Source organism: Siniperca chuatsi, linkage group LG12 (assembly GCF_020085105.1).
Source record: "Siniperca chuatsi isolate FFG_IHB_CAS linkage group LG12, ASM2008510v1, whole genome shotgun sequence".
Taxonomy (NCBI): Eukaryota; Metazoa; Chordata; class Actinopteri; order Centrarchiformes; family Sinipercidae; genus Siniperca; species Siniperca chuatsi.
This window is the reverse complement of record NC_058053.1, coordinates 9,081,613-9,361,664: the sequence shown is the minus strand read 5'-3', so window position 1 is coordinate 9,361,664 and position 280,052 is coordinate 9,081,613. Positions and strand designations below refer to the sequence as shown.

The 280,052-nt window shown below is 39.1% G+C and overlaps 2 protein-coding genes and 2 long non-coding RNA genes across 8 annotated transcripts; all 4 read left to right on the top strand.

Annotated features, from left to right (window-relative positions):
• Positions 1-17,062: 17,062 nt before the first annotated feature.
• On the top strand, positions 17,063-24,478 carry LOC122886032. Its single transcript, XR_006380230.1, has 2 exons — positions 17,063-18,179; positions 23,550-24,478. It is a non-coding gene; the product is annotated as an uncharacterized LOC122886032 (long non-coding RNA).
• Positions 24,479-27,980: 3,502 nt separating this feature from the next.
• On the top strand, positions 27,981-32,680 carry LOC122886033. The gene is made up of 4 exons (XR_006380231.1): positions 27,981-28,223; positions 29,885-30,000; positions 30,664-30,744; positions 31,822-32,680. It is a non-coding gene; the product is annotated as an uncharacterized LOC122886033 (long non-coding RNA).
• Positions 32,681-61,398: 28,718 nt separating this feature from the next.
• thsd7ba (thrombospondin, type I, domain containing 7Ba) lies at positions 61,399-242,080 on the top strand. 5 transcript variants are annotated; one of them, XM_044218070.1, is made up of 31 exons: positions 61,399-61,533; positions 61,704-61,740; positions 107,129-107,465; positions 111,816-111,992; positions 141,547-142,408; positions 144,209-144,457; positions 145,402-145,571; positions 151,506-151,664; positions 158,727-158,927; positions 169,137-169,328; positions 171,979-172,207; positions 178,280-178,395; positions 179,905-180,037; positions 181,472-181,575; positions 190,725-190,916; positions 199,310-199,576; positions 200,767-200,945; positions 212,632-212,637; positions 214,589-214,722; positions 215,992-216,148; positions 225,005-225,149; positions 225,460-225,575; positions 226,565-226,682; positions 228,307-228,452; positions 230,851-231,019; positions 234,848-235,021; positions 236,397-236,492; positions 237,664-237,746; positions 238,957-239,152; positions 239,495-239,582; positions 239,881-242,080. In XM_044218070.1, exons 4-31 carry the CDS (start codon positions 111,833-111,835, stop codon positions 239,960-239,962), a joined length of 4,923 nt encoding a protein of 1,640 aa, XP_044074005.1. In that variant the 5' UTR covers positions 61,399-61,533; positions 61,704-61,740; positions 107,129-107,465; positions 111,816-111,832; the 3' UTR covers positions 239,963-242,080. The 5 variants fall into 5 exon arrangements, with proteins under 5 accessions (XP_044074005.1, XP_044074003.1, XP_044074007.1 ...); XM_044218068.1 differs by having other exon boundaries at positions 171,976-172,207; XM_044218072.1 differs by lacking the exon at positions 151,506-151,664 and having other exon boundaries at positions 171,976-172,207.
• Positions 242,081-250,196: 8,116 nt separating this feature from the next.
• On the top strand, positions 250,197-261,077 carry hnmt (histamine N-methyltransferase). The gene is made up of 7 exons (XM_044218067.1): positions 250,197-250,295; positions 251,109-251,255; positions 252,279-252,331; positions 253,932-254,039; positions 255,481-255,611; positions 255,783-255,876; positions 260,316-261,077. The coding sequence occupies exons 2-7, from the start codon at positions 251,119-251,121 to the stop codon at positions 260,675-260,677; spliced, it is 885 nt and encodes a 294-aa protein (XP_044074002.1). The 5' UTR covers positions 250,197-250,295; positions 251,109-251,118; the 3' UTR covers positions 260,678-261,077.
• Positions 261,078-280,052: the final 18,975 nt, after the last annotated feature.

Here is a 280,052-nt window from a genome sequence, read left to right as displayed (position 1 = left end):
ATGTTTGACACTGAGCTGAACATTTTGAAAGAGCTGTTTTTCTCCTCTACATCATATTGACAAAAGTGATTCAATCTGTAGCCACTTCATGAAGGATTTTCTGTTCCAAACTTCTGCTATCTTATATGACTATAATCCCCTGGTGTGAGAGAAACTATGTATTTTTCATTTTCAGTTTCTTTTTGAACAAGTTAGCATGTGAAGCATCTGCAGAAAACCAAGGAAACACTTACACATTTTCATTTACGAGTAATCTGTTGAAAATACAGTGCTGAAAGACCACATTAATGAGTGCTGAGTAGAAATGCAGACAAAAAAAGTGATTAGCACTTTAATATAAAAACAAAACATGACTGAATTAATAATCTAATAATCAGCAATAACAGACTTAATTTAATAACACAATTTAAATGAAAGTAATAAGCATGTGTTGGAGCTTATCAAAGTGTATTGTAGAATAATCCTGTGTGTTTGTCATCGTCAGACCCTCCTGCAGTTGCACTCCTGAGGAGAGGAACAGGGGGAATCTGCAGCTCGGAGAAAGGCCACTGTATTGGTACAATGCGCTTATCAACACCATTCAGACGCAGACAGTTGCTTTGTTATCTGTCTGCAAGCAAAACTTCTGGATTTCATCTGTGTGCTGAATAACATACAGTGTTTAATTTTTTACATTCCCCAAATCACTTTCAGTACAGGGGGAAACTCCACTGAATCACTTTTTGAAGTTTGAAGTGTGTTTTTTGTTTTTTTTTGCCTTTTTCAGAAGTATTTCTTCTGAAGAGTTCATATGTTTTTAAGAACTACACATTTGGCTTAAATTTCCCAAGGCTGTTTTTTAAATTCAGTGTTACGTGTTTGGAATTGTGAGGTCTTTGAAATGATCAAGTTGCATGGTACAAAATGCAAAATGCTTCACATGTTTACAACACAGTTCAACTCAACTTAACACAGTCGCCACCAACAATGCGGCCTTCACAAACATGGGGATTTATTTGCTCTTAAATTAGAAAATATTAGAATCAATGCAATGTTGTAATTTCTTATCTCTTAAGTTATTTAAAGGAGGTCCTATGAGTGCATTCATCAAAGCTCAGTGAGTGTTTTTAGGAGATTCTAGGAAAATGCTGAAATGATGTCGTACAAATGGAAGCTACAAGTGCAACGTCCAGACTCATCAAAATGCTGTAACTTTAGTGTAGATGCAATGATGGGTGACACAAAAGTCAGGAATGTTTTCTCCTTTTCTTGGCATTACATTTGGTGATTTTTGATATTTTTTTCGTTGAATTAATTTCAAATTCATATATTTGAAAAAAGTTCAAAATAAACCCAATTTCCCCCCAAAATTCAATGTACATATGTACACTGTCTTGTAGCTTTTTAGGTATAATCAGTGCACTGCAATCAATCTGCTTTTGCAATTTACCTTTTATCATCAGTGGAGTCTGTGTGTACGTGGAGCTTATCGTTTTGTAGGATTTCAACTAATTTCACTCCTCATAATAAATAAGACCTTTTTTTTGTTGGCTTCAATAGGATATCTGCTGCCTCCACTGTCAGCGTGAGGATCCAGATTGCTATCAGCCCGGAATACAAAAGATCTGTGAGCTACTTAGAATACAAATCACAAGAAGTGTGAACGGCAGTGAAGGGGGCTCTTCAGTGAAGAATAGCTATTGAAATGAGGAAGAAGAATGCCAGTGAGATAAAGAGAAGAATGAGCAGCGCTGTTCAGTCAACACCAGCCCTCCAGTTCCAACTCATCCCGGCCCCCTCAGCAAGTCGGCACGGGATCATTTTTCATAATGATACCTCTGTTCAAATATCACCTTCACTTTTTTTCCCTTCTTTAAATCACCACATTGAAAATAACATCCAGCCTTTGTTGCTGAAGCTGACTTTGGGTGTCACCCATAAATGCACAAAAGGTTTTTGGGTAACTCAAACACCTTTAATCTCTTGTCTACACGCTGAAAAGTGGTTTGTGTATTTCATCTCAATACATGCACAGAAGAACTGTGTGTGCTTGCCAATGCATTGTAGACAGGAGTGTAACAGTAAAGGAAGAGTTTTTTTGTTGTTGTTGCTATATTTGTAATGCTCCCTTTGATTTAGTGCACCAAAACATCCTCTACTTATTAAAGTACTGTTTGTGCCATCTCATATTGCAACTCCCACACTATTATTCACACTGTCAGAGTCATATAAAGTATTTTCAATGAGTATCATATTCATTTTGTATCATATATTGTGTATTTTTGCATCTTTATGACGAGCTATGACCTCTGTAATGTTGGTAGGGGTGCTGCTGAAGTGTGGATTTTGTTGTTTTTAAATTATTTAAGATGATCTGAATGTCCCAGCATGTTTGTGCAGTGAGTTATGTTCATTATTCACACTGGAATGCATGACTTTATCTATCTATCAGTCGAGGCTCCATCAGGGTGCTTTTGTTTTTCTATCTGTCCATGGCTGCTGCGTGAAGTCTGTGCAGGGGAGAAGGTTGACAGGAGAGACGATTCGTCCTTCATTCTCTGCGACCCTTTGTTTGGGTTTTGAGACGAGATGCATCAAGCCTCAAGTGAGTCAAACATGACATTAGAAAAATGACTGAATCACAAGACTTTAATTGTGTATGCAGATTATCTCACAAAGAGTCTTGATTTGAGTGACGTGTAGAAGCTGCCAGTGCCAATGGAAACCACAAAGGTGGCACAGACAAATATTAATGATTATATTTCCACGCAGAAATTAAATATTTATAAAAGCATCCGGCTAGCTTGCTTAAGTGTTTGTGTTTGAAGAAAGAGCTTGAATTTGAACAATAGACCCACTTTCAAGACAAAGCTTGCCCCTTATCTTTAGAAGGCACCCTCTTAAACTTCCTACTTTGCTGTGGTGCTGCTGCATGAGCTGCTGGCCCTTTTAAAAACTCTTGTCTTGACCTCAATCAAGGTCACAATACCCCAGTGAATTTAATGTGAAATGCGAGGGGTGTGCAGGAACAGCTTGTCTGCTCAACTGAAATTACACTGACATTACTTACATTATACAGTAGTCTGAAGCAATAATCATCTAGCTTTTCAGTGATTGTTTTCCCAAAAGAAATGTATGTGTTTATTTAGAATTGTATTAACAAGTTGATGGAAGCATGAGTTTACGTCTCTGGAGAGAATTTGACTTCTAATTTGTCTGTAACCTGCCCCTCTACACTGAACAAAGTCTTTTCAATCATTTTGTGCACTAAGAAATGGCAGCTAAACTCATCTGAACAAACATTCATTGGAGTCTTCCCACTCAATTAAAGAAGGAGTTTGGAGTAGCCACCTTAGTGGATATTAATGGAGTCGCTAAATGTCTGTTTCTGAGGGCCGTAGTTTAAAATATATTAATCATTCTGACATACTGTAGTGTTACAGTTTTTTTTGGGGTCACAGCAGGATAGCACAAGTGATTTATTTTAATTTTTTCTTACTGGAATACCAGCAGACTTCCTCAGCCACTAGTCTGACAACGTTGGTGGGCAACAACTGGAAGGAGGCGATTTTTTTTGCCCCAGAACTTTTTTCACACTGATTACCCTGAATCCTGCCACTGCCTGTCCTGACATGGAGTCCCTGCAGAATTAGACAACAGGGCATGAACCTATAAAAACTGAAAATGGGTGACACTGCCCTCAAGCAGTTAGGGGAAAAATATATCCACATGTGGCACAGATCCAAAGCAAGCCACTAGGGCGGTTGAGAAATGCAGCTTGTTGTTGCATAGGAAGGGTGTTTTCTATGAGTCCATGATAAATGCAACCAGGGTTCCCTTTCCTTTTTCACCAACGTCTCCACTGTGGTTTTGCCTTGCGACAGTTTTAGAACACCGGCAAAACAGCCTACAGTGCCTCATGGAGGTTTATTTGTCATGTGTAAGAATTATATAAACTCAATGCAAACTGGCCTGCTTAGATGAATATTCATTTGCATGAGAGTTTAGTTAAATTAAGAACCTGTTCTTTTCAGGTTTTCTCAAAGAAACACGGTTATATAACTGTCACCGCCTCAACAGATCAGAGACCTGCAGTAGTAAGAATTTCAATCATGTTCTGAATGAGTTCCCCAAGTTACTGTTTTCTTCAGACACTGGGAGATCCTTCTGCTGCATTTGTATACGACAGAAGTTCACAGCGAGTGTTCTTTCACGCTCTCTGCAGGTGGAGGTCCTCCATCTGGCCTGTGTGGATCGTGGAGGAGACTCAAATGCAAACAGAGAGGCTCGGCTCAGCCCTGATCTTCTCAGATAACGGACACAATAGGCCAGATGACAGCAGATAAGCTAGAGTCGAGTGACCGGAGGAGGGAGAGAGGAAATAAACCTGCTGCCAAGTCAGATCGCCTCATTACCTCTACCGTCAAGCGTTGTGAAGAAGAATCTTACTCTTTTTACTGATCATCAGAAATATTAATTGAAATCAGGAACGTGATGAGTCTGAATGTTGTACTTTAGTTTCATCTTGGATATATTTTGCGAAAATGGTGGCTTGATTTTAAAAGGCAGAAATCATGCTATGATATCAGAGACTGTTTCATAGGATACTTTAAAGATAGGTAAAGAAGCTACTCAGCATCTTTGTCTGAGGAGCATCAGGATAAACATAGCAACACTTGAGCATTACCTCTCAGTGTCAGATTATTCAAGTAAACCTAACATTTTAACCTTTCCAGAGAGGCTCTGTGCGTAAAAATCGCCTTTGGCACTTTGCTTTTAGTGCTGATTTATAGCACCACTCAGCACAAGAAGACAAGCTTCATTCATTATTTAAACACTGTGATGGAAAGGCGACGAGCTGGATTTGTGTATATGAGCATCCTTGTTGATGGACAGGGCTTCCTGTGATGAGTGACGTGAAGCTCTGGTCTGTAGTGAGGCGGGCAAGTGTCCAGCACCAGACCAGAACAAAGCACCAGTGGAGGAACATCTATCAGCCCTGGCCAGAGGGACGCTTTACCGCCCCTGTGGTGCCTCCTTGTCTGAAAGATGACGCCGTCTACAGTGACTGCCTGAAGCTAACAGAAAACAAATAGTTGTTTTATTTTCTTTCTTCCTCTTCCTACAGGAAAGGGCAGTGGGTAGTAAAAACCACCACTGAACCACAGAAAATAGTTTTTTCTGCTCTCACTGTTTTTTCTGCTCTCACTGTCAGCTGATGAGTCACGAGTTAATCGTGACTCATCGTAGTCTACTCGTCAACCTGGAGCCTAATGTGAAGCAATTCAAATGATGTGCCAGCTTTCTATTTTACCTGGAGTAAATCAGTGTTTTGCTGAGTGTTTTCTCCTTTGCCAGTGATGTTGGAGCTTTTCAGATAATGCTGAGAATGTGGAAACAAAGGAAACTCTTAGTCTGAATTGTGTGTTACTTCAAAGAAGAAGAACACCATAATGCCAATAAAAGGAGTCTCGGATTGTTTCTCCTCATGTTTGTATCGAGGCAGACAGGGAGAGCCCCTTGTGAATAAAAAAATACCAGGATTTATAGCTAAACAAACCAACCTTGTGTGCTCCCTCAGCCCTATGATAGAGTTTCCTCCTCCGACTCTTCGGTTGAGTCCTAAAGGCGCTCGCTTGGGACCCTTTGTACTTGGTTGCCTTTGGGTTTATTTTCTCAGCACAATTGAATTCTTTTCTTGTCTAAAGACTGCAAAGACTGGATATCCCTCCGCTGATACAGAGTGTTGCCTTTCCTACCCCCCACTGTCCCAAATCTGTGAGGATTATTGTGTTTTTGTGTAAACAAAGATGTGGAGTAAATAATACATCTGGATTTGCTGTGCCTAGACCAGCCTCCGCTCCTCTGACTTTTTTGAATTAGCAGGCCCATGCTTTAGAGTTGTTTATGACAGGAAATAGGACTGGCGCTGGTCACTCTGTCAGCATACCAATAGCACTATATTCCCACAGGACGGCTATTGATCAGGATATGACAGGTGCTGTTTGTTTCAGTGTTTGTTATGAGTCTTATTTCTGCTGGAAAACTGTGTGCTGTTTGTTCTCATTATGCATCGGGAAATTATATCGTGGTCTCCCCTCTGCCTCAGCGGCCAGATTGGGTCAAAACACACTCTCTTCTGACAAACAATGAGGCAGGAAATATCCAGTAATGAATTATTAGCGGCAAGTGCACACGACTTATCAACACTGTGAGCTCGAGGAGCAGGATGTGATAAAGTGTTGCCTTTCTGTGGACAGACAGAGCTTTTCTGGCCTCAGGTGGGAGCAAGCTCCTATGAACTCTTATTGTTTGGACTGATTATTATCTGTCAGGCAGCGAGACACTTGGATATTTGCTTTGAGCTGTGTTGGCCAGAGAGGACAGCCCCGAGGCAGCTGGCAGAATGTGTCATTATCAGGAGTGTCAACAAAGCTTCTGGGTTATCATCAATAACATCTGTATGACAGCAAGCACTGTTTGTGTTTCAGTTAGCCCCATGCCCTGCTGTGATTCACTGTTTACTTTTGTCTTGTACCTAGATAAACTTTGTGTATTTTTAAGTGTTTTTTGAACACCACTTGGTAACCTCCATGCCCTACTTCTTCCACGTTCTAGTCCTTGAAATTTTTACTTGTTTTTATTTTGTCTCCATCCTTGTTGCTAGGTGCTCTTTGGTGTAATGTTATCTGCTCCTTCCCAGGGATCACCTTTCAGTCAAACTGTGCGGACAGTACCAGGGTCTTTCTTGTGTTGGGTTTTTTGTTGATGAAGCTTTCGTTCTCCGTTTCTGTTCTTTTCTGTTTATTTCAGACAAACTGCAGATGCAAAGCATATCACTTCCTGTGCATCACAGGGGTTTTCCTGATGTAATTCAAACCGTAAATGTAAAAGCTTTTGTGAAGTCGTTTTACGTTGAATCATTGTTGTATCATTATGTAGCATGTGTATAGATTAAACAATCCAACAGTATGTGAAGCTGTTAAAATTAACTCAACCTCCACCTACTAAAACATTAAAGTGCTGCCTACAAAGTAACGCAGCCATAATAATGATTCAAGGTAACACTTTATTTGGATAGTCTGCCTACAGATAGTTTATAGAGTATTTGTAAAAGTTCAACTGCTGTCTGTAGATGTTTAACAGATTATCAATAGAGTATAGGTGACAATTCATGAACATACCCTAACAAAGATGTTTTTTGTGCTTAAACCTAACCAAACCAAAACATTTGTGAAACAGTTGAATCCCAACTAATAATCTGCTGAAATGTTACAAATATATAAACTATCTGTAGGCGAGCTATCCAAGTAAAGTGTAAAATGATTCAATAATACAATATGACACTGACATTTGGCATAATGAGCATTTTAACGTTTGATATTTTAACACATTTTGCTGGTAATACCTCTGTACTTTTACTTAAGTAACATTATGAGTGTGGGACTGTTGCTTGTAATGAATGATCTGAATACTTCTTCCACCACTGCATACAGCATATGAACAACCCAATTTGTCTGTGATGCTTTATGCGAAAAGATAGGAAAGGGATGAGAGAGGTAACAGCTCTAACTGCGGTGGGTACAGTTTTGTTTTTAACTGCTCATTGCTGTTCAGGAGACAGATTTGGATTTTACTCTGAAGAAAAAGTGTTTCATCACTTTGTGTAGGTGAAGCAGATTTCATAAAAGTAATCCAGCCGACACCAGGATTTCATTATGGGTAAACAAGAGAATGTCAGGTATTTGGGCACTCTTCCCTCATATGAACCAACTGTAAAAAGATGGTGTATTTCGAAATGAAACTCTTGCTTAATACAGCTTTAATGACTATATATATATATATATATATATTGCTTGTGTCTACTTGTGTGTCCAAGAAGCAACCGCTCAGAGATGGTGTGGTGGAATAGCTGGCAGCTGGGACTCGCTTTTTGTTTCCACTCTGTGAATCAACAATTCATTTCCAGCCGATTTGTACAAAAGGTGATTGTTAGCAGCAGGTCCAGCCTGTCCACTTACAGTTTCCTGAGTGAACCCTCCAGACAGCCATTGCTCAATCATGGTTCACCTCTCTGGCAGAGGGCACGGACGGCGGCTTTCATACTCACTTCAAATCAAATCAATGTCTGATCCATCATGGGCCACTAGCCTTCAGGGCAGGTTTGGATCTGTAAGAACTACTCTCTGTGGTATCTACTAGCTGCTTATGTCTTGAATTGATGTGTGTTTGTGTGTGTGTGTGTGTGCACAGAGTAATAGAATTAAAGGGCCCCTGTCCCCCTTGGGAGCTTTCCATCTGGTTTTATATGTTATCTGACAAAATTAGAAGACTTTGACGTATATATTAGCAGATGGTGAGACAGGGTGCAATTGAGATGAGATGCTTTGAATATCCTGAACGTCTTAGGGGAAATAAATGTCTAGAGATTTGACGTCTGGGGTAGTGAGAGACGTAACTTCTTAGCTGAACATTAGAGAAGATGTAGTTTTTGGTCCTGTGACTTTGGGTCCTCTGCGGCTGTTTGTGGCTTCTATTGTTGGACAAACTGTAGACATGGCACTTCAGTCACGCCAAACTCTGAAACATTTGATCCGAATGAACAAAAATATTAGTTCCTGTTTCCTTTCATAACCACTTTTCCATGGCATCAGTAGAGAATGTCACGAGATAAGGTGACATGTGACAGAGGATCATGAAAACACTGTCTTTAGCTAGACATCCACTGCACATGTTTTAAATATAGCCCAAGAAAACTATAAACAAAGTAATTTTTTTCCAAAAACATAAAGTAAAATCACATAAAATCACAAAGCTCAGGGTTTATAAGAATATAGAGTTAGGCTCTGTGTTTACTTTGTGTTTTACTTTTTCACGACAACTCACTCAGTTGGGAAACATTCAATCATAAAGACATTCTCATTTTCAGTGTGTTTGTACATCTCTATTTAGATGGCTATAATCGATATTTTTTATAATAACAATGTATTGAACAACAATGTCAAAACAATGTGACAACGAGAAAGAGGTCACTCGTAGTGATGAACCTTCAGAGAATTACCACCTGACTCTGCAGCTCCCCTCGGCTTGACTGAGCTTTATAGCGAGTTTCAGCTCCAGCTTCCGGCCCACAATTTTACTGTTTTGGTTCACTCTCACTGCTCTCATATTGTCGTTTTCGTTTTATGCTAATTGCCTCCTGGCTCCAGCTCCGTACAGAAGTGAGAATGGTATTGATCCTCTCATCTAACTCTCGGAGGAAGTGAATAAGCATATTTCATTATGTTGAACTACCGTAGTCCTTTAAGGATACATTCCTGGTTGATTTGGTGATTTATTATCATTAACAAGACACGAGACAAGGTGTTGGTTTCTTTGTTATGTCTGGGCTGGCAGGAAGGGATATTAAGTGGTTTTATTCATGTTAATATGGAAATGTAATCACACTTGCTCATGTAAGCAGTTCAGCTTAAACAGGATCTTACTCCATGCGTGTATTCACAGGCACTGACGGCATGAATTGTCAAGGTAAACATATAGAAACAGACTTTCTCCTGCACCTGTAACCTGATCTCACTCACCTTTCTGTTGTTCAGGCCTATTATTAGTCTTACTCATCTAACATTGTCTGTAGTCTCTGACAGGGCTCCAGTAATGGTGACTCATACAACACCCACTGCATTTTACCTTTTTCCCTTCCCGGCATCATTTGCAGCTACTTATTCTTATAACTCTCCTTTTCTCACCCTCCATGATTCATTAGATTTACTGTGTTTGAATACCCAGCGGCTGGCTGCCATCATAATAGGTTGAGAAAGATTGTTTCTTCCATCATCAAGTTTCTAAATCATCTGCAGGGCTTTTCTATTTCTCCCACATAGATAATGATAGCACACCGGCTTTGTAACACTGTGTCATAAATCAAGTTTTTATAATGCATATCTCCGACAAATGCTTCGCTCCATCTCCAAGCTGTCTCTATTCTGTCCTTTAATGACGTGATGTGGTTTCATATAAGATGCTTTCATTCAAAGCGCTTAAAACATCTCTATACCTAACCCAAACGTGTGCACAGCAAAGAGGAGAATTATTGAATATATATTTTTTGAGAGTGTCAGCGCTGTTTAGTGATGTTACAACATTTCCCTTTTCAGATAATCTCTTTAACTTCAGGCAAACGTCTGGACAAAGTCTTTCACAAATAAACGCATATGTAGCCAGCGGCTTGGCTGCATCTCCAAAGAATGTGAAGCATCAAGCCAGTACTACATTTTGTTGGCACCATCTATGATTTTTGGCCCAAGCAAGCCCATTTTCCACTGCCGTGATAATTAAATGAAAGCTGCAGATACAGCGCTTATCTCTTTACTGGTGCCTTTTTTTTATATAACTACAACCCATCTTGTTAACTCCTTCTGTGCAAGCAAACACTTTCTCATACACACATTCAGTGTTCAGCATGGAGACTGGGAGGTGTGTGTGTGTGTGTGTGTGTGTGTGTGTGTGTGTGTGGGGGGGGGTAAACTGAAATAGGATAGAGAGAACCCAAAACAATGCTGCTTATGTCGAGCTGGTGGAGAAACATAGTGAACTCTTAGTGAACCTGTTTGTCTTGCTGTTGTTGTCTGGCTGCTTCATCACACGTACGCACATAAAACCACTCCACTCTGTCCTCACTTCCCCTCTCTGATGACTGACAACCCTCCTGATAGATGTTACAGATGTCCACAGTGAGATCAATAACCTCCCACACCTCCACCCCCACTCTGCCACGGATCACAAGTCACTACAGTAGCCATCGCTTGACTGAGTCGCACTTCCCTCGTCTTGGATTGCGTGAGAGATTTGAAAAGATGAACTATTGACTGCTGCAGGGAGGCTTGTTTTTGTCTCCTCATGCTGCCGTGCTGGCGTCAGACTGTGTCAAAACACTAGCTCTCTCTTGTCGACACGACTACAGAGTGTTTTGTCATTTATTCTTACGCAATGAACGGTTTCAAGTCTTAGCCAGCACTGGGTTGACCTCTGTGATGTGTTGCTTAAAAAAGCCCCAGGTGATTATGTCATCGGCACTACAGCGGTCGAGCCCATGCTTAGTAGACAAACATAGCAGCCTCCTCAGGTGAACGTAATGTGTAATGTGACTCCAGAGGCTGCAGGTTGTTTGACAGCAAGAGGCAGCAAATTAATTTTTTAAAAGAAAAGTCTCACTCATTATTGGATTCCTCTGATCTGGTCATTGTGTTGCTGCTGCTGAGGGCAGATGGCCGCCCCTCCCTCAGTAATGGGGGAGGGTGTGTGCTTCAGTATTTATGATTCTTTGTGTGTCTGTATCTGTGTGTATGTGTGTGTGTGTGCCCTTGGGTGTGTTCACTTTTGTCTGTGTATGTCTCAATTTATTCTCATTATGTGTGTGTTTGTGTGTGTGTGTGTGTGTGTGTGTTGTCAGTTCAGTTCACCGCAAAAATAAATCTCCATCTTAACAAGTAATTTGCTCAGTTATTGAGCCTTAAGGTCTTATTTTCTTAACAAAACAGGGGAAAAACATCTTGAATTAATTTCACCTGTTTTCAACACAAATCAGCTTCTTTGAGAAATTTCTCAAATTAAGTGTCATTTTCTTGATACTAAGCACCGATCTGCCATATTCTGTCAAGAGTGTTACACTCACATTTTGTAAATTTCTGAAATGAGGGGAACTGCGACAGGAAAATGTGGAATTATTTCACTCCACTGACAGAGGTTTGTTTTGAGAAAAATAAGTCTTAAATGCTGAATATAAGAATAAATGGCAGTTTTGTAGTGCTCTGAGTAGGCGGGCAGGCGCAAGCAGCAGAAACGATAATGGCAGAGTATCTCATTCCGAATGTGAATACCCTACGAGCGCCGAGCCTGGTGCTTTGTTGCTGCTGACAATACAGAGTTGACAGCACATCTGGCATCATAGCAGGGCCACAGTGTTTGTCTCCCCCACCGGGATGTGCTCTCTGCACCATTAGCTGCTCACTAGGCAGGAAAAGACCAGCTACAGCGCTGTCCTACTGCCAGTCATTCATGATGCATCACTTAACATACTGAGCCCATGTCCACACCAAAGTGGATGAATCTGTGTTGAATGTTTTCTATCCACAGTTAGCATTTCATTCTCTGAGAATTCTTCCACTGGCTACCTGGAAGAACAGCCATATCAACGACGACACCATCATCTGTTCTTCAAATGTAGTTTGTTACTCAGTTCAGCTTTATTTATTCAGGAAGTTTCATTTAGACCAAGACCTCTTTTGCAAAAGAGACTGTAGAACAAATGACATATATACAAGATCACAACTGACGAGAACTAAAGAACAAAATGTGCCAGATAGTTAAAATTCTCACAAACAGACCACATTAGTATCAGATGCCTGAGATCACATTCACACCACCGCATTTCCAATTGAAGGTTGCATTTGAAGGTTGAAACTGCTTGCACCCTCTGGCAGCCATTTTGGAAGACCAACAGTAGCCAAGAAAAGCCAAATGTGTTTCTGAAGTTGAAAGGTCAGTGACTTGGACATTCAAAGTTACATTTATTGCTTTATTTAAGCTTCATCTGCCTTTCTACACCATATAATTTATTATGATGATATCTTGCTTCTCATCACTCATTCTCACTCACTTTTCCCTAGAAATGTGTTTAATATAAGAGTCTTTCAGAGGAAGTAAAAGAATTACACTTTGGGACCTCTGGGTTAATTGAGGCCCCTAATCCTAAATTAGGCCCAGTGTTTCTGTGTCAAAATGGTAAGAACCCTTCAACCAAACAAACAAATCTGACCCCGCAATGAAAGAGTGAAAGGAGAGCTTTGTGACTTCTTCTCTGAATCTGTGTTTACTTAGGGAATTTCAAGTCATTAAAGCCCTAACAAGCACAGAGCAATGAAAGGCCTGATAGTAGTAGTTTAAGTGACCCACAACTAATGGCTGAAAGGGGGAGACATTTATACAATGACTTTGTTTGGTCCGGATTGCTTTTACACAGTCAGTGCAACAAAGCTATTCCAAATCGTTACTTGGCTTAGAGCTGAAGTCTATCAGATGATTAGGATTCGGTGCACAGGCCTTTTGAGTGCAGTTATTTCTCTGTAATTCTGAAGTGATGCATAACACCTCACGGCAGTCACAATGAGAAAATACAAAGTAATTTGGAAAAGTAATATGAACAACACTCAGCAGCTACAACACTATTTAAATTATTAAGGCATCCTAGTGTTAATATCACACATTGTTACTGAAACAACAGGTAAAATCCAATCATATCAGGTTTGAAACATCATGAAATATGCTTATAGTAGCAACTGCTGCGCCTTTGTTACAGTTTTACTCTTCCAGTGCACAGATTTTATGCCATAAAACCCAACATTGTGCTGTCACTATACCCGCTAAAGCAGCTGAATTTACTGCCTAGTAAATTTTGTTTTATGCTTCTCTCTTCCTAGTTTCAACATGTGACATTTGCAACATGAATAAGTGCTGGTATGACCCCTGTCAGCCAATTATATCTCTTACTGCTTAAATAAGACAGATCAGGGTCAGAGATGCTTGTTTGGACCGCCAGTTATAAAATTATAGCCCCTTAAAGGTTGCTGCCTCACTTTTCCTTCACAGGGTCACGCAAACACATACACAAATGCATACACATCAACAAACAACATACTGTATGCCTTCACCAGCTGGAGAAAACTGTCTGTTGTTGTCAGGTGTTTTTGTTTGCTTATCCATCCATGTATTTCTCTCTTTCTATAAATATAGCACAAACATCCTTGAAGATGTAAAGCTGACAGATTGCTCTGGGTGGTATTTTATTGCCGAGCATCATGTTGTAAAAGGGAATCCTGTCCAAGCAGTTAGTGACTAACTCACACCGACTTTCTACTGTTGCAGTAGAGCCTGATTACTAATAAAAAAAACCCCCTGGAGCTTGTATGTTTTTTCCTCATCACACGCAGAGTGACTAAAAGGCATTTAAGGCCATAAAACTAAATCCACCAGATGGTGCTCATCACTTCCTCATTTGACTCATTCTCAGTTTTCATATAATCTTTTATAAATTTCAGAGCAAGCATCAGTCTCACCTTGCAATCCCCCAACACGCCTTCATGCTAGCTCACACTTGGAGCAGAGACGACCGTGATTGTCAGTGTTCGTGTTTCTGGGTCTACATTTCTGTCTGCTTTAATGACTTATTGATGGACGACTGCCTTTCATCTTAGTGGGGCTTTCTTGCCCTCTCGAGTGTCCAGCCGTTCCCATGTCTAAGGTTTCGCTCTGGACTTTCTCCTTTTTGATCATCCCTTGGCCTTTTTCAATCTATTTCAAGTCGAGTAGGCCCACATACCACCTCCCTGCCGCAGTGCCTCTTTGAATTCTCCATGAGGATAAATGTGTTGAAAAGAAAGGGGCTAGAGGAGGACTGACAAGCTTGTGTTACCGGAGAGAGATTTACATGGGGCCATAAAAGCTGGGGTGAAAGGAGAGGAGGTATATCCCATATTAAAGGGTCAGTGTGTGGCGACAGAGAGGTAAACTGACCCAGCCAGGCTGATGGCCGGACAGCCCACATACACCACCTGCGCACACTCCCATTCACGCCCTGCCCTCCAGTCAATGACTTTTTGGTTTTAGACAAAACACCCCCACCTAACTATCCTCCCTCTCTCACTCACTGAGCTTTATACTGTTTCCTTTAGAAAAATATCCAGGTCTCCACGTTATTTTATCATCGTCTCCGGCCCATAAATCACCAAGGTACCAGCTCTACCAGTGCAGCTCAGCTTATGCCTTGAAGCCATGTCAAGGTTGAGCAGCCCTCTGACACCCAGTATCCATGTGGGCCAGTGTGGATGGATCCCAGGCGACCATACTGCCAGAAGAAACAAAAGAAACCTTGTAATATTGTGAGCGAGAGTCCACAGGCTGACTTGTGAGGGGGAAAAAAACGCAGCTTTTTCAGCTCTGAGATGTTTTGAGAGGCCTTGGGAGGGAATCCATCATTGCGGAGAGGGCAGTTTATGTCCAACATGAGATAGTGACTGACATCTTCCATCATACAAAGAGACTTTCTTGGCTCCAACCATTGCACAGGCCATTGTTCATTTGGGCAGACAATTGCAGTTGCTTAGTGAAATGATTTTAATATCAAGCATCAAATGGGGATTGCATGTGACACAGTCTAGTGAGCAAACCACTTCCTCAAATGGGGAGAACATATTGTACTCTGCATAACACTGTTGTTGTTTTTCAATGAAGGTGGCTATTTCTGACTTACTACGTAGTTTGTGGTGCTTTCATGTATGAAGCAGGATAAAAAGCATCCCCTGTGCAACATACTTTTACATAATAATGAGAAATATCACTATAGAATAGATAAATCTACGTTGTAAAGACTGGACCTGTAATTACAGATTTTTTTAATTAGACAATCTGCTTTTAAGTTTAAATATGGTGTCTAGGTCACTTAATGGAAAAGTTACATGTTATTGTCAGTTGTTTTCCTTTTCTGGGGCAAGAATTAAGTAGCAATCAGATCTAGTGCTAATGAAACTTGACTCCTGAAGAGGCAGCACAGCTGGGTGCAAGGGCCATCTAGTGGAAACATGTACGTCATTACACAGATGGGTTCACCCATAGACCACAGATTCACAGTCACTCATTTCACTTTTAAACACAGTTCCATGTGGATGGCCGTTCAAATGTACTCTACCAGATTAGCCCCTTTTGTGATTCAGTGATTGTACACTAAAAAACGACCAATGAAATATTCCACACTGAGAAAATAGCCCATTGTTGTTGTACTCACTGAGTCCATTGTTGTCCATTACTTTCCACTCACATTTAAATGGGGTAATTGTTTCTAAGTGTTTGTTGGAAATAAATGAGGATTTAAGATGAATGTAAAGTGATTGGTTTGGATGGCTGCCATTGATTGCTTGATAGCTTAATAGCCTAATTAAACAGATATGCGCGAGTCAAACTGCCTACTACATAATTTTGAACACCTCTAAGTAAGAACATTAAACACTAAGAACATTAAAATCATTCATGTGCACCATGCAGTCCATTGTGTCCAGTGCATCATGCTGCGTGCAGGGTTTGAATAATACAAAGGTGATGTTTGAATTATATTGCCCATGGATATGAATTTTAAAATAAAATTAATTCACTATAAATGAAGCAGAAAAGTTTATAGTTGGAACTATTGTAGCAGATGAGTCATTCATCCATAGCACAGTGATTTTTAGGTGTAGTTTCCCATTCCACCTAGTTCGCTAGTTCATATTGTTTCTTCAGGACCAGGGTACAAAAACTGAAAAAACTTTGGTAATTTAACATTAAAGCATTTTCTAACATTTTAATCTGGATTATTCACAGAACAGTTTGTACTGAAGAAATACTCCCTATGATAAATAACTGTGTGCTCTGTGTATTATCCAGAGTAAACGGGACACTGTTTCTGGAAAGAGAAGTTGCTGTTGAATTTTTAAAATGTTGTCTTTCAATGCTATGAGCATCACAAATGGAATTTCATTCACCTTCATTGCACTGGGATGGAGGCATATCTCGGGAGACAGATGTCTTAAAACCTGTGCAAAAATATCTTCATGGCTAGATAGCGTAGATAAAGTTAAGATGTGTTTTTTTAACTTTAATTTGGGTGAAGTGGCCCTTGAAAATAAAACGTCACCAGAGTACAAGTGGGTTTTAATGAGTGAGGATCCCTGGGTGGATGCTGCCTACACTGAAATGTTTTTTTTTTCCCTCTCAGTTTAAAGCTGAAATTTCCTGCACATTGTAGCCTTTTCCAGCGGTGAGGGGTCTACAGCAAAGGTGACAGAGATATTGGGGACATGAAAATTACAGTGGCTGTTTATTTGAATCAGCCATCCCAAAACTGCAAACCCAAGCCACTCAAGTGTGATATCCGCTACTGTCATGGTACAGCTGTACCATTCCTAGCGTCTCTGTCTGTTTGTCCCCTGTTGGTTCCCCTCTTGTGTTTGTCTGCATGCGTGTGTGTGTGCTGCAGGGCGCGGCCTCCAGTGAACTTCCGATCAGAGACTAAGACACCTGCTACTCATCTGCTACTGCTCACCTGCTCTCCATCCAGCAATCAACACCTGGCAGTATATCTAGCCGGCTCCTCTCACCAGTCTTTGCCAGATTGTTTGTTTATGCAAGTGGTATTACGCCTCAGCCTCTGACTTACCACACTCAAAAAAATTACCTTCATGTTATCTGAAACCCTGACTACCTCTCTGATTCCCTGTGTTCAGGTTCGTTCCTCTCACCTGCCTCCAAGTTACTTGCCGGCTTTCCAGGAAGACCTCACCTCAGATCTCCACATCTCGACCTCAGCCCACTGTCCTCGCTCCGCCTGCCTGTTGTCACCAGTCTCTTGCCAGCCTGCTGTTTTCACTCAGTCCACCAGCTCACAACGATTACCTCCACACTCCTGGTTACTCATTGTATTTTACAATAAACTGAAACTAACTACTTCAACTCCCTCTGTGCTAGTCGTGCTTTTGGATCCAGTCATGGTGAACCATACCAGCAACTAGGAATATGTGTAATGCCACACCAGCAGAGGGAGCCCTCGCCTGAATTCTGACTGTGTGCCACTCCCTCTGCTCACTCTACAGTCACTTCCTGTTTGGTAGCCATTTTAAGCATGCCATGACCAAACAGGCCTTGCGAAGTATTGCCAGTTCTACTGCCTTACCGAGCGTTTTGTATCTACTATCTGTTCACCTTGTGTATGACCATTTGCCTGCTTTCTCTGATTTACTGATTATTGGATTTCCATTTTTGACTTGGCTGCCTGTTTGGATTGCTTTTGTGTTTGACCATCTTGCCTTGCCATCTCACCTGCCTTTGGATTACCCCTTTACCTGTTTGCCTTTGGACTGTTTTTGTGGTTTTGACCTTTTGCCTGGCTTTACGCTCCTTTTGGACTGTTCTTAATAAACTTCAGCACACGGATTCCAACACAGCTTCCATTACAGAATACTTCACCAACGATGAATCCAGCAGAAGTTTCTGAGCTTCAAGTGGCATTTGCTTATCAAAGTGAAATGCTTAAAGGATACCAGGAACAGCTCGACAAGCTCCAGTCTGCCAACGAATATCTGACCCACTACATTCAATCGCTACCTACGCTGCAAACGGTAAGCTTTGCTATGCCTGATAAGTTTGATGGTTCTGCTGAACAGTGCAGAGGGTTTATTCGCCAGGTGGAGAGTTTTTTTGATAACCAGAAGGACAAGTTTAATTCAGATGGGGACAAAATGTGCTTTTATGATGACACTACTCTCTGGGAAAGTGATCGATTGGGCTGCAGTGGTTTGGGAGGTTGATTTGATGTTTATAACTTTCTATGATTACTTTATTCATCAGCTACGAGATGTGTTTGAATATCCTGCTGGGGGCAGGGATATATCAGCACAACTACTTAAAATCTCTCAGGGTAACCATACCGCTGCAGAGTATGCCATTGAATTCAGAATGCTCGCGGCTCAGAGTGGGTAGAACGATGTTTCATTGAAGGCTGTGTTTCAACAAAGTCTCAGTGCTGATCTACAAACCGAATTGGCCTGCAAGGGTTAGAATTCTTCATTTTCTGAGTTTGTGACACTTTCAATCAGAATTGATAATTTAATGAGAAATGCCTCCCAAGAGGAGATCGGCTCGATGGTCACAGTCAAGCGCTCCTACCACACATCAACTTCACCGTGTTGAGGCCAAGTCAGGAGCCGATGCAACTGGGGTTCTCCAGACTCTCTGAGGAGGAGAGAACTCGACGGTGGCAGCTCAACCTCTGCTATTACTGCGGTAAAGCAGGCCACCACAGTATGGAATGCCCTTACAAGGCCTGGAAAACCAATAAGAATACTATCCGATTAAATATTGAACAATTTTCTCTCCTCCCTATCAAGTCACTTACCCTTCCTGTTCGGCTGTCTACTGAAAATATTTCTATTGCTTCAACAGTGCTGATCAACTCCAGAGCAGCCCTGAACCTTATCCATAAAGACCTCATCGCTAAATTCAACATTCTGACTCAACCATCCGCACCACCTATCAAGATCAGTGCTGTTAATGATGCACCCATAGGAGATGGAATCACCCAACAGTCACAACCCCTTATACTTTATATTGAATTGTTCCATCAAGAGGCCATATCTTTCTATGTCACTGACTCACCCAAACATGAAATCATCCTTGGCTTTCCCTGGTTGTCTATCCATGATCCAGTTATCTCCTGGCATTATGGTGAGCTGATTCATTGGTCTGAATTTTGCCTAGCCCATTGCATACACTCCACCGTAACCCAACCATCTCTCACTACAAGCGTTGAAAGCCAAGACACCAAGCACACCACGAAGATTCCAGCCTGTTATAATGACATGACGGAAGTGTTTAGTAAAGCTAAAGCCACACAACTTCCACCTCATCAACCATAGGACTGCGCCATTGACCTGTTGCCCAATGCTATGCCCCCTAAAAGCAAAAGTGTATCCTCTATCACGTAATGAAACTCAGGCTATGGAGGAGTATATAGAAGAGGCCATGGACTTTGGGTTTATCCGCCCCTCGACATCTCCAGCTGCTGAAGGGTTTTTCTTTGTAGAAAAGAAGCATGGAGGCTTATGCCCATGTATTGACTACAGAGGACTGAATAATGTCACAGGTAACGTGACCCGTTTACCGTTACCCCCTTCCACTGGTTCCTGCAGCCCTAGAACAGCTAAGTGAAGCCAACATCTATACAAAACTTGATCTCAGAAGTGCTTACAACTTGATCAGAATTCGTGAAGGGGATGACCTTCCTCACCACTAGGGGGCACTATCAGGTCATGCCCTATGGACTGGCTAATGCACCTGCAGTCTTTCAGTCCTTCATCAATAAGATTTTTCATGATCTCCTGAACCAGTATGTAGTGGCCTGCATAGATGACATTCTAATATATTCCAAGTCTGAAGCCGACCACATTAGTCATGTCAAGTCAGTGTTCACCTGTCTTTTGGAGAACCAGTTGTATGTCAAGGCTGAAAAGTGCGAGTTCCATGTGAAACAAACAACCTTCTTGGGATATAAAATCAGCCATCAAGGTGTTAAGGTGGATGAATCCAAGGATCAAGCAGTCACTGAATGGCCCCAACCTACTACAATAATGGAATTAGAGAGGTTTCTAGGCTTTGCGAACGATGAAGGCAGCCATTGAAGAGTGGGGACATTGGCTTGAGGGGGCTATTCATCTTTTTCAAGTCATCACAGATCATAAAAACCTGGAGTACATTAAGAGTGCTAAACGTCTGAATCCGCATTAAGCTTGTTGGTCCCTTTTCTTCACTCGCTTCCAGTTTACAGTCACCTACAGACCAGGCAGCAAGAACAGTAAGGCTGACGCCCTGTCCAGACGACATGATACTGAAAGTATCTCACCTGAGTCTATTCTCCCTCCATCAGTTATTATAGCTCCAGTCACTTGGGACCTAATGGAAGAGATCCAACGGGCCCTTCAACAAGAACCACCACCTGCCAACTGTCCCCCAAACAAATATTATGTACCACAAGCTCTTTGTCTACGAGTCATGCAGTGGGTCCACACATCTCTAAACTCAGGTCACCCTGGAATTTCCAATACCCTCCGCCTGTTACAAAACTCCTTCTGGTGGCCATCAATGACTAAGGACATTGCAACCTATGTTAAATCTTGCCATGTCTGTGCACAATCCAAGACCCCTAAGGAGTTGCCCTTGGGCCTCCTCCAACCACTGCCAACTCCACAACATCCCTGGTCACACTTGTCCATAGACTTCGTCACTGAACTGCCCCCTCTCAAATAGTTTCACGGCTATACTGGTAATCATTGATCGTTTCTCTAAGTCCTGTCGTTTGGTTCCCTTAAAGGGTCTCCCTACAGCCATGGAGACAGCACAAGCCCTATTCCATCATGTCTTTCGGGTCTAGGGCATACCAGACAACATTATTGCTGACAGAGGAACCCAATTCACATCACCCACAATCAAATGGACAAGTAGAACCATGGATTCACACATGATCCAGTCATCCACAGCGGGGACTGACGAGGGTTCGCCAGACCACGGGAACAAGGGGGGTTGGTTGCCTCCGCATTACAATATGGTAATATAACCAAATGAGGCCTATATACTTGCTGTTTGTTGACCTTTTTGCAACATTTCCTACAAACTATGTTAAAGATATGAAGAATAGCTTGAAGGCATTAAAAAAAGACACTGTGGAATTGGCCCAGATCAACACATAGACTGTACCAATTTTCATGTCTAAGTACTTCTAAACTAAGAAGCTAGGTGAAGTTCTTGTGTGAATATTAGCTAGCTAGTGGCTAAAAATAGTGTATTTTAAACGCTGCACAAGGATTTGACATTATAGTAATGTCTTTAGGAAATAGTAATATAGTTTTTAACACACAAATGTATTCGATGTATGGAGCATTTGATCGGCTCCCTGCAGGTGTTAAATATCCTGCATTAAAAACTGACATATCTGTCAGGCCTAATGTTTCAAGCATGGCTAACTAACTTCCACTTTCCAAGTTGAATAATAGGAAGATGTGTCCTCTCAAAAGTTGAATTATTTTTAAAATTTTTAATAGTGTTAATGTGCATTGCAGAATAGCTACATATTGCGTAAGTTGTAACATTCTGGTTTTGTTCCTGTTTTGTCTTTGATCATTCACTCTAGTTATAGTTTTAAGCCGCTCAAACTGTGATCCCATCATGGGACAAACTTGGTTTGTTCAGATTGATAGTATTCTTCGTATTAAGTAGATTTCTGAGTGTGTAGTGTATTATGAAGAGCATATGACTAATGTGACTAATTTAAAATGACACTGAGTAGACTCGTGTGACCACAGATTTAATCTCTCATCATATTCATGCTGACAAAAGCCTAAACTGAGACTAAATCCAAAAATGGGTGTCAAAATGAACATTGCCCACTGTCATTGTCTTCCTTGTATTCTCTCCTCTGATCTTTCGGCTTGTTTGGCTCTTTGCGTCAGTTCATGTAGAGCTTCCCAGGCTTAGTTGACTGGGATAAACAAGAACTGAACAGCCATTTCTTCCCATCTCCACCTACAGTTTGATTTACAAGCCTGTTTGAAAATAAAAATGCAAAGGAAGAATTTCATTTGTATTTCAATTTTGGCAGGGTAGATAAACAGCCATGCAAAAGTAATCATGTAAATGGTGCTGAATTAGATTATTGACACTCTTGTGAAACAAAAACATGAAAATGAGATGTCAATTGGCTATTCGAATTCTCATTTCCGTTTCATCATGGGATCATGCGATTATGGTAATAAACTAAAATCCTAAAGTATCTGGTTGACAGGGTTGTATTATAGAGGGGAGGAAAATTAAATGTGAAATGGAAATTTTAATATTGGCGGCTATTGTACGTATATTTTGCATTCAGTTTTGAAGTATATCATCACTTTTTTCACACATGAAAACAAAATGCAATTGCTGATCTGCATTTTCAGTTTAGTTATGTAATTGTAGTTTCACAACGGACAACAAAGAGATGACATCATTTGTTAAAAATGTACAACACATTATGATGAAGTATTACTGGGCTAAGTGGCTACTGTAAGTGGGCAACTGATACACTCTGTAATACAAAAGTCTTCTCGGGTCTGATTCATTGAGGCATTTTTCCTTATTTCCACAAACAGTTTTGTGTTTATCAGCCACAATTGAGATAAAGTTCTCTCATTTTACTCAGCATCCAGGCAGACTAAAGACCCCAAGTACATAATGACACCCACATCCATGATTATTTACTTCCTTTATTCACAGAGAGGACAAGAGAATGGCTTGGATTAACTCATTAATCTCTTGGTACAGGCGGTTTATCCACCAAAATGGGTTTACACAAATCAAGGTAAATGCAGATTGTTTTTCCTAATGTCAGCAAAGCTATTTGGGGACCAGTTGTCTTACCAAACTGCTTTGTCAAAGGTTATACAAGCCTTTAAATTACGTTGTCAGCATTTATATCAGTTGTTGTTGGTGAAATGGCATTATTTCTCCCGCTCTAAACCTTGTCTGGGTGCTGCCTCCATTTGCTAAACTGCCATAAAGTCTCCAAAAGGAGAGTAAAGTGATGAAGACAGGGTGTTGGAGGAGCTGCAGGAGCATTTATCTGAATGAAATGGAAAGTCTCCTGACAGGTAAATGCCAAAGCCACTGTGTAGTAAACCACGCATCACAGTTTGCTGCATAATAAGTCACCCCCCTCGCACTGAATAAATTACTCTCACCTGACATCACTGGTACAGGACATCAGGGTTTTAATTTTTATATGCTAATAATTAAAGCTGAATGTCTTGACTTGACTTTGCTTTAATAGCTCCACTTCTTTCTGCATGGATTGAGATGCTTTTAATAGTGTAGAGGATTGAAGTGGGCAGTTCGGGGAGCACCGTGAGGAAGGATATTGGGAACAAATTGACAAGGCCGTCTATTCTGTCTCACTCTTCATTTAGACCCGAATGATCCAGACCAGCTTGCTGGCAGCCAATTTATCTTGGAGAAGATGAGAATGTGACGGAGGTTCCTGTTGAAACGATTCCAGAGGACATCCTGAAGTGTGATGAGATCCACTGTGGGAAAAGTACACATTTCTTTTTCAAAGCTTCTTACCTTTGCCAGAGTCTGCCTGTCCATCCGTCAAAGAGCAACCCTGCCTCCTAAAAGTGACATTTTAATTCACCTAATTTGCACGTGAAGATGTTTTATTGGAAATGTAATGATGAATAGGATAAATGCTGAATTCTGTTTCTTAATCAACATGAGATGTGATAATGTGATATGATGTGTATATTGAACATATCTTCAATGTTTAGTGTCAACATCTTTCATTGTAATTAAAAACATGAACAACAATCTGCTTCTAGCAACTAAAGCATGATTATGGTTTTATGGTTATCTTTAGGCAACACAAAGCACATAGTTATGGTTAGGGAAACATAACGGCCAGAAATCGGCATATGTCTTATATAAACTCAAAAAATCCTAATAAACAAAGGTGATGTATCTCAAACATTCAGGACCACTGCTACTATATGTACTGTCAAGCAATGAATGACAAACACAGAGGAAAACAGTACAGCACAAAAGTAGACTTACTGTAGAAAAGTTTGCCCCACTAACAGTATTGTTCAGATTGATTTAGCTTACAGTGAATCATTCTTGCAATGCTTACACTGCCATTATTGGCAGTGTGTGTTTAGGTAATTTACAGAAGTCATTAGTCTCTGCACCAAGGCTACAGAGAGAGAGCTAAGCTTGCTTGTGTGGGTAGGAGGAAGGCAACTAGCTGGAAAGAGCTGCTGCTGGACTTGGAGTGGGAGGTTCAGCTCACTGGAAGCCGAATGTAGCACTGCAGATCTGCTGATAAATGATGATAAAAATTCTTCTTTTGTTAGTTTTTTTTGTCAAGCACTAATAGGTATCTGGCAATTGGGAAGTCCTTATGGTCCGTGTAGCTTTTCAGCCACATCTAAAATTTATGTAGAATAGCGCCCCCCTCAAGTGTTCAGCGCATTAATGAAGGTAAATGAACTCAAACACAGTCTGCCTCAATATCCTTCCCAAACGGCACTACATACACACCTCCTCACTAAGCGAAACAAATGCAGCAGGTTTTCGCACTTCCCCCAGCAGGTCAACAAATACAGTGCTCAGGAGAGACAGTTCCATCAACACAGCTTTCGGGTTTATTTGCATATTAAATGGTTAAAGTATCACAGACACAAAATATTCTGAAGAGGTCAGTGCATGCCTTCCATGCCAACAACCATCTACTTAACTGGGGCACCTGATGACACTTGCTGGCTGGAAAAAGTTCAGTAAATTACATTAAATTGCCCATTAGATTTTGAGAGGTGTACAAGTGGAACCTTTGGCTCAAGGGTGGAGGTAGAGGAAAAGTCAGTAGGTCACCATGATCATTGGAAATCATCCTGTGTGGACCGTGCATACCCATAAATTAAATCTATCTGGTACTTGTGAAGACATTTTCCTCTAAACCAGACTACTGGATAAAAATGGACAATTCAACAAATGGACCTGCTGACTGACCAATATCAGCATCCTTGGACCCCACTGCTTGAGAGGAAAAAACAAACAAGTCAGTATTCTCTCTGAGGATTGTTTTTCTACATTCAATACAAATTGTTTTTTCACCTCATTAAGTGGTTACATTTTGCAATGTTTCTTCCAAAGATTTGTCCTGTTTCACATATTACTGTACAGTAAAACAATACAACAGCATTTCTGACACCAGCTTGAAGCTGCACTAACCCATATTTGTTTATTAACAATGGAAAAAAGTGACTACATTACTGTGTACTGCAAAAGGTGTCGCTCAAAGTGACGAACCCACAGAGAATTATCACCTGACTCTGCTCTATGGAGCATTTTAGCATCTTTCAGCTCATGGTTTTGGTTTTATGGACCATATCTTTACTTTACTAGGTTCACTCTCATCAACCTCATCTTCACCCGCATCAGGCAGCTGTTTTCATTGATAAAGCTCTGACAAACTCGCTACCTGCCCAGCACCAAACAGCAGACAGACAAAGTTAGCGGCTAGCTGGTGAACACAGAGGAGCATTTAGCTAAATAGTTATTTTTTTCAGGAATTGGAGACGAAAACAGAACTTAAAGGATGTTGGACTTGCATTCAGAAAATATCACTCCAAATGAATGCAAATGTTGCTGTGTGTCTACTGGAGGTGTTATAGGTAACTGTTTGCCAACGTGTTGGCCATATCAACATTTTAAGGTGCTGTTGTCAGTGTTGTGTTTACAGCCTGTTGTGCTGTCCCCAAGTGGCCAAAAAAAATCACTTGATGCCACTTTAAAGTGAATATGCCTGGTTTAGCCTTGTGGAAATGATGTGGGAGGGGCTGACGGTATAGGAAAGGAGCTTTTCTTTTACAACCCAGATAAAATACATGAAGCTGAATGAGGAAAACAAAGCAAATTGTGAATTCATCATACATTAATTTTTCCACCATGTCTTTGACCTACTTACATGATCACAAGCTAAATCTTATATGCACTGTTAAACTCTAATAACAAAGCACTGTTATATTTCTGTGAACATCCACACAAAGTAAATTTTATTATCATCCTTTTCTGTTTCTAGTGACAAGCCCAAAGCATTTCCATTATCAAAATAATCTTAAATCTCTTGCCCATCGCTTAGTTACTCCTACATGGTTATATCACTGGTTCCTGGTGACTTCCAGCTCATTGTTTGTTGGTCCTGTTGAGCAGTGAGGCTCTTTAAGCAGGAGTTGTTTGTTTTCTGAATGTTAACAATGACCTGCCAGTCATCACTGTTGATCAGAGTACTGAATGAGCTTTCCCTTCCTGTCTGTACCCCCAAGTCTGATTTTCAGCTCCCCAGGCAATTACAGTTCATTTGGCTGCATTCAAGGGAAACTGCACTGCCCTACTTCTCAGACTTGTCAACTCTGTTGAAGGTTGAAGACACACTGTACTTAAAAAGGGTCTATTTTATTCCATTTGATTCTATTCTATTCCATATGTCTGTAACTTAGTCTGGTCCTATTTTCTATGCTGAATCAAAACCTGAAAAAATGTATTTCTTCAGCAAATAATCTCTTTCAAGCAGAAAAGAGACACCCAAAATATCAGCGTTTGTATCTTTGCAGACGGTGTTATGAGTTTGCGCTTCAACACCACGCAGTATTAAAATGCCACATTCAAAGATTAAGGAGTTGATATGCAGAGAAGAGAATTCAGCAGAAGCACAGTGGGCTAGACGCTTGTCACAGAGCCGGTGCTATAAAACACAAAGAGTGAAGCAGTTTCTGTTTAATCACAAAAGGTTTATATGCTGTCTTTGTCCCAGTGGCTGTGGTTTGTTCCAGTATGTCCTTTTCAACACGTTTTTTCAGTCTCTCCCCATTGTAAGGTTCTGTGTTGTTCATCTAAGTGCTGTTGGTCCACTTGATGCATGGGAAATCAATGATGTTGTTCAGAATCTATCTGAGTTTGTCTCAAGGGCATGATCCATATTAGCAAACCTCCTGCCCCTACAACTTTATTGTAATGATCTGTCATTTTTAGAAACTGCAGCCATTTGTAAAAGCTACGCCAGACTGATCAATGTTGTTTACAAATTCAGCAGGTAGGCTGCAAAATTATTCCTGATAAATCATGCAGCCCTCTTGCTCCCCAAGATCCCTAGATAGATATCCACTTGTGATGGCATCCCTGTCAGACGAGGGGGGAAGAGTAGCTGGCTGCCGGAGACAGCTCTCTGTATTCTCAGATGTCTTCTAATTAATCTGGACAGCTTCCAACAATGTGAGAGGCCCACTCTGGTTCATCTCTCACCCCAAGAGAGTGAGTCTTGGCCAAACTGTCACTTTTCAACACAGTTCTGCGTGAAGACAGTCACACTCTCTAACCTCGCCCATGTCAGCTTGGCTCACTGCCAAATTCTCTGAGCTTGAGTTTAGTGGCAAACATCATGCCAACGAAAAGCAACAGGATCTTCAGCAACCAGGGTAAAAATGCTATATATATATATATATATATATATATATGTGTGTGTGTGTGTGTTAGAGGAACTTGTTCTTGAGTCTTTATATTAACTCAAGAATGAAAGTGATTTCATAACCTCTTTCCTTTGTCCTGTACATATCCAATTATAAGGGAAAAAAAGGCAAAGATACATTCCATGAGAATCACAGGAAGTCCTTCTCAGTCATGCACGACTGTTATCACCAGCACATAGCAGAATTGTAATTTTGAAGATTGACTTTGTTGAGGTCAAAAGACGGTGATGTCAGTGTATATCTCAGATATGAATTGTCAAAGCCTGAAGGGAAAACTCTATAACTAGAATGTCATAAAGTACCTTGGGTTCATGTTGCTTGGCAACAAAGAGTCTCTGAAAAGATTTCAATGCAGCTCAGACATGGCTAAATGAAAAGCTGCTTGAGGTAAATATCTGCCTTAGTTGCGTCTTCTCTGTGATGTTCTCTAATTATAAGGCAGCCGGGCTGCTGAGTATGGAATATGCAGGCTGCATCAAACCAGAAAAAGTGGCTAATCTTTCCACCTCACCTCAGCCGCTCATGATGAAGCAACTTTATCTCACAGACGCTGGAGTTAAGGTAATTAGCTGTTTGTTTAGGAAGCTTAATTAGTATTGTTTAATTACCTTCATTAGATGTAACACTCCACTTACACTAGAAGATTTTGCGCACTTACTTTGCTGTTTATCTCAGTCAAATGAAACAAAATGGTTTCTAATTGTGTAATGCAATGCAATGCATAGGGACTCGCTTGTTTGAGGTTACAGTGCCAGCATCTCGATCATTACAGACCTAACACTGTATTTCGATACTGACAGTCAATCAAAATTTGGCAAATTGGCTATGACGGGTGATTTTTTAGTGACTGAATTAATACTCTGAGGACATCTTACTCTTCTGGAAACTAAGCAAACGCGCAAGAAACCTTAATCAGCCTACAATAAAAAGGAAAATCAATTATTTGCTTACAAGCAACATAAAAAAAGAATGAAAAAACCCTGCAAAGAATAATTCAAGGTGATGAAATACAGAGAAAACCATCTTCACGCACAGACACACACAGACATTGATCCGCCCCCACACTTATATTCCCACATTCTCAACCATACTGACAAATCACCTATGGTTGCTTGCAGAGTGAGCCCCCCCTTCCCCACCCAGAGCTTTATTACACTCAGGGAGTCGGAGCCTCAGCGATCTACTCTGCTGAGCAGGACGCTGCATGTTTTAACTCCTGCCCTGTAGTCACACCAGCCATTACAAGCCACATGCAATTCTCCATTCACTGCTCATTGATGCAATTAGAAAAGAATTAACATGAAATATGCATGCCGCCCTGAGACATAACACACAAGGCAGAAAGTTTCGTCTCCACTTGAGTGCCAAAGCAGCTTGAATTCAGACATTGTAATGGAAAAAAAGTTGGCACCCAGAGTCTGCCCCCTCTCCCATTATTCTTCATTCTTCTGTGAAGGAAAAAGGAGAACACGTGTGAATAGATTCCCCACTGCCACAACTTTATTTGACTCGACCAAATTGGAAGCTATACAAAGCAAGTAGAGTGCTGACAAACGCTGTCTACAATTCTCTGAACTGGTGCCAGTGTAATTCATTATTATATTACATAATTATCTCTCTTTCTTCTTGCTCTGTGGGTGAAGGCTGCTGTTAATGCTTGGTCAGCAGAAGCATGGCCAGCAGGCACATGTGTCAGATAGCATCTCAAGACTCCTGGTCTCCATCTACCAGTCCCTTATTATATCCTATCTCCAATTTGTACATACGATCTTATCTACAGTATGTTTCCATTAGCCTCTGGCTGAGGCTTTGCCATGATTACTAATTAAATGCACCGACCAGGCCAGGTTTGCTGTCTATTTCTGTGGCTCAAGTCTGTCTGCTGTTTCCCATTAGTGTCTCATGGGATGAAATCCACTGTGGATATTTATAAAGAGGAATCATTAGGAATGTTTGCACGATTATAGTTCTCTTGCTATTCTATATCTCCTGGTGCTTTACTTGTGGCTCTTCTGTTTCTGCAGTCCTTCAACTTAGCAAACAGTATTCCATTAAGTAATAGAGAATATGTCCCACTACACCGCTGTAATTTCACTCTCTGAACCAGCCTGGTATTGAACCAAATGAATTGCTTCTACAACTCTTGAGTGCAGGAGATTTGATGCCTATGCCCCACTGTATACCTCTGTATAAAACCTCATGTGTTTATGTTCACAATACAGAAAAAAAGAGTGCAGTTAATTCCTTTACCCAGCCATGTGAACACAATCAAGCCTGTTTGAGTTTTGTGGTGAAGAAAGCAGCAAAACTGGAGGTTGGCCGACAGTGTTGCATCAAGGTAATGCACTATTGTTAACCAATATGTATTTCTTTGTGATGAATGAAGCTATTCTTTGGAAACCTATTCATCCACTTCTCTTTTAGCTTGGCACAGACAAACAGGTGCAAGTAAATACTCAAATAAATTCAGACTATTTCCAGTTTTCAAAATCTGATGAGTAGACTGGGGCAATAACACTGCTCTGATTAAGCTCTGTGTTCCTGTCCTCTGTTCCTGCCTCATTACACCAGTCAGCTGTATCATTTGTTTTATAGAAGTGGCTGGTAAATAAATGCAAAGCTTGGATGCTCACAGCTACTTGTTTACCCCACTGAAAGTGTTGTAATGGTGTTGTTCTCCAGCCCCCCACTAGATGGCACAGTATCTTCTCATTATGCAGCAGTACCAGAGGAGGGATTGCTCTCTATTCAGTGACAGGAGCTTATATCCACATGAGACACTACAATCCAATTTTAAACCTTTTGTAGCTAACGTAGTTCCTCCAATCTTACTTGTGGATGAAGAATCATTCTGTCACCATGCAGTCTATATCATGACCAGACCCATGTTAAAAAAGATTCATCTTAGTGACCTTTATTGCATTGGACAACTGATGAGTCAGTTTTTTTTTCCCGGTCACAAATTGAGATCTGCTCTGCTTTTGTGCTCCCTTTGTTAAAGATTTAGTGTAGCAGAGAGGGGAACAGCTTGTCACAGCTGTTGCTTACTGAGGCCAGAGAGCACGCTGAAGGAGTAATTCAGGTAAAGTCAGGCATTTCACACAGAAAGCGCTTTCCTGTAGACTCTTCTCTCTGTAGGCGGCTGGGTGCGTTCACACAAACAACATCTAGAACAAACTGCCCCTACATTGCTTTTTTCCTCAGACTTTCAGCTCTAACAAATTATATTTTCCTTGTCATAGTGTCAGCCACTTACAAAAGCATGCAGCTGGTCCTGCTATATGAATTTGCTACAGGAAAAAGAAAAGTTTTAATTTTACTTTAACATGGCTGGCCTGGAAACAAACAGCCTAAGAGTTCACTGTGTCCTGTGGCTATTTCTGTGCCAGATGTGTCTAACACTTTCTCTCAAAGATCATGACCATGGAACAGATGCTTCATGGTCATGATTGCTGTGGCTGAATATCTTTTTGGTGGAGCAAAATGACAAAAAAACAAAACAAAAAGCAGAAACATGTTTATTCAATTACTGATTGGACTGGCTGAATATACTTTCCCTGTTACAAGTGATGACATCCATCACCACCTTCCCTTTTTATTCTGTATTTAGCTTCTCATTTGCCTGTCTCCAAAGGTGCCTGGCAATATCATGCACTGTAATCCTTTGGTTAGTATGCAGCATCTTACAGGCTTGCCGCTGGAATCTAGGGAGACACACTTGAGTCTGCAGGTGTTTTCCTTCTCCAGCTCAGTAAGCCTCTGCTCTATCTCATGTAATTAGGAGATAATGAACCCCCGCCCCCCTCTACTCTGCCAAATCATCTGCCACTGTTGAACTGTCAAATCTACACGAGTGAATCCGTTAGATCTTCCATGCCGCTTCGCTCAGCTCTGACTTCAAACTTGTCAAAATGTCTTCTTCTCGGCATTTGCTTAAAGAAGAAAATTGACAGATTTATTAGCTCTCACCATGCAAAATTAAACCTTACAGAGAAATGTTGGCAAACAAGCGAAATAAAGAAATTATGTTCTTACTTCAGAATTTAATTATTGTATTACTAGGTTATTAGTATTTTTAATGATTTTTACAAAACTTGCGGAAGTGTTTCCCATCAATTCTGCCATGTTGCTCTCTTTCTCCAATTCTGTTTGGTTCCAGGTCTTTGGAGCAGTTTTTTTGAAGTCAACGCTGTGGGTTGAAGTCGATGATTCAGGAAAGAGCTTGACGCCTCGAGGAAGTACTAAGACCTGCAAGAAGTACAACAGCTGTCATAGAATCTGTCTGCCTGGTAAGACAGTGCTGGACCAATTTTGGACACACGTTGTGCTCAACTTACCACTACTCATCTTCCAAAACAGCCATCAGCAAATCTTCCACTGAGATGATGACAAGCAACACAACAATATGGGTATGGCAGCAATAGGAAAATCTGATTCAGTAATGGTGCATATGGCAAGAAGTGGAGTGTTTCTTTTTAAAGGAGCTCCATAAACAGAGCCTCTTTTAAAAGAAAACAAACATGCACCTGCCAAAGAGATTAAGGGACTGTGCTTAAAGGCATCTTATGTTTTTGACTGCATGAAACTCCCCTGTTACTTTGTTCTGCCTGGGGATGATTTAAACACTCTGTGAAGATTTGATTTTTAACATGAGAATGCTTTGAACTGTCCCTGTTGGTCTCTCCAGGAGACTCCTCCACATTGCTGTGTTTTTAAGGAATTTCTTTTTGCCAAGTTGTCAAAGACAGTTGGTTGACATGTGACAAAGGACAGATTTAAGCCTCACTAATGCAGTCACATGGCATTCACCTTAGAACACTCATCCACAAGAATGCCTGTATTCAGTTTGTTAATATAATACTAATGAGTCTGAGTGAACACCAGCAATTCATATCTGTCAGTGCACTCTTATCTCAGAAACAATATGGCTTAGATTCAGAATCATAATTATTAACATGCTATTAAACTTGCAGACTGTACTAAACTAGAAGCTGTTATGATTCCTTGATGTCTAAAACTCTGATCAGGACTGGCAAAAAAAAACACAAAAAATGGGGCAGACCGGGATTGAGAGTGTGCACAAATACATTTGGAGTTTTCAACTACCATGTTACAAACACAGTGTGATAAGGCTCTGGCTTTGCAGATTCCTCTGAAATTGCAGTATAGCCACACTTCACCACAGAGATCGGAGTGCGCGGTGGGCTTTTTGATGGACATGAAGCAGTTTTGGGTTTTCATCAAGCACTCACACAGAGACAGACACATTGACTTTAAAGGGGAGGCTGGGCTGGGGGGAATAAATTGTTGATTTGTCTTAAAAAAGTAGGAGAATTTTCTCAACCCATAAAGGAACACTTCATCCTTCAGTTTATCACAAACATTCAAAATCACCACATTTGGAGATACATAGTTTTCACTGGACAGGAAGGTTATGAAAAACGGTCATCTGAAAAAAGTAACTAATCAACTAGTAAACGGAATCCTGGCTGACCCAGGACAATATAGTTCTCCTAGTTGAAATGTGTCGTCCTGGCTACTGCTACCTGAACCAGCCCTTATTAACTGGTCGAGGGGGTGGCCTAGTTTTTAAAAAAATAAGAATAGTCTTAAACGTTGCAACATTTCCTTTGGGTCTTTTTCTACCTTGAAGCCCCCTGTTTTATTATTTCAGGCAATCCACGGACCCTCTGAATTTTGATTTATAGACCACCCAAATCCACAACTGGTTTTATCACAGAATTATCAGAGCTATTATCAATTATTATCCCTAAATTTGACAATATTCTGATTATTGGTGATAATAATGTGCATGTATGCTGCCCTGAGAATTTTTTAGCTAATGAGTTTTTAAATATGGTACAATCTTTTAATCTGCTTCTTGCTCCTATACTGGTCCTACCCATCTCAAAGGCAACACCTTAGATCTTGTTTTATATACTGAAATTATTTTAAACAACACACTCTGCATTGATTTTGGGGTTACGGATCATAACTGTGTTTTATTCAACACTACCCTGCCCATCTCAAACTGACTTAAAGGTCAGACATGCTGTCATAATGTTCTGCCAAGAATTTGCCAGATTTGCTCTTTAATGGACACCAATGCAACCACAAGGGGGCACAAGCCAGTGTCTTCGTGTGCCAGTCCCAAGTCTGGATAAATGCAGAGGGTTGTGTCAGGAAGGGCATCCGACGTAAAACACATGCCAAATTAAAGGCCGCCACCGGTGCTGTTGACCTACAGGGTACCGGTGGAAATTGGACTACTGTTGGTCAAAGACGAAGAAGGAGAGGAGGAAGGTGTGTTCGTAGGCAGAGAGAGAAGAGGAAAGCTAAGAATGTAGACAGTAGGGACTTTGAATGTTGGGACTATGACAGGGAAGGCTAGAGAGTTGATTGACATGATTCAGAGAAGGAAGGTGGACATAATGTGTGTCCAGGAGACCAGGTGGAAAGGTAGCAAGGCTAGAAGCTTAGGAGCAGGGTTCAAGTTGTTCTACCATGGGTCAGATAGGAAGAGAAACGGAGTAGGAGTTATCCAGAAAGAGGAGCTTGTGAGGAATGTCCTAGAGGTGAAAAGAGTATCAGACAGGTTGATGAGTCTGAAGCTGGAAACTGAAGGGGTGATGTTCAATGTTGTGAGTGGTTATGCCCCACAGGTAGGATGTGAGTTAGAAGAGAAAGAGAAATTTTGGAGTGAGTTAGATGAAGTGATGCAGAGCATCCCCAGAGGTGAGAGAGTGGTGATTGGTGCAGATTTCAATGGGCATGTAGGTGAAGGGAACAGAGGTGATGAGAATGTGATGGGCAGGTTTGGTCTTCAGGACAGGAACGCAGAAGGACAGATGGTGGTAGACTTTGCAAAGAGGATGGAAATGGCTGTAGTGAACACTTTCTTCCAGAAGAACATAGGGTGACATATAAGAGCGGAGGTAGAAGCACTCAGGTGAACTACATCTTGTGTAGACGTAATCTGAAAGAGACCAGTGACTGTGAAGTAGTGGTAGGGGAGAGTGTAGCCAGACAACACAGGATGGTAGTGTGTAAAATGTCTCTGGTGGTGAGGAAGATGAAGAGGACAAAGGCGGAGCAGAGGACGAAGTGGTGGAAGTTGAAAAAGGAAGAATGTCGTGTAGTTTTCAGGGAGGAGCTGAGACAGACTCTGGGTGGTCAGGAAGTGCTCCCAGATGACTGGACCACTACAGCTACTGTGATCAGGGAGAGAGGTACTCGGGTACTCAGTGTGTCATCTGGAAAGAGGAAAGCGGACAAGGAGACTTGGTGGTGGAACGAGGAAGTTCAGGAGTGTATACAGAGAAAGAGGTTAGCTAAGAAGAAGTGGGACACTGAGAGGACTGAAGAGAGTAGACAGGAGTACAGGGAGATGCAGCGTAAGGTGAAGGTAGAGGTGGCAAAGGCCAAACAAAGAGCATATGAGGACTTGTATGCTAGGTTGGACTATAAAGAGGGAGAGGTGGATTTGTGCAGGTTGGCCAGACAAAGAGATAGAGATGGGAAGGATGTGCAGCAGGTTAGGGTGATTAAAGATAAGAATGGAAATGTATTGACATGTGCCAGGAGTGTGATGGGAAGATGGAAGGAGTACTTTGAAGAGTTGATGAATGAGGAAAATGAAAGGGAATGAAGAGTAGAAGAGGTGACTGGTGTGGAGCAGGAAGTAGCAAAGATTAGCAAGAGTGAAGTGAGGAGGACGTTGAAGAGGATGAAGAGTGGAAAGGCAGTTGGTCCTGATGACATACCTGTGGAGGTATGGAAGTGTCTAGGAGAGGTGGCAGTAGAGTTTCTGACTAGTTTATTTAACAAGATCTTGGAGAGTGAGAGGATGCCCAAGGAATGGAGGAGAAGTGCACTGATGCCAATTTTTAAAAACAAGGGAGATGTGCAGAGCTGTGGCAACTACAGAGGAATAAAGCTGATGAGCCATACAATGAAGTTGTGGGAAAGAGTAGTGGAAGCTAGGCTAAGGGCAGAGGTGAGCATTTGTGAGCAGCAATATAGATAAATTACAACAGATGCAGTATTTGCTTTGAGGGTGCTGATGGAGAAGTACAGAGAAGGTCATAGGGAGTTGCATTGTGTCTTCGTAGATTTAGAGAAAGCGTATGACAGGGTGCCGAGAGAGGAGCTGTGGTATTGTATGAGGAAGTCTGGAGTGGCAGCGAAGTATGTTAGAGTGGTGCAGGGCATGTATGAGAGCTGTAAGACCGTGGTGAGGTGTGCTGTAGGTGTGACAGAGGAGTTCAAGGTGGAGGTGGGTGTGCATCAAGGATCGGCTCTGAGCCCCTTCTTGTTTGCTCTGGTGATGGACAGGTTGACAGATGCGGTTACACAGGAATCTCCATGGATTATGATGTTTGCGGATGACATTGTGATTTGTAGTGAGAGCAGGGAGCAGGTGGAGGAAAATCTAGAGAGATGGAGGTCTGCTCTGGAAAACAGAGGAATGAAGCTTAGCCGCAGTAAGACAGAATACATGTGCGTCAATGAGAGGGACCCAGGTGGAACGGTGAGGTTACAGGGAGCAGAGGTGAAGAAGGTGCAGGACTTTAAGTACTTAGGGTCAACGGTTCAGAGCAATGGAGACTGTGGAAAAGAGGTGAAGAGGCGAGTGCAAGCAGGTTGGAATGGGTGGAGAAAAGTGTCAGGTGTGTTGTGTGATAAATGAGTATCAGCAAGAATGAAAGGAAAGGTGTTCAAGACGGTGGTGAGACCAGCGATGTTCTACAGCTCAAAGACAGTGGCACTGAAGAAAAGACAAGAGGCAGAGCTGGAGGTAGCAGAGCTTAAGATGTTGAGGTTCTCTTTGGGAGTGATGAGGATGGACAGGATCAGGAATGAGTACATCAGAGGGACAGTTAGATGTTAGATGTTTTGGAGATAAAGTCAGAGAGGCCAGATTGAGGTGGTTTGGACATGTTCAGAGGAGAGACTGTGAATATATTGGTAGAAGGATGCTGAGGTTGGAGCTGCCAGGCAGGAGGTCTAGAGGAAGAGGAGATTTATGGATGTAGTGAGAGAGGACATGAAGTTAATTGGTGTGAATGAAGAGGATGCAGAGGACAGGGTTAGATAGAGGCACATGATTCGCTGTGGCGACCCCTGAAAGGGAAAAGCCGAAAGGAAAAGAAGAAGAAGCTCTTTAATGGACACCAATGATCTTTTAAATGGTTTTAACAATACCTGTTCAGCCATTCTAGACAGAGTTGCACCTTTTAAAACAAGAAAGCCCAAAAATACTTTTCAGGCCTGGATGAATAAGGAAATTCGTTCATTGAAGAGCATCTGTCGTAAAACAGAACAGAAATGGAAGGCCACACAATTAACTGTTCACCTTAACAGTCTAAAAATCTTAATGAAAAACCCCAATTCAGCAATTAAAAATGCTTGAGCAAACTATTTTGCTTAGATCACGGAGAAAATACAGCATAACACCAGGGTGGTCTTTTATATTATTACCCACACTACAGATGCCCCCCTAATGTGACTGAGCCATCCACAGAGATATGTGAGGAGTTTCTATCTTTCTTTTCCAACAAAGTCATCACAATAAGAAATCATATTACTCCACTGACTGTTGTAACACCCGAACCTCCTAGTCATTTGTCCTGCTCTCTTAATTTATTTCACTCAGTCTCACTTGATCATTTAGCCAAGACCATTACCAATATGAAGCATGTATCATGTTATCTTGATATCCTACCTTCCGCCCGCTTCCTTGAAGAAGTCCTGCAGCTAGTTTGTCCTTTTATTTCAATCAGAATCAATTCCTTTCTTACATCTGGCACTGTCTCCGAATTAATCCTTTTAGATCTCAACGCTGCCTTTGATACCGTAGATCATTCAATTTTATTTGAGCGTCTTAAAAAATGGGTTGGTATCTCTGGCACCGTGTAAGACTTTACTCATATCTCTGAAATAGGACTCTTAGTTGCTATTGGTGATTGCAGATCTTCCACAGAATCTTTGTTTTGTGGAGTACCTCAGATGTCAGTCCTTGGCCCCCTGCTTTTCTCCATTTACATGCAGTGATGTTGCTAGGTACGCGTCTTGCATCTCTGACGCAAATCCGAAAGGATGTAGTAAACTCACTATTGACGCGTCCAGGGGAAGCACTCTATTTTTCCCCTGATAATGCTACATTGTGAATCATATAAATAGACTAAAGAAAACCTCGCTGTCAAAAAACTTTATTAATAATTTATTATTTATTATCAGCCTGCAGCCTCTCACCTGGTCTCTGTGTCAGGGCTGAGCACAGAAACACACACGCACACAAACGCAGTTTGAGCGCAGTCAGATCAGACAGGCTGCAGTGGAGATTCCTTGAGTTGATATAAGTAAGTGCAATAAAACATCCACATAATCACATCTCACCACAACTTGGTTCATTCTTCACCAGTATCACCTCGAGCTGCAGAAATCTTTTGATAATTATCTTAATTTCAATCAGCATGTTAAAATAATCGTCCAGTCTTGCTTTACCCAGTTATACAGAATCTCTAAGATCCGGTCCTTTCTGTCTCCCAGGAACCTGGATTTTAATTATCACTTTTAAGGCCCGGATGGGACTGGCCCCTGAGTATATCAATGATGATGTCAATGTCAGGGCACAATGTTTAAAATGCCCTTTTACTTAATTAAGTCCTTGCTGTGTATGTTTAATAATCTATTTTATTGTTTAAATATTTTATATTACTAGTCGCTGCTCTCACTTTCAAATGATTTAGTTTAAATAAATGGATAATAACAAAGCCAAAGTGGAAATTTGTCTGGTTATCTCACCATTCATGTTCCTTCTCCTATTGTGATGTCTTTCTAGGTTTGTTACTGTGTGTCCAGGAGCCAGTTTTACTGAGTCATTCAGATTATCTGGATGAGTAAAACATGGAACCCCATCAAATCAGGAACATGGAGTGATGGGAAAATTTATTTTCAGGGTCAGCAGAGTTACTGTAACTCAGTGAACATGATTGAATTTTTTATGGTCATGTTCAGGTAGTGATGCATTAATTTTTTAAACATTTAACCAAAACCACAGTCCTTCCCTATCCTTGACCAATTACTTAAACCTAACCTTAATGGGGTCTCCAGTGTCTTGTGCTTCATATGCCTAGCCATCCTCTTGTGCCTATTAACACTGTATATAAGAACATAACACTTCACTCATTGGAACAGAACATTACCAGTGAATGGAAAATGTTCAAAGGAGCTGGATTGCAACAGAGTAAAATATATCATTATAAAATATATATTACCTACAGAATAATGCTAAAAAAGGTCAAACTTTGAATTTTCCTTTAGCTTTTGTGTTAAACCAAACACAGTAAACACAGTTGAGGAAGCAACAACTGGAGTGCCAATTCACCCTTCTTATATGGATAAGGAAATGTTCCCCTGTCCCCCCACGAAGCGCACATCCATACACATTATTGTGGCAACTGAATGGCTTATTTTTTATCTAATCATTTGGGTATTTTAGAAAACAAGTGCATCCACATTAAGGGAATCCACCTTTAAAGGTTGTGTTAAAGGGCAGCAGCCACAGGGGTGGGCAGGGCCCCAGCTGATATTGACAGCATCTCTAAGTGATGTCTCCAGATCCTTCATACATTATTCAAGCGCCGGCTAGGGGGGACGACTCTCCCCAACTAGACTTCCCTCAGAGATTCCATGCTGGCCTGTGTCTGTGTCAACTTTGTTTAGGCTAAAGAGCATACCTGGAGGGAAAATACACACTATATTTATATTCTACATATTTATTGGAAGTTAGCATTCAGAATAAACTAGGCGTCTTTGAACAAAACTGTGTAATTCATAAAGAAGAAGCCTGAAATTAAAAGCAAACTGTCATAAAGTATTGAACAGTATTTTTGGATTCCTCTCAGTAGTCTACAGATGTAATACCATAATAAACAGAACTCTGCATAGGTCACCCCTGTGCTAATTAATATAGATAAACAAATGAATAATCTGCCCTTATCTCAGACACCTGGTAATTATGTATAATAGTTGATTCATTTAACATGCTAATTAAAGGCTTAGCATTTATGGCTGTGCCTCAGAGGCTGATTTTGTTAAAGAAACACAACCTAACTACTGTTTTAGCCACTTGGGTGCCTAGACCTGTTTCTTTGGATCAATGTTAGTCTTTCATCAATTGATGATCTTTTAGCTGCCATACAATTGTTCATTTATCTCAACAAGGGTGATGGATACAATTGACCTTCTCTTCCTAATGAAATAGCATTTGTACTGCCAAGCTGTGCACAAAATGTCTTGCTGCCGTCTTGTCTCTCAGAACTGTGCTTGTTTGCTGCCCTTTTTTCACTTCTGCTATCAAAGGTTGAAAAATGGATACCTTTATAATAAGTGACAGTAACATACAGTCAAGATGTGGTAGATCTGCTTCTGGCAGCAGATTTTCTGCAGAATGCTAAACATGTTTATCTCTCAGTTTTCTCCTTCACACATTAAGAGATACTAAAATACTGTATACAAGATCATGTGTCACTTCCTAGATCTTGTTCCTGATAAGTTATAAATTTGACATTTGAAATCCCTAATAACTATCCCCAATAATTGATTTTGTATATAAATTTCAAGACAATTTCATATTATAATACTTCAGTATACAAAAGTTTTCTGCAGCCTCACAGAGCCGTTAGCATGGCTGTAGAGTATTAATCTTGTTTTTTTAACCTAAATACAGCCTTGTACAGCAGTGCTTTTAGCTAAATGGTAACGTCAGCATGCTAACATTCTCATAATGACAATGCTTGCATGTTGATGTTTAGCAAATATAATGTTTATTATGTTCACCATCTTAAGTTAGCATGGTAGCATGTTAACATTTGCTAATTAGCACTATACAAAGTACAGCTGAGGCTGATGGGAATGTTGTCAGTTTTGTAGGTATTTGGTCATAAACCAGTATTGGACAAACTGAAATGTTGACGTGATGGTGGCGCTAGAGGAAAAGTCAGGAGCTCAAAGTTACTACGATTCATCTTGAGGGGAAACATGAATGTCTGTACCAAATGTCATGGTATTTTATCCAGAGGTTACAGAGACATTTTACTCAAAGTTACAAATATCAACCCCACGACAGCACACAACAAAAAGTCAGGAGACCACCAAAGTCATCAGGAATAATCAGGACAAATGCCACATGTTGATCCTGGGACTGTATCTAAGAATTTCTACTGATGATGAATGCAAGGGGATTCTTTTAAATGTAATAAAATATGATTAATTCTTGCTCTGGTTTTGCCAAGAGGACATAGACTTGAAGCTTTGAGTCAGCTGTCAGGAGTATGAAGCTTCTGCCAGGCCTTAAACTAGAGGTGACCGTCTGATTAATGTCCTAGCTGTAAAGTTTTATGTGCCATTTCAGGTAATGTGTTAATGGACTGTCTACTACCTGTGAGGGTGGTGACACTGGTTCCTGCACAGGGTTTAATAATAACTGGCTGAGATTTTGCACTGTCTGCTGTGCAAAATTGTTATTCACCAAACTTATTATTCTTATTATCATTGTTCTTCATCTTTTGTACAGAAGTTTTGCAAAAACTTGGCTTTCAGCGTTGCCAACACATACGCAAAAAAATACATGAAAATGTGTGGGAATGGTGTGCTATGACTTTTATTCTTGTGATTTGACAAAAAAAAAGCAATCAATTTCCACACACACACAACGATGTGAAATCGTTGCGAACAGTGCTCTTTGGATTTATATTACTTCATCATTCTTTCATGTGTTCTTTTACGTGTTACGTGGAACCTTCACACTTTTAATATCAGCCATTTTGTCCTCTCCTAGCAGGACATATCAAAGTTAGCTCAACCCAGGTGTTACTGATGATATTAACAATGCCTTGATAGCTGTCGTGCTCACCATTGCGTTTTCTCTCACACACAGGCCTATGAATGCTACAGCCGCTGCTATCAATATTACTGGTGATATTAGCACTCATACCACTGCCTGAAGTAGCAGTAAGACTATCACTACCACCAAAGGTTTAGTACTATTTGTTAAAGTACCGGAGCGCATTTGTGCACTCACATTGTTCAGTTGTGGCTCATTTCGTAGGTTATGTAACCACTGTTCCTACGTGGCAAGTTTACATACATTAGTCAATTATAACTGACCACACGATCAAATGTGAGACTGACTTTATAAATAGTTTCATCGTGTTGAGAATATTATGTGGCAGTCAGCCAGACATCTAGCCAAGTAGTATTAGGCGATGCCGATGTAGCAGGTTGTAATTAGCGTGGCATTAAGCAATACAGACAAATGAACAAAAGTAATATGTATTTCGAATCATTTCATTTACTTTTTTGCTGAGCAATTACAGCCACATTCAAAACATCCATTCTGAGGAAAGGTTGTAGTGCCTGCAGGCTGGCTTTGTAATGTTTCTTTGCAAATGCATCACAAAAGTGATCAGAAGAGTGATGCATTTTTCATACTAGATAATGTTATGGGGTTTTCAGGTTTTTCATAGACGCAATTCTTTCTTTAATCAGTGGGCCACAGTTTATGGATGGCTGAGAACAGTTTAATACTGCCATCTAGAGGATTATGTCCATATTGTCTCAATATCTTGTTATCTGTGACCTGACTATTATACGGCCAGACTGCCAGCCAATTATTTAGCCGTTTTTGTAAATAAACGAGTTGCATCACGGCTTTGTTAGACCCTAACACTGATGGACTCTAGCATTAATAGTAATGAATGGAGAGGGAACGGGATGCAGACATAATGGCGGACCTCCGCAAGAAGCACCTCCGTCCACAGCAGCGGAAGTTGGTCTTCTTTGTGTCATTTTTGCATTAACATTGACGGTGTAGTCCCTCATTTGTCCAGGAGTGTTCTATCATAGGAAGGTTTTCAGTCATCTGGACACTGTTTTCAGAATCAAGATGTTTCGGCTCCCATCCGGAAGTCATTCTCAATTGTGAAGAAATGGGACGGGAACTAGAAATTTAAGCTACTCGTCGTTAACTTGCAGTGGAGTCCACTGCAAGTTATCGTCTGTCAGATAGCGGTGAGGAGAGTGTGTGAGTTGGCGTACTGTTGGCGTAATTGGCATACTGTTGGCGTAGTTGAAACTACGAGTGACACCCGAAAGAGAAGTAGCATCTGGCTACAGTTTAAAGACAATGGAAACAACAAAGCAGAGTGCATTCACTGCAAGATGAAAATTACTTTAAGAGCAGGTTCCACTACAAACCTGCATAGACGTATGTGAACTGTCCATCCTACAGTGCAGTTAGAGGCGAGAGGGCAAGCTAGCACACCATCTACAGATCCTGGTGTGTCTCATCCCAAAAAAACAGCAACTGTAGCAGCATCTACTGGCTTCCTCACACATGCAGGTATAACCTCTCCTACTACAAGTCAAAGCAAAATAAGCCAGTTTATAATTAAAATTTTAAAAGAATGGTTTTGTAACAGAATAAATGCACAAAATTAGGCAGTTATAAGGATTCTCATAAAAACACTGCACATGAAAGGGTTTTCAACACACAAACCATTCATTTTTGCAAAGTTATGGTAAAATAAAGGCCTACAAAAAAAATCCTAAATTAAGAGCCGTTGAAAGATCTCTCTGAAAAGAGCCGAACTTCCCATCACTAATACTGCCAGGGTGGATCCAGTTCAACTGGTTTTGCCTTTGCTACCCTCATCTGCAATTTCACGAACATGAGAGCTGACACATGGCATATGTGAATTGGAGATAAGTTGGAGTCTCTGAATGCGTTCAGAGTGGAGACGTGTGGAAGGCGGATTTTAAACGCACACGTTAGTAATGCAACTTTCTCTGTATCTGGAGGTAAAGAGTCTGGCCAAGAGTCGCTGTCCAGGGCTTTTGTTTGTTCAAGCAGCTAGGTGTACTCTGAGTGTGAACATCTTTGGCTGTACAGGAACGGCCACCAATCGCTCTTGTGGTTAACATGATTCCAGATGTTGCTAATTAGACTTGACAAACTGTTGCCGATTGATGCTCACAATTTTAACATTGTCAATTAACTCCACTGTCCCCAGTCTACCTCTGGCTGCATCTATGTTGGCCTCAAGTGTCGTATGTACGATTTTCGGACCCACAAATGCAGAATACAACTATAGTTTTTATAACCCAATTCACACTTTATTTATATGTTAACAGGAATAGTGGGAAGAGGTGTAATTGTTCAGTGCAAAGCCATCTGCTGCAAACTTGGTAACCCGGGGAGAGTAGCAGTGGTCCGGACTCGGAGCAGTGGTCACCTCGCTGACCAGGTCCAGCCGCTGCGTGGGTCTGGACAGGCAGGCTGGTCCGTCCAGCAAGGTGAGATGGTACCGCGAGGATCTGGCTGGCTGTGGTGTAGCGCCGATTGTGGTGTGTGGAGACTGACTGTCAGCGGGAAAAAAATATCACGGAGCAGGCAAGATGTCAAGTGTCTGGCTCTGAGGTGGAGTGGTGGTAGAAAGGCAAAGTGGAACTGTTGAAGACAGGCAAGGTGAAATTGGCTGGAGAGGCAGGCTGACAGGAATCCAGGCAATGACAGGAGCTGGATAAGCTTTCAGGCACAGCAGAAGACAGGATCAAACACAAGGCAAAAAAGGTACTTAGGTGCGTAAGCTTAGCAGCGCCTTGACGTAGTGGTCATACAATGTACAGGGACAATCTGGCGTGTGGAAGAGCCTGGCATATAAACTGTGGAGACTGATGAGTTGATAGGAGACAGGTGTGCCGGTGATCAGCAGCAGGTGGGGATTAATGGAGCCAGACCAGCAGACATACACACACACATAGCCAAAGACAAACTGGGGACACAAGAAACACAGGGAAAGAGGAGCACCCACAAAGACACACAGGGATGGGGAGGATAGGTGGCTGACTACAACATCAAGAGGTTTGGTACCTGGTGATTCTTTCATGTATTCAGGGAATTATATGCTTTTCCTGATCCGCGTATGTGATGATGATGAGATGTAGGCACTCAGACTGAAGAGCCAATTCGTTTAGGACGTTGTACATAATGGCCAAATCTCTGATGAACTGCTTGGAGCACAGTTTTCTTTGCAAGCCATCATACATTTTCCTGTCACTGTGGGTTTTAGATTTGTTTGACATCCCTTGACAGAAGTTTGAGCTCAGTGCTTCGATTTGTTCCACACTGCAGCCACACTGCAGAATGAGCTGGCCACCTACAGCGTATCCAGAACGCATCCTATTTTGATTAGTTCCTGGTGGAGTTGATATGCTGTAGATGGTATATACTTTGTCCATGAAACTTTGGAAGTGATTCACACTTGCCACTTCTGAGACACAGTTACCCACCTGCAGCCAGGTCATGATGCAGAGACTCTCTTTGCCACACCGGACTTCGGACCCAGCATCACACTTGCGCTGATGCTTGCAAATGCAACTAAATGATCTGTGAGGTACTGGTGGTCAAACTCGTGAGCTTTTAGGCAGACCAGGAGGTACCTCACAAGTGTTTCAGCCTTTTGGTCAGGCAGTTCCACCAGGTCCAGAAATATGAAATGGGGATCGCTGCTTTTGCTGTACTCACACTTCAAGTAAACTCTCAATGTGTCCTCAATTCTCCTCTCTGGATTTGTAGAGGATTTGTTGCACACTAATGTATGTGTGCGACTGTTTGTGCTCAATGACTTTCTTTTGCAGTGATCGCAATTGCGCATTGTGGTTGTCACCTGAATGGACAAATCTATACAATTGCCACTCTACTGACAAATGCACCCCTTGTGATTTAAAGGCAGTGTGACCGGTCACCTCTGCAAGTTTTGCACCCTAATTTCCCATCTTTGCTGTTAATCCAAGGGTATCCCTCTTGTTTATTCCTCCACATTTCCTCGTTCCATTTCCAGCCTCTTCTCCATCTCTGCATGTCTCTCTAGCCTCATCTTTAGCTCTGCCAGTCTGACCATCTCCATCAGCCGCCACATGTCCCTCACATCCCGCTGCTCTCCCTGGATGTGTCCTCCTCTTACTCTCTCATTCTTTCCCTGTGGGATGGTTGCCCTCTCTCTCTCTATCTGATGCCTGCTCTCTCCCTCAGTTATTCTCTGGTGTGGTAGAAAAACATGTGAATTAGTAGCCAGGGAAAAACTATTTAATTCACTGTACTACCTTTGAGCAGTACAGAGAACCAGCAACTTTTAAGGTGGAATGTTTTCTTGCATGTTACTCAATGCATGAGTTGATGTCATGAATCAATCAACACACCTTAAATGTCAATATGACAACTTTGACCATTCCATTTGTTTTTATTGGCTCTCTTGTATGACATATGCTTTCAGTGTTGTTCCAGTGCGCTCCGGCAGCACTACACCTATCACTCCCACAAATACTGTCACCCATAGTGCTTCAGGTACTCCTGGATGAATACTACTATCACACCCAGCGTCTGGCAACCATACAGTGCTCCTTCACATCCACTTGGCAAACATCCAGAATCAAAAAACTGATTACTAAGATACGCTCCAACCAGCAGGCGCATTCAATGCTATTCAGGGAACCTTTTTACCCATTTGAGCATTCCTGTGGCTTCTGTTGCTCATATGTTTTACCTTATATGTTCTCATAAAGGTATTATTTATTATGGCACCTAGAGTCTTAATATACTTTTATTTAAAATTGATGTCACTTCCAGTATTATGTTTAATTTTGTGTTTGATTTGCAACATCTAGCTTAAGTAGTTGTGTAAGGTTCAAGACTTTTGAGAGATGCATCAAAACGGAGTTCTTGAGATGTTGTCTGGCTTTGTGAGGCCACTTTACAGCTGCTCAATGAAAACAGAAAAATCCAGTCATCTTATCAACATAAATCTTAACTCGGGCCACCAACCGAGATGATATCCATTCCCACCAAATGAGATAACATATCCCATTTGGTCAAATTAAAATTTGTTGTTGGTATTCTTGTTACTGGTGGGAAATCTTTCCAGCAGTGAAATCAAAAACAGTGTTCTTAACAGCAAAGAGCACTCTGTCCAGACAACAGTGGACTCAATCAGTCTTTTTTCTTTCTTTCCTATTGATGTAAAATCACAGTCCAATATGCTTGATTAACATGAATGTGTGCTATACTAAAGCTAAAAAAAGAAGTGAGTATTGTAAATATTATAATGCTGTCATTACTTTTTTCTAAATTATCCACATGAATCAAAAATGTGTTTTGCAAAAACTTCATAATAATTACATATTTTTAGCCACTGTTCGCATGTCTCCAAGTCTTATACTTGGCTAGAGTAAATCCTCTTTCATTGTAATGGTGGACACTGTTCCTTTGTCAGAGTGATGGGGTGCAGGGCTGACATTAAACCAGTCCCTCTGTCCTGGGTGAGCCACTGGTGTTTCTGTGCATCACATTTTCTCTCTAATCTGTTTCTTCCTTCATCTCTCTGTTGGACCTGCACTTATCTGTGCTGTTGATGGAGGGAAAGGGCCTCAGACTGAGAGAGAATGGATCCCTCGCTGCATTGAATGTTGGGAACAAAAGGCCTGCCATTGTCACAGTCCCCTTGTATCTTGCAGCAGCTCTTAAATAGCACTTCTGGTGGCTCTAGGCTGTTATCTTCCATTCACTCATTTAGCCCCCTTTGCAGCTCTACAGGCCATTATCAGATCCAGATTCAGCTGTTTTCATCTCCCTTTATTGTAAAAACATGAGCAAAGTTAGTGCTGAAACGCTTACCAGGCACAATCACAAATGGTTGCTATGCTGGAAGGTGCCGTAAGGTTGCTGTGGAATAGAGGAAAAGCTCATTGTTTCCACACCATTTGAAACATAGGCGTATATTTGGGGGGTGGGGGTGGGGGGTGCAGGGGACAAATCCCTCTCAATATTTAGAACACGTGTATTTGTCCCTATAAAAACATGAAAGTAGCCACTAGAACTCGACTCACTAGCAACAATGCCCCCGGTTAAGTAGGTGGTGTCAGTATGCAACCCAATCTCAAAAGCAATGGTTGCAATCTGTCATAAAACGGAAAGAAGAAGAAGCAAGTATGCATGGTTGATAACCTTGGAGGAGCCAGAAGGGAAAAGGAGGAGGAAGTCCAATATTAGGACAATTTTTCAAAACCAAATAAGTGGTGAGTTGTGATGGCAGCTAATGAGCTATCAGGTAATGTGTTTCGAGTCTACTTTGAGAAGTGTTGTTTGGATTTTTTTTTTAACTAAGGTAAGGCCTGCCCATAGGTAAAACTTACTAGCTAGCTAAGCTAGCAGCAGCAATTTCACACTGTTAACACAGAGCATTGATCTACTTTCAAAAGCACAAGAATAGAACAGTTTTTCTCAATGTGGGACCTGTAAGAAAAATCCTTTATGCTAAAGATGTGATTTCTTGTGATTTTGACTGTCATTGTGTGTAGATATAAACTTTGGAGCCTAAGGTTTTTGTTTTCCAGAATTGTTAAGAAGCTTAAACAAGGACTTATTATATAATAGATTTGAACAACGTTTTAATCGGTTATGACCAAAATGTGTTGTATTCTTGTTTTCAGTCAGCGGCCTACATGATTTCTAAAAATCATACCAAAACACAGATACACTATATGGGATATGTTTTGAATGTGCAGAAAGTTTTGAACATGAATAGAAATATTGCTGAAACACGTGTGAGCTATTTAAGTCGAGGAGTTTATACATTAATTAAAATTAATTAATTTATCATTGACGTGAATAGGTGCCGCATGCACGTTTAAGGAGGTTACTTCCCCCCCAAAGAAGACACAAAAGAGGATCATGCTTACATGTGTTGACTCAGCAGACATAACAAATGAGAAAAGTTGATCTAAAGGAGAACAAATATTTCAAAGCAATACAAAAGGCCTGAGAGCCTTACTGCATTATATTCCATTATGTTTTCAATTGTCACCTGGCGCCAGAATTTTGTGTTTTTCTTTACATAAATAAAGACACTTCCACCATATCTTGATGCAGAAAAAGCACAAATTGGTGCATACAAAATCACCAGAATGTGGGAAATTAAATGTTTGATGCTCAAAATTTCCTTGGGGGAGGACCCCCAGAACCCCAGCTTAACATATGATTTTAAAACCAGGAAATGTAGATGGGCCAGACATTTTCAGCAGCCTATTTAAAACCTTTTTTTTAGGTTTTGATGATGACAAATTGAAAACAAATGCAAATGAATGTAATAAAAAATAGCAGGCATTTGGAGATGGCGGTAAAATACACAAATACTTAGGGTTAAACTGATGGCTTTCATTGTCAAATTTACGTTTCAGGGTTGACAGAGACATATTTTCAGTAGAGCACTTCCTTATTTGTGACTGTCGATAGTCGCATGTGTTTTAAAGCTACTAAGCATGGTCGGAACTCACATGAGAAAACGTTGATTTGTGAAAGATATGATTGCCAGTGTTGCTACATCCGTAAACGTCCTGCCCGATCGGTACTGCGCATGTGGAACTCTCAACAGAAGGAAGCGAGATGGCTAACTCATTAGCTACTTCCATACACTATATATATAGTTTACTTATTTTGTCATATATCAGATTTATATATGCCTGGCCACTCGGAGACTGCTTCTGGGCCGGATGTGGTCTGCAGGCTGCCAATTGAACAAGCCTGCTGTAGAGTCCGTCTGTAATTTCTTTCTACACAATTAAGCACAGGGAATATCTTAAACATGAACCCTTTTGTGAGTTTGTGGTCTGTGCAGGCAGGATCATTGACCCTGAAGGATATTCCAAATATTCAGCACAGACTACACCAGCTTTCCACGTTTTAATGAAGCGAAGGTGAAATGTCTTGCTTCACTCCTGTCACTGCATGTCTTTCCGCATTTTGCACAGTCCTGTCACAAAAAAAAACATTTTAAATTGTTCTGATTTCCTCCTATTAGGGAGAAACAGTTTCAAACCAAACAGTGCCTTTCATGATGAAATAGAATGAAATGACAATAGTTTAATGGCCTCTCTGAATTTACATTAGCCATATGCCAGCTTGCACTTCCTTAGTTTGATGAGTCATTAATGCAATGTCTCCAAACTTAAATTGCATCATCTGTAAGCTTCACTAGGCTGTAATTTGTGGCAATTACACTTTTTCCAGTGACTTGTTTATGAATAATGAATAGGTGGACAAGTAGAGAACTGCCACAGTTGGAGAGGGCTCATGATTGTGCAGCATGGGTGACCTATGTCAAACACCATCTGTCTCCTGTCGCTGAGATGCATGGTACCCAGCTACAGAGAGCTCATCTGACCAGATGCTGGGGAAGGAGATGGCTGTGTCATAGTGTGCACAGTTAGGCTCAGCTTAGCCTTCACCCTGTACAGTCTCATTATATACCATTATTTAAGTTCCAAGACTGATTCATATGCTTACAAAGAGGTTGTGAAATTACAGCAAAAACAAACATTAACTGTACCACTGTGTTCGCTTAAAAGTGTGTTCAGTAATATTTTAACCACAGTATATCAAGAGGGAATTTTCGGTTTTGTTGATCAGTGCCAGTTATTCCTCTTTTCCTCTTCTAGGCTGCTGAGATTTCAAGCTTCCTAAACATGTTGTACTCTCCCAACCCCCTTGAACTACCCAGTGTGCCCTATACACTTTGTTTTTTTCTGAAACTTGAGTGAACATGAATGCAGCAGTTAAAAGGTGAAGGATGCTTCAGACTCTCTCAGAATCTATACTGCAGTGAACATATGCTACATAAAGCTAATGTTTGTTATGTCAAACATCCAGTTATACATTTATAGTACCTTGTCTTGCAAGTTGTTAGTCAGTTTAGACAGAAATAAAATGCAAAGATAAAACTTTGAGTGCGACACATACTAACTTTAGCTTTTGGAGGTGTGGAGATATATGTTGGGTAAATATACTAAACAGTGTTATGATATGCAGGCGGATTTTCTCTCAAGAACTGTATCATTTGGCAAAAATGTGTAAAGCTCGAAATCTGTATGAAACACTGAGGGAACATGTGTTTGCTAAAAATTTCCACCTTTAATAAGTGCCACGTTAGTGGTGCATTATGTTTTTATTGCAGCTCTGTTGAATACTCTGGATTCGGATTGAACCTGGCTCTTCTCAGACTTCGTCATAGACGAGTTTAACAAACCATGTCATTGCGATACACATGTGTAGACATGGAGGAGAAAACACACCAGAATGACTGGGTCACGTGAGGCAAAAGAGTGTTCATTTGGACTTTAATTTACTACTGGAATGGAAAAAATTATACCGTGACACATTTACTGAATGGAACGAAGTAACATGTCAGATGTTGGAAATCAAAACCTGGTCCACATTCCTAAAAACTATCTTCAAGATCTTTTAGGATGCAATCCATCTGCGGTTGATAGAAGTGGCTGTACTTGTAGCCGAGAGACAAGAAAGGACCCTAGGTGGTGCAGTTTTTATTGTTTTTTGTTTTATTTTTAAAGTATTCTTCTCTGAGTTAGTTATCAGTTATCAGATAGCTGAAAGTTAATATTGCTGGATATTTTTGGATAGATGATAAATAGAAGAAGCTGCAGTTTGGTCACAAAGTTAGCAGTAGAATTTCTGGATTCTCATATTTGGGAACCATGAAACAAAAAGTTTCTGCTTTAGGCAGGAGGATACTCCGGACCATAGACAATTAGGTCGAATGAGGAGCTGTCCTCCAGCTGAATATGGTGGCAGTGGATGGGTGATCTGAGGTTCCACCCCCCAAGCGTTGGAATCCCCATTTAAAGGGATAGTTGCCCAGTTTCCACTCCTGAGAATATCAACAGGATGGACCAAGCAGTGCTGGGTAGCATCATAAGATGTTGGAAACAACCCAGAATGCTCAATTTTTTTGTGGTATCTGATCACCACCTCCATCCACATGGACTGATAGACAGAGATAATGAAATTCCTGGCTGAGATTTTTTTACAGCGTGTGTAGCGTCTGTGTATACAGACTAGAAACTACACAGAAGTTATTTCTTATTCTCTTTATTTGACAAACGTTGTACATCCTCCTTAAGGTTTATGCTGTCTCTGTTCACTTCATCAAATGGCATTTTGATATTTTGGACTAGGTTAGTGTCGGTGCAATAAAGGCTATTCTCCTGGCTAAAATCAAATCAAACTAAGCCAGCAGCTACGCTTGCAGCAAAAACTGGCAGTGGTGCAAATAAAGAAATTAACAGCAGTAGCTATGAAACAAGGCAGATTCAGGACAAATTAGTCAACAAGTCCAAAATGAAATGCAGTAGTACTAAAACATTTTTTAAAAAACAAGTCAACAACAGCACTGGGTCACTGAGATATTAGGGGCTAAGCCTTGTGGCAGTGACATTAGTAAATAAGATCACAAATCAGGAAATATTTACTTTTTATTTTATTTAAAAAGCAGAAAACATTTGATGGTTGACAGGAAGCTGCAAACAGGCTGTACTGGATCTTACTGGATTTGTTTGAGTTTCAATGGTTGTAGGGCCAGTGAAGCTCACTGTCACACACATTTCTGTTCTACAGTTGTAGATTAGCTGATGCTACAGTTGCTTATCTGTTTCTGGCTTGTCTCTTACAGACAGTTGCCACTAAGCTGTGTGACTGATGCAACCTACAGTACACATACCATGCAGGACATTGCCGTAGTCATCTCAGTTGATATGTCTTTCAGTTTCTATGGACAGGCCCGTATAGCTACCATTGAGGACATGGAGGTCATGCCCTCTGTATTTTTTAATTAAAGTGACAAATTGCTAATTGTATGGTGTGTTGTGAACAAAGGTTGGCATCATCTCACCTGAGCAGCTCTGCCTGTGCATCTCGTTACATTGTGTGACATACATGTAACGAGTTGCACAGTTTCAAAGCACACATCACTGGCCTTACCAATATGGTGTTGGTAATATGGATGATACAAATCCTCTTAGATAATTTAAAAACAATAAAAATAAGGAGGGGCACTCCACTCCACTTCTGCTCTGACAATTTTACTGGCAAAAATATCCATGGTGGGAAATTAGCTAATACATTATAATAAAGTACACTGCATCGCAGCAGCTTTAAATAAACAATTAGCCTACATTGCTGCAGTCATGCTGTCTGTTATCGCCTGAAAAAAATGTACGTAAATATACAGTATGTATATCAGTTGTACATTTCAGCAAACCACAGACATGTGCAATCTGTACATTTTATAACATCTATTATGCATCATATCAACATTTGTACAATATGTATCATAGAGGCTTAGTTAATATGGCGTCTTGGAAGTGGCGAGATCAGTATGGGTGGAAGTTGCAAAAGCACCAGAGACCACTGTTTGAGACCACAATAACACCGGCTGTTTTTAGCTACAAAGCTGGATGTTTTTAGTGCTGGGACATTTTCTGCTGTTTTTATGGCAAGAAAACTGGGTATTTTTATCCAAATCATGATCTTTCCTAATCCTAACCAGGTGGCTTTTGTACCTAAACCTAACCACAGCATTTGAAATGTAGAGATTAAACATTTGAAATATGGTTTGCAGAAGTGTACAATTGATACATTTTATTCTGCCTGTTGGGTTGGATACGAAAGTGCAGCATTAGAGAGCAAAAGGAATTAGGAAATCTTGTCATTCCAAAATCTTTAGCAGCACAATGACCCAGAAGAGAATGACTTCTCTGTCATACATGCAAACATATTTATTTTGGACATAGGCTATATGCCCCGATGCGATCCTTCATCACCACGAACCTTGCACAAGAGTACACTTTTGGAGTAGGCAATAAGTATCTGTGGTTTGCAGAAACGTACAATTGATACATTTTTTTCAGGCAACTGGGTTGTCGTATCAGAATCGTTGCCGTCAGGAAATGTACAGGAAATGAGGCACAGATAGTTGTGTGTCCAGTGATTATTTCCAAAATGTTTCAGTGATACCTCATTTATCACTTTAATTCATTGGTCAATGATGAGAAATACCTCTTTTTATTTCATTGCAAATAAGAATTACATTCACTGTATTTTATTTCTTATTTTAAAGGGCATATTATGTATTGATATATATTTAATTTAAAGACATATTAGGCCTTTGTATCTTTTAACAATTTTATACATCTTCCTTGAATCTGTGAAACACGTTAGTTTTTTTGCAAAGAAATAGTTTGAATCAGGGGTGCCCCAGTCGCTCACCTGGTAGTGCGTGCGCCCCATGTACAAGGCCCAAAAATAATCTTAAAAAGAAATTGTTTGAATCAAATTGTGATTTTCCAAGTTAAACATTTTCCAGTACCTCTTTCTTCCCTTATTTTGAACACGCCATTTTTGGTGGGTGTAGCAACCACTAAATTTAAAATGAGTTATTTCCGTCCCTGCCTGGCTACACCACACCCAGTTAAAAAAAATTATAAACTGGGCAGTAGGCGACAGTACATTAGATTATGGCTTATTGTTTGGATGAGCCTGAGTAATGAGTGTTAGAACACTTGTCAGGTAATTTAGGGCAAAACCTGAAAGATACTGCAGTTGTGCTCAATATATTTGACAGTGGAAGTGGTTTCAATGCAATAAGAAACTGAACTGAAAAACAGTCATTTCAAAATTGGCCATATTTGTGACTTATCTTGTGTTGGATTCTAGTCCAGTTTTCATCCATGTGTTAGCACTAACATTATTGCCTACGTGATATTGTTACTCTCAAAATTCATTAAAATGAATTTATACTATAGTCTTCAAAATGTTCTCGAGCTCATGACTTCAGTATTTCTAAAATCCTGGCCACGGCCCTGGCTACAGAGATGCCTGTGAATGTTTGATGCAAATCTTTCTATAGTTAAAATGTGTCCGTTCTCAGTCACAGTCAAAGTACTAAGACAGACATCCATTACTTATGTTGGTTAAAAAAACAATAACAATGTTCTGATTCTGAATGTTTAATGATTCATGTCATGTATAACCATGTATTAAAAATTTCAGTGAGTCGCTGCTTCTCATCTCATCATTAATTCTATTGGGACTTCTTTGATGATCATTTTACATTACCTCCCTCATTAAATGCCATGTTAAAGCTGCATTGAGCAAGATTTCCCTAGAAAAACACTCCCATCTTAAAATCCTAATTCACTGAGGTGGCAACAGAAAATAGTGTGCCCCACTATGAAACACTTTAAAGTCATCTTAATTACCCAATTTAAATTCCAATATAACTCTCAAACCCCAAATCTGTCACCTAAAAAGCTAGCAGCTCTTCAGTCTTACCTCTCTGGTCTGTTTGGTCTTCTCTGAGCATCCCAGACCAGCTGAGTTGGTCAACATAAGCATGCTGTGTGCAGTTTGACTGGTGGCACTGTACATAATTTCAATTCTATCTGATTTTAGACGAAGTTTAAAGAAGTTCTCTGTTGGTTCCCTTTCCCATCACATTACAAAACACTTCAACACATTTTGGCAAATTTAAAAGAAGCAACAGTTCTTCATGACTTGTCTTTTCTCACTTTGAATTTTTGATATATTTTTAGAGGGGGGCTTTAGTCTTACCCTCTTGGTGGTCCTCTCGTGGTTAATCCTGTCCAAGACTAGTTTATGGTTCAGGATCTCACATCCCACTTGTGGGAAGAATCACTCCAATATCTCATGTCTTGTTTTAACAGCATGTTGGTGTAACATTGCCGCCTCAGCACATTAACTATATTTACTACCACCCTTTTCTGCAGGAAATTGCCTTGGCAGGGTGAAGAAGTACTCGGCGAGGAGGGCAGTTCCTACATTTAAGTCTCTCTACAATTTATAAATGGGCATTTCCAGAATCGCATTACACATTTGTAATTCCAACACTGTCGCCTTGCTGTGGCAGTAGACTATAGCTGCGGATGAGACTCTTACCACTGTGATCTTTAAATGCTAATAGTGACTGATGTCAGGGGCAGAATAGGAGCTGTCACACACACGCTGTAATAAACCATTTGTCATGGAGGGGTGAGAAGGAGACAGAGCTACATTGCATTTGCTAATTTCACGTTACAACATAGGAAGCTGTATGGTAATGGGTTTGCATGGAAGAGAGAATGTATGTATGTGTTAAGATGTGTGTGTGTGGATGTCTGTGCATGTGTCTTCATACAGCAGCTGGCCCATGGAAATGAACAGGCCATAAAAATATCCATCTGTGGTATTTCCTCTGTCCTTCACGGAGTAATTGTGCTGCAAACTGTCATATCTAACTCCATCAACTCCATTTTTTTTCTCCATGTGTTTCTTGCTCACTCCCCGTCATGTTATCACATCTTGTGACCTGATTATTTTCTCCTTCAACTGTCAATCTCTCTCTTCACAAGTATTCACAAAGTCCCAGCTTGCTCAGTGCAGCATCATGACAAAGGTGAGATTGCAGTGTGAATGTAGCCGTGGACCCACCTGACATGGGAGGAGGAGATATCAGAGATGAAAAAATGGGACAAACAGTCGCCTAGAAACTGTCAGGGGAGATGAGGGGGAGCTGGATCTGCTGATATGACCAAAGTTCTTTCGGGACAGTGATTTAACAATATTTTCTCAGACAGAGCATCGAGGAGGGAGCGAGATAAAGCGTCCACGGAATGGAGAGACTTTGTGGGTGTATGGAGGGTTTGGAAGAGGAAATCTGATATTTTTCTTTTCCACAACACACACCATCGTCCTCAAACAATCACACGAGGAAAATCTGTAAATTAGTCTTGACTAGACTGCAAGTATTCTTCATTCTTAGCGTGATTCAACTGTTGATGCAGGCTTGACATTGCAGATACTGCAGGCAGCCACCCACACCGAGTGAAAATAAGATTTTCAATAATTTTGGTACTGAAATGTATCTGAACTGTTCAAGCTTCATCCATTGTAAGACTTGTCTCTTAGCTTCATTTCTGTCTACAGTTTATTTTTGTTTGATTTTTTCTCTCACAGCAGTAAGACACTCTTCCACTGTGCAGCACCAAGACTCTTTGACAACTACTGAGCTTTTAGTAGCCTCAGAAAGGACTTTGCAGCAACACAGTGATGAAAGCTATCCAGCAGCGTGTTCATTGTGTTCATATCTTTCTTTAGCTTTTGGCAAATGTCTTTTTACACTGTTGCCGATATTTGAGGTGTTTTGTTGTTTTATTTGAGTACCTCAAATTTTAAATACAGTTTTTACTAAAATAACAAATGTATTGATTCCAGAGATAAACCACTTATTTGACAAGAATAATGAGAATATTAGACGGAATCCACATGTATTCAAATGTATCATTTGAAACGAGCACAGCAGTTTTGGTGATGGTGTTTTATAATACTTTTTTTCTATGCCAGCTTTGTCTTTGGTCATTTCAATGTTAAGTGGAGTTTCAAATGGTACTTGTGTAGCTTGTAATTTTTAAAGCATAAGGGAATCCCCTCACTCAGTTCATGGTTATCTACTGCTGAGGTGCCCTTGAGGACATTGGTTTCTTGTACAGCTGTAACATGTCAATTTCCTCTCTGAAGCTCAGTTAAGTCTTATCTTACATGTATGTTACTTGCATGGATCATTAAATTAAATTAAGTATTCAATAATGCTTCACAGATACCAAGACTACAGAGTTGGCAGTGTGTTTTTGTTTTTCAACACATGATTCCTTGAGATGGAGCACTTTAATCATCTCACCCATGACCTCTGAGGGACTCATACCTCATACCTTACTGTGCCTCCTATGTTTCCCAAAGGAATACCAATCCTCCACAGAACAAAAGGGATGAATTTCTGATTCAGAGGCACCCATGCAAGTAAGACAGAGTAGTTATTTAATAGAAGTTATTTTCTGGTACATTGGAGTAATTGGAATGGCTACAGTACTTTCCCTGTAAACACATTTGTAATTGTGCTCACTCAGGAAAAGGATGTCTGTGTTTTACAAATTATAGCTCACTGAAGCTGAGCTTAAATACAGCATCCAGCTGTTCTCCAATATCCAACTGCAGAAGTATTTTCATTAAGATGACGCTACAAGGACACTGTAGTGTTCAGTATGATCTCAATCTTAATCTGGAGCTTCAAAAACAGTTGAGCTCAGTGACAGAATTTGCATGCGTTTTGTATGCTAAATATGGAAGTCTGTAAGTGTGCCATTATGGAAGGGTGGAAGTGGAGGTTGAATCCATTAGAGCTCTCTTCTCACATGTAGCTTTCATACCTGTCACTGTACTTACTTGCCTTAGACATGCATGGTACAATCACAGCAAATGGCTTTCGTGAAAAAGAACATTTGATGCATGCACGCATAGGGATTCCCACAATGCATCTTGCATGGATCTGTGAATTGTGACAGCTACTCCTGAATTTGATTAATATTATAATAGTTCCAAGGCAAGAAAAAATGCAGCAATTAGCCTGTCCTTTAAACAGCACACGCTAACTGTGGAAGTGTATATAGTAGAACTATTAAGCTTAATTGCCTTTTGTAATGATTTGTGAGAGCCAGAGCCAATACATATTTTAATGAGTGGGAAATTAAAGGTTGTGAACACACGGATGTCATTGCACCCGCCCAAATCATTCTGTGGCTTCCTGAGAAAGCAAAACTCTCTCCACAGCCTTTATTGCCCATGAAAAGTCCAAACCCACTAATGTCAGGGGCTACGAAGCATCAGACATGGCATGATATTTTTTCAGGATGAAGTATTTGCACAAAATATTTAAATATTTTACAATTATAATTTTAAGTGTACAATGAAAGTAATACTCTTTTTGATGAGGATTGAGAATGTTTTTCTGTAGCTAGTATCAAATAAACTCAAATTAAACATTCCTGTTTAAAAGTAGACGTACAGATGATGCTTAGTGTACTTTAAAGATGATTTAAATTTTTCTGATTCTCTCTCTTCATCACAACAAGCAACCCCTTTCACATTACACAGCCATTTGATCCATTGTTGCTATAAAAAATATTGATTATAGCCTCCATAACCCTATATTAATCAATAAGTTTGATATATGAGAAGGAAGTGGTGCCCTGATGGCCTTGGGGTTGGGGCGCTGACCATGAAGTTTTCACTACACATAGTTCAGTGTGGGGGATAAGAATCTTAAATGACAGAAGAAGCAAAATTTAGTAGATCATTAGTGAGAAACAGAATAATAGATCAAGGAGACTTAATTATTCAAGACAAGGTAGGAGGAGTTTTGTGAGTGGACTCAGAGGAATAGTGGAAAAGATCACTGTTTTTGCTGTACGTGCTTTTAATAGAGCTTATAGACAATTGAGGAAAAGCCCTCTAGATAGTCATGCAATGGAATAGAAGAGACTAAGGGGAAAAGCAAGAGTTATAAAAGATGCAAAGAAAGGAAGCTGACACAAACATTTGAGCCAGAAAGAGTCATTCAAGAATAAAGTTTTATAAGTCGCCAGTTTTTCAGGTCAAAGAGAGTTGTTCTATGAGGACTTATCCAGCTGGTGAAGTTTTGCTTTTTGTCATCAACAAAACTGGTGAGTGGGTTGTCATTCTGCTTGTTGATTGATTGTTTTTGATCGTTTTAGGGTCTGTTTTTCAGTGGAAAGTGGCGAACTGTGGGCATGTGATGTTTAATGCTTGGTGAAGGCTACACTGTTTGTCTCATTATTTACAGTCCATTCAAGTTACTTAGCCTTGATCCAAGACTAAAACATACCAGTATTGTGTATGGTCCTGATCAAGATTCGTGATGTAGCTATAATGGATAGACTGATACTGATGAAAACTCAAGGCACAAGAAAAAAACATGTTGTGGAAACAGTGGACAGTGGAGTCACAAAACAGTGGAGTCATGCATTGATCTGTTCACATCTGGCAGAATGGATTTGATTGCAACTGCAGTGGTTATGGATGATCTCATAAATCGTACCTGGAAAAACGTAAAACAGGTCCTTTATAATGATGCATTGCGCTCAACAGCACAGCCATATGACTCTGCAAGCTGCTTTTAATATATTTGTGAAAACAATGACAGCCTATGACTTCCAGTTAGTAAGGGAAATCTGTATCACACAAGTGTTTATTACTATAACCAACACCACTGCAACATGTAGACCATCCTGAACCTTGACTTATCAGTCACATGACTTTGCTCGTCAACAGCAGATTAAAAGACGGTTGACCCTGTCATGAAGAAGAGGGTGTTTGGCTTCAAAGAAAGGCTTGTCTAAATGTAAATAGGAACAGCATTTCTGGGTGAGCTCACCCTCCTCCCAGTACTCTCAGCTGTAATGGATAACACTGCCAAGCCTGCAATTACTCACTGTCTCTCGCCTGCACTGTTTTCATTACACCTTTTAGAATGAGTCCCATGAAAAAACAAAAAGAAAAATTTAAATGTATGCCATTTATGTTGATGTTTTGATGACCCTCTTGAAGATCTCTTAAGCCAAATCCATGGCTTCCACCCTCTGATTGATTGATATTGCTGGTCGGCAGATGAGTTTAACTTGATAAATTAATTGATACATAAAAAACAGTGATTCAATTTGCATTTAAAAAAGTCAAAATAAATACAATAAAAGCAGACACATTATTTTATTAACTAACCAATTCTTTAAAGTGTGACAGAATATGAAAATTTTAAAGCATTTTTAAAATGATATACTAATTCAGTCAGAAAGTAATTAATTTATCTTTCAAGATTAAATAATGAAGCAGAATTCTCAGTTGTCACACTTAATGGCAACTTTATTACTATTTTCCTTAATGTTGGCTGACTGAGCTTGGGTTGCAGTCGAATACTCTATTTTGCTTAGGAAGGTTCCTAACTGAGTGAAATGACCCAGAAGTATCTAAGATAAGAGCTGTTTGAATGATCTAAATGCTAAGGAAAGGTGCTTCAATGCTTCCTTTCATATCTTCTTTAGCAAAGGATACAGTGGATCATCCTTTACGAACGGAAAGGATATAACGCCGTCGCACAATTCCTTGCGGCAGCAACATTTAAAGTGACGCACCATTCGGCCGTTCAAGTAAAGCAGACTCGAGCACTCGTCTCCTCTATGAAAGGTCTGTATCCTTACTGCGCTGTATTATTATAAACTATGATGAAGTGGTCGTGGGTCACTTCTCTCGCCCCTTCCAGGTGCTGTCTCTCCCTCTTCATCTCCTTGCAGTTCTCATGCATTAGTTCTGTACAGTCAACTGTGCTTGTTGACTGTAGTTGCTGTGGCTGCTTTCACATACAGGTGTTCATGTTTGCTGCCTGCTGTAGTGTAAAATATTCTGAAACTGTTGTGCATTAGTGTTAAAAACTATTAGATTTAAGTTATCATAGCCATTCAAATGAATAAAAAACAAACATGAATTTTGCGCACCATTTAGTATGATGTCATTATATAGACTGACCTTCTCTCCGCACCCCCATTGAGGTCAAGGAAAGGTGTTTAGGAAAAGACATATGAGGGACTTTGACCGCAATCCTGGTATTGGGCTTTTTTACAGCAGACATTTTTACTTGTCATAGTAATAAAAGCACAGGTGTTACTATTAACATTAACGATGGCTCTGTTCTGTACACGTGTCCCAGTAAGCCATGACAGTGAGCCAGCAGGAACAATAGACTTTTCACAAACATATTTTGGCTTATCATAGCTGGAAAAGCACAGGTGTATTTGATAAAATTAAAAACAACATTTGGTATTGTGCCTGCTGGCTCACTGTCACACTTGATGGAACTGAGCCATTGTTAACGAAATTTGTTTCACCTGTGCTTTTCCTGCTATGACAAGTCAAAATGTCTGCCTTGAAAAAAGGTCTACACCAGGACACTGAAACTGAAGCAGCTAAATGGAATTCAGTCATCATTCATTTTATTTACACCTGTTCTTTTCCTACTATGACAAATTGTCTTCTATGAAAAATGGCTATTGGTCTCAGGTATGTTTGTGCAACATCAGTGGTGAATACAGACTTGAGCAATCGAGGGAGGTTCGCAGCTAGCTTCCCTGAAAACACACTGAGCCCCAGCCATTTCAGCTAGCTACCTTGCAGTGGCTAATTTTCATCAGGTCATTTTAATCATCCATATACCACTTGTTTCTTCACAGGAGTCTTAGCTTTGAAAACACCTGAAGCTCTACAAGGGTGAGTACCATTCTTGGCAAAACACACTTTCAATAAGTCTCGTAGATGAACAAGTTTTGTTCTTATGGGATCAAAACATGAACTTTAGATACAAGCTGTGCTAGGTGACCATTCAACATGCTATTTGGTGTGCAGCTACTGTATATTAAAACCTAATTAATTTGATATTAAACTAGCAAACTGTGAAAATAATGTATCTGCCATTACAGCCACCAACCAGTGAACCAGCCAGATGGTTAGCTAGCCGACCGTTAGCTAGAACTACCTTGGCTAAGTTAGGTCACCATTAATGAGCAAGGTGTACATAGGCTAACATTAACATTATTGTCCCCAATGTCTTCTAGCCAGGTGAAACACAGAACACAGACTGAAACATAAGATACTTAAAGCATAACAAAAGGATTGGACATAAACATAATATGACTATGTAAACCATTTAATACCACCCATGCTCACATAAAATACAATGTTCACCAAGTGACAGTAAAACACTGGTGTACGTTAAGCACTATCTTCCAACCCAATAATCAATGATTAAACACCCTACAAACCCATAGTTCACTCGTACAAGTGTTTACTTATTTCCCCTAATCCTTGGACAGTTCTGCTTGGTTTCAACCTGAGAATAGGTCTAATTAGCCAGAATAAGTGAAAACATCTGCGTGGGTGTGTAGGGACTTTAAAACATACTCACCACCCCCAAGGAATTAATATTAATTAGCTACAGCAAATGTGCCGGGCGACAGTTTTCTTGATAACCAGAGAAGTTGCTGGTTACTAACTAAACTTTCAAAAAAACATTTTACAGCTCGTTAAGAGATTATTGATGCAGTCTAATTAAAATGGCAGCTTTTTCCATTAGAAATTTGAACTCTTTCAAAATGGGATTTCAATGAAAAAACAATCAATCAGGCCCTTGCTAAGGCAACCAATGAAAATTCAAAAGGACTTATTTTACCATTCTCCAAACCATTGAGTGATTCAGAATAATGTCAGCTCGAGAACTAAGCTTTACAGATTCTGTAAGAAGAATCACATATGTGCTCAAGCATTTAATTTTCTGTCTTGTGCACGTTTATTACGCTACTGGCCGATTGTCAAGCAGGAAACACAAGGGTCTGGGCCCAAACGCAGACAGAGGCCTAGCAGGTGCAATTCAATGATTTCATGAAACAACGCTAACATGAATTATCAGGCAGGCAGACAGTGGTCAACCAGGGGAGCAGTCCAAACCGGCAAATGTAATCCGGCAGGCAGAACATCCAAAGTCAAATAAATACAACCATTCATTGATTAATCCGTTGATTAATTAAGCAGCATTAACAGTATCTGAAACAGTTCATTATTAAATCTCAGTTTTTACTTGACGTGTAATGACTTCATCTATTAGTATCATTTTCAACAGTGTACTTTTGGCAGCTTTTATGGGTTTTTTAAATCACGTTTTCCATCTTTTAATTCACATTTTTGTGAATGTTCCCATACCGACCATTTTCAAAGACTAAAGTCTATGCTCTTACCTGAAATTTGGCTGTCACTGTTAACAGTTTCATAAAGTAATGCACGCTACAGTTTCTACTCCATTTTTAAACCATCCATTGCTTTCAATAAACAGGATTTTTGAATGAGATCTGCACACTGAATTACATGCCCAATGCTCTTAGAGAGATTGGTTATGTGTAAATGTTGAAAATAACAGGGCTTTTTTTTGCACAAAGTATTTTCTCTCACCCATTTACCCCTTATACTTTTAAGCAAATATTGTGTTGTGTTTACATGCTGCCTTGTTTGAGTTTAATTAAAGTAAATGTCAGGGGGTGGGTGAAATGTTCTATTTTAAAAGTAGATGATAAGCTATCTCCTTCACCATAGCTGGGGTGTAATTAAAGAGATATTGCATAAAGACCCTGATAGCAATGAGTTCCAATAGTACTTAATATGATAAGTGAATTTAACCACAACCATTTTAAGATATGGCTTCAGGAGCTTGCCTCTGGCTGACACTGACGTGAGGTTAAATGCTTCAAAGGCAGACAGGCAACCTGATGGTAAGCCTGATTGGTACTTAGAAAGAACAGCTTTAAATAAAACACATTATCAGATAGCAAACCACAGGCAGCCAGCCATAGTCCTCCGTGCGATTCCATGAATGGAAAAGAGCATCCAGAGGCTGAGATGCAGAGAGTCAGCTATCAGCCTCAGCAGCGTCGGGTGATTTGAATTTACTGTCAGGATTAATGCCATCCCTAGATTTCGATTTGGTCGGTGGGTTTTCAGTTTGTGACTGATTATTCAGAGTGTTTTCCAATCTGTGTAGCTAGGGAGAATAGTATGGGAGTTCTGTTCATGTGCCCTTTTGTGAGGGGGAAACCTCCAGAAAGGCATGTCTTGCACTTGCACTACAGATTATAGCCTTGTCGCATGTGAATCTCAAAATGAAATTCTTTGTGATAACAAATGAAGAGAGAGGACAACACTGGATGTCAGCTCAAATGTTTTATTCACTGCTTGGAGATGAAAGCTTTGTCTGAATATTTTTTCCACTTCATAAATTAGCAAATGTGCTCTTTTAGGAAATGATAAAATCTTTTGGCCCTCTGTACCTGAGGAAATCTGAAGTAAAGGCTCATTTGCTGTCTGATTAATTAGCGTTGTCCCCTCTATTATCATTCTGTTAGATGCTGTGCAGTACACACATTCCTGTGTGATGGGTCAGCTACTTTGTGGTTCTTGTCAAAAGGAAAGTCTCTTGTTTCTGAAGAGCAAGTAAGGCAAGTTGACGGATACTGAAGAAAGAGAAAAATTCCAATTATACTAGGTTTTATTTCTCTTTGGATAAAAGTATGGGGTGGCAGAGGGCAGAATGACAGGAACTCAAGGGGGTTATCACTAGCTCAGCCAATTACCCCACAATGGGTCAGAGAAAAGTACAGGTCAAACAAAAGGAGTCCATCAAAAATGCAATTATGGAGGACATGAAACAGCCAAAAGATAAACTTGTGTCCCAACAGTGAGATATTCCAACAGTACAATTGATACAGAAAGAGGACAATGGTGATGCTTCAATCCATCTGGTCATAATGAATTGCAAATTATGAAATAAAGATATAATAGAGACCGTTTTGGAGAATGAAAATACAATAATTACCAATACAACATACACAGTAATGGTGTATGCCATTTATATGACTAAGGACAAATACAATGGGACATTTTGCTGAAAAGGGGATGCTACTGTTTTTACACATCAAGATCAGTTTACCAGTCACAGGGAGTACAATTCAGCTGATGAAAAAACATGGAAGAATGTCTTCTATGGTTCTCCTAAGCTTTGTCAAGTCTGAGAAAATAATTCCTGTTGATGTAATTTTGATGTCATTGGGGTTATCTTGGCTTGGGCCAGGAGACTAAACATGGAGGCCGTGTTACAAACTAGGGGTGTTGAGATCGAAAGAAGTGGGAATTCACCAGGCAGAGAGGGTCTTGTAATTGGCAAACTGCACTCTTTCAAATTTTGATTTGAAAATTATTCATCATTCAGCTGTATCCCAACATTATTTGAAATATGGTCAAAATCTATGTCAAGGCTGATAACTGTAACTTAAGATTTGTCTTGGTTCCACTACAGGAGATTCATAGATGTCAATCTTGCAGATGTCAAGGACAGTTAAGGAGGAAGGCTGATTAGTTTATTTGAGAAGTAGAACTATATGTCATCCACATAACAATGAAGACTGATACTGTATTTGCGGCTCGCATGTCAGATACATGGAAAATTAGATTGGCCCCAAAATGAGTACATGCACTCTGCAGAGGACCGTCCATTATCAATAGCGACCTAAAAATACCATGCAGGTTGTAGATAAAATGCAATTAAACGTTTAAGGCATTCAAGGAGGATAAAATGCAGCATAGTCTAAAATAACTATTACTGAAGATTTCCTTCCATCAGCAGCTAAAAGCAATTTAACAGATCAACATTTCGATCTAACGGAGATCTTAATCAGGCACTGTCAAATTTTCTTCAACCCCAGACTGAACCTGCCTGCAGCCCAGAGAAGAGATCTAACACACCTCTGTGGGTGGAGCAAGGGTGTGTAGGGGCTTTAAGGATGATTGATAAGCTATGTGGATTTAAAATGTGGTCAAATAGAAGCCCATACTTCACCATCACCAAAAAGCAACAGCAGTAGTTATGTGTTCAAACATTTAAAATGACCTCAACAATGACCTGGACACCAGAGACAGGTTAAGGTCCCATCTCCTACCAAGACAATCTTTCAGTAACATTAACCATGACAATGATTTTCCAATTTTTCAACGATTGACAGTTAAGATCACAATGCTTTGTCTTGTTTTTATGCTATTCCCTGATGTAAATGATAAATGGACTGCATTTGTGTAGCGCTTTTCTACCTTAACGGAGAAAGCACTTTACAATTTGCTAATGCTGAAATTAATGCTAATATTATTCAAAGGTATTATGTAACTTTTAAGCAGATGTAGAAATCGGTTCCATGTTTAAGTGCAAATACAGTTTTGTACAACTTAGACATTGGATTCAAAATCCACCCAATAAATCCCAATAACAGTGCAGTTTAACAAAAAACACACATGTACATACTTAAAACATCTGCCTTGTGACAAATACTAATATTTTCCAATCAAGATCAATAGTTAATGACACAGTAATGTGGTGCAAACACAAGTTCTGACTTACTTCACATTTAATCATGTCACTGGACTGTTAAATGTCTCTCTTCATAGGAGTCTTAAATAAAAACACTGCAGTTTTACCAAAGGCAAGCAGGACCATATCAGGAGAGAAAAATTAACATCCACCAAAAAGCTAAGAGGAACATTACATGTCTAAAAGCAACAACAACACGAAAGACTTAAAACTTAAAAAGCAGGAGTATCATACAACAAACAGTCCAAGTTCGTGTGAGATGATCAAAAGTACACGTCCAAAGCTTTTAGAATGAATAACACATCGAGTCCACAATTAGTGCAATGCAGGGAGCAATAATGTCCATAATCAAAGATGGTGAACACGGAAAACTGCATCCTGTCTGTCTCACCATTACACATTGGTAACAGCACACTGATTGAGTCTGTGATACTGATCCTAGAGAGTGAGTTGCTTTCCAGAGTTCAGGAGGGTAGTTTAGGCTCAAACAGAATGGCAGCCGCAAATGCAGTTCTCTGCAATCCTGCAACACCATCTTGCCCTTGAGGACAGTCCCGATGTCCGCTGGTTTAAATGCTTTGATAACTTGTATTCCCACTGTGGTCTCCTTGATGGATCCCTGGATGAGAGCTTCATGATCTGCGACCTGTAGAATGCACATTCACAAAATCAAACAAGATGAAATCAAACAAAATACACATATGCACTATAAATAAGTCAGGAATGTGCACTTGCAAAACTAGGGGACAGGTTTGAAGGGAGCCTTTAAGTAAAATCTTCTCTAAACATAAGATGAAACACACTCACATGCCAGGTTGAAAGAGTTGTTAGTGTGTGTAATTCCTCCTGTCCATACAGTTTGTGTGAAGTGATCCCCTCATAACACAACTACACTGTAAGACATGGAGGACAAAATCCACAGACCTCGTTCTGAAGTTCAGATGAAGCTAAAATGAGGCTTCAACAGTCCGAGTTGGAAAATCATTTGAATATCTTCCAAAGTTACAGATTTTTAGTACCAACTCTCTTTTTGTTTCATTGGTGAACTGTGGTGAATAGATACATCCTGGTGGTAACATGCAGATTACAGATGACTGTCAGGATGAAGACAGCCACTATTTTGTCTATAATATGTATTTTTACACAGGACGAGGCCTTTGGATTTTGTCTTACATTGTAGTTATGTAACAACTCTTTCAACCTAAATATGTCATTTGAATGTTGTGCTAACATGGACAACTTTCTTTTAAGACATTTAATCCCTGATGATTCAAATGAAGTTTACCTATTTACCTTGTAAATAAAGATTTGGCTATTCACATCAAAACCTTAAGTCATATAAAAGATGAATGGTTTGAAAATAATAGTTTCTCTTGTGCATACTTAAAGACTATTGCCAGAACTGACCCATTTTGACTGGTCGACTGGTTTCTTATATGTGGCTTCCATAACTGGGGAATTTTTTAGAGCTTAACAAGATATGAAACATAAAATCTTAAATTACTGAACCTTAATAAATTAGACTCACCACATAGTACAGGTAGTAATGAGTCTCATGTCTCTCGTATTAAATCAGCATCGTCATCCTGGTCAAGACAGAGCAGATCGTCATCCTGGTCAAGACAGATGTTACCATCAATATGTACAGCCACCACAGTGTTGTTTTTTTCCAGAATGCATTCTTTCTTCAGCCATGGGTGCCACAATGCTCTCTAGTGTTTCGCCTCGCTGTCATTTCTTTATGAATATCTTCAGCAGTTTGTCAGGTTGTACATCTGGACTGCAGGGATGGTGGTAATACACACATTCTGCTACTAAGTTAGTGAGCTGAAGTAAAATTGATAGGTATTGATTGGTACAGCAACCAAATAATTTCACAACTGATAGTCTCTTGAATAGTTGCATACTTTTTTCCCCCTAATATTCATTTGTTATCCTTGTTTTAAATATCATTAACACCTTTGAATTATTTGTTTTGCTGCTGTAGTATCCTATTTTAACTATCTATTTAAGTCTGTCCTATCTCAGTTATTTATGCAATCACAAAATAAGTGTTACTTCTTGAAGCTTTGCTGAAGCTTAGGAGAAATCAGGGTATTTCCCACCTGTAAATCTAAGACATCCAAGTGTTAATTCAACCATTTAAACAGGCATGTTAAAACAGTAATACAATTATTAAAACCATACCACTCACCACTACCACAGAGCCTTTGGAAGACAAAGCATACGTTAATCAATGGCCATGGTTGAATAAACACCTGCTTGGTGAAACTCTCAAAGAATCGGGAGATTTCCCACCAAGGGATAGCTAATTGAAATGATTCTTCAACCAAATATTTTATTCCACAATAATTTAATATGAATAATACTCACCACTACCATGAAGACTTTGGAACTCAATGCATAGCAGAAGTCAGTCAATGCCCTTGGCTGGTGGAACACCAGATATCTATTTTAAAAAAAAATGTAATGTTAACAGTGGAAAACACATAATTAGAACTGCTGCTCTCCTCTGCTGTCACCTGAAATTAAACACTCATTTGTCCTTACACATCTCCAATTGATTGTGACTGACTGTTTGTGTCTAACGTTAAAACTTGTCACACAGAAGAAACAAAACCAACCCATATCCCTCTGAAGAGAAAAAATAGTGTAAGTGACTGACCATAAACTGCAGCAGCACATCTTTTACACACATTTCATGAAACATTAAGTTAACAGGTAAGGTTTTAAAAGTTATTTGAGTGCTATTGTTAGCGTGGTTAGTGAATAATAGCTAACATTTACATTTGTAAATTGAACAATCCCCACTCAATTTTACAATGATTTTACAACTGAGTTTCTAAAATTGGTGTGCTTCCTCTCAGTGCTCCACTTTTTGTTATTAGTTTGGTTGTGGCTTTTGTTGTATGTTAAAATCTTTAAGCAAAGTTGCTAAATACTACATTAAGTCTTGAGATCTATTTCAAGCAGAAAAATATTGAAAAAAGTGAGTTCACCACACGATATACTCTACTTGCTGCAACATATATCCAATAACATCTAACAACACATGTTATTTAAGCTGTGAATGCTCAGTATTCCTATTAGTTTGCTCTGCTATGCTGCTGCTTCACTGCTCATTTGCAAAGTCAGGTGTAATACTGCTGCAGAAACTTGCTGCTCATATAGCATTTAAGCCCCAACTTCTGTCCAGCACTCTAATAACAGTAGAGTAGAAATCTACTTTGCATTCTGTGTGCCAGAAAATGTCCAGCGATGTTTAGAACTGGTGATTGGTGAGCTCCACTTTGTCTTGGTGTTTATGAAACCAGTCTTGAATGTGTTTAGTGATGCGTAATGTGTGGCATCATCATCATTAAATGTGTTAACACCTTGAGGGAACAGTCTTTGCACCATACTGTAGTCTCATATTGCTTGGCTGTTATACGACAGTACAGACAATGTAATTACTGTGGCTGCCCAGTAATGGTTGCCCACAACATTTCAGATCCCCCAATGTTTTACAGTTGGCAGCAGACATTGTGGGTTGCAGGCATCCTTTGACTGAAAAAAAAAATTAAACCCAAACATACGAGAGGGATAGATCATCAGACCGTGTTACTTTTTCCATTGCTTTGGAGTGCTTCTTAGACCTGGTTTGTCAATTGTGTGGTAATTTTAAGGTTGGACGTCTGTGGCAAGTACTGACCAATCCATGTCAGTGAACTTTGACTTGCAACCACGTTTTCGTTTTTCCAGTTTGGTATTTATTCTTCCACTGTTGGCGTATGGTGTTATAATATTTGAGTCTGTTCCCTTTTACACATTGAATTATTTTGTGGTTTTTGTGACTGATGCACCTGCAATTTGGAAGCCAATAAATTGGCCTTCTTGCTGATGTTTGACTTTTTATAGTTGACTTATACTGCTAAATGGCAGTCAACATAACTTGTCTTTGCAACTGTGTTTGTGAATGTGTTTTAGTCACTTCTGTTATTTTGCCCATCGCCTGTTAAGACAGCCATAGATTTTTTTTTGGGAAAGAGAAAAGACAAAGAATAGGAAACTAAAACAGTTAGTTTCAAGTCTGACTGTGAGCTATAACACACCTACTTCACTTATACAGTATATACTTGTACAGTGGGTTTGATAGAGCTTTTTCACTGAAAACAGCTGCCTGCTGCAGCTGATGAGAGCGCTGAGAGTAAACCAAAACAGTAAAGTTGTGGGCTGTAAAACCAAAACAATGAGCCGGCAGATGCTAAAACACGACATAGAGCTGAGGGGAACTGCAAAGTTGCGTGATAATTCTCAGTGGGTTTGTCCCATTAAACTCATTAAATAAACTGTTAGTATAAAAAATTTGATTAGTGCAGCTTTAAGGTCACTCACCTCGTAGTGATTAAAAACATTAGTTTTTTCCCCAGATCTTCCAGTAACAATTGCTTTGTGAGTAGGCAATAACAGCTACTGTATAATTACTAATTTAAGTCAATGACACTACTGTAATTGATTTGTGCATTATATCCAGCATTCCATTTTATTTTATTTTTTTACCTCCCACACATTTAAGACTGTTGAAACAAGTCTAAAAATGTATTAGTGGTTATTTGCTAGATAAAATCTAATTGGACCAATTACTAACCACCTTTATTTTGTCAAGATGTTTTAATCTGGCCCAAACTTGATTTAAAAAATCAAAAATAAAACTCAAAATACAATCATAAAAACCAACAATGGAACACATCTCTGCCACTTAAGCATCTGTTGAGGGTATTGAAAGCAATGAGTGCCTTCATTCCAAAATGGTTGGTCAGTGTGATCATGGTCATTATACCAAGAGTGTCCCTAATCGCTAAAACAATTACATACTTTTAAAGGGTAGATCTATACATTATATAGAACATGAAAGCCAACCATTGTTTTTCAGTTTTTGAAAGCTATTGCAAAAGGCTGGAAATATCCTTCAAAAGAATGCACAATTGAAAGCTGAAGCAATTTTGAGTTGCAAGATAAAAACACTTCCTGCAACAATTGTGAAAAATGACAATACACATATAGGAAAAGACCTCACAGAATAAAGAGATATGAAAGTGCTGGGGGAGAGAATAGGAAGAGAGAAGACAAAAGGGGTGGCAGAGATTCTCTTTGCCACCCCTTTTGGCTGCACAGTAAAAGAATATCTGTGCGTGTGTGTGCGCGTGCATCTGCATATGCATGTGCAATGGAATAGAAGGAGGGGGTGTGTTCACTTGGAGACAGCGGGGATGGCTTATTAGGAAATCATTCCTCTTAGCCAATGGTTTTTAAGAGAGAGGCAGATGTCATTTGACTGAGAAGTACCACCTCCCACAGCCAGCACATCCCCTTCAGTGTAACGCAGCGCTGTGTTAGAGCACCTCTGTCACTGCTCGCTCCTCTCTGTCTGTGTCTCTCTCATTGTCCACAGATACTTTCTCGCCTTCTCTCTGATTTCTCTCCCACTCTTTATCTGCGCTCGTGGTCCCTCTCCTCGCCCCTCCTCTCTCTTTGCTTTCTTCCCCTCCTCCTCCTCTCTGACTCTGTCCCATAGGCAGAGATAGGATCTGTTTCAAACAGCAGCAGCCTCACCAAGAGCCCAGGTAAGACCTTTTTTTTGTGATTTATTCACTTTGCACTGAAGGGCTATAACACTGAAAACAGAAAAATTGATTGCTCGCTCTCCAATGTCCACATTTCTCTACATTTCTAGTTTCTCCTTGCTCTGTTTGGCTGTGATGAATTTGAAGTGGAGATCTGACTGTATTAAGAGGGACAGTGGGAGCTAAGTTGTTCCATACATTACTCATTTGTGGTTTTCTAAGTGCTTTTATTGCTGGTAAACTGTGACAATGACAACTTCAGGAATCTGACTTCAATCATAAGAGTGTACCTGAGAGGTGCATGTAGGACTGTTGAGATAAAACTACAGATAGACATCACACAGAAACAGATAGGGAAAGAGGCAGAGGAAATGAGAAAGATACAGTGGCAGAACAAGACTGAAGGCAAATGGGCTTTCGCTGATCAAAGCTGGTGGTAGGAAGTGAGTTAAGAGTTGCGGGAGCATGAGCTCAGGTGTTCGTTCACAGATCAGCAGGTGACGGGTGGACTCTCTATTGATCTGGAGCTGGCATCCTCCCAGAACTAAGCTGAGGCTAAATCCAGATTGTCTCTTTGGCAAATATACGGAGTGTTTGGATGTGACTTCATATACAGCAAAGAAGACCTGCTGGGGAGTCTGTCTGTGTGGTGCAAGAATAAAGGATGCTCTCATCCACAGACCCTCTGTGTGTCTGAACATGTGTGGCTGTATGTTTGAATGGATTTTCTGCTACTGACTAATTGACACAAATTGTAAATCTGTGTGCATGGAACATTGACTCCTAATGTGCTGGAAAGTGCAAAAGAGAGGATCATTAGATTCAGTCCATTGCTGTGTGATACAGGAAAATGTTAGGTCATAGTGGAGGTTATATAGTAATTGCTGTTATTGATATTTATAGCATTTGTGAAAATAGTTCCCTTTCAAACTGTAAGCTTTGAAATGAATATGGTAATTTATATAAATGACTGAAGTAGCCCTTTCTTCTTGTCTCTCTCATTTAGATTTGTAAATGAGTTTAAGATTTGCCATGAGCAATGTTGAGCATTTGAGGTTTAAATAAACAATAGTGCAATGCAATGTTACATCTGAAATTCAACAGTGAAGCACATTAGTGTCACTTGAATCATGTCTCACGGTGGGCTTGGCTGCTGTTTGCACTGCCTTTTAGAATTACTTGGAGAAGCCTTGCAAGAAGGCTTTTACTATAATGATTGATGTAGACATTATTGGTTAGTTGAAAGGTGGTCTTTGCTGATAAGTAATCTCTGAAGTTCATCTTTAGCTAATATTTTCTGATGCCCTATCGCCTGTGTCTGTGGTATAAGAATATTCATCATGCTGATGAATTTAAATGGAATCTGAAAATAGCTCAGAGCAAAGTTGGTCTCATAAGTAATACAGCGGTGTGCTTATATTTCATTCATGACATAGTTTGCAGCGCTCTCTTGGACTGTGGAGAGAAATGAGAGAAATAGCTTTGTGATGTGAAAAGACATTGGTTGTTGAGGTGAGCGAACATCCAGACACGCTGCAGTGGAAACATTAATAGCAGGACCTGCACTTTAATTGTAAGGACCTGCATTGAAACTTGTTAATTTTAACCATACTGGCCACTGTCCACAACCACCGTGCCACATTGTAGCAGTTTTGTAGCAGTAATTCCATTTGGTGGGCGCTGCAACCCACAGTACTGAGAACAAATCCTTGGACTTTCTCACAACGAACAACTTGAGCAATATTAATGACACATTCTTTAATTTCAGCTACACAGCCACCAGCCCAGAGATATAATACTATTGTAGTGTTGTGCGGTATGTATACTGGGCATCTGGTTTAACGTACCTTGATATAAAACAATGTCTTAATATTATCTGGAGCAAAAAGAAGCTGCCTCAGCTCCTCGCCTGACACAGCCTCTGTCATTAACCCAGCACTCAGCCAGAGACCCAGAAAAATATCCACATTTTGAGGAAATTAGAGTCAGAGAAATGGGGAGAGCTGGTGCCTTTTCAGTCCGCTGAGGGTTCTCTGCTGACAGCTACACTCCGTCTTTTTTTTCTGGTTGGTTGTGAGCTGCCCCAGGTGTGACAGGCAGCCGGAGTAATGGGGGACGTTTGACAGATGCATATTTCCAGCCTTGAATGCTTCATATAAAGAAGATAGACGGCATGGATTTAGGCTGAGCGGGGGACAAACTGCTGGGCTGTGAATCACCCCAATGAGTGTGCCACCTCTCTGCTCGATTGATCTGTCACGTGACTCTCACAGCCCTTCCAAGTTTCTAATTGCATCCCACCCTGATTATTGACTGAAATATGAGGGTAGTATATTGGACTCCTGGAGGCAGGCAGTGTGTTGCACCTACGGAGGTTGGTGGTCAAGTTACAGGCGGCGTAACCCTACAAGTATGAGCAATCGAGGATTTGATTTCAGAAAACAAGCATTTTGAATGCAAAGCATGACTTCTACATAGATGGTGTGTGTGTGTGTGTGTGTGTGTGTGTGTGTTAATTTCATTCCTACAGCATCAAGCGGGATTTGTACTAATGTTGGAGACTTTATGTGATAATTAATCTTTTATAAGCCTATCAGGGCACATAACCGGGAGCCAAGGCCAAGAGATTACATTACAGTTTGTACAGTAGAGCAGAGTGTTTCTTGGCAAACAGACTTCATCTGGCAGCCAATCTGTTCAGAGAAGAGACAAGAGAGGGATGAACTCTCCCGGTATTTGTCCCTTGTGTGCTCCTATATGATTTGAAATCCCTGTACAATTTCACTTTACAGATTAATCTGGTGCTACTGGTTATGAAGCGTCCACAATGGCTCATTTAATAAAATTTGATAATGTTGTCACTCACCATTTTCATTAATTTTCTCAATGCAGTGTATCAAATACAGTACAATATACAATAAAAGTATAATATTTATCCCAATTAATGTTAATAGACTAAAATTAAAATCAATAAACAAATCACTCAACCAATCAATTAATCGATCAAAAAACAAACAAGACTAAGAGTCTACAGCCACTACTGCATAAGCATGCTAACATGCTCACAATGACAATGCTAGCATGCTGATGTTAAACAGGTATATGTTTACCATGTTCACCATCTTAGTTTAACATATTAGCACTAAACACAAAGAACAGCTGACACTGATGGGAATGTCATTAGTTTAGCAGATATTTGAACTTAAAGGGGCTTAGGGTTAAGTGTAAAGCTGATGCTGGCGCGCAAGGAAAAGTCAGAGGATCACTGACGTCATTAATTCATCCTCTGGGGACCATGAATGTCTTTACAAAACTTGGCAAATGTGGAAATCTATCCAGCAGATGTTGAGATATTTCAATCTGAACCAAAGTGGTGGACTGACCGACTGGCAGTCAGACATTGCCATTGCAAGAGCCATGCCGCTAGCATAGCAAAAAACCCCAACATAATTATTTTGACTTTCAGTTGCCATGTGACAATGATCTGTGGTGAGATGAAAAGCACATTTTCTATTTATATACGTATGGGACATACAAAAACACATATTGTAGATTACAGGTTTAATTACAAACGAGACATTGCTGCATAAACAAAAAATGAATAAATTCAGCCAAAACAAAACTCTGAAATGTTGATTATGAATAATACAATTTAGATAAAAAAATGGAATAAAAACCTACACAAAAACGTTTGACCATTCCAGCCCCACATTCCACTCAGAGTGACAGCTGTTCAATGCCTTTTTACCAGTGATGAGGAATAAATAGCACTCTTATTCCGAGACTAACACATACAATATCATTACCACAATCAAAAGCACTTTGAATGATTACAAGTTACCTGAGTGCAATTTCTGCATTGTGTAGGCGTAAGTAATCTTTGAATGCCCTAATGGTATTTCAAATAAATAGGACTAATCAAAATTATTTTTATAAATAAAATATATGGCACATTAGAATATTTATTTGCACTTTTATTATCAGTGACACAATTTCTTTGTCTTAAGAGCAACCACGATTGGTGGCAACTTCAAAAGGGCAAAATTATTCCATGTTCATGAACAAATTGTGTGTGTGTGTCCAGTGTGTGTGTATGTATGAGAGAAGTGGAATGAAGGGGAGAAAGTTTGTATAGTAGAAGTTTTTTTATATAGATCTATGCAAAGTTTTTAATAAAAGAAAAGTCTGAGAATACTGCAGTCATCCTTTCTTCCTGTAGCCATTGTTGCTGTGTAGTGCTCAGCTGTTTTTAGAATCTGCTATGAGATTTGTTTTCAGCAAGAAAACACTTCGACTAATGTTAGGTCAACACTATGTGCTAGCTAACGTCAACCTTTACTGTAGCTGTCTGTCTAATGTCGAGCGCTGTGGATTTTAATAGTATCCCTACAATGTACTGTACTGTACTCTTTCATTGGATTAAAATCCAAATATTTACCTAATGTCTAATAGTGTACGGATGATTGAAATGTAATATTACGGTAAGTGTTGCAATATATTTTTCCCCCCAAATATTAAATAATGGGGGGGAAGGGTTACCTAAAGCTAGCTAGCCATATCCTAAGATTACCATAGATAACGTTACATGAAACACCACCGCACAAAGTAACCTAAATCTATAGCTGATGTATAGCTATATGTTGCAAAATGAATTCATTACTCTATCACGAAAGATTTATCACTTGATATGACTGAGTCTGAGTCTCACTCCACTCGGCCATGAAATATGCGGGTTGTGAAACGAACTGGCAACCGCTGGAATGGAAGAGAGGAGTGGGGTTGCATCATCTAGTGGCTGGATGTTATCAATGTTATCAATAGCACCTTTAATAAGGAAACAGTAAAAGGGACGATAAGTCCAAACTTCTAAATTTAAACATTTTTTTTATTTAGAACACCTTCTTCCCTCACTTTTCTTCTTTCACCAAAATGCAGCCTGAACTGGGTGTTCAAGCATGGAAGTCAGGAACATGAGGAAATAGGACCCAAATGCAGACACAGAGACAGAGCTAGTTTCAAGTTCAATCATTTAATGGCAAAAGAAAGTGTACAGCAGGCTTACGGGTATTATGAGGCAGGCAAAGTTTAAACCAGGAAAACAGTCCAGCATGGGCAAACAAATCCAAAGCAGCAGGCAGAAAATCCAAAGTCCAATGACATCAGGGAGATAGTCCAAACAATGAAGTAAATCCAAAAAAATAAAAAAAAACACTAGAAAGGGCTGGAACACTTGACACATGGGTACAAAGATGAATTGACAAAGAACAAAGGAAGCACACCGACTAATCTTTCTCATAGGAGAAGGGGGAGGTGCGACATGAAGAAGTAAACTTACCTCATTTCTCAATGTTTAGATCAAAAGTTTTCAGCTCTAGTCAAAGGATCAAAGTAAAAACAGACAGCAACATTTTTAATCAACATTTTAAAGTGGAAGTAGACAACTTTTGATCATAACAGAATACAGCAACTTTCACCACTGCTCATTTTAGTAATCGCATGTCGTAAGTTTATTAGAACAATATTTGTTGGAAAGTTAGACGCTGGCGGCTAATAAGCTACCACCATGGAGGCTGTATGCAGTAAACTGCAAGCTGATGTTAACTAACTCGCTAACCTCTACGGGAAATTATAGTAGTAAGCTAACAGGCTAGAAAAGCAGTGGAAACCAGTAGTGCACTACTTCATGCAACGGAATCCTTCTACCCATGTTCAAACCCCATTGGCTCACAAACCTATTTGCCTCAGTTGGACCCTTCTCTTTGGCCTACAACAGTCTAAGTGAGCCTTGTTTTTAGCCTAGCCAATTTCCGGAAATGCATTTTGTTATGTCATAACGCATTTCGTAAAATGGTGAATACTGCTGAAAAGTCTAAGCTTTAAGATCGGTTCAGTCAATAAAATAGGTTTTTCAAAATCGAGCATAAGTCATAAATGTGCACAAAAAATATTAGGCTGATGGGTCCAGTAGTATGTGAGATTAGCTGCAGACAGATACACACACACACACACACACACACACACACACACACACATCAGACCAATCGCATAATCCCCTCCAGGTTTACGCCTGGCGGAGGTAATAAGTTATCTGTAGCCTACACAGTAAGTCATGAACCACGAGCAGGTGTTCTGTGTTGCAAATGAAATGTTACACAACTGTTTTAATGTGAGAGTTTTGCTTGTTGCAAAAAGATGAACAGATGGTCTAGCGCATACATATTTAGCACAAAGGGATCTCTGAATTATAGTAGCCTAGGCTATATCTCTGCCCTGATATGATACAATGAAAGGGCAGAGCAAGTAGGAAGCTATTTGTCAATGACATCCTTCTGCTAATAGGATTAGATGCATCTGAAAAGCAGTAAAAAGAGCCGTTTGCAGTTAATATGCATTTCACTGCAATGGTATTTAATAACAAATACAGAGCTCACACACAGGCTTTGGACACATAAATTGTGAAATCACATTTCTCATTTGGAAAAATTGAATATTGGCTTAATTGTTTAACAGTGTAAGATAGGCCTAATATCAGTCATCAAATCGTGATTGATCGTTACTCTGTAACGAAAGCGTTTCCCCTCGAGGATTAATAAAGTATTTCTGATTCTGATTGCAAACTGTCAGTCCATCAGTCAATTTATTGATCAACCTAAACCAGCTTTCTTAAGAAATCACTTATATAAATACTAGGGCTGGCAAAATGGTGATGTAACATATTACAATATTAATAAGAATAGTTTTCCAGTATCGATATATAATGTACTGTGATGTGACAGAGGTATGCAAAATCACATAAACTAGTCAAATTGATGGTCAAAGCAAAACACTGTGTTCCACTGTTATGTGTTCAATTGGACGAAACTAAAACAAAACCCTGTTATTTATAATAACTTGGATTTTAATTTACTTGGAATCATTTGACACCAGAATTACATGATATGATTATATTGTCATGATATGACTGCACATGACAGACATTAATAGTGAAGTATCGACATGCCCAACACTCATTAGCAATTTCTAAAGAATGTGAATTGTCAAATTGATTGTCGAATTGTCTGCACAAATGTTCCTTGTTTTTGACTTGAATGTAGTAACTAATCCACAAATTCATGGTAGTTAGCAACAAAGGTCTCTCAAAGTTGTTATTCTTCTTTGTCCTTATCTTGTAATGCTCTCGCTCTCACCAGATCATCTTTGGATCAGTAAGAGCTCAGTTTACTGAGTCATACATCTTCCATAGTGAAACTAGATATTGGAGATTGTATAAGATCATAGAAATGGAAATACAGTAATTTCACTTCTGTCAGAAAGGCAGTCATGATATGATGGACCATCCAGGGCTTTCTTGATCTCATTACCTCTGCTGACACAGGGCAGTAAAGCATCAGATCGACATCAGATGATCAAATCACTCAAGGTGGACCCTTGAGTGATGCCCACTATAGTGAAGTATACCTTTTTTTTTCATTCATTCATTGGAATTAATTTTTGTAGTGTCAAGCAGTAAATATTTTACTTGTCAAACCTCTTCAAATGGTGTATGTTGTTCTGTCACTCACTGCTAACATCTCCAATTTGACAGAAAAGTAATGTAGCTGAATCAAGGACCCTATCAAAGCTTGGCTATGGCAAACAATTGTCACCTTTTTTTATTGTGGCTTAAATGTCTGAATATGCTTAAATAAAGAAATCCTCCTCAGAGGAAACTTCTTTTAGTGGGTGTTACCCTTAACATTGTTAGTGGCCATGATTTCATGCTCCCATCCCTCTTCTGAGAGAGGGCAGGATCTGGAAGCTATTTTGGGCAAAATAATCGTTATGCTCAGCTGAGCTATTGCTACTTCACATTGCTACTCAGAACACTAACACCTTTTTTCGAGTCTATTGAATTTGCTGACCCCAAACACCCCAACAGTTTTCAATTACATTAGCCTCCACCCCCCACCTCACGTGGAATACAAATGTAGAAGCTTGAGCAAGCCTCATCTCAAGGGTCTTTGTCAAATAACCTGCTTACTTGTCTGTAGCTCTTTCCAACTGGCCACGCAGGTTATTGTTTGGGTGTTATGCAGTTGTCATCCAGCTGAAGAAAGCTGTCACAAAACCCGGTAAGCCTCCTGTCAGCCCTCTGACCTTTAGCTTGGATCTCCTGCTTCTGTCACCCTTGTTAAGTTTGGATCACTGGCTATATTCACTAAATCTTCCTTTGACGTACTAGAATTAGTGAAGCGATATGCTTCCTTCTTAATGGTCAAATGTGTGTTCTTTTTCCACCCCCCCATACAGACCTTCTGTCTCAATTGGCAATATCTTTTGTCATTCTCCTCCTGTCTTTGAGGTGTCACCAGTAATTACATCTAATGAGAAAGGAAAAGAGTTGTACACCTGAAGAGAACACATGACCTCTGGTGAAAACATGCTGTTCCTGCTATTGCTCTAATGGAAATGTGCAGCTGCAGCCAGTCGGATTTGATGTGATGCCACTTTGATATTCAGGGGTTAGCACTTTGAATTCAAACTAACCCTTTTGTGTCCTATGGATTCAGAAAGAGATGATAATTTACACAAGTGGATGTCACAAGTAATGACTGGCAAGTGGAAGATGTATACCTTACCACTTAGCAATGCGGACTTATAATGGAGAGGTGAGCAAACCGGAGTGATCCCATTGGAGCTACTTAAGAGGAAAGTTCTTTTGATTCACTGAGTCACTTTTTAATGCCACTGTTGCATTTTGTCTGATTTACCATGATAAGTAACTGCCTCCAAGTGGAAATAACAAATAAGATGAGAATATGTAATATGTGAATCTTGAAGGCTCCAGTATTGTGCGCTTGGCATTACCAGGACCAAAGATCATTCCCCTTGGAAGCCATGTCACCATCTATCTCATCCAGTGTCTCACCATTTATAGACATCCCTACTGTGTTGAGTGAAAACAACATCTAACACGAAATGCCAAGATACATAAATATAATGTTTTACGTTTTATACGTATGTGGTTGTTTTATATTACTCAGACATGCTGATGTCTCTCACAGGACATAGGATGGCTTCACAACAGGGCGGGGCCAAAGTAAACCTATATAACACTGTAGGAAACACTGTCCATCTAGGGATTTAATCCAGTGTTCATTAAGAGAGTAAGATAATGTTTTATTGCGCAAGCCATGTAAAAGAATACAATTAAGATATATATATATAATATGAATGAGAGAGAACTTCATCCTTTACCCTCCGCGGGTGGTCTCATCCTTCGAGCTCGAGGCCTGGGAGCTTGAGGGTTCTGCGCAGTATCTTTGCTGTTCCTAGTACTGCACTTTTCTGGACCGAGATGTCTGGTGTTCTTACAGTGATCTGCTTTAAAATATCTATCAGAGTGTGTGTGTGTGTGTGTGTGTGTGTGTGTGTGTGGGGGATATGATATGGCCCAGGGGCCTGGTCTTTAGAAGTTGGTAATCTACTGATGTTAGTGTCCCCCCCATATTCTCCTGCACTCTCTCTTTCTGTAGCCTCTCTATGTCTCGTCCTTTTGCAGGTGGTATACGACAGACGAGCATTACTTTTAAGGACATAAGAAACTCAGTCAGACAAGTACTGTAGGAAAGGGTTTCATGGACCATTGATAAGTATTTTCTAAGATCTTTGAAGTCCAAGCCTATCAAAACACTTTCTGATTTAAAAAGCTTACTATTCTGTAAAGATGAAGCTGTGAGTACATTTAATCAGGCTATGAAACTCTTTAATCATCTGTCCACTGTGATAAGTGGATGCAGAATTTATTTTAAGAGTTAAATTTAGCAGCAAAAAAAATACTGTTAAGAATAAACAGACTGACAAAAGTCTTGGCTACCTGCCTAAATGGCAAGTAGAATTGACAGACACAACCTAGTTACAATTTCAAGCTGTGCTTATCTTGTTTGAGTGTTTTGTATGCAACGAAACATTCTGGGACTCTTAGAAATGGATGAAAGATCAGTGATCATCTTGTCTATTGTGATATGCAGTCAAAGGGCAAGAGGCATATGAAGTTGCAGCAAAAACAATGAAATGATGCCTCCTCTGATGCCAACTCTTGTGAGGAATCCAGCCTACATCACATAAACAGCTTTACTGTCTGTTAGAATAGCCTGATGCTTTTATTTACAGCTGTTTTATTACCGTTTTGGTCTTTATAAGATGTGTGGATGAGCTGCTGAGAGGATCAGTTTTTATCAATCACATTTCACCCTCATGCCCTGACACCTGGAGTGCAAGGATCAGTGTTACAGGTCTTTTTTGTGCGGGCCCTTTGCTCTCTACAGCAGTTGCCTGTTTCAAAAGGATGCCTGTTGATATGCTTTGCTCTCTGCAGGAGAAGATCCCATGGTAGTTCATTATTTCATTACACTCCAACCTGCAGCAGCAGGCTGTGTGACGTGTTTCTCTATCCTCATTTGCAGTGCCACTAGATACAGTTCCTCTGCTCTTTTGCATCTAATTAGGACAGGCTGTGTGCCTCCAAACAATGGGATAATGACTGGCACTGGCTGGTTTCTTGTGCTGGTGCTGAGTGCCTCCTGGCCAATTGCCAGAGCCTTGGAATGGGAATCACTCCTTACACAAATGTGGCACAGTTCTGAGTGCCACAGCCTGCTGGTGTTTATTGGTTATCCACATCACTTCCTGGGCTCTGGTGGGGCTTTGGATTAGTTGGTGCTTTAACTGTTAAATGTTTTACTTGACTTTCTATTCCATGGAGATTGTAGAAGAAACGTGGGTTTGGCATGTATTTTGGTAATTTATATTTTTTTAAGATATTGGCTCATCAGATCCTGTCCATTTGTGTGATGTAAGCTGGAAAAGTGATTTTGCCAAAAAGTCCTTCAAATGAAATGACAAAATATGTTCTTTGTCCATGCCCTCTAGAACGACACAGAAGTGTTTTCAAATCTCCCCTATCGGCAGGACGACATCATTTGTCTGTGCCTTCCAAAACTGTTACAAATCACTGTTGACAATGTTGAAATAAGTTTTATGATGCGACAACTCTGTGGATAAGGTTTGGTTTACTGTAGGCACAAAACGATTTGGTTAGGTTTAAGGGTTTGGGTTAAAAGGACTACTTTACAATAATAAACACGTGGTTAAGGTTAGAGAACAATCATGGTCATGCTTTAAAAAAACTATTTTGACTATTCTGATGTTTTGTTGACCGATCCAAACACCCCAACCTCCTCCCTACTTGGACTGTGGTGCACTATAACATCTCTTGACTTCCTCCTTTGCTCCTGTCACAATTACCATGCCCACTAGACAGCTTTGTCAGTTGAACGTAAGCATATACGTTTTGGGGCATTTGCTGAAACAACTTAGCTTACTGTCTAAAAGAAACTAATGACTAATATATGCAAGGACAATAGACACACTGATATATCCCACCATGAGTGTTCTAGGGATGTAGCACTAAAACAAAGTGTATAAAATTCACAGCCATTCAATTCTTGTAGCATGTTGTTTCCGCAAGCATGATTAACAGTTACAAATGAATATCACGCAGTGAAAAAATTGTCTGCAATTGATCTCATGCCACATAATTAGCTACAGTAATTTTGGCTAATCAAAGGTAATTTTGACTTTTAAGAGCTATGCTGGGCCATTCATCGACTTTCCACATGTGTAAAGGTTTGTGCTGTTAATGATGTGGGTTTAGTGGTGGATAGTGTTTTTATTATAACAAAGTATGCAAGATTGCCCTTATGAAAAGACATGCAAAATTTCCAAATGAGAACAAGTCCTAAGTTATTGTGTCAGCTCTCCACACAATGCCATGGCCAACTTCAATAAATGATATGGGGATGTGAGGATTAGACTTCTTGGTCTTTCACTGAAAATGTGGAGCCTTGCGGATTCCCTTTCAAATAGCTTTTTACTTCCCAGAGCAATTCTTTTCCCAGGCTCATAAATCCTTTACTTTTAAAGAGATATTTAGATTAGTCTGAAAGACATTTAAATATGAATCCTTGTGTATTAGTTGTGTGGTAATTTTTTGCCCTTGCCGATGTTTGCGGCCAATTATAAAAATAACACAGTTTTGCTCAGGTTGGACTGTTAGACTACTTACAGCCACAGTTCTTTTTCTTGAGCTGGGCAACTCAAAGCGTGTGAGCTTCTCAAGTAAACTAACACAGCTAATGCTTCGCCACAGCTGTTGTTGGGGCAGACACCTATTAGAGGCAAATGTGACATGTTTTCACCTTCTGACAGTGTATTTCTCTGCTAATTTCTGGTTATCACTACTCACTTTCCCCTCTTACAAGTTGTAGATATTTATTTGAACAGAAATTGACATATGTTAAAAATGGGATGGGGAATATTAGGATTACTATTAATCTACTATTAATGTATTATGAGCTGTGAGATCAATCAGACCACTATTGAAATTGAATGTTATTTTACATGCTCAAATGGTTATAATGTATCATCAAAGGAATTTTCCAATAGACCATAGGCACATTGTTTTATTAAAATCTGAACACATTAAAAAATGTCTTTGACTTTCATTGAATCCATGAGTTTAGCTGCAGTATCCAGTTACTAAAACAGTTTCCAGTCCATAGGCCAGGTCTTGTAATTGATTAATCAGATATGCATGATCTGATTGTATATAAGTGACAGATATGGATCTTAATTATTATTAACTGGTATATAGAACAAACCAGTACAGATATGCAGCATGAGATGGATTTATCTATCATATTTGTTCTATTATAAATCTATTTAATTGACAGTCGCATAAAATGTATCGAGAGTTGCTATACAGTGCTCCAAACAAGGTGACTGTCAATGGCTGCACCTTGCAAATATGTAAATAAGTACTTTTTTTTTCTTAGACATTTTTATCATCCTCAGACACCAGACCACCAAGTTAAGGACATTGACTACCAAACTACCATTCAGACTACCAAAAATATAAACAAGCGTTCTGCATTCATATCAATCAGTGCAATGAGATAACTTCTGTTAACTTCTGTTAAGTATCTGCTGTAAATGCAGTGAAATTTGAAAAGATAACAAAATGCCAATTTCAAACCGTTTTTAACACAACCCAGGATTTCTTATACATCATCAAAGATGAAGTGGATATGACCTCATGTCCTTGACTAGCAAATTAACAACTCTGTCTTGTTTTGCAACATACTACATCGATTCGTACAAACAGCATTGAGAGTTCAGTACAGTATTATGAGATTCCTGTTGTGTGATGCAAACAATAGTGGGTGAACCTATTAGGAAACCACAGGTTGTGTCTAGGGAACATAATTTTCATCTACTACTTAAACCATGGCAGTTACGAGGTATGTGTGTGAAAGCTCACACACAGGGATTCCCTTTTTGGGGCATTTTTTCTCTTGCAGAAAAATTAGGGGGTTTTTTTTAGAGGCGGAACCATTTCTGTACAGCCACAACACACCTGGGATGCATTTTAGGTGTGCACACCCACCCAATTAGGTGCGCACCCACGAGTGTCTCTGGAGGCTTGACTTTACAACTGGCAAGTCTAGTAAACCAACAAATGATTACAGGTAAGATAATAATATCAGAAGGAAGATTGCTTTTTGATGCTTTTAATTATTCAATACATGATTCTATCTATTTTCGAAGTTTAGAACCCCTAGCATGCCAGGAGGGAAAAATAGCAAAAAGCTAGCATTAGCTAACTTTTTTATGCGTCATGTAAAAACCTAAGGTAAAGTTATCTATGCCTAGCTACCTAGTAGAGCCTTATTTTTAGCTAATCCAAAAAAATGTTATAGCAAACACACTCTAACCTCTGCTAAAGGATACATTAATTTGCTGCAAGATTTAACCTATAGCTACAGTAACTTGATTAGATTAGCTACATTGAAATAAATCATAATACTCTTCAATCATAATATAAATCATACCTACTCTACCACTGCACAGAAATTAGGCGTTTACTTTTGAAGGTGGTTCAGCTTCAATGGTACGGGCTCTACCAGGTGAGGCTGCCCCTTTTAAGGGCTATTGTGATTCACTTTCAAATGTTTTTGCAGCTTTTTGAGATGTGACATTTATTCTGAACCAAACATTCTTGGTTTTATGTATATGTTGATTATATTTATTGCTTACATTTAATGTAAGTATGTATGACTTTGATTAAAAAAACTCTTTTTAATTATGTATCTGTCTGTGTCTATATCTCTGACGATACAGTGATAGAGAATGAGCTCATAGTGCTGCTGAGCTGAACATCTGCTCTCGGAACAGTAGTAATAGTCTGTAGCTTGGGACACTTGTACTATAGTGTAAGCTTCTTTGTTACTTTACCTGCAGGAATAAGAAATACATGTTGGATACACTGAATATTATTTGATCTATTCCACCACTGCCTGAATTCCAAATAAAGTGGAGTTATGTGTTGTAGGTGCTTAAAATAGCCCCTTATTTTCTAGTTAGATGCATTTTATGTTCATATAATAGTGATTTATGTGCCACTCCAAAATTAACACTGGTCTCATCCTTGGCAGAACAGAGTTCTGACTGCTAAATGCACTGATGGGCTTACTCTCTACTGACTACTATAAGATTAAGGCAAAGTGCCAGAGAAACATTTAAATTTGCTACCAAATGCAATGAATGTTTGGCTATCACCAGACAAATCATCCCATTTTCACGAGTGGTAATGCTACCAGGGCAACAAACACCGCAAATGTTTCATTTAAAAAAGGAATACCCGCCACATAGTGTGTTTCTATGATAATGGAAACCGAAACTTGATGAACCAATTGCCAGTGGTAAGTAAGTAATGACATTTACTTAACTACTATACGTAAGTACAATTTAGAGGTACTTGTTCTTTATTAAAGTACTTCCATTTTCTACTTCTACTCCTACTCCAATACACACATGCTTTCTTTTGACACTTATTTTGCTGATAATATTCATATATTAAATTTACAAATTTTACTTGTAATGAGTATTTTTATACTGTGTTATTGATTTTTTTTTTAAGTAAAGGACCTTAGTACTTCTTCCACCAACCCTTAGCTCTTTCTAGGTCTGACACATATGCTACTTTGTAGTTTATGTTCACCCAAACTCTTGCACACCCAGAATTTGATATACTTTGAGAGATTTAACTTGTATTGTTGTTCTGTACACTTTCTAATTAAAAAATAATTGTGTTAATTCAAACAACAATGCAGTTAATTAAATGTGAGTGTTTTTATGACTCTGTGATCAAAAGGAGGAGCTGATATCTCTAATTGATATGATAAGCGACAATGAGAACATTCAGCTGTGTCACATTGGGGTGTTGCTAGGTTACACGTTCAGTTGCGGTAAAATTCCAGTGTTAAATGGAATGTTTCTCAGACAATCGTGTCACTCAGTCGACCCCAAGTGTCTTACAGTTTTACGTTACATTTTGTCTATTTCCCTCACATTACATTCTGGGGAGGTACAAAAGCCAGGCTCACCATTGATCAAACACATTACATAAGATGTCAGTGTGAAACTCTTGCATTTTATCACACACAGTGAATTATTTTGTTACAGCTCTTTCAAGTTCCTGTAATGAGGTAGATGAAGCATAGCAGAAAATCGTTTGAGTTCTTTGTGCCACTGTCTTCGAGCATGGGCTGATTTTATCACGGTCCTAGGCAAGCCGGGGGAAATTCAGGCGGTCATGTTGAAGTCACAGATGGTATGTGAACCTAGATTAGCGTGTCTATTGATTATGGTTCAGGTTGACTACTAACAAGTGAGGACTACGCCATCAGGGTAATTTATTATTTATCATTATTGATATGATTAACATATAACATATGAATGTGCCTCTTCTGCTGTGCTGTATGTAGTGTTTATCATAAAAAGATTATTGCACATTAGGGTTGTTCTCATTACTGACTGTGAATGTCAATCACTGTCCACATATTGACAGCTAACAAGCGTAGTGTGATAAAGTGATTGAATTATGGGATTGTATTGTTATGATTACACTTTCACACAATCATTAGGGTGTGTTTCTCGTTATTAAGTGATTAACGTGAAAGAACACTGATTTAAATAACTCACATGCAGTGCTATTTTTCCTCTTATGCAACCTATTTGAAAATGAGGACTGATGTTCACACACTGGTCTGATCTGAATCTTTTATCATGGTGTGATCACACCCCACACACAAGTTGGTTTGTATGTTTATATTTGGCTTTTGTACGTTCATATTGTCCAATTATAGCGACCCTTACTGGACAGAGTATTGACATTCTGGCCAGGAGTGTTGGCAGAAAAGGTGCAGGACTGTGACTGTGTAAACAAGTTGATCTGACATTTTAAATTACAAGTATTAGGGTATATCCAAGTTTCTTTGTATTACGCTAAGCATGAATATTATTGTTTTATGAAATGCTAAGCATTTTCACTCCCAATGATCTGCAAGACAGGTCTTTTGAAGGAGGACAGGAGCTCATGTTTCACCATCGAAGTGCATGCTGGTGGCACCTGAGAAGGAAAGGCACTATTGAAACCTAGCAGCTGAACCAAACTGAAAAGGAAAAGATTTTGAATGAACTTGCTGTGAATGCACCTTTGCTGCAGACCTCAAGCTGCATTTTTGTAGCTCTGTAAAGATAAAATACTCACCTGCTGATCTGTACTGTATTTTGACGTGGATTTCAAAGACAAGTTGAAAAGGTGTTATTAATCGAAGACATTGATGTAAAGTCTGTAGGGGCATTATCTGGCACAGTATCAATACAGATATTTAAGACTCTCTATGAACGGCTTTGAATTTGCCAGAAGGATAGATTCCACAAAATAAATCTGAAGTAATGGTCACAAGATGCTATATATTTGAAAAAGATTATGTTTGTGCTTACTATAATGGTAGTGAAACATCTTACAAACTATTGCTGTGTTACAACCAAATTGTCTTGTTGGAATGATGGAACAGTACAATTTTTATGATGCAATAAAAAAAGGATGTCATCAAGATAGCGGAAGAGCAAGAGAAACATTGTCTTTTCAGTTTTAGCCAGGTTCTTCGTCTAGTAATTTTCCACCAACATTGTTTCGCTTCTGCGTCTTTCAAAGTCTTAAACCAGAAGCTTTCCTCCTAAACTGAACCCGAGAGGTGAGCAGCAACCAGCCGATGACTGATTGGACCTGTCAGCCCTCAAAACATTTGATTGGATTTGACCATGGTGAGGTCTCTGTTTTCGCAAGCCCAGGGTTCTCTACAGAGACAGAATCTTCAATAAAGTCCCACTTTCAGCCCCCCCCCCTTCTCCTTCCTCCCTTATCTGGGAAGCACAATCAGATAAGTGCCTCACCCAGCAAAGAAGATAGAGCACTCACACTGCGAGTCCATGTGTCATGCAGCATCTTCCTACCAAAGAGTTGATAGAGCAACAATTAGAGCTCCAGCATGGGAGGTTAAATATTCTTTTAATTGTTATCAATGTGTAATATAGTCCTGAGGGCTTTCTATCAAAGTGCCACATTTAATTATGAGGCAGTCAGAATGGAAGACCACTTGTGGCTATATCTTCTCAGTTAAGTTTCATCCTGCTGGCTAACACATTATTAGTGTGCATTTATTCAATGACACTTTATCTGTATTATCAGCACATTTCTGAATATAACCTACTTTAGAGCTGAGAGAAATATTTCATGTTTTAAACATCTTAACTAAAATATTAAAACTGCACATCAAAGATAATCTGTCTTGACTTTGTTACAGGGCCCTAGTAAGTTTTACTCATATATAATAGGATAGGAAATATAGTGGCTCAATAGGTGTTTAGGAAAGTGTGAGAACTTAAAGCTGAAGTTAATTCAAATTACTTTTCATTTTGTTTCTCTGTAATGTAGACTAGCAGCATGCGTTGGTTCAGATCAGTTCATGGATAACTTCAGAGTGCTGAGGTCTGTTCCTGAATTGCAGTCACAGGTCACACAAACGGCCGAATAGTTTTACGTGTCAGTGGGAACAGTCTCACTGATAACACAGCATTTGCCAAACATGGACAATTGTGACAGCAAAGAGGAACAAGGGTTGAGAGTTGAAGCTCAGCAACAGGGACAGATACATACTTAACAGGATAGTTGAGAAAGTTGAATCAATACCACCTGCTATGTAAATGAAATGTATATGATGTAGTATAACATGGTATATATAAACATAGACATTATTAAATGAACACTCCTTGTTTCTCATGTTTTTTTTGTTTTTGTTTTTTTTAACCCGCTTAAGGACATAATTCATAAAAATGTAAACAGCTAATCCGGGCTTTATGAACCGTATAGCACTGAGTTATTCTCAGAGAAGCTCATGTTTAATGAATGTCAGCTGCTCTGTTTCATTGCATGTTTATACAGCTCCGTCATTTCCATAACATCACACTCAGATCACCCAATGTTTTACTCATCTGATGTTGATCTTGTTTTTGTTTTTTCTTAATTGTGAAAGAACACATTGCTTTGCCTTTGGTGGCAGACCACCTCCCAGCACAAGGGCTGTATTTCTGTCAAGAGCTCTTTACTAATTTCAATGTGCTGCATGATATGAAAACTGCTGATGAAATAATAATAAACTAAGTAGAAGCATCAAGTATGATCTTTTTCATGTTTCAAAAGATTGATTCATCCAAAAAATTATGTATGGGGCCAGGAAATGGCAACTGAAATGAAATAATGATGCTATGAATTGATACAGACAGGACTGTCCATTTCATGACTAGTGCAGTGCCCATTCGAGGCGTGACCGTTCAGAATGGGCCGATTGCTTGGCCCCCGGAAGTGCGGCTTGCAGCTTTCTCAAGAACCACTCATCCGATTGACTTGACTGACTGACACTCGATACTGCACTCCCTTAGGTCCCCAGCAATACACCCACCAAGTGTGAAGTCAATCAGATGAACAGTTCTCAAGATATGCAAAGGACATACATACATACATACAGATTCCCTCCTTTATATTTAGATGATGCTGCTACAGCGCCACCTACTGGGCAAATGGCACCAAATTTGTCATGGTCACTCAGGCAACATATCTACACATGTCCACTAAATGTGATTGCAATAGCACAAAGCTTTCAGGAGACATGACAATTTTTGTAATATAAGCCACGCCCACAGCATTTGAGCAAACTTTGAGGGCCAGCTATGGCAAATCTGTATGGAATATCAAAAATCTGAAAAGATAACTTTTCTGGATTGGTCCAGGGATGTTATGTACCACATTTGGTGACGATTGCTCAAAGATTTTAGGAGGAATAGTGAAAAAACTGATTTGGACAAAATTCAAAATGGCGGAAAACAGAATCCAGGAAAAAATAATTTTGTTTCTGAGAAACAAAATGTAAATTTGTTGTTGTAGCGCCACCATGTGGCCAATTTTTCCCTTGGGTCCTCAGCCCCGCTAACTGTGAAGTTGGTTGTCGAGAAAACTGAAGGACATTCATACATACATACATACATACAGAGATTAGGGTTATAGTTTGATGCAACAGTTTGGAAGAGGAGACATTGGAATTGAAATTTTGCATCTTTGACAAATCTTTTAAAGGCCAACAAAGGTTGGCCTTTAAAAGCAAACACAGAACTGTGAGTGAAACAGTATTTTTTTACTGTATGTTTTATGTTCTGATCTTTGAAATTTCAAAGATTCCTTAGTCTGGCAAATTTAGCACAACAATATTTGTTTCACAATTGACTCGTTTGAGTTTGAGATTTCCTGTCAGTTGAGAGCACCCCCTGTACCAGAGCAACACTTTCTTATGGGAGTCCCCAGGGCTCCATTCTTGGTCCTTTGTTGTTTTTAATCTACCATACACGCTACCTGAGTAACTCACAACTACAATATTCCTTTTCACTGTTATTCTTATAATATACAGGCATGCTCTTCTTGTCCATAAACCCATCAGACCTTTCAAAGAGGCTTGGATGCCAACTAATTTTGATGTGAAATACTGATAAAAACTAAACTGATGGTCTTTGCTTCCAAAGTAATGCATGGCATGCTGTATTCCTATTGGTTTTGTACAGGAAACAGGGGGCTAGAAACCTTGGGTGAACCTGATTTTACTTTCACTTAACATTGTAGCAACATAATAAAGTAGCACAGGAGAGCCGCAAAGATAAGCCCATTCATTTAATTCCAAGATGCACAAACTCTTAATTATTCCTTTGTCTCCACCCGATTAGATTACTGTAGCTCTTTATTCTTGGGACTGTTCCAGAGATCAATTGACCGCCTGCAGCTTATAGAAAACACAGCTGCGAATGTTTCTAAGATCACAAAAATGTTAGCACATTTGCCATATTTTGGCTTGTCTCCACTGGTTTGCTTTTGCTTGTAGAATCAATTTTAAAGACTTACAGGCATAGGTCTGCCAGGTACCTTCTGTCCTTAGATTTCTGTTTGTAGCCTAAGGTCTACTGATCTCTTGTTGTTCACTTCCACCAGGGCCATGCTGGAGACAGAGGGCACTGGGACATTTTGCAGTCAGGGCTTCAAAGTTCTTAAATTGTGTCTTGTTGGAGATCAGGAAAGCAATGTCCTCATTTAAACCTTATTAAAGACGTGTTTTGTAAAATTGGTTTTGTTTTATGTCTTATGTTTTTATGTGTTCTTTGTGAGTATTTATCTAGCTGTCTTTCATCTGTTCTATCTCTGAAGCACTGATTTGGACAGTCTAAATAAATACATGTGAGACAATGCTCTAAATGGCCACATAACCTATTTTTACTGTTGTCTGTAAACCATCAGTTTCTGTATTTCAGAAGTGTTTCTGGAAGATTGAGAGCAGTGTTACTTGTCAAGTTTTCAATTACCATCTAATTCACAGCAGGCAGTGCCCTCCCCTACTCAGTCTCACATGTCTTTGAGGCACATTGTTGTTATGAGGAATGCATTATTCAGTACATCAGTTTTTGGTTAGTGAGTGTTGATCCAAGACTCCATTTCTTGTTTCAGATTCCTTTATTCAAATGTGACAGTTGTGAAGGAGCTGTCTTAACGCTCTGCTACCGAAGGTCTGTGTAGATTATAAGATTCAAAGAGACAAAGACAGTCCCATCCCCATACTGTAGACTGGTGGGAGACCGATCAGTCACATGTTGGTAATGTCCCCCAGCGAGCATTCCTGTATCTTTCTAACAAGGCCTCATCTACTCACAGTGACAGGATGATGCTATTTTCCTGAAATTAATTGTTTGTTTCATACCTTCTTACACACTGAACACAGACAGTTGATGACAAAAATATTCACAATGACAATGGCATTTGCTTTCCTTCAGTTGCAACTTCATGGTATTATTTTATACACCTTAAAGCTGTCATAGATCACTGTCTCATGGCCATTAACTCCATATGAAAATCACAACTTTATATCATATCTTGGTGAAAAAAAAAAAAAAAAAAATGACGGCCCTATTTTTTTAAACAAACTCATTGTTACAAAAAGCCCAGCCCAGCCTGTTTGGACTTTCAGTGGTTGAAGCTAGTTTAAATTACTTTTACAAGACTAGGAAACTGGCTCAGAGTTTTGCTAAACATCTTTTTTGTACAGGGGGTGACAATGAAAAGAAATCAAAGAATTTGAACACCTAACTCTATTGCAATCACAGCAGCTCTGATAAGAAGTTGGGTGTTTTCAGTGTGTGGATGTGTTGACATTTTTTCATTTACATTGTCTTTTGCAAGTAGCACCTTTTTCCCTGATAGTGGTGTGCAGTAGCTCTGTAAGCTCTGTAAACGTGTGTATGGGGCAAAGAAGTACAAAAGTATAAATAAGAACATTTAAGTTAGCTCAGGATTCACTGTCTACATTTCAAAAAAATATAGTCCATCCATTTTATCTACATGGATGTATACTTAGAACTATAGTTTTCTCAGGTGACCTATATATAGGACAACACTGATAAGATTAACAAAGTTTCATTTCTGCGTCTGTCTGCCCTCTGGACACGTTCTGCTGACTCCACACTCAAAGAAAGTTGCTCATTAAGAACCCAACCCATAGTGAAGGATACTGGCTCTATAGGATGCTACATTACATCCTTACATCCTCAACAGTAAAACTGCCAGCAGAGAGTGGAGAGTTATTTCAAGCTCTAATGGGATCAGGACACTTTAATCTGGAGTTTTTATCAGTTGATTAACTAATGCATTGTTCCTCGTCGAGACGTAGACAGTTGTTCCAGTCGCCCCAGGTCGAAGAGGTCAAGTCAAGGTGAGATCCAATCAGGCCAACAGCACTGTCCCAGGCTGGCGGGTCCCGGTGTAATTACACTCTCCAAGACTCCTGGTGAAGTTACAGATAAGGTGTGGGCATTGTTAGGGGACTCTAGGAAACCCTGTCTACACAAACATATTGTTTCACATTTTTCATGTTAATTGCATTGTCAGGATTTGCTCTTGCAACAATACAATTTAACAATATATTTAACAACAATTTAAGTACAATGTTTCAAGGTGACTTTTCGCGCAACACGTTGATGGTTTAAAAAGCCTTGTGTTATGGATGCATGTCTTTTATGTTGATTATTTAAAAGAAAATCTTGCGTGGTTATCAGTTCTCATCTCTCATTTCACACTGTATTGCATATACAGCAGCACTGCTGTATCTATGATACCTCTAATATGGCCCTCTGGATTCTCCCAACGACCTCTAATTTACTGCAACTTGGGTTGTTTATGGGTTGTTACAAACTCATTTTGGTTGCTAGAGATGTGAAAAATCTTAATTTGGTTATCCACAGTAAATTTGTTTAGAGATTTACCTAAAATACACTTTTTCTGATATCTTTAATGTATGAAGCTCAAGATGCATCGAAGAACACTTACTAACCTGCATGTTTTCACTGCATATACTTGTGCAGAATAGCTTACCAGTCAGTTTGCAGTTCATTGTCTTGTACCAATTTTAGATCATTGTGTTGTGAAGGAAGACTTAACCAATCAGTAAAGGTTTGCATACTGTGTGTCATTCTGCACAGCACATTCCTTCAAATAGAGACTGTAGATGAAGCGCTCGTCATTCTTGCTGCTGTATGACAGAAACAGGAACTTCATTTAATCATTTGAATTGGATGGACCTTAAACTGTATAAGTTCTATAAGCAATGACATTATTATCCAACCATGTACAGCCTTAACAGCATGACGTTGTCTTCTCTGTGTTTAAAAGAAGGCGATGTAGAAGACGAGACCATAATCACCCCCTCGAATGATTCATAGAAACACAATAGAAAAGAATCTCTGCAGTGCTTTAACATGAACTTTGAGTATCCATCAGCTGTGAGCATGGCCACTAATCAGATTTTTTGTTGAAACTGAAATCGAATTACCCATACGGCAAAGCTCAGCAATATTTCCAACTAGCTCTCGCATACTGTGAGAGCCTCATGGAGTCCAGGTCACGGTTCTCGCTCCTCCGTCTCAAGGCCCAGTACAGCAGGGTAAATTTGTATCCCCTTGTGCAAAGGTGTGTCTGATTGGTGGATCAAGTTTTGTGTCCCCCCTCTCATTGAATTACCACCATGTGGGCCCAGCAGCTGTTCCTTCTGGTCGCAGCAGGCCGCTGTCGTTAATTGAAGCGTAATGGGCTCAACAGCAGGGAAGGTCAGACAGAGCATTCTGCTGATGCACAGCCCCTGTCAGAACCGATACACAACACACCTAGAAACTTTTCATCTCCTCTCTGGGGTTAGACCACTATCAGGCAGATAGAGGTTTTACATGTCAGTCAGTCATTTTCTTTCTACAGAGGTAATACTAAATTGTCAGGTTTGATTGCCTTTATGTAAATCATTTGTTCGTTTAAAAGCATGTATAATTCATAACCTACAAGAATTTGCCTCAAGCCTGAACTGCTGCAACAAAAGTAAATGTTGTTTCAGTGTATGCATTGGTATGGCACTGCAGTTCAATTGGTATCTCTGCCACTGTGTTAACACTGTGTTCCACTGACAAACCAGGTAGTGATGCTTGGCTGCTTTGACCACTTTCAAATTGAAATTCTCTCAAAATATGGATAGTTTCTTGTATTTCTTTACTGCCAGACTTTTACCCCTCTTCCCTTTCCTCCATTTTTAACTTCCACGGTCAATGCATAGCATCAGCTCTTGGTGTGATCTTTTTATTGTCCATGCACTTTGTACACTTCAGCAGAGTTTTTAAATGGAGGTTTTTATTATTTGAATTACTTAAACTACTTGAGTAATAGTTTCAGTCCTACTGCATTCATCAAATTAGCATTAAATAAGGTGTAGATTTGGTAGATTGGATTTAAGTTGATGTGGTGCCAGTGTTTGTGCTTCAGATAAAAAAGGAGTCTGGTGGAGTGTCTCCCCAGCTTTGTAATTGCTAATGTGAAACAGTTGCATATAATGCAAGTCACAATGAAATGACATTGTTTACTTATTTGTCATGCTATAATATACACCTACACCTTGATAAGATAAGATAACCTTTATTGATCCCTAGCAGGGAAATTCAGAAATCCATGGTTGAAATGTGTTCCAGCTGTCTTTTCACTTCTGACTCCAGATTTTGATTAGTGTTACAGGGACACTTCCTTGTGATAACTCAGGCCTCTGTGATGAATAGTCTGGTTAGAGTTGATTTCAGAATAAATATATAGGGTTTTTGTGGCCAGACCTTCCCAGTCACCAGCCACCTTCACAGTACATATTCTCATTGTATTACAGTCATAGTATTATCAAAAATAAAAGTGAACATGTTTCATTAGAACTAAATTAAGTGGTGTAAAAAGTATGAAACACTAAAATCTAATGTGTTTTTTTTTTCAGATCAAGTGATCTGTGATTTAATCACCTCCAGCCAACCAGGCAACTACAAATCTGCAAATCTACAAATCTGTGTTCTTGCCTTTTCCCAAGCAATCTTGATTGCCTTTTTGAATCATGTACAAAATGTTACCTGATAATTTGGTTAAGTACAGTGTCTCATTGGTATCAGGTTGTTATGCAACTGCTTTGAGAGCTGCCTGTCTTGTACTGACAAATTGTTCAAACCAGGACAAACCAAACTGATCAGAGCCTGAAGCTGCATGCAACCAAATAGCCCAAACCAGCTCGGGTCAGGCAGACGTACTCTCACTGGTGATGGTACTCAATGCTACATGCACTGTAGGTATGTGTTTTTGAGCGTATGTGTTTGCTTGCTCCTCGTGCCAGGTGATATACAGTAGCTCTGAAGAAAGTCAGCTTCAGCAATAGAATAGCCATCCATCTTGCTCACACCTCAAAGCACTATTATCCTCCAAGCTCCACTTATGTTTGAAGATTCAAAAACATTTCATGGATCATTGGCAAAAGATCAGAGAGTCAGTTTTATGAGTCAGAGGATCACACTGCTATTGAACACGGTACAGTTATTGCAGGCATTGGCTGGCTGCAACTGATTCTGTCTTGTCTCACTGGCATGAGCCTTTCTGTACAACAGTTGCTTCCATTACTGTAAAGTAGGACTTGTGAAAGTTGTATGCCGTGTTGGCGTGCTCCTGGTCAGTCGAACTGCAGATTCTTGTGTATGTATGTATAGATTCAAGTCCCAGCTCATGCTGTGCTGTTGCATCTCCAGTTTGTTGTTACTTCCATGTCTGAGGCAGGAGTACGTTCAGTCCTACTTTAACTTTCAGCCTGATTCCTAAGAGAGATTCTTAGATGCTTGATAAACACAGCCCAGTTCACAAATGTATGTCAACAGGAGTAACCTGTAAATTGTCTTTTGCCATTGACCTTTTGGCTCTCTACTTCAAAGAACAAGGAGTTTTATTTTGAAGACTGACATCACTACCAGATGGTACATTACCTCAACTTAAAGCTCTTTGTTGCCATTCTGGGACTTAAAGTCGTGTTAAAAACATTTCCCTGCTGCTCTACTCAGACTAAGACTATACAGATGACCTACTTGTACATAAATCACAGTATATGCTCAGTCAACATATAGCTGACTGATTGCATTATGGTCAGATTGTTTTGCACATGACTTAAACTCTTTTTAAAATGTCTATATGTTCCACAAGGCTGAGTCTTGTGAGTAAACTTAATTAACTGAGATGTTATAGACGATACGTTCATGATGTGAGTTGTTTCTTATATTCAACTAATTTACTAGGTTGTAATCAAAGAAAGCCCCCTGAAAGCAGTAGTGTGGTAACGTTGTCTAATTATCCCCCTTTGTCTTCCAAACTTGCCATCAAAATCACTTCATTTCTTTAATTTCTGATTATGCATTTTAATTTTACATTTTGTCAAAAATGTCTATAATTTTTATCCTTTAAATGTAATATAACAATATTTACATCTGCATCCGACCTACGGGAGAAATCTGGCACAAATGATGTAAAAATCCTCTGGCTAGTTATAGAGATGATACAATCATACAGCGCAGTGGCAGGCTGTCTTTTGTAGAAGGATCTGTAGACTGTTATTCTTTGGGAAGGAATGCATCTAATTTAAAGATGATGTGGCTTAGTGATGCAGAATGTTATAAATGTTAAGCTGTTACCAATACATAATCAATTATTAAAGTGTATGGGATAATGGATGCATCCAGAAGATGATATAAGTTTCCATCCCTATAGCATCTTAATAACTTGTTAAATAGATACTGACATACTCATAAAGTGAAACTTAAACTAAACTAAAAAGTAAAGGTCATTTTAAAGTTGCACGTTATACTTATATAAAAACAATTCAAATTTTTGCATTGCTCCAGCATGGTATCAAAATATGGCTGTACTGATGTGCCATTTTTGCACATTATCCACACTGGAAACGCTTGATTTTCTGTGGCATTCTATTTCTGTCTTTCATGCTCACTCGGCAGAGTGGCGGATTAACTGGTTAAGAAAGGAAACCTTCCTTTGTGTGTCTTATTCACTTTGTACAAGTCTCTACAGCAAATACAATAGCAGCTATTTTTGTAACATGAAGTACAGAGTGAGGAAAAAAATGACTGGCCTTTCTTGGACCATAATTGGTGTACCCGTTCCTAAATCCTAATCTCTATCAGGTTGAGTGAAGTTGCTCTTTATTTTCCCTGACAGGGATATACTGGTTGCAACTGCCTCCACACTAGCAAAGCATAAACGCATACTTTACAGAAAACAGCTAGAGTGCATATTTTAACCACATTATTATACTGCATCGTTAAAAGAACATACTACTTTTATGACAGTGTAGTCCCTCATTCATCCAGGAATGTCCCATCGCAGAAAAGGTTTCAATCGTAGTCATCTGGACACTGTTTTCAGAATCAAGACCTTTCAACCATTTTTCCAAATTGAGAATGTCTTCCGGATGGGAGCCGAAACGTCTTGATTCTGAAAACAGTGTCCGGATGACTACGACTGAAACCTTTTCTACGATACTACTTTTATATTTTATGTTTATTAAAGTTAATAAAAGATTGTCTCATTTCTCAGTTTAGCTGTCATGAGTACAGTGACACTAATGTCATCCCGTGTACATCTTTGATCTGGTTCTCACATCATGAACTCAGAACAGGTGATGTAACCAGATTTGTTTTTTGGAAATATTTTGTGAAACCATGGTTTTATTCACTAAACAGGATTGTTTGTATTAATTTTAATAATGGACTTTGATGGTGAATTCAGTATGAAAACTCTATACTGTAGGTTTCATCATAATGAGGCAGGAGCAAAGTCTTGACTGAGGATTTTGATGGCATTAAAAAGCTGGAGATTCATGGCATTTTTATAAAAGATTGGCCTTTCCTGTTTCATCAGTTTAGCGTGCAATATGTGTTGTGACCATGTACAAGGTTTTTGCTAACGTAATGAATATCAACAGTCCTATTTGAGCCAGAAAATTATTTTCTTGTGGGAGTTGTCTATTACAGAACCGCCTCCTATATTCTGGCAATGTCTCAAATGCCATCCTGAACAAGGCGTTCAGTTACAGAGGTGCAGGGCAAATGTTTTATTGTGGACCTCCCCCTGGAATATTACTCCGGTCCAATTAGGGCTTTAGCCATAAAAGCAACCTAATAGTCTATTAGGTTGAATAATAATAGTAATAATTATATGGCCCGAAGCAAACAGAAACCACTGGAATACAATATACAGAATACAGTTCATCACTGAATAGTACAGTCTGACATTGTTTTTTAAAGCACTGTTTAAAGCACTTCCACACTGGCTTTAACACTAAAACTTTATATAGCATTTCTCAAAACAGTCGTAATAAATGGGTTTACAGAAGGTAGAAAAGGAAGAGAGAAGATACGGAGAACAGACAGACAAGGGCACATATAAAATCATGCACACAAACTACAGATCACCCAAACAAAGCTTTGTGATCATGATAAAGCTAAAGAAAACAAGTGAGAATTTCCCCTCTCTGACACTTTGTAGGAGGCTATTCTAAAGTCATGGAGCAACAACAGCAAAAGCATGATCACAATTACTGATCCACTTATTCTTGCAAATGAGATTCAGCCACAGTGTGTGCTACAGTGTGAGAATGGAACACTGGAGCCAATCATCTACCAGGAAGACGTGAAGGATTTATTGTATATGTTGCCATCATTCAAGAGTGCCACCCTCTCCTGTTGTGGTTAGGTTGCCGTCATATACTGACTAATCTTCCCAAATGATTGTGTGTTCTTTAAATGCCTGCAAGGAGTGAAGACAATTCCTATCAAATGCCCACACACTCAGCGAAGAGCCTAATTGCAGCTGCCAAAACATTGCCTGTGTACTCGATACTAGAGGAGGCACTTATTCGCTTTTATGCTACACCCTACATAAACACCCGTTGAGTGAGTGACAAATTGTATTCCATCATCTCCATTTCCTGCTCATCAGCCTTATGTAGCAGCAACATTTGTGAGTGACATCAATTATCTTATCGCCGAGCTAACAGCGCTGCCTTATTTGCAGTTCACATGGTTTCCTGTCAGACATTGTTTGTAAATAATACATTTTTTCTTTCCTGGAGTACCTGACAGATAGAGTTTACTATAGCACCACAATTTAGCCATCTGAGCCAACCCCGGATTTTTTTTTCCTGCTATCTATTGGTTCATGCATACAAACAGAAAAAATAGGCCCCTAAGCAGCAACAATTAAAATTAAGAAATCAGTGAGGGGAAATGTGACAGCTGTCTTGAGACTAGTGCATTTCCCCTGTATCCACACTCGCAAAGTGAACTGAATCAATATAAGGTTAAGGTTTAATCCCTGGAACACCCATCAATCAATACAGGAAGTCACCCGTTTGAGTGCCTTTCCTCTACATAGAACCAGAATTCCCAGTAACAGACGCTGGGCCAGCCTCCTCTCGTCTTCTCTCCTCTCCTCTCCATCCATGGCTGCACTCTGATAATCCAGACGGCTACAGACTCAGCATCCGCTCCCTCAGGCAGCCTTTCTCTATTGTCCTGAGCCCTTATCTCTCGGCACAATACTGGTGCCTCCTTAAAGCACAAAGCGCCAACTTGTTTCCCCTCACCCCTCAAAATGTGAACTTTGAGCTCTGACGCAGTGGAGCTTAGACTTCAAAAGTTCTTTGTGTGTGTGTGTGTGTGTAAGCTGTCTGTTTCTATTAGCACATATCTTTGTGTTGTTTCATCAGTTGGAAGTAGTTGTTTTTCTTGGTGCCCATGGGCAGGTGCTGTAAATGTTTGTTTGTTTTATTTTGATAAGCCAAAGAAATAAACTGTTGTGAATGTCTGTGCATAACAGACCTCTGATAAAGTGTCAGTTCAATTAGGTGACAAACTCTGTCTTCTAATCCACCCCACAGCTGTGGATTCACAATGACACACACACGTTGTCTTTCAGCACATTAATAAACACAATAGTTCATTGCAATGTTGGCTCATAGTTTCAAATATGTAGATAGCACAGTATGAGATAGAAACATAGCTGTGCGTGTCTGGGTTATTAGTGCTGCTGGCAGTGTTGATGGGTTTGGAAAGGTCAGTGAACAAAGTGAACATGATGTTCTGACATTTAGAACTGAGAGTGTAGGAAAGATAATAATGTTTTTGATGACTCAAAATACAAAAATGGTGCCTTTGTGCATGAACCAAAGCCTTTTCTTAGAATCTGCAGAAAGTCCTGACTCATGTTTTTGAGTCCTAGTTTGTTTTGTTTTTAGCATTTGCTCACTGTCTGTGCCCTGTCCTGTGCTGGTGGACCTGTTATGGCCTTGTTGACAGACTTTCTATTTTCAAATCTTTGCAATGTCTCGACTGCGCCTTGATCTAAAAATAGGCAATTCTGCTTTAAAGACTAAAATGTACATGTTTATTATGCAGACCCTTCTTTGAAGTGGCATAGGGGAATGTAGTTTTCTTTTACATCTGTTGTTGTCAGACTGCAGCACAGTGAGTAGGTCAGTGTATTGTAGTCTGATCTATTCAGAAAAATAAAACCAGTGACGGCTTGTTGTTAATTGTTAATATTGTGTTGGTTTTTATAAAGAAAACTACAGCAGCTACACAGTCTTGTGTCAAACTCAATACTACATTTTCAGCTCTCTTTCACACACCATGCAGCCTCTTCTTTCTCCAGCACACTGGAATATTTTGACTTTTTTTTTTTTACACAACCCCAGATTACCACTTTTTTGTTGATGACTTCACATCATCACCACTTATCACAAGAGCCAGGCTTTTAATTTCACCCATGGTTCCCCTCTCCTCCACATTTCTCCCCTCTGTATAATTGACTTTTTACAGGTTTCAGCCATCTCTGGACATCTTCTGCAGGCTAGGCAGGTATCACCCCCCCCACACACACACACACCTCTCAGTACATAACAGTTATTTTTTAGAGAGACACTCGTGGCTTCAGGGCCCAGGTGTCTCTGCAACTACTGACCCATGTTATCAACCTGCCTCAGCATCCAGGCCTCCTCAAAATTAATCCTGACGCCGTCACGCCACCCCCCTCGCTCTCACTGATTTCTTCCTCTCTGGGCGACAGTCCCCTCTGGTCCCTTAGCAGTTGGGACTCAGACACGCTCACCTGCATACCCCAGTCCCCCGAGATGCTCCTATCAATTGAAAAGGGGAAACAGAGTGACCAGGATTACAGCCAGTGCTGCGTTAATTATAAGCTTTTTTAATGAAGGGGAGGTAGCGGCTGGGAGGCCAGGTGGAACAGCCACACAAAACAAATCCGATTATCCAGGAGCGGTTTGTTTCTCTTTCAAGCTCGCCATCTCTCTCTCATTCTGTCTTTTGTGGAATAATTTTCCCAGCTTCGGAAAGCAGATACATTTGTTTTTGGTGTCTCTTTCTGCTCTAAATCCTTTTTTGCTCTCTTTTGCACATGCTGTCGCAGCTTCTCAAGTTACTTTATTTTCACTGAGGATGAACTACCTGAAACATAACCAATTAAAATTCTGCGCAAGGAAGATGAGAGATGTCCTTTCACCTAAAGCAACTTCAGCCGTTTTCACTTTTTTTTCCTGGGAGACTTGTCTTATTCTTATCAAGCATGTTCACACCAATAAATAGAAAAAGGCTTATCATTTTGCAGCTTTTGTTCTGCTATTGTTGTGCACTAATTTGACATTCTCTGAGATCCCTTTTCATGTCTTTGATGAAATATTTATGGTGTGAAAAAGAATATTCAGTGAGAATTATCTGGCTAACAACACAATGCTCTGTGGCTTTGTTTTAGACATCAATTCAATTAGCATCATTTTACTCTAAAGGCTATTGATTCTCTTTGAACAGAGATGTGTGAACGAGTAAATGGTGAATGAATATCTAGCTATGAAACACCTTTTATATCTTTAAAGCAGCTTTGATGCATGAAGGCATTCTCGGTTAAACATCATGATCTGTTAACATAAAAGTACGTCAGTTTGTCTTTTTGAATGCGTGCCTGTCTCTCAATAGCTCTGGATTGTTTTTGAGAAACATATGAGGCTGAGCTGCCATCGATCACACTGAGCACTGATTCTTACTCTGGATAAGACATTTGATTTTGAGCAACATAGCAGGAGAGCTTGTACGTTAGCACAGGCTTTGGCTTTGTCTGGTTTAATTTTTCCTTTCATCAGATATTAATCACTTACCAAGAAATACTGTAATTGAGATGATTTAGGAATTTGCTGATTGTGACTCAAATTAAAAATACACTTAAGTGTCCTGAAGTAAAGATTCCATCTCTGTAATAATATTTGACGCAAGTAATTTGATTAAGAGATTCGCTGCAACTCCTCCATATTTAAACATTCTGGTGCCACATTTTGCCTTTTTCAAATTTACCCTGTCTGATCACATTTGCTTTGTAATTAATCACTGTAATTCAGCAATCTTCTAAAGATGCACGTGCTTCCAGGCCAGCTAATTCAATGATTCAATTTCCAATTCAGCCCAAAGCAATTTTTCATAAGCATTCAGGAACTGAGAAAAAAAGAAAGCGATTAAGATTAAAAGCGATTATAGAGATTAAAAAGATTTAAAATCAAACTAAAACCAATTCCCCAATTTTGTGAAGAAAAAGATACTCAGGAATAGATGGATGGTATCATTTAACTGATCTTTGTGTGAGGCTGGGTGGGCACAACTGAGTTCAAATTCTCTCCTGTCGTTATCAATTCTGTGACCCTGTCAGCTTGCGTAACTAGCCATACCACTGCACCTACAGCACATGGAGGCAGGCAGAAAGAGCCATAGTATGTTTGGTGCCACAACGATAAACATGCGGCTGATTGAGTTCACAACCCTGGCTTCAGGAGCAGCTGCTTGGGCTGCCAGACTGTTTGAGGTGCTGGCAGAGTAGAGATACCACTCCCTTTCAGATACAGCCACATGCAACATCTTAACAGTCTGGGAAAATGTGTCTGAATTTCTGGGAGCATTGCAAAATATATGGCCTGTTTTAGTTGGCAAAGGACCACAGATGAGTTTGACGTTCATCTGCTGAGGTACAGGGGTAGAAAGTGTTTTGTGATATATAGAAAGGTTTGAGTCTATGAATACTGCCAAGCTTATTCAGGAAAAAACTTTCCAGTCACATTCTATCCATGAATTCTCATTCAAAGATGATATGAATGAGAATTCAAGGTCTTAGCTCCAAAATATACTGTATATTTTTAAAATAAACAATGCATTGTAAGAGAAGGCAAATGGAAATCATTTGACAGATGGTAATGTGCAAGAGATGGTCAAGTTCAACATCCACCCACATGAGAATAACATTTCTACAATGTAATTCTTACTGTCCTACACTGATATCAGAAAGATATCTAGGCCTTGATCTCCCAAAATGATGCAGGTGGCAGCCCTGGAAGAAATCTCAACTCTCACTTTGGTGCAGTGTTTATATGCTTTTTTAGTAATAGTACAGGTTGTTAGCATATATTCAACATAAATATCTGAGCAATGTTAAGATTTTGTCAGGTCGTTTTGTACCAACTTGCAGATGTCTCCAACTTTTGAAACTTGCAGAGGTTTAAAAAGAAGAAATGTCTGGCAACTACAATACGTGTGCAGTGAGATGGTGAAACACTGGCAGGCTAAACACAACACAGAGACAGGGTACATGGGCAAATGCACTCTCTGGGATGGATATTAAAAGAAAACCAATGGATGTGATGTAGAGAAAAAGCTCTGTAGTCGTGTAAAGAGGGCTTTTGGCTGTGGTACTGGAGGATAGTGCCAGGCCAGGTGAGGTAACCAGCTCCTGAAGGAAGGCGCGAAGCATGAGGCAGGTTGAGGTTGGAGGCGATTACTGTCACAACAAAGGTTGGCGGAAACACTTCTCAGTATAATGCAATACAACTCAACAGCAACACAAACTAAAGCCTCTAAAATGACCATAAAATTGAATCAACACCTCTCTACATTAAGGCAAGGTAGGATTTATTGTAGGACTGTTGTATTGAATGCATTAGTTTTAGCTTGCCGATTGTCACTATATAGCTTCTGTTCAAACAATTTATTCTTATTTCTTAGACGTTATCTATATTTTTAAGTACACAACAGCAATTACTGTACTATCACACAGATGTAGAAATCCACAAGAGATGAGACAACAGTAAGCGGTAGTTGAGATAGAATAAAGATTAAATGAATTGTTTGTCCCTACCTGAAACTGCATGTTCGCAATTGATTTTGCTCCATCCACCAGGAGCACCTTTCTTCCATCCTATTTGTTGGCTTTTATTTAGTTAGTAGCCAGCCAGAGGAGGAGAAGTGCAGCTACAGAGACAAGCTCATTTGAGCCACAATGGAATGGCAAGGCAAAGCACGTAAAAGCCTTGGGAAATAAGGTCTGGGTCACTGGGATATGGGGTTTTCAGGAGCGTGGCCAGGAAGGTCAATAAGGGAGTGCAGCTTAGAGGTGGGGCCAGTGAGGAAAGGGTTGGGGGTGGGAGACAAGGGCAGGATGTGTTAATAGAATCAGAGTTTCCTCTAGATGAGCTCTCAGAACAGGCTTGGCTGGAGGGTTGACATGTAATCATTGAATGTCATAGGAGAGTAAAAACCCAAGCTGCAACTCTTGGACTGCACTCTTGTCTTTGATATCACTGTCAGAATGTGACACAGGCAATGACAAATCATCACTGCAAGCCTTGCAGTTTAATGTAAAATTCAAAAACAACAACCAACCCTGTGCTAATCCGATGCATAAGTGACGTTGCCTCTCCCCTGTAAAACTGCAGCAAGTCTAAATTTAGGAAACATAATAATCCTTTTTTATTTGCACAGAAACTTTCTCTGAGATCTTTCCGCTAAGAATAAGACAGAACAAATGAATGGATTCCAAATCACAGCAAAGTCATACCTCTGGACCAGTGTGTAATGATAGTGTATAAAATGAAAGGACGCTGCCCACAGGTCATGCATCTTTATGAAGCCTCCCTGCATCTACACACTCAGTCATTAATTACTGTTTGCTGTTTGTAGCTTTTGCACACCTCTGCCATGCAAGATAGCTATCCATAATGCATCATGTGAAAGAAATATAATCTTCATTGCGTGAAGTGTCAGATTTTACTCTGCTGTGGTATCAGATGTTTATATCAGTGTTTTTCTTCTCTCTTTTTGTCTTCCTCTACCTCAGACCCTGTAGCCCAGGCTGACTCTTGTGCCAACCCTGGTAGGAACATCAGTGGGTGGGTACTTGACAGAGCCAGCGCCAGGGAGTTAATACCACTCAGTGCTGCTGGAGGTGTGACACAGTCCCAGCCCTCTACACATTGATTCACACAGGATTAAGCCACTGCATGATGCTTCAGGCAGAAGGCCTAGTGCAGCTGATTTACCATCCCTGTCAGACTTAACGTCTTTGGAAGCCTCCCCTGCCCTGCTCCTGTCTTCTGTGGAAGGACTAGTAAAAAGCATCTGCCACTGCACCAACTAGATCACCCAAAGGGATGACTGGCAGTCATCTTGCACAGGTACAGTGGAATCTTGCTAATCATGCTATGTCAGATACAATGTATTTACATGTGCTTACAGTTTGGAAATTTAGTCATTTCTGGGTTTTATTCTAGGGTGCAGCTACATTGCTTTGTCATATCTGTCCCAACCAGTGTTAATTTCATCAACAAAAACAATGAGGAAAGATGTTACTTAACTTAACTACTGTATATTGTGAAAGATGGACAAATGGACTAATTAGCCTACTGTTTTAATGCAAAGTCTTATTCATGACCTGCATGCTTCTGCAGAATCACAAACTGTAGCCTCTAGCTCCTGATTAGTAAAACAGTTTCCTGTGCCACCCAAAATGACTCTTGTTCAAAAATTGATTTAGCCACTTGACCCGTTGCACTACCATTAAAAAGAAGCATCTTGCATTCAGGAACATTCTGTCTCTGTCAGTAATGTTATCTTACGTTATCGGTTCTTGGAAGAAACAGGTTTATGGACTAACACTAAAATCTTCTACAATCCACTGAGAGTTAAACATGAAGCAGAAACAAAACAGCTGAGAAAAACTACAAAAACATGCAGGCAAAAAAGTAAGCTAATGAAACTTTTTTTTTACTAAAACTAGACTAAAACTAACAAAAATCAAATGACTAAAATTTGACTAAATTTTGTGAAAAAAACTAAGACTAAAACTATCAAAATAAGGTGCCAAAATGAACACTGGTCATCAGACAAGAACATTGATATTGGTTAATTCTACAAAACCCTGGATGACATTCAGTTGCAGCATTTGTTTTTCTTTATGTCCAGTTTTAAAGTTTTTGCTTTCCGCAGTGTCTGTACATTGCAACTACTGTTTGGTTAAGGTTAGGGAAAGAAATAAACTAAGGTCAAGTTATGGCTGGGGTTAGGCAGGTAAAACACCTTGTCAAGGTCAGGGAAAGATTGTGGTTACAGTTGATAAAAATGCAATTGTTAGGTATGGATTTGTCCAATATGGATGTGATTCCGAGGATACTGTGCTGATCTGTCTACGTATGTTTGTTTTCAACTCCTTTTTCAATCAACAGTGCCCCGTTGTACAGTCATGATGAAAAGTCCTAAGAGGCTGAACCTTTTTGGAAATGGCAAATACACAGTGTGTTTCAAAGCTGTCATCATCTGTTTAGCCAACAAAATTGGGAAGTCGTCTTTGTTACAGTTCTGAATAGAATAACACAAACTGTCAAACGAATTTAGGAATAAAATGGAGATGGACAGCGATATTGTCAAATATCAGTCCATACAGTGACAGATGAATGCAGCTGCATGCACAAGCCTGTGATCAAAGTAATACAAAAAACTGTGTTGTGCATTGCATTTCTGATTGTTTCAATGCTGTCATGGTCATTCCTGTCAATGAAAACATCTGCAAAAATCAGCTTGTTTGGGTGAGGACAGATTTCTGAACCCAAATCCAATCAAAAACCATTACATGCACCACAACGTGGAGAAAATACTTGCAGCTGTGTTAACCCGAATTTACTGGGCACAGTACACAAAGACGAGCATAGGGATATGGCAGGAATTTAAGCAAAGAATGTGAAGAGAGAATGAGCTGGTTGGCCACATAATTGTGTGGAAATCCAGAGAAGAGGGTGGCATCTCTGGTAAACGTACTGGAATCAAATGCCTTTGTTTCCACTCCAGACAGAACTGGCTGTTTGGCTTATTTAAAGAGAGCCTGGAGGATCACATGGTGATTGTTCAGAGCCTTGGCATACCAAATTAGCTTTTGCCATTCATTTGGAAAGATATAATCAAACATTAATTATTATGGCCACCTGTGAAAGAGGAGGCTGTGGAGTGTTGCTCATCTGTTCCCTTATGGTAGCTGCAGGGTCCTTACTCTCTGAATCCAGTGAGGGAGCCCCAAACAAGGACCACAGGAGACAGAGAAGCAGATTGCATTCCATCAGATCATGGAGTATCTAATAGGATGCACAGCAGTATCTGAGCCGCGCTGCTGTTCGCCAGGTTTTCTGTGGCCACTGAGAGCCTGGCACGATTCCTTTGACCCAGATATTTAGCAGATTAATAGCTTTCCTTTTTTAAGATTTTCTGGATAGCCTGTTTTGCTCCTCTACTAACAGCCACAGTATGGATGAGTCCAAGCCTGAGCTGTATGAACACAATTGCCACTAACTCTTCAAACTGATGAAGAAAAGCAACCAGTCATCTGATTTTGCAAACCATATCGTAATCTCAAATGCCTGTCTTCGAAAAACAATACTGGCATGCGTTGGGGTCATGCTTGTTGTCATTGCTTGTTTTTGTTCAAGACCATGTTTTCCAATCAGTTGTGACATGTTCTGTCAGCCTATGGAGAGCACTGCTTGTCCCATGAATAGTCAAATTAGACTGGCTAGAGGGCTGATGTAATCTGGGTGCAGTCAGGTATGGCTTCCAGAGCACTGCAGCCCGAGAGGTTGGCTAGTAATCAGCAACCAGAGGTGTCTAATTGGCATATGGCTGTGTAAGTGCCAGACTACTCTGCTCATTCATCCAAATAGAATAAGTTCTCTGGCCTTCAAAAAATGTGAGACAAAGCTTAAAAAAAGGTGCATACATTTTATTCAAAGCAAAGTGGATGACTTCTTTAAAGCAGAGAGAACAATTAACTCTATCACTATTTTTTGGGTTGACATATTTCAAATGATATGCTATGATGTGCCTGTATATAATATGTGTGAAATCTGTGCTGCAGGTTCTGTATTGACAGATACAAACAAGAGTTGTATTTTGTAATGCCAAACCCTGAATTTGTGTTTTAAAAGCCTCTGACACGAGAGACCAAAACACTTTTGACTATAGAAAAACTCCTCAAACCCAGAGGAAAATTGGACAGTCTATCAAAAAACTGGGCATCTGGCAGCCCACTTCTGGGCACCAAGCCATCTCCACCCTGCCATTCTTTCTCATTAAACACATTTTGCCCCCACCAAAACACAGCTAAAGCAGCAAAGTCAAAATCTAATTTCCCTGAATGAAATCAAGCAAAAATAATCTGGCACCCAGCGTTTTCACAGACACACCATGTGTAAATAATCTTAAATCTCAAATGCCTGCTGCCTCTCAGAAGTTAATCTACCATCAGATACTCTCTATGATACTTAGTTATCAAGACAAAATTTAAACCCACTGTGTTGTGGTGGTCTGCAACGTTAAAAGAAAAATGAAATTAAAAACAGATTTTCATATTAGTCATGATGCACTTTATGATTAAGCTCAGTAAGTAAATCTTACTTTAATATTTAATATATTATTATTGCTTTTTTGTGTAAAAATGCAAACAATAGTATAGAAACCATCCATCTCATGACTATATCATGGTACTGTATATCACATCTCATGGTTATAGCTTGGCTTAAAAATCTAAACTCGATACCTGATGTGTGTATCACTGATACCAACTTGTGGATATCACTTGTGAGTATCTCTCAGTTTGCATAAAGTTAACTTTTTCACATCTTTTCAATTCATGTAATTGTATTTCTTTTCATGCCAAATTATGTGTTGCAATTATAAGTTTTGTTGTGAATCAAAAAAGAACTAGATTTTACATTGAGTTCCATGATTGCAGAATGACAAAAAAACTGCAGGGAGTGCTCTGTGGGACGATAAGCCAATAATAACAAATCTCACAATACCCAAGAGCTACAGTGCAGCAAAATTTGTTTTTGGAAAATGAATCACCACAGTCATGAACACCATAACATTAGTCTCTCAAAGCATCAGGTGTTACAGATTCAATTCCATATTCATTAATTTTGCTGTTGGTGCAACACAATTAGAGGCCTAGTGAATCCAGGACTAATCCCTAACACTCATAGGACATGAATCACAGTAGCAGGATATGGGAATAAATGAGCTGCAATAAAAAGGTACTAATACCCTGTATTACTCCAAGCTTAAAGTCTCCCCTTCCTTCAATACATGTTTCCACTTCTACCTTGGGAGGCTGAGATGCTCAAGCCTGTCTGACTAATTATTTTTCTATTCTATGTGGGAGGAGAAACACACATGATATCACATTCATATGCTGGATTTACACCCCCCCCCAAAAAAAACAAAAAACAAATAAACAAGTAAAACACTATGATTCACATGTGCAAGAGCGTTATGCACTTTGGAAGGTGACACTGAATGTCATGTTTCTGGGCTGGAGGTTTCAGTGGGATATTTTCTACACTGCAGCCTCAGAGTGTCTGACACCTTCTCCACTTTTCCATTTTAAAAGAGCAACACACAGCCTCTTCCTCTGGTTCCTCCAGCCCATGTCTCTGGCCATTTTTGTGAGTGAGTTACTGATTAATTTCATGTTCTTCCCACAGGAGTAAGAGAGGAAGCAATGGGCTGGACTATGACTCTAAAAGATGACTTTGGGGTCATTGCCTGGACACGGGGAGCTGGGAGCTACCTCAGCCTCTTCCTCCTCTTGTCTCTCTTTTCCTTTTCTGTCCAGTCAGACATTGTGTTTCCTAAGGACCATCATTTCTCATGGAAAGCAGGTAAAATGTTTAGTTATTCTTCTTCGGTATGAATGTGTTAATGAACACCTCATTTTGAATCTTCAAATACAATCCAGGTCAAATCTCTTTCATCTCTGGAGCGATGATGGTTTGATGAGATCAATTATAATTCCACACATTGAGATATGCAACTACACCTAGCTGCTCGTCATTTGCTGGGGTTGCATCCATTGTATTCCATATTTATTTTTCGTACCATTCAAGTGTGAGAATTTAACAAGACTCTTTGAACCTGTTAAGGTTCATACCATTGGATATGCTACATGCGTGTGTGTATATATATATATATATATATATATACTCCAGTATACAGACTGTGTACATACACTCAGAGTCAGACAGTCATTACTACTTCTCATTACAGGAGAAAAATACTGTACAACTACATTCATTATCAATGCAGCAAGTTCTGTGGAGAAAGTAATCCTCCTCTTTCTGACACACATTGTTAGGGAGCATAAACCTCGAGCCACTATTGGACATCATCAAGCCAGAGGGTCCTTATGCCTGGGCGGGTAGCATAATAATGCCTTCTTTCTGACGGGCTATCCATCCACTGCCTCATGGTGACAAGCAGGGCTAGGATTGTTACCATAATGATGTGTATGCTGTGGTAACGTGACATTGGTGCACAGTAAATAATCATGTTCTGGTATGTTCTGCTGAGGATTTATGGTCCCAGTTACGTTTGGCTGACATGGCTTCAATGAACAGCATGCTGTTTACAGTACATGTATTTCTCTGTGAATGTCTCTGTATGGAAGTGTTTTATATATGTCACAAATACTTTTATATGCATCCATGGAATATGATATACATAATATAACATTTATCATATTTGTGAGTGACTCACCTTTGGAAAACTGTAGTGAAAGCTGATGTCATATGTCACTCCCTTATAAAGGAAATTTGAGGTAATCTCACGTTTCGTCCTTCACTCGCTTAACAAATTCAATTGAAAATGCATTTCCAAAGCAGCTTGAGGAAAACTTCCCACACAAAAGCCCCACTTGCAGTGGAATTAGCACTTTCATTTCTCACTCTGTGGTTGGGTAATGACACTGCCCAAGTGATAAAGAGATTGATTAATTTCACTTGAAAGAGCATATGTTCAAAAGGCTTGTAACCGGGACACCAAGTGTGAGGATTTGACATCCTTGCAGGTCTAAGATGGCTTATGAGTTGTTGCTTAACTGGAAATGGAAACCACTTTTAAAAAATAAGAAAGGAAATCTCAAACTTAACATACCTCACCTCTGAATATATTCCCCTAATGTCTGTTTAACTCCGGGGAAAAACGATGGACTGTAACAAGCGGTATCACAATGCTTTAAAGTGAAATCTAACAACAGAAATTTTAGTTGAAGAAGAGTCAGTTGTACAATAAAAGCTGCTTTGTTACAGTGCGAGGACGTATTTGGTATAGTTTGGTTTAAATGAGCAAACATTCCTCTGGGACACACATCTGCCTTACGTTCACTGTCTCTGCAGCAGCTCCAGGCTTTATGTCACAAGTCTGAGTATTACATTCATGTTGGCAAATATTGATTTAACTTCCCCATGTCCACCATGGGTGTGATACATGTATATTTGAATACTTAATTTGGCTGACAAGCTCCCTTTTTAATTTTGGCCTTGTCAATGTAGGAAAGATGTGCTCTAAATTATACACAGCCACCCTATTGTGTGTTTGGTGTGTCTATCTAGGCCAGCAGCATTGTGGGGTAAATCTTTTGTGTGAGCCAGTTCCCAGAGCTCTGGCTAAGCTGGGAGTCTCTGGCTCAAACAGAGAGCTGGAGCCATTTAAGCTTGACCTTCATCAGTGTCTTGGAGAACAGAATAGAGCACTGAAACACTGCAGCTAATGGGACTACTATTTAACTCTTTAAAGTGACTTTTCAAAGACAATCCCTTTTAAACAGCCATACTTGCCCTTTTTAACAGCGAGGTACACGTTTACCATTAACTCACAACACACTGAAGAGCAGTGTGTCAGAATAGACACTGAGCTGGTAATAGGGGTTCAAAACCACCAAACACTTATCTGTATCAAATATCTCATAGCAAATTGTGTGAGAGAAAAATGCTATAGGAAACATCACATATAATGAGGACTAGATGTCAGCTGTTTCCCTCTGTGTACAGCACAGTGTGATTTGCATTGCTCTGTGTGTGTTTTGTTTCATTACATTAGGGTTGTAGATTTCATACAACTAATGTATGCGTCAAGGAAATTGATTTTAGAATATAATCGCAGCCAAGTAAAAGTTTGCATACTGTAGCTTTTGCCTCTTATATTTTGTTTTTGAAATTCAAGAGATCCTATAGTGCTGTTAGCTTCAGTATGCTAATATCCTCTAAAACAGAGCGTTGCAATTGGATTTATTTTTACTTTCACAAGCATTTGCATTTACACACCACAGAAAGACACCGTGCTCATCCAGTGTCAGCTTTAGTCTACTGAAGTTGTAAGATCTTATCTCCCAGGTTTTCATTTGTCATCTTTGAGATGAGCATATTTTTTTTTTCTGTAAAAGGTCTATAAAATGTTGGGATTCACCCATCAGAAGTTATTTGTGTTTTACAGCCTAGTTTAACAAACAGCAAAAGAGCTGCTTTATTCTTTGATGCAAGAGCTCATCCCAGATGAGCCTGTATTGTGCATCAAAGCTTCTTTTCTCAAAGAAAAAATAATTATTTAAGTTTTTATTTTTCCTTTTTTTTGACTAGGGAATCCAACTAGTTCGGGAAAGTGAGGTATCTTTATCTCTGCGGAGAAAAATGTGATATTCCAACATAATTTTAACAATACCATGGAGGCTGTACAGTATTAAGATTGCAGTGAGCACTGATTATATTTGTTTAGTGACTATGTTGCTATTCCTCATTTACTAGCTTGTTTCATTCATATTTCTCAATTTTTTGGCTATACAAATGAAATGGGTCGTTTTGATAAATCTTGCCAGGGTTCTCTGGAGAATTGAATAATTAAGCCATCTACATCTAAATTAAGTGTAAGAATCAGCTGGGGGGCAATGATTTTCAAAAGATTGAGAAATCAATAAAGGTTTTCTTTAATGAGTGGGACCTCAGCTCCTGCTGGATTATTCAAAGAGTATACGTGGCTGAAGCCCCAGGACCCAGTCTTACCCAGGGCCTTGTGACTGTAAGAAAAAATAAACCCATATGTGCATTGATACAGTCAGGCAACATTTACATTTCATTTCAGGGTCTCAGAGTGTATTTATTTGCAATTTCACCACACTGTTGCACCATCAAAGCTGAAATCAAACATCAATGCTGCAGTGAGCTTCTGTTGTTTCTAAAAAAATAAGCTCCAAGGAGGCAGAGTGCTAGAGTCTATCAGGATTTCACATTTAACCAAATGGCACGGAATAATTTCGATAAAGCTTTTTTGCTTTATGGTGACAAAGAGCTGTTGCAAGTGGACAATATCTACTTACCCTCATGCTGGCTTCCTCTTGCAGCAAAGGCAAATGCACCGCGCTGTTGCCTGTTACTGTCATAGTCAATATTGTACCTTGTAGATGAGAGAATTGTTTTCTAAAAATGAGTCAAAGCTTGTCCTGATGGTGATGCTGGAGGAACAATTAAAGGGGTCTCCAGAGCCAACAGTTTCCTTCCTCTCGGGAGCATGAATATGCACAGTAATTGCTATGTATGGTACTGGCCAGGAGATGTGTTCACTTGAAATTTGAGACTTTGAATGAAGTAAAAGTGAATAACATAAATAATAATAATAAATAATAATAAATCAAACTTAGGTCTCATGTGACCAGTGCTGTAGATCCTTCGAAGAGCTGATCAGCTGTAAGTGACAAATGACATGTTGAATAGAAAACAGGTGGAGAAGAAAGTGTTTATATACACTGCCATAACCTGATTACTCATGTGGAGCTGATTTCAAACTGAGTCTGGCATATCCCAACCCTAGTACAAGCACAGTTTTTCCTTACTGTGTGCATGAGTCTGAAAGTTATGAAGGCCCGTGAACACTAGTTTACATATCTATTTTAGTCTGATATTGGATTGAAAAGATCTTGATGCAGCTGTGAGTGTTCTTTTCATCCTACTGCACTACTGTCCGAGCGATACTTCTCCTGTACTGAGCTTTGTCAGGTAAATGTGTTTTTAAGGCCATGTGCACAGTAGAAGCCAGCTTAATTTACAAAGACATCTTTTCCTCTTTATTTCGGCCTGCCATGTACACCAAGCAGGCATTTTTCACACCTTAAAATGATGCTTCTCAAAAATGCTCTCCAAACTTGATTTGAAAATGCCAGTCTCACATTTTAATGAGGATGGGTAAAATAAATCTGCGATTTGGTCGACAGTCTTGGTGCAGCATATCACATTTACTTTGTCATTTTAACTACGTTAGTCTGGGCCACCTTTCTCAAGATAATTTAGCACCTGAATCCACCGATAATCAACCACCTGAAAGTGTAACGTAAAAATGTTCAAATCAAACACAGCTGGCCAGTTAAACCAGGACAATTCGTGAATGTGAGTTAAAGAAAAGTTGTCACCAGTGTGTGCAGTCACACAAACACATTTACAACATTTCTTTAGGTTTCCCCAGCAACAAAGATCAATATTTTGTAAATTTGATTTGAGTCGTACAACTAGTAGATTAAGAAAACAATTTAAGTAAGGAAATGCATTATAGCACGCCATTTGCAAGTATTACAAAATGCACCATCTGCGGCCCTGAGCACAACATAAGCAAGGCTAATGAATAGGCAACGTCATCAGGCCCTTAACATCTGCTCCAATCCCAGTGATGGGACGTCCCATCTGGCTATAAAAGAGGCTTACCTGAGAAGTACTCAGAGTTTGCATGTTTAAATGATTGAGTTCTCCATCAACGTCAAGGCCATTTCCAAACCACTGTAACACAGTTTAAGCTGGTTCCATTCAAAAAAGCTTCCCTGCCACCTTACCTTGTTAAAAGTGCACTGGGGTAGGTACTGAATTCGATACTACCTTCATGGTTTTTATTATGAAAAGAAACAGCAATTACTTATCTTAACCTGCATTAAAGACTTATCACAAGTTTCCATCATATATGTATTCTTCAAACTACTAAACCTCTGTTTGTGAGGGAACTCTCAGCAGTACTTTCATTCAACTCAATTTCAAGTCAAAACAACTCATGTTTATGAGTTCTGAAGTTGTCCGAAAATAAAAACTAGAAATTTAATGACAAAGTTATGACAAAAGATTAGGTGATTCCACTAAATTCTTGTATGATGTTTTACAGTGCAGCTGACACAGATCCTCCTCCTTCATCCAGCTTAAGCCAGAAAATGTGCAAGTAGCAACCTTTTATTTAATGACTCCTGGACTAATCCCCTCCATGTTAGCATCATACAGCATTTCTATGGCATTAACTATCTGCTGTGTTTCAGCTAATAATCACCTTGAACAAATCAGTTTAATCTGTAATTGTCTCTGCACATCCAATCTTTCCATGGCTTAACTGGTCCACTTGCCCACACTGTGCTATATAGTTGCTTGCTTTCTTCTTTGTTGTGCGTGTTTTTGTTGCAGTTTGTAGTTGCGGTAATTAATATGCGTTAATCTAAGGTTCATGTTTATTGGGGTTTGTGCGTTTGCTCAGAAATGGTTCTTGCTTTCAAATAGTTAATCATTTAATTAATACTACTTTACAGTGTTACAGCAAGCCTCAAAAGTTTAGTTTCCCTTCAACAACCCCCATAGCTCAGACAAAAAACACATTATGGGTTTTTTAGAATATTAATTCTCTAGTGAGTAAACTTGCCTTAAGCTAAAGTCTTAAAAATAATGTTGTTGTTGTATGATAATCAAGCCGGGGAATCAAGGAGGCAGGAGTAGGACCCAAATGCAGATGACCAGACAGGGTAGGTGCAATATAAGTAATTTAATGAAAGGAGAAAAAAAAGGCTTACACTGATACAGACAGGCAGGAGTCACATTAAAAAAGGCAAACAATCCAACTAAGTTAAATATAAATACAGGGAACAGGCAAAGAAAAATGCAAAAATCCAAAATCCAGCAAGGACCAAGAGAAAACCGAGAAATCATCCAAAACACAGACCACTAAGACTGACCAGGACGCTTGACACGAGTACAATAACAATTTAACACAGAACAAAGGAAGCACACAGACTTAAATACACAGGTGAGGGCAGGATAACTAGACACAGGTGAAACTAATTAGGGTGGGGCAAACAATCAAAACTAGAGGGAAAAGCAAACAAAGACAGGAAGTAAAACTACACAAGACACATGAGGCAGAACACATTGAAAAATAAAACCCAAAACCATGACAGATGTGGTAAAAATCAACTCTAGCCTATAGTAATTTCAGCTGGAATAGCTGTAACCTTTTTGCTGTTGTTGATACTGTATAGCAGGGTTTCCATTCAGTCATTCAGTCTGATTTTTATTTTTTTTATATAGAATGACTGCAGACACTCTGATGGAAAGATACAAAATGTGTTGGAGATGGTATGTTTGTTAACGCTTTGGAAAATCCATTCTCAAAACTAACTTATTTATTTCAATGTAATCACAACGATGACTGCTGCCACGTGATTTGTCCTGTGGGCTCTGGTGTTGTCAGCAGTTTGACAACAGCTGTGTATCCCTGTCAAAGTGGGATTCCTTCTGCTGCATAGCGTATAGAGAGCGTTAAAGGTAAATAAGCAGTGATTCACACAGAGCAGAAAACTGCTCCTGCTGCACTGCTCTCTCTGCTCCAAACCTTCTGCAACACGCCAATAGGTGAGTTTTTTTTTTTTGTTTTGTTTTTTACTGCAACCACACATCAACATCACAACAACATCATTTCTCCCTCTCTAACTTGAGGGGTGAGAATTTTATTGTTGTAAAGGCACTGGTGATGAATGGTTTTGTACATCAGACACACATCTGAAAAAAATGAAAACTTTTTTGAAAGTGAGGAAATGACAAATGTCACAGTAATGATAGACATTTCAGTGTTGTGAAAAATGTGATCCAAACAATTTCGCAGCAGATAAGGACAACAGCTGTGTGTTTAATATAGTATAATAGTATATAATTTAAAATTATATTACTTTTACTTCCTTTTTTAACTCACCACAAAGACTGGAAGCAAAGGGAAATAATAGTAAAACAATCTTGTTAGCGAGCTAGCTAGCTATGTACATCAAAGAGTCACCTGGGTTTTCTTTAAAATTACGACAGTGTCCAAAACCAACAACTTCAATATGAACACAGGACTTCTGTGGAGGTTTCAGATAACACTCTCATCCAACCATGCTTCTACGTCCTCTCACACAACTGTTTGTTGTGACACACATTTGATTGAAATTTTTTCCCCTGCTTTTTGTAAACACTGTAAAGCTTTCAAAGTGTTTCCCTTGTTCTATTCATATGGTATCAATTATGCAGCTTGGCATTACAATTCAGCGAATTCCTGCAAATGTGGACAAATGCTGTCTCATTAAAATTTGAAATAAAGAAATGTGGTTTGTTATCTGCCTCCACACATATCTCCCTTGGGAAGGCTAAATCTAGTACAACAAGTCAGCCTGATTAGGATCAAGGTGAAAACAATTCAAAGTTGACTATTGATCTGAGGCTGAAAGATGTTGCTCCAATCAGATATTCTACCGTATATCTCAAGCTTTTTTTAAAACCCAAACACATCCACTCTGCGTTTTTGTAGTTGTGCCTTGGGCAAACGGATGCTCTGCTTTGTCTAATTTAAATTTGATCAGCATTGAAAGCGCCATATTTGTAATGGTAAATTGCGTATTCCAGCTTTCAAAGCGACCTTGACAACATTTGACATGTCTCTTCAAAAGCCCTTTACATTGATTATGCAATTGAGATCTCATTTCATACTTGTGTCCCACCTTCCGACTGGCAGGGAACTGATTGATTGAGGTTGTCATAAAAGCCAGCAGCTAGTGCCATGGGAGCCACAAGGCAGGAGATTCCTAGCAGTCAGATCCTTAATCCCATGAGAATATTCTCACAGAACAGTTAGCTTTCAGAGCAGCTCTCCTCTCAGATGTCCCTTTCAAGCAGCGCAGGCCTTTCACATCACCCTTATACAAAACGTTCCAATTCTGGTCAAATCTCCCACAGTTGAATTTTTCAATTAGAGGCTTGAAGGAGGAATAGGAAAAAAAAAACACACAGCCATGACTAGTTTGTAACTGGGGACAGAAGAAATTATGAGGACTTCCTGTTGCTCCTGGAAATATCCAGCCTGAAGTGGCATTGTGTAAATGATGGCAATCAAAGATATAGGGTCATCTCATTACTGAATGGCTCCTGCAGCTTCAATTAATGCTAATATTGAAATACATAAAGGGCAGCTGTTGAGCTTCTAAATTCTGTTTGATAAAGCCCCATGTGTGCAGAATAGTTTCCTTAATACACTCTCAAATTAATTTATTTAGTATGATGGCTGTTGAAAAATTGTGAATGTGAATTTATACATTTTGTGTTTTTTCTTTTGGACACCCTTTGAATTTCTCCACTTTTACATTAAGAAACAAATACACAGACAAGTTCAGATGGTGCACAGTGGTGTCTAGTTGTATGTGCAGCATCCACGAGCTTGCTAAATATAGTCAGAGAGTCTCTATAGTAGCTGACTGCACAAATTGAACCCCACTAGATTGAGGATAGTATTTTTTTGCAGATAAGTGTAGTTAAAATCAAAACTCAACCAAATTAGATAATTAGAATGAACTGTAGGAATACAGTCATACCTCACAAGCAAATTAGTCACAATACTGAAATTGGATTAGTCAACAGCTTCAGCTACTTTAATGCAAATGAGGTAAACCTGCTGACAGGAGGTTCTCCTGTTCCACTGAAGATTTCAGTAAATCAGCAGCAAGGAGAGCCAGGCAGGAGCATGTCCTGTTCTTTGATGCCTTACTAGAAGTTGGGAGTATTGAGTTTTGAGGCTGATGTGAATGACCTTGTACTTTGTGTGTGTGTTTTGCATGTCTGTGTGAAGGGCAGGCACATAAAGAGACCGTAAAAGTAATTTGTCACTGCATGGAGTGAACGGACAAAGCATCCTCTGCTGCACACTACAAAATAAATTAAGCCTCTGTGTCACATAGCATTTACTCTATTACTCTGTCATTCTGTTCCTCATTTTTGTCAGGGTTCTTAATATGCTCTATAAATGCTCTCTAGTGAGGACGCTTCATTGTAATTCCAGTTCATAAAAAAGGCTATTTGCTGCTTTTACAAAACATAACACGCCTGTTGTAATTACAATCGTTTTAATGAGATGAACTCCTCTTTGCTTTACAAAAGCTGTAAGCCTGAAGCTCTCAGCCAGACTGAGTCAGTATGAGTCCAGTGAGAAGCTTCAGAATATACAGGGGCAACTAAAACCTAAATGCTAAAAATGGCAAAAAAAAAAAAAAACCCTCTTTTGTGCTCATCTTCTTCATGGTGCAGTTTGACTTGACAAGCTGCTCTCCATGCTGGAGTGCTCTGTCTTTGTCAGCACAAGTGCTTATACCCCCTACTGCAGACAGAGCTGGAAGTAAATAGGTTACCAACTGATAAGATTTCTCATTTCTTCTTGCAAGTTCCACTCCATTTGGATCATTATATCCTCCTTTGTTTGATAATTAATGACATGATATTTGTTTCCTGGGGTGGATGTTTCACTTCACTTAATATATCTCCTCAGAATAATGGAGGATGGGAACTCCTTACTGATCCACTACCCACAGTAAGAGAAAAAGGAAAATGTTAATAACGTTCTTTGTTTGAACAGCAGCCTCTACAGAGACCTGTTAAAATAGCCTGCTCTGTTTACTGTGTATTTGACCCAGTAGGGAACACACTGGAGACACAGCGAGGTGAAACTAAATAGATTTTATTCTTACCTGAGAAAAACTCCCATATGAGTCATTTTCTGATTGCAGAGCACTGTCTTTCAAGAGCGCTTGTTTTATTTTACCCTTTGATCAACTGCTGTGCTGAAACAGACAAGGCAGAATAGAGGGTATACAAGGGAAGAGTGGAAGAGAGAGGAGCGAGGTTGTGAGGGAGGGATTGCAGTGGCGTTATCCAGCATTAATGTGGTAGCCAATGCAAAATATACCTTTTCAATTAAGAACATTTTTGATTGAAAAACATGCACACACATATGTATTATATATATATATATATATATATATATATATATATATATATATATATATATATATATATATATATATATATATATATATATATATATATGATCTGGGCTCTGTTCCAAGAAGCAGATGTATGGAGTTATCTGGAAGACTTTGCTGAGTAGCCTTGTGCCAATCATCTCCCAGAAATTATGTTTATTTACTACTCATTTGCAATAGCAAATTCATTTTGGAGGAAACATAATGCCACCTGGAGTGTGTTTTTTATTAACATAAAGGGGAAATATTGTTAATCAACATATCTGGTAAATTGCAAAATCTTGATACTGAACATATCAGTAAAATGTTAACTAACAATGTATTTAAGTTGTTTTCCCTACAATGTCTGCTCTTGCAATACAGTGTCTGCTCATGTAGCAGCCAGAGCACGATTACACGTTTTTATGGTCACATTTAGGTACTCACAGCACTTGCATGAGACACGACAAATTAACTTCACTAACATTTAACTGAAACTACAATCTTTCCCTAACCTTAACCAAAATGCTTTTGTTGCCTAAACCTAACCACACGCAGGACTCATAATGTGAACGCTCTGGTTTCAAAGTTCTGTGCTTTGTACACCCACTATCCACGGCAAACACCTGCCTATGACTTATGTGCGGTACAAATGTAATGCTTCCTTCACTTGAAAAAACGTTGCTTGTGATCATAATCCTCCCAAATATTTGTTTGTTTTGAATGTTGGGACCAACCTATACTTATTACGCCCCAGAGATGGACCCTGAATTCCTGATGCCATTTCACATTCTGGTGTGGCTAATATAGTTTAGTAGCACATTGTTTAGCTAGAATTAACGTTACACACTCAAAATGTCAGATTTTAATGTCCCCAAGATTACTCAGGTCTTCTTTCTTGCTCACTGATTTATAACGATTAGACAGGGAGTCATAAAACTCCTGCATTGACAGTAGCTGTAATAGAGTGTTTTGAGCAAGGGGCACAACTTATATTATATGCTGGGTATTTGATTTTTCTTTCCAACATCAATAAGTTCAAGTATAGTGGTGATTATTAAAAGACAAAAACTGTGAATTCTTAAAGTTACAAAACTTTATGACAAAATTAATCCTGGAATGCACTGACATCCAATAACTGATGATACAGTAGGAAGTAACCAAGGCTGGCATCTTTAAAAATTGATGATTTTAACAATGTACGGATATCACATATATGACTGATACAGTAACTTATATATGAGGTTTGGGGATTTTATGCAGCATTATTTCATTTCCATTAAATAGGCTACTGTTTGTGAATTTGGCCATTATATCTCTGCAGCATGTAATTTTGTCTAATTCAGTCTTACCACTTGTTCATTTTCATTCACCTTGCCCTGGGATGAGCAGCTGAATAATTCTTTGTTGTTGAGAGTAGAGGGAGTGCTGGATCTGCCTATTGGACTCAATGGGCACAACAAACCAATTTCATTAATTCTGCTAATACTCGGCGTTCATCCTCTTTTTTTGTTTAGCAAGGCTGTTGAATAATCTTTTGTGAGTGACTTCTTAATCACTATGTGGACAGTTTGCAAAGTTCTGATGTACATTTGAGGAGAAGGAAGGCCATTTCCTGAATGGGCAAAGGGAATAAATTCCACAGGAGTTAAGAAAGAAATCTCTGCTTTAATTTTCTGGCAAAATAAACTTGTGCACTTATACAGTATTTTTTTTTTTTGTATTTACAAGATAATTATGAGATAAATTGAGATACTGACACAGGCTAACTCGGGTTGAACTAGAATGCATATTTTATACAGAGCAAGGGCTGTGTAGTTTATGCTCCATCTCTTAGAGTCGTTTTAGAAAGAGACCACTTCACGACCAATATAGAGAGGAGGAAGCATCACAGTGAGCAATAACTTTTTAAATGTGTATGTGTTCTTTGAACAATCTGACCCTATCTTTGAAGTTATAAGAGCAGTGATTTAAATAAGCCAAACTGCAGTTGCATTTAATGGTTTTGAAACACACACATTCGGTCAACTTGGTGAGTTATCTTCGTGACAGTGATTACAATGCTAACATGCTAATGCTTATCATGTTCCCTATCTATGTCTAGCATGTTAGCATGCCAACATTTGCTAATTAGCACTAAACACAAAGTGCAGATGAGACTGATGGGAATGTCATTGTATTGACAAGTATTGGACAAATTGTTTTGTCAAAGTTTTGACCTGATGGTGGCACTAGATGAAAAGTCTTTTTACAATTCATCTTGAGGGGTACATAAATGTGTTTGCCAAATTTTGTGGCAAACCATCGAAACATTTAAATGAATGTCAACCTCATGGTGGCGCAAGAGGAAAGGTCAGGGGATCACCAGTCAGCAGAATTTGTCATCTGGGGACTGTGAGAATTTCATGGTAATCCATCCAATACAGTAAGGCAAGGCAAGGCAAGTTTATTTGTATAACACATTTCAACAACAAGGCAATTCAAAGTGCTTTACATAAAACATAAATGCAACTTAGGATAATATAAAATGACTTTTAAATACAATTAAAAGAGTTAAATAGAAAATAAAAACAAGATAAAACAGGAGAGTAAAAGTTAGAGTGCAGTGTAAGAAATTAGATTAAATAAAAGGCACCTGCAAACAGAAAAGCCTTGATTTAAAAGAACTAAGAGTTGCAGCAGACCTGCAGTTTTCTGGGAGTTTGTTCTGGATACGTGGTGCACACCTCAGAGCTGGAGTGATGTGATCTACTTTCTTGGTCTTAGTGAGGACGCGAGCAGCAGCGTTCTGAATCAGCTGCAGCTGTCTGATCGATTTTTTTTAGAGAGAGTTGTTATTTCAGTCTGGACCAAAGCGGTGGACCAAACCCCCCGACCGCCTGACTGACAGACCGACATTACCATCCCTAGAGACACGCCACTAGCATGGCTAAAAACAAGCCTTTTAACAAATGTCTTTTTGTTTACTGTTAAAAGAAGAGTAATTCCAAAATACCTTTACCCAGAAATTGCAATTATGTTGAAATAATACCACGTTGCAGATTTTTAGAAAGCTCTTAATGTCTTTAGGGGAGTTAGCTCAAATGGTTTTATAATTAATCTCAGCAAAGTGACTTTACCTCAGGACTACATCTCCCCAGCCTTCAAACCCTGGATCCTGTTGAAAAAAAGTATTATTGAATTTCACAAACCTGACATTGTAATGTTGAACTTGTGTGGAACTCAAGTGGGAGTGCAGTTCACAGAGATTTAAATGAGGTGCTCACAAAGTTGCATTTCAATAAGATGTAACTAGGGGAGAGAACACTAGTGTAATGATAAACAGACAGCGATGGGAAAAGGGTGCTGGTTGGTTTTGCTGTAGGGGTGCTTGGGGGGCTTTCCTTGATCAGGGATCATGCTCTCAGACTGGCTGATTTGGCAGCATGAGGCCTGAGCCAAAGAATGGCAGAAGCAACTCAATGACAAAGTCAGAATATCCAAAGAAGCTACTCATCACAAATGAAGTGAGGCCTGAAAAACTAGTTTAGGCAGAAGCTCAAAAGTTGCTAAAGCTATATATCAGCCGCATGTGTCAGCTGAGCTTATGTACTGCTATCCCTAATGAGCAGTCTGTTTAAAGCCCCTACTTATAGAATTTGAAATGTAGTCACTTCTGTGACTCCTTTAGTTCCCAAGGCATTACATTTACAACAGCTGTTAACCCATAAATACTGTCATAGATAACAATGGTATAACATGTATAACAAGTTGCATTATGAAAGCAATACAAGATTCTCGGCCACTGATTGTTCTGTGCCATAGGAATTATTTTTACAAGAATACAGTATGTGTGTAGCAGTATTTGCCCAAAGGTTCTTGCTTTGTGTTGACTTTAAGTTACACTTCACAGATAACAATAACCAAACACAGCCCTGACACAAAAACACAACCTATTTTTATACATATAAACAGGCTCGCATTCAATACAGCATTTGGTCTGACTGAACTAGGTAACTATGTTTAAAAATGAATGTCATGTACTGTACCATGACAATTTAACAATAGAAACATTGCATTATGTTCTAGATCAAAGCATGTCTATGTACATTTGGCTCTGCTCAGTATTCGTGATTGAAACAAGACCATCAGACTTCGATATTCTGGTGGCAATCAGATCATCCTAGTCATTAGCGGACCACAGGTGCTACAGGGACTGAAGCTGTGTGCTGATCTAACATGCTGAACTCATTACGGGAACAGAAAAAAACTATAATGTGAAGCCTTTACAGTCTAATTTGCTACTGGCAAGTTTTTTGTTTTGCACATCAAATGGAACAAAAGTAACAATCAATACAGTCAAGAGTCAAGTGTTTAAAGAAAGCCATAAGAGAATTTTACATTAACTTCTCCTCATTATGTTAAAGGAAGAAAATTCTATTCATTTTTAATATGAACTGAAAAAATAGACAATGCTTCAGTTTTTCTAGGTACTCGTTTGGTACTGTTCTCTCCCATAGCTAGTGGAGTACAAATAGTACAAATAATAATGGACTTTGGATTCTCTCTGGAGATGTTTCCTCATAATGCTAACATCTTGTGTTTATCAGAACATCTAAAAGGGCCCCAGCCCGCCATCCTCCTGAGAGAAGTCATTTTCATTAATCCCTGAGAAAGAAATGACCACACATTCTTCGCCAGATCATCTGAAATTAACTTTGGGGTGCTCTGTCAAAGGAAAGACGCTTAACTACAAGTTTGCACGATGTCAATGAGCAAGAAACTCCTAGCACATAATTAATATAAGTTGGATATGCCATGCATCATTTCCCCACCCCAAACGCCCAGCACTTAATCATGTGGAGAGAAGCCAGTTGAACTTTTAATTAGGATTTGTGGAGTGATGCTTGATCTTTTATTACCTTCGGCGTGGAGGTAATATGGTGGCCTCTGTTTTTCTGTGCATGTCAGACATTGGCTGTGAACGCTGACGCTCCCAGCAGGTAGACACCTTTGAGTTTGATGGCCATGTAACTTTTACCTGGTGCCACCAAGAGACCAAACTAGTGGCTGTATCTGTTAATATATCTATATCTTACAATATTTGCACAGACCTGTTGCTATGTTGAAGCAACAAAATATTAACACCATGACCTTTCTTCAGGGGACAGTACCAGGGACAGTGACAGTAATGGAGTAACTTGGAGATTTTCAGTTATGCACTGAGTTGAGTGCAGTCTTGTTATTCTATTTTTCAGTCTTTTATTCAGAAACAGTCTTTGCTGTATCTGCAGAAACTGATTATTAATCATGGCTGCCCTGAAGTTTTCAAGCATTCCTTTTGCGTAATGTGCTCAGTGTATTGGGGAGGAACTGAAAATACAATGACAAGTCTTGCTCTTTGGTTAAGCCACTGGGAAATAGGAGTTGCTGCTTCCAAATCAGAAAAGGATATTTAAGACTTTTCATTATCCAACTGTCTTTGATGTGTCTTATTATGACATGATGGCTGCAGATTTCTAACAGAGGACAGGTGGAATCTGTGGAAGGTCCCAATAGATGAGCTCTCAAAAACATAATTGGCTCGAAAACTCTCTGCTCAGCTGGGTGAGAAAATTGGTCAGGGGCTTTCTCTAATCTTTTTTCTCAGTAACTAATGTAGAAATGCTCTTGATTAATGTCCAGTGGAACCTAAAATGTCAGCAGAAACGTTATCTGTTAACCCCTCCTCTTTCTGTCTCTGATTCTTTTAAATGAGTGTTAACTTGCCAGGCTGTAAACAGGTGAAAGGCATTTGTCTTTGTGATCCAAAGAGCTAGCACAACGCTGACTCAAAGGTAATCCCAAATGTATTTTCATTCTGGGACTGCTTGCTATCAGCAACAGTAGGGCTGGGTATTTAATTGATAAATGATTGATTTTATGATACTGGTGCAATAACTTTATTCTGAGTTTTGGTACCAAAACAATACTTTTTCCATTATTATGACATCTTTATTTGTTTTTAAATAAACATTTGAGATATTTTCATTAAAGAAAAAATTGCATTTTATTAATATTGCATATGTATATGTAATATTATGATTGCACAATAACACTAAAAGGCCAGGCCCAGGCCAATCTCCACACATACACAACAGACCACGTATACTGAAACCATTTTGTTGAAATATTTTTTCTGTTTACTGTTTATGCCAGTAACACATCTTTTAGCTTTATTACTACACACAAAAACTGCTGCAAAAAAACATCCAAAATAGTTCAAACCAGACAGCTGACGGTCTACAGTCTGAGTGACTGAAGCTACCCTGTGTTGTTTTCGCTTTGATTTACCCAGTTCATTTTGTATTTTTAACACTGGACTGACACTCCAGGCAAATCAGCTTCTCCCAGTGCTTCCAATGGCCAGTCTGGGCCCGGTCCAAGGTAATACCTTACATTTTTTAAATTTCTTGTGGTTGCATAGCTTGGGCATCAGTAGATGAATATTATTCAGAGTACAGTGCGCACTGAGCTTTCTGTTGCGCCTTTCGGATTCCCATAGAGAGCAAAAGGTTCCCAATAGTTTTCTTCTGTAGTGCTGTACTATAGTATTCTCTATAGTGTTTCACTGATCTGTGCAGAGAACAGCGTGACAGCGGAACTGCTGTGCAAGAAAGCCTCAGCAAGAGTCTCAGCAACACTGACTTCTCCTCCCTTTTCCTTCACCATGTACCATGTCAATGGGGCATGTGACAAGTGAATGTTGCTGTTGGCAGTATCATGACTGTAGCCAGATTTATGTTCACAGAGCTGAGATTAGATACCTCAAGATGTAGATTTTCTCTATTTCAGTTAGACCAAGATGAGGCCTAAGAGTGTTCACATCTGACAGATAACACCACCCTGCAGAATGTGCCAGGTCACATTGTAAAAACAGATCTTTAGGTAGCTTATAGTCATTTCAAAGTTAATTTTGCTATGTGAGTAAAATATCAGTATAACACAATACAATTCAACAGCACCAAAAACTACAGCCTCCAAAATGACCTTACAACAGTATCACCAAAAACTGAATGTATAATACTTCATTAAGGTAGGATTTACTGCAGGGTTATTGTATTACATTTTATTACAGGTGTACCTAATAATATGGTGGCACAGTGCAGAGTAGGGAATATTTAATTCATACTCAGAGCTGTGAATGCCTTGTCTCAATTTCTGCCTTGAGTTATGATCCACAAAATCCAAGCCACACAGCTGCTTTTCAGGGTGGGCTGCACCAGGTTTGTTGTCATTTAAAATCCGTGCATCACACCCACGCCTCTCCCTGATGTGTGCCCACGCTTACATAACTGCCTTTTTTATTGTGTGTATTCAATAATGAAAAAGACAATGCTAAGCTCTCCGACAACAGATCAGTCAAGGACTCAATACACACTGTTGCATCATGATGTGACATGTGAAGGATGCGGTTTGATTGCTTGGGTTACATTTACATTGATTATATTTTACATAATGCATGTTTTTTTTTTAGCTTGGAACTGTTGAGAATAAATATTATAGTCTCTCAACAATAATATTTATTGTCTCTCAATAAAGATATCACTCAGGACCAAAATGGTGGACCAAGTGGCTGAACCAACCAACCGATCAGCCAAAAATAACAAAATTATTTCTGCCATTCATACATTTCTCCTATATATTTGACTTTGGCTTATTTGCACACCACAGCCGTGTTATCTGAGGGAGATGAAGGAAGGTACACCTCCAACTATCAGAACTCCCAAACTATCCATTAGTTTTCTGTTCTTTCCAATACGTCTCCCAGAGGAATGGAATCTGAGGTGTCTGCACATCTCTAATGGACTCAGTGATAACAACTACTGCGGCTGTACAGATGACTTTGTTTGGATCCCTGATAAAGACAGGAATGAGACTGTTGTGTTGTGTGTTTTGGCTTAGGTGATTATGTGGGTATCAATGTACGGCAGCCTTACAGAGTATATTGAGCGATTTTTCAATTTCACATTTGAAAGCATACTGTATTGTTTCTATATTGTACTTTCACTATGAGGTGTAAAATAGGAAACAGTTGTTTTCTTGTAGCTGAACACTGAGCTTTTGCTGGTCAGGGAACACAAATGACAGATGGCGAATAGGTGAAGTATTTAGCCTCTGCAGGTTACACTCCGCAGGCTACCTGACTCTGGTAATCGCTTCTTCTGTCAGAGAAACTCTCTTGGCTCGTGGTCCTCTTTGAATTGGTCCTCACCTCAGCTCTGGGACCATTTTGTGGTTGATTAAAGGGAAAAACAAATTGCTCTGATTTAAGGCTGCACCCTGAAATGAATCTGGAACATGAAAACCCTGTGGACAAAGATGCTTTCAAAAACAGCAGTGTATTCATGAATTGCCATTCATTTTCAGTGAGAGTGAGGCAGATGTTTCTTGGGAGGGGAAGATCAATACTGAAGTATGCATGCTAATGATCCTGATGACTCCTTTTGAGAATCAAATGTTAAAGAAATGTTGTATACCAATCACTTTTCTTTACAAGTAATTTCAGTTCAAATGAATCACAAAATGAAATATGTTGAAGGGTAATTATAATCGAGGATAGGAACTTCTTCCTTGCTTTTTCCATCTACTCATGGACAGTGGCCAACTCGTCGCAGGGCGCAGACAAGGACAGACAACCATTCATTCAATACGGGCAATTTAGAGTTATCCCACATGCATGTCTTTGGACGGTGGGAGGAAGCAGGGAGGCAGGAGCTGTGCCGCTCTGCCAACACACAGGTTCAATTACTATAATTGCAGAAAGAGCACAGAGCATGCTTTGGAGTTATTTATGTAAATTGTTGAGTTAACTTTTTGAGTTAAATGATAACTGTCTATAACTTTTACAACAATTGTCGTAAAAAAGTTTGAAGAACATTGTTGAACATATAGACATGTTTATAATTACTGTTATTAAACAGAAAACAAAGAAAGAAGTCATATCTTTGGCTGTTTGTCTATACCAATGCAAATGCCTTGAAACATAATAAGTGTTGTTTTAAAGCAACAAGTGGTAGTGAGACTGTCCTCTTCAAAAGTACCAGGCAACTTGCAGGACATAGGGTGACAGTGAAAAATTAGAGTGTGGAGGTCAGGATGGGCACACAAAGTCTTTGACTTTAACAGTGGAGCCCTGAGCTTGAGTCCTGTCTCCTGCAGTAAATGTTCTTTTCCCTTGATGATAATGCCAATCTTTACTTAAACCACTATTAACTGAATTTTGGGCCACAAGATGCGGAGAAACAATAGCATTAATTTTAAGTTGCGTTTCTGGCCACCTGTGTGAACGTAAAAATTCACACTTATATCTGGCTCCTTAGCAGCTAAATGCTCCACAGCTAAGTTAGTCGCTAAGTTAGTCTGTCTGTCTGTCTGTCTGTCTGTCTGTCTGTCTGTCTGTCTGTCTGCCAGACATAAAAAGAAAGCAATGAGTTAAAAGAGGCTTAAACGCTCCGTAGAGCTGAAGGGAATCTGCAGTTGGGTGATAATTCTCTGGGTTCGTCACTATGAGCGACCCCTTGAATTGTTAATATAAAAATATTAATTGGTGCAGCTTTTACCAGTTGATTTAGTTTAGTTACTTTCCATGACCTTAATAACCAAGCAGTTTTGGTTGTCTAAACCTAGCAACATGATACAGGCAACAGATAAGAGCATGCTGATGTGGGTGATGTCGTTTTAAGCACTGATGAACCATATTTGTTGTTAAGGTATGAGCACTTTCTAGACATAGTTTACGTTGTTCTGGTGGATGAAACCTGCCTGCCTCAATTTGAAGTGATTTCACCTCACACTTGAGCAGAAATAGAGCTGCACTTCGGGAACCGCTGCTCATTCTGTGAGCAGTTCAAGGAAAACCTCTGGGGTGCATCAGTAATCAGTGCTCAAATGAAGTTTCAGCAGATGTTCAGCCATGAAGGCTGCCTTGTCAAGGCTCTCCTCAAACACATATGAGGAGTATTCCTTCATAGCCTTGTACCATCAGTTTATTCTCCGTTCTTCCTGTAGTTATTCCCAAACCAGCCAATACATTCCTTCCCTTTTTTTTCTCCAGTCCATCATTTCACCTACACAAAATCACCTGCATCGTCATTCATGAATGTAATTTAAAGCGTTTAAGTCATTGCTGGGGTTTATGTCAAATTATACTGTGTTGTAAATTTTTATTTTTTTTCCAGTGGACAAAATATTAATCGACAGATTACCAGGGGCAAAAGCCTCAGTCTGTTTTTTTGTAAAATAATCAGCAGATATATCATACAGACTGTGCCGCATTGCCAGAGATACAATTGTCAGTTTATCTCTCTCCTGCCATGGCCCTGGTCACCTGCATTATCAAAACACCAGGGTCTTTCCTCAGGTTGCTGTCTGTAGATATGGCCATTAGTTCTGCTCCTGTGCTTATGAGAGAGAAATCTCAGGTCAGACAGAAGACAGTGAGACAGAGGAGTGAATGACATCCTATCCAATTACTTGTCACCTCTACACAGGCTGGTGCAAGGACTTGAGGAGACCACATGAGACAAGCAATTACATGGAAAAAGATTCTGATCACCGCAGAGGTATAGCACACCTCTGGCTGGCTGTAGTGTTCATGTCTTAAAGTGATACGGACTAAAGTATTGTGGCATTTATCAGTGTAAACACATTGATTCTCAGAGAAACCCCCGGAGGGGTTTTCCAGCCTAAAATCAAAGTGGGATCTATGTGTATAAATGAGATCTTAGAGGAAATACAATATCTGCTTTGTAGATGAACTACCAGGTCTCCTGAGGCCAGTTAATAGAACAGTCAAACATTGATTTCAGTGGGAGAAGAAGTCCTGTCCAGATCTGACCATGATCATATTTTTAGCAAGACAGCGGAACATGCCACATTCATTATTATGAAAAAATGAAATGTCCCTGACGTGAGATTTACTGTCAAACCTGAGTATAGAGAAACTAGTGCCCTGCTGTGTTGTGCTGACATGACATTACATATAATTGAATACAATTTGTCAACCTTTTATTTTTTTATGTATTTATTTTTTTTTTTTTTTACAGTTTTTGACATTACTTGTCAGTTGTGATGACATTTTACTCACCAAGTTAATTGATTTACAACAGAATCTGTCAGGGAAAGCAACAGCAGCAATCAGACATGTTTTAAAGTTCCCAGTTTAACAATATTTTCTAAGCAATACATTTTAGTAGTAAAGCCGTGTCTAGCAATTCCACCATGCCCACAGATATCAGCAATTAAATCTGAAAGTAAAACATACAGAAGTGACAGGCAAATCTGCAAAAATATCACCAATTTTCCACTAAAACTGAGAACCTATTGTAGGTCATTCACTGAATTTAGCCAATAGGTTACATGTAATGTCTTAGTCGAGGATCTTTATCGTGAAGGCATTGAAACCTGGGAAAATTAAGTTCATGTCAGCTGTTTTTAAATTATTTATCCACCCACCTTTGCTTGTTTTGTCTTGACTTAACAGAAAGGAGCCTGTGTTTTCAACAGCACCCATTTGAAACTCTCTGACAGCCCACTGCTGTGGGCAGGTTAGCATATACAGAGAAGAAACAAAGACAAATGTGAATCAAGAAATGGCCCAGAAAAAATATATCAGGCAGAGAAGAAAATAATAAATGCAAGCTTATTCCTCATCTGTGCATATGCAGCCACATATACAGATGAAGCTTATCGAGCTACCAGTGAGCAAAGGTTTCACTTCAGTTGAAGGTGGGTATGCGCTTGTGATTGACAGTTTAAGCACAAATTTATATTCATTTCACAGTTAGTGTGCAAAAATGTGTCTTTGAAAATAAGCTGATTATGTGATATACTATAGACCTACTGTATTTATGTTTGTGTCCATACTCCTGACTTAAATGACACAAAATAGCCTGCATGCATGTCGTATCGCTCGTTACCTTCATGCATCCAACATACTGTATTTTGTGGTGATGCGTCAGGTTTGATATGCTGTATTGAGGTGCTGCTACTGTAACACAACTTTGTGCTTGATCAGAAGAAGTTCTCTGCTGTGTTTGATTTTTGGATGCTATATTATAACACTATCAGTGTGTTTGTGCTGCCATGATTGCATATAAATATGGATCAAAATGACAGTTTTCATTGGCATAATCATGCAGCCCATCACATTGCTGTGTTGTTTGTTTTGCTCTGGCTGAAGAGGGAAATATGTCCAGAAAACAGACAGTGAATATGTCAGAAAGGGCATTACTTCCTTATGATCTCTATTATTTCTTGTGGGTCCACCTTACTGTGTTGTCTGACTACTGTGCAATCTTAATACTGTCCTTACCCCACATAATGATAACTCACTGAAAGAATCATGCTAATACTGACTAAATATGATTGATTACTCACTTAGAAGTCTTCATGCTGGTATTAAAATGATCCTCTTCATGATTTACCGCAGTATTGATTTGAGATAAATCAGAGCAGAGGAGTTTGTAGGTCCTGCATTATGGTTTGTATAGTACAGAGTGTGAGACTAGCTTTTTGAACCAGCACACCTGGTGAAATCAGGCTAGAGACTCTGGATCAGTCCCAGTCTGAATATGTATTTGTCTGTCCATTTATCACGCATAATATCTCGAACACCACTGATTCCACCACATCAGATTTTCAATAATGGAAGGAAACGAGTCTCGTTACTACACTTTGGCATTTTAAAATTACATTGTTTGGCTGAAGAGGGGTTTGCATTACAGTGCTTATTTGGTTAGTTACTTATTGGCCCAAATGAGGATTACATCACTCAATGGGCACAACATGTGTTAGTGTTGTCTTGTTTATACTGCTGGCCATTCAGTAAGTGATTAGGCATTCAAGTAGGTCTGGCACTGGTGCTGTAGGGCTGAATGCTAAATTATAACAAAAGCCTATTGGGGCCATGTGTATAGTATTGCAGCCCCAAGGTACGTAATTCATTAGTGTGGGATATTGAAGCTGCATTTGATGCTTTGCCTCGGGATAATGCAAGCTGCAATAAGTATCTCATTGTTAAGCCAAAACACAAATACTATAACGCATTCAATTATTGAGCATTTATGGAAATATATGATTTAAATTCAAGCAGGAAGGTCAAACTTCTCACAGTAGCTGCTCATCCTTTTTATTGTCACACAAACTTTATTTTTAGCTGCAGGTGATGTGTGTTCTTTGTCACTTAATTTGCTTGTGAATTGTCCTCTGGCGATGATTTTTAACTTCCTTCTCTCACATTTCACACAATTTCTTCTAACCTGATACATAAACACTTGGATAAAATGAGCTGATTCAGGCCTTCTGGAGATGGATTGACTGTCTGATGATAATCTGATGAATTTCTGCATATATGAATGTTGTAATTGAGGATGCACCTCGCTGCTCATAAATTACAACTGATGGAAGTGTGGCATGGGGGACGGCTCTGTGCATAATGAGGCTCAGTGGTATAGGTATCATTTAATTAAAAAGTGTTGTGACAAAGGACGCATGTATCCAAACAGTCAAACTTAACTCAGGCAGAGATGTTGAAGATGGATGGTGAGTAAACTCAGCAGATGTTTGTGAAGAAAATGCACCAAAAGCTCTGGAACAGAGAGAAAAACATGATGTGTCACTGTAGTAAATATGTAATTAAAAGTGTGGTGCTGTTGTTCTGTTCAAGTTTCAGTATTGAATGTTGTTAACAGAGAAGTCTCTCCAGAAATTAAGTAATTGATATGTTTCTTATGCAATTCAAGCTAAATAACGTGCTCGGGACAGTGCAGTAGATAGAGACACAGATCAGTATGATCTAAAATGCTCAAAAAATCTTTGTGTCTGTTTCCTGTGATACACTGAAGGAGGATGCATGGCTAAAAAATGTCATTCTTGCATTACAGAAGTGTCTTTGGACGTGTGAAATCGAGCTGTTTACATGTAAAAGTTTAAAGCTGCACTAGTAAATGTTGTACATTAAAGGGTCCAAAATGGTGGCATGAAGTTGGAGTTCAGCCTCAATAAATTCTATAAGACTTCACTGTCCTTACTCACTGATGCTTTTACCAAATGTAATTAAAGGGACTAGAGAGGCAAAAGATTTAACAGTGGGGAATGTGGTTTTCTCTTGATGGAATTCTGCTCGCTGCTGTTTAAGAGACAGTTTACTGCTTTGCTGTTTGCTTCTTCTTTGTCCCCATCTGTCTGGATTCAGGGCATAGTGGAGATTGCTTTTGTTGTGTTACGTGTTGAACAGCTTTGCTATCATTTGTCCAACTTAAGGGTTCAACTGAACACTGCTGAAAAAGAGAATACGTGTTCAGTCACGCTGCACTGGTTAAGTTTAATTTCTGTCTTTTCCTGTATTTTAGGGAAGTCTGCTCAGCCTCTTGCCAATTCAGTTTTTTCCCTATACTAGGACGTAAACGGAATAGTAAATATAGCAGTGACCCCAGGGGTACTGGAGGCCCCTGGAGGTGTAAGCAAGGCGACTAAGAGCGACAGGAATGAAGAAGCTGTGGGTGACTGGTTCCTCCTGAGGAGCTGACAGATGCTGATGCTGACAGATCGAGAGAGTGATTATTCAGAGCTTTGGAGATGAACTAGTGCTTGTGTTAGCTGGCTCCCCTGGCAGCGGAATCACTCCCAATCACACCTCCATAAATCACACGCACATATCCTGGCACAGTGTGAAAACAGCCCCATTGAGCAAAGTTGGTCATGCCGATGAAAGAGTGGTTATCATGAAAGAGTGCCATCACTTGACCACAACAGCAGTGCACTCAGCTGCTCAGTGTTGACACTGAAGGTCTTTAGGCTCAGCTATAAATTGCTGCTCACATCTTATTTTTGTGGAGGGCTTTTCATGTCTATTTTAGGGTGTAACCCATATAAGATTTTTCTTGTCAGCTTTGACTGAATTAAGAATGTCTCTTTAAGCACAGTACGGGGCAGGAATGTTGGAAGTGGGGGTACGACTACACTTTTTTGAAATTAAATTTGACTGACATCTACAGTCTAATGTGTCTAATTAAAATGTTTCCATATATGTAGATGTTTTCACAGCTGAGTGATCTTTCATAGCCTCTTCTCTCTTCTGACAGAAACAGCATGTCTCTCCTGTTCAAAGTGCTTCAAGTGTCTTTGAGGTTGTAAACAAATAGCCTGGCAGCTCACATCATCCTAAGCCAGAGCTCAAACTATCAATTCAAACTGAAACAAAATCATGTTCAGTTTAATACAACATGCTACAGCCTATGCTGTAATGAGAATCTGAATACATTTGCTACTTAAAGTGCACATTTATTGGTGAAGGTCCACTTTCAAGTTAAATGGGCTCTGGCAATAAAAATGTTTCATGAGCTGCTCCAGTTTGGGCATGCACCCATGTTTCTATTTTGAGCTATTTTGTTTGGCCTTTTTATGGAGCTCATTTTCTATATAAAATAGCCATCCTTCATTTACAAATGGCCTTTTGTTTAGGAAGGCTAATGTTGGAGCTCCCCAGCAGCTCACCTGGTAGCCTGATAGCGCTCGCGCCCCATGTGCCTGGACCGAGTTGACTGCAGTGGATATCATCCCCTGTCTCTCTCCCCATTTCCTGTCTGTCTTCAGCTGCGTTATCAAATAAAAAAAGGCAAAAAATGAAGGCTAATGTTACCAAATATTTGTTACCTTCAAGTGCTTATGATTTCACCTCTTAATAGAGTTCTATCCCCATGTTTTAACCTTTTTAATGGAGCTCTATCCCCATAAAGCCACAGGTCTTGCTCAGTAATTATCTGTCTGCTGCATTCAGTGCAGCTGTCTTAGACAGTGCTGCTCATAGCAGGGCACCTCTCAGTGTAACAACTATGTAACAGTGTAGTAGCAGTAACAGTGTGACTATGGCCTCTTCCCTAAGGGATCTCCACCCATCCCAAATCATTCCAATGTGTCTCCAGTGAAGTTTTAATGTGGCTTTCTCTACATTATTGTGTGTTGCAATGTGTCGCCAAAATTCCGACATCCTGTGAAAGGCAAATGATGTAATTGCTCACAGTACAATTACACAATTACATCTAAAAGTTGAATGGGTCAAAACAAGTCACATGTGGATCATATTTTGTACCACATACCCATGTAATCTGGACTGGAATTGAAAAAAAGACTCTTTGATGTCTATGCCAACCATGTACTGTGAGAGAAAAGGTGTCATCTTGGACACATTTAGCTACAGTGGGAAGGACGATAAAAGGATGATAATAATTGTTGTGACAGTGATCAGTTTGCACCACATACAACATTTGCTGGAATACTCTCAGTTGGTTTCACACTGTGTCAGACAAAGATGCTCATGTTCTTGTTATTGTGCCTCTAGGTATGTCCTACATAGTTCCTGAAATTAAACCAATGGACAAATCATTAATCTCTTTTCCAGTATAAAAAAAATCTCTTTGTAAATTAAAGTCATAAAATGTAATGATTGTGATTTCTTATCCTTTGAGCTTTGGCATTGGTGTGTTCAGCTGTTGTATTGTACTTGCTTTAAAAACAAAATGAGTCCAAGACAAAAAGATCATATGAACATAATGATGTTAGTTACACTGTAAGTCCCCATTAACATTGCCAAGACGAATAAACTTAATGATGTGCTTCAATGAACTGTGAAACAATTCAGCAGTTTGAAATATTGCCCCCTTAAGCAAAAAGCAACAGCTTCAAAGCAGCGTTGTCGTGTCTATGGTTGGCCAGGAAACAAAGCGTTAACAACAGATTTCTCTGGCACGAAAGGCATGAAACAGTTTCAGCGAGTTGTCATTCGAAAGCAATTTAGGAAGCAGTAGGATCTTATTATTACATCAATTTAATTCCAATTAGAAGAAATGAATCAAATTATCCTTTTCATAGCATGTGGCAAAATAACTGGATGAGAAGAAACGTGATCGACAGATAACCACATCATATCAGCAAATTGATTTCATTTTTTTCTTTTTCTAATTTATGTCTACTTCTTTTGAAAAATGAGCACAAAAAGGTCAAAAACTAAATTAACTGGGCACAAATCAGTTTTTGGATTGGGTTTTATGAATTACAAATTAATTTAGTATTTTATTAAATTGCTATTTAATTAGCCTTTTTAAAATCTTTAATCTACACATACTACTGCAGATATTAACACAACGTGGATCACTATATCAAGTTATATTCTGGTATAGATTTGAGAACATATTGAAAGCAAGAAAGTAGACCTATTCAAGTCTTCAACAAAATGATTATTATTCAGAAATCCACTTCATAAAAGATTACAGCAACCAAGAAACAGTTCAGTGGGGGGTTGCCTACACATGACAACAAGCTCTCTCTGTGAAGTTTTAATTTCAAAATGTATATTCTTATTTAACAGTCCAGGGACCTCCGTTTCTCGTTAACCAAATTGTGTTAGGCTACAGTATGTTCAGTATTGGGACTGACAGTTGTTTTCATGAGACTGAATATCGGCTTGTGTTGTATCTTTTACAACAGAAGGAAGTGAACTGAGCATTGTGTGCAGGAACAGTCTGATTGTTATTCACAGCAACATTTAGCACACAATCTTCCAGACAGTCTTTCTGTATTTGTAATCCATCCATCCATCCATTAACTCCACACAGCTGGCCTGTTGATTTGAACCCATGCAGGAACTTCTTGCTGTGAGGTGACAATGCTAACCACTGCACCACTATGACACCCTCCTCTATTTGTCACTTCAATTCTAATTTAACTTTTTTTTTTTACCCCATATGAATAAATAATAGAATCAGCTTTCTTTTCAGATGGATGACATCAACTGAAATGCCTAAAGTTATATAAAAAATCTAGCTTTTTTGGTGTTTCATATCCTCACCATCTGAAGACTTGAATGTGCCTGTGAAAGTTTGTAGTTCTTCACATAAATAGAGGCTGTGGTCAGCTTGAATTCATCTAAGTATTACATTTTAAGCTACAATTTGACGCTGATGCAAGTTTTCACTTGCACGGAAAAAAAGTATCAGCAATTTTGTTCCCTCTCTGACCACAGAGTACTGCTGCTTTCTACTGTTTGTCAGAGGTGGAGAATTACTGTGCTTTTGTCACACATACTTTGATGTTACCAAGTACTGACTGCCAAGTGCGGTTCTGTTTCACGCTGCAGAAATCCACCACATCATCACTCAGATACATTGGTAAATACCTGAAAAGGAAGTTGCCACTCTCTTCATAACTTAACTGTGTGTGAAATTTATTGGACTGAGCATTTTCATGAGGAGTGAAAACAGGATTTTGCACCTTTTGTGAGTATAGCTTAACTTGGCTACTTAGTTAGTTTTAGTTTCCTAAGGCCCTAAGCTTCAAACGATAATATGGATGATCATAATGTTCACATAATATGTTTTCACAATATGTATGTTTCAGAGTTTGCTATATAAAAGGTAACTGGAGTAGAGCTTAGAGTTATAAATCAGAATACCTAACGATACATTTGTTAAGTAAGTTTTTGTTACGTTTTTGAACTGCGCTCTTTGCAGACCATCAGGCATCGACTGAACCAACCGTCAGAACTTGTCAGATATGAAATTAAGCACCTGTTTGCCAGTTGACCTTTTGACCACCACTTGAACTGTGGTGTTGTTAGCAGTTCCTAAAGCAGTTCCTTTTTAAGACAGGTCCTGATTGTCTTCTTAAATTATTCCAGCCAGCAATGGTAATTGCACATCAAGATAACTCAAATCCTCAGTGTGCTGTGAGCAAAGAGTCAGACTACAGCAAAATGCCAGACATGTCTTTGGTTGGTTTGGGTTATTTTAAATGAAAATCAATAGTCTTTGTTCAAAAGATCTATAAAAACTTTCCTTGCACGGTGTTTCATCTTTGCAGACAAGATGTTTTCACTGTTGTAGAGATGACATTAATAGGAATTACTGAAATTAAAAACAAGATATTGCTCTTAATCCATATTGAAAGAGTTCACAAAATATTGCAGTTCAGCAAAGTAATAGCATCTTACAATAATGCCTGACCGAACAGCAACTGTATTTGCACAGCTGGCCATGTCTTACATAGTCTAAGACATTGATCAGTATGGGATCAAGTGAATGTAGTCCTTTGTGACTGAGAAACTAACTAAAGAAATGTCCTCCAGTGGTTTGATTACTTTGTGTTCCTTTGTCCCTTTCTTCCTCAGTTCATGAATAAAGCAATCATGGAGGTTAAGTGGATGGCCTTGAATTGTGCTTGATTGCAAGCTTCCAGATAGCTGCAATTTAAATCATCATTTTTTCCTAAAGCTCCAGGTTTTAATGAAAATGCCCTCTCCGTGTGTCTTTTCTTGGTTGCAGGCCAGTGGGGTCAGTGTATCGGGGAGGAGTGCGGTTCTGGTGGGGTTCAGACAAGGACAATATGGTGTGTCCACATGGAGGGCTGGACTACCCACCATTCCCACTGCCAGCACACGGACAAGCCAGAAAGCCAGCGGCACTGTTTTAAGGTTTGTGACTGGCACCAGGACCTCTTTGAGTGGGAGGTGTCAGACTGGGGGGGCTGTGTTCTTGTCCCTTTCTTTTACAACGAGCTCAAGCTGAGGATGGCTGAGTGCATTACAGCACAGCATGGCATCCAGCGACGCAAAGTCCACTGTGTACGCACTTCAAACCATACTACAGTCACCTCGAGGATATGTGAGTTCTTTTCCCAGAAACCACCTGTGGAGCAGGCATGTCTCATCCCCTGCCCCCAGGACTGTGTAGTTTCAGACTTCACCTCTTGGTCAAGTTGCAGCAAAACCTGTGGTGCTGGCCTGCAGCATCGGACTCGACATGTCCTGGCCACACCAATGTACGGAGGTGCAAACTGCCCAAACCTGACTGAGACGAGGACTTGTTCTAGCCCTGTTGACTGCCCTGCTGGGGAGGGCGCGTACCAGTACAGCCTTAAAGTAGGGGCCTGGAGCGAGTGCCGACTTCCCCATCACAAGGATGCCCTGTTAAGTGGTAGGACCACAGTGGACTTCAGCACCAGCTCCAATGAGAACAACACAGTCACATTGCACACACAGGCTTCTCACCACCACTCCCATCGCCACCACCACCACCACCATCCTCATGCACACAACAAGTACCCCATGTCATGGGAACTGGAGGTGGGATACCAGACACGACAAGTCCGCTGCACACGGGGTGACGGCAAGAATGCTATGCTGAGGTAAGCCAATCACAAGTGCTGCACCTTTCAGTGAGAATAAAAAAGGTGAACCTGCATGAATACATGGGAAATAAACACACACTGAAAAATAGTGCATTTCTTAAGGTCCAAGATAAGTCCAAGATTAATATGAAAGCAATGTGGCGGTGTGAAAAGAACTGGTTTGTAGTTGGTCTGGGGAATAGACCTGTACACATAACTGGATTTATCTTACATGTATCCACTGATGTAGCATATGAGGTGAGTTATACAAAGTGCTCTGTAGCTGAATGTGGGTGTCTGTCAGGTGAAATAGTCCTAATGGAGTCGATTGTTTTTATGGTTCTTCCACACTCTTATTGTTTCGTAACATGACAGGGACATGATCAATGGTCATCCCCCTCATAATCCCAGTGGGTCATTTTCCTCATGCGGAGGTGTATTCAGTGAAACAAAAAGGTTGTTATTGATGGTGGTTATTTATTCAATTATAACGAAATCATGTGAGAGCTGGTGGTGTTTCGCCTGCATATTAGCATGGTGGTGAGGTCCTATTGTGGTAAATGTCAAGTGCTGCTCCCCTCCTGTCCCTGCTGTTTGAGTTAACCCTGATATTTGGATTTGATAAGAATAGATTTTTCTGCACATGCTCGCACACAAAGCAAGCACACACAGACAAACACGCACATATTGATACATACACACACCGAAATAAACAGCATTCAATCTTGTGCATTCTTTTCAAGGAGAGAAAAAGTCATTGCATGTATATCATATTGACTAAATTCCACTTTACCATCTACATGGTGTAAAGTGACGCTATTAGCTGACTGTTTAAATCAATTGTTGACTGCCATTCATGGAAGTCTTGGTATCAGAAACCACTTGGAATTATGCATTTTCATTGTTTGACATTGCTTTTTATATTTATAGTCATGAGCAGTGCATTGCACAGCTAAATAAAAGCTAAGCAGTGGCAGCTTTAGGGAACTCTAATGTACAGTATTGAATTCAGTATCATGCTAGTTTTGATGTAATGAGTTTTGTTTGTCCCATGCCGTTTGGATGAAAGGGCTTAAAACGATGTATGTAATTTTGTGTTTGATATTCTCATGTTATTATCCCAGACAAGGCAGGTTCACTGGCTTTGTGGCTTAAGTGTGAAGGGACCATTTACAGTACAGTACAGTGCCTGATTAGCATGGTATTTACTAAGAAGTGGGATTGGAGCTTTTGAATATGCATTTCCCACCTGAGTTCTGCCTCATTCTGCTTTTCTAATTACAGCCTAATTACAAAGTAAAATTCTAATATGAGCATTGTACTCACATCTTAATAACCTAACTAATTAAATTGTCCAAATTAAACAATGGAAGCTGTAATTACATGACTTGTTAAGTATTTTTAAGTGAGCATATCAGCTCTTTGTACCATTTATGTTAAGGCTGACTTTATGTCTGAGACCTGTGTTATTATGATGTATATGTAATAGCTTTGAATATTGTCATGTAGAAGTGGAAGCTGCAAAGGACATTTTTTCATCAGGAAATCAAGATATCCACTATCCAAGATTCTGCACACAGCTGGTGTTTCTTACAATTGATGTAATTTTTACCTCAATCTGCCCACCTATCTATTTGAATCCCGACCACTTCTAACATTTCTCATTCCTTTGTTTCGTTCTCTCCCACTCTTAGTATAGCAACTGTATTCCCAAACTGTGAAGGGGTTACAAAGAGGTTATGTTAAGAAATAAAGTTTGATGTGTCAAAATTGTAATATTTTCTTCTTTAACTTCTTTTTTTCCCTCTCAATCTGAAGTCTTTGTACCAAGGACAACTCCCCCCTGACCTTCCAGGCATGTGTGATGCCCAAAGACTGTCAGACATCTGATTGGTCATCGTGGAGTCCCTGCTCTAAGACCTGCCGGTCCACCGACCTGTCTCCTGGCTACCGCCTCCGGTCACGGATCATGGCACAGATCCCAGTCGGAGGGGGGAAACGATGTCCTGCCCTTGAGGAAAAAGAAGCTTGCAACATCATAGGAGATTTACTTCCAAACTGCCCCAGGTAGCTCTTAACAGTAATGGTTATCATTTCATTTTGATCCTCTGTAACAAAAGCTCTGTTCACGTGTAATCTTTTGATGCAGATGTTTATGCACAAAATGTCAAAGTCTAAAACCAAATAATGATTTTTAATTTTGTTTCTCTGAGCTTTTTCCCCTGAATGATTATGAGAGAAAGCCTAGAGGCTACAAATAGTCATGTTTTCACTATTGAATTATTTTGTGCATATTTTTTTGGCATTACCTCAATTATCTTGTGACAACTATAATAACCTCATGTACTGTTGGGAGTTCCTGACCCAATGGACACGACATGGATGGCAAACAGTGTCTGACAGAACCTCATTATTTTAGGAGCATTTGAGTTGAGCTAGGCTTTGGCTAATATTACATGCAGTAAACAAAGTAGTCAATAGAGAATTATTTTCCCTGCTGGTAGATTTTGTTTTATTTGCTAAATCTACACGGAGTGCCTGAGAGCAGAGGATTTACATGATTAGGGAAAACTCATTACGGAAATTAAGCATTTGATAGATTACTACAGGCTGTTGTTCTGGTAAACTCCTCCAATATTATTGCTTTCTGAACCACTGCATTTTTTATAGTTGAAACCAAACATTTGTTTAGAAGTTTTGAAATCAAAATAATCATGCCTTCCTCCATCTGACACTGTGAGAGAGGCTCTTGTCAGAGACTGCTCTTGCTGATTTGTCTTTTGATTTGTGTGGCTGCTGTGTGTATACAGACACTTTATCCTTTTTAAATGCATTCATTTATCAATTGTTTCTGAATGGATTGCAGCTTTGTTTCTGAAAATACACAGACATGATACGCCTGTATACTTCCTAAGACATATCAAACAGTGACTCCAGCAGTGACTCCATTTAACTGCCGTGTGCTTGTTCGTATTCCAAATGTGTCTGCATGTCTGTGTGCACTCTCTCAGGTATGTGTGGAGGACCACTGACTGGGGCGAATGTCGCATCCTCCCCTTACTGAGCCAGCAGGACCGGCGGCTGGCTAACATCAGTATTCTGTGTGGAGGGGGGATCCAGACCAGGAAGACCTACTGTGTTCAAGTCCCTGATGACTCAGCACCACATCACAGGAAGGAGGGTAAGAAAAACTGCCTTCCTCACAGTTGACCCAGGGCTCGCTGGAAGCATATGGTGACTCAAGAGATACACCATAAACAGTGGCATGTTTTGATATAAACTATGAGCATAAGTTATTAAAGTGAAAGTTAGCAGCAGAGCATTACAATGTGTTGGTTATGAAAAAAAATCATAAGCACGCTGTGTTGCCATAGCTAAAGCATGTTCAAAGGGATAAGACAATGAGGATCATTGTCTTATTCAGACTGTTTTCTTGAGCTACAAATATACTGTAGCTAAGGCTTTGAAGAACAGGGGCCCACTATTCTGCATGTGAAATTGCTCATTTTACCTCTAAAGGTGTAATGTTTTTTCATTTTAAGGACTTGTAGGCAACTGACTTTTTTGGTGCAGCACCAGTAGTATTTCTTTCTTTTTTTTTTTTTTTTTACTTCAGTTTCATATTAAATGTTTACACTCATTTCATGTCATGTTGAGAGCCAGCCAGGTGTGCCAAGCCTCGTAAAGGAATAGTCTGACATTTTGGGAAATACTTTTATTTGCTTTCTTACTGAGAGTTAGATTAAAAGATTGATACCAATCACATGTCTGTATGGTAAATATGAGTCAGCAGCTGGTTAGCTTAGTTTAGCACACAGACTGGATAAAGGGGGAAACAGCTAGCCTGGCTCTGTCCGAAGGTTACAAAATCGGCCTACTAGCATCTCTAAAGTTCACTAATTAATACATTATCTCTCTTCTGTTTAATCCATATGAAACCAAAATGTAACATCAATACATTATGGTTGTATGGGGGGTCATGTGCTGGACTATTTCCTGTAATTCATGGAGTCTTGATGTCACAGGGATGTTGCCAGGGAACCAGGAGAGACACCAGGTAGTGACTGCACCGGGCCAAGATATCTATTGCCATGCTAGCGTTATTGTGAGGCAGTAATGTTCACACCAGAAAATAATTGAGCAAGACACTGAAGACCAAATTATTTCCGATGAGCACAGCAGCTTTGCTGCCATCGATGTCTGCGTGGGTGAATAAGAGCCATTGTGAATGGCTTTGTTCGGCTCTGGTTGAAAAGTGATATTTTATGAAACGAGCTACTGACTGTGAAAAATGGACCTTGAGATTCTTATCCTAAGAATAAGAATAAAACCAAAATGATGGCTTGTTGGGGGATGATTATATATTACAGAGAAGGTAAATAACATTTACCTTTAATATAACAGTAATTCTTATTTTATTAGAACGCTACCGATGTCCTTTTTATAAAAATTTCTATTTGGCTTTATGAAAATACCTTTGTTGGAGTGCACTGTAGAAGATGTTTGTTAAAAACAATGGATATGGCTAATACTACTTCTACGCAAGGCCATTATTATTGTAACCAGCAACTAGCTTGGCACAAGATGTCATAAGATTCCTACTATAGTTGAAGCATGGAAGCAAGTAGCTGGTAATTCCTAAACCCTGCTACTGTAGTCACACATGAAGGATCTCAAAATGTACACCAAGACAGGCAAAGTTTAAAAGTGTTGTCTTTAGAGTTTTCAGTCTTACCTCCTTCTCCCATTAATGTTAGTGCAGGAAATCTAACTGACTAAATCAGTTTAATGTGGGGGTGGACACAGTAAATTCAACACCTAGGATTGCATTATATTGTACAAGCATCTGTGTAATTGTGCCTGGCCTGGATTATAGGAGAAATTGGCATTTTCAGGAAACAAGTAAAATAGTTTTATGAAGTTGAGAAATATGGCAGGCTTGCCGGACAGTGGGTTTTTACATTAAATCAAATATGGCTATTAAAGGGGATGAATTAGTTTACTTTGAACATCAAGCGGAACCTGATCAGCCCTCTGCCTATGAATTATGCTTACATTATTATGCATTATGTTAGTATCATGCAGATTTAACAAGCTGTAATAAAATGTAGACAGGTGAAGTCAGTCAATGTAGAGAGCTCAAGTTAGAAAAGAAGAAAGTTATTGTTGTTAGTAAGTTAAAAAGAGAGAGAACCACATCTCATTTTGTGGCTTTTGTCTTAAAGGCAGTTCTGACAGCCAGTCTAAACTTGGCGAGGAGATGTTCGTTCTGCAGTCAGACTACTGCTGCTTCTTCTTTTTCAGTGAATCCCTTGAGAAGTATGATGAAATCACAACAGCTGAGGGACAGGTGGGTGAAAAGGCAGACAAAGTTCAGTAAACTTTGACGTGAGAGTTGTGGAAACTCGATGATAGATGGTAACTGATCACACTGTATTTAACATCCATTATTTAGTGCCATTTAGACAGGACAGGGTGTCGAACACTTTTTGGGTAGAGAATGAAATGTGTCAAAAACATATGTAACAAAAACAATTATTGAATTTCTGGTCAGATGCATAATCTTGTTAGTTACTTTTGTAATCAAATAGTTTCTTATTCAAATCAAAATGTGTCTAGTTTTAAACTATTTTATTTAGGCAAAATTCTTGTGCAGCTGCTTGTGTTTAGAGAAGAGCTTGATAACTTTGGCACTTTTTGAGTGCAATGAGATTACTTCTGTTATGAATTGGCACTATATAAATATAACTGAATTAAACTGAATTGAATTTTGTTAAATGAATGAAGGTTTTGTAAGAAAAACATTTTTATATTTCTCAAATTAAAGCAAAATCAAAAAATATTGTTTGGTATTAATACCAAAACTTGTATTGCCACTGGTTTCAAAATAACTCAAATGATACTTAGCCCACTGCTCATGTAAACATGTACAGTATACACACTGTGTAAATACACACAGTAAATTGCAGCCTGTCATTTGCCTATTGTTTCAGCCTTTGTACTGAAAGCCATAATATCATGAATGAAAGCCTGTCACAAAGTTGTTTCCATAATAACACAAGATTACAGTATCAATTATGCCAGTAGCAGAAATCTAAGCTTTCTACATATATTTCATTGTGATAAAACCCCATGTTGGACGTGGTAAAGAATGTAGGATTCATATACAGTAGTATATCTGTGTTTGGGTGTAAAATAATGAATTGATGATTATTAATGTGTTGGTTGAAGTGATTTAAATTGTGTATATATTTTAATGCCCCAGTGGTCCAAATCCAGCTTAGCAGGCTGTGAAGCCTTTATTATGTTTGTTTGCTGCTCTCAACTATGCAATGAAGAAAGCATTTGCAGCTGTGTTTTCATGCTTCTGCACTTTGCCTTGCCTATTTGTAACCTGATGCAAAGAATATAAACAAAGAAACTGAATTTTGGTCCTGATAACTTTTACAGTGTGGAGCTTTGACCTAACCCTCTTCACATTTGCCATTCCTGCAAAGTATGAGATTGTGTTTCCCAAGGTTGAGCTGCCACACTTTCCTTTGTTGTTCAACAGTGGTGGCTCCACTCATTCCACATGCTACTCTGTCTATTTCCTTCTTTTTGATTCCAACAAACTGCTTTTTGTGCTGCAACAATCATAAAACTCACCAATTCCATTGTGGTGGACTTTGTTTCTTAGGAAAAAACGTCTATAATAAAAACATAAACCTAAAAGCATGAGCTTGCTCTAGGTTGAATCACAATTTATCAACCTGCAGCAAAGATCTTCTATCATTAGCTGTGTTAAGAACCCAGAACCACCACAGGTTAACCAGGTTTTACGTGAAGCCAAAGTGAATTACTTTTGGTAATAATATTAATATGAATAGAAATGAAAAAGCATACAAAATGTGGTAAGTGCCAGAGTCACCAAGGCAACCAGTGTTAATGATTCTGTTAATGTCACATAGCTCCCTTTCTCACCTGGACAAGATAGGGAGCTATGTGAGATTGCTGTTCACTGACTACAGTTCAGCGTTAAACACCATGGTTCCGTCTAGGCTCGTCACAAGGCTCAAGGACCTGGGATTAAACACTTTACTGTGCATGTGGATCATTGACTTCCTGACGGGCAGATCCCTGGTGGTGAGGGTGTGCAGACACACCTATTCCACCCTCATCCTTAACACCAGAGTACCCCAGTGCTGCGTTTTACACACACAACTGTGTAGCCACTTTCGACTCCAACACCATCATCTAGTTTGCTGACGGCACAGGTGTGGTGGGCTTGATCTCAGATAAGAGTGAAAAGGCCTACCTGAAGGACGTAGAGGACCTGACCCGCTGGCGTCAGGACAACAACCTACTTCTGAACGTCAGCAAGACTAAGAACCTGATAGTGGACTTTGGGAAGAAGAAGGGAAGGAAGTACGCCCCCTTAATATCAACGGGTCCTCGGTGGAGAGGGTGGACAGCTTCAAGTACTTTGGTCCACATCCCAGAGGGTCTGACCTGGGCACTGCATACTGACTCTCAGCACTGAGAGGCTCAGGAAGAGCTTACTTACTAAATTACTTTTCAGTGTTTATTTAACACTTGAAATGATGAAGGCACTTGCAAATGACAAGGTAGTACAAAATGCAACCCTCCCAAATTCATTGTCAAAGTCATTTTACCTTAAATAAATGTGACAAATAAACTTGGTTGATTGAATAAACTCCAAATAGCTGTGCTAAAAAGTGATAGTCTCAAAATTTCAATTAAACAAAATCTAAGTTTTAAGCTTATAAAATCAATCACTAGAAGAAAAAATGAGGACCACATGCATACCAAGTAGTTCATTTATCTTTTTAATTAAGCACAGTGGGTAGTTTTTAATGGCTTTCAACTATAAGATCCCCTTTTACAAATCACACTCTTTCCTGCCCAATAAACATGACCATTTATTTAACAATAACATTAATTTTTTCTCAATGAGTCCTGGGTGGCTTGATTTCATGGCTGTGTTTCGCTATTTGCAGTGGGATGTCCCTTTAACTCACTAGTTCAGAGAAATGCTAGAAGATCAGGGGTATTTGGACAGTGAATATGCTAGCTGAATATAAATGAGGGCAGCTCTTTGAACCAATGGATGTGAGGGACAAAGATCAATACGTCAATTGTAATGTTTACCTTGACGTGACCCGCACAGCTTTATTTGATGTAGACAGATGTGGCTTTATGCCTGCAATATGGAGAGCTACTTGTTCAGGTAATGTGGAAAACAATTTGCTCCTGTTGGATGCCTACTGCAGTAACGCAACTGACAAATACAAGAAATCACAATTTAGGGAACAAAGCAGAAAGATCTGTACTACGCACTTCATGTGTTTAAGCAGCGTCTCATTTTTACAAAGGAGATCAAACACCATGTAAATTACTTTTGTTGAGAAGACAAAATGCACAATGGACATTTAGTGAATTTCTCTTTGGGCTCTCATTTAAATGGAAATTTGCCACTCAATGATGTGCGGAGGTGCATCAAAATGGAATATTAGATTGAATAAATCCCCATGTTGTGGACAGGCAAAAAATACCCTCTCATTCTGTGTGAGAGACTAATGTCAGAGCCCATTACAGATGGCTGAGCTTTCTGTGATCTGCAAATCATACCAGCCATGCTTAGCAGTGAATTGGTTATACCGTGTCTTGCCTTAATATCTCCCTGTTCAGCTCCTGTTTACTCCCTTAGCTGGCCGCTGCCCTCTATTTAATATGCTCCAGAGCCAGGCATGAGATGAGAAGAGCAATTTTCCTTCAGTTCTTTCTATTTTCTCTTTTATTTTTTACTCCACCATAAGCTTTGCTAAATTTACCCTGCTTCTCACCACAGTGTACAATATTCGAAGCTGTAACCTTTACTAATAAATACACTACTGTCTTCCCAATAACAAATAAATTAGATCCATACTTTTCAATCCAGTGACAGTGATGCTTCTTCTTCTGTTTGCATTCCAATTCCAAACATATTTCTTGACAGCAATCGCGTGCACACACACACACACAAACACACACACACACTCCCCCACTGCCTGTGTGTGTCTGAGCTTGACTTAAGCGCGGTATATCCTTGCTTTTGTTCCTCTTGTTTGTTCAGTGTCCAGGCCTGTGAATGCCAGGCTGTGCGCTGGTGAAGAGCCCCCCTCGGCCGTCCAGCACTGCTCCATCCCTTGCCAGCACCACTGCCTGCTCTCCCAGTGGTCACCCTGGGGTGCCTGTCTACATGACAACTGCAAAGAACCACAGGGGAAGAAAGGTATGATGGAATAAATTGGATATGACACAGAACAAGCTTTGGCTTTTGAAAGATTTGCAGCACCACATGTAAATTTGTCAACAGTGTTATGTCATTGTCATTATGCTATAATGTATAGAACAAGTTTTCAAAACAAAGAATAATTATTGTACAGTTGATACTGATGATAGTGTAAGCTTTGCACATGTCACCCAGAAACAAAGTCTGGTGTCAATACGAAATTGAACTAAAGAAATTCCGATAATGATAACGATAATGACTGAAGTATAGAGAAAAGCGAGAAGTGATGGATGTGACTGATGATTGCTGTGGTAGTTTGATTTCAAAGTACAAGAGGTACAGTAAAAGTACAGCAGTGCTGTAAAATGAAGAGTTTGGTAAGGCTATGCATGGTCTCCCAAAATGCCATGTCTTGTAGTACATGTTCCATGCACTACAAGCAGAAAAGCACATTCCCATCACTGATGGTTTAAAGTGACATGAACAGAAAGAAGTAGTATCTTGTTGAAAGGGGATTTGTTGTTCACATTTACCTTCAACTGCAAACACCCATGATCACTTCCAAGGACCTCTGTAGTTTAAATTTATATAGTTTATAGTAACTATTCTAACATCACTAAATTAATACTCCACCACTTAACCAAAGCTGTTTTACTGGCCTAACTTTTGATCATTTCATGTATCATCCAACTTTTCACGTATACAGTTGTAACAGCTGAAAAAGATGTGTGCAATCTTTAGTTGTCACGTAATCCAATTTGTGGTGGAAGAGCGTAATGTCCATCGTTCACAATTCAGTGTGAAATGAGTCATGGTAACTGTGTGTTACTGCCACATGGTAAACCATTTTCTTTTGTCCCTTAAAGACTAGTCTTCTGCCTTAAACACCATCCAGAGGACTAAGATTAGCAAAGCAACAGATATTAATATAAAGACCTAACTACCGACCACTGCTAGCACTAGTTACCGCCAGCTAGTTCATGTGCAAATTGGAAACAACGTGATAGCTGCTGTAACAAGATGCAACAAGCCCATAAAACGTAAATCCGACTATTCTTTTAAATGCCAAAGAACTGTTCCAAGCTGCATCATCCTTCTGTCTTCAAATATTCATATTAGACAGATGGACGGACAGAGGGACACAGACCATCCAAAAGATATAGCAGGCTAACAAGCTCATATGATTTCAAATTTAAACTGATAATTGCACAGATGGACCAGTGGTAAAATCATAAGCACTCAGTTAAAAAACAATTAACTGTTGAGTTATACTGCAGATAGCCATATAGTACATTTACAATCAGCTGTTCACAGCAATTGTTGCCTTAGAGCTAAGTGCCTTCAATATGGTCAACAGGGGGGTTTACACTAACCTCGTTTAATGTTTAATGTTTTCAATTTAGCTTTACACCATGTTTTGAATGTCTAAACAATACATTGTGACACGCTTTGGCAACACTGAAACTGAAAGAGAGAGAGAGAGGTATTGTGGCTGACGGAGGCTAAGAGAGAGAATGCGAGAGTGGTGTTGTCAGAGCAGGAGAGAGAGGCAGGGTATGTTTGAATCGTAAATTGTTTGTTGATAAGCGACTGGCAGCGAGGAAGAGTGCTCTGGAAGAAGGCAGTACATGTACAAACCACAGCAGACGAGAGACAGAAAGAGAGCACACCTGTATTTCAGCTCTCAGTCCCCCAGAGGGTGAAAGGAGTATCAGCAGATAAGATGCTTCCTGTCTGTGTGTGTATGCTCATGCGAAGTGTGTGTGTGTGTGTGTGTGTGTGTGCGTGTGCGAGTAGGTGTGCTCAAGTATTCAGTGTGCCCGTGCTGTCTGAATGTTCTTGTCTTTCTTCACAGGTGAACGCGTGTCATATCTGACTGCATTAGAGAGGCTACGCAATGTGTGTGTAGTGTAGTGTGTGTGTTTCCGTCAGTGTGCGGCACTGGCGGAGCTGTTTGTGTGTTAGTGCTGTGCTAAAAGGGCAGCATGACCTCGTCCCCGCCGTGAGTAAATGTGCATGAAAGCCCCCCGGGGAGCGACTGAAGTGTGGATTGTTCAGGTCAGTGACCACACTCTCCAGCACTGGATCTCTATGGGATGAGCCAGCTCCTCTTACAGACAGTGTCATTAATAGATTTCAAGGAGTGGAAAACACAGCACATGCTGTTTTGCACAGGGCTCTCTTGTGGCATTCTGTCTTTTGATGGCATTCATTAAGATCCACAGCCCACAGCAGATAGAATATGAAACGAATAGAAAATCACTTGCAGTGAGCTTTGTTGCCTGCGAAGCAATGAACAGTTATTGAGTAGTACGCATTATGATCCAAGTTGTTCGCCCGTGGTCCTTGAGCGGCAGGGAATTTCTTGCTCCTATTGAATGTGCACTTAGCCTTTATGTTTCACAACATCGGAATAAACTGTGATCCGTCTCTAACCGAAAGGCCCGCGGGATCCCAGTGTTCAGGTAGAAGAGCCAACCAGCCAAGATCTTTTGCAGCCCCAGCTTTGCTCTGCGGAAAATTACAAATTTAAATTGCCTCGTAGTAGCTTTATGTGATTTTCATGCATATATACTTTTTTTTTTTCATGTTATCTTGGCCTATCACATTTTGCAGCTACTGTATGTGGGAAAATGAATTGAACACGGGAGGTTAGTGGATAGAATTTTAGCAATGCCTCAACTAGAAGTCACAGAGCTGGAGGGACGGGCATTTCTGAACAGTGTGCCGAAAATCACTGGATGGCCCTTGTTTCCCTGAATTAAACCTGGTATGACCAAGAAACTTTTCAATTATTAATATCCATGGGGGCATGCCCACACCAAATTGTTTTTTTGTGGTTTTGGATTTGAGTAGCAGTAAGTGCTCTGGGCAATACTGCAATCGATCCACAGTCTCTTTGCTTTTCGAGCGCACACCCGGGCAGCAGGATCAGGCTCCTGAACTGGTGCCTCACACCAATAGATGGTCGGGGGATGTAATTTATAGAGTGAGCATCCCGGGGTTAGACAGTTCCACCTGTGGAGGGAAAGAATGTGGGACCTTTCTGCCTGGTGTCAGAGCCGTGGTGAAATGAGTATGGCTCAAAAATAAAAAGCTGCTGCTGCTCAAGTGTCGTGGACATTTGCTGGGGGAGGTGCTGGAGAAAAAGTATTTTTATCTTACCGTCTTTCATCTACAAGAACATTTTTCTGTGTCATCAGGGAATTGGAAGAGCTCAGTAGTCGACAGAGACTGTAGATTAGAACATGAGGTGTCCACTCAGTAAGAACCTTTTCATGAAGAAGTGAATATTTTAATGAAAAATCCAGCTTTGAGAGAATCAATGTTATAGAGTGGGGAATATGAATCAAAATATGAGCCAATTAGGTTATCGATTAGGTAATTGGCTTAAAGATAAGGATAATGATAATGTGTCAGAATGTTAATCATGTTATCGGACAATTTGCTAATCACATATTTAAACCATATTTAGAGCCATTTATTGTTCAAGCCGTGCTATATCCCCTTTTAGATCTCACTACCACTGTCATTTTTTTTTCTATTAAAAACAGAGGATATCACCCAACAATGTGTCTATGGACACAGATGTTTAATTGTAAAAGCTGCCTAGCCACTGCATTACTAACGCTTAAGATGTATCAAGGTAAACCAAGCATCGTTAAAAGCTAGCAAGTAGGGTGGTGTGGTAATCCAGTGGTGTAAGATGCCACTCCATGGGGAATTCTTTAGGCGTTAACAGTCAATTTCTGTTTCTCCATATTTACTAAAGGCCCAGGTTTTGCACAGGTGAAGTGGAAGAAAATTTGCGTGGCTAAAAATTGTATTTAAATAAATATTTTAGGCACACAATATGGGAAGAGGAAATAGAAATGTATACAAACAGCTCTTGCACCTGATTTATAATTGCCAACTGCCTCAGAGGAAATTATGTCTGAACATTAATGTCAACATGTGGCCCTTTTTTATTGGACAAACAGATGACGGAGACTATACGCAGGCCCGATCAGATAGCTGGTCCACTGTAGTGTGATATGACTGAATCAGCCAATTAAAGACCTTTTTTATCTGTTTACCACAATAATCTAGTCAAAGGACTTTGAAGAACTCCATAAGTGTCCCACATTGATTTTTTCTGCAAGTTATAACTCCAGGAGGCTTTTTTATTTCACTGATGTTTTTGTTGAGCTGACAACATCAAGCTGTTTTAAACTAATATTTCCTCACATATTGTTGGAAAAAAGTATAATTGCAAAATAGAATTGCAGTTCTAAAAAGTGTCTTCTCTTTAATCAGTAATCCAATATTAGCATCAGTAAACACTTTCATTCAATCTATCTCAGACATGTGCAAAATGTATCTCAAACAGCACAGCATCAGATGGTATAGATTAGTGGTACAAATGTGATTAAAATTGCAGTTTCGCACCCCTGACAATAATGTGTGGTATGGCTCGGTAAATATCTCCTTGTGTGACATCTTAGACCATGTAACTGTGATGTCCCAAGTTTTAGTTGGGCTGGAGACCTGTGTCACATGTCGTTCTCCCATCTACATTAAATTAATCTACATCTCCCCATGTTGCTTGTCACTCTACAAAAGAGCCTTGAAAAAAGGAGGCTACACAGGTATACCACACTGACACTGTTTCCTTATTACTTCGAACTGAAGATCTTAACTGCTCATTCCTCAGGCTCTTTGCAACCACTGCCTCTTCTCTTTCAGCACATAGCTAGCACTCTACTATTCAATCATGATTTTTTTCTACCTAACATCTGAGCGAAGGACTTTTTTGCTTCACACTTGATCATCAGATAAGATAAATTGCTCAGCCTTGGGGCTCGATTTTAGTTATATTAGATCTAAATTACATCAGAGAAATCAGATGTGTACAGTAAGTCCTATTCTTAGCTACTGCTGTAGGCAGTCTGTATGTATTTCACATCCATACTGCAGTGGACAAATATCATGAAGTGTTCACAGTGTATGCCTTTTCTGCCTGTTAGACATAAAAAAGATTTTGTGATGATGAATTTTAAGTCATAATAAAATCTGTGCAAATCTATCTTATCTGATCCTAATCACTAGACAATCTAATAATCTAATATCACAAAACTGAAGTGAAAATATTGTGTCGAGCAAGGGACATCATTTGGGGTACCGAGAGTGGGATTACAGTATTGTACTTCATTTCAACATTTGCATGACTTTGGGGGGTGGGGGGGGTCAACATGAATTTTTTATGATGAATTTATGAATGATTTTTAGCATTTTCAAAATGTTCATGATTGTTCCCATACCTACATTTTTATGTTGCATTTTTTTGTAAATCATGTAAAGAAATAGTTGTGTGATTTAACACCGTGAAACACCAGAATGTTGGTCTTAATTTAATTTAAACTATTACTATGTACTGGCTATTCACTTTCTAGGGTTAATAATGTAACAATTCAAGAAATTTGAGCTGAAATGAGCTGTTATGATGGACATTACATCCGTACCACTACAGAGATGTTCAGTAGGTGCCAGTGTGGAGCCAGTACACCTCAGCCCCCAATTTAGTAACAGAAACAGTAGCAGCAGCGAAAAGTCAGTGAGACTCACAGTAATTGGAGAGACAGGTGTCATTGTGAAAGTCTTGCCAACTACTGTAACTTGACCCCAATCACTCCCACTCCCAAAAGGACTTTGTTGTTTGCCGTGCCATTTGGCTTATTTTCTTCCTCACCTTCCCTTGTCTCTCTTCTCACTTGGGGAAATGGGAGATTCAGGAGGAGTTTTTTTTCTTTAGTTTATCATTTAGTTCCTACAGCCCGTGATATCTGGGCTCGTTATATTTATCTTTTCTTTGTAAAAAAAAAAAAAAGGAGGAGGAGAAAGGGTGCATTTTTTATGTGTTTGTTTTGAATATTAAAATTGGGATAAAAATTGTAATGTGAGTGCTTTCTAGATTAACCATTTTTTATTTTTAGTTGCCTAGTTTAGTTACTTAGATGGACTCTGCATATTCAGCAACTAATTTGCATTTACCCCTAATTTTTTATCTTCCCTTATATATGTGCTCATTACATGAGTATCTTTTACTGTAAACCACAGTGAAAAGCATCTCCTTGTAGCAGGAAACAACAACTTTTGGATGCATGAGGACATGGAAACGGGAATGGGAAATTCAATTTTGTAAAAAGAAGAAGCAGCTAAAACATGATATGTGAAAGAATGTGAGTTGTAGTATTTTCAATGACAGTGGTTATGCCAGTGTTACATGCACATATCTTGCACACCACTGATCATACCACTGACAAGTTCAATGAAGTTTGCGGAAAATATGACGATGGCAGGAGCCTGGTGGATAAAGAACCAGGTGATGGACATCAGTTTGAATCCCCAGACTGGCTAGGAAAATTGATGAGAATAAGAAGGGCACAAGATGACAACTATTAGCTTGTAGGTCAAATCTGGCCATTTACCAGTGAAAATTAATTCTAATTCCAATTAATTATATTTAATAGATCATACTGTGGACACTTCCTCATGCTGAAATTGAGTCTAATAAATAGATGTAGCACTTGTCACTTCATTTCAAGGTACCTCATTCAGTGCTAAAAAAGGTGAGTAACTTAACAGATGAATAGCAAAGCCACTTACTTTGTTATTACACCACAAGAGAAGTGCAACAAAATGATGTTCTTCTCTAACAAGAACAGTTTTGTTGCCATGGTGGCCTGGCACTGGCAAAAAAAAAGGTATAATAAACATAGACTTCACCCTTTCTTCCTTCATGATTGACCTTTAATTTGCATGGTTATCAGAGACATGATAGCTTTTATTGGGAGTAGCTGCTGACTATAGCATAGTTGATGAAAGCTTAAGTAATTGATCACAGAGATAATGCCCAGTAAAGTACACATCTTAATACTGTATTATATTGATTAGCTGAGAGGGGTTCTGTGTACTTTGTGTGAGACAACATGTTTACGGTTGCCTTATTTTTTGTACAGGAATATCAATTGCTTCTCTGACAACCTGTTTCTGTTCATTCCCTCCCCTCTTCTTCTCTGCTAGGTTTGAGACAGAGGAGGAGAGAGGTGTTGTGGGAGTCCAGCAGTCCTCCCGAGACCTGCCCTCATCTGGTGGAGTCCATCCCCTGTGAGGATCCCGCCTGCTACCTGTGGCAGGTCCATCAAGAAGAAAGATGCTTTCCCACTAAAAGCTCCTGTGGTCCTGGAACTGCAGTCCAGAATGTGACCTGTGTCGGCGCTGAAGGTAAAGTCCGTGATTTCCATTGTAAAGGAACAGTTCGCATCCAAATGAAAATCCTTACTCACACCAGTTTTGTCCAGTCACTAAATGTAGAGTTTTTCCTGGGAGTTAAATTTGGCCTTCTTCCAGCTCATAAAGCCTATTTAAAGGAATATTTTGGACATTTTTAACTATGCTCACTTGCTTTCTTGACAAAAATTAGATGAGAAGATTGATACCACCCTACAGAGGTGCTGGTAGCCACATTATGTTACTTTTGGACATAGCCAGGCTAGCACTTTCCCTCTGTTTCCAGTCTTTATGTTTTAAGCCAAGCTAAGCTAAGCTAAACATCTCCTGGCTGTAGCTTCATACTTAACTGATAGAAACTGAAGTAGCATCGATCTCCTCATGTAACTCAGCGAATAAGGATATTTCCCAAAATGTCAAACTATTCCTTTAACAATTTATGAATGTCATAAAATGACCATCAGAATTTCCTGTACAACTCTCAGCCATAGTTAATGTGTTCAGTAGTCAAGTGATTGTACTACAGAAAAAACATGTTGATTGATCTTTATAACTCTCTGTTCTGACAGCTACGATTATTTGCCATGGACATGTTTTCCTTGATAACTTTAACAAGGTGCTAACCATAGGCTGCAACACTTATTTATAAATATAATTAGACTAGATCTACAAGTAGCAGTAAAATTCATCAAGGCCATAGTAGAGCCATCAGTGCTGTGGTCTGGACACGTATTGTTTTCAGAAGCATTGTGATGCATATTATCCATATCATCACTTGGGGGATAGGAATATCAGTGTTTACGAAGCATGCGTTATTCATGAGGGTCCATCACTGAGATTATGGGCACAGAAAACATTGGCCTGATTAAAAATCTGAATCACAGCTTCCTACCAGGCATTAATTGCTCATCTCCATAGATTATAAACCTAATTGCACCCTTTTTTGCCTGTGTTTTATTATTCTGTCACAATGGATCGTGTGTATGTTTATCAGGAAGGCAGTGGAGGGTCCAAATGTATTAGCCAACAGGAGAGTCTAATGAGTTTTGACAGGACAACTAAGAATGCGAGCTTTGGCAGGTTTGAGGAAAAAGGCTTATGAAATTATCTGCGGCGGATTTATTGTTAGTGAATGTTGACAAGTTGTTCACTGTTCCTTCCTTAATTGGCTTATCGGACTAAACATTCAAGCATGTTGGGTTATTTTCACACACATTCACAACAGTGTCAGGGCCAAGTTGTTAAGTGATGCAAAGTCCTGTAAGGAGCTCTGTTTTTTCACACAGTGACAGTGTAAACTGGCATAGCAGTGATATAGGTAAGGACTGCAAGCATCACTAAGCATGACAATGTGATTCACAATCTCATAGCTAATACTGAATGTATGAAAAGCCATTAAAAGTTATGGCAGAGAATTATGAGAATTATTTCGATTTTAGATACTTTTATGATTATTGTAATAAATGGTAGATTTTGAGTGGAGTTGAGCTGAACCGAATTTGAAAAGTATCAAACTGTCGTTACATATTGTCTTTTTACATCCATGAGGTCTACTTAAAAAACATGCTTGTCATATCTACACAAAGCAAATGCAAAATTATTTTAAAATGTTCAAATGCTGTGTCATATATTTTGATGAATTCATGTTGCTGGAGACATGAAGCCTTTTTTATTTTTCTATTAGATTTTTGTTACGAATAGTTCTGATTAGACATGACTGCAATAAGGAAAGATGTTTGTCAGGCTAGCAATTCTTGTATCAAGGATTTGACCAGTCAATTTTATTCAAATAAAATGCACATCTACACGTTCATTACACTTAATAAAATCTGCAACAAGTACTGTTCTAGCCATTATTGCTATCTTTTTCTTGAATGAACTGAATGGTGACAGATGGAAAAACAGTTAATTAGATGGAAAGAATAAGTTTTGTTGTTATGATTGTTATTTTTTTGTGCAAACATCTCGGTGACCCCTTTGATCATGGTCAAGTTTTTCTCCAGATAGAGTATGCTTTTAGTTACGTTTCTGTTATGCTTGACATATACATTTAGTACACCTTGGAAAAAGCAACCGCTAATTGCCAGTCTGTCTGCACACATTCAGACTCAACACATTCAAGCTCTCCTTCTCAGCTGTTATACAAGTCGAGCTGATGGACACTTACTGAATACTGAAATGCTGGAAGAAGGCACATGCTTCTTCTCTCAAGCTTTTGCCAGTCACAGAAGACTCTGTACTCAAGTCTTTTACGGTCAGGGTTTTTTAGGGTATTCACAGTATCAAACACAAAATAAATCTTATGAATATATACCAAAAACACATTTTAGTACACAGTTGTAATAAGATATTACAGGCAAATAAAGTCTGACTTACTACAAATGCCACTTCACATTATTACTGGCATGCTCACAGATTCAATGTATACCTCATCAATCTGAATGCCAACTCCACTCACACAACTAGCACTTTGTAGTGGGTGCGTTGGTGAAGATATGTAACAGTCCTCTCCAGAACAAAATACAGCATTGGTCATTTGTTCAAACAGCTTATAAGGACTTACGTCAACCCATGTTTGTTGCTAATAAGATCTTATACTGTAGCACCAACGTCTGGACAATTGTTACCCTAATTTAGCATTTATTTTGGACCATTCTGTAAAGTTTGTTGCATGTTTTTTTTCATTTGTGAAAGGGCTGTTTGAGAAAAGAAATAAGAACAAAGACAAAATAAAACAAAAATTAAATGTTTATGAATTTTGCACAAAATCACAACTGATGAGAAAAAAATTTATGATAAAAAGGTTTGAAAACATTTCTACATATTTCCCTTTCCGTTTCCCCCCTATCTTTTTTTATTTCCCAATTGTAAAAAAAAAAAACAACCTGAATTTTAATTTTCAATCATTCACTTCATATCATCTAGCACATAATCTTTGCCACAGTAAATTTAGGAAAATATTACAATGTTCAAAGGAGAATTAAGAGTCAGACATTTTGGTGCATTATGGACTCATACGATTAAAATGAAATAGAACAGTCAGATAATTTCAGTTAAACAAACTATGGAAAGTGAACTTACTAATTCACAAATTTCCACCATGAATCAGGACTTGGGTTCAACTCACTACACTGTTTATAAGGTAAACTGTATATTCTAAAACTAGTAGTGACTGTTATGAACCACCACTAATCCTAGATAGGAGATAAGAGAGAAACAAAAGGTAGGAGTGACATTGCTGGAAAGATGAAAGGATTGTTTACAATAATCTCATATGTTGACGTAAACAATAAGCATCTTTAATATTTGTGGATGCACATATCATTCAATAGTAGCAGCTTGTCTTCTAATCATACAAATTAATTAGCTGACTGACCTGTCTTTGTCTAAAAAGCTGATTTGATTTGACCTCTTTCTTTCATCAAAGATGTTTGAGTTGGAGTTCAGAGCTATTTATGGATTAGATGTGAAAAAACAACAACAACAACAAAAAAAAAAACACAGGCCCTGTCTACAACCCAGTTCATCGTGGTTTACCCTTGTTGTTTGAGGAAAGACATTTTTAAATGGAAGAAAGCCACTAATGAAGTCAGTCAGTCAGTGCCTATTGCCCTGACCTAGTCCCCATTTTAAGCAGAAGTTTTCTCTCTCATTCACTTAAAACCTGCTTTAACCCTCAACCGGAGTGTGAACTACAGGGGAGCCAGGGGGAGCTTGGCTCCCCTTAATAAGACATGAGCTCGCTTAAACTCGATTTGTGAAATTTTGGCGGATCTCAAAAATATTGACAATATGCTGTTTTTTCCATGCATTTCTATTTTTCTGTATCTTCATAATCATGGATCATGCTTAAAATTAGGCTACTGATATATGATTAATGCATGAGGGTGATTCATCACTAATTAACTCTAATAAAGATACCGGCATGCATGCTATTCTTGTCATCACCATTGAAGTGTGGCGGCGCAATATCATAAACTTCACTAACTTTAACTCAAAGATCAGGAAAAAAAGAGGCCTCTGTGCTCGCTTCTGTTTTAAGGTAAGGGCTATTCCCAGTTAACTGTATTATTCACTGTTAGCACTGTAGCCTATTGTATGTAATGGGTGTTGATGAGGACTGGATCTTGTAGGCAGCCTGGGCTATGTTTGTTGGTATTTACAATGCTCATGCATGTGTGTGTTGTTATAGGCTGGTTTGTTGATATGCGACCCTTGCATTTGATGTCTTAACTGTACCGAGAAATTATTGTGCTCATCTGTAGGCGATGGGTAACTTTAACCGTTGTTTATAGTGCATCACTCTGCAGAGTATACTGTGCCCTGAAAAGATGGCCGTACTGTATCATACTTGTTTGATTTCGATACCCGCATGGAGGTTTGATGTTGTTGATTATTTTATATCAGATGACACAAAGCAAGTAGGCCTACATGCTTGCAGCTATGAATGTTTCAACAAGAGTCACAGTCAGTCTGCGACAATATTTTTTTGTGGTGAAATCCTTAAACAGACACCTCATGATCGATTATTCCTTACGGTACAAGTTCCCTACTATCATTGATTGCTGATGGCTGATGCTTGTGGAAAGGTCAGCTATGGCCAGGCTTTCTTGGCTGACAAGCCATTAGGCACATGCTTTTATGTGCTGAACATAAGAATTGCTGACATTTTTTGAATGGTCACTTGGAGCATGGATTTACAACTCCTGCCAGTGTGTATCTGTGTTGAATGCAGATATTACAAAGAATGTTATAAAAACAAATCTTAAGCCATGAAGATAACTGTCATCGATGTTAACATTTATTTACAATCAGCTGAAATAAGGGAAGTATGTGTTTGAAATGGCAGGTACCATTTAAGAGCACTTGTGCACTTTAGTGAGGTAATAGGCATCCAAGAGATATGGAATGTTTTCTCCTCTTTAATCCGTGTCTGACTATTTTTATGTTCAATACCATGGGGAATTGCATTTTCTTAAAATCTAGCCTGTTGAATCCCCTTTAATCTTTCCATTGTTGGTTGTTCTTTTTCACTTTCACGATTCTTTGAATTTACTTATTGTTTTACAACAATCTGATCTTGCTCCTTACTCTGTGAGATATTGTCAATTTTCCCCTTATACTGGTTTATTATTCAAACATTTTTTTAAATAATAGCCCTTTCAGGGTTTTAGTGAAGAAGGAACTGTAACTGAGCAAAATGCATTTGTATTTGTCTGTTAGATTGACTGTGGCATCACGTGGCATTCATGCAGAGACTAAAGCTCTCAAACTTTAAACCATGTTATCTACAACTTTGAAAAACACAATTACCATCCTCATGTTCATGTTAGCGATGGGAATAGGAAGTTGCATTACATGCAGTTTTGATCTTGAAGGAAGTATATGTACAGTTGTTGCAAACTGAGTTAAAAATGGCATCTCACACTGGGAGGCTAATGGGCACTTTATTGTACTTTATTGGACTGTAAACTACAACAAAATAAAAAAACCCCGCTGTGTTAGCCTAACCCACTGGCTTTTTGCCCCAGGCTTAGTAAAGTTGTTTTGACAGCTCCCACAGCTTCCACTCACTGAACAGCTACCACTCACACCAGAGTAGGGAGTCACATTTTCCAAACTAACTACCAACCAAGGGGCATGCTGACTCAGACATGTTGGGTGCACCTGTGACTGACAGCTGACTTGACAGGCTTAGCCCCTTATAAATGCATGCTGGCTAACCTTCCCAAACCTACTGACATTTCTGAACCCAATAACAATAACTCAGCCATATGGTTACCATCAGCCTCAACTATCTCTGCTCAACTGGTCAACAATATTCAGTTGATGATGAACTCAGGAAAGCAGCCCTAAACTTGGCTGTGTAACTGTCACTAATACTGAAATTCTAAAGTCATATGATTGGCAGGCGAAAACATTAATTAGTGACCCAGGCTAGTTTGTCGGTGCCCACTTTGATGTTCACTGTGATTTTGTCCAATTTGCCCTATTGCTTTTGCTCACCAGCTTTGTCTTAAAAGCTGGCTGCACAGAGTGGATGTGATTATAAACTTTTAAGCAAAGGCGAGGCCTTCTAGTTCTTCTTTCTATATCAACCTGAATAATAACAATGAAGAAGATTAATTGGTGGGTGGGCGAGCAGAATAGAAATCATGTTGAAATTGTATGCAGGAGGCAGTGGTATTGTATCTGAGTAAGAGCCCCAACTACAGATCCCTGTATTAATAATGCAAAAGGACCCCTAGGGCAGCCATGCAGAGGCCCCCCACATGTAGTCTCACACATACACAACTTTGGATTCATGTTATCATACCGTTTTTTTTAGGCAGTGTTTCCAGGCAAAGCTTTGTGATGGTGGTCTTTTGTTAGTTAATATATTCATTAGTCCTTTGTGATTTTCCAGCAGAACGATTGTTGAATAATTACTGATTTTCTACTGTTTGTAAAGGGATAGCAAATACTTCTACCATTGGCAATAATACATTTAAACAATTCTTAAAACATGCCTAGAGCACAAGGAAACCTGCTACGTTTTGCATAACATTACATACTTATATGTTCTTCTGTATATTTATTTAATGTAAAACCTAAGGTTGTAATTGTAAATATGTCAAAATAAACTCATATTTTTACCTTAATAAGGATGACTAGGGTTAACTGAAGATGGGGTCTGATGGTGTTCTGACTGCCTTGATCACACCAGTTTGTGCACTATATTGTGTCATAAAAAATGTGTCGGAAGTAACCAATGGGTGATCGTTTTTTAAACAGTCAGATGGTATTGCTGGCTGTCATCATCTCACTGTAAACCCTACCCATAAATTAAATGATGGTTCAGCTTCCAGACTACATAATACCCCGTAGAGAAAACTGAGCTTGTGAGATTTTGGCTGGCTTCTTTGCTTCTTGGATTTTGCTGAAACCATAAAGCCTTACAACAGTATGTAGCAGGTAATGACTGACCATGTGTTCCCAAGTGGGTGAAAGAGAACTCTTTTCTACAGTATAACTTATAATAACCTATCATGGTATTGTTATGTGTACAGTATGAATTAAAAGCAATTGAAACTTGCATGGAAACCTAATTTGCAGCTCATGTAGTGAATAGTGGGTGGAAAATGAATCTTTTATCTCATAGCTTTGAAATAATGGGTGTTGACAGTCCGACATGTTTGCTCAAGGATCATACAGATAATGTACGGTAGCCATGAGGTGCAAAGCACAAGTTTGCATAGCATTGGGTATTCCATTATCTAACGTTTTCATTGAAAACTTTCTACTTTGCAGGTCCCATTTAAAGTTAACATTGTCTTGCACTTAGAATGTGAAAATGGACAATGAGATACAGCAAAATAGGTCTATTAGCTCCACAACATTTACACAGAAACCATATAGATGGTGAAGATACAGTACTCAGTGTCCGTCCCCCTGAATGTGGGTCAGAGAGGTTGATTCGCAGAATCTGTTTCATTTATGCTCAGTTTGTATGAAGCACGGACACCTGAAATAATTACCTAGGTGGGAGCCACGCTGAACCAAGACAATATATTTCCCACAGCTTAAAATCTCACTGCCAGTTCAAAACAATTATGTAAAGCATCAGTATAATTCCTGTTCAAGTGCTGCAGCCTCCAGGTATTTGCTCAGTTGCATTTGGAGATATATAATTATAAAGATTATTCCTGATCGCTCGAAAGTAATTATTTTTTTTCAGAATTTTCTTTGAAAGTTTACTGTACTTTATAATACTAACTCCGTCATCAACCATGTAATTCCATCATGTGCCCCATAATAGAGATATGCTGTCAATGCTGAAGGGTGAAAAAGTTCTGCTTACACCATATGCTCGAGAATTATTTTTTGTTTGTTAACTTTAACTGGAGACCCCACAATCTTATGTCCACTGGTATGTTCACTAATGAAAGGAATAATGCATTCCATACAGTAACCTGTGGGACTTTACCATTACCTCGAGCAGACAAACGTCTGCTGTATGTTAGTTTGATGGCTGGAGATCTCTGACGCCTTATCTTTGTGGGCGAAAGGTTTTCAAACTCCCCAAGGGAGTCTTTCCCATCTATCTGATGAGGCGATACCTACGTTTATTCTCTCCACTGCCCTCCTTGCATCAAGAGTATTTGCTTGGAGAGGGGAAAAAAGACAAATTGATGACAAATCTGCCCTGGGGTTGTTATTGTTAAACCATATTCCATGATGTAGTGGCAGAGTTCAACCAAGTTAATGACAGTGCTGTGTGTGATCGTACAATGCTACGGCTGCTGCTGGCATTGTTTTGACATCAGGATGGCATCCCTGTTTCTGAAACTGATCTCTTTCTTAGACAGAGAGACCTCAGAGAAATCTGTGGCACTCTGCTAACTCTGGGCAGGATACAAAAAAAATGCAGGGAATGTTTTTTTTTCCTCTTACCAAGGGCATTATTCATTCATTAACATTCATGTGAGAATATTTTTCTGCAATTTTAGTGTTTAATCACACAATAAGAGGGTCATTGTCATGGAAGTACAGTAAAGAGAAAAGGCTCTGTCTTTCCTGTAGCTGTTTCACTCCTGTAAGAAAAGTTAACTGGGAGCTGTGATAAATATTTCATAACATGACTGCAAGATGAAGGCAGAAGTATAGCTTTTTAAACTAGCGCAGAATACCAATGGGATGGCTTTATAATTTTCTTTAGATAAGATTAAATTATATTTGTATTTGACAGAATTTTCCTTACTTAAGAATACTTAAGAAGGATGCCTACTGAAGTTTGGTGTCAATCTTTTGAGGATATTCGTTTCCCTCAAAGGATCAAAACCGTTTAGCATTTGGCAATATAGAAAAGATGAATTTTAGATTTGTTTTGATTTTTGTTTTAAATCATAAAAAAAAAACCATCATGCGTAATATTTCGTAGTGCACAATCTAAGGACCCAAATGCAGAACACAGTTAAGTGGAGAACTGGATAGTAGCAGTGACAGTCTTTATTATAGCAATCAGAGGTTGATAAGCACTCTTCCAGAGCGGGCGACCAACTAGGCTCAGAGGACGGAGACGGTGAGTGTAGGTTCTGGGTTTGGCTCGTGTAGCGTGGCAGGCAGAACAGGAAGGCAGATATCAGAGAGGTCACAGTGGCTGCGATCACCAGCAGGGAACAACTACGGGTTTCAGGCAGGTAGTGGTCAAAACCAGGGAATAAGTCCAACAAGGCAAACAAATCCAACAGGGAGCAGGCAAAGTTCAAAAGTCCATAATCCAGGCAAGGTCCAAGGGAACAAAGAATTAATTCAACAGAACTCACAGACAAGAAATGCCAGGATGCTTGACACAGGGACACAAAGTACAACCAAGAATGCAGATGACAAGGACAATGACCCAACAATAAACAAAGGAAAAACCCAGACTAAATACACTAGTTAGGGTAGACAATGAGACACAGGTGCAATCAATCAAGGCGGGGTCAACAATTTAAACTGAAGGGAAAGCAAACAAAGACAGGAAGTAAAACTACAAGACACACAAGGGGAGGAGGACACTACAATGTAAAACAAGAAACAGGACAAAAACCCCCAAACTATGACATAATAACCAATTTTGCTACTATTTACAACCACTTCTACACCTGCATTAACATGTGTTCATATTCAGATTTTAACAACATAAGCCTCATTATGTGTACACCTGGCATTAACATGCGTCAACAGTGAGATATATCCCTCTCTATCCTTGAAAGAAAGTTCCTGAAAATGCTAAACTGGACAACTGAGACAAGCAGAGCATGTCAAAGTAGCTGAATGTATATTTTTAGTTGTACTCTATATGAACTGCATTTACACTTTCTTTCTTTTCTGATGGTGGTTTGTGTATTTGGATCACAATCAATCTGTCTTAGGTGCATTTGAAAGTACATTTTTATGTGGGCAAGAACTGCCCTATAAGTTTTAATCTGATCAACTCACATGCATAGTGAGGCATGTTATAATGTTGTACTTTCTCTGTGCTTCTCATATAAACTTGTGATGTACCTGGATTGGGATTTGAATCTAGTCCCGATGTGTGTTGGTTCCATTTACACATGGTTGTATCACTATCTGATTGCTGAGTGATCGAGTCAAGATACATGCAGTGTAATGGGTCTCATCTTGATTTTTTTAACCCTTAAAGCTCCATATCTCATTGTCTTAACTTGCCTTCCTCAGGGGAAGATGTGCCCATTGCCCACTGTGTAGACGACCCTCCACCCACAGAAGTGGTCTGCGAGGTGGCCTGTCCTGCAGACTGTGTGGTTGGCTCCTGGTCTTCCTGGTCACCCTGCTCACACAGCTGTGCCACCAAGACAGCGGAGGGTCGACAGAGCCGCACTCGCATTGTGTTGGCAATCCCAGGAAAAGGTAATGCAACGTTCCCTAACTTCTTTCAATCGTTTCCTGCCTGTTGTTTGCTGTGTCTGTTGTTGTGGTGTGGTGTGAAGGACAGAAATGAATTACACTGCAAGTGTAGTTTTGTAGTTCTCAGGTACATACTAAACAGTATAGTAGTATTGTTACTGAGTGTGGGGAAACCTGGGTGACAATACTGATTTCTGAAAAATTTACATAGCAGGTTTGATATCATTTAAAAAAGGTGTGCTACATCGATTTTACACACCAAAGTCTGTTTACAGGCCATGGGAAATACTACTGCATTAATGGAAAAAGTCGCAGTATGTCCAGCAGGGAACAGGGAAAGGACCCAAATGCAGCCAGCTGAGGCAGACAGGATGATTTCAATGATTTAATAGTAAAAAAAAAAAGGCTTCCATGGAATACAGGCAGGCAGTGGACAAAACCAAGGGAGCAGTTCAAACAGGCAAATGTAGAATCCATTTAACAAGCAAATAATTGAAATCCAAACTCCAAAACTCTCAAGCAGATAGTCCAATAAACAAAGACAATCCAAAATCAAACAATCGAGCAGAAAATCCACTAACCAAGTTTGTAAGTCCAAAACTCAAATCGCACAGGGAAAGGGCTGGAACATGCAACACATGGATGAAGCCAAAGATGGTCTGACAACTACATAAACGAAACAAACTGACTAAATACTCACTGAGGGAAGGACAACTAGACACAAGTGAAGCTAATCAGGACAGGGCAGACAATCAGGGGGGGGGGGGCAAACAAAGACAGGAAGTAAAACTACAAGACACATGAGGGAAGGAGAATATTTAAAAATAAAATAGGCAATAACATACATAAACCCTCAAAACCACAACACATCAAGCCGGTTGTGGCTCTTTTAAATTACAGTATATTTATAAAAACAAATAAGAATAAGAAAACAAATTGCACCATTATGTTTTTCAAAATTGAGAACTAAATTGCAGGATAAATATTATATTAATGTCATCACTGGAAATCAAACCTAAGAAACCCATAGGCTAACTCAAAGCTCAACTCAGCAAATAAAATATAAAGATTAATTGAGCCAAAGTCGTTAACAGACTGCTTTCACCAACATTGTGGGATTACCCTGGCCGTTATTTCTGTTGCTTTCAGTCTTTTTTAGACATGTTTCATCTCAAAAACATTTTAGGTTTGAGTTGACCATCCATTATCAAGGGCTCTTTCTCTGGCCAGTATTTTTCTGCGTACTCCAAATGTTGTGTTTTCAAGTCAGACAGCAGAGCCTTGGCAGCCAGCTACTACCCATTAATCCCTGTAACCAAACGCATATCTGCAATAACAGCTGATGAAAGAATCTCACAGCTTAAGCCAGGTTCCACACTGTGTTGTTTATTATTATGTTGCTGGCTATCTGCTTGCTGGCAGAGTTAGCTGTGAGTCTGTGTGTGTGTGTGTGTGTGTGTGTGTGTGTGTGTGTGCGTGCACACACTGTATTTGTGTTCATATGGCTGCATGTTTGAGTGTCTGACAGTATGGATGAGCTGGAGAATGTGAACCAGACTGGAAGGTGGAGGTGTTTATTCAGTTGTGATTCAGTGACAAACTCATCCCAGCCTTTCTGTGAGTAACAGTTGACTTCAGGGCCACTTACCACTCTCCAGATGACACCTATGATCCAAGTGAGCTGTCCGTTGATATACAGTATGTTCACCATTGTATGAATTTGTGTGTATGTGTGTGTGGTTTATAGTTATTGCACATTTTCTAAAGAAAAGAGCTCTATTTGATTTGATCTTTTGTCTTGAAACAAAATAAGCTTAACATGAACAATACAAAAATAATCAATAAAAATAGCATGAAATGAAAGATGGTATAATATGAAAACACTAAAAGTTACAAAAACTTAATTTCATAGTGGTCATAATGCTCATTTATTACGAAGCACTATGTGCACTCTACATATGAGCTTTTGACTGAGTGATTACACTGAGCTTGCAGTGTCACCTGTCTACACACAGAGAGGGAAATAGTTATTTAATAAGTAATGATAATGTTGCACTGTGATATTATTTTTGTTGTGGTAGCCTACCGCACAGCCACACACACCAGCTAGGTGAATAAATAGAGGTTTTCACAGATTTCTTTCAGTGTTGCACTGAATATAGGACTGTACCGTATGTGTCCAAATAATGACAAAATATATGACAACCAGGACACAGGGAGCAGGGACTGGAAAGGATTGTTGTGGTGTGGCTGTGGGCAGTGTTTGAATTGGCCGTGAATTCTGTTACAGTGACCTTACTGTGACTTTTCATTTGTAATTCAAACTTGTACAAGTTGTAACTTGTAAAGTGTCTGCTCAGCTAACCCGAACAAACATTTGTGTTGTCGCTAAGCAGCCAGCCAGCGGTCAATGATAAAATTAGCATTTGACTAACTACAGCTTGTTACTTGAGGTGAAATTTATTTTAGATTTTGTGCAAATCACATGTACTCTGCATAATAATGTTGCTTTGTTGGACTAGTGCTAGTTTTAGCTTGCTCATGAACACAGCAAAACATCTTCTCAGCTTTTATTCAGAATGCCAAGTACTATACAGTAGTCTTCATGTCTTCATGACTCTGTGGTTCTTTCCTGTGTGTTGGTGGCCAGAAGGGAAGGAGTGTCCAGCAGCTCCAGCCCTGGAGGAGTGGAGAGTCTGCAATGACCACCCTTGTATGGTGTTCTACTGGGAGGCCTCAGCCTGGGGTCCCTGTATTGAGGAAGCCTCCATGGATCTCAATGGAACCGGCTTCTGGAATGGGACCCCTACCGGTGCCGTGGGTGTTCAGAGCCGCAAAGTCAGCTGCATGAAGATGAACATTGGACCAGTCATAAGTAAAAGGTACGCTCTCTCACCAGGCACCTCTTAGGCATTTAATTTCTACTTTGTATGTGCCAAAGCGGCAATGCAATATGCACTTCAATTCTATAATATACATGTTTATCCATGTTAAGACTTTCAATTATTTTCTATTTTTAGGTTTTTAGGGCAGCACTGTCTCTTTACAGAGTCTGTTGGGAGGTGAATCCTGTTTACCTTTGGATGGCGTTTAGCCAGATGTGCTCACATGTTGGCTGCATTAACAAACACTTGACGTTTCCCTGCCAGCTTTTGTCATATCAAGCTTTGTGTCATCTTTTAACTTGAAAACCAGATCTAGTACTGTATACATTGGGCAGGTGTTTATCAAATGTCCACAGGTGTATCGATATCCTCCATGTTTGTTTTCACTCAAGTAATATGACATTTGGTCATAAAGAAATATGAATGTGTTGTTTCAGCCGAACAACAATCAGTGTTTTACCAATTCTGAACATGGTTAATAACAAGAATTATATGTCTCAAATATGCCAACTAAAATGTCTATTCATAAGAATGGCACTTTGTAAATGAATATGCTCTTCCTCTATCCTTATCTGACACTGCTGCTTTGCTTAGTTTTAGATACCAGGAATGGGTCCCGAGAGAAACGAATGGTAAATTATGGGTGAGGAGTAAAAGAGCTTTGTAAAATCTGGGGGAGGAGTTGAGAGGTGATCATGTTTCTCTTACAGAAAAATCATTTAAGTTTTAAGATTCCAAATGCCTCTTACTTGTATAGTGCATGCTTTTACTTACTGACAAATGACCCAAAGGACTTGATGCATTGCGAAATTATATCCCCAGAGTTTTGTATATTGAGCTCTTCTTTCGTGCTTTCTGCCTGTGTTTAGGATTTTTTTTTTGTGAATCTGAGATTCATTTTTCTTATGCTCCACCATTATCTACTCCTCTTTCAGCAATACAATATCAAACACTGCTAAGGGCTTTTGTGCTGTCACTGTAATGATGTTATAGCCCACACCAGGAAGATAGATTTATAAATAATTCACAAAGTTTGCCCTTCTTTAGCTCAATATATTATTGACAGGGCCATAAAGTGGATTATGGAGAGGCTTTTTTCTTATGAACGTCCTATCTCCCACCACAGAGGCTTTAATGAAAGCTGTCATTTCTGCTCCACCATCAGATCTCGCCCTATACAGTATGCTGTGTATTCAGTCACTTCTTAGCTATTCATATATAGCTGCAGAGTGCTCATTTAATCGAACAGCACCGAACACATAGCCCTACATGTTGCTATTCATCATAGTTGATTTTGACTGTCAGTAACAAGTTACTGGATCTTTGCTGTCTTGCCAACATGTGCAGTGTGTAAGACATGATCAGTGTTTGACTGTGTTCATATAGAACAGCATAGATTTGGCATAACATCTCAAGCCTCATATTATAAGATTAATAAACAGAAGACAGATGCACTGTGGTAGCATGTTTCTGAGACTGAAAAAGAACAGAATAGGGCTAGATCTTCAGTTCAGACTCTCCCATTTCCATTGCTTTAACCCCTGTTTATCTAACACAAATGTGTTTGAAATACAGGAGTGTCCTTAATATTTCTAAATCATTCCCATCTGAGGAGCAGATGCTCCCTGAATGTATTTGATGTTGTGCTACTTGAGAAGGGTCACTTCAGTCAGCAAACATCTAAGCGTTTCATGCTTAGCAATAATCTCCACAGTGAGCATGGGCTCGATGAAAGGTTACTGGGTCTTTCTTGGTATTTGTGCGGAGCACTTGGGAAAACATAAGTTTGATTTTTAGTTTAATTTCTGCTCCTATTTCTCATATATTGAAGATAAAATATGCATTAACAAACTAAATCAGTCGTAAAAAGAGTGTAACCTATTACAGTGAATATTATATATGTGTACCAAATTAGCTTTTTTCATAATAACATACTGTGATAATACTTGTAAATGATAATACCAACTCTCATCACACTTAAAAGACATATTGTGAGAGTAGACAAAGCACATCAGTTGCTGCTGCACTGTAACAACACACTCAAATAAATATTCACACAATGTTAAATATTAATATTTAGTATTAGATATTAAATATTTAACTAATTAGGTATTATATGAAAATGATGAATTAGGTATTGGATTGCAATTTTGAAGAGATAATCAACAATGTGTTAGAGACATTTAGTGTTCCCAACCATGTCACAATTGAACACCATAGCTTTGACTGTAAGTCTGATTCCCTCATTCTGGGCGTACCACACAATATTCCCCCAGCTGCTCTGTTGCGTTGCCATGCCCTCTGGCATGCGTCACTGCAAAGAGGGAGAGAGGAGAGGAGGGATAAAGCTGGGGATGGATGGGTTTTATGTATCTTGCCTCCTTATGCTTTGGCATACTTTGATCTCATTCCTGTGCGTGCTGGCTTTCTGCGGTAGGATGTGGCACCATGCTGGGTCTCTAGTGAGACCTGGATCTGTTTGTCGAGCAAGGAAGACAGTCACTCTGAAAAGAAATTGGGATGTCTGTGTGTGTGTGTGTGTGTGTGTGTGTGTGTGTGTGTGTTGGGGAGGGGGGTTCGGCTGCTTGTTGATGAAGACATCAAAGCTTATGACTTATTTGAAATTACATAGCTGTATTAATCCAAACCACTTCAAGGTTGCATGACATACAAACTACAACACAGCCAAAGGGTCTGTTACAGATATGTTACACAAGATATAGCAGCCTAAATACAGAGGAAATACGCGATTATTTTCTATGTTTAGAATAAGGAATTGGTAAAAGTCGGTGAAGTTCTTTAAAACCTGGAAATGGTGTCCTTGGTGTGGCAGGAGTGATTCATTGGTAAACAGTTTGCATGTCCTCACTTTTCTCAGGTTTAATTAGCAGCCGTGCTGTGGACTGATTGATTTTTTCCTCCTAGAACACTCTGTCTCCCTGGTGGCAACAACAGACTACTGTGGTTGCTCTGTACATGTATATGGGGAGATAAATGCACTCATCTGGTTGTTTAAACTGATCCTAAATGTGTTGCCCCTACTTTTAGCTACACAGCCCTGGTAACAAATTTGGTAGTTCTAATCCATTCCATGTATTATGTATCATTCCACAAACACAAGTATGCTGAGTATTTATACAGTATATTGAATAGTGGAAGTGGAACAAGCTTAAAAAGACAACATTGACATATTAACACCTCATAAAGTTGATATATGTTAGCAAATTAATTACCTAAGTATGAATCCAGCAGACACATTAATTAGGATACATTCCAATTAATACCTGATGTTCAAAATGCTTGGGATGTTTTTCTACCCTGAATTCACTAAGTTGGTCGATGAACATGCCCCCTGGAAACTTTCAGAAGTTACAGGCAGACATTTACCTTGGATCAACTCTGAACTCATATCTCTTTTTAAGCAAAGGGATAAAGCATGGGCAAAATTTCATCAGACAAGAGAATGTGCTGTTTGCTAAATGTATAGACAATTGAGAAATATCAGCAAAAAGTTAGAAATGTTAAATCTAAAGAATGCCTTTGGGATAGTTTCAAAAACCCTAAACAATTATGGAGCAAAATAATCAGATAAATGTGTTTCCAATCAGTTAAGAGTTGCTGGTACAATATTGCATGATCCTTCACTTATTGCATGTACGTTCAAATAGCATGTTTCCTCTGTCAGTTCTAATTTATTTTCTAGCTTTGTTAACATGACTTTAATTCTAATTTGCCTTGTCACCGCTCTTTTTACTTTACAAAATAACTGAGGTCTGCAATGCCATTGGTAATTTGAGAAAGAGCGCAGTGTTCCTGGTCTTGATGAGATAGAAACTAAGTTCATTAAATTAGCATCTCATATTCTTATGGATCCACTGGCCAATCTTTCAAAAATGTCATTATCTGTGTGAATTACCAGCTATATGGAAATGTGTACGTATTACTCCTCTCCATAAGGCTTGTAATATGCTTGATCCCAGAAATTACAGACCTATTTTAATTATTTGTTCCATTACCAAAGTTATCACAGTACCTTAATTATAATAGAATCATATCTCAGTTTCAGTTTGGTTTTAGATCAAACTTTTCCTGCAATCTTAATATTAACTGATGATGTTTTCTCTGCATCTGATCTCACAGGAGCCATATTTATTGATCTTACTAAAGCTTTTGACCTAGTAGACCTACCTTCCTTTAGATAAGCACCATGCTGTTGGCCTTTCCCAACATTCATTGTTAAGGTTGAATTTGTATCTTCATAAAAGAAAGCAATGTGTAATGGTGTAAATCACCCTGTAGTTTATTAATGATCTATTATTTTTTTCCTATTGTCGTGTTCAATTATATGCAGATGACACTAATTTATATATACATCGAAATCTTCTTCATCACAAATTCAAGAGGCTTTGCAATCTGACTTTAACATTCTACAAACTTTGTTGTCAGCTAACAAACTACTGCTGAATGAAACTAAATATTATGCAATGGTCCTTGGTACGAGACAGAACCTCAACTCTAAATCCAACTCTCTGGTTTTAGCGTGTGATGAGGGTACATCCCTCCATAAAGTTGATAGAGTTAAATATTTGGGTTTATGGCTTGACTCCGAACTTACTTTTAAACCACACCAGCACATTATAAAGAACTTTAGTTTAGGTATTGGTGTTCTGTACCGTTCCAGACATTGCTTTACATTTAATATCATTAGGAGACTTGCTTCACAACTTATTTTACAGATACTGGACTATGCTGATAGTCTGGAAACTCTCACTTCATCTCATGTTAGACCATAATGCCTCTGGACGCAGTACAAGCAATCAGAGCAACAAAACGTGTGATGTAGCACTGAGTGACAAAAAAATTTAAACAGACTACAGCTTGCAGAGATGAGTTGTGATGGTATTGCATCGATATGTCTGTGAACAAGTGTTTTTGCCAACAGATTCAACAGAACGTTCCACATCAGCGGCAGCCATCTTGGTTTTTGCGAAAATGCCTCAACGGCGCTCCTCTGTACAGTCATCGTATCAAACCCACCCCATATTAGAAAAAACGGCTGTGATTGGCCCGACCCGGGCCAGGTCGGCTGGAAATCTGTCTAAACAGGAGGGGTACCAGATTCATCTGCCAGAGCAAATAAAACATGAGCTTACAGATTTCTCTGGTTCCCAGGCAACTTTGCTGACATTGTTTATCTTCTTACTCTCAATGTCATATAATAGGCTCAGCAGATTCGTATTTGGATGTTCTTTTTTATGCACCATTGTACAATGCTTGGTACACTCAGATGGCTCCCTCTTGATACAAGACCAGTTACACTGGTATCAACTTATCTTTTAATGCATTGTTGTGTTGTTGTTTGTTTTTGGGTCCCCCTTGAAAACGAGATGATACATCTCAAGGGGTTTATCCTGATACAATAAATTTGATTACAGTTTGACAACATGGAGAAAATTGTAGTCAACTTGTAGAGATCTCTGTTTTGGTCTCCACCAACTCCTGAGAAAAATATCTGGCTCTTCAGCTTTTTATATGCTCTCCTTGGATGGAAATCCAAAACAATGATCCAAAACAGACCAAAAGGCTGGGTAGAGCTGAGAGGAACTGCAGGACTGGGTGAAAATTCTCTGTGGGTTCGTCACTACGAGGCACCCCTTTCACATTACACATAGTGTATTTAATCCATTGTTAATGTAAAACATTTGTATTAGTGCAGCTTTAAGATAATTGATTTTTAAAACTGTCACTGTGTTATGAACCATAAAATACAGGCACTTTGTGCGCTTGAATAGTGAGAGGATTTTTGCTTTCACGGAGCAATATTTGTACCCTGGGAAGCAACTGAATGTGTGAGAAAACTGTAAATTTTTATATTTGTCCATCTTTTGCCAGAGTGTGCAGGCAGGGGGACATGTAATCAATCATGTTTTCTGTGGGGAGATGTGTGATGTCAAGGACAGGGCAGTTGTTTCACTGCACTGTCCTGTTACCAGCGAGACTCAGGACGTTTATCATTCATCGCCCGGGGGATGAAGAGAATTTAAGGCCACTTTTTGTTTGTATGTTTAGATGTTCTGATTCTGCTCGTCCAGAAACCGTCCGACCCTGTTTGCTTCCCTGCAAGAAAGACTGCATTGTGACACCCTTCAGCGAATGGACAGCCTGCCCATCAACCTGTATTCCAGGTAGTTCCTCTCATGAATTTCTATGAACTCAGTTTAATAATGCCTGTCTAATAGCTCCACAGTCTTTTAAAAATGAGTCAGATATCCTGATGTAGAAAACCTCCTACAACTATTGCTAACTAGTGGCAGGAGGTTTTGTAAAATAGCAACATTTTGTAAAGGTAAATTAGTAATGTATAATTGTAGAGTTCATCAAAACCTAACACACATTAAATATTTAGAAATATATGTTTTTGTCCTAAAAAATGGCTTGTTATCATATAAATTAAAATAATTTTTACCTACACTTTACTTCCTTTGAGCAACTTGAGTTTAGGTGGGGTTTGCACTTTAACTACAAATCTATATGGTACACAGTATTAAAGCTGAAATGATTAGTCTGCTAACTGATTAGTCAATTGACAAAAAATATATGGCCAACAATTTTGACAACTGATTAATCATCATATTTTAAGCAGAAATGAAATGGTTCCCGCTTCTCAAATGTGAATATTTGCTGGTTTCCTTTGTTTTCTAGTTTATGAACCTGAATATATTTAGGTTCTAGACTGTTGGTCAGACAAGGAAAGCTATTTTAATATGTTTACTTGCATTTTTGGAAATTCACTATTTTCTGTTTTACTGATCAATTGATTAATCGATAAATTGAGAAAATAATCAACAGATTAATCTAAAATCAAAATTATTGTTAGTTGCAGCTCTGCACAATTTATAATTTAATCGTTGTGTATATAGTTACGGTATCAAGACATAGTCTGAGGAAAGCGTCATAAGGTATGAAGCACTTAGTATTTATTATAGTATAACAATGCCACCAGAGACTTGTTTAAAAATGTTAAATGTTTCCATACAAATGTGCTCTCCTTGATGTCTCTCGAGTATTCAATGATTACATTTAAGTGTAAATGACAGTGTTAACTGTCCATTACATTAAGCTGACACATCAAGGGGAAAATGGATATTTAATGGGTTTCAGTATGTGTACTCTAAGTATCTTGAAAATCAAAAACTATGTAATTGTTTTTAAAAGAATTGAGCAGGCATCTTGCCTCTGTAAATATGCTGTAGTCCATTGGGTCTGCTGATGATGTAATCACTTTCTTAATTGCACCATTTTCAATGTTCAGTAATTAGTGTTGTGTAATGAACCTTGGAGCGTGAGCCAAATGAAGCCATTACAGTATGGTGTGTCCGAAAACAGACTGCACTGGAGGACATCACAGCCACAAGGGCAAGCTAATCAGGATCAGATCAATTTTGAGACCACTTGTTTTTTAGCCATCTCTTGGAGATAATTTTCTTTTCACTGTAGCAGCACCGCCCATATAGAGGTTGCATGTTGGCTGCATCGCCATTTATTTGGTGTCCCAGACACCAAATGTCAGTCATTTGTCTCAGTATCATATTACTTTCTCTTCCTGCTGGAAAACATTCACTTAAATTCAACTGTGCAACTAATCTGCCACTAAACGCAGCCTTTTAGTGAAGCTTATGTTTCATGTTCAACAGAAAATGCGACTGCCGCCACACAGTCTCGATACAGGACCATCATTCAGAGGTCTGCTAATGGAGGTCAAGAGTGTCCTGACACACTGTATGAAGAGAGAGAGTGTGAATCACTTCCTGTATGTCCAGTGTATAGGTAAAAACATCATTTATAACCAAACATTTTCCTTTCTTATCCAAGGATAAATTTTCTTCATTTATCTGCTGTATAATATCACAGAGGTAAGAAGGAAGTGCAGGGTGCATTAATGTTGTGAAATACTTAAGATGTATGCATGTGATTATATAATGGCATTAACATCAGATGCCATGGTATTTGACATATGCTCTCATGTTGCTTAAAGTGTAATGGACCAAGGCCAATGAATTTGTATGTAGCATTTTGGTCAATAAAAAAGCTATTTCTAAACAAAAGTCTTATATGACAGGCTAACAACATTCTCACTAGCTTTGTTAATTATACAGTAGCTCACACAAAACGTTTCAGCATAGTTTCAGGATGATTTTTATTTGGTCATTTTTGGTGTTCGATATATCTATTGAAAACAGATATGTTGTAGGCTTACCTAGTGCAGTACTAACATCATGTTTTTTTATTAATATTGAGGGATTCAGTTGTATGGTGCTTCCTGTGTAAAAATGTGGACATGCTGCAGTTGCCATGTCCTTTACAAATTGTTGACACTGATTATCAGTAATCGATTAATCATTTAAAGGGGCAATGTGTAATTCCTGGCCACATGCTCCAAAAAAATAGGGGGCAGCAGTTCATCTCCTCCAACCCTCAATGCAATGGCACTGTTCAAGATTGTGTACAGTTAGACATGGTTAATAAACCTCAAAAACGTATAGTGAAGTTTCCAAACTTCCAATCTTATCTCACCTCATAACAGGAATGCCAAGTGGTAACAATATGATGACCCGATGAACGGACGTATGGACGATGAAACCGTCCATGCAATCAAAATTTACTGTCATCAGTTTTAAAAATAAAAATTGGTACGGTTTGTGTAGTCATTAGTTGCACTAAAGATATGTTTATAACAAACAAACACAGAAAACAATAGGGTCTCAGTCTCTACCTACCTCTTAAAGTCAAGATAACCATTCACCCACATCCCACAGTTAATACTTTATATTACATGTGCACATATGAATGTAAATGCTATTAGACAGTATATACTAAGATATTTGTTTGTTTTGTGTGTAGTGTGTTCAGTGAATTCATGATTTCATATATTATCTAATTTTTCAAGCAGAGTAACAACAAAATGTATCACATCACTGTGTTTCCAGCACTGTTCTCACCAAATACCAATTAAGTTAGAAACGTGGCATACACCAATCGCACACATTTAATGACATAAGATTTTTCTTTTCACTCTAGTAGCAATTATGACACATTGTAATTTTTCCTGCCTATAGAGAGGTTGCATGTTGGCTGCATGTGTTCCAGATCCCCAATTAAAAACCAAACACAGAACAAACTTGAGGAAACGTTTGCCTATAAATGAAGCTGCAATAACACACTGTCATCTCAAAGTATGTCTGTCTTTGTGTTTCCATGTAGGTGGAGGACACACAAGTGGCACAGCTGCATTCTGGTTCCAGATTCTGTTCGACGTGGATTATCTGGACCAGGAGAAGCCTGTGGAAATGGTTTAGAAACAAGAGGCAAGTGTTTCTTTTCTTTCCTGACATATTATATTCTCTATTGTCAGCTGCTGCTATACCACCATTTCAAGCTTTCCTCTTCCATCTATTTACTATCCTTATTTAATGAGACCTAATAGCCCTTTCAGATCTGCTCCTTTAACAATCAAGTGATGGAAACATAAAAGACGGAGGCAATTTGTCCAGAGAGTGTGACGAGATGAACCTTTCCATCTGTTTTCTTGATGATCTCATCATAACACTGGTTTTTTATTAATGAATACAGCTAGTCAGATGGTCACAAGCACATTTTAGCAGCAGGTTGAAAGAACAATCAGCCTTGTTGCTTGCAATACACATACAGTGTGGACTGACTCACATACAATAAAGTTTAAGAGAAAACAGGATCAAAAACATGGTAACCGAACAACACTAGCAAAAGGTACTTAACTTGTAAGTTTCGGCACCTTGACGTAGTAGTCGTACAAGTGTACGGAGACGATCTGGCGTTGGTGTTGTGGGAGACCCTGATATGATATGTATATGGATATTGAGCTGTGGAGACAGATGGTAGATTGGAGACAGGTGTGCCGGTGATCAGCAGCAGGCGGGAAACCACGGAGCCAGACCAGAAGACATACAAACACATATCCAGAGACGAGTCGGGGACATACAAGACACACTAGGGAAGAAGAGTACAACAGAGAACACAGGGCTGGGGAGGATAAGGTGGCTGACTACCACAAATGTAACACAATAGCAAAGCTATAAACAAAAATTATTCCTAATCAATTTAAATAAACTTTGTCACTTGTGACTTAAACCGTTTTAAATAAACCTTGCTTCCCCTAAATGGATAAAAATATTTATACAAATGTTCTAACAAATGTTTTCATTTCCACAAATGAATGCACCCACTGTAAAATATTTCAGTACCATGTATTTTCCTAACAAAATATTGGCACATAAGGTGCATTGGATATGCATTTGTGTATTAATCACATATTTTTGTGCATTTATTCAACAGTTATTTTTACAACATTCTCTAGGTGAACGTGGATTGTTGGGATAACAATCCACAATATATAGTTTCACATACATTGTGATACTGTATATTATGGGGGGTGAAACTAGCTTAGGCTATACAGTAAATGCTGTGGCATGCGGCATTAGTCAATGCTTTGTATACAACAATAAATACATACAATATATTTGCAATATAGTATATTAATATAATGATAGTTATATACCAGTACAGATACAGTGGTGTGAAAAAGTGTTTGCCCCCTTCCTGATTTCTTATTTTTTTGCACGTTTGTCACACTTAAAAGTTTCAGATCATCAATTTAATTTAAATATTAGTCAAAGATAACACAAGTAAACACAAAATGCAGGTTGTTATTATTAAGGGAAAACAAAATCCAAACCTACATGGCCCTGTGGGAAAAAGTGATTGCCCCACCTGTTAAAACCTAACTTAACTGTGGTTTATCACACCTGAGTTCAATTTCTCTAGCCACACCCTAGGGGTGATTACTGCCACACCTGTTCTCAATCAAGAAATCACTTAAATAGGACCTGCCTGACAAAGTGAAGTAGACCAAAAGATCTTCAAAAGCTAGACATCATGCCGAGATCCAAAGAAATTCAGAAACAAATGAGAAAGAAAGTAATTGATATCTAGCAGTCTGGACAAGGTTATAAAGCCATTTCTAAAGCATTGGGACTCGAGCGAACCACAGTGAGAGCCATTATCCACAAATGGCGGAAACATGGAACAGTGGTGAACCTTCCCAGGAGTGGCCGGCCAACCAAAATTACCCCAAGAGCGCAGCGACAAATCATCCAAGAGGTCACAAAAGACCCCACAACAACATCCAAAGAACTGCAGGCCTCACTTGCCTCAGTTAAGGTCAGTGTTCATGACTCCACCATAAGAACGAGACTGGGCAAAAAGGGCCTGCATGGCAGAGCTCCAAGACGAAAACCACTGCTGAGCAAAAAGAACATTAAGGCTCGTCTCATTTTTGCCAGAAAACATCTTGATGATCCCCAATGCTTTTGTGGACTGATGAGACAAAAGTTTAACTTTTTGGAAGGTGTGTGTCCCATTACATCTGGTGTAAAAGTAACACCGCATTTCAGAAAAAGAACATCATACCAACAGTAAAATATGGTTGTGGTAGTGTGATGGTCTGGGACTGTTTTGCTGCTTCAGGACCTGGAAGACTTGCTGTGATAAATGGTACTATGAATTCTGCTGTCTACCAAAAACTCCTGAAAGAAAATGTCCGACCATCTGTTCGTGACCTCATGCTGACGCGAACTTGGGTTCTGCAGCAGTGACAATGATCCAAAACACACCAGCAAGTCCACCTCTGAATGGCTGAAGAAGAACAAAATGAAGACTTTGGAGTGGCCTAGTCAAAGTCCTAACCTGAGTCCTATTGAGATGCTGTGGCAAAACCCTCCAATGTGGCTGAATTACAACAATTCTGCAAAGATGAGTGGGCCAAAATTCCTCCACAGCGCTGTAAAAGACTCATTGCAAGTTATCGCTAAACGCTTGATTGCAGTTGTTGCTGCTAAGGGTGGCCCAACCAGTTATTAGGTTTAGGGGGCAATCACTATTTCACACAGGGCCATGTAGGTTTGGATTTTGTTTTCTCTTAATAATAACGACCTTCATTTAAAAACTGCATGTTGTGGTTACTTGTGTTATCTTTGACTAATATTTAAATTAGTTTGATCTGAAACATTTAAGTGTGACAAACATGCAAAAAAATAAGAAATCAGGACGGGGGCAAACACTTTTTCACACCACTGTACCTCAATTTGTTCTCAATTTACTGGCTTTTATTACTGTTTTTTAAATATAATTTGCTATTTGAGTGATGCCACTCCACACTGCTGGGCATGGCATGATTCCTGTTTAAGTGAAAAACATTTTTTCCATTAGGGAGATATTTTCCTCTTTAGTCATACAACCTATTGTGATGTGTTGTGATGATTGTCTTCAGTATGTCCCATATTGCAGAATTACCTGTACCATGATATAATCATTACTGTTGGAAGCATATCATAAGTATTGTATAGTGTCCCTGTGATTACCCCTAACTGATTGTGCCCTGTGAGTGTGTTGTGTTTCTAGACTGTGCAGATTCCTGTGTACTGTCCTTTGTCAGAGAACTGTGTTTCTGAGTGGAGTTGTGAAAACAACTGCCACTGGTCCAAATCATTAAAAAGCCAGTGTTAATTGGATCATTTCAGACTTGTTTAGAGGAGAGAAAATGCCCCATAAAAATGGCTGTTCTATCTAATTTACTGATGCGATCTAAGTGAAGTTTTCAGTGGCTTTCTGTGCCGCCTTGAGAACTTTCTAGCAGTTCTGCTCTACCATTGCTTTTTTTTTTTTTTTTTTTTTTTTTTGCAGTATAATTATGACTGACATTTCTCAAGTGAATTTCTATGATTTTTTTTGGTGAGGATGGGAAAAGTGTAGTGTACCCAGGTTAAGAGCAAGCCTCATTGACCTTTAGAGCTTCCTATTTGAATATGATTAGAAAATGACTAAGTTAAATACCTGTGACATTTCAAAAACTGAAGTATGAGTTTGGAATTTGCAGTCGATAGAAATACACAGAATTTATCCAGGGTTTACTTTTACTCAGTGGATGTCTGAACCACTTCAATGAAAAGGACATATAAATGTCAAATTGGGGCATAATTAGGACACGGTAATTGGGAATAGGGCCATATTAGGGGCATAGAGACACTGAATAAGGGCATATCAAAGATTTAATGACAGTAAGTTATAGCATGGGTTTCTCAGTTATGTTATTCAAGGACCTTTAAAGATGCTCCATTGCCCTGCCAGAGCTCTCTATATGCTATCATCCACCCACACACAACACAAAGTATAATACAATCTGATTTAGACTACTGATATGATAAAGCTGTAGCTTTATTTCCTTTTGTTGTGTTCATCTAAGTACTCTTGTACGCAGTTTCTATGTAATGATGATTTCAACATTCATTTAAGTCCAATTACACATTGTGCTTTATTCATTTTCTATTTTCCATTTTGGAACTCTTCTTGCTTTTCTGTTTTGCTGTTTGAAATTTAGATTTCCTTAACACAAATGTCAGTTACACTCATAATATTCAACACTGTGTTATTTTCCATACACTTTGTATTCACTGTAGTTGGTGTATTCACATCCTGTGGGACGGGTGTGTGAGATGGTCTTTACTTCAAATGTTTCTATTCATTGGGAAACTGAATATGAACAAACAAGTTGTGCAGCATTATCATGTCAGACACTCATCCTGTTCCACTGCAAAATATAGGTTGGCTCTCACCTTCTCCTCTGCATTTTTCATCAGTCTGTCTAAGTCAATAAACCTAAACTTACATGTTACATTTAATATGTTTAAAGCCATATGTGAATTTTTATTATTATTATTATTATTATTAATTTTGTTATCACACAACCCTCTGAAAGATAAGCGGGTATAGATAATGGATGAATGGAGGAATCAACAAATTTGTAAATGACTACAAGATTAGTTATTGTATGTATAAAACACTTACAAATTATTGAATTAATTACTACACATTAACATATAAAATTATTACGAAAACATTTAAGAATAAAAAGAGGAAAGTATCCTTATCCTATCAACCATATGCTCACTCTGTTGACTCACAGCATAAAGTGCTGCATGGTAAAACATGATAAAGACGTAGTCCTATTTAAGAGCACTGTGCTGTCTGTCTTCTGGCCACAAACAGCCAATCGAAGTGTTTCCCTACTGACTGTTAAGGCATTTGCTGTGACTCTGTGTGTCACATTTCTGGCAGGTTGACATAAGAAGTTACCAGAAACTCAGTTTCCCAACATTTCCTTGAGACCCTCTCTTTTCTGCTCTGCCTCCGTACATTCGTGGAGCCATACAACTCAGGATAACTCCAAACTCTTCCACGAGTTGTAACATTTTTAGTTCCCCTTTGCCTCTGTTTGTGCCGCTTAGTGCAAATCGGCATCTGTTCCCCATTCGCATTTTTTTCATTGACTTTGTTTGTTTTCATGCTGCATCCAAATATCTCTGAATGACAGCATTTCAACACATTTGCTTTGGAAATTGGGGTTTGCATCCACATGAGCTGGTGGATGTAAATGCATCAAACCATAAACTTTGTATTGTGTGTATTGTACTGAACTTTGGGTGAAACCATACTTCACGCTTACTTACAAGTACCTACAGTAGTTTTTATTTGTAGCATCATCAGTGACATTCTGGCTAAACTAACACTAACTGAGAGGCAACACCAGGCAAACAACCACTGTAGAAACCTCTTTTACCTTGAGGTAAGCATCATTTTGGTTGCCAGGTTGGCTTTCTTGGGAGAAATACAGTGTGTTACAGAGTGTTGGTTGAAAATTGGAAGTTGTAGAAGAAATACTGAACAGCCCTGGGAAACTGGTAGATGGCTAGTGATGATGAAACATTCAAATAGCAGTTACAGAACATTTCAAATAGCAGCCAGGGATTTTCCACCCAGTCAGGACCAGTGAGATTACTGGATACATTGGCTCAGGCATGTACTGTAAGGTTAGGATCAGGGCCAAGTTTCAGATACAGGCATGCAATTGGGTTTGTGGTGTACAGAGCCAATATGCCTTTGGCCTGAGTAAGTGCTTCCTCCCATCTCAGTGTGTGTCCCATGTCAGATGCAAGGCTGCATGTTGAATGATTGCTAATGTCTGACAAAGTGTAAAACAAATGGAGGGTTGTGGTACATACACTGACCTGACATGCCAGGGGTCATGAATAAGAGTCATTACTACATAAGACTAGATTTGCCAAAACAGGAAATCTTTCACTAAATAGAACAGGCAATTCTGGAAAGCCACTATGAAGTTGTAGCTGATAACTTGGAGTGGGGAATGAGCTAATGGATTTCATACTAACTACAACACACTGTGTTTAAATTCAGCCAACTTGTGGCTCATAACCAGCTGGATGTGTTATATCCCTCCCTGAGTAGAACTGGAATTATTCAATAGCAAATTAGTCATGGTGATGATCTTTTGCTGCAGGAAAAATGTGACTTAAATGCCATGATGAATCCAATCCACATCACTCTTCACAAGGCACCACATAGAAGAACACTATACAAACAGTATGACTGAATTAACATAAAGATTTTTTATTTGATGGGAGAGAAACTTTTAAGGATGTCTTTTGCCTAAAGGTCTACAACATTACCACAGAAAAGATTTAAAAAGTATGGAGTGTGACAAGCCTCTTCAAAGCTTGTCCTTTCAACTGGCCCTCAAAAATATTCACCTTTCTAAGTAAATGTATAATTAAAGATGATCCCTGTCAGTGGCAGAGACACCGTGACAAAAAATTTTAACATTTGTGAGAGGAGATGACGTGAAAGGCCACACAAATGGGTTTGGGCAACCAGCAGCTGAAATTATTATGTTAAAAATGGACAGCTCCCAGTTCAAAAGCAGAATGTCAGTACTTGGAGTGCTATGCTAATAAAAGACACTAGGGATGACAGAATGGGGTTGTCACTGGTGGAGTAGGTTGGGTAAGAGAGGCCAGTCACAGTAAATTGACAGAACTAAATATCAACAGGGACACATAATTTTTCCCTCAGTGGTGATAATTGGACTAATACTGTAGCAGCTGTTAGTGATTAGTTTGTTTTTCATAGAAAATAAGATTCACCTTTGAAGCTTCATCATAATACCATTGCTCTTAATAAACACTTGTATTAATAAAATATAATGTCTTTTTTTATAACTGTGATTGTGAATGTTACATAAAGGTACTTTAATAATAGCTAAATTAATAGCTATCATCTCCCTTGCAGTGCCTTTGTAGAGGCCTTGTATGTAAATGACCATCCCACACATTCTTAGCAAACATGTAGAAACCCAACAGTTTCTGTCAGAGGGCAAAATTTAAAAGTCAAATAGAAATCAATAAAATGGATTAAAGGCATGTTTGTATATCAGTGAATCCTCAAAGACATTGAGGCGTTGGGGGGAGGAGATATTTCCTTGCTTTACTTAAATGTGAGAGTGTCCGTGAGAGAACAATGTATCTGAACATTGGAATGTCCTGTGTTGTGTGTCTGTCTGCTTTTATTTCTTGTTTAAGGAAGACACAGTCCAATCAACTGCTCCAGTCCAATCAGTGGCACCTGAGAAAGCTGCAAAAGTCCCTTCCTCCACCTCCCTCTCTCTCCTGAGACAGCAGACTCTGCACGAGTGTCCACACACCTACTCATTTGTGCTTTGTTGTCCTTTTTATTTAATTCATTAAATTAACTCAGATTAGGTTTATCACTATTTTTGAGGTTCCTCACTTGCTTCCCTCTTAGCCACTGCTCTGACACTCACCAAATGATTATTCCCTCCAAACATCCGTGCCAAGTACCATGCAGACTGAAATATCAGTGTTGGAAATTCTGAAAATTATTCCTTTCCCACCTTGTGGCTCTGCTGATTATTGTAATTCAAATGTCTTTATCTGGGGAGTGTTTGACTTAAGTATACCACTAGATTGACAACATTACTGACACTATTTACATCCTCCAAAAATGAGTCTGTGTTACTTTTTCTTTTGTTTTCAACTTGGCATTATGATACATGAAATGTGAGAAATGTGGCATGGCGTGTGTTCTTGTGAGAGCCATATCTTAAGAATACTAACTACTGTAAATTTCCTTCTTACACAACAGGTTCCCTCTGTAGAATAGATGAGTAGACTTAGTAGCGCCTTGCTGCATATATTTGCATAGTAATGAGGGTTCCTGTGACACCAGAACAATGTCTTTGCTTTATGATGTGTATTTTCTTAAGACATTTGTGTGAACATATAGATATTTGCTTATTGATGCACTTTTAACTTAAACCTAATTGCATAGCTTGCGTTGCATAATTATGATTATTATACTAGAATATTGAGCAATGCACTCTTTGTTTTGCACCTTAATAATCTATCCAACTGTCTGTCAGACATAACCCCCCATTTGATGTCTCAGACGCTGGTCTTATTTTGGCAAAAACTGAATCATGCATTTGTGTGTCTCAGCACTTAATCAATTGTGCTGCTTGGTCTAAGAAATGCACCACAAGGCTCAACATGCAAGTTTGGGACACAAAAGATTTCCGTCTCTGAAAGGATATTTAATTAGTGTGATTTCAACAAAACATAAAGCTACAGGCTAGCCCTGGCATCTGTATCATTCTTTGGGGGATTAGATGTTCAATTGTTTTTTGTGAAATAGGAGACTCAACAATTTTTACGTTGTATTTTTTATTTGTTTTTTTGCTTTATTATGTACTTGTTCTGATGTAGCTTTCATATAGATTTTTTTTCAGCTACAGCTAGCTCTGTCTTTTCTGATTAAGAGTGGCCTTGCGTCGTTGACAGTTTTCATTTTCATGTAAGAGATATGACTGAATTGCAAAACACATGTTCGGGGGTATTTTCTAAAGTTATCAAAAGCAGCCACATTGGACTGGAAGGTGTTTAGTAACAGAAATGACCCATCTGGTCTTGCTGTGTGTGCTAAGTAATTATTCCTAGTACACATAGGCACATATTGCAGCTACAGTACTGGGTTGTGATGTCTTTATTCCTCTTTGATCAGATACTGATACTCGATTCGATAGTGTATACATCATTCTGTCAAAAGTATTTAGCTTTCACATTAATCTGTTATTGTGAATGCCTTGTTTTTATTCAATAAATCATAGTTATCTGAAAAAGTCTGATAAAGGTGTTGTGCTTGAAGGTTGAATTAGCATTTCACTAGATCTTAACATGAAAGCTCCACAGGGATATTCTTTATAGCTATGACTTACGAGTTATGACTAGTCTTTTCTTTCTGAGACATTCAACCTCATAAAAATAGATCTTTCCCTCCATGTTGCTGTTCAAACAAACTGTGAATGTGAATGTGACCTAATGCTTAAATCAGGTATTAGGTCAGGAAAATTCTAGCACAGATAAGCATAAAAATATCTGTAGGGAGATTTAAAACAATACCAATGACTGAACGTTAACTTGGTGAGATGTGATCTGTGTGTGCATTGTCTGTATAATTGGAGTGACACTCTTGCCTCCCCCTGTGTTTGCAGGAGTCAGTTGTGTTGAGGAGAGCGGTATGTCGGCCAATATGACAGAATGCCTTCGGTGGGCTGGCCCGTTGCCCCCTCAGATAAGAGAGTGCCGGGTGGCTTGCAAGGATGACTGCACTCTAACTGCATGGTCCAAGTTCTCTGAATGCTCTGGATGTGGCAGCTCCCGCAGTCGCAAGCGCTCACTCACAGGTAAAGACTCTACTTTTATTCAGATTGTGATATGCAGGTATAACTCAAGGCAATGGTTTCATCTGAACCTGTGGAATGATTGGATCCCTAGGTCAAGGCTTCTCACATTGATTGGAAAATCTCAAGACCTCTTTACTACTAGAACCGTGTAGTATGGAAACATAAAGAAGTCACCTTCGACACTCATTCCAAAAGTAACTCAAATACATTCCTTGATCTTCTGGGTTGCAGGATATTCCTCATGCACTGAAAAGCCCTTGCACTTTGACATACATACTGCAATCCAGTCCAACCTCTTTTCCCGTTCTGGTTCTGTTACTGTAGCTTTCTGCTGTCCCTGTAGTTTTATGTCAGGTCTAAATTAGGTCTCCCACAGCTTGTAATCCGTTATTTCAGTGCAGATGGCAAAATCTGAATTACTCGCTGTGGTTGCAGACCAGGCTGGATGCTATTTGTCTTCATGAATATTTGATCCGATGCCGGAGGGGTTGTAGTAAACATACCCTGTCTCCTTCTATAATGCTCTTAGAATCGAACACATGGAATCAGCCTTAACTCAGTGGTGGGTTTTATTTGGGAACAGTGTGTGCTCATGTTCAGAGGGTTGTAATGGTCATAATAGGTCAATATTTCAACTCTTTTATGCCAACTTTAACACTTGCTTAAATTTCTCTGCCAGGTAAATTGATAGAAAGCGAACCCACTGTGGGTCTTAAGCTCTAGTATGTGGTTAAGGAAGTTGGCAGCTTACCAAGGCCTCTGCTTAGATAATACAGCTATGTTGAAAAGCCTCCTTGAGCCATATTACAGTATGTTCTGCATGTCTAAACTGAAAGGCCAAAAGGCAATTTAAAAAAATGCTTCAGTTGTAGTGCATGTCTCTTGGATTTCCTAGAAGTGGAGAAAGAAAAACATCTCCATCAACTAAAGTCAAAATGTCAGTGGATTGGCAGAAGTAAAGGCTGCTACAACTACATTCATACAGACAACCCTGGCAACTAGTGTGAACCAGCCCTATTACTAATACATGGAAATATGGTTGGAAATTGGAAAGGTGTTCATGCTAGACAAAGTACACAACACAAGGAATGTAATTCTCTAGTTTGCATAAAGCACATTATGACAGGTGTGCCCAGAGTTTCGTACATATCCTTTTTGTGTTGTCATAATTTAACATCCTCCCTCATATCACGGCACTTATTACCCATTACAAAGGTGTGTTTACAAACAAAACAAATTGAGGGCTTGAAAGGAGTAAGACATAAAATGAGCAGCCACGCCTCAGCACTGTGTTACTGTTTACTTTTTTGTCAGCTACTGACACCCCAACCTGCCCCTTCTCACTCTCCTACACACACACACACACACACACACACACACACACACACACACACACACACACACACACACACGTAAATCATTGGATTTGTACTATACAGATTTGATGTTACACCTCTGACTTTAAATTTCTCACTCAGAAGCCCATGTGATTATTATACTACATGTAGAGTTTGGATGTTCTCTGTGTGTTTGACTGGCTTTCCTACTGTTGTCCAAAGCCACTTGAACTTTGAACTGGAGACTGTAAATTGACCAGTTGGCATGAATGAGAAAACATACTGTTTACGTGACATTGTAGCCATATTAGGGCAGCATGGGTTAACACTGTCACTCTAAAGCAAGAACGTTCTTGATCCACAGGGCGGTTGCAGCCTTTCTGCAAGGGATTTGTATGTTTATCTCATGCAGGCTTCCTCCAGGTGCTCCAGTTCCCTCCCACAGTCTCTTACGTACCTGATGATTCTAAATTTCCCATAGGTGTGAATATGTTTGTCTGTCTATGTGTTTCTGTCTACTGATAGACTGGTGACCTGTCCAGAATACACACCACGCTCTTGCCCAATGTGTGCCTGGCTTGCCTCATTTGGTCACTTCCCTTCTTTCTTTTTGGCTGGTTGCTAGTGGCTTCAGAGACCCAGGTGTATTTAGTGCTCATTTAGAGCAGCATTGGAGAGCATTGGAGGTCAAGAACCTAGCTACTGTTGCACTGAGAGAGAGCTTACACCTGTTTGCCTACTTGTCTTTTGCTGAAAACTGTTAAGGCACAAAACAACAAAAGTTGAACAAGAATGGCTTTGATGAACACCATAGGGGTGACTGTGGCGACCTTGGGCAAGATACTGAACCCCAAGTTGCTCCTGAAGGCTGTGCCTTCGGTGTGTGAGTGTGAATGATTAGTTTCTTTGATCTGATGAGCAGTTGGCACATGCGATCAGTGTATGAATGTGTGTGAATGGGGCGAATGACATGTAAGCGCTTTGAGTGGTCGGAAGACTAGAAAGGCGCTATACAAGTACAGTCCACTTACCATTTACCATTTGCGCTGGCCTCTCGTGGGGACCGTGCTGAGCTAGCCACTGATGCCAACTCGAGGTAAGCCTCAAACAACCCACTGCCAGCCAGCGTTCTATTTCTTTTCTTTAGGCATTACTATATTCTTTCACACACATGCACACAAGAGAGTGACCATAGCCCAGACACTAAAAAAGAGCCAGTCATTCTCGTAAAGCCCCTTTTCCACCATGCGCAGTATCGGCAGTTAAGAGAATGGATTGGTATTAGCCCTGTGATACAGTGGTCAGAGGTGTTGCATGTTGCTTCCCTGCCTGTTGTTGAATGCATGCTGGGATAGACCCCTTAACCACTTAAATCAAAACTTGTGACTCCTTCTCAGCCACAGTTGCAATCACCGCCTCTATACACTGATATGATCCTTGGCAGATGATTTACATCTTTAAAAGTGCTGCAAGTAACATTTTTAAACATCAGTAATCATCTTTAACTGATACTGATATGTTGATATACTTACAATGAATAAATGTTGCCATGTTAGAGAAGTTTAAAGCCTCTTTCTAACATTTATCAGCAAAACACAAAATTAAGATCTTTTCACTAAACACTTAGTTCCTGTTGCAATTATGATGTCACTCCTTGTCAAGAGCTCTGAAAAACTTAAACTCAGTTTACTCTGAAAAAATGGTATAGAGGATGCCAGTCTTCTAATTTGTTTATATTAATTATACGGATGTCTTAACATTAATATGGTAATTATTTATTGATGTTCAAATGATACACATTTATGCAGATGCTGCTGTAATCTGAATCTCTCTCCTGTCAGAATAAAGGACGACTTGGGGGGGGGGGATTCAGAAAACGATACGGGCATAAATGTTTTTCCCATGGCTTTATTGGAAAGTATTGAGTTGTAGCTAATTTCTTTCTCAAGCAGCATGTTGACTGTTGTATGGGTATTCAAACGTTAAGTTCTGTGAATTTTTTCTGCCACTGATCAGAGAGCAGAGTTCGTGTGTGTGTATCTGTAAGAGCTTAACTGAAGATAAATGGTTTAGCTACACTATCCAGCTTTGTTACTCAGCCATTCAAAATTGCTCTGACTCTCTTCTTTGTCAGAGTAAGCTTTTCAAGTACCTCATGTGTGTCATTTTAGCCTGGCCTTTTATAGAAATACTGTAGTTCTAATGGTTAATTTGTTATAGGGAAGTGAATGTATGTGATTTTATGTTTCAGTTTTATCTATGCTCTTATGTATTCTCTACTTTGTGTTTTGTTTCTGCTCTTAAATTGTCTGATAATATGCTGTTATTTTAGCATTTTATTTCATTAAATTAATTAATTGTATTTATTTCAAATTTTTTTATTTCATTTTATTAAATACGCCATAAAAATAAATTGATTGGTTGAAATCCACTCCAGAGAAATCCACTCAAACTTACAAGAAAGGTGGGGGGAAAAGCTATAGTTGTAGGGAGAAGATTTCTGTGGGATTTATTATACACCTATCTAACAGTACATGGATTTTACTGTCAGGCATTATATTACAGGAGAGGTAGACTACACTAGAATAGAGAAACTTGTTCTTTTATCTTTTTTGCATGACTTGTGTTGTGAGCTATAGATATTGTAATTTGTGGAATTAGAAAATATATGTAGCAATATAAAGTCTAATAATATTAGCAGTCATGCTGTGTTAACAATATTAGCACACATTGCTTGAATGTTTTGTTTTGTAACTACCTTCAGAAGCTCTCTTGTCATTGGTGGAACAGTTGTTTATTTCAGTTTGTCTTTGAAGTCCTATATTCACACCCAGTCAAAGTTCTCTCTGCATGTCACTCTCCATGCCCACTGCACTAAAACTTAATTGGTCCTGTTGGTGAGTAACCTTGCACAGTCAGAAAACACCTCAGGTGCTTTATTTTCCATCCAGAAACAAATACTCATGAATCAATTCAGCCTGTTCAGATATGCATCAACCAATCGTTAAAACATTAAGGCGATAATGTATCTTGCAAACCTAATTACCAACTATAAAGGCTAAGCATTGCATTGCAGATGAAAAATGAAATATGATTCTGCATCAGTAGTGTTTCTAGAACAGCCGTCGTGTTTTTTTTTATCAGACCAATGACAGACCAGGGTGTGGTGCACTCATCCAATCAAGAGGAGGAAACGTTCATGTTGACATTTCACTGAAGGGGGAATCAATCATCTATTGTCTATCTATTGACATCTTTGTCAAGCTAATTCATCCGTGGCCTTGCCATTCCACAAAAAGCTAAAGCTTCCTCACTCACTCCACATTTGCAGATGCTTTTCAGCACACTTCTGGCAGTGTTACAGAGACAAAGAAGACTGGACAGTGTTATGGCTGCTAACGGAATTTTCATTTTGAAAATGACTTTTAATTAAAATGCATTATGTTAAAACAAGTTGGATGTTGCAGACTTAAATGCAAATTGTTTGTGGTGCCTGCTGGCCTTTGTGGTGCTGTCATCAGTAATGTAGTTGTCAAAGTGAAGTGATGTGGCACTGGCGCTCCTCAATCAACCACCAGCAGTGGTGTAGATTGAACAGATTGTTGGTGAATTGCAGTGTGATGGCAGTGAGTTCACACTCTGTGAGGAATGTTTGTAATCAGACCCACTTAAGAAACAGATGGGGTGCTCATTGGGCACACAGGAGGCCGAAGACACCCAGGATCCATGAAATAAATAGGGGTGCACAAGTACAGCAGGATTAGCAAAACTGCAGTGCAACTCTTTCACCAGGCTGTGTTTGTGTGTGTGTGTGTGTGTGTGTGTGTGTGTGTGTTAGTCCTGCTCTCTCTCCATCTGGCTCACATCAAGGAATTCTGTTAGCACTTCTATTTTACAGTACAAAAACAAGGTGTTTACTTTATTTATGACAATTACACAGTAATTTGCTTATTATTTGGGGATTGCAATTCATCAAAGCCACACTTGGGCATATTGAACAAAGTGTTGACTGGCTCTGTTCTTTTGGGACCAGCAGGGTTCATTTCCACCAAACAACAAGGAAATAACCACTTTCAAAGCAATACTGTATAATACCAGGTGTTCCATATATATACAACAGTTTGTCTTATTTGTTTCCTTTAAAAGCAAGACAATGTAATTTTTGAAAGAAAAAATAACACTCTTCCTCATAAATGAAAAGTTTGATTTCTACGGAATAAAACATACCCTTCCTCAATTCATTACACAGAGAGGAAGGCTGTTACAGCCTCACTTGGTCTGGTATGGCCAGTAGCTTATGGTTGCTAATGTTAGCAAACTTTAGATAGACATTACTGGGTCAGTTTGCTGACTTTATGCCTCTTCTTTACCTGTGCTACTGTTACACCACATTTCAGCATGTCACAGATAAACATTTCAATGGTTTTATCACAAATGTAAAACTAGAAGTAAACACAGGTTGCCATGTCACCATCATAATTTAGATATGTTAGCATGCTAACATAAGCTAGTTAGCACCAAACACAAAGTACAGCTGAGGTTCACAGGAATGTCATTAATTGTGAAGGTATTTGGTCATAAACCAAAGTGTTGGACACATTCAAATTTTGACCTGATGATGGAGTTAGATGCAACATTAAGGGATCACCAAAATTATTACAATTTATACTTGGGTTTGGCTTTCTTTTCCTTTAGTTGCTCATGTTATCATGGTTTAGTTCTTTATTTAAACACCTGACATATACTAAACCCTAAGAGAAACCCACAAGAATTTCATCTAAATTTTGTTTCAAAGACCACCCAGTCAATAACATCCTTTTTTTTTTTTTGGGGGGATTATCTCTCTCTGTTACATGCTATGAACTGAATGCAAGTCCTGCATGGGGGCTGGTATGCTTATCAAATGCATTATTTGATTAGTGTTGACATGCACATGAAGAGATGTTGACAGTGGTGACTCTTTCATTTTTTTGAACAGTGTATACTATAACAACACAAATTTGTTGATGACAGCAGGATGTTTAGAGCTGTCGAGAGCAGAACAACATAGCTCTTCTATACTATTCGATGATGCGAAGCAGACAATCAATCATAACAAAGATTTTTGAACAGTTGACAGCTTGACAGGGTGTATCTGTTACTTGTCCATATATTAAAAGTGACAGTGTCAGAGAGGAACACATGCCTTTCAGCTGCTATATTACTTTCCCGCTCATGCTCATCTATTAATACTCATCAGATATAATGGACAGGACTAATTATTTGAAGCCTGAAGTGAACTGTATTGAGAGGTTAGCTCTAATAGTCATAATGGAGGTCTTAAGCTTGAAATAAAAAAAATCTTTTTCACCCTCATTAGACAAAGGAGTTGGAGCTGGTATTTTGGGGTGTATATTACATTTTAAAGGACAGATTAACTGCTGAAACAATTGCTGTCAGTCCATGGTACATCTCTCCGTCCATTTTCTAATATTCATTGATAAATGTTGATGACATGATGTTTCTAGTGTAGCTACAATCACGTTTGATCTCACAGAAATATTTTTGCACCAAATTCTCATCAAATGAAGCCTCAGTAGATCACATGGCAACCCTCAAGACATATGTGTTTTGTGGGTTGTAAGGGAGAGTAGTGCAAAAAACCTCTCGCTCTATAGTACCGTTACTTGGGGTTGCCAAAAGCATTATGGGAAATATATGAAATTATTAAGTGATATAAAACGAGAAGAGGCAGACTGAGGGAAAGTGGATACACCAAAAAGAGAATTACAGCACTTAATCACAAAATAACTGAGCTGAACATCACTGACTGATGATATAAAACATGTCTGTGGACATCTGTGCAGCTCTCTATTGTCTGCTATTTCTTCACTTAAAAAGCTGTCTGTGCACCGTTGATCATTAATAATAATTAATAATAAACAGCAACCACTGTGTGCTAGTGAGAAGTCATGGATGAAAAAAGAAGATCACGAGAAAAAAGGCAACAGTTTAAGGGAAAGAACTTGCTTTTCTTTGTTTTCTCAGTGGAAGAAACATTCAGCTGAAGTTTTTACTCTTTTTGGTCTTCATGGTAACACACAATGTCTGTGCTGTACGTGCTATGCTTAAATATGGTGCATTTGCATACAAATGACATACAAAAAGTTAGAAATATAGAAATTGTGTTTCAGTGGAATAAAACGATAATCTTGTTTGTATTCTGCATTCTGCTTACACAGAATGTGTTGTTTCTATATTATGTGGAAAAACAATTACCAAGGTCTAACCTTTAGAGTGTATAGTTTTAGTGACGTAACACAGACATTAAGTGTGCACCATTCCTTTAAGAAGCTTCGAAATAAAGAAAAAATTAAAGTTTAATGTACTTTCAACTAGCACTAATCATTCCCTGTGGTCATTTAGAGTGCTTTCTGAATATGCATTACAGGGAAAAGGGTTTCCTTGCCACTGGTCATGGAGCACTTTTGACTGGATATTAATTTGTTATGTTAGTTTCCTCTAAAGGAAATAAAGTCAAATTATAGGGAAGAGCAGATTAAGATGAACCAGTGAGCAAATTAATCCAACCCCATTATCTTGGCAACAATTTGTCGTATGTGACCAGAAATTTAGATAGAGACTTTATTTTTGACTATGTCTTTGTAGAATCAAAAAGGTAAAAATTTACATTGATGATTTAATGGCTTTTTTTTCTCAGTGCAAATGTAACTTACTGTATCACAATAAAGGGTGGAATATTAGATTGGGCTAATATCACAGGCAATACATATGTAAAGTTTAGCCATGACCTGGTATGGACCATGATCTCCTAACCTGAACCAGAAACCTGGTTACTGCAGCCATTGTTGCTTTATTGGCATTACAATATACTATGTTAATATGATAGGAGTGGCTCCACTGCAAAGTGTTATACCAGATTCAAGGGACAAATTTTGTTACTTAAAATGTCACATTTGTCAAATGGCAAATGAGACTTAAAGCCCTATTCATACAGCGTTTATCACCCACCCAGTGCACTGTAACTTTCCATTGTTTTGTCCATCTTCTACTCAGGTCGCAGTAAAAAGAAGGAGCATTGCCTGAATGAGGAGTTGTACCCACTGGAGGAGACAGAGACTTGTTTCTGTGAAGAGTTTTTGTCCCAGCCCTATGGGAACTGGTCTGCTTGCATCCTCCCTTATCCTTCTGCTCCGGGGTCCCTGCAGGGCTGGACGAGCCACCGGGAAGTAAAGGAGTGTGGCCATGGTCTGCGCTACAGAGCTGTGGCCTGCATTGACCTGCGGGGACACCTGGTCAACCCCACACTCTGTACAGACTCAGGTAGGATTCACAGAAATATATTGCAGGTATTAGGAATTTTATTAGTATGACATATTGGCTCTTTAAAAGCCTACAAAATTGTTGCCTGGTAATTAGACTGAATCTGCATTTTGTTTGACTTCATTCATTCAGCCTGACATGTTAATGTTAGCCAATTTCTTGTTGGAAGGGTGGGGTTATTTTGTTTTATTTTGCTCTAATTAATCAGTAGCGAGTGATGTATCTGTCCCGTCTACATCATTTTCAGTTGACAATGAAGCTGCAGTGGCAGTTAACATTTTTCATATTGATCAAATAAATATATTGATTTGAGTAAATCAACTTATGATAATTTTTACATCTGGAAAAAATGGCAACAATTTGTTTGCCATTTTTCAGTCGCCGTTTTTCATGGATGAAGCTAGGTAGCTTGCTAATTATGTAGTAAGATGGCGTCCACATTCTTAAAATCCCCTGCCAAGCTCTGATTGGTCAGAGCTTTGTAACAGCTGTCAGTGAGCGCAACACCAGACCTATTTAAATCACTGAACAAATCTCTGCTCTGGGCAGAGTTGTGGAACCAGGTTAACAACATTGTATTGGTTTCAGCTATTTTTAATTACATCACGGCAATTTCAGAGCATTTTTATGCACAACTTAATTCTCTGCTGGAGACTACTAAACTATACTTTTATGTAACATTTGGGTAAGATAACCCCTAATCATTAGTCTTATAGTCTTAATAGTTATGTAAAAACAACATATTCAGTACTTGCCAGTATGTAGGCTAAACATTAGTGGTCCAATTAATCAGAAATAAATTTGTGATATTGGTGAAACCCTAATTGTGATGCCATCTTGTAGGTGGTGGTTATGTGAAATGTTAGTTGCTCTGTCTTTGCCCTATTTTTATGCAAGACAGTTGAGTGAATAATGTTAATAAAGTTATCCAGAGACAGCAAACAAACAAAAAGCATTATGCAGAGTGAAAACCCTAAAGCAGGTTCTCTACGCCATGTTGGCACAGTGTAGGAATGAGACACTCATTAGTCAGATAATTAGCTCTTGGTATCATGGTGAGCAAGTCCAAGGTCTGGCGGAGTGCAGGCTAGTGGCATGTCTGTCTGACATTATTAATCTGATCCTCACTGCAGCCGCTGACCAAGTCTGATTCAGACATCTCCCTCCTGTCTGCCAATGTTCAATTTCAGGCTACATGGTGGAGGTTTGCCACATCCCTTGCCCCTTAGACTGTAAGCTCAGTGACTGGACAGCCTGGTCAGCCTGCAGTGCATCCTGTGGCAGCGGGTTGAAGATAAGGTCCAAGTGGCTCAGGGAGAAAGCTTTCAACGGGGGACGCCCATGCCCCAAGCTGGATTTGAAAAACCAGGTAAGACGTGCACTAGCACTTGTATATCCGTAGCATCCTGTACAGTACAAGAGGGAAAGAAATTGTGGAAGGTAACTGTTATTGTGACAGCATGCTGATGTTTATGGTATCAGTCTGTCTTTAAAGTGGAAATTAACTTTTACTGGCATTCCAGAGCCATTTGGGGCCATTGATTGACTGTAATTTGCAACTGTACACTTGCTTGTACAGTTTATGGACGTTAGAATAATGCATTTTAGTTTTCATATGGAGAAACAGCAAAAATGACCAAACAAAGTTGACCTCATCATCCATCCACATTGTTCTCAGGTCACTTCTTCCAGGACTGTTTCCAGGGACACATATAATAGAATGCAGTTGAGTATCGAGTATCAAGTATATTTCGAGTCCACTCATGTTCACCTCCACAGCACATGTAATAGGGAAGCCATGTTAAATGTTGGTTTACATAATGCTAATAGTGTCCACACTGCTCCATGTTTTACACAAACATACAGCATTTTCTTACTGGGAACATCAGTATGGTGCATGCAGTAGTTTGCATCTTAATATTTTACATATCACCAGAATGCTTTTGGAATATATTTTCCTCCAGCTCTGGTTGTGTTGCAGCCCAATGCTGTCACATAAATACACAGTGGAGTTGTTGCATTCTGCTCACATTTCAATGACAAGGTTTATTACCCATCAGCCAGTGGGACTCCTGGATGACCTGTTCATTTTCTGGTGTCTTCAGTCAGACCAAATCATTTGTCTTGCAAGACATGCCCTTTCCTTGACATAAAAACAGGGCGCTGTTAAGTAACAAAAGGAAGGGGGGTAGAGAGGGAGAAGTGGACAGATGGGAGCTTTTGATATTCCATAGTCAGATTTTATCTGTAGCTCTGAATATTCTGTGACAGCATATCTCTCATGGGGTCATGGTTTAAAGAGAGGAAGTGTTTTATGAATGCTGCCTGTATGCTTGAATGGGCTTGAAAGGACACTTTAGTTTGTAGAGGTCAGTATGGAGCTGAGGCACTGCTGTGTAAAAAAATATTCCAATGTGTTCTAGTGGAGATTTGTGTACAGATGGTTAAGTGCCCATTAACAAGGTCTATATGGCCCCTGTAGTTATGCCCTGTAATAACCCTCTGCGCTGAAATTGGAGCTTGCTATTGCCAATGCCCTCGCAGATTTATCCTGAGGGTGGACTAGGGCTCATTGTTAACATTATCAAATTGGCTATTTAAAGTGAAGTAAATCTGTCCAAGGTGTGGGTGGAAAGATACTATAACCTCTACTCTAGTTCAGCAGGCATTGCTGTTATGTTAAACAAGGAAACTTCTGGATGGGCACAAGTGACTTCTTGACATGGTCTCAAAAAGACCTGCTTTCTCCTTGAGTCAGCGCACTTCATACTTACATTTAGTCATTAGTACTTGATTTAGTCTCTGTTAGGGTGCAGTATGACAAAAAATATGCACATTCCTAATGGCTACCCTCCTCTCTCACAAACACTTGCTGTCTTATCGGCCACTGTGAACTACTCTCTAGCCAAGGTGTGGCCATGCTCCCACCAGCAGATGTTTCCCCTCGAGCCATGGCCAGAAGTGACTGGCTTGAAATTTACAGTGCACCACAGCTCATACAGCTCATCCTCTCATCACATGGTTGAGTGAGCAAGAAAGATAGGGAGAGAGATAGAGAGGGAGAGAAAGTGCCACTGTGAAAATAACGAGCAAAAATGGCCATACAGACTGTGTAGGAGTTGGGCTGTAAAGTAAAGTGTGCTGTTAATTAGGTAGTTTGTAAGATTTTCTACGTTGATAAATGCAAGAGCAATCAAGAACAAGTGTAATCAAGATGAATAATTCATGCGTTACCTCACTGAAAACCTGTCATTGTGGATCTCTTGGTTCCCCTCAGAATCGAGTGTTCAAGTGATGAAAGAATAATTACAGACGTAACTCTCAGTGGAATGTTACAATTTGTACTGTAGGTATGTTTTCAATTAGCCATTTGCTAAACCCCTCCCCAAAACAGCAATTGTCCAATCATAGCTTAGCAATTGTAATTGGTGCAGCAGGCCTGTCAAGTTTTTCATTTCTTCACATGTCAAAGCGGTGTGTCTGGGGTTGTAATATACTCCACATCTGCTCTGTCCTGCTCTTTATTGGATATGGTGACGATCATATTCCAGCAACCCCACCCAAACTCCCTATCCGAAATAGCGTGTGTTCGCCAAACACATCAGTTAATCCTCATCCTAAAGGCCTTTCCTCTTGTAACATTAAAAGTGAAACATACTGATATAAACGATAAAGCATCATAACTAGCTAAGCAGCTAAAGACGGTTATGTTATTGTAATAAGTAAAACTGTTAGATCAGACTCATATTTCATTCTACTTCTTACTCTGACTAACTAGCTCTGCACTATAATAAGATGCTGTTTCTTTGTTTCCTCTACATAGATTATCAGATGGTGAGGATGCTGACTTTTTGCCTGGGACATGTTAGCATTAGTCTTTTTAGCACGATATGTATGTTGCCATCAAGTGCATATTTAAGACCCTTTGACAGGGCTCTCGTTTTAAAATGAGTCAGCTGGATCCAACAACTCATGTAGCTAATGTTAGCTTAATTTGCTAGCTAGCTGCAGCTTATAAAATGTGCTGTTAACATTACGTGGTGGTCATTTCGCCAGCTAGAAAAGAGAAGCTGTTTTTATCTGTCTGTCTGAAATCAACTATCTATTGTGTCAGAAATTAATAAGAATTTCGAGAGGTAAATCTTCTTCATCTTTATCACTGTAAGCTGCATATGTGCCGCACAAGAAGGGAATGCTTGACAGGCGTAGCAACACTAACAATGTCAAATGTGTATATCAGAATTATCTATCAGAAAATTTGTATTGTTTTAACTGCACTATAGTTTTAACTTAGTGAATCTTTTTTATTCCAGACTTTAGAAAACAGCTTGGTGTCTTGATTAAGGACTAGACATGCCTGTTATGTCTGTTGTGGAATATCAGACTTGTAATATCTCTATTTTAATATAGTCACCCTAGGGAATCCTGCAACATATTTTCCCTAATGTCCAAATATACTCCCTTGTAAGAATAAATTATTTCTTTTTTTAGTGACATATTCTGAATACTTCACTCCTGTGTATATGTGATCGAGGGTGTGCAGGATGTTTGGTTTCTTCAGTTTTAATGCATCTTTTGTTCCTATGCATCTGTCAGTAAAACTTTACATATATCCTTAGAATTACTTTTTTAATAAAAAAATAACTGTTGTGCTATTTACTTAAAATTATATTTCACAATACCTGCAAATATCCAAATGCTGATGAAATGGCTTCACAGATTGATTTTACAGTACAGATTATATGCTTTTAATTTAACAATTAAAAGCATATAATCACATAATATCAGCATAATATCAGCAGCAGGAACACACATGCACAATTGTTCTAATAATCTTGTAAGGCTGTGTTGTATTGGCAGATTAGTTACTTCCACATGCCATTCTGTTTATTTTGCTAATTGGAGTTGTGTGGAGCAAATCACCAATATTTCTGGTCTGAGAATATCACTTCCCGATGTCACTGTAAAATCCTCATTTCTGTAGAATCACATGCTCCTATTTATGGATTACAACAAAATCAGTATGTTGTCCATTTGTGCTCTTGAGCGCTAAGGGAAAATAAACAAAGTTTGTTGAATAAGATGTTCTGTATTGATGCTTTCAGTTCCACTGTGTTGTGTTGTAAATGGCACATACTGTATAGACAGAGAGAATGTGCTTTCATTTGAGAATAAATATTATTTTAATAACAATGTGGCCATTTGTGCCTTGATGCGACTTCTCAGTTGTAAATTAATTTCTGGTAAGTAGTTTGGGTACATTTTTATTCTCTCCTGTTAACAATACTCTGCTAGAGTAGAGTTCAGAGGAACATAGTTAGCAGATAATTATCAGTACTTAATATTTATGCCCCTTTCATATACAAACCCTGTTTGTCACGTGTTAAACATGGGTTCAAATCACATGTGAGCATTCATATCGTATGAGTCATGCGTACTGGTAAAAACACAGTCCTGCATCCTTCCTTAAGTTAAATGTCACAGTTGTGTTTTGACACAATTAAAATAGGTCACTGCTAGGGATGTCTCAAACATTGTAATATGATATATTAAGCTATAAAAACATAACTGTGAAACTTAGGACAGAAAAACACATCGGCTGCTTCAAGGCAAGCCTGTGAGCTTCAGGCAGACAATTCAAGTGACGCTAACACCTGACATACAGTATGCCACTATCTACCATGCATATGCAACGCCCTTCTTGCAATCTGTCGAAGTTGTCTCGCTCTCCTCACTCTTTTTCTCCACCTAGCAGCTGATGCTCTAAATAGCCTTTAATTCGCAAGCTTGCATGCCAAAAGTCTGATCATGCCATTTCAAGACAAATTTATGGAGGAAATAATCATGTGTGCACTCCACATTCACTGCTGCTGATAGCATTCTGCCACTCCAAGCAATAATATTAGTGGTTGCCCACAAACACAGGCTCGGGATCATTGTAAGTCTCACAAATGGTTTTATTCACCTCACCATTGTCAAAACTGAGTTCCCAAGCTCACTGCTTTACTTCACCAAATTAAGCATTTGATGCTTGCTTGGTTCTTACATATCATCATTGGATGGCTTGGCTCAGTTCAGCTGGGTGTTTGTGTACTTGGCAAATGTCTGTTAGCTATGATTGCTGATGCTGCTGACTGTTTTTATCAGAATACTTTGAGCTTTGCTGTGGTGCCTGTTTAGAAGAACAGGCTAGAAAACAGTCAGTTCATTATAGGCATTAATTTGGTGAGGGTTTTTTATTGCTTCCCCACAGATCTGCTTATGGGCAATGTCATGGTGCTAGCTGGTAGGGCTGCCAAGCTAAGCTCTAATGGTGCTGCTATCTACCTATGCCAAGTCTTTTGGTTGTTTCTTCTTTGGCAACATATTGAGATGCTTCATGCCACTGGTTACAACAGCAGTACATTTTGACTACTCATGTCAGCATTTGGTTAGTTTTGGTATTCACATGTCCCCTAATATTGTTGGCATTGTTTTGGTGACCTTCCTCTTGGATTGGCTTGGAATGAAAGGATTGTTTTTGTTTGCAATTTGTTATTTCTAAGTAATTAGTGTCATAACATATTTAAAAGTGGCTGAATAAATCGGTTGAGACTGAACTTTGTATATAAAAAATAAATAAATAGTGGAGGCTCTCTGAGGCCCCTCTTACCCCTTACAAAAGGCACAAAGTGGCCCCTGCACTAGAATTCATCTCAGGCAGTTAATCGAGCTGAGTGGCTCGAGCACCAAAGTGCACTGTAAGTCATGTCTTTCCCCAGGAAAGGGAAACCGGGTACCAAAAAAGTTAAAAAAAAAAGAAAATAGAAAGAAAGCAAACTGAGGGAAAATAGCTTTTGACAAAAGAAAGGTGAGCACAACTAACACAGTTCAAGAATGGTTTAAGCTAATGTCAGCAGTTGTTTAATTTGAAGGCAGTCAGCCAGGAATCTCGCTTGGAGCATATTTGCATTGTATAACATAAATTAATCAGTATAAAAAATTTGCATAGCTATAGTGTCATATAACATTATATCTATCAACATTATCTAGCAACACTTAACATCATGAAACACATGGCAGCCTCAATTTCAGAAACAGCCACCGAGAGTGGAGCAGCCGCTGGTCCCTCATTTGTTACCACAGACGTGAGACAAGGTGAGCTCATAAAGTGCCGACTAAAGGTTATTACAAGCAGTCATTTGACATTGAGGTGTCACGAATCTCGCGGTAAAGGTAGTTCTACTTTGGAGCGATATTTAGCCCCTTTCCCATTAAGCTAGCATGACATGTTTGGAATCAACGTGCTTCGCACTAGCTTTAAAACGTAACCAAGAACTGAGGAGAAGAATAATTCCAGTTTTAAGATCATGGTGATCAATGAGGCAGAGTCTAATTACTATATAACCTATGGATCTATTTTTCTCTTTTAGATGGTTAAATTCTGTTAAAAATAGGACTACCAGTAGGCTGTAGTAATGTTTGGCCTATTCAGACAAGACAATTTCATTTAAAAGATAAATATCAGTTTGCCTTGTTTTTTTCAGTGTGTTACTGAAAGGGATTCTGGACAGGAAATAAAAAAGGGGGGGATCTCATAATCAAGGTCAATATGGTTTATTATAAGCAGGTTGAGAGGCTATGTCAATCCTGTATGCACAACTTGCTAACACTGTCTAATTGGATGGATTGGAGGCAGTCAACCAGGATAGCTTGGAGCATATATTTATGCATAACATAAATTAATCAGCAGCATCATAGTAACAATGTCATATAACATTATCCATCAATATTACCTAGCAAAGCTTAACATCATGAACCACATGGCCCGCAGTTTCAGAAACAGCCACAGAGAGTGGAGCAGCAGCAGGTCCCTCATCATCTCCTAATAATGTTACTGAGGACGTGAGACAAGGTGAGTTCATATATTGGCAACTAAAAGTTATTCCAAGGAAGGATCAAGACAGGAAGGGGGCCCACAGAGACTGCTTATGTATAGGTCCCAGAATTTTGTGCTACATCCTTGATTATGTGACAGCTTGCCCTGCTGTTCTTGTATCATAAATTAGGCCTAAACAGCTGAGCTCTTGTTAAACTTCTCTGGATTAGCTGCAGGACTATGATGATCACACTCAATGAACTCATGGCCATCTGCTGTTTATCAATGCTGCTTTTCATAGAAGAGATTTTGTCTGCTCCAAGCCAAGAGCTTGTAATTTGAATAAGTTAATAAATTATGTGCTGCAAAGCTGATGTGTCTTAGCATTATGCTGCGTATCAGGTGGATCTAATCTCTTCATTTCACTAGATTTATATATTTCCCTTTATGGTTGGTGGTACGTCGTTATGGAATGGCCCTACAGTGGTCAGTTCCAAGTCCAATCATATGAAGAGTCTGGAAAGGTTTGTCCTTGCTTACCTTAGACCCCTGCAGGGTGAGCTCAGCTATGTATCTGCTGCTGTTTTCCTACCAGCCATGCATCAGGGTGAATGAAGTGGTCATTATCCTGAGGGTTGTGTGGAAACCTATCTCCTTTTCTATCCCCTTTCATCATCTGGAAATTACATCTGCAAAAGCTTTCAAACAGCTCAGTCATAGCTGTGTCTACTGTATCACTGGTGCCCAGGAATACAGGTGACTAATTTAGGATTTTGTGCAGCATATCTGCAGTGGACCTGCCTCCAATGTTAAAATGTAAAACCAAGGAGCTGTTGGTGTACTTCGACAGGGCAAAGCATTGCCCAACCGCAGCAGTTAAAATACAGAAAGGCACTAACCTAACAAATTGGAAGAATTTAAGATTCAGACTTTGACATGTAGATAGGAGGAGCATCAGTCTGTCAACCCTGCGTTTGATGGAAACCGCCTCTATACTTTCTGAGCTACAGCAGTCTCAAAGTGCATGTACAGGTTGTCCACTTTTACAAATAGCTATGTGTTTTCTTCAAAAACCAGGTGGCCTGGATTGACAACGTGGATCTGCACAAGAACGGCCAGTGTCGCTCTGCCTATTGAGTAGACGGGCAGAAGGCAGTATGCAAGACAGCCCTAAATACACTGTACACCCAGTGGTGGCATTAGTTATCTCCTGTGTTGTGGTCTGCTGGGGTAGTGGCATCTCGACTACGGACAAAAAGAGACTAGACAAACTAATGAGGGAGGTCGGCTCTGTCCTGGAGTGCTCTTTGGCTTCCCTAGAGTGCATGGGGTTGATAAAGTCATAATCAAACTATCCATTATGTGCAACACCTTCCACCCACTGCATAGTGCTTTTGGCAGGTCCTTTGGTGCCAAGATACTCCACCTACAGTTTATGAAAGAGCCACCTCCTCCTCGTAACACCTGAACTATAAGACAACCATAAAACCCAGGTGTTTTTCACTGCATTTAAATTTTTGCTGACAGTTTGACACTTTCAACTTCTGGTATTGTTCTCTGCCTCACTAAGTATTATCATTATCTGATGTCAACTACTGTATATACAGTATAGCTGCTATTCAACAATATAAGCTGCTTTGCTGCTAGCTGAATATAAGGGTGTTTCCAAAGAAATTGTGATTCATCCTCTGGGAACCATTAATATCAACAGCAAATGCCATAATAATCAAATCTTCCACGTCTCTTTCATCCATCTGCATGTGGTCCCTCCTTCAATATCCAACAACAGCCCATAGCAAGTCTACAAAATGGTTCAATCCCAATCAGAAAAAAGAGAAAAAATGCTAGATTTATTTATTTATTTATTTTTAACTTGAGTGCACCCAGGTGCTAAACTCATCTCTCTCCTTCATTAGGATGAAAGACTTTTGGAGCCTAATGCTGATGGAGCTACCTAAGGCCAATGAGGTGTAATTAACATAGAGCAGTGCTTGGGCATGTGTTGTTCTCCCCTGTAGGCCCAGCCCAAAAAGTGAGGTGTCTCCTTGCATTACAAACCAGGCATATTATTAAGGCAGTCTGTTGTGCTGCCACCCAGAAAGGCTACATTTCACATCTTTGCTTACAGCCTCTAGCCACTCAGATGGTCCACAGCATTTACTTCAGATACAAAGGTTAATCATAGCTTCTTTCTACTAATTAGAAAAACAAATTATATTAAGTGGCTGGGTGAACATTAAAAACAGACTCATCATTTGATAACTGGGATGCCTTTTTTAGAGACACAACTGTTGCACATTTGCTGTGACCTCTATCATCTAATAAAACATAAAAACAAACACCTAGCTTTAGTCTTTACTCTGCAGTATATTCATTCAATAAAATACCCTTTATTTATGTTTATTTGAATTTGACTGTAATTCTGTTTAACATTATAACATCTAGCAATTCATGTTCTCTTTATATTTCAGCCTTGTACCAAACGGCTGTTTAAGAACATGTTTCTTGTTGTGCCAACCATAATAAAATAAAAATAAAATTATAACAATGCAAGACGAAGAGAGAAAGTAGAATTAACAGTTAACAGGGAGAAACATTAGGAACAGATGGGGCCAGCAAGTGTGACTGCGAATTGTGTTGTGACTTTGCCAGCTTTTTTCACAGTTTTTTCCTTTAAGTACAAATCATATACAGTACTCATTTGAATGGTGAAACACAGGTACTGGCTCTGACATGATAAGGGAAGTATGTGAAAAAAAGATCTTTGACCATAGCTATTATTAAAAGCTGGTGCAGGGTTAAGTGCTTGCGAATGCTAATGCATTCAAGTCTTATTGAGCTGTGTGTCCTGGTAATAGATTACAAAGTAAATGAGAAAAGGATATTGTTTCAGAGCTGGAAATAGAGCTTGATGGCCAAATAATTTGTGTAATTATCGAAGGTCACGCCATTACTCTGCGGAAGAGCCAACACATTGGTGGGTCCAAGAAGGATGTCAGACATAGTAAATCTTGTAAGGCCTTTGGTTCATTAACATCCTTGGCAGTAAGAGTTCTAATAGGAAGAAAGTAGGAGAGAGAGAGTATGATATGTAAACCAACTCAGTGATCAAAGATCGAAAATATATTTTAGAGCAGCAGAGAGACACGACTTGTCTCTCAAGGCCTTGTGTAGGTGTTCGTGTGATACTGAAAACATGGAAAAATTCCAGCTGATTGTGTCTGTTATACAATTGGGACACATTTTAATACAATCCTACAGTACAATAATACTATACTGTAGATACTAAACATGGTTGGGTTATGTGTGCCAGAAAACTTTAAACAAGCTTACTGCTTTATTTCAAATAGAGTAAGAGGGTAAGTAGCTACGTACATCAAGTTCCACAGAATAACATCTGTGTTTGATCCCATTCTTTTCTAGTGTAGCTTCCCTCAGGAGACCATCTATGTTATCCCCTCAGTCTTAAATCATCGGGAAGTGTGAATGGATCAGTGTGTCAGAAAGGCTTAAGAGCTGATGACATACTCAGACTTTTTATTGCCTTGGTACAGAGTCTCTTGATGCTCAAAGTCACAAACGTTGGTTTTTGCTGATTTTGTCAGTTGTTGTTGTGATTTAGGTTTTCCAAATGAGTGGGTGGTTTTCCATTTATTGGTACAGTATGTTGGTTATCTGGACAGCCAACACACACTTTTTTGCCGAATATTTTAGGCCTTGTGGCTGCATTTTAACTTGTCTTCTCTCAACTAAATCATTTTACAGTAGTTTGGATTTCAGTTTTCAGCCAAGACAAAGGTTCTTTTTGCAGCAGTACTGTATGCCTTTTCTGAAAAGCACGAATAGGTGTCGTACTCACACAGGCAGCCATCCTAATGGCTGCATTATATGTTGGCACATTTTACTTATCATCTCATGAGTATATTTGAGAGGTCATCATCACATGGGAATAGATCCCACTGTGTTTCTCAGAGGAGCCATTGTTTTCTAACTCATCCATGGGCCTGCTGACAGTAATAGTGCAGTCTATTTGAAGTTGTAGCCACACAATGACAGTTAGAGAGATTTATAGAAGAGAGTGCTCCTCTTTAAGGCTCCTTGTCCCATTTTCTCTGTTTATAATAAAATTCCAAACCCTGCAGGAGGGCCTGTTGGCACTTCACGTGACCTTTTGTGTTTGTAGGGGTGTGTGTATGTTTTCTTTGTATATATGCACATGCACATGCATCGTGCAGGCACCCACAGTGTGTGTCTGTGCATGGTGTTCTCATCAAGTCTTTGCAGGTGTGTATGTTTTTTGGATGGAAGCCATAACCATTATCTCATGAAGCAATTGAGCGAGTTTAACAATTATGCAATTTACTTTCCATGCCATGCACGTGGCAATTTCTTTTTTTCAGCTTTAAATTTAGTCATCATTAACTATTGCCTCTTAACCAGAAATGAAGATGGGTTCACCTGATCCTAAGCTTGTCCCAGCCAGATGTGCAGAGTCTTGAATGAATGAATGAAGATGAAAAAAGTAACTTTTTTGGCATCCAGGGAAGATTATCAGCATATACATGAATACATGCTCTTGCTATGACCATTTGTCATTGCATGAAGCATACAGTTGTTGGCTCAAACAAATGTTCTGTGAGCCCAGTAAATGTCCAGTTCAAAGGTATCTATGTTTGCAGCAAATGTACTGTCTTGGGTCAGGGGATTTTATTTGAATGTCATTTTTACTGTGAAAAATAAATCAGGACAACCTGAACGGTTTCTTGTCAACAGTTACTTTTAGTAATCTTGTTTGTGAGCACACAGCCTCTCTGAGCGTATGCTCATTCACGTCGACTTCCCTCTCACCATCTCCAGACAAATTAATTTCTCTGAGTTGCCTTCAGCTGCAGGTCTGGCCATTGCACAGCTGTTGCAACTAACTACAGCTCTTTAAAACTCTCTCAGCACTATGAATCATTCAGTTTAGCAAAATATCCAGGACGGCTAGATTCACTGTAGATGATGAAGTACTTAATCATCCTTTTCCCCCATTAATGAAACACAGAGCAGAATGCAATATTTCTAAATAAAATTTAAGCAAAATTATACATTTTTGTAACTGCAGGCAAAATCTAAACTAATGATCATCATTGTTCTTCTCTCCCCTACCCAACTTCTGGCTTGTCATGCACTGCTAATATGGACATCCTCGCAGGCTCAGGTCAGTGCTGTTCATTCTGTACATATACTCTGCTTTAGCTAATGAAGACAAAATGCATGCCAGATCTGTCCAAGTCACATATACTCCTGTGACTATTTTGGTCGAGAGAAAGAACAATAGTTTGATTGGAGAGAGTGCTACATGGATGGAAACAATTTATGTGAAGTGCATTTGGATGAAATTCCATCTGCTTTTTCACTGGAGGGACTCAGATTGACATTTTCTAAAGTTAAGGACTTCATTATGTTGTTGGTAAGACCTTTGAGTGTGTGCTCAAAGAAACTGAGCCAATATCATTCTTGTATTGCTTATCTAAAAAATACATTTGATTTCAGAAGTATCTAAAAGAGAACAAAAGAGCAGAAGATAGAGATTGCCCATATAAAATCTAACCAATGAGATGTCTGTACCAGCTGATTGTAACTGATACTGTAACCGTTTCCTCTTTCTTCTATGATGAGAGCTCCTTGTAAATGTGTGTGAACTAAGATGCACTTGGGAGCAAATCCTTTATTTTGTTTTGCTCTGTCTGTGTATCGTAGTACACCACCTTACACCTTATGTGAATAACCTATTTGGTAAGTGTTATGGTCACATGATTTCTCATTGTACAAATGACATTAGTGCTCAATAAATAGCATATATATTGTGGAGAGTCAGAGTCGTTTTTCTGGTGATGAGATTTAGCTGTTAAGCTGGAACTGTGTTTCTACAGTAGTAGTGGAGAAAGTGGGAGCAGAGCAGTTGCCAGTTTACCCAGCAGGGGCATCTGCAGGGACAGATGGGAGATGATGAGGGTGTGAAATAGGCATCTGTGTGGCCCGTAGGGGAGGGAATACTCAACACTCATTCCCTCTCTCTAGTCTGCACACACACACATCATACACACACACTTACAGACACCCATTACAGCTTGTCATAGCTTTTTCCACAAATTGTCCTCTAGAGTATACCTTTTACTGTGGCAGACTGTTACATAGATTGAGAGTACACATGTGTTTACAGGAACATTGCACTGGCTGTTCCCTTGGTTATACAGACATGCCAGAGTCACTGGTTGAGTGGGGTGAAGTGAATAGGCTCTAGCCAATTACATCCTCAGCTGAAGAGCCTATTGTCACGGTCATTGTCATTTTACACCCCCCCCCCCCATGTTGTTCTCTCCATACCATGCACAGGTTTTATTTCAGTGTGAGTAATAATAATAATAATAATAATAATACTTTCTTGTCCTTTTCTCCTGTGGTAGCAGTTAGTTCAGAGCCCCTGTAGTGAAAAGTGCACTTTCTTAAGTTCAGACATTGAACATTGCTTTTAATTTATATTACTCACAATCTATTCCTATGCTTTCAATCATGCTTTGTATCTCTTACTCTGAATGTAGAAAATATAAGGGACATCATCCTGAAATTAAATTCCAGCATCTTTGGCAACACTAAATTATTCTTTCCTTAATTGAGAGCAGTATAGTCTTCATCCCAGGGAAGCAATATACACATTCACAACTGTACAAGTGCTTGTTGTTAAAAATAAATGCAAAAAGAAGAGAATACTAGCACATGTTGCTCATAGATTAAGGCAATAAATAATACCTGAAAAAGTATTATGTTTTCCTTTTGTGTTTACCAAAGGAAAACACAAAAGGAATTCTGGTTTCAATTTAGGGACACCTCATTAGTGTGCTATGAAAAGTGAAAGTGTCCCTAATATCATCTACATTCTCTACAAATGTATGCACCAACTCTATACGTGTAGCATGCGTGTGTGTGTGTGTGTGTGTGTGTGTGTGCGTGTGTGTGTGTAGAAAGAGAGAGAGAGCTGATTTGTATACGTGTCCATTTCTTCAGGTAACACTCTGCTGCTTTCTTTCTATAATCCCTCATGTGTGTCCCTTTCCTTGTGTGTCTGTGTGTGTCTGTTAATGCGTGTGATTGCACATGCACGCATACAGGTGTACGAGGCTGTGCGCTGCCACAATGAATGCAGCCAATATGAGTGGAGGATCGAGCACTGGTCCATTTGTACCATCAACACTGTGGATGACCTGCCAGCCTGCGGGGAGGGAGTTCAAAGCCGCAAGATCAGGTCAGTGAGCGGGTTAGGCTTGGCTGACTGCTTGCCTGGCACTGCAACGCAAGCCAGGAGGGGTACACTGGCAACGGTCCTGTAGCTGGCACTCACACTGGTCCTGACACTTCCAATGCCAGGGGAAAACAAACAGTCAAAAACAAACTACTGCTTCCTATAGAGTGTTAGATTGTTAGCAGTGCCTTTTTAGTGGTACTTAAAATAGCCACAGAGGAAAGTAGTGAAGTGTTGACCTTTTCTGCAACTAGCATGTATTGGTATTGGATTATGCACAATTAGAAATGGGAAATGCCAAATTGGGCAACTGTGTCATTGTGGCTAAAGCAACTGAATTGGCATAAGCCTAGCTTTAAGTGTGAGTCACAACCACAGATCTAAAACTGGTCTCAGTCACCCACCCAGCTGCTGAGCAGAAATCTGCTGTACAGTTTTACAGAGACCATCTTTCTAGAAGATTTGCATTATTTTAGAAACAGTTTTAAACTATGAACAAACCTACCAGTTTCCAGGTCCGTCACAAGCTTTTAACTGTACACTCAAGAGTGAAAGACTGCTGAGACAATGTTTGCTAAGACAGAACTAATATATATATATATATATATATATATATATATATATATATATATATATATATATATATATATATATATATATATATATATATATATATGTATGTATATATATATATATATATGTATGTATATATATATATATATATACACACACAATCCCTTTATTAGTACTTTCCATAAGAGATTTCTGATCTTCCATCCCTATGGTTAAGGTATGGCAACTAAAACCATTTCTTTAAGGTTTTCCTTAAGGAGTATGGCCTTCATATTAGAAGAGTAAGAGAAACCAACGTTGACTGTTCCCAAGAAATCAAAGGAAAACTTAGTGTCAAAGCGCAAGCTTAACCAACCAACCAGCCTGACGTCCTCCCTTTTTGCAGCAGGATATCAATGCCATGCTACTTCCTTCTTTGCCATTAAATGTAAACATATAGACAGTCATTCACGCAACCGCAAGAAGCTGCTCTTCAAAAAGTACCCAAGTTTCAGTCTTATACAGTTAAATGTTTAGATAACCCAGACACATGGGACAAGACCCTGTAAAAATAAACTAGCTGCAAAATCTCACCTGAGAAACAAAGAGTGTAATCTATTTTGAGTCAGAAACTTAGAAATGTGTTTTGAAACTCAAAAAAGGACCCAGTTAGGAGTGCCCCAGAGACTAGTTATACAGCTGCATCTGCTGCTCTGCTAGGTGTGTGAAGAAGGGAACAACGAGTGGGGAGGCCAGCCGTGTGGAGGACAGTCTGTGTGATCAGGAGGAAATGCCACCCAGAGCCCAGGTCTGCTTTCTGGCATGCCCCAACGACTGTGTCATGGCACCCTGGGGACCTTGGAGCAACTGCCCTCTGGTAAGAAAAAATAATTGAGTGACAGTTTTTTTGGTTGGTTGACAGGTCGCGTGTTAAGTCAGATCATGTATTGTTATCATTGAATGCATGTCCATAATCATCAGCATATAATTTAATATTTCAAATAAAGCTAGTGTAGAGGGTAGAGGGGTAAAATGGCCAGGTAAGCCATTAGTAATGAGAGATATGGAAGGCTTTTCAGTTCAGTACAGTTGTGTGACATTTGTGGGCAAAAATATACATACGTATATGTATATGGAATACTATATAACTACACATATAATTTACATATTCATAGTTTTACTCTTCCTTGAGTATTACAATTGATTAAAACAGAGCATTTTTTACATTTTGACATGTAGACATATTGATTAATACATTTTTTTGTCAATTTACAGAAAAGTAATTAATTTTTATAATGGTTTTAGTTACCAATATGTTAAAATTGGCTTTCTTTACTTCATTTCAAATCATGTTTGTATCATATAAAATAAATGTGTTTTTTGGATGTTGGTCAAAAGTTAGCAAATTCAAAATGTTTGGACTCTGGTTAATTTGTGATTTACATTTGTAATGATTTTTGACTCCTCTTAGACATCATTTAGAAAGTTGATAGATTCATCAATTAAAATGATCAACAGCTGCACTACTATTAAAATGCTCAGCAATATCTCTCCAATATTGAGAAAAAGTGTTTTGCTTCAAGAAAGCATAATGTTTCATTAGACTCCCTGTAAATATAAAGGTTAAAAACAACACGCTCACATTCTAATTACACATCAGGGAAATGTTAGTAATAATTAGTAATAAAAGTTCATATTCTGAAGAGCTTTTGTGTGCATCCACCCAGCTGTTCTGTAACCTTGTGTGGTTTGAAATCACATTTTGCACTACAATGTTGGGTACTGCAAATTAAACTGAGTCCACTAATGTGCCTCCATTTTCCAATGAAGGTTAGCCCTCAGGCTAAAAGTATTTAGCATATGTTGCCCACTGTTTCTAGACACAGGCTACTGGTCACACAGCCATGTAGCTGTGTTATAGGTTTCCTGTCAAACATAACAGTTCAGTGGACTGGAATATTGGAGTCTTTGGAGAAAGAGCAGGTTGGGAAAAAGAGATAGAGGGATAACTTAATTAGTCTGAGTTTTCTCCACAGACATTTTGTCTCATTCAGTCTTTCAATCTGCAAGCTTTTGCAGCACCCTGAACATCTGTAAAATGCCGCAGTCTAATGCATTTGGTTATATAATAATGCAAAAATTGTTAACAAAAAAGCTAATTAAACTGCAACAGCCATATAAAACTTTTATTGATGATTTGTTTCTACATTCAAATCAACCCTGAAACATTTAACACATTTAGTACAAGTGTGTGTAGATGGTGGTATTTGGATTTATATCTATTTGTTAATCCAACCAATCCATCTTCTGAAGTTGGCAGGGTTTATAAACAAGAGTGGTTTACACTGAAATGGTATAGCTTCATCAATTGATTTTGGACACTAGGAAGCAGAGAAACTCATGCCATTGTAAGATGTTAAAGATAAAATTGAAATGTGAGATTTACACATTCTTGTCAATAATAATGGGGGGAAACGGGAGAAAAAAATGTTTAATCTTTTTCAAAATGGGAAAGAAACTAGATGTTATGTTACCATAAACAGTCTTTATGTACCTGATAGAGCTCCAAACAATTCTAAATGTCCACCTGAAATTATTCTGCACACTACGGCCTGCATGAATAAAGTGAACTGCCAACTGAAAGCATTTCCATAATGAATGAAGGATCTGTACATTTATATATCAAAGTTCTACACGTGCATTTAAGCTGATTTGCAGTTACTGCTAAAAGTAAATGTCAACTACAAAATACCACTGTAATTAGGAAAGTCAAAGGTTTTCAACAGTTCTCAGATTATTTGAATATATTTTAACCTAACCTTCACAAAACTGCACACATTTCATTCCGCATCACATTTCTTCATAGTGAACAGTATGAACCCACCATGTTTTCATACAGGAACCCCAGTCACTGAATCATTCTTGCTAGTGGACTATCTCCATTTTCCTCCCAGACAAGCATGTCTCACCCTCACCTGTCTTGACTGTCTTGACCGTCTGACTGACTGGGACATTATGCTCCGAGACACTGATGAGAGATTGAGATCTTGAAAAGACGCATCTAAATTTCTGACATACTGGAAGGAGAATTTTTCTTCCCAAATGGATAGTGTTAGTGAAAAAAGGGATGCTTAGTGTAAAATATGCTGGTCCGCTGTAATTGGACATAGTTGTATAGCCCTGGGCCTTTCCTGTACTCAGCTGGAATGAGGATATTGTGTAGTGTGTGTGCAGGATTGTGATGAGATCAGTGCTGTTGTGGGGTCCAAGGGTGGCACTGTGATGAAGGAAAGCATCCTGGTTAATAACACTGGCCAATGATGTTACTTCCCAATAGCCTTGTTTTAGCTGCATTAAAGCCAACTTTGTCAATTTAAATGCATTATAGTACCCCTCCACTCAAAAACAGTTTTTTCTTATGTTTAAATCCCCTAAAATGTCAGACCTTACCTTTACTGACTTGTATCTGTGCAAGATTTGTCACTAGAGAGGTGTTTTCACATTCCTCTACTGAAAGGTGAGATATCTGTATGCTTCCCTAAAATCTGAGATTCAAACATACTCTGGGCAAGCTAGATTTGGGACATCACAAATCCGAAAGTCAATCGCAATGCCACTAGCAAAGTAACCTGAAACCTCCAGTGCAGAGCAGACTTGTCAGTACAGAGAGCGAGAGTTTGCACTTAGTTAGCGTAGTGAAAGTTTTGACAGCAAACATGGCAGAGTGTGCAGTTTTTGGATGTAAACCGGACCCTGGCGCTTCCTTCAACTTTCTACTAAAGTTATGTAATTACAATGTGAATACATTCTAACATCGTAGCAGATATTATTGTATGTTTCACAACCACTATCGCTGTGTCAGCCACTGCCAGTTACAAACAACATAAACAAAAATATGCTAACTACTTGCCATTCTGATGTCTGCTAGTTGTCAATTTTGGTGCACAATAGATTCTGGGTCTGACTGAAGCTTAAACATCTATGGCTGAATCTCTCCGATGTTTCCTCTAACTCTAGCCATCTTGACGCATCGCACACCGCTCACCATGGATGTATGTCTCTCGCCCACATCCACGCTCTCACCAGTAACCAGTCAACCTAACACGCAGCGGTGGTGAGGAGGGCAGAGATCCAGAATTTCTCAATTAGGGAGAAAGAGTAGATGTAGATTGTGTTTACATCACGCTCAACTAACAGTGAAGTGCACTTGCAGACATGCAGAGCAGTTCACTGACTCTCTTTTAGGTTTATTGAAATGAGGCTTTTGTAACCCAACCTGGCTGCCAAAAGTGGATGGTTGTTTTTTCACCCATGATTTTCAAGGGGTTTTTCGAGAGGACACTCATCAGTCATGGATGAAACAGTCATCCATTTCTGAACATGCAATTCAGTGGCTTCCGGATTGCAACAGTGATTTCAAACTGAACTGAAATGAACAGTACACAAATGGCAATCATCAACACATCTATGTGCTTTGGAAAATATTGGGAAACAGAGTAACTGAAGCTTAAATTGTAGGGCTAAATAATGCTAAAATCCTGTTTTGTGAACAACTGTGATTTTCAGTGGAGTTTTTTCCTCATAGGCCTCAGAATAGAAATAATACAGGCAAATTATGTAAGAAGAAATACTTGACATGTGTGTTTTGCCAAACATTATATTCTTATTCAAGAACACGTCTATTCATAAGCTGTTTCCTCCAGCACAGTTTGGGGTAGATGTTAGCTGAATGTGAAATGGTCATGAGAATAAACACTTTCAAGTCAGAGGCCAAACTGTAGCTTCCTGTGGGAAAAAGGTAATTGTCCCTTACAGGATGGGTTTTGCTGGTCCAAGTGAAGATTACTTTATAAGGAGAGGATGGGGTACAAGACGAACAAGCAGACCGGTACATCTATCAAATGTATCTGAAGACCTACTCTGGTTTTAGTTTTGCTAACTAACTTCCCATTTTGTTCATTTTATTCACTCTGTTACAACTTGTTTTAATGCGACTTGCGAGCACTCTGCAGTTTTACTGCCAGTCTGTACACACAAACTTATTTTACCTCAGATCAGGATTGCATGATTGGTTCCAGTTATAGATAATGAACAACACTGGCAAAGAATCCCCAAATTGTATGGGTGCTTTTGTGTGTGTGACAGAGAAAGAGTGAACATGTGAAAACCTGGTCCTAATCTGTCAACATCCAAAGGTGCAATTGAGCCTGCAGACTGCAGGAACTTCTGTTGTATATACTGTAGCATACAATGCATTTGCATGGTTGTGTGACAGTTGGTGTGAAAACACTAATGGTATGCAATGACTGAAGCTGATTCATGAGTCTCACACAGAGGTCCCTCATTAGGAGGTGACAGTGATTGAGGTCCTGATACATCAGGAGCAGAGGGACAAACACAGCTCAATGAAAAGACCTTTATCAGTAGAATCTTTCTTCTTCTTTCAGAGACCAGACTGAAAGTCCCTCCATATAACACATTTTCACACATCCTCTGCTCCTCTGTTCACACATTTCCATTCCTATGAAGTGTCATTTGCACATTATCATCATACTACCACTGTCTCCTTGGTAGATATTTGGTAAATGTTGTACTCTTACACAGGCCCGCCGCATGTCTTGCTCGTGCCCAGGACAAGATGATCTTGTTGCAACTGCATCTTCTACTTCAGTATCTTTTTTCAAATACCAGGCCATAAAGTCCCTTGCAGCTCTGCTATTATTTTCTCTTTTTCGTTTCTCTTTTCTGAGCACCTAACTTTTAACGACTCATCATTTTAAGTAGGCAATACAATATGAGGGGGATGTCCCCCCCCTTGTTAGCAAAATGACCAAAATGCATCCCCCTTGTTAACCTGCCATCCCCGCTCTCCATCCCCTTGTAGCAGAGAGAGTGCAGGGGCAGAGGGGTTGTTTAGTTGAATATGTCAGTCTGCCTGACTCATTGATCCTTTATCTGACTGAGGTTAGTGCAAGGTAGAATCTGGCCACAATCATGGCTCTGAAATATCAGCAGCCTAACTGTGTTGTGATTAATAAATCCATGGCACTGTCTGTGGTGTTGAAGTAGCAGACAGATTTGTAATTGGCGCCTTTTTTCTGAGTCCCTTCCAGTTTCGTCTGGATCTATAATATTCTCTAAACTATATGCAGACGGGGGACAAATTAAAGTAAAAACATGAATAAAAGAGTGGAGAAACATATCAAATCAAGTCATTCGTGAGTCGGTTTGCTAGTCGCGGGTGAACAAAACAAACCGGGTCCGTCCCCACAGTTAAAAATTAACAAATCGCCTACTCAACAGACCAAACCATTTTTTGCATTATAGGGAGGGAAAGTAAATTTGTTTTCTACACAATGTCAAGGAAAATTAGGAAGATAAAAAATAACAAGCTTTTATGTGACTCACTAATACCATATGAAGTTTTAACAAATATGTATTTTTGACAAATTATTCCAGCAGATTATTTAACAGTCAGAGGGCCCTTTTGGCCTGGTGTTCCCCCAGTGTCGATGGGCCTGCTCTTACAATTCTCATAAATGCTATCTCAATTATTATCACACTCGTCTTCATCTGCATTCAACTGCATTGTATAAAAGTTGATTCTACAGTAGATTCAGTTTTCTCAAAGTTTGCCTACTTTGCAGGATTATTCAGGCATTCAGCTGAAATACAGTATTTATAGCACAATGAAGACAGCTGTTACTGTATATGTGTCAAATACTGTTGAATTACATTCAAACAAGTGTACTAGTTTTTTCCAAGGCCTCAAGTGGAGGGATATAACAGGATGTTTATACACAGTTGTGTCAGTGAATTAGCATTACCTTTACTGTAAAAGGTCACACCTAAGTGTTAACACCTTATTTTTAAAAAAAGAAAATCACACAGGAACCGCTGTACTTTGACATAAAAAATGTTAAATGGAGCCTCAGTACATAATTATGTGATACTTAGTCATAATTATGACAAACTATCATAATTATAATATAATACATCATAGTTATTAGCAGTAGGCGATTTGTTAATTTTTAACAGGGGGCTCAATGGTAGATCCTCAGGCAGGGAGTTCCACAGCTGAGGGGACCTGACCACAATAGCCAATAGCTTTAGTGACAAGTCGAGATTTTTGGGCCTGCCAGAGGATCTCAAGCAGCGATCAGGCTAAAAGGCAGTTAGCAGATCACAGATATAGGCAGGAGCATGACCATTCAAGGCTTTAAAAACAAGCAGTAAAATCTTAAAATCAATTCTAAAATTCACAGGTATTTTTGCCTTTTGAAATAATTTCACATGGCGTACTCTAAAAAGAGAAAAGTAAATAGCGGAAACAGAGCTTTTAATCAAGAATGGTCAGACTCTTACTTGTTCAGTCTTCCCACAGGCAGTTCAAAACCATTATGTCTCATATGTTCTGAGACCAAGGCAATTATTAAAAGCGGCAATGTGAAAGGCCACTACGAGACAAAGCACAGAGCATCTTTTGAGCAGGTTAACAAGGAGGATGGATTTCGGTCATTTTGCTAACGAGGGGGATGGCATCCCCCCTCAAATTGCCTACTTGTTATTACATAATGTGTTGTGGTTTTGATTAGTTTAATCTGTGTCTCGTTTTCTCCCCTCTCCTGAGTGTATTTAAGTCTGTGTGCTACCTTTGTTCTGTCCCAGTTTGTCTTTGCATCCCAGCCCTTCTCCAGTGCTTCCTGCGTTTATTGGATATTTACTGTGTTTCTTGGACTTTTGTTTGTTTCATTGACTTTTAGATTTTTGCCTGCTCCTTTTCGAATTTGTTTGCTACATTTGGACTGCCTTTACTGGTTTTGATCTCTGCCTGCCTCTTCACCATTCTGTAAGCCTTTTGGTCATTGACTATTAAATTTATCACTGAACTTCACCTGCTCTGCCTTAGTGTCTGCATGTGGGTCCAATCCCTTGTATTCCTTGTGTTACCTGCTTGACTAAATGCAACATAATGCGTCATATTAAGAGATAAAAAAACACTTGTGTTTCTATGGGTGGGATACAATATTGATTAGTAATGGATTATTAAAAAACTAAGACCATTTTTGGAATGCTAGTTTACTTAGTTTGTCATTCCAAGCCCACCATGACACAGAGGCAAGATGCCAGTGGCATGGATTGGCATGGTGATGTTTAGTTGGCAAAAGAGGCATAATGAGGCTTGCAGAGGTCTTCTTTACATTTAGTATTCAAATTGTATTTAGCATAAAGGACTTACTATACAAATTTGGGTGGCTTGTAATTGCCTGTAGTTCTTTCCTGACAGAACAGGCTTAAAGTATGGATAGATCATATTAAAAGATAAAAATGATTTTAAAGAGGACCTATTATGCTTTCCCTTATTTTCTGTAATATATATATATATAATGTTATAATGTTCATATTAAACGTGGCCACAGTTTCAAATAATGAGGTAAACATATGTAAAAGTTGTGTATTTTAGTACAGTAATCAGTAAGGCCCGGCCCCAAGAAACACACCGCTGTGTCATGTCTAGCGTTTTTCCATCCTAATTCTTGTCTCATTTGTGGTCAAAAGTGGGCTTTTAGGGAGGCCTTAAAGAGACAGGAGCTAAATGGCTTGTTTCAGAGAGAGGATGAACTGAGGGGCTGCATGAAGAGCCAGTATAAGATAAATAAGGATTTATTTCAACTGTGAATCATGCAAAGCTACTCTAATGGAGTCCCAGAATAAAAATATAGAGCTGGAGATGAGCATAATAGGTCCCCTTTAAAATTGTTCTCGTACACAATTTCTAAAGTATCTTTGCTAACTCAAAAAACATCATCTTCCAGCAAGATATCATCTCTCCATGGCTTTAAAAGTGTAATCGGTATTATTTCATCAGTGTAGCAACTACTCTTTTAAGATATTTTTAGCATACCATAGCAGTTATTCAGTGGCATTTAAAACATTTTTTTAGGTAATCTACCGGATAATTTCTCAGAAATTAGAAATCAATGATTTTTTAAATATTACACAATGTAATTTAAACAGGGTTCAAGAGAGTCATGAAAGTAATTTAGTCAGCAGTCACGGTGCTTTTCATTGAAATATCTTCTTAAAAACAAGAAAAGGTAGATTTTGCTCAAAGAAGACACGATGTGTTGGAAGTGTTGTGCACTATGTGGTTGATTGCACCTAAGTAAAGAGAAGAGAAGGGTCTCACCTTGAACTGACTCATTTTATTTATTTTTATTTCATTATTTGTGTTTGTCAGGGACCAAAAATAGTCATCTCAGAGAAAGAGAATGAAAAGTTGAGTCAGGGAAATGGTGTGCAACTTTAGGCGATTGTTGGATTGTCATTTAAGATATTGGATGGATCTAATTTAACATAGGGCATTTTGCATTTCAGAGCAAAATCTCAATTGTATTTTCAAAGACAATAAATAATAAATCTGTTTTATTAAAATGTTACAATACAGAATAACCATGTTTTATTTATCAATCCAAATGTCTAGGGTTTTAAGCAGACATAAACAAATGTTCCTGTCAGAGATAAAAATCATTATAAACCCCTGTACAAGAATTTACAATATAATTGGTCACTGCAACCTGTTACAGCATTATTATTAACACAAATTAGCACAGTAATTCCTTAGTCTTACTTTGGGTTGCCTGTATGACAACTTTCAATTTCATCCCATCACCCTTGTGTCTGAAACTGAACCTGCACCTTTGACAATGACATATTTTTCGTTGTTGTGTAGCAATGTGACCAAGGAACAGCAAGGAACAGGAGCAGACATGTCCTCCGCCTCCCAGCCTCAGAAAATGCGGCCTGTCCAGAGCTGGTCCAGTCAGAGCCCTGCGTCCTCAACAACACCTGCTTCACCTACCAGTACAAAGTCTCAGGTAGGACGATCTGCACAGCAGGCCTGAGCTACAAGTGGATGAATAGAAACAGGGCAGCTCCCAGTGGCTGACTGTATCGACTGTTTATGTGTATGTATTAAACTTAATAAATGTGAAGCAAGGCGTGTGTTCTTGGCCAAGTTTGACTGTATGAAAAAAGGATGATAAAAGTAGAGATTCCTCAAAAAGAGTTTAGCACAATGTTGCTAGTTGGAATTGACAGTGATCCTGTTGGCATGTGCATACAAGCTGATCTTACAGTGAGACTAATGTACAGATATGTTGCTGTGTGTATGTGTGTGTATTGCAGACTGGAGTACATGCCAGCTGAGTGAAAATGCCATCTGTGGTCAGGGTTCACGGTTGCGTCTCCTGGACTGTATTCGCAGCGATGGCAAGATTGTGGAGTTGCAGAAGTGCGAGCAGGTAGTCAGACCTTAAATTCATAATGGCATGCGGCAATTTAAAATGTTGATACAGTACAGTTATACAGTTATAGTTTGAGGAAAAATCTTTTTTTCACAATCATGCAGTTATTGTGTACATATTTTGTCACTATGGACAGGGAGATATCAGCAGGCATTTTATAAGTCTAATGTCACAACACAGTTTATTCTTTTCATAAACCATGTCCTCGGAAATCGTAACCAATGCAGATGGGAACGAGCGAACAAGAGGTGAAGTGCGCCAAATGACAGAGAGCCCCCTAACAGAGAATCTTGGAATATAGTGCTTCAAAATAGTTTGGAGAGTTTTTTAAAGTATGAAGTATTGATTGGTGCTGCAGTACTCCAGTTCCCCTTCTGTTCCCACTTGCTTATACATTATTGAAAGCCCAGTTGTCCAATTTGTTTAAGTGGAAATGTTCTAATGTATCTAATCTCCTAACACCTTCATGTTTCACTAAGCAGTTTGCCACCAAGCCAAACACAACTTAATTTTAGTGTCTTGACTTAATCATGCAAAGATAGATGGTCATCTTGAAGATGGTCCAAGTTACTATAAATTCAATAACAGTAGTAGCTGCAACATTTTTCACTGATGGGTTGCAAACTGGATATCAGTCTTGTTCCATAACCTGCAGTTAACTTCTGGTATATTCAGATTCATGTTACAATGCTAAGTGAAGGGGGTTATATGCAAATGAAGGCTGTGATGTTGTCACCTCTGTGTTAATTATAATGTACATTAACAATGTGATTCCCTCTCATAAACATTCAAAGAATGTACAACTATAGCTCAATAACAGTTGAAAGCAAGGTTAATGGTAAAATTGTTTAATTGCTGCATCTCCACTGTCCTAAAATGAACTGCAGCTTATTTTAAATATAAATGGAAATGTGGGCGCTCCCTCCTTCTTGTTTGTGGAATTAATTAGCTAGCCTACCTCACAGCTCTGCTCTTGTTTTCTACAGTTTGGTCTGATCAACAAGTGGAGGCTGTTGGAGAGCTGCGTGGTTGACTGTCCTGTCAGTTGTATACTCTCTGAATGGTCGCCGTGGGCGGAATGCTCGCACACCTGTGGTAGCCAAGGTAAACATATGAGCAAACAAACTTAACTTAAACCAATGGGAACACCAACCTGATGAACAGACACAGAGTCGACCTCATGTGCAGTGCCTCATTATTCTGTCTACTCAGGCATTCACCAAGATGTTGAATTCTGCATGAATACATTTAAATGCATTAAAATATTTCAGAGTATGTGTAATCCAAAGCCTTATTATACAGGGAAACAGTGTGCAAAGTTTTTTTTTCCCAATAATGTATATATTAACATTCCCACTTTATTATTATTATTATTATTATTATCATTCTGTATGAAGCCCAGTTTTTTTTAATTAACTCAGGCAACGTTATGCTTTATGAGGTTATATTTTAAGAACAGCAGGTTCATTTAAACCAGACTTTATACAGCTCACCTTTATCGACGTCATAAATGATTCAGTGTTCCTGAATAAAATATATACCCTTCCTCTGAATGATTTCAAAAATACAATTAGTAATCACCAACCTGTGGCATGATCAGCATCACTTTGAGAAAGCCATGTTATAACTTCATGCAATATACAAGTTAATGATTTAACCTGGATGCATACCTTGTTTCTCGGGCCTCCCAGAGCTAATCTCCCAGACAGAAAGCTTGTTATTCTGTTAATTAGAGAGACTCAACAATATCTTCTTAAGTTCATTAATTTTAATTTGTCATTGGCTGTCTGTCTCCTCACAGTTAACCCCTCATTCCAATAAGCTCACACTAACACAGGCTTTCAACTGGGGATTTAAACTCAAGACTGTGTCTCTCTCTGCTCTGTTACTGTTGCTGTGACTCTGTCTCTTCCACTCTCACACATTGTCAGCCTTGATGAGGGATTTGCGTCGTATCTGTGTCAGACGACGCAAGGATCTTGTTTTGTCAGGATGCCATGGGGAGCGTTAATGTTTTGGGTTTGATTTTTGAGATGGCAGAGCTGAACGTTCTTTTGCTGTGTCTGCCTTGGGCCCACGGAGCTTAGCATCTCCCCTGGCGTAGCACAAATACACACAGCTTCTGTCTTGACTGGATGGGTGATGGAGGCTGTCCCTTACTGAGCCATTTACCAAACTTCTTTTCACACATGATTAATGGCTCATTTGAACCAAGCACTTGTGTAGGAAACTGTGAGATCTGAGCATTAAGTGGCACGGTGAAACAGATGTACAGTATGGTGCTGTTGCACTAGTTCCTCTTTGTCATGAGGCAAATATTTCATTATAAATATTTCATTATAAAGAGAAGGCGCAGCCTCTTTTCACTCCTAAATAAATGATCATCATTCATTTCAGCCAGTCATTTTATTAACTGTTATTTTATGGGGCCTTATTTTTGTGCAATGGTGCATTTATTTCTCTCGCCCTGACTCACATGTTGTTCAGTCCTGAGTGTATGAATCCAGGAGTGATTTTATTCTTTATTCACAGAGTTTTTATTCTTTAGAAGTTTGTCATACTAACAGCGGATCTGAAAAATGTCACTATTTTTGAGATTTATACATATGAAGGCAAAAAGAGTATTCAGCTTGAACATTGAAGCTCTTAAATGCAGCTTTCAAATGCATTTGGGTCTCCTCTGATCTATTGTTCTTCCTAACGGTGTGTCGGTCTTGATGTTCTGCAGGTCAGTCTGTGCGCACCCGGAGAATCCTACAGGAGGCTCATGAGGAGGGTCGGCCCTGTCCCAACCAGCTCACCCAGACCAAGCCATGTCCCATAAGGCCTTGCTATACGTGGCTGCTGAGTGACTGGTCCCCATGCACTGTAGAGGTATGACGAGCACTGTGAATGCTGGATTGGAAATTACAATTTTCTACCTCCATGTGATGTCATCATGACACCTAGAGTACCCACTTGCACCATGGCTAAAAAGCTCTTGGTTTCTATTTTATTTATCAGTTTTTCTCTGCATCACCTTTTTCAAATATTTGCAGTTTAGAATGACATCACACTGAACTGCCACTTTTCTTAAAGGTGTGAAGTTTTTGACCACTAGTAGAGCTACTGAGCAATGTTTTTATGAGTGGGTCCCCGTTTTGTTTGCACGTGGGCTTGCACGCACACAAGCATGTGGGTTAGTGATGGGAATTGCGGCTCTTTGAAGGGAGCCGGATCTTATAGCTCCGTTGCTTTCCGAGAGCCGGCTCTTTCAGCTCCCAAACAGCTCTTCATTTAGTACCACTTCAGCTGGTCACTGCTTAAATTACATTCTTATTTCTTATTTGTTGCAAGAAATAAATATGCAAGATTCTTCATCTGCAATACATTGGAATATTCTGTCATATTGACGGATAAAAAGTGGGATATGTCAAGAATAATAATAATCATTTCCATTTTAACTTCTATGATACAATATGAATATATAATATTAAGCAATGAATGCTCTGTTCCAAAGTGTCGTTTGTTTGTTGTCATGCATTTCTATTTTCGGGGGGGGGGGGGTCGTATCAGACGGGAGCCGGCTCTCATTGTTCACTTACAGGAGCCACTCGTTTGTGACTGACACATCACTAATATGGGTGATGCTATACACATTCCTGCGAATGGTTTTACACTAGTTAACTGACCTACAGGTGGCTGTAATGCACCAAGAAACGCAGGGAAAAAGAAGACTGCTAGCAAGTAAACATGGATGTAAACAATGCATGTTTCAAAATTATCAACAAAAATTGGCTTTGCAAATGTATTATGAACAATGAAATATATTCAACACATTTGTTAGACATTGAAAATACACACAGTGGGCCTCAAGAACCACTCGTATGGACAGATTCGTTCTTAAGTGGCTTGTATGAGTGAATTAGGAGAACTTCACCACCGCATTCACCAATTTTCTCGTATTTTGAATTTTCTCTTTCACAATTTACGAGTGGTCCAGACCTATCATGTGCAAGTCATGTGCAATTATGTTATCCCAACCTATGTTTTTCACTAATGGATTGTATTTTTCATTACTTTGAAGCAATTTTGAGTTTGAAAATCCAATATAAATTACACTTCATAATTATGTTGACATTATCCTGTTGGACTCTGCAATTCGAATATAATTCTAAATTTATTCATAAAGCCTAACGATATCATCATTAATTTAAAATGGCTATTGATGCTATTGTATAACACTACAATATCAATATGAACATCTCAAACTGTAAAGCGACTTAAGTTATGCAGTAATTGAAGGTTAATTTGTCTCTGTATATAATAAGGTCAACTGGAAGTGTAATCTTTTGAATGCCTTAGCAAGTCAGGCCCTTGGAAGAGAGTGTCTTTAGACAGTGTGCTGATATATTGCCACCCAGATGAATGGTTGATGTTGCAGTTTAGATTACCACTAACACTAAATGTCTGACTTGTGAGAGTCGCAACTCCGCAGACAGACCGATCCAACCCTATTCCCTTAATTCCACTGATGACGCTGTTAAAAAAGCTAGACTTTCCTTTATGGATCTCCGAAAACGGGAATGTGACGTGGTTTAGTTGCATTTGCATTTGTATGACATTAATTATCTTCCACTCTACCTGTGCACTCATATTGTTTGAATCCACACAGAAAAACTTAAGGCTGATCAGACACCCCGGAAATAATGGGGAAAAACGCAGGGAAAAACCCAGCCTGAACTGGCTGAAACAGGTTCAGCAAGACACCATTAGACTCATCTGGGGGGTCAGGAAGGGGACATGAAGGGGCAACCCACTTGCCCAAATAAGGTAGATGAAATACCATTATGTCCGGAGATGAAAGGTTTTTAAGAAACATAGGTGGGTAAAATCCCCAGTAGGAGGATTCCCACGCTTTGAGATTCAGTTGTATCCGGAGCAACTCCAGAGTTGGTTCTTGTAAAAGAATAAACTGTGCATCGAACGCTGACCTTCTCCAGGGATTCTGTTTGGGTGTTTTGAGACTCTGATTGGTACAAGTGTTGGAAAGGGGTCCAGACTTAATCTCTAGCCTGACCTGGTCCCTGATCCTCCACTACAACTTTAAACTCATAAAGTTCTTCTTTATACTCAATGTAATTTTCATGAATGAACACTTCCTTATATATGGGGCAGGACGCGTAACCTTATATGGTATTATTGGGATGTTGACTATGCTAATTTACAATTCTCATGAAAGCACGCTCACAGAAGGCATTCATCAGCATTTACACCGTTATCGTTCATGCAGAGTGCAGAGTGCGGCGAGGGGCTTCGGAGAAGGAACCTGTCATGTGTCGTCCACTGGGGCGACTGGCCTGAGTCTCCTCCTCAGCCAGTGGAAGAGGAGCTTTGTGGAGACAAACTGAGGCAGCAGATCCAACAGGAGATGGAGCAGCCCTGCTTTGTCCCCTGCCCAGGTAAAGCTGCACTCAAATATACTGGATTAATATATTTGCTTTTCAAATGTATTGACATTCTGTATATGAAGTGTTATTACTGATGTAATTGCATGAAATATACAGTATATTATAATATTATAATCGGCTCAAATAGAGCAAACCTACATCATTGCATGAGTTATTTATTGCTGTAGTCATTTTGGATTCTTAATACCAATAATTATTTGGCCTGGGTCACTTGCTTCATAATCAATTATCTTGTTTTTGAACACAAACTCATTTGCTGGAATCTGCCAATACACTGTCCCCACTCCCAATTGGTTGACATTTTCAGCTGCTAAATAATTATTGCAAAATCAATAAAAGTCATAGATTAACTAATGGCCCTTTTAGCTCTACATTATCTGGTTGGTCACGTCCAGTAGCAACTAGGAAGGAAAAAAAGACACAATGTCCACTTGAATAAAAGAAAGTTCATATTTTTTTTGTTAATACAGTACCTACAGACCATCAATGCTGCAAAAGTCAGTACTGAGTAACTAAAAGAGAGAGATATTTTATGATCAATTACTTCACAACAGTATTTATTGTTTTACACTACATTATGTAATAACCCAGAAATAAATGAAGATTAAAAAATCATCCTGTGCTGACTGAGACAATTAACCGATCACACTGCTGAGAGCAATCACTCGCCTATCACAGCCTAGCAATTAACAGCTATAGGAATTCTGCATAGGGAGCGCTTGTGTGCCAGTGCGAAAGCAACATCAAAATGAAATTAGTTTAAAGTAAGAACATCTTTGATTACATTTATCGTTTAATTTTCGTTGCTATTGCAAAAACAGTATATCATAAAAACATACGAGATAATATATGATAAACTGACGTAATTGGGTTTATTCTAGCTTACCCTAATTTAGAATGGTGATCTTACAAGGTGATGGCAACACATCATTATGCAGTCACGGCGGTGTGGGCTGGCGGTAAAAGCAGCGATGGTACCCAGAGGCACGAGACTGACAAGGCGGGGCTACTTGAAAATAATGATCTGCATGTGTTGCCCCTCTACCAGTCAAATCTGCTACTAATGTCATTACAGTTCAACACAACTTTATTCTATCTATACTTTATTCTATGATCTACCAGCCTCCAGAAAAGCAAATTATATTTACTTCGAGTTCCTGGACAGAAATCTAAAGGGAAACACTCGGCCCATCATCTTAAAAATAAGGAAATATGCCTCCATATGCCTACGCCATCAAATACATATATTTTTTGGTGGCTTATTTAACTAGCCAATAATAACTAGCCTAAACCAAATTGGCTATAGATAATTCCCATTATATTTGTGTGTCATGAAGCTGCAGTACTGTGTTATCGCTTATTATTCAGCAAAACTGCATGAAAAATGAAAGCAGTATGCGAGTGCAAAACTTGCAAAACAAAAAATTCAAAGCACTACAGTAGTTCACTTAACTATAATTTTGCATTTTAATATATAATATTACTATGATATAGCAATTGGTATTTAAAACAAATCTGAGAGTGAATTCAACATACAGTACTTTGTGCTTTTATGTAATCACTATTTTATGTAACATCACTATAATATCTTAAAATATCCCTATAGTAACTTATGATATTTCTATTCTGTTCTTATTCAACTTTATTTTAGTTTTAGTTTCTTGAACTGTATAGTAACATCCATTCATTTACTAAATGTGGAGTATAGGTTTAAACGGCAGCATCTAAGATCCTCTGTCCTAGTCAATAATTACAAGTAAATCAGGTGCTAATTACACAGAGATTACACAGAAACCTTGAATGAATGGCCCTGCACGTTCATGTGCTTAAATCTATCTAGCAGTGCGAGCTGACATACTGCACAGTCGCAGCCATTGCTGGCGATATGCATCAGGAGAACTAGATCAACTTGTTTCCCTTGCAATTTTAACAGTGTCACTGCATTCACTGTTGGCAGTCTGCAGTGCACATCAAACTACATGCATGCTGTTTCCTGTGATGGGTAATGATAAAAGTGCACCAGTGCTGGCTGAGTGCTGCCAGTACTGTAGCTGTATCTTGGTAAAAATGAATAAAAAAACTTGGTGCATCTTGGCACTGCCTGCGTACTGCAGTGGAGAGGACCTGATAGTGAAAACAAAAAAAAAACTTACTGTAATTTTATGCTCCTGTTGTTTGAAAGAAGTAGACAATGTAATGCCAAATTGAGGATTGATGGAGCTCTTCTACTTTACTGGCTCCAGTCTGTTAAAATTGAGATCATATAGACAAAAAGAAAATGTAACCTTTTTAGACATTTTGAAATGTAGTGAAATACCGAAATCAAACTGTCACACTTTGCTTTTAATTGATCACATAAAGTGTTACCATGGTTTTTAATTATATTTGTGCACAATGAAATGGTCATTCTTTTCATTATATAAATCACCACAGCAACAAGAAGCCAGCAGATCATAGTTGACTGACACCCCATGATGCCAGCTAGTACTAGTCCATTTTTAGGCCACAGTGTGAATGTAGCATTTTCCGTTAGTAAGGGAGCTGCTGGCCAGCTGACAGCTATGACCTGATTCACTTGTCACTGTCAGGCTTTCCACACTGAAAATCTATAATGAAGCTTTATTGTCCTTAGGCACTTAGTTGAAGTGCAAGCCAGCTACACAAATAGCATAGAATATATCTGAGGTTTTGTCATTTTTTAAAAAGAAACAATCATTATCATGTGATAAAAAAGGCAGCTCTGATCTCCTTTGAAATGGCTCTTGCCAAGCAAGGCTCTTACTAGCTTTCACTATGAAGAGAGACCATCTTGCAGTGCTTGCTTTTGCTCATCTGTCTCTTGCGCTCCTCTGATCCTCGCCTTGATTCATCACTCAACCCGCCTTTGCTGTGAGCCTTGGCTCAGAATCAGAAGTGTTTGATGGTCAGAGCTGATGTGTGTGCATTTGTGTTCATGTGTATGTTGATGGGAAGGTAGCAGGCACAGTGTAGGGGCCCTTGGAGGGGTTGTCAACATGTAAGTGATGTACAGTATGTGTGTATGTGTGTTGCTGTTTGCTGTTCACTGCAGCTTTTGCCACAGCATGTTTCCACAGCTGTAGCAGCATGAGGAAAGAGCTGATAGAGGGATCTGTATAAAGATAAGAGATAATGAGATGGGTCAATCCACAGACAGTCACTAATGGGCATTCAGGGCAGAGAATCAGAAGGTTGCTCTGGCTGAGGAGCTGTGGCGGTGTGCGATATTATCACTACAAGCTTACCCTATCAAGGATTACATAGGATATTAATGCTTGACCTTCAAGGAAGCAAGTGTTGACGTGTTATTTGAGGACTAACATAATACATCAACCAGCCTTTATCCACTTAAAGCATTTCCCAAACCAAATGAGTTTTGCTTCTCCTAAGAGACACGTTTCAGTATTGGGTGTTGCCTTTACAGTTGGGCTCGGCGTTATAGCTTGTATTGTATAATTTAGAACTCTGGTTGGTCTATTACTTCCGAATACCCACTGGGCTGTCTGAGTAATTTGTTTGTGCATTTGGTACATTATCAGCCGCAGATGTGTGCTGAAGTTGTTTTCGATGTCTTTTAAATGTTCCAGGAGCTAGCAAGGGAGCCAATAAAATGATCCCTGAAATAGTGTTGACAATCTGAATATAAACCACCCTCAAATACCTGAAAAGAAAGTCTGATAGTGTTATTGATTAAGTTGTGCCTATCAGCGATGTTTTTTCTTTCTTTCTTTCTTTCTTTCTTTCTTTCTTTCTTTCTTTCTTTCTTTCTTTCTTTCTTTCTTTCTTTCTTTTTGCCCTCAGGAGACTGCCATTTGACTGTGTGGTCATCTTGGAGCTCTTGCCAGCTGACCTGCCTGGAGGGGCGGAGCTTTGAGACCACCGGTCGCCAAGCTCGCTCCAGAGCTGTGATCATTCAGGTCATGGAGAACCAGGGCAGCTGCCCACATCAAGTCTTTGAGACCCAGCCTTGTAAAGGTACTGAGGAAACCACTTACATACAAATCAGAAAACCTTATTTTATTGACTGTTATGAGAGTTGTCAATATTCTTCTATCAACAATGGATCACATGACTACTTGTATATGAAAGGGGTCAGTCGTGACTAACCAGCAGTGAATTATCACTCAACTCTTCAATAAACTTCAGATCTACTCATGAGGGCCACAGAAAGATTTTTGTTTCATCCTGCTGACCTTGAAACCACACTCCAATGTTTATCAGTGTGTATCAGGGCACTATTATTCATTAGAGTAGTATTTGTACCATGACAGAACACTCATCACCCCACACACAGCCACAGCACAGACGTTATGGATTGGAGGCTTCTTTTGGGTCACTAAACATAAACCTGTCTGTATGGAGGTAAAAGGTGATATTACAAGTGCTTTCAAAATGGCCAGCCCTGCTGCATATAGCAGTTTTGTGATTGTAATGACAAAGATATCATTGAAACTGTCACAGGAGGGTTAGCGCTTAAAAATTACAAATGTGATGAAAAGGCTAGGGTGAACTTGAACTTAGAAAGGAACTGCTACACCACTTGTTTTTGAATCTCTACTGCAGTTGTAATGTTTAACAGCCATTTTGTGTCCATCTCTTTGATTTGACTTTCCATGTGCTGAGTTTACTTTTGGCAAACTGTATATTATTATAGTTTCTTCACTTTTTTCCGCTGTTTCATTAAATAATATTGTACTTTTTTTTATTTCTGCACCCACTGTACATATACCTAATCAGCCACCTAGTATTTGGGCTCTTGCCAGCTCTCGTTTCCCTCATTAATTTTAAATGTTTCATGTAAAATGGTAATTGCCAGGTATTCATTACTTTCATTACATTCATACTGCTGCACACCTGTGTAGCTAAATGTGTAAGTTCTAGACGTTAGATACTGTATTTTAAAGTCCTTTCCTGTGGTGTTTCTTCTATTTGTTTTGTTGCCATAAAATTCAACACTACATGTTTGGCTAGATTTTCTTTAATACATAAAATAAGGCTCAAATCAAGTGTCTGTGACTGTTCCTCTCTTCAAATCAATCTTCCCCTATAGCTCCCCGCAGGAAAATAAGAGCCTTCATTTTAGAAAATAAGAGGTTCTTTCATACATTTCCAATCAATTTCTACCATCTAATTTCCTCCAAAGAGTCCTTTGTCTCGTAAGCACACTGCTTCAGTGGGAAAAGTGCCCTTTTCCTTTCACTACAAACATAATACGTCTTACCTTATAATACGAAGGAGCGGGGCAGCAGCAGAAGTGGTGGTTTATGTCAATGGGAGCCTGACGACAGGGCTGGATGCCCAACACAAACTGCTAATGAGCAACGTCTCTGCCTCTCTGCCATTGCTACAGGAGGAAAATGCCACAGTTACCAGTGGAGGACTGGAGGATGGAGCAACAATGAGAGAGCAGTGTGGTGTCAGCGCTCAGATGGTGTCAATGTCACAGGTGAGTAGTTGCAGTGTCTTCTGGCCACCCTAGAGGGGTCGTGCAGAAGCACTCATGGGAACACACACAGTCACACGTTCTTATAAAATATGAATATATATGTATATCTGGCTTAATGTGGACTGCAGCTGAAAGTGTCCCAGTTCTGTTTTTGTTCCCCCGCACTGAACTGAATCTGTGTGAACAGCAAAAAGCTGCATGGAGTCTCATTTTTCAATTCAGTCTGGCTCACATGGATATGTGCTACAATATCAGATTATTTGATCGCTCAAAAAGGAATTTGTAAGCATTGCCATGACAGTAAGTGAATCCTCTTTCATTCGTCTCAGATAGCTGTCACACTGGTGGTTGAAGCAGGTGGTTTAGAAATAAATTTAGAATGGATTTCCTTGTTGGTTCGGGAGATAATTGAAACATTTGGAAACAAGTGAGAAGGGTGGGTACAAAAACAAAACAAAATGTGACATCTTTTGCTACTGTTAATGTCAGTTTACAATGTCATTATGCTCTATATGGGTTATATCCTACAATAGATATGATCAGTTACTTTACCTGCTGCAAAAAGCTTGAACTAGCTCACACACTTCCACATATATGCAGAGGCACTCATACACACATAGAGCAACACACGCACAAAGAATAATTTTAGTGCAGTGTTCTAGTTGAATTTAACACCTTATTTGATCTGCCCATTCTTAGTGCAGCCTCCATTGATTTCTCCTCTGCCTCTTAACATAAGTAATCAATAAGCCAGACTCTGAGCTGGGAGGCTTTCAATCCATATAAATATAATCATGCATTTGTATTTGTGGGAAGTAAAGCAGGCGTGGAGAAACAGAACAAAGGTAATAGTGCTGTGGGAACGAAAGCTTTAGGCGAGCTTGATGTGCTGTAAATAGTGGGTGAATGTGATCTTATCGCTCGCTGTAAGGAAGTGTTTCTGGCAAATATGAGCCCAGAAGGAATAACCTCCCTCTGCAGAGAAGGCAAGAGCCCAAGGCATTACTCTTTGATATTTTGACATGCAATTTTCCATGTTGGAATTAAAATGTTCACAGATTGATCAGGGACCCTGATAGGTAACTGAGCCCATTAATCAGGTGTGACAGTACATTAATTTAGTGATCAATGGGTAAAGGAACAGAAATAAGAACCTGTTGTCTCTCTCCAGGGGGGTGTTTCCCACAGAAAAGGCCAACCACAGTCAGACACTGCCATCCTCCGTGCACTAAACCCTTCTCGCACTGCACACCGGTAAGATCCTTATACTTTGATCAGGCAGCTGTGATCCCTGTCATTTTCACTGTGTTTTTGCTGTTTCCTGCTGCTACCACATTCTAGGTGAAATTGATTTTGACAGATGACAATTTTAATTTTCAAGAACAGGCCATTAAAGGATAATCACATTAATACCAATGAATATGGGCTCCGTGTCAGTTCAGGAGAACACCTTGATGGGGGGGGGGGGCTGCACACAAGCAGCCCTGAAAATGACAAAGAATATCCTAAGCTTAAAGTTTTACTGCCCCTTAGAGTACCCTCCATGTAACTGCACTTAAAAATGCAAAACAATGTACTGTTGCACTGCTGTCAAGAAGCAACTGCTTCATCTTCTCAGAAGATGTAACAGTTTTCAAGTGAGTCAGTCAATCTTAGAAATTGTTTACAAGACCCTGATTGAGTGCATTTTAATATTCCACTTCATTGTTTGGTCACCTGAACTTCAGGTTTAGGAATAAGCTGGCTAGAATAGTTGGCAGCAAAATAATTGGAAAGCCCTAGATGAAGCTGAGTGAGCTGTATACCGTCAGGACAAGAGATAAAGCCTTAAGCATTCTGACAGACCGTTCTCATCATTTATTTTCTTTGAGACTCTGAACTCTGGAAGGCGGTATCGGGTGCCTTTGGCAAGCCCAAATATTTTTAAGATGTCTTTTATTCCAAGTGCAGTTGACATTTTAAATTAAAACTCAAAGACTGTGCCACAAATCTTGCTCCATGGTATTTTGGGTTATGCTTTAATGTTTTCTTCTTTGTTTTAGGTGTCTAAGTAATTTTTACTTGCCTACTGTAGTGTACTCTTTTATTTTGTCTCAGTGGTCTCTTCTATTCTATTTGACTTTTTTTTATTGCATTTTAGATGCTTAATGCAGATGGAATGCCTGAAAAGTGCATTTGGTTCCAGTGTGTCTGTTTTTAGTCTAGCTGGGGTTCATTCTTAGTCTCCAAATCTGGGAAGTGTTGGTGTAATCTACCCCCTGAGGAGCACAGTTTAATGTCAGGGTTGGGATAAATCAACCTGTGTTGATAGCAGAAAGTCTTTTGAAAGAGTAAAGTAATGCAGAGTAGTCCCTATTCATGGCAGACTGTTTTGTCAGCAGTGTTTTTTATCAATGGGAAAGTAACGATCACAGTCGTCTTGTGTTGGCTGTAAATGATGTTCTTCTGCCCCCCCCCCATGCAGAGCGGAGTGTGTGGGTGTGAGAAGGGTTACACTGAAGTGATGACCACGAACGGCTTCTTGGACTACTGCACGAGAACCCCGGGGGTGGACAACAACAAGAAAGCTGATGTGAAAACCAACTCTGGAAGATTAAAACCCGGGCCATCTCAGCCCCAGGACCTCTTCAGCGAGTGGACCTTACGACCTGTTGGCCCAGGTACTGAAATGGAAATCACCTTTACAGCTCGACCAGCGTGCCTGAGATCATTCCTTTGAACCTGCCTTTGTAGCTTTAGGATCACTGGGTGGAATCCATTCTAGGTCAATGTTTTTACTTGGGCTCACCATTATATGCTGTAAAAATATAATAATAAAAATACTCAATAGGCCATAAAATGTCAAGAAATTCTAGTCGCCCCTCTGAAGTATGTTTGGAAATTGAATAAACCTACTTCTTTATTCTGAAATGTGAGAAAAAAGTTCTAAACATCTCCAGACAAAGGATGTAGACGTACATATATTTAAAACTTTGTATTAAAACTGCTTTTTGATTGCACAGATGGAAGAGTAAAGCTGTGGGTTTACGCTGTGACTGCCGTTGGATTCATCTTAATACTCTTCATTATTGCATTGTCATTCCTGGTCTGGTATGTACTATATTACTTTCTTAAGAAATTCCTCACTATGCACACTTTGAAGAACAAAAGCTCCATTGTAGGTCACACACATTGTAGATGACGCTGAACACCGAGAAGAAAAGCAAGATCCTAACCATATGCTTTCCTTGAAACGATCCTTGTCATGTATGAGTTATATTCCTCACAGTATTTTGTCTGCTGTGTGCTGCTGCTATCAGATAATGGAATTCTTTGTAAAGACAGAAATCAAGTTGGGCTGCTAAGTCAGATACACTGTCAGCTTTTCTTTCCTGTCTATTTTTTTCAGTAATTCATCCAAAACCACTAAGACGTCTCCTCCACCGCAGAAGCCCTTGACCCTAGCCTACGATGGTGACATGGATATGTAACCAGGCTGCTATACCTCACAAGGACGCGCTTGGCCTCGGACAGACTCCTGACTGCATTCAGATTGTTGGCGAGCACGTCCATCACATACCACTGATCGATGACCAGTTTGAGCTTGGTGACTATTTGCTGTAGTGCCAATTGTACTGCAAAAATGCAGCGGACAAATAGCGATACTCACACGTGATATGCTGCTGAAGGGCAATGTAGCCCAGAATTTTGCCTGCAGCCAACTAGAGACAAAAGGTCTCTAGACATAGGAAATAAATGGACCTCTAGTTTCTGTTTTTTAATTGCTTGCAATGTGAACACACAGTTGAAGCATTGCTTGCAACCCACACATAACGAGGACTCCAAAAAGGCAAAGACAAAGTTTTTTTGTGTATCAAGAATCAGAAGGACCACCTGGCTATTTGTCTCGTATTTGTGTCTTGAGGGAGACAAAACATCTTGAGTCAGCAGTCACTCATGACATTCAAAGGCAGAACAACGGAACATTTGACTTTGTCTCATCAGTGCTGGATCTTTGTAAGAGGACACGCCTTTTGGGTAATCAAACAGCCTTTTTTTGAATTTCTGAGAATAAACAAGATGCTCTATGCACTACGTTAGTGCTGATTCACTTTGTTTTTTTCCTTTCAAATGACTTTTATAGTGTTTTAATTGTAATGCAAGTTGTTTCTGTCAGATTGTGTTTTGTTGATGATGCCATATGTTGTGTATATGTGGAAACCAAAAGCAGGCTTGCCTTGATTTAACAATACAATGATGCAGTAATTTCTTCTCCCTGATTCTCACAAGACTCTCTGCCACTGAGGACTAAATTAAGAAACAACCTCAAAATTGTGGAATTTGTACTGAAACATGGCAGACTGCTTTGGTGACAAATGCAGTCAAGAATGAGCAGGAAACAACATAAACAGACCTTTAATGCAAATTATCAAATGCCAGCATGATAAAGACCATACCTCATACACACTTCATCAAATGCAAAACAAAAAAGCACTGGTCACCAAAACAGATATAAGAATCCACTGGATCACACAGTGTTTTTTAAAGCAAATGTTCTTTTCTCCTTTCACAAGGATGTCAAACTTTGTTTTCTTTTTACACTATTTATTTCATACCATTACATCCAAATACAAGGTCAGCTGACACAGAGCAAGGACAGAAACTAGTTTTTGACAGTAGTGTGTTCTTTTCTTCCTATTTTTTTTTTTTCATTTTTGCACCACGAAGACTGCATATACCAAATATTTGTGAGCACATTACACACACACTTAGGTGGGCTATCTCTTATTTCTATTTCTCCAGCTCATGAACAAAAAGTTAAGACTTTTCTTTTACTCAGCCCTGGAATTTTTCAGATTTCCACTTCCACAGTACAAGGCATCCGCAATTTTTTTGTGCCAGAGCATCATCTCAAAGCATCTTAGTGGACCATAAACGTGGTGTCATATAGACATGGATCCTTCAGTGCATTATTCATATGACCCAGTGGAGAATTAAGTTCCTCATACTTAGTGGTTTTGGCACTGACCAGAGTTTACGCTGTTTCTCTTTCTGCCTCCACAAACTCAAGATTTGGTCTTGTGTTATCTGACCTCCTTCTGAATGTATTTTACCAGTAAATCTATAATGTTAATGGTTGTGCAAATATGGTTGTTACGTGTTGTAACAATTGTATTTCAGCAGCTGATTGTATGTAGGCATGCTTGATCCATTTTGGCAGAAAGTGCTCCAAGTGGCCTTGCGAAGATTCTGTTTTACAAGTTGCCAAACATTTTAGAGTAGTTTCTTTTAGGTAGTGTTTCTAATATTTGGCCAACAAAGGGACATATGGTAAATGTTAAGTCAATGTAAAATCCAATTGTGAAATATTGATAATGTCTGGAGAACATGATCAACTAATTAACAAGTTATCTGGGCACATTTCCATTATGAAATAAAGAACAGCCAACTTCTGACCTGATAAGAGACTTCTATTGGGTTACGTCCAAGAAAATCTCAAAGTATGTTCACTCATTGTTTGCAGTACCATGCTATTTGTGTTACTATTGTGTGTACATGGAGAGCTGGACAAAAATGCAAATAAATTGTGGAACTATGTGAAAATAAAACACTGTATTCTTTCCACTTTGTTACACATTTCAGAGTTCAAAATTAATGAAATCTTTTGGAGAGAGATGCTCTAGTCCTGCTGTGATCTTCATCGGCTCCTTGACTCTCAAGTGCTGATAAATTGTAATTACTGATATAGGCTCCGAGGCAGAGCCCAGAATATATAAGCAGCTGATAAGATTCATCTTGCCCTCCAGCCAGATTCCCAGTCTGATACCGCCAGGATGCTCGGAGGTTATGAGGGAAACAGTGTTTAAATCTTTTGTCTCATCTAATTCATTTATTTAAGACTGTCACTTTTGTTTAAGAGAGGGTTGAATTCAAATGCTTGTGTCATGGCCACCTGATCTGTGGCGAAGACGTGGGCTGATCTTGTCATGTCCAATTCATCTCATTTTAGTAGCTCTCAAGACATATTTGCAGGTTTCAGTGAAGCTATGTGAACAGTTTGACAATGGCAGTGTCTAGTTTTATTTAGGATTCATCTATTACTGCAAGCTGGATCATTCTGATAAAATGTTGTATGCTGTAGTTTGGCAGAGCAGAGTGAGAGCTTAATGAATATTTAGTAGGAACAATGCATAACCTTTTAAAATAATGAATGTTTATCATTTATAACTGATTTATTATGTGCTTGTCTACACCCCAGCAGAGTGATGAAATTCTTACAGTTTTCAGCATTTTGCTGCAGATGTTTTGTCTTCCCAAAATGAATGTGTAATTGTATTTTCCAGAAAAATACTGCATGGAAATTTAGCCTTTATTGAACATCAATTTTTAATGATAGAGAACAACAGGAAGACAGAATAAGAAGCTATGCGTCAGAAGTCACAGCTGGGATCAGTTGCATGTTGTTTGTGCATCACAATGTCCCTCATAACCAACATGACTCTCCATACCTTTATGCTACTAATATGAAAGTGTTATGCCTTTGGCTATGGCCAAAGAGGTTAAAATGCCTGGGACTCCCCAGCAGCCAGTCTTCATCAATAGAACTGATGAAGCCTCCTCGATGAATGATGAAATGTCTGTAATATCAAACAGCAAGTGCAGTTGCCTTTGACTTTTGTAAATTACTATAAAAGAAAAAGATTTTTGTGGGTGAAGTTTAGGGTTTGAGGATGGAGAGTCTTTATAAATCCAGTACTGCCTGATTGACTTGTTTCCTGTTTAATTAAACTGCTAAAAAGCAAAAGGATTGCTTAGGATTGTTTTGGGAGGTTTTTAGCCACGCTAGCAGCTTGGCTCTAGGGATGGCAATGTTTGTCAGTTGGTCCAACACTTTTCCTTAAATGTTAGGTTGACATTTGTGGTTTTGAAATGTCTCTGCAACTATCTGATGAATTGCCATTTGGTACACACATTGATGCCACCCTCAGGATGAATTATAATAACTTTGCTGATCCCTTAACCTTTCATCTAGCGCCATCATCAGGTCAAAAATTCAACTGTCCAATACTTTGGTTTATAACCAAATACCCGCAAACCCAATGCCATTCCCATCTACCTCAGCTGTAATTTCTGCTTGTGTTAGCATTTGCTAACTAGCAAATGCTAACACATTAAACTGAGATGGTGAACATTATACCTACTAAACATAAACGTGTTAGCACTGTCATTGTGAGCATGTTAGCATGCTGCCACTATCATTTAGCTCAAAGCACCCAAAGTACAGCCTCACAGAGCTGCAAGCGTGACTATAAACTCTTGTTAAATATGACCTTTGTGTACAGCATTATATAATCAAACAAACAAAAGAAGTAACACTGTCTAGCTGTTGTGCCCTTTAAGCACAGCGGTGTGTGTGTGTGTGTGTGTGTGTGTGTGTGTGTGTGTGTGTGTGTGTGTTTGTGTGTGTGTAACAGAGAAACAGACAGACAGACAGACAGGTGTTTACTTTGATACCCTAATGAGTATCTGGTACTGAATTAAACAGAGTTAGACAGACTGGGTTTCTACTTCATTCAGTAGCAAGAGGGAGTTCAGTCCAAAAATGTGAAGCTTGGTAGAAAAATACTTTCCTGCCAAGTGACTTTTTGTCTTCTTGTTTTTGTCCGGATTATACGAAGAGCAGCACCTTGTAATCTGACAGCAGGGAGGTGGCACATGGAGAACAGTGAGGTTGGAGAGATAAGATGGTGCAAACTCATGTAATTAATGAAGGGACTGAAGTTCAGTCTGGCTTGAACTCAGAGCCAATAAATGGAAGACAAATTGATGTAATATGTTCAAGTTTCCTACTTGTAGTCAGGGCCATATGCAGGGTTTTAGAAATACCAAGGTCCAAAAACTGAGCTTGCTAAGGGGGTTCCAGGGCATGCCCCCCCACCCCCCCCAAAAAAACATGTTTGATTTCCCTGATCTAAATATGTGCATTTTAAGACATTTGGAGTGCAAAAATTGGATAACAATAGCTTTAAAACCATGCCAGTATAGCATGAGAATCAGGTTAAATGTTGCAATGAATGATGCACTACAATCTGGAAATACAGAAGAGGCAAAAACGATCACAAAACATCTGAAAATTAATGTTTATAATGTTTAATTAAAGTGTTCAAGTAAAGGGAAATTCACACTGCAGACTACTTTTTTTCTAGCTCACCCTCTGTAATCACTGCCTGTCCTTTTCTCTGTGACTCCTCACTTGTTGTCTCTCCTGCCAAAGTGAATTAAAAATACAATCTTGGTTATATTATGTACACCTTCTTTATTTTATATTTGTGTTTGAGTTTGGATTTCAATTACAGAAATGTGTCTGAAACAGTGCAGAAACATAAGAAAAATATGTGTTACACAATAAAGCCTAATTCATACTTTCCGCGTGTCTGCGAGGGTCTACTTTGGTCCATGTGATGTAAATGTCGTCATGCGCCCATGTCCACCAGAGTCTGCACGGACCGTGTAGCCCAAAATTTGTGACTGTACGCTTTTTCTCTCAGTCTTCTCATCTTGTCCCTTATCTCTTGCCTTCCCAAAGCTGAGCTTTGATTGACAGAGTCTTTTCATTTTCATTTTTCTCAGTGAAGAAAATAAACACAGGGTCAGTTCATATTTATATGTAAATGTTAAAGGCCTCCGCTAATAGTGCAATGAAAATAAAAATATATAGGGGTACCTCATTTTAACATGAATGTCAACACAAACTGAATTGAAAGGAAAACATTTAAACTTTCATTTAATTCATCAGTCTACCATTGGATGGATTGATTTAATGTTAGCTGGCTAGCTAGCTAGTTAATTAACTCGAGTGAAGCTAACTAGCCGGCATCATGATGGATGGCCACTGTTTAACATAGCTCGACTGCACAGAAGCTATTTGTCAGATGATGTCTGGGGATGAATGGCATTGAATTACAAGCAGTCCACTAGCGATGTTCTCCAGTTACCTGTATCACACTTCGCATGGATTCAGCTGCCTGTCCGGTTTCCTCAAGTTGTTGACATAATCAAGGAACCACCGTGTTCAGTAAAGTTTTTGTAGTAACAAGATCATCCACTTCACCACCTACCAATCTACACACAAGAAATGACGGTGATCAGATGAGCAAGTCGTTCATCTTGGCGTTGTACAATATCTTTGCTGCACAAATTATTTAACAACTTTTATTATATACACCTCAGAAAAAATATTGAGGTCTGGACCTCGTTGACCTCAATGGTGGGTACAGCCATGTTCTGGCAGCAGTGTTTTTTTTTAAAGCTGAATGTGTAATTTTCAATAGGATGTGGCAATAAAGAATTGTTTTTTTTTTTTCAAGGTGGAGAATTATGATGTCAGCTTTTAGAGGCAAGACATCAAGTGAACGACACAAGAACAATTTAAGATACAAATTCACGTCCCATGAATTTTAATGGTCATAATGGCAATTCTTTATTTTGTGGATTGCACAAATTTAATTAGGAAAAAAACTGTCTTTGACATAGATTTACTTGAATAGAACTCTAATGGCCCCAGTCTCCAGGTAACACTGAAAAGATGTAACAATGTCCCAAAACAAGGTCAGCATGAGTGCTGCAGTCATCAATTAAGACAGAAGGATCACAGTGAAAGTCCTGAGGATTTGCTGAGGTCCTTGAGAAATAATCATGACAAGGGGACATGTCTAAAAATGGATATTGTTATAGTCTTTTATCAAACAACTACATTATGGACCACTGGCTACTAAAAACTCATCTCAGTATTCACTCCCTGGATTAAAATCTCATCAGACAAGAACTGTGGCCTAATTACAATCTAATTTGGGTTCTTGGCCTAATTCCTGCCTGACATCAAAACAACTGGGAAATCTGGGAGCCATGGACAAGCCAAGAGACATGGAATATCCTTCATTCTCTTTCCTTGAAATTAAACCATATGGTTTTGTTTTTATCCCAAAACTGGCCATCCTCTGTTGTGAAAGTGTATAAAACATCATATTTCTAAGTCTGCTTAGAAGTTAGAGTTAGAGCATATTACAATATCATACCTCATGTTTCAAAGCATGCCCAAGTTTCTTAGATTTTAAAAAGAAAAGGTCTCCATAGAGTGAGAAAATCAGCTTGCTGATACTTGAAATATATCACAATGAATAGTGTCTGCTTTTATTCTTGTCAAAGTTACATTTTCTTTATGTAGTGATGCAGAAGTGCAGGGTTGCACTGTGTTGATATGCAACAAAAATGTATCTTTGACAAAAGTAAAACTGACATGATGGATTGCTTAAGTAAAGCGAGTTTTTAAAGGCTGATTTTCATACAGTACCATAGTGAAATGAATGGAAAACAATGGCAGCACTACACACACAAGTATACATTATACATATACATTATTATTGAATGGACCACAGCAAAGCGGGGACTGCCCTATAAACGCGAAAGTCTGTCCCTGACTTACTGAGTGATGAAGTTACACCATTGGTCGGTCGAGTGTTGAAGTTTCCCCATTGGCCATTGTGAACAGTCTTGAATTACGTCCTCAGGAGGCTTAAAGCTTTGTTTATACTTACTCGAGACGTCTTGGCGCAGGGCTTTGCAGATGGTGCGTGAGCGATGAGCATGCACAGAGGCGTTTATACTTAACACGCTATCCATTTCAGTATTCTATGACTCGCCAGGACGTACAAACAAAACATTCTGTGAAGAAGCAAGAAGTGTCACCAGAACAACGCCATAGACCAAACACGGCTGCAAACAATGCTATACAGCTCCTCAATGCAGAAGAAGAATTGTAAATCATTGTAAACTCTATCTATTCATGAACATACTTTATCACCGTTATACAATCCCTGTAAAGAAAGAAGTCAAGTATCTGGAACAACAAATGTATTCTAATGAATATCCTATAAACAATTTGATTCTGCTGGCAAAACTCAAATGTAGATCTTTAAAATCTCCTGAATTTATCCATCCATCCATCCATCCATCCATTTTCTACCGCTTGGTCCCCGTTAGGGGTCGCGGGTGACTGGAGCCTATCCCAGTGACTTCGGGCCTTAGGCAGGGCACACCCTGGACAGTGGCCAACCTGTCGCAGGGCGAACACAGACACAGACAAGGACAGACAACCATTCACTCACACATTCATTCAATACGGGCAATTTAGAGTTATCAATTAACCTACACATGCATGTCTTTGGACGGTGGGAGGAAGCCGGAGAACCCGGAGAGAACCCACGGTAACACGGGGAGGACATGCAGACTCCACCCAGAGAGATTGTGTGATGTTGGTCCGGTCCGGGAATCGAACCCACGAACCCACGATCTCCTTATTGGGAGGCAGGAGCTGTAGCCGCTCTGCCACCGTGCACCCCAGGTTGAATATCCTATAAACAATTTGATTCTAGTAAAACTCAAATGTAGATCTTTAAAATCTCCTGTTTTTGAAGCATTTAAAAACAAATTGGTCTGCTTTTTAAAATCCTTAAGACATTAATAGTAAAAATTAATTTAAGTTATTTGCGTTTATCAGTGTACTATAGTAGTACCTGTTTGAACAACTTTTGCATTCAACAAAGTGAGACAAAAAACGTACAAACAAAAAAGCCATCGTCTACCTTGAAATGAAAAGCCCTGTGCATGCAGTGGGTCTCAAAAATTGGGAGGTGCACCACCACAGGCTACGACAATTTGCAGTGCGTACAATGCAAGAGGCACGATGATGTCATATTTGGAGCGTGCACCCTCGCCCCGGGGACACTGCGTCGAGCATTAACAACGCTTTACAGTGAGGTATGCACAGTCCTCAATTATGTCCTTAATGGGCACATACACAGTCCAGCCATATACTAGGTTTCAGACATTGACTGTATATAAAGATGGACAACGCGTTTCCACTTCCTCCCACGGTACAAAAATTAAGCCAAACTATCCCAGATAAGGGAGCTGCCATCTTGCACTGGTGACATCATTTGGAGCCAGAGTCTGCGCAGCAGTGATCGGGGTCGGACCCGCGGTATCAAGGTCCCGCCCATACACCCGGCCGACTCAGGCCGTCGCCATCTTGGCAGTGCCTGACTCTGGCTAATCCAAAAATTGGCAAAGAGGTGGAGCTGAGGTGGGCCAAATGAGGTCTGGTTGATGAAACCACCTAGCGGTTAGCCACCTGAGAGGGCACCCACCTGTCACTCAAAGCAACCACGTCCATAATTATGCATAACTTTAAGAAAAATTCACCCCCCTGACAGTTGCAATGAAGGGGGAAATTAGCTATAGAGACCAAAACAGTTTTTTGTACCAGGCTGTAAACATGTTTATTTCTGCTGCAAAGTTGGGCATTTTAACATAGGGGCTGACTCTCTTTTTGAGCCAGCTTCAAGTGGCCATTCGAGGAACTGCAGTTTTTGGCACATCCGTGTTAGCTTAATTTTTCATCCCCATAAGTTGCCCTTGCGTGAAAACCCCTTTTTATAGCATCAAATAACTAATTTAAACCAAACTTGATCATACACCAGTGTGATAAGAACTATCTAAAATGACAGAAACCATCTTTGGGATAAATTTATTTGACGTGTACTTTGATTTTTTAATTTGGCCCATGTCCCAGCCGCTAACATCGAGGGGGGCGGGGTTTATTACCTACTGCAGCGAACCACCGGGGGGCGATCAAGATGTTTTGGTTTCTCTATGTCCCTACACGTCATGTCATCCATCTTTATATACATTCTATAGTTTCGACTAGGGCTGAACAATTAATCGAAATATTATCGAAATTGCAATATGGTCAAGTGTAGGGCGGTACAATTATCGCAATATATTTGAAATCGCAATATCACCAATTGCACTATCCAAATCGCAGAAGCTGCAACACATAAAATGTTTGACAAAACAGCATTATAACAAAGTAGTGTACTGCTGCAGAGATGCTCTGGCCTACAAATCTTGTAATTTAGATATAAGAAAACATGTTTGTTTGATACACACCCCAACAAATGTTACATCATCATGATTTAATATTTTTATTAATATTCATATTTTTAAGTGAAAATAAAAACTGTGATGCAAAAATAATATAGTACAGTAATATCTGTCAAAATAATTGCAACATGATTTTTTTTACCATATCATGCAGCCTGAGCCATGTGCAATATCCAGAAAGTGAAAATGAAATGCAAAAATGACCATTCCCACTAAAATCGTGACTCATATCGCAATATCTGTCAAAATATTCGCAATCTGATTGTTTCAACCTAGTCTTGTTTTGTACTAAATGGTATTTTTCAGTCACCTCCGGTGCAGCTGTCCCTGTTAAAGCCTTTATGGTATTCCCTATATGACATTAAGTCACAGCTATAATCCAAATATAAACCAAATTTTGGTAGTTGTGTGATTCCAACATATTACTGGAACGTGCTTTTACTCACAAATTGATTGTCAAGTTATTTACACACAGACTTTAGAACAGTGTCTTAATCTTCCTTATTAATGCTTTCTAATGCTATTTAATGTTTGTGTACTTTAGCAATATTCAGAAACACAGCGGATGTTTTTCAAGTCAAACTTTTCACTTATTTTGTGAGTAACCCTGTAACCCACTGTATGTGTTTAAAAAAATACTCACATGCCTTTAAGGATTTAGGTTTGGCTTAAGTAGGCTGTGTAGTATTTTATCATTGGATTGATTTTTCTTGAGGGATTTTTTCTGCCACCTTTGGCCCTCCCACTGAAGCTGCGGCTGCAGTGGGAGGGTTTTATTCCAGCCTGCAGATCTCTCCAGAGGCACTCACTTCTACACGACATGTAAGTGAAAAATGTCGCGCTTTGTCTCGATCTGTTTGCAGCTGAAACACCACATGCACAGTGAATACAGTATAAAACAGCCGCCGTGACATTCACTGAGCGAGCAACAACTTGTTTGCACTTCCATCCGCTGCAAACGTGTCTAGGCAGGCTATGCGACAGTCCCTGTAACGTTATTCTTTATGGGTCTGTTTCCGCTGCTCTTGGAAACATCTGTAAAAACACGGGTCACGATTGTAAATATATGATATGCAGCTGCTGGACATATGCTCATGTACAGCGCTCCTATAGCTAAGAAAAATAGCAATCCGTCAGAGTGAAGTTCGCTTCATATTGGATGTTGGGCTTGGCGGATATTCGTAAATCACTTTCCAGCAACAGGTTCAAACCATAGACTGTGTATAAAGTAGGCCTACTGATGACTGAAACATGAAAACCAATTAGCAAACACGGATGCCTGTTTTGAGAGAGTATTTTTGTAAATTAAGTGAGTGTAGTATGTACAATATGCGAACAGAACATTGTAAAGTTACAACCTATTATAAACTGACTCGAATATAAACAGTTATTCTACAGTAAATCTTAGAAAGACAAATGTGACAGCCAAACTCTAACTCCCTATACAGATGTCATGGTGCCACCCACACTGTTTGACTGAGAGGTGATGAGTAGAAGTGGTCAGCAACTGCAACTGTGTTTGAGCTCAAATAAAATAAAAATTGGAAAAGATAAAAATGAAACACACACATTTTGCAGATTATCTCTCTAACCTCCTTAGCTGTTGATGGAAATTGTTTCTGTTTTTTTTGCCAGATTCTTTGCCATGGCATCTCCACTTAAGAGTCTGGTTAATGATGATAACAGGTACCAGAGATCCTTCCAGCTTTTTCTGGAACGCTCCTCTGAGCATCAGTGTATGCAGGACTTCATCCACAATGTGCTGCCAGATATACTGGCCAGGTAATGTGCCACACGCTCACTCTTTATGAGTAAAGCCACATGACCACACCGCTGACAATAGAATAGAATGCATCAGGGTACAGTTGAATCTGTCAGAGCAACAATAGTTAATAGCTTTTAAAGTGATATACTGTACAGTTGTGTTATACTGGAGTTCCCCCAACATTTGTAAACAGAAGTTTAGTGAACTGGTTGACCAGTACAGCCAGTACAGAGAAAATACGGGGGCTAAAGTGAAATGAATGAAGAGTACCCTAGACCTAGCGTGGAAGTTCATCACAGATTAACTCCTGGAATGTGATTAACATGACAGATAGAGAGAGAGAGTATCTAAAGGAGGAACACTAAGGAGGATCATCCTCATACTCCAACTCTTATTATTTCAGAGCAGAACTCTATGAAACTTGTACATGCATTTTTATAACAGTGTTATCCAAAGGTTGAAAGTTTGTGCCTCATTAACCATTAGCTGGAAAGCATGTATCTTTCAAAAACATGCAATCTTCAAAGAGAAAGGTCCATAACCCAAATTCAAATGAAGGGCACATTTATTACAATGCTTAGTCTAAACAAATGCAGTTTGTTACTGATATGCCCACAAAACCAAATAATTGACTACACAAATGTTTGCAGATGTGAATGAATGACAGTGAGTGAGTGTATATGGAAATGTCTCTTGTATTCTTTCCATGTTGATATAAGCTTGAGCTGTCTGCCAACTCTCTGCTCCGTGTGACTAAGAAGCAGATCAGAGAGGAATCTGGAAACATATGACTCACAAGTAAATTAAAAAGTGTAATAGTGTTATTAAAAATCCCATGGTGAGTGACAGAACACATCGTAGCAGCAATCAAAGGCTCTGTATTGCAGATGCTTCAGACGCTAGATCAGATACCCAAGTGTCAGGCAGAATTGACAGTTACAAGCCAGAAAATGTGACCCACATTTGGCAGGTTGGAGGATGTAAATTTCCAGACTTGACTGTTCTAAAGACTCAAAGCAGTTTTTCTGTTCTCCCCTCAGCATTGGAGATGGAAAGTCCCATCTAAATGTCATTGGAGTTGGAAGTGGAGCTGGTAAGAACACACGCTACAGGACACTTTCACTGCTGAACTTATGTTGTGTTCTATGTGACAGTAAAAAGCTGAGCGGCCTCTGCGGCAGACAGCGAAGGTGAGAAGGCGTCGTTTGATCAGCCTGCTGTAACTGCTCCTATTGCTCTTCTGTCATTTATGGCTGCAGCAGTACAAACTTTTACCCTTATTGTCCCTGTCCAGGGTTTGTATTTGTCCAGTTGTCAGATTAATCTTTAACCTTAGTCGCAGACAAAGTGACCTCGCCAGTCTGTGGTTTTACTGCATGTTGTTTCCAGCGCTCATAGCACAGCAAGGTTAATTTGTTTCAGAGCAAACCCCCTACTTGCCCATGAGTGCTATTACCCTTCACTTATGTCAAAGCCAATCCTTTTAATTTACCTGGGCTGTCATGTCAGTATCATAATGGAGCAATGGTAGAGATTCTCTAATGGACTGTAAAATCTGTTAGAATGACTACAAACTCCCCCGCAAGGTATTACTCATCCAGCTTAGTTTAGGTTATAGTTAGCTAGTTGGCCTCCCCTGCCTTGCACCGCTCTTGGCTAGTAGAAAGAAATCATTATACACCTTTGCTTTGTACCATTACATAATTTATTGTTGGCTAAAATCAACACCGTTTGTCTTAATACATAAGTTAGTACCATGGATCACATTAGCTGGGGAAGTAATTTGGCAAGCTAGCCAAATAACATATCCACTCAGATAGTATTTTGCTAGCGATAACGTAAGCAAGCTAAGGTTAGCCAGCCAGCTACAACCGAGCCACGTTGCATGTATCCGGCCTCCCCGCAACACCAGCCGACAAAGTAACCCGCAAACGGGAAGCCAACCAATTTACAAATCAGATCAGCCCCTGGAATCTGGATGAACTGGTCGACGTTATCCACCCAAGACCACGTTTTGCTACGTTACCTAGCTAGCACTTCGTCCACGTTAGCAAGCAAGCTAATGTTACCCAGCTAAAACCATGGTATCACAGTATGTTTCACATGCTTTGCAGTAATGTTAGCTTTGACTTTGGACTTTGTGTTGGACTCTGGTGGGTGCCTGTCGTTTGTTAGCGGACTCCAATTCTCAGCCACATTCAGCAAGCGTTGTACGCTGTTGCTGCCGTAGGTGAGCTGAAGAGAAGGCACTCAGGAGCGCACTACCGTTCACAACCCGTTCACATTGGCAATAAAAAGCGATTAATACATATCAAAAACTACATATAGTACCTTTTTAAATTTACTCCTTTGTTCATGGCAACCTGTCAGCTTCAATAAGAACTAGAACAAAATCACACTGCCAGTGGCTAAATGATATTGAAAGGAATATAATAGTGATTTTCTCTGGTTTTGAGTCAAGGTTTTTTCTTGACTCAAGATTATTGCAACTTAAAATGTATCAAACTGACAAGTGCTATTAGCTATTGCCTGCTTAAATCTGCAGCATAATTTGAATTAGAGGATTGTGATGATATGCTGGTTGCCTAAATGCAATGTCTTTTTATTATTATTGAACAGTTTGGGTACTGTGGGACAAGTAGTTCAATAAAAATAGGCAGTTTTCAAAATAAAAACTGTATTGGTGCCTGTAGGTGAGATTGACCTGGAGATGCTCTCCGAGCTCCATCTGCAGCACCCAGGGGTGGCAGTGGATAATGAGGTGGTGGAGCCTAGCAGCCAGCAGCTACTTAACTATAGAGGTACAGTATTTATAGACACACACTTATCTTGCATACCACACATTTATACTGTATCTGTATATTCACCTGCCCCCCAAAATAAATCAATATTTAATTTAACAACAAATAAGGGATATACTTTCTTTTTATTGTATTTTTTAATGCAGAGAATACATTTTACATCTGCCCTTGGCTTTCACACTAATACATTATTATACAGTTATTCATGTAGCAGTAGGGGGATGGTCTTTTAACCACCAGTCCCAAATTCAAGCCCTCATGTCAGCAAGTATCCACCTTTCTGAAGTGTCTTTGAGTAAAACACTGAATCCCTACCAGCTCCAAGTCTGCTGCTCTGTGACGAGCAGTTTCACATACTTCTAGTACTGTTACCACCAATTATTCACATATACATATAATATATTCAAATACTATCATAATGAAAATTATCCTGAGGTTCCTCATTTTTATCTTTTGTGTCCATCTCTGCTTTGGTTGCTCATTATGTCCTCACACCACCCTACTTTTCTTGGGTTTTCTGTTGCTGCAGTGTGAGTTTCTGTAGGTGGCTCTCTCAGCTCAGTATCTGTTGACTGAATATATAATTATTATTAAACATAATTAAATAACATTATTATATATTATTTTATCCTTACTCTTCTTTCTTGTGTAAATGTTGTGTAACACCATTTAGCTTCCATTTTGTCCAGAATTCTGTTGAAAAATACTAATAAATATACAAATGTGATGTTTTATTATTTTACAACATTGAATCAAAGTAGGTTTAATGTTCTTAATGCTCTTTTTGACACTAATCAACAGACAAAAACCTAATAACCAAATAGAAAATAGAAAAAATGTGGGTGCATAAGTATTCACCCCCCCCATGTCAGTATTTAGTAGATGCACCTTTGGCAGCAAATATAGCCTTGATTCTATGTGGATAGATCTCCAACGGCTTCGTACATCTGGACTCTGGACAATTTATTTAATTTACAGTTAAAGAAATTAATATAGGTTTTTATTTCAAAAAGGATGTTTTTCAAAGGACTACTTGTATTTATTTCATAATGCCACATTTGTTTCTTTTATGGAACTTTTATTTTATAATGCCACATTTATTTCCATCTGTTATAATCAAATGAAGGGTGCGTGGTTATCTCACAGAGCTGCAAGACCGGACACAGAGAAGAATGAGGCCAGTTTATAGTTTGACGACACGACAGGGAATACAGTACCGAGGTGGTTTTCTTGCCGGATTTGGCTCCTGGCACCCTGCTCTGCCTCAACTCTCTGTGATTTATGGAGTTTCCTGATGTAAAGATAGCTTAGACATATCATTCACACAAAGCAACATGGAGTAACAATACAGATTCAGATTTTTGACAATGTAACATTATTGTGTAAATTCAGTGATGCATCAGTTACACTCCATAACACTGTTTTGTGTCTGTTGATGCAGTTATGGTGTCCAGGAAACCAGATTTAGATTACATCAAATTTACCTGGAACAAGATGACTGCCTCTGAGTTTGAGGAGCAGTGGAAAGTGAAAAAGACGACTAAGAAGGCTGACTTCATTCACATGATACAGGTTGGTGTTGCCAATGTAGTGCTTCTGGCCCCTATTTTTGACGCATCTAGGTCATATTTATTTGGCCGCGCTCCACAGCAATTAATCTTATAATATCTGTCTAGCATAGCGTTATAATTAGGTGCTCGATGAATCCAGTTACCAGCTCATTATCTATGGTGAAATTGACAGATGCTGTACTATGTGAAGGATCCTGGAGCTACCATCAGCTTCTTCCAGAGTCTCCTCGACAAGAATGGGAAGCTTCTTATCATTCTGGTCTCTGGTAAGTGGATGGATCTAATCTTAATTATCAAGACATTTTATCTTTTTCTTCACTCTGATTTGTTGGGGTTAGTTATGCTATATACAGTCAGTATAAATATTATACATACAGTGCACATAGGGATGAAAACACAATGTATCAGTAAAAAATATTATTACTGTGGTTATCAGAGTTGGTGAAAACAAACTCAAGAGAAAACCCCTTCAGACATTCTGGTATATACTGTACAGATTTATCATGGAGTAGGTAGGAAAAGCAGTTCCGCTGCTTTTTAAACTGATTTCTGTTTTTACTAAGTTCAGTAAGAAGTTCCACATTTATTGCCGTGAAAAATAATGAAACTGCAAACAACACATAAGTCACACAATTATGTTATCATATTCTAATATTATGAATGAAAAAATAATTTTATTTCAGTAATTACCAAAATATCCCTTCTGTTGATGTGGCTTTGCGGCATGGCTGTAGGGAATATGGAAGTTTTTATTGGACTTTATTATTTGTAACCCACAAAAGACAATCCACAAATGTGTACCATAATACACAAATATTTCACTATCCACAAACATGTATTTTTTAATTTTTGTTGTGTAAAGTCATAAATTCACAAAAATACGGAACAATTTTCAAATACGCATAACTTACTCTAATTTCACATAAAAATGTTATAGATTTTACAAATGTAAATAGTTTCAGCCCAAAAAATAAATGTAAAGTTATATATATGTATTCGTGGATCCATTTTTACAAGTTAAACGGGTTTTGCACCTTTGTAGATGGCTTCCTGTCAGCTTGCGGGCCACGTGACATTTGTGACATACCTCCTATTTAATTGTGGAATTTTGTCCATTTCGTACCACAGCAGAACTGTGAAAAGGAATCTGTAAATTAAGGTGCGGTTACTAGATACACCAGCAGGTGTAGATTCCCTCACACAAGCTGACAGTACTACAGTCTGTAAGCTGCTGGAAGAAGGCTGAACAAGAGTCATCGTACAACACGAGAAAACAAGCTGGCTTCTACCAGGAGGTGAAAGACAAAGTGGAGCATCTTTATTTAACCCAAAGGTCGTGATTCAGGATCGGGTTCATCATTGTCATCTCCAGGTGAGTGCGCTGTGCTTGCTAACTTACTAGCATTACCTACAGTTTTCTAACGTTAGTGTTAGCTAGCTGTGGCAGTGGTGTACAAGCTAGCTCATGGTAGATCATTTAGTTCAGGGTCCTGTTTCAGAAAGGGAGGGAAACTCTGGGTTTTCATTTGCAGAAAGAGAGGTAACTTAAACTCTGGATCAGTTACCATGGTAACTGACTCATTGACCCTAGCCTGCTCGCTGGCAGGTTCACAGTTTCTCTGTGTCTCCTCCCTCTTACAGAGCTCCTCATTCATTCATACTGTCAGAATCTAAATCCTGGTTGGATATTCGTTTGTTACTCAGGACTATCTGAATTTACCACTTTTATGCGCTGCCAGTCAGTTCTTTCAATAGCGGTTTTTGCCCTCACATTCACACAGCATCAAGTCAGCTCAGAATAAAACCTCTGCATGTCCTTCTGTTTTTATGACACTGTGACTCTGTGCACACAAGACATCTGTCAGTTTGTTAGAGCAGTTTCACTAAAATGTTTATTGCACATAGCAGTAATTTAAAAGTGAAATGCTTTGTAAGCTATGATGTCTGTGGTGTGTTTCTACTGCATGATTATGGGAATGATGTGACTTGTGGATGTTCTCCGAGATATCACTGACCCTTTCATCCCTTTCTTTCTCTCCGTCTTCTCACCAGCACCTTGGCCTCATCTCTCCTGTCCTGGTACTTTCACTGGACTCCAAGCCACCATCATCACTGCATTCTACTGCTGCTGGACGACGCTGGACTCCTTTTTTTCATCTCCATCTAAACTTTTCTGTACAAGTATATAGTTTACTTTTGAATAGTTTATCACAGTGTTCTTGTTTTACATATATATTTAAATAAATACAAGCCTACTTTTGAGAATTGTGTCTTGTAGTAAAGCTTCACATTTGTTGGTTTTAGTGAAATGTTTCAACATCTATTTAATGGATTGTCATAAAATTGGTTCACTCATTCATGTTCCCCTCAGGATGAATTGTAATCACTTTGATAATTTCTTAACTTTTCAAGGCAAAATTTCAGTGTGTCAAGGACTTTGGTTTATCACCAAATACCTGCAAAACTAATGACTATCACACAGATGGGAAATCTGTCTCAGCTGTACTTATGTGTTTAGTGCTAATTAGCAAATGTTAGCATGCTAACATGCCAAACGATGGTCTGGGACCAGGGACTGGAGCACACTGATATGCAGCCTTTAATAGTGCAACCAGATCCGTTGTTTTGGGCAAACACAAGCTAGAATAGATGTACAATTGTCATTGTATAACTGGTTGAACAGGATTTCAAATTTATTGGGTAATGGATCCAGGGGTGGGAGGTACCATAGCTAATGTCCAAGTGCCACGTCTCATTCATTATACATATTCAAATCTGAAACAAAACAACACTGATATATCTTATATATTATAATTTTTTTATATAAATATTATATATAAAGGTAAAATAAAATAAAAACAAGTACTGCATCCATCAAGTGTAATCAATTAGAGGAAACATGACAAATGTAGTTCTTAATTTCAGCCAAAAGGCTCAACTGTATGAATCCAATATGCCTCTCTGCAGAGTGAGTTGATAATGTCACCACCTCTGGGAGAGGGTGAACATTTTTCTAATCCCCAGAAATGTAATGATGCTGCAGAGTCATGGTTAGCATGCGCATAATGTTGAGCAATGAGCAATAGCATTATCCATGTTTTGTGTGCGTTTTTTGTAGTTTTGTGTTCAGATATGCACATTTTTAAAGCTCTTATAGTTTGTCCAACAAAAACCAGATCCAGGGTGTAAAATTAACTTTTTTGTCCACCGTTTTTTCCCAAAACGAAAGAAGGGGGTTGCTGAGAAGTTGTGGGCCAAAAGTCAGTTCCAAGTAGAATAGCATAAGCTATTTGGCACTGAGGCATTGTTTTTGTAGCCTAGCATAGTTCCCTAATGCTGCAACTTTGGTTGGCTAAGCAGTGAGTGACCTAGGTCCGTATAATATCATAATCAGTGGTGGAAGAAGTATTCAGATTCTGTACTCAAGTAAAAATACTAATACCACTGTGAATAAAAGTATGTAAGAATTATCACCAAAATGTGTCGAAAGTATCAAAAGTAAAATTACTCATTATGCAGAAAAATGGTCCCTGTCAGTGTTTTACTATTATATCTGATGTTTCTGGATTAATATTACTGCTGCATTAATATGTATGTTGCATTTTACTGCTGAGATAATTTTAACTACTTTATATACTGTTGGGTAATTCATTCTACAGCAATGCAGCATATTCTATAAGATCATCATATGTTTGTAGCGTCGCTGTCCTGTGACAACCACGAATCTCTAAAAAGTCTCAACATGAGCTCAGAAAAACAGCTCTGTTTTCAGCTTTCTGACGATGCATTTTCAAGCTGATCCATGGGGGGGAGGGGGTGTTAAATAGTTTTTCTCAACCCATAAAGGAACACATCGATCAGTTTATCACAAACATTCAAATTCAAAATTTGGAGATAGGTGGTTTTCACTGGACAGGAAGGGTATCAAAAATTGTAATCTGAAAAATAACTAGTAACTAAAGCTGTCAGATAAATATTGTGGAGTAAAAATTACAAAATTTTCCTCTGAGATGTAGTGGAGTAAGAAAAACAGCATAAAATGGAAATACTCAAGTAAGGTACAAGTACCTTGAATTTGTTTTTAAGTAACAGTACTTAAGTAAATGTACATATTTACATTCCACCACTCATCATAATACTATTAAAATTAGTCATCATCAATATTTGGATACTTGAACTCTGTATGAACTGAGATGAAATGTATGAAATGAGATGGAAAGTGCTCCATGCGTTAATTGAATAAACAACTATTTGGTCATTACCAGTATGGTCTTGTTTAAATTGTACAGCTTTTTGCACATCTTTGTCAGGGAATATTAACAGTTCTCGATCTGAATTTCTATGAATGAATTTCTGTTAATACCCCACCCAGTTAATTAGAATCATCTCTCTCTCTGGTGAGTGAAGCCACAGGGCCACAGACCAGACCACAGGGACATTTCAGATTGTAGGCATCATGTGTGCTGCTGAAAGATTTTATGGTGGCACTTGATTTAGCTGGACACTGTTGGAAGATGCACAGAGAACCTTTTTTATTTCAACATTATACCTGCTTAGCATCTGCATATTAGCATTGTCCTTGTGTGAATGTTAGCATCCTGATGTTAGCATTTAGCTCAAAGCACCGCTGTGCCTAAGTACAGCCTCACAGAGCCGCTAGCATGGCTATAGACTCTTAGACTTGTTTTCATGTCATCTATTCCAGGTGAGAGTGGTTGGGGAAAGCTGTGGCGGACCTACAGGAACCAGCTCTGTAACACAGAAATAAGTCAGTGTGTGACCACTGGAGACATCAAAACCATCCTGGACTCCAAGGGAGTGAGCTTCCAGAGCTACGAGCTGCCATCTCAAATGGATATCACCGAGTGTTTCACTGAGGGGGATGAGAAGGGAGAGCTGCTGCTTGATTTTCTCACTGAGGTGCTGGACTTCAGTAAAACAGCATCACCTGAGCTGAGAGCTGGTGTCTTGGAGTTACTTCGGCACCCAGACTGTAGTGTGGAGTCCAATGGCAAAGTTATCTTTAACAACAACCTTGGGGTGATAGTCATAGATCAGCTCACTTAAACCCTGTTTTACATGATCTGTTCTGTACAAACCTGCTTCCACACCACCTGAACCTGATCTCCGGGTGTCTATTTTGATTACATTACAAGTTTTCTAACAGTTATTTTGTGTTGACTCCAGTATTATTTATTAATTCTATATAATCTTCTATGCTTGTGCCAAATTAAAATGGCTTGATTGTTTTCTTTTCTAAACACATTTTGTTTCATTGTCATAACCCACCCCCATTTTTTTTTACAAAATGTAAGGATCAGAGTTTTAATCAGCTTCAGATTCTACTATAATAAAATTTTTAAGGGCTACAGCTAATAGGCTGTGCTACCAGCCTCATTACACTGCTGCTCTCATTGGATCATATTACTTTGGAAATATAAAAATAAATGGAAAGTTGATCATTACATTTTCCATGGAGATTGAGCTGTTAATTTTAGAAAAGGTGAACACTCCTGTGGGAGTGTCTGGATTTTGTGTCTTTGCTTTTGAATGTTATATGTTGAAATGACTGCAGATTATATTTACAATCAATTGAGAGAACTTGACTAGACAAATTAAAAACCGGGACCTGTTTATACTACTGTCTATTTTGCATAGTAGCTGTTGTGGAATTAACATTTGAAGAAGAAAAAAACATTTTTATTTCAAGTATATTAAGTATTTCAACTAGTCCCATTTCCACATTTATCATTGTCAGATTTTAAAACACACACTAATTACTGTTATAAAACCTATACAAACCATTTTTTCTGGTTTCATGTCAGTCAAGGATTTTAACATAACAGGCATTATAATATGGTGGTAAAATGTACTGGCCTAATTGACTGGAAGATCAAGCTATGTTACTAACTACACAATGGAGTTTATGTAATTGAAATTTTCTTTATTATTTATTATTATTATTGATCTTTTCCAGGTCAATGACTTCTACCTACATTTCACTGATTTGGGGGCTCTTGTAAGGCTTATAGATGCAAAAGTAAACATATCTACCAACCAAACAAGAGAACAGTAGGATTTTTATACTAACTGTGATAACTCTACACAACCTAAATGTAATTATAAGCTGAAAAAACATGTCTCTTCAGCTTTACAATGTGTACCAGTGGTACATACATACTGATACATATGGTTAGATAAACACAGGCTCAATGGCAGCTGCTGGTCTCACTATTTGTCTTCAGCCAAAATAATTATCACTGATATATGAAGTATTGGCACCATCTTGAGGGCAGCATCAGTAACCGTCTGTAAAATACAAGGATGGGCAGATAAATGCACAGAGTACGGACCAATAAAATAACTTAAGTAGATCACTGACCACCTCCCCAACCTAAGATACGAAGAAATAGCTGACACACAAACACACACACAAAAGAATATTAGACAGCAAACACTGGAATTACATGTAATATTGCTGTAAAAAATATCACAATTAAAATAAACAAATATATGAAAGCTAAATAATTTGGGAAAATTTTAAACTACAAACATTTTTCTGTCTTTGACCTGAAATGACTGGACTCTGCCTACACACAGAAATCAAACTGGAGCACACAGACAGAGGTACCTGAAATAAAATGGGATTAACTGGCTGCAGCTAAACCTATTTGTTTGGTTGTTGGTTTTTCTTTTTTGTTATGTTTATTTAGATTTTTGTTAAGGTTGCTTTTGACTGCACCACATTCACAACAACCTTGAAATTTGTCATTGTCCCCTTACACATGAACATGTTAGCAATCTAGCAAGGTATTGTATTATCATCTTTATCTAATCTGTATATCCATCAAAAAAAAAAAAATTGTGATCTGACATGACTTCAATTCCACAAATATTTTAACTGCTCTTGTAGCCTAAAGGAAAAAGCTTCTAAGTGTAAAGACATGGTCTTCCAAAGCCACTAACCAGCTGTAAGGGTGGGTATCCTTAGAATTATATCTTTATTTTATCCATACTCTTATCGGCCCAGTTCTTTATCAGTACTGTTACTGTTCTTTTTCATTACTAAAGAATTTGTTTTTTTAAATTTATGATAAAAAAAAGAATAAATTCAGAACAGGATTAGAATTGATTTATATTTTAAATATAACTAAATATTGTTTCTAGAGCAGCAACAGTAAAGTTCACAACCGCAGTTCACAACTTTATTTGAAGGGCGGGGGGGCATAAGACTGACATGACACCATCATAACCATGACATGACATCTGTCATGAACATGGAATCTTTATGAAGGTTTATGACTGTTGTCATTAAGTGTCATTCGGTCAAAGTTGACATTGTTTGAAATGTCTTTGTTATGACAACTTGACATTAACCAAGACAAAAAATGACATTAACCAAGACAAAAAATGTCTTTGTTATGACAACTTGACATTAACCAAAAAAACATAAACATGCCATAGCAGGCTTAATTATCAAACTTAAAGAAACTATAGATATTTTAGCTTTATGTGTTAACATTACATTATACTGTCATGTGTGCTTGGTTTTGATGACTATCATGAGACCATTATAATTGTGTCATGAATAATTCCTTTGACCTCAAGTAAAGTGGAACCATTTGGACTTGTCATAAAGATGTCATTAAATGTTATAAGGCCAGTCTGACGACAGATTACAGTACCAAGGTGATTTACGGAGTTTCCTGATGGACACAGCATTACTTTTTGCTAAAGTAAGTTGAGCTAACCTGACCATTTTGGTGGTGGTTGAGGTGAGTTTCCCCCCTTCACTGTGAAGCACTTTGGGTATCAAGATAACGTGCTAACGTTATATAAATGTAACTAATCCATTATTATTATTATTAGAACCGTTAACTGCTGCTAATTGTAACTGTTAGCTGCCGTTAGCTAGTTAGTTCTGCCATGCAGTTCAGCTGTCCTATTAGCTGACTCAGCCCCGGGTTGCCAGGAGCCAAACCCGGCAAGAAAACTCCCTTGGTAGGCCTACTGTATTCCACGTCAAACTGGCCACCATCGGTCTGTGTTCGTCCAGGTCATAGACTAGTCCCAGTCCGGCCATGTCAACAGGAAGCTAGACGCTGACACTAGCTGCATGGTTAAAACTGTTGAAAATAAAGGTGTAGGTGTGTTTTTACATTGATTTTTTTTGTAAGTTATGTAACTGTTTGAAAATGGCAAACGACTGAATATATTGAACAATCATAAAATGAAAGCTTAGATATGTTAACCATAGACTTTTATATCAGGCCATTACATGTAATTACTTATTTAGTAATAGTATATTACATACATACATATTATATTATGGTAATTACTTGTAATTACTTTTCTATGTTTTACAAATAGAAGTATACTCTGACAGGGAGATCACGTAGATATACAGCATACCACCACTTTTTTGGAAGTTGATTACTGATATTTAACATCCACAGTAAATTTATAGGATAAACTCATAAAATTCTAGGGCATATAGACGGCAAAAAAATCAGTAATTTTACGGTAACTTATTGTAGAATAACATTTTATTTTACTGTAATTTAACGGTAACTGTCTGGCAACTTTGCTGCCAGACTTTTACAGTTTTTTTGTACGATTTTTCTTTTTATAGTGGCTTGTTTCTGCTGACCCAGAGTGGCCAAAAATGTCTGTTATATGAAGTTTTATAGCTAGATTCGGGAACAAAGACCATGCCTTGAACACATCCCATTTCCGTGCACAAGTATTTGAGCACACCCTATCCGTTCACTTCCCTTCTGACTCAGTTTTCACATCCCCCCCCCCAAACCCTTCTTATTTCCTTCTCTTTTGTTTGAATACAGGAACCACCGAGGGCTCTATCCGAAACAGAGCACATGAAGAGACGGCTACCCCACTCAGAGTCTTGACTCCCCTGGTTCCCTCCTGTCTTCCTGCCACCAGCTGGCTCTGGTCTATCATCGTACTCCTCCAACCATCCGTCCATGTCCACGATTTTTCCCCTCATCTGTTCACCACTCACCCTTCCTCCCCTAATCCCTTCTTCCCTCTACCTTCATCCCTTACCCTTCTTCCCCTCATCTCTTTATCCCTCGACCCTCGACCCTCACCCCCCATTCCTTCATTCCCCATCCCTCCCTCCGGACCCTCAATCCATCCCTCCTACATCATCTTGGCTGTCCTCCATCCGTAATTCACAATAAACTATTCTAAATCCATATCTATATTGGCGTGGTCTTTTGTTAGTGAATGCTGGTTTAAACTTGGTGTCTGGTACAGTTAAACTGCTTTCAGGTGTCTGTACCAATTATGCTTGGTCAAAGTTTCCTCAGTTAAAAATGACCATCACTCTCTACTTCCCTTAGCAGTTAACACTAGCTGGTAGCTCTGTTTTGAGCTGTCACATTCCCACTCCGTGGGACTCTAAACAGGGCTACTAGCTAGGTAGCAGTTAGCCTCAGTTTGTGCCTCTTATGTAAAAAAAACAAAAAAAACACTTTTACATTGTGACAAAACAAATCTGATGATCTTTTTGAAGGCTTATTTGAAACCATACCAATCCTCCCACTCAAATACAGAGTGGTAGAGTGCCAGACTATAGATTATTTTCCAAAACTTGGGAGCACCTTTGGTTGTCTGGCCAAAACTAAAATGTGTTACAGTGCATAGGCAAGTAATTAATTTAGAATTTAATTTAGTAATTATGTAATCCTAAGGAGACTGCTGCTAATTTCTTTTTGACAAATATCATGCTTATGGATGTTCAATGTCATTAGAAACAGCTAGATTAGTCATAAAAAGAACAGACTTTTTAAACTTTTCCATGATGCCGTTCACCACAAAGCCAGCAGATGGTACTACATGTCTGAGAATACAAGTGATCCCGTATCTGCGCTCTCTTGCTGTAACTCCAGTAGATGGCACACTTGACCTTACATTTAGAAATGGCATTACAGCCAAGAGTGAGAACAACCAACTTTTATTAAACATAACCAAAAATGGTATGCTTAATGTGTGGAAAACAATTCCTTTGGAGCCATTTGTTATTTGACTCCCACTTCCCACTCAGCAGACTAACACAGAGACATTTCTAACAGTAGCACAAACACACAGTGTCTGCTGTGGCTGCACGCACAGAAAATCATGTCAAACCGCCGAGGTCTCATCTCAAGCTATCCAGCAAATGTATTCTGGCTGCTCATTTACCTCATTAGCTTTAATAGATCAGTAATTGAAATTCATCAGAAATTCTTGTCAGTGCACTCCCCCCTGATGTCAGTGGGCTTTCAGCACCTGCTCAGGCTCCATTACCGGGGGTCCTCGCTGGGCCCTCTCATACCACAGAGTGACAGAGCATTAGTCACTGAGATAATCAACCTCAAGACACTGTTTGCCGCTAATGCTCTTCAAGAACTATTTACTTCACATGCCATTGGTGTCTTATCATAGAAGAAGTTTTCTGCTAGAAAAATATGATGAAATGTTCACAGATTACCTTGTTTTCGAGGTGATTCATTATACTTAGAAGTGCTGAACAGCTGGATATTGTTATATTGTTAGCTGTGTATTATATTTATTTACTGTCTGCCGCCTGCTTTTTAGCTGATGGCATAATGACAAGCCATGTATCTCCAGATTGGCTGATGTACATTAACGTTTCCCTATGAACCTCATCGGCTTTGTATTGTGCATGCGATGCTGTGAAAACAGTGGTCTGAGCATGAAATACTGAGTCCATAAATACTTAACCACTGTGTGCAGGTCAGATATTGCAGCTGTGCAAAAATGTTGACAAGGTTGTGAGAAGCATGCAGGTGAAAGCCTTCTTCACAAAAGAAAGCAACTTTCTACAGTCCATCTCGCGAGCTATCAGAGCTGAACCTCCAGCCTCTGGCTCTAAGGTGCTCATCAGTGTACCTTCACTCATCTTTAGTATAATAAGGAAACAGACCATGTGTTCAAAGAGTGAATATCATTAGTATTATTTTGTCTTGACTTGAGTACACCTCAGTTATTTATTTTATTTTCTAATGTATGTATGCATGTGCGGTTTGCTCTGTGTTTGAATGCCAAAATAGCAAGCTTGGTTTTCCAAGAGCAGCAGACTACAAATGTCTTTGCAGCATGTCTACTTGTTGCCTTTCGGTGCTGAGGCTTAGTGCAAGGTTGACTGAATTCTCCTGGAATAAATGAAATAGATGAACAAGGTTTGGTATAAAAAGGACACAAAATTTGCCATTAAAAAATTTACATCTACATCATTTCAACACAAAACTGAAGTTTTTAAAAACTTGAACAAAGCATTGTTCTTTATAGCACTTAACACACACTTAGCACTTCTAACAACCCTAACACCATCTAATACCACCGGCTGCACCTAACAAAATCATTAAAAGTGTCAAAGGAAAAAATCTTGCCATCTTGTTGAAGGTAACTTCACAGCTCATGTTTTGACACTGAACAGATGTTGATACTGCAGGATTTACCGAGTGTGGATTTCCTTTCAAGAAATAACAACATGAAAGTTGAAATGACATCTTTTATTTTACACTTCATCATTTGTGAAATCACTTCCCAATAATATTTTATTTCCAAATCTTATTAAATGACACCCATAATGTCAAATTATGAGAATACACAGGGGTTAGATCCCACTTATTTTTAAAGACAAAACAATGATGGCATTTCCCACTTATTTTTAAAGACAAAACAATGATGGCATTTCGGTAATTGTCTAAGCTGGATATTCACTGATTGGCCAAATTGACTCTTCAGATCTATCTGTATCTTCTTTAATACAGCTCCTCTCCTCTGGGCCCCTCTGTATGAAGAGCCAGTATCAGGCCAGAGGGGTCTTCTATCAGCCATCATGTCATTGTGCAGACCTCTCTGAGACTAAAGCAGGACATACGCTGGCCCTAAAATACATCTCACACACACTTTAATGGGCAGAAACTGCGGCCAGGCCTTGAAATATAGCTCTGACAACAGTCCTGTAAATGGCTGGCCTCTGTGGCGTATTTCATTCTGGAGAATTAGTCCTGTTTAGCAGCTGCAGTTATATAGCAGCTGTCCTCCACAGGTCTGAGTGCGGCAGAATATGGCTATTTGATAGATGATTCCTTGGATCCCCCCCCCTTTTAAAATTCCGTCTCACATTAATTAAATCACTTTAAAACAAGGTGGAAATTCCAGTTGCAGAATTCAGTCTTTTTCTGTCACTGAGGTTGAATTGTGCTGCAGAGAAGTGATCCTATAGCCTTGCAGGCTTAAATCAATCCAATGCGATTAACCACAAATCAGGAAAGATGCAATGGGGTGACTCTGCTTTAATCAAGTTTACCTTTGTCTGTCTCATTAATCTAGTGATTCGAGGCCTTATAGTCCGATTTTCAGGACTGTTCCTGTGGGTGTGAATATGGAGAATTGCCGCAGATAAGGGACGGCACCATATTTATTCTGCATGCCACATACTGAACCAGTAGTGTGAGAGATAAACCAGGCCAAAAATGCCACTAATTGACCCCTTCTGTTCATATCTTGATCAATTACAGATAACACAACACATTTAGTGAATTCATAAATTATATATTATAATTTAGGGATTTGTGTTTGTGCTGCAACTGTGAAACTCATGTCAAGAGGAAAAGTTCAAGTGAAAAATAGGCTACTTCAGAAGAATTTTATATGTGCCTGACAAAAAGTGATAACAATTTTTAGAAACTTGATATTGACTGTAAGCCATGCTCTTTTAAGCCCATATTTACTCTTTTGATAAAAGTGTCAGTGACTCTCACTGTCACTTGTTCACTTTGTCAACTGAGAGAGTTCCTGAGGGCGAGATCCTCTTTAATTACACTCAGTGACGTTTACCCTCACTAAACGCCCCAATTCCCCTCACATGTTGCAGTGTTTGGTGCTGTGCTTGTCATTTACTGTTGTGGGAAGAAAAAACAAGAAAGCCTTATGCGATGTAAGTTGTTTTGCTCTAGTAGTTTTTGCTTAGATGACTAAGGTTAGATTGATATATTGGTTATCAGCAATGAAGCAGTCCTTTTATTAACTGACAGACATCACTGTTTCCTCTGAGATGATCCTCCGTGACCACAGCTATATTGTTTTTTTAAACACATTCTTTGCACATTTTATGTGTTTACTTACCCATTGTTATAATTGTATAATAATGGGCTTTGTAAAGTAACTTATCCTAGAGTTAATCACTTGGTGATGTGGGTCAGTCTGCTTTAAAGAGCTATTCACCCTACAAGAATTTATTCAGTCTGGGATGCAATGGAAAATAAATAAGTTAATGTTTAGAGGTTTAGTGATGCTGTTGCAGAGAATAAGCATGGAAATCTTTAGTAAACACTATATTCTAGCATGAAAATATCCAAATTGAAGATACTGAATATTGCCATACTGACTATCAGTGACTTCACTGTATCAGCAGAGGCCTTTAAAAACCCTTCAGTTGAACCCTACAGATGATATCTGCTGTGTTTTATTACTGTTATTACTGAGGATGATGTCTGTCTCTCCTGCAGCTATGTTAGTGAACAGATTCAGGACTTGCACTAAAAACTGATCATGACACAGAGCAGTCCTGCCAGAAGTTAATACCAGTAGCAGGGATATTTGTACTTAATCCCTGTCATGAGAAAAAGAAAATAAGACCTTACATTTCCCTGCAGATCTGCTATGGCTTTATTATTCTTCAGTGCTTTAATCAACTAGTATTTCGTCCCTTGCATTTATTAAATGCCGTTTCTGGCTCACATCCATTCATTGGATCTTAAATATCCTCCCTCTCATGGGTGTGAGCTTGATTGTGCATAGGAAATGAAGTTGGAAACTTTGGAGCTCTATTTAAAGTGCGGGTCCCTGGAGCGACCCCTCTGTCTTAATAACTTACGATCAGGATCCCCGGATCCCTCCGTTTTATTTCGCCTCGCTGGTGTTCGCGACTAAACCCATTCTAATGAAATGTTCTGCTAAATTGTCAAACGGTCCTGTTTTCCATCCATAAAAAACATGTTTACAGCCCTTGTGAGAACCCAAACACAATAAAGATGGTTGTTTAACTTGATAATTCACTGTGCAGGTGGATGGGGGTATTTGCTATCTCATTTAGGAGCTGTGAGTCACTCTGAAGCTAATTCACTTCTAATAGAGATAGGGGCAGTTTGAGGAGTTTCCCTGCAACACTGACTACTAGTGAGAATCAATGCAAAGTATTTCTAATGCAGATTTTCTATGGAATTCTGATCCACAAATGGCAATTGTTATTATGTTATGTATACGCTTTTATTTTTCTGAACTTTTTGAAATGGCTTGAACCAACAATTAAATGCAGGCATAAAAAACAGACAGATAGTTTGCAGCACATAAAAGCAAGAAACTGAGTTATGAACACATGCATGTGTCTGATGTCATTTTTAAAAAATGAGGGGGTTTAGGTTTTAAAGTTCCGGGGTTTTGATATTATTAAACATTCACAACACTTAGGTTGGGTTTCCCTGCATCTAGAACTGAGTAGCAGTGTGAAGAAAATCATGATGGATTAAGAGATGCCACTCTACACCTTGCTGCATTTGTTGCAGAGTTTGTCAGATATTTGTGTGTGTAGCATTTTTTCCTCTCAGTTCTCACAAGATTCGATTCTACTAGCAAATCAATACAGGTATTGATGGGCATCAGATAAAAACCATTATGGCAACCAGCTCTAATTCTTCAGCTGAATTGATTTCATTTTAAATGATCCATGTACATCCAGTGGAGCACACCACCACTGCGAGTGTGTTTTACCTTGACTTCATGCGAGAGAGACGTTATTCATCACCAAAAGAATGTCCCTTCTTCACACCCCAATAAAAAGCAGAGTAATGAAGCTTCTGTGGGTGCTGTCACCCCAACACTGCTTTATAAAGGATGACACAATTATATTTTACCAGCTCACCAAAAAATGCTGACAAGCCCTGGTTCAATAAAACGCAATCTGTACCGAGAGAAGCATGCTGGTTTCTTTGCTTTGGAGTCATAGCTCATGAACTACAGGGTGTCGTTGCCTTGGGATGATCTTCAAAGAAGATGAGAAAGATTTTCTCTTCACAATTAAGCCAGAAAAAAGTGGGTGTGATGATATTAGAAATAAAGTGATATATCAGATTTGTTTTAGAGAGGTTCAGTCTTGTCATTTTCTCTTGTATCCTACATATTCTTTATGCAGGGAAATAGCTTCACAGGTCTTTTCACAGGAAAATTTGAACTCCACATTTTCCCTTCTCAGAAATGCATAAACAGGCATGACATTTGCCTCTGAGCAAACAGAGGCTAATGCTGCCTTACCGTCAATCAGTCAACTTGGTAAATGTTTGTCTAAGTATGATGGATGATGTGTCGACAACATTAAAAGGCGACTGCTTCCTAAACCTGAAATCTTGCATATTCAGAGACAGCTGGCGTGATGCTCCAGACAGCCGACCACCGACGCCCTGCTGCTTGACGCTTACCAGCGGCAGGATATGGCTGCTTCTTAGCGGACGGCATGTTTTTTCCTTGGAGAGAGACACATCTGGCCTTGGATAATCTCTCCTTAGTCTTCTACTGTGTAATGCATGCAAAGCTCTGCTCCATGTAATTCCCCAACTGCTCTTTTTTTCCCCCCTGATGAGGGTAAAAAAGCCAGTAGAATAAAGTATATTGCACGTTTTTTAACCTACTCTCACTGTTGCCAGTGTCAGTGGTTTGTCCATGCAAAAGTGACCTAAACATAAATGTGAGAGAGAACAAGAATTACAATAGTACAAAACGGCTTACTAACAAGTTTCTATTTTTTAAATGTATCTTTTGTTCCATTTTCTGATGCTTAAAAAGCCAAGCCAAATAAAAACAAATGTGCCCTGGTAACAGTGAGTGGCAGCTCAAAATGTGGTCCTACTGTATAGTTATTCATTAGCATTGTTGATGGCGTGCAAGTAATCCATAAAAATGTCATAATTATGCTTGGTGAAAGGAAATCAGGGTAAAATTGAGATTGAACATCATGCAATGTTAATGGTAATGAAATGTGCAGCACGTATAGCCGGATGCCTGGAGCATTAGGAATATAATATGTACTAGCAGTGTCTCACTTGTTTATTTATTAACAGAGGAATTGTCTGCTTCACTTGCTATCACTGAGGCTTGACAGCTGCAGAGTCCAGGTGATGCATGAGCCAATATGTGGACTGGAGAGGGCTCAACGTCGCACATCAATATGAAAATCAGTTTCTGGCAGAAATAGCCCAAGGCAGTACATCCCGCTCCAAAAAGTGACTAATCTTAGGGTCATAAACCCTGCACAAGACGCCTAGGGTCTTTTTAGAGAGACAGAATTCAGAAATGCCATCATTTTCCGTTCCACAAGCCAAGGACTTCGCTCCTTACATTAGCAGATTTCTTTTTAGTGTGTGAAATAGGGGTTGCCAGAACTAAGCAAGAGCAAATAAAAGAGGGGGTAGTGAAAGGTGACCTTAGTCTCTGGAGCACCAGATTAAAAACTTCAAATGCTCAGCCAGAGGCTCTCCTAAAGAAACAAAAAGACCACAGGCACAATGTTACGTTAGTAGATGGAGGTGGCTGCCAAATATCGTCTTCTTACAGAGAGGGATTATGAATTTCACAAGACAATGGTGGTCCCATTGGTGAGAATATTAGTTCACATATTGTTCTCCAGATCTGCATATATTTCTGTTTATTTGTTCTTTTCCCGACTTTCAAAACTTCTTAGCAGTGGTTGGTTTCTGAAACAGAGTACATTGTGCAGACTATTTTGAAATTTAAATTTCATACATAAAACCTTTATGTTTTATGCTATGTTTAATATGCCTTACATGAGGAACCAACAAAACTAAGTTACAGGTAGAAAATATTGTGGTCATGTTTTCATGTTGGCAAACAAAACTGACTCTGATATAAGAATAACTATTATATTTTTTAACTGTTATGTTACAGCCACAGAAAATGTAGCATATCTATGACTTTACACCACTGATATATCTGCAAATCACAAAATTCTTATTAACACAGCATCAACTTTTTAAATAGCTTTAATTATGTAGACAAATACAACCCCTGCAAAATGAAACAATTTAACAGGCTTGATTCCCTTTATTGTGGACATGTGGAAGAATGCAATAACAATCTGTTCTATTTGGAAATGTAGTGTTTTGGAAAAGAACTCAAGCAGAGGTTGTGGCATCCTGGTTGTTTAGCCACCACATTGTCTCCAGCATACTGCCACTCATTTGAATGAGTGGACGTTGCACATTGTAGGTGAACAGGCAGCACTTCTCCAGTCCCTCCAGTGGCCTGATAATAACTCAGCTCTCTTAATTACAGACTCAGCTTCCCAGAAAAAAAAATAGCAAGAAAATGATTTTACTCATGAGGAAAGTGAAACAATGGCTCTCCAAATCCTTGAATGGATTTCTATCTCAAAGCTCATGGTGGAGACAGTTTGAACTGTAGTATCCGCGGGTGCTTTAATTACTGTTCAATGACTTTACTCTGAGTCCTTGACCTAGTTCAGATTCCTTATCAAAAAACAGCCCTGCTCTGAGAAAAGATTACTTTTTAAACTTTGGGAAGAGGGGAGGGCAGACAGAAAACAAGCTAATGATATTGCACAAATACATGAAAAGGGACACAGCCCAGAGCCATTTGGAAAGCAATAGCCCATTCCAAGATGTGGCATCGGGCTGTCATCCACACAGCTCTTAAATTCCTTTTCTTGAGCCAGATGGCTATGGATTTACACATTTTTTAATCTAAGGCATGATCCACTGTAGGCTTGGGGAAATCTTCCTGGGATAGCCGTTGTGGATTTATTTGTCTCTTGCCCTGGGGGCCACATTTGATGGTAAATATGAAGTTTGACACTAAATGTCCTGAGTCACAGTGAGTTTTCTGAGCAATAAGTCAAACTTACAAACTTTCACAGCATGCTGTAAATGGGGTCTGGTGATTTGAACAAATAATCTTTTTGGTTAGCTTGAAATAAACGTAATGGTGTGTATATTGATATATTAACATATAAATATGAATCGGTCCTTAAATACTTAAAAGAATGACATTTTGGGAAACTTAACTTACACTTATTCGCTTTCTGGCATAGAGTTAGATGAGAAAATTGATACCACTCTCATACTGAATTGTCCTTTAAATATATGGTTAATGAGCAGCTTTGGCTTGGCATGAAGACCAGAAACAGGGGGAAACAGCCAGACTGGCTCAAAATCTGGAAACAAAATCCACATACCAGCACCTCTTAAGCTCATCTCATGTGTTTAATTGGAATAAAATTGAAGTGTAAAAACGACCATTCGCAGTTTTAGTGTCTAGACGGTAACCCTGGATTTGCGAAACTCTCACAGGATTGTTGTTTCATTGTGCGCGTTCCTAAACCTAACCAAGTACTTTTGTTCCCTAAACCTAACCAAGTACTATTGTTGCCTAAGCCTAAATCTCGCAAGAGTTTCCACAAATCCGGGGTTACCATCTAGACAGGACCCAGTTTTACAGGGGATTATGTGTCAGACTATTTCTTGACTCACAGCTGTTGCCAGGCAACCGGGGAAGAGCCAGGCTAGCTATTTCCCCCGGTTTCCAGTCTTTGTGCTGTGCTTCACATTTAACGGTCAAATGTGAGTAATAATATATATCTTCTCATCACTCTCTGCCAGAAAGCAAATAAGTGTATTTCCCAAAATGTTGAACAATTCCTTTAAGCTTTGTTTAAAAAGCAACATAATTTTGTCTTGTAGGAATACATAGTAATTCATGCTTCCTCAACCGATGCTCTACTCCTATACCAGTTAAGACATCAGACCATTTAATGCCATGTCACTGTCTAACCCCAGTAACATTGTGGAAGCTGCCAGGACATTGCATCTTTATTTCCCACTGTTAGATCTTATTAGACTTTCTTAGAGGCTAATATGCGAAACATTACAAGAGAACTGTACTGTGAACTGAAGTGAAATCATATATCTAATATATCCCTAACCAGACATTAAAGAAATACTGGTGTAACGACGGGTTGCCATTGCTAAATCTCTAGTTAATGGTAGCCTAAATAGTATTACTAGATGAACATGGATAATTTATGCATAGATTTGCATATTAGTACACAGGTTAAATAAACACGTGGTATTTTAACAAATGTACTCATTGATTGATAGTTTGTGTATTGCAGTTCGCTTGAGTCTGGTGGTCGCACACTGACTATTAGTTCCGGGAGGGTAACAACAAGCAGGAAGTGGGTAGAGGGGAGTTTACACACCCAAATATAAACCTAATAAATACCAATAAATATCATATATAATAAATAAATACCTTCATACATACAATACAATCAAACTCCCCTCTACCCACTTCCTGCTTTTTGTTACCCTCCTGGAACTATTAATAGGTGTGCTACTATTATAAAGGCTATGTCCAAAATAATATGCCATTAAATTTATCTAATTACAACCTGTGTTGTCTAATTAAGCTATCATAGGCCCATGTTGGCAGCATTAAATGTGTTGTAATATAGCATAATTTAGGTGTATGGCGTCTAATTAGGGTATAACTGTGTTTATTCACTGTCTAATAAAGAATATATTTCTAGTTTTGGTCTAATTTGAATTTGGTTTATTACGTCTTATTAGTGTAAGAAAATAAGAAAATAAAGTGTGACCAAATTCCATTATTAATAACTTAAATTTTTCTAGTATTTGGAGTTTACAAGTGTTGAGTGGAGCGTTGTTTTCCCTCTCAGAGCATTGAAGTGACTGTTGGAAATAATTAAATGTGTGAAACTACTCTGATGGTGTGGACTGATAGAAACACTGGCATAGTGTTGATTGTTACACTCTCAGTTAAATAACACGGACCATCTAGATTTGTGATATCTGGTCCCTCAATATGCTGGATCAATAATACATTCTTTCCTTTTGAGGCGAAACCAAGATGACATTTTGCAATGGGCACATAGGGAACAGCATGTTCATATCCACAGGCCTGACGTACTTTGGTCAAGACATAGGCTACAGTTCAAGGACAAGTGTTCTATAGGCTACTGATGATGAGATGATATTTCTTATTTTGTGAACACCCACGACTAAAATAAAAGTCTGTCAGGTGCTCAGTGCTCTTTCCACACTCTGAATGCAAAATCAAGCAATGCATTTAAAGGTTAATTAGAAAAATTATCTGTTGAGCTGAAAACAAATGGTACCACGGAGTCCCCCTACTGGCAGACGAGTTAATCTATGGCAGGTCTCCTCGCTGATCCACCTGCGATCCGTCTCCGTCACTCTGCTGACAGTCCCTGCGGGCCTCTGAGAGGATACGCTCCACCGCACCGCTGTGACTAGCCTGCTAATGAATACAAAGGAGCCCAGGACGTCCAGACGCCCACAAAACGGCTGGGAAGACTCCTCTGGCCGCTCAGATCATTCTCTGGCCGGATGTCGGCTCAAATGAAGCAGAACATGGCTGCTAGACTGAGAGTGCAGAGAGGAATGCCACTCAATGTGCAATATGATTGCTCTGATGTTTGGGATTCATTCAGTGACCCCCAATAGATCCCAATGGGTGAGAGAATGGGTTGCAGTTTATGGTAGATCTGATAGACAAGGTTTAACATGTTTAAAGATTATGCTGTAAGAAAGGTAATACAGAGAACTGGTGAAGAAACAACTGTCAATGGATGGTAGCATGGCCAAGTTTAATTTAAATCCAAATGAACACATTTTTTATGGTACATTAAAAGTTCATATTACGGTTTAGAGACTGGAAAGGATATTAAGATATATAGAAAGACATTTACAGTAGTGCCTGATTTCACAAAGTGATGCAGGTAGCATTTCAGCATCGTCTCAGGCTATTGAGTCAACCATATTCGGTGCCCTTAGTAAAGCTTGCATGCACACAGAAACCTAAGCTGCTGATAATGGATCTTGTAAAACAGCTCCATGGAAGGTGTGTGTTTCTCAAGAATACTTAATGAGTTTAGCCATATCACAAGGCCCAATAATAATGTTGAGAGCTGAATATACCAAACATTAATGAGTTAATGTGTACAAATTGCAATTATCCTGTTAGATGACTTCAACTTGATTGGAAAGCATGCCTGTCTGTGTCAGAGTACCATGTCACAGTTTAATTTATTGTTCCTGCTGACATTCACAGGAAGCCATTCGAGAACTTGCTGCGTGCATCCTTTCATTAGCAAACTAAGTAACGCCAGCATTCAAATATTACCTGACTTACTGTACCATCCACACAGAGGAGGAGGGAAGGGGAAGGGTGCGTGAAGCTTCTAACTCAACATAACATCATTTAGTTGTCAGGTACTTCACAGTCTCCTGATAAAAATGTGTTATTTTAAAACATTCAAAACATTTCCCTCACTCCTCTGTAAAAAGTTAAAACTGTGATATAAGTGTCAACCAAAAGCTGAATGGTGGCATGACTTTTCTCACAATGTTGCTTCTGCAAAGTGTTTTCTTTAGTATGACAATGACTTTAGATACAGTTACCTGAAGAGACCTAGTATGTTAGACCTATTTGACTTGCAGGAAGTGCATAGGAATAATGATAAAACAAACTAGCCCAATTATGTGTATTCTAATAGTACAATATAAAATCATATCAAAAACTGCTTTGGAAATGGTTTTGAAGTCATTTAGGTCCTGACCTTGGACAGCTATGCATGTAGCCTACAGGTCGGTACTTCACTCTCACACTGGTGCTGTATTTACACCAGTTTTCAATGTGAGTACAGGCGATCTTCATTCAACCTCATCTACTCAACATCAAAATGTTAGTTGGACACGTCCAGTTTAGCACTAATCCAATACCTGTTTTGACCAAATTTGAGGTTGATTTCATCATCTAAAGTCAGGATTGTTCAGCAGATCTCATTACCAGTCCAAATGCGATCTGATTCCCTGGGGATGAGGCCATATGTTGGCAGGGCAGGAAGTGACTGAGAGCTGACCACAGGGAGCCTCTTCCTGCAGGCACTACAGGTACACTGCTGCCTGTCACAGCACAGACACACACACACACACACACACACACCCTCATGGCCAATATTTGCTTTTTATTAAATGTAAGACAACAGGCAGTCAGTGTCATCTACCTCTGATATGATGGATGTGATTACAAACATTGTAAAATACTGTAAAATACAATACTGTACAGGTTGGCATCATCCTTGGTTTAAATGCTTTGTTTCAGATTTTTCAGTTTTCCATGAAAGTAATATATTCTGGCAGAAAAACTGAATACTAATACTAATTTTCTCATATTAAGGTGATGAAGGTTAAATACACTGAACACTTACACAAAATATCAGTTCAGAAATATGCTAGTGAATAGTTTCTTGTGGTGTATACATGCTTGCTACATGCTGCACTTTAGCCTTATATTTCATTTGAGTGAAGGGAGCCATGCTAATACAGGTTAGAAATAAATGTATACAGATTTGATAAACTAGAATTAGCCCAAATTATTATTAAAAGCTGAAATTGTGTTTATCAGTTCCATACAGATAGTGGCATTTTGTGATTTCAGTAGGTTGCAGTAAGTCACTGTATGAATGTATATCTTGAGAAACACTTCATGAAAATTACTTTAGTTCTGAAGTAACTTAATCACATTTACACTGGCTGCTACTAACGCAACACGTCAAGTGGGTTAAATGAGGTTGAATGCCAGTTATCAGCATTTGTCAGCTAGAAGCAAACAGCACTTTGATATTGGAGTTTTTAAAGCAACGTGAGATATCTGAAAGAACTCCAAAGAGGCCAAATCATCTGTGCTCAATCTGCTGCCACATCAGTCAAAAGCACTGCACATTTATTTAACATGTCAAAGGGAACAGTCTGGGAGGGAAAAAACAAAAATGCCATACACAGACAAACTGCAAAGGTTCACAGCAGTTACAAGTTGAAACTAAGGAACAGGGATGTGACAAGTATTTACCCTACTGTAATATGTAGTAGTGTTTGCAAAGGGGATAACTAGACATCTTTTTGAATTGGTTATGATAACATTATACTCATTAAAATAATTCTGGGAACAGCAGCATCGCAAAATGACAAAAACGTCAGGACAGGGCAAGACAGTACAGTATAGTTAAAGTTAAACCAGGAAGTTGGTATATAAACTGTGATGGATGAATGCAATAATTTTGCCGTTCCCCTTTGTTTTCTCCTCCTATGGTTAGGACTCCACACGTCAGACTTCTTTTTAGCTAATAATATTGTTGCCAGATCTCAGCAATTAAGCTTGATGTCAACAAAGTTTGCATATGGACCAAAAATATTCTTTATGTTCTTTTGTCATAATGGTTGTGGTGATTTGTTCTCGAAATCAAAAATCTTCTTCAAACGATGCATGTCACAGATACACCAGATGCAGTAAAGTTGATGTTGTATTTTCACAGATATCACACTTCAAACCATCCTAATATCATATTAAGCTGATTTCTCCAAGTAACCTGGGTCTTGGAGAGAATTAAAACATGCACTTACAATCATTCTCCATGATTGCTCCATGATTAGTAATAGCTCAGTCATATACTGTAGTTTCAGAGTAACTACAAATGGCAAACACTTTTTGATACTACATGTAAAAAAAAAAAATCTGTGTAACTATAACCCAAAAATGAATGTTGAGGCAAAGTCTCCATGTGTCATTTTCTGAAATCAGAACTTCATTAGGACATCAGCTTAAAGTGTTTTGGCCATCTCCTCAGTCAGATGCAATCTGGGCTCTGAGCTACAGTGGCAACTTACAAAAAGCACACCCTACAAAATTTTAACAGTGCATGCAGTAAGTACATGTGTTATATCAGCAGGGTCGCAGTCGCAAACGTCCCCCGGAAGGCCATAATTATTAACTTATGAGTGATAACAACCCCTTCATTTAGTTCTATATTGACTATAATAGTGCTCATTCACTGCGATCCTCAAACGACATTATATTATGAGGAACATGGGCATGTCTTGGGTGTGACAGCACGAGGGTGTGAAACCATGTCCCCTTTCATCAAAAGAGTTATGATCAGTCAAGTTGGGCTCATAACAAATAGCAGGCTTTGCGCTTTTATCAGCAATGCCGTGACCCTCAACGCTGTGACCTCATCATTAATATGGGAAGGCCGGATGATAGATCAAAGCATGGTTCAGTGGAGCATCCCTGGGCCAGAGCTGGCCTTGAATCGTTCATCACACTATCCCCTGTGGGGACTTTATGAGGGTCCAGGGAGAAAGGACGCTCTCGAGGTTGTCACATTTGTTTTACCGCTTTTGATAATGGCTCCCTTTTAAAAGATGATACACGCAGAAATTTCTCATTAACACATGGCTGTGATTTTAGCTGTGATGACATCCTCTAATGTTAATAA

What these genes read in the sequence shown, in the direction of transcription:
- hnmt (XM_044218067.1), top strand. Translation starts at nt 251,119, where the DNA reads ATGGCATCTCCACTTAAGAGTCTGGTTAATGATGATAACAGGTACCAG. An exon ending in TGGAGTTGGAAGTGGAGCTG is followed by an intron (nt 252,332 to 253,931) that starts GTAAGAACACAC and finishes TGGTGCCTGTAG; the next exon opens with GTGAGATTGACCTGGAGATG. An exon ending in ACTTCATTCACATGATACAG is followed by an intron (nt 255,612 to 255,782) that starts GTTGGTGTTGCC and finishes TGAAATTGACAG; the next exon opens with ATGCTGTACTATGTGAAGGA.
- thsd7ba (XM_044218068.1), top strand. Translation starts at nt 111,833, where the DNA reads ATGGGCTGGACTATGACTCTAAAAGATGACTTTGGGGTCATTGCCTGG. An exon ending in GACCTGTGTCGGCGCTGAAG is followed by an intron (nt 158,928 to 169,136) that starts GTAAAGTCCGTG and finishes TGCCTTCCTCAG; the next exon opens with GGGAAGATGTGCCCATTGCC. An exon ending in CTTGGAGCAACTGCCCTCTG is followed by an intron (nt 216,149 to 225,004) that starts GTAAGAAAAAAT and finishes GTTGTTGTGTAG; the next exon opens with CAATGTGACCAAGGAACAGC.